Raw genomic sequence first — 274,687 nt, forward strand, 5'->3', positions numbered from 1 at the left:
TGATGGGAAAGTAGCCGGCTGAGTCTCACACTTTCTCCGGATTTTTAAACTTTCGGGCCGGGGGAGCAGAAATAGAGCCATTGTGCCGGGCCGGAGAAAGGGTGCGTGCTTGCAGCGGCTGCGTGCTTGCGGACTTCCCGCCAGCGCCGAGCGGCCAGCTTCTCCGGCCAAGTGGGGAGCCAGCGAGCGGGCGGGCAGGCGGGCGGGCAGGTGGCCCCGGGCCGCCGCGCCCGCGCCTTGGCTCTGCCCCCGGGAGCCGAGCAAGCCGCTGCTCCCTCGTGGTGTGAGGGCGGTGATGTTTTTCCTCCCACCCACTTTTGAGTTCCCCCTCCCCCCTCGCGCGCACTCTGGCTCTCGCCACAACCTGCGAGCCCCAGACCTCGGACGAGAGCGCCCTGGGGAGCTCGGAGCGCTTGCACTCGTGGCAGACGGAGGAGGCCAGTGCCCAGGTTAGTGAGCAGTGCCCGGCGCGTTCTTCCCTCACGTCCTTTTCCAGCCTTTGCACAGGTGGGGTGCCTTCTGTTGGCGGGATCCGCCCCTGGAAGTTTCTCCAGGGTGCCCCAAATTCCACTGCCACCCCAATCCGTTCTGTGGTCCAGCAGCTAGCCACCTGGATGGAGGTGGGGGCCCCAAGGCATCTGACCAAAGCAAGTTAGGGGTCTCTGAATTCGAACTCACAGCTCGTCACTTCCCACTCCCACTCGGCCTCCATTTCTCTATGCTCTGGCTCTTTGAGAGGTCACGTAGGTACTCCTGAGCTATCCAAGGGGCTCTGCAGTTCCCTTAATTACTTGCCTGTGTTCCTGAGCCTGTTTTCTCATTTTTCTGATTAATATATGCTAACGTTAATGTAACAGGGTAGATGGGTAAATCTGCCCCATTTTTTGGCCCTGACTACTGGGGTCGGAATTTCATAAATGAGGCTCTGGAAGCAACGTGGTACATTGCCAGAGCGTAGGGCCCGGAAAGCCTGCTTTCCAGTCCCTCCCAGCCCTGCCACTAAAGTTACTTGAGTTCTTTGGGTCCCCCGAGTGCCCATTTTGAAGGTGGAGTTGTGTGGAATAAAATGAAATGATAGATAGGAAGGTGTTTTGCAAGCCAAATGCAAGGCATTGTTGGTCAGTCATAAACAGCAATAAAGGCGTTGCATTGCCTCTAACAAGAGATACCCTGGGCTAAAACCGCCATTCTCAGCGGCAATGCACCACCAGTTAACTGAGCTTTTCTTGCTGGGTGGTTGAGTGGGGAAAGGATTTCAGCTGATAGACAAGGGCCTGAGACTCCGGTGTCTTTCTTATTGTTTGTCAGAAAGAAAATTGCTACCCTAGGGGCTGTCCCACAGATGATAGTCAATGTGAGATTACAAGGTCAGTCAAGCCTCGGGAGGATTAAAGAGACACTGTGGGGCGTGAAGAACTGGCTGACATGTGTTCATCCCTTAGCCTTCCTGTGGGGATGTCTCTTCGCCTCTGTTCTACCCAGGAGACCTGTTCTGAAAGTGGGCTCCTGACACTTGATGGCCCAGATTGCCTTGCAGTCACAGCTGGACAAGGAGTAGTTGTTCCCTTTGCTTAATGCAAATGAACAGTGTGAATGAATGCTTGTTTCATGGAAGCACCTTAATAAATACATTGCTTTTGTTACTTGATATATTTCTCTTTCTCTTGTAAAACACAGGAACTCTCCCATCCCACCTCTGCTACCAGTGTTAGTTGCAGGGTTTTGGGTTTTTTTTGTTGTTGTTGTTGCTTTCTTGTTGGGTCCTGGATCCCCTGAAACATGTCAATGGCTACATATCTAAGTAACCTGTAAAAGAGCCAGTGCAAGTTCAATGGCACAACAGCCTGTGTGAAGCAGACAGAGAGTTAATGCAGAAATAACTCCAGTTAACTGGGTCAAAGTATAATTTGAAAAATTAAGGACAGTTTGGCTCTTTGCAAGAATAAGAGTCGGCTAGTTTGCTGAGCAATGCTTGCTTGTGTTTACTGCTGCAGTCCCAACAGATGTTTTGAAACACCCCCTCCCCCCCAAAAAAAGCTGAAGAGATAAAGAGAAATTGAACAGTGAAGAGATCTGGGGAGGAAACTCTTCTTAGTTCATATTTCTGATGTTCTCCATCACAGCCTGGGAGGCCACACAAATGACAGGAACTCCAGAAGAGATTAATTGCTCTCTAGTTACCAACTTTTTTATTTGCTCATAACATTAGTTGGGACCTAAGAAAGGCAAAAAAAATCTACGAGCCATTTTCTTGCCAACTTGAGTTATGAAGCAATGCTACTGTTCACTGAATCGCCCAACCATTGTACAAGAAAAACAGCCCCACTGATTCTTGCATGGGGAGACCCTAAAACCATGGTTTCTGAAACACCCACTGAAATCCATATATGAATATGATAAATTGGATTTTAGTGGTTAAAAATCTTTCTCTTTTGGAGGCTTTGGAGGATAAGCTTATTAAGTAGACTCAGGAAGAACCTCACTGAAGTGGGTAGCTGTGTTAAACTGTTAATGAAAATGATTTGTTTCAAAGAAACGGGGTACCCCTCAAGGGACAGCGACATTTTGAGTGATTAAAAGTGTGCCACAAACTCACAGAGGGGACCAAGATGTCAGAACTCAGGTCTTTGGATGGGTAGGAACATGTCCTAAGAGAATTTGGTTCTTTAAGGAGCAGGGAGGAGGTAAAGAAAGAAGGCAGACGGTGCTGCAAATCTTGCCTGATAGCACAAATTACTCTATCATCAGTTCTTCCTTGGTTATGCATTCATAATTTGAAACAGTGGATTTTGAAGGACCCAGGCAACCTCATAGCATTTAAATAGGAGCTGTGAAATCTACTTCAGAACCCAAAGGTATTCCAATTCTCCAAAATGATCATTTTGCATTCCTTCAAATTCTTTATGTGCAATATTTAGGTTGGACTCTCTGGAAAGATCAAACAGTTTATTCCCCATTCAGATTGAATCTGGTGTTTTTACAACATTTCAATATTTTCACATCATCCATTGGAAGAATTTTGCAAACTCTAAAGTCTGTGGAAATGACCTGTGACTAAATATGAGCTACAGCAAACTTTCTGTGTTCCAAGGTTCAAAAGGTTTAAGATTTCTGCCCCTTATACTGGGAATGCCAATCTCATGTTTTGAAGAAATGTAGTTGCTTTAATGGTCTTTTGCATGGTGGTGCAAGATGAACAAATTATCTATTTAATTTGCCTAATTTCCCCTAAAAATGGCCCATTTAAAGTTTCCATTTTACAATGGACTTCATGGGGGAGGAATATGTCTGAACCACTTTAAGCAGTAAAACTTTTCAGGTGTTTAATTGCATCCATTTGCTAATTACATCTATCTTTTCCAACATTAGTTGCCAAACCAAAGATCCTTGTAGATCTCATAGAGGACACAGGAGAAACATCAATTTGTACTTCATCCCTAAAGGATTAATGGTAACAGTAGTCTTGAAGCTAAGATTAGTTAACTTTCGTTTCAGAAATTGCTTGGTCTCATGCCTGTTACTTTTACCTTGTTTGCCAAAATAACCGTTTTTGTAAACTAGTTTCCCTTTTCTCCCAAAGAAAATCTCTTGAGAAATCAACTTAGAAAGGAAGATTTCAAAATTTATTTTCATTTTTCTATGATTTGTCTGTAAGGATTTAGCCTCAGCTTTGAATAGGAATGCGCCCTCATTCACTTGAATTTTTGCCCACAACCTTTGCAAGACAGGAGAGGCAAGTACTTTATCTTGTGCAGACAAAGAATACTTACACTTATGTAAATTCTCTGGCGTTTCTTTTTCTAGCGGGTTAGAAGCCAGAGTATCAGTGATTGCTATCAGTTCCAGAAGATCTGTTTTAAATCTCTTTTTTTCTGCTTTCTTCCCAACAGCTTGAAGGTTCTGTGTCACCTTTTGCAGTGGCCCAAATGAAAAAAAAGTGGAAAATGGGAGGCATGAAATACATCTTCTCCTTGTTGTTCTTTCTTCACCTAGAAGGAGGCAAAACAGAGCAAGTAAAACGTAAGTGTCTTGCGTTTGGAAAATAATATACTTTTTACAATTTCTTGAAAATGTGGCTATAATCTGTAGCAATTGTGTTTTAGCCCACGTGGCCGTACCGTTATTCTAAGAGAAGAAAGTGAATATTACTGGTTTGTCATGAATTGATAAAAGAATGAGAGCTTTGAATCAGGCCAACTAAATTGGGGCTATTTTTCTGATTATCATATAGTTTTTATCTCTTAGAACATATGACACATTAGCTTATTTTCGCTTTCCTGTTCTAAACTATACAAATTTCAGTACATTTTATGTAACTCTAGAAATATTTGACAGATGAGCTGGAATTTTCCCAAATTTCAGACTCTTCAGCAAAGTCTTTCAGTTTATGAAAAATAATGACATGGAAAAGAAAAAAAAAAAGGAAAAGTAAAGCAGGCTCTGCCTATTCCCTTATGCCGAAAAACAAGGAAGGAAGAAACCTTCCAATGAACTGGACTCAAATGAAAAATCCTTTGAGGAAGTTGAGATTCCAGGGACCGTTAGCAAATTGGATGCTCTTTATTGAAAAGAACATCCCGGAAAACCCAGGGAATATTTCTAGAAAGTCAGTGATCCGTGTAATGGGCTAACACATTGGAGAAAGCAGAGAGTGGCAGGAAGTGGGAGGGGGGATAATTAACCCTCCTTACTGCCACATTTAGGAGATTTATGAGTAACTGTAGACATCTGCATTCTTATTAGGAGCTTTCTGCTGCCTTTGCACAGTGTGGGTCTTACCTTCTTTGGCCACTTTCAGCCACCTCCGAGGCAGATGCTTGCTCTAAATTTGAAGGAGAAACTAAGTTCTCGTTCCCCTTTTTGGCAGCATCAAAAGAAGCACAAAGTGGAATTGGTCCAAGAAGGGCATTCTCTGCTCCACTGAACTTATTCATGAGAAGGCGCTGTGAAAATATTCTTGGTAGGAGCTGAAGCAGCATCTGAAGCCCATCACTCAAACCTTTATCTCTTTTATCACATAAGTTAAATAGATCAGGCAGAAGGCTTGCTGACAAGGAGAACAGTGCCAAGCCTATTCCATCCTTAAGTGTGTTTCTGCCCACTACGATTTTCATAGTCAATGTAGTCTTCCTGGGAGAAATAGTGTTTAATAGTGTGTTTGATTAGGCTTTTGAGCATGAGCGATCTGTGGTGATAGCTAGTATGATTGGGACACAAAAGGAAGTTTAGTGGGGCATGATCTCAGCAAGGAAGCTTGGATCAGCCTCTACTCTTGTATTCCTCAAATTGCATCCTTCTTCCACTTGAATATAGTTCATCTTGGAATCCTCCTCTTCCAGAAGCCCTCCTTGATTTAAGTCGATATGACAGAAGCATCCATGCATTCTCAGCTCAGCTAACAATTATCTGGGCTTAGGGATGAGAAATTACTAAGTACAATGAACATTATTTGGGTGATGGTTATACTAAAAGTCCAGACTTTATGGAATATATCAATGTAACCAAACTGCACTTGTACCCATTAAATTTATATTAAAAATCTTCCTCTCTTAGAGAGAAACTTCCCTTATAACCTGTTAATGATTACCTCACAAAGAAAGCTTGTAACTCTTAGAAGACCATCTCTTATGGAAAGCGTTTCATATTTATTAAAAATTGATTAATATCGTCCATGAAACTTAGACAAAGAAAGATGTGACTTAAAAAAGCAATTACAAACCCAAATCTACTACTTTCGGATATTTCCTTGTGCTGATGAATTTGTCCCAAGCTCTTTTGATATTCAATGGTGCCAAAGTGATTATGTAGCAGATGGCCTAGGGCACCAGTTCTAGTCCAGTGTTTCAGGCTTATTGTCCGATGATGAGGCTAAGGTCATGGTCCTTCCCTTAATGAGCCACTGAGCATCATTATGTGTGTCCACGCCCAAGCTAACTGTCCTGAAGATGTGCAAAATCATCTCTGCTAAAGGGAAAACCTCAGAGCATATATCCTACGTATGTTGCCTTGATACGTACATACACACACACACACACACACACACACACACACACACACAGAAACATGCACAATATGCATGCACAGAGGTTTATGTTGCAGCTCTAACACTGAGAAGTTAGAAGCAGTGGAAATGTCAGTTCATGGTTAAATGGTTACAAAAATGACCCAAGTAATGTAATATAATGCTACCATTAAAAACACTGTTTATTGAAAATTTGGTGGCCCTGGGAAATGCATGTTAACTTATTTTTAAGTTTCTTAAATTAGAAAATTAATATATATGCTTAGTATACAAAATAACATGAAAGCATTTGAGCTTCATATGGAACATGTGTCCCTACACTCTCATTCTACTCTCCTGGGATAACCATTATTAGTGGTTTGCGATGTGTTCTTCCAAACTACTTTCTTTGTTTTATAAAATTATACATACATGTCTGTACGATTTTTTGTTTTACAAAAATAGGATATTATATACATTTTTCTGTGCCTTGTTTTTACTCAATAATGTGACTAGGACATCCTTCCATGTCAATACATTGCAACGTAACAGTGCCATATTCTTTGTAATGCCTGCATAGTTTGCAGTTGTATAAGTTTGCCATGGTTTATTTAACCAGTCTATATTTGTAGATATTGAGGTTGCTTCCAGTTTTTGCTATTACAAGTAAGGCTTTTATGAACATCTTTAGGCACTTATTCAAGTATTTGTGAGAAATAAAGTATATGTTCAGTTTTAATCCTGATGAGTACTGCCAAATTGCCTTTCAAATAAGTTGCATTAATTTATGCTCCCACCATCTCTGTATGAAAGTCCTTTCAAATTTATTTACCAAGATTATAATTAACCTTTGTATTTTGGGGCCAGTTTAATAGGAGAAATAATCTCTCAGTTTTGCTTGGTATTTTTCTGTTACTGCAGCATCTTTTCAATGATGTATTAGTTCGATTTTATTTCTTTCTTTTTTTTTTTTTTTTTTTGAGACGGAGTTTCACTCGTTACCCAGGCTGGAGTGCAATGGCACAGTCTCGGCTCACCGCAATCTCTGCCTCCTGAGTTCAGGCAATTCTCCTGCCTCAACCTCCTAAGTAGCTGGGATTACAGACATGCACCACCATGCCCAGCTAATGTTTTGTGTTTTTTTAGTAGAAATGGGTTTTCGCCATGTTGACCAGGATGGTCTCGATCTCTTGACCTCGTGATCCACCCACCTTGGCCTCCCAAAGTGCTGGGATTAAGTCCAATTTTATTTCTTCAGTGAATTGTCTATTTTTTAGGTCGGTTGCTTGTCATAATTATTTGTAAAAGCTTATTAACCTTTTCTATTTTAAATATTATTTTCTATATGCCACTTGTTTTAATTTTTAAGTTTTATTTTTCCCATATAGAAGTTTTAAAATTTTATGTGGTCAGATATGTCATTCATTTTCTGTATGGTTTCTGGCTTTCTTATTCTTAGGAAGGTCTTTCTTGCCCTATATTTTTATATTTTTTTTCTACTGCTGCCATAATTTTAGGTTTTCCCCATAGTTCTCTGTTCCATCTGAAATTTATATTCCTGTATGGTATGCAATAGAGAACTAATTTTTTAAAATCTCCGGATGGTAGGTTTATGAATGTTATTTTTGTTCACTTTTATACTTCTGTCTATTCCAAAATTTCCACAATTGGCAAGTTTAAGTTTCACTACAGGAGAAAAGCTCTTTTAAAGTAAAAATACATCTTATTTCCCATATCTTTACTGTGCAGTTCTAAAGACAAATTGGTACAGAATTAGATGAAGGAAATAGAGGGGTTTTCTAAAATTAAAAAAGAAAGCAACTGGAAAAACTTCAGAAAATGGGTAAGAGTAGGTATGGGTCATAAACTCATCACATCTCTCCTTGTCTGACACCATTTTACCAAAAGAAGGCAAAGTTTTTTTGTCTTTCAGGGACTGGTTAGAACATAAGCTTTTAGGTCAAAGAAGGTTCTTGGTAGCCCATTTGCTCTCCTATTTGGGGAATCAGGTTGGAATGATGGGGGGTGCCATTATGATCAAAGAGGCTCACTCAATTGATTCAGAAATCTGGAAGTGTGGAAAAATGCTTTGTTTTTGGAAAGCTCTTCCCCAGGAATGATGAAGGTGGGTGCTGCCACTTGCTGGTAGCTAATTAGCCATATTTATAATTTCACTTATAAGAGGGAAGACAGGCTCAGGAAACCCAAAAATACTGATAGTGCATTGCAATGGATGAATGAGTCATTTGTTGCTTACATAAAAGTTTGTTACTGTCCAGCATCAGCAAGGTTTGAGGTCTGTAGCTGGGAAAAGGTCCTTCTGTATAACTCCATTATGCTCTGTTGTTAAAGTTGTAGTCAATGAGGCCAGGAAACTCTTTTGAAGTTCAAAGGAGCGTGACATTCACAGCATAATATTCATGCAAATATGGGACAAATGGGCTGAAGAGTTTGCCCCTTTGGCAGATCTAACTTAGGTAATGAACTATTGATCAAAGTGAGGTTGAACAATTGAGTTGTTAAAAATATTCAATTATGTATTTCTAATAGACCAGCCTGTGCCAAGTCTGGCAAAGGTTCTGGAGAGAGAAATTGTTCATATATTTCATGGAGTCTACTCCTGCCTTACAAGATGAGTTAACTGGATCTTCAAAGAGCTAGACTGTCACTTATTTTTCTCCTCAGGAGAAAAGCCTCCAACATTCAGATTTGGCCAAAAGTGGGCCTCTGGACACCAAAAGATTGAAGGGAAGGAAGAAGATATTTAGAAAGTTTGAAACATGTGAAGCTCACTCATAACTTCTCTGTCTATTGTGAGAGCCAGCCAGGAAAGCATGAGTTTTCCTCCTCCAGATTCTCACTTGGACATTTGAGGTGATTATTGAACAACAGAAAGAAGCAAGCAAAAGAGTGGACCTGTTCACATCTTAGATGTTTAATTAAGTGGAAGTAGAAGGAAGGAGGCATACTTAAAATTAGATAGCTTAATGCTTCTCAAAGTATATTCTTAATTGTTTTTTATTTTGGTGAGGGGGCAGAGGTTTTGTCATGGAGGCTCTGTAGTTAGCCTAGATCCAATCTCCAACTCCTTGACTTATTTATGTACCTTGGGAATGTTACCTAACCTCTACAGCTTTAGTTTTTTTTACAGCGGGGGAAATAATAGCATATTGAGCATGAGAGTGGTTGTTTGAAGAAGAAACGAGATTGTGTACACCAAGTGCTTTGCATAGTGGCTGGCATATAGTAATTTTTTCATAAGTGATCATTATTAGAGCAACTCTCTTACAAGCCAAATATATTATCCTCTTAATTTTAAGGTGAGAAACTTTAAATTCAATGAGGTCAAGTGACTTTGTACATGGACAAGCAGCAAGAGCCAGCTAGAGCTAGAACCAAAACCCAGGTCTCCAAATTCAATGTTCCGTCCACTATACCCATTTTTTTCTGGGAATTCTTTGAGGAAGTCAGTTCATTGTCTTAAATAGAAGCCCAATCCTTTATACATGGCAGCCACTTAACACGTAAGAGATGATCCAAGTAAATGAATAAAAAAAAATTCGAACCTGAATTCCTAAGAGGGGTAGTATACTAGTTGGGAGTTAAAAGATGAGACTAGGAATAAAAATTTTTCAGGAACCTACATTACCTAAGCCAAAGGAAAGTTGTGAGGAAGGTTAAAAGTATGTGCCTCTATGTCTATGCTTCTTGTATTTCCCTGACTTCTCAGTAGGATTGGAATGTCTTCAGAATTTAATGGAAAGAGGACTGTGCTTAAAGTCAAGAGACCTGGTTTCTGGTCAGTCTTCTGATGTTTGCTGTGTGGTATTGGTTGAGTCATTCGTGTTCTTTGAAGTAAAGAGTCACTACTTACTAACTGAAAAGAAATCTTGTTTGCTGGACTGCAAACTAAAGGAAAATAGTATAGGGGCTGGGGAGGTGTAACAAAGGAAACGAAGGCCCTGGCTTTATGTGCTTGGAGCAAACCATATGGATGTTTAATATTGTCACAAGGTAATTGCAAAGAATATTTTATCCACTTAAGATGTATAGCCTGTCTGCTTCTACACAGATTAGATACACATGAGAGATGAAAGAATAGGGGCAAGACAATGTTTTTAAAGATGAAATAAAAGAGGCCATCTGAAGAAAATAGAATGAATAGATGTTTTTAACATTTGGTTTAGTATATTATAGCATTTATACTGTAAATTTGGCTTATGCTTCACAAAAGTATGAAAAGAGAAACTTTGGGTTTGTTGCCAAGAGAAAATTTACAGTTTCATCTACAGAGATTATTCCCATCTCTAATGCACTCAAGCAGTATTGATCATGGGATGTTTGAATGAGGCACATTCTGAATAACCTTCGTTTCAGAAAAAAAGAATTGTCTGTTTGGCATTTCTTTACTGACCCTCTGTAAAGGAAGAGGGCAAATATTAAATTATAATTCATTAAAGACTTTCTATAAGTGGTAAAATGCATTTCAGGTACTTTACCTTTGAATAATCTAAGTTAATTGAAGGATTGAACATGGAAATGTTAAGTAGATGTTTAATATGTCTGCTAGACTGGATTGTCAACTATCAGATGCCCTAAGCAAGCTTTCTATTAATGTGATTTGTTTCTGATTTTAAAATAGATGCTTATTGTTAAACATTCAAAAGATGCATAAAAGTATAAGGAAAACAAAAATGAACAGTAACCACAACACATATGGATAACCATAGTTAATTGGTATATATACTTTTAGTCCTTTTTTCTAAGCTCAGTTATACAAACATATTAGTTTACAAAACTGAAGCACTTTTTAACCAGTATGGATCAGGGTTTGTTTATTTATTTATATAAATTTAGGGGTTACAAGTGAGGTTTTGCTACATGGATATTTTACATGGTGGCAAAGTCTGAGCTTTAGTGTAGCCATCACCCCAATAGTGTACATTGTATCTGATAGGTAATTTCTCATTCCCTACCCTTCTCCTACCCTCCCACCTTTCCATGTCTCCAGTGTCTATTTTTCCATACTGTGTGTCCACATATACACATTATATAGCGTCCACATATACACATTATGTAGCTTCCACTTATAAGTAAGAACATGCAGTATTTGGCTTTTTGTGTTTGAGTTGTTTCACTTGAGATTAATTCAGAATTGGAGTCTCTAAAATACACCAGTAGTGAAGATATATCCCATGTTGTCTGTAAGTGAAAGCTGAGTGGTTTAGATACCAGTTGCAGGATATGCATTTTTTTTTTTTTTTTTTTTTTTGAGACGGAGTTTCGCTCTTGTTAACCCAGGCTGGAGTGCAATGGCACGATCTCGGCTCACCGCAACCTCCGCCTCCTGGGTTCAGGCAATTCTCCTGCCTCAGCCTCCTGAGTAGCTGGGATTACAGGCACACGCCACCATGCCCAGCTAATTTTTTTTTGTATTTTTAGTAGAGACGGGGTTTCACCATGTTGACCAGGCTGGTCTCGATCTCTTGACCTCGTGATCCACCCGCCTCGGTCTCCCAAAGTGCTGGGATTACAGGCTTGAGCCACCGCGCCCGGCCTAGGATATGCATATTTGATTCTGTTGTGAAGAGCTCAACTTTTATTCTTTACCAAAGGGAACAAAAGTATTCCTGATCAAACAGAAAGTCTCCCTTCACAGAGATTTGCGCAGCTAAAGTGCTGATAGGAAGAACAATTTGGTTTTTTGAACAGGCGTTTTTATTTTTGCCCAAAGTCCTATGCCGCATGACACGGAAGAGATTATTTTAGCCCGAAAAAGTATTCAGATCAGGTTTCACCAGCTGAGCAGTCTTTCTGTAAAAGGATCTCCTCATGGCCTCATAGTAAAGACTAATGAGAATACCATCAACTTCCAGTTATCCATGCTAATGGAAGATAGAAGGGCGTAATAAATTGAAATTTCATGGAAAATCTCCAGTTCTCATCCCAGTCAATGGTTTAACCTTGCTTGACTGGCAAACCTCTTTGAACTATGGGCTCTTTGCTTTTCGTTGGGTTTGACCACCTGCTAATAGAAAAGCGAAATAACCACAAAGCAAGTAGTGAGAAGGCCATGCTGAGGATAGAACGCCCAATATGTAATTCTGGGCAGGTGATCTAGCAAGTAGGAAAAAGATAATTAATTTCTGAATGAAGGAAAAAGCTGCATACAAAGAATGGAGAATTTTGCTTCTTCATGACTTTCCTTTTTCTCTGGCTTCCACAGCCTGGAAATGAAGTCTTAAAGTCCTGAGAAGACTTGACACAGAGTCTTCAACTCTAGAAATCCAATTGCCAGAGAAATAAGAAATTTTTCCCCTTAACTACTATATCTTGTCCTTCCTACATTCTGCTTCAAGTTAGATAAATGACAGAAGAGAGGTACTTATGCCTTTATTTTTTCTTCACTCTTCTAGTAGCCTTTTTAAGAAAGAAATAATTAAAAAGGAATTTGTTTACTTGATGTGTTCACTCGTATAATGAATACCAAAGATTCATCTTTTTCTTTCCACTGACCACGTGTTATAATAGAATAAATATTATTGTAATACTGACATGATGATGTGTCTACAGTAGTAGCTCTTATCAAAAATATTTCTTGGGAATGTTTTCTTGATTTTGAACTGGTGATGAAATTACTGATCTTTGCCTAATCCTGGAAGCTGGTCAGTAATGATTGGCAAAACATTGATGGCATAGTGACATGTATCAGTTGTTGTTTACTTTTTGTCATCATTGTTCCTGTTAACAGGGGCCCCTAAAGTAGCAGAGATAGCCACCTGTAATTAGGGCAAGCTGATACATTTGGAAAATAGCTGTGATGTTGTGGTTCAAGGTCCATCTCACATGTTAGTTGGAATTCCTTTGGGACCAAATTCTACTCTCAGATACCATTAGTTAGTAGTAAGTCATACATTCTCCAGTTTCTATCCCTCTGTTGTTGGCAAGTGATCACCTTAATTTTCTTGTACGTACCTCCTGGAAGTTGGCAAGGCATCCTTATTTCAATAAAACGAGCTTATTGGTGCTTTTTGTCCAAGATGATATACTGGGGTTTTAGGTGCTGTTTATCATACTACATAGCTCATTAAATTCTCTCCTGGGCAATGTCAACAACTTTTTAAAATTTCAAACTTATAAGCATGTACTGAAATTGACTTTATCATAGTTTTTCAAATTTGGTGATTGTCACTTTGGGAGGCTGAGGCGAGTGGATCACCTGAGGTCTGGAGTTAAAGACCAGCCTGACCAACATGGAGAAACCCTATTTCTACTAAAATTACAAATTAGCTGAGCGTGGTGGTGCCTGCCTATAATCCCAGCCACTCAGGAGGCTGAGGCAGGAGAATCGCTTGAACCCGGGAGGCAAAGGTTGTGGTGAGCTGAGATCACACAATTGCACTCCAGCTTGGGCAACAAGAGTAAAACTCCATCTCAAAAAAAAAAAAAAATTACAGTGTTTACTTTTTTGATGTTCTATAAAAATGTCAGTGTCAGTAATTGCAGAAGATTGTTTAATTGCACTAATGGCATTACTGTTCAGCTCTTTGTCTGCCTTCAGTTCCTAAGTTTGCTTTCCAGGAGTTGTAGATTTCTGTCTGGGTCATAATTGGCCAAATCCCATGTTGCCTAGATAGTAAGACCAATATACTTGATGAAAGATCATTATGTTTTCATTTTAGATCAGGTTTCTATCAGCAGTTAGTGTTTGAGTAAGAGAGATGCATCCTCAAGAAGCATAGTTTGGAAGACACTGAAATGTGAGGTAAATGCCATGTGAATGAATGAGAAAAGTGCTGTTCGATTTAAAGAGAATGAAAAAGAACTTTTAGCTGGGATAATCTTGTCTTCCCATCAAGATGTCAAAGCCCTTAAGAGCATGAACACTATTTTATACATTATGTGTTGTCACTGATATAAATACAGACATGCAAAAGTCTCTGCCAGCTGAGCTATTTTATATAGTCTATGTTGAGTATTACTTGACTTCACTGCAGATGACATTGTTTGTTTGTTTTTGAGACAGAGTCTCGCTCTGTTGCCCAGGCTGGAGTGCAGTGACGTGATCTTGGCTCACAACAACCTCTGCCTCCTGGATTCAAGCAATTCTCCTGCCTCAGCCTCCTGAGTAGCTGGGACTACAGGCACACACCACCATGCCTGGCTAATTTTTGTATTTTTAGCAGAGATGGTGTTACACTATGTTGGCCAGCCTGTTCTTGAACTCCTGACCTCATGATCCACCTGCCTCGGCCTCCCAAAGTGCTGGCATGACCCACCACGCCCGGCCACAACATTGTTTTGTTTTGTTTTGTTTTGTTTTAAAAGAAGATCGAAGCTGTGTTAAGAAGGTAGAGTGGAAAGGTAATTTGAGAAAAGTTTAGGAATGAATATATGAAAGCTCTTTATTTTCCAAGTTCTAGAAGCAGTGACCTGCACCTTACCAACTATGTAGCAGGAGAGGCAGAATCCTGTAAACGATTATAGTCATTGCTTCTAAACCTACAAGATATAGGTTTGAATTCTGTTTCCATACCTTGATTAGTCATGTCAACTTGGGCAAGTTACCAAATCTCTCTGTGCCATAGATTCCTCAGTGGTAAAATGGGGCCAATAACGGGACCTACCTTGTAGAATTGTTTTAAGAATTTAGTGAATTCAGATATGTAACACCCTTAGAGCAGATCCCACCTCACAGGAAATGTTCAACAGATATAACTTGTTTTTGTTATTATTGTTATCACCATTCTCACCTGGCTCTATATTTGTCTTGCACCTGCTTCCCTGGCTGCTTTTTACGCTTATCATCTACTGCCTAGACTTTAAGCCAAATTCAGGGCAGAAAATTCAGATGGCTCAGCTTTTATACTTTGTCTAATAATATTCCTTAGAGGCTGAATTTGAGAGAAAATACAATCTATTGGCTGAAATCAGTTATTTGGGTTTTCTGTGGTTTTCAAGAATAATGGTGAACTCACACATAATGAAGTGATCCATTTAATAGTGTCAGTAAAATAATCTACCTTAAAGATTTTTCAGAGATGAGATAGGAACTTGCCTAAAAGTTATATTTGAAGAATACCTTCCTTGTCACATCAATATATGCTGTCCTTTTGGAAACAGACTTTCCTGCTAGTCAGAATCTTAAACAGTTTGGAAGAGAGTTTTAGAAATAAGCAAATGCACTTGAAACCCATAATTGGATAGCTTGTTTTATTTTAGTGCTTGAGTAGTCTTTTCAGTGGTATTTTTTATTATCCCATTTCTTCTTTATCAAATAAGAAAGGGGTAGGTCATTCAACCATGCAGAACATATGTAGCTGATAGCAAAAGCTTATTCAGTTTCATATTTTAAATAGGTAAAGCAAAATATACAGGTTATATCTTACTCTGCAATGTGGATTTAAATCTACAAAGTAACTTTTAGCTTACTTCCATTCAAGTATTAGTGGCCCCAGGTCCATGTAAGTATGAATATTTATGCTCACCTCGTAATGCCATTTGAAGGAGCCACCTTGTAGGATTTGCTTCCACTTGTATACTCAGATTCCTTCTGAAATGTTGAAATAAATTGTATATGTAAAATGCAAATCACTTACGTGTTTGTGAGACTATACATTTCTTGTACAGAAATAGTAACTCTCATCTCACCAAATCTCATCTCACCAACATGGTAGAGAAAGATGCCTTATTTAGATGTTAGTCTTCAGAAATTTGTAATCATCCTTCATCAGTTAAAATGCTGGGATTATTAAAATATTTAAAATATTTCTAATCATGTCCTTGAATGTTGTGGAGCAGAAGTTTATTTTGTGTCTATACCAAACAAACAAACAAAAAATATTGCTAAGACTTGGCTGAAAAACACTCAAATTCTGCCTAAAAAGTATTTTCTGTTTTCTTACAATTAAGAAATATTTTGAGCACCTACTCTTAGCCCACAAATACAGATTGATATAACACAGTCAACAATGATGAAAGTATCATAAAAGGGGAAATAAAAATGATTACTAAAATGAATGTATATTCGACCTTGCTGATAAAAAAAGAGAGAGAAAGAAATATTGGTTCAATTTTCCCTTACTTATCAAGTTGCCAAAACTTTAAACAATACATTGCTGGGCATTCTGACTTATTGCTAATGGTAAAGTAAATTATTGGAGCTTTTCTGGAAGGTAGTCTGGTAATGTAAATCAAAAATTTGAAAGTACTCAAAACATTTGACCCAAGAAATCTACTTCTAAGATTTTGCATTAAGAAAATAACTAGTGGTTCATGCCTGTAATCCCAGCACTTTGGGAGGCCAAGGCAGGCAGATCACAAAGTCAGGAGATCAAGACCATCCTGGCCAACATGGTGACTCCTCATCTCTACCAAAAATTGAAAAAAGTTAGCTGGGTGTGGTGGCACACCTCTGTGGTCCCAGCTACTCAGGAGGCTGAGGCAGGAGCATTGCTTGAACCTGGGAGGTAGAGATTGCGGTGAGCCAAGATCACGCCACTGCACTACAGCCTGGGCGACAGTGTGAGACTCCATCTCAAAAAAACAAAACAAAACAAAACAAAACAAAACAGAAAACAACTAATGTTGCCAATAGAACTTTATATACAAGGATCTTCGTCATAATTTTTTAATGGAAAGAAATGAAACAACCTAATATCCCAAGATAGGGGATTGGTTAACAAATTGTGGTTCAACTCTGTGTTGGTGTAGAACTATGTCATTAGTCATGAGGAATGGGAAAAATACTTAATTTCACAGGAAAGTTCTGATATTTTCATTTAAAATGTAGTTTATAAAATGTATATACTATATGCTGTTAATTTTGTAATAAAACCTTTAGGCATATAACACATGGAAAAAAGACTAGAAAGAGCTTCCAGTTTTCAGTCTGATACATAATGATCTTGGAGGTTGTCATTCCTGTTGTTAAAAGAAAAAAAACTGAATGAACTGAAAATCAACTATAGATGCAGTAAAATGGAAAATGGAAATAAAAGGTATACAGATTGGGAAGGAAGAAACAATATTACCTTTGTTCACAGATGACATGTTTTTCCACGTAGAAAATCCCAAGGGATCAACAACAATGACAAAAACACACTACTATAACTAATAAGGAATTAGAGCAAGGTTGAAGTATATAAGGCTAATATAAAAGTCAATTGCTCTTCTATCAATCAGCAATTAACAAGTGGAATTTAAAATAAAAAACACAATATTATTCACATAAGCACTCCTTAAAATGAAACAGGTGTAAATTCAATAAAATACATACAATATCTATATGATGAAAGCTATAAAACTTTGATGAAAGAAATCAAAAACTAAGTAGAATGGACAGATATTCCATGTTTGTTGTTAGGAAGACTCGATATTGTCAAGATGTCCATTTTTCCCAACTTGATGAATAGATTCAGTACAATGTCATTAAAAATCCCAGCAAGTTATTCTGTGGATATCAACAAACTGACTCTAAAGTATACATTAAGGCAAAATCTGTAACAGCCAACACAATATTAAAGGAGAACAAATTTGCTACCCAAATTTAAGACTTACTATTAAACTACAGTAATCAAAGTTATGAGATATTGGCAAAGTAATAGAAAAATAGATCAAGGAAATGTAATGGAAATCCCAGAAATAGACACAAATAAACATCATCAACTTATCTTTAACAAAGTAGTCCAATGGAGAAAAAATAGTCTTTTCAATAAATGGTGCTGGAACGACTGGGCATCCACATCCAAAAATAAATAAATCTGGAAACAGATTTCACACCCTTCACCAACATGTACTCAAAATAGAACACAGACATAAATATCAAATGCAAAACTAAAGAACTCTTAGAAGATAATAAAAGAGAAAAATTTAGGTAACCTTGGATTTGACAATTACTTTTTTTTTAACTTTTATTTTAGGTACAGGCAAATGTGTGTCACGGGGAGTTGGTGTACAGCTAATTTTGTCCCCCAAATACTAAGCATAGTACTCAATTGGAATTTTATCTGATCCTCTCTCTCCTCCCACCCTCATGCCTGAAGTAGGCCCTAGTGTCTGTTATTACCCTCTTTTTGCCGATTGGTTCTCATTATTTAGCTCTCACTTATAAGTGAGAACATATAGTATTTGATTTTGTGTTCCTGCATTAGTTTGCTAAGGATAAGGGCCTTAAGCTCCATCCATGTTCCTGCAAAGGACAAGATCTCATTCTTTTTTATAGCTGTATAGTATTTCATGGTATATATGTGCCACATTTTATTTATTCAATATACTATTGATGAACATTCAGGTTGATTCCATATCTCTGCTATTGTGAATAGTACTGCAGTGAGCATATGCGTGCATATATCTTTATGGTAGAAATGATTTGTATTCATTTGTCTATATACTCAATAATGGGATTGTTTGGTCAAATGGTAGTTCTGTTTTCAGGTTTTTGAGGAATCACCATACTGCTTTCCACAATGGTTGAACTAATTTGCATTTTCTCCAGTAGTGTATAAACTTTCCCTTTTCTCCATAACCTCGCCAGCATCTGTTGTTCTTTGACTTTTTAGTAATAGCCATTCTGGTGGATGTGAGATAGTATCTAATGGTGGGTTTAATTTGCATTTCTGTAATGATCAGTGATATTGAGAATATTTTCTTGTGCTTGTTATCTACATGTGTGTCTTTTGAAAAGTGTTCATGTCCTTTGTATACTTTTTAATGGGGTTATTTGTTTTTCTCTTGCAAGTTTGTTTAAGTCCCTTACAGATTCTTGATATTAGGCCTTTGTCAGATGAATAGTTTGCAAATATTTTCTCCCATTCTGTAGACTGTGTAATCTGTGGATTCTTTCTTTTGCTGTGCAGAAGCTCTTTGGGTGGATTAGATTCCACTTGTCAATTTTTACTTTGGTTGCAGTTGTTTCTGGCATCTTTGTCATGAAATCTTTGCCAGTTCCTTTTTCTAGAATGATATTTCCTAGGCTATCTTCCATGGTTTTTATACTTTTAGGTTTTATATTTAAGTCTTTAACCCAGCTTGAGTTGACTTCTTGTATACGGTTTAAGGAAGGAGTCTAGTTTCAAACTTCTGCATATGGCTAGCCAGTTATCCTAACACTATGTATTGATTAGGGAGTCCTTTCTCCATTGCTTGTTTTTGTTGACTTTGTTGAAGATGAAATCGTTATAGGTGTGTGGCATTATTTCTGGGCTCCTTATTCTGTTCCAGGCAATTAATTTTTAGATACAACACCAAAGGTTCTATCCAAGAAAGAAATAATTGATAAATTTGACTTCATGAAAATTAAAACTTTCTGCTCTGCAAATGACACTGTCAAGAAAATAAAAAGACAAGCCACAGGCTGGGAAAAATATTTGCAAGAGACATATCTGATAAAGGACTGTTATCCAAAATATACAAAGAACTCTTAAAACTCAACAATAAGAACACAAACAGCTCTATTTAAAAATGGACCAAGGACCTTAGCAGACATCTCACTCAAAAGTGTATACAGATGGCAAATAAACATATGCAAAGATGCTCCACATCATATGTCATCAGGGAAATGCAAATTAAAATAAGAGTGGCATACCACTACACACCTATTATTACAGAATTGCCAAAATCCAGAACACTGACAACACCAAATGCTGGTAAGGATGTGGAGCAACAGGAATTTTCAATCATTGCTGATGAGAATGCAATATGGTACAGCTACTTTGGATGACTGTTTGGAAGTTTCTTACAAAACTAAACATAGTTTTACCATATGATTCAGCAATTTCACTCCTTGATATTTACATCCCCAATTTAAAAATGTATGAAACCTGCACACAGATGTTTATAACAGCTTTATTTGTAATTACCGAAACTTGGAAGTAGCCAAGATGTCCTTCAGTAGGTGAATGGATGAATAAACATCAGTAAATGCAGGCAGTAGAGTATTATTCAGTGCCAAAAAGAAATGAACTATCAAGCCATGAAAAAACATCGAAGAAATTTAAATGCATAATACTAAGTGAAAGAAGCCAATCTGAAAAGGCTGTACATACTGTATGATTCAACTATATGACATTCTGGAGTAGGTAAAACTATGGAGACAATGAAAAGATCAGTGGTTGATAGGGGTTAGGGAAGAGAGAGGGATGAATAGGCAGAACACAAAATATCTTTAGGGCAGTAAAATTTTTGATACCATAATAGTGTAATATTATACTATGATACTATAAAAGTATTATAGTATCAAATTTTTTTAACTATAATAGTTGATACATGTCATTATATATTTGTCCAAACCCATAGAATGTACAATACCAGGAGTAAACCTTAATATAAATTGTGGACTTTGAGTGATAATGATGCGTCAGTGTAGGTTCATCAGTGGAAACAATTGTACCTCTCTGGCAGAGGATATTCATAATTGGGGACACTATGCATGTGTGGCAGTGGTAATTGGGGGTATACGGAAAATCTCTGTACTGTCCTCTCAGTTTTACTGAGAATGTAAGATTGCTCTAAAAAATTAAGTATTAACATATAAAAATATATAAATACATTTAAAGTATTTATACAATACTTTCACTCCCCACTTAGTTTCTGGCAGAGACTATCAGGGGATTAAAAATCCCCAAAAGCCAACTATATGTTGTCTACAAGAAGTCACTTTGTTTTTTAAAATATTTTAATAAGTTTTATTACATATATTTAAGGTATACAACATGATGTTATGAGGTACATATATATTAAAATTGTTACTATAATGAAACAAACTAGTATATTTATTCATCTTACATAGTTACCAATCTTCCCCAATAAAAGCAGTTATAATCATATTAATTGAACAATTTGTCCCTTCAAGTCAAATTTCTCAGGTGTGATGAGTCAGATTCCTCAATTGTGACCAACCATCGCAGGTGAAATTCAATTATTTTTTAGTGGTTTTATTTTTTAGAAAATTTTCATTTCACCTCTCCCAATGGATAGACATTTATTTCAAGATACACTGCATCCTGTTATTGTCAACACTTCAAACCTAGCAGCTACTGACATCTTGAAACAGTGTAATTTGTTATCCATGACTCCTGAAAGTTCCTCATGTCACCAACACTTATATGATACCAATGCAAAGATGGCTATTTATGGAAATGTGTTCACCTGATTGCCAAGTGTCTTGGGTCTCCTTTTGAAAAGAATGTTTTTTCACAAAGGTCAACATTTCCTTGAAAATGCTTCATCTTCTATCGGTATGGTCTACGGAAGTCACAGAGACTGGAATTTCAGTCCATGCTATGATTGATAACTACAATTTCTGTTGCAAAGTATGCAAGCATTACTTTGTACTGTATCTGATACAACTTGGTGGTCCAGGCCTTTACTTGCAAATCATTAAGTCTTATTTTGGAAATAATGCTTTCAATTCCCTTTTATTGAGTATTTAAAAACAATATCCTGTTAACTAATATGATGGTTCATTTCACTGCATATATGAGAATAGTTTCCTGTTAACCAATATATTTTGACTTTTGGTTTTAGTAGAAATATCCAGGGAGAAATACTTCAGTTGAATACATCCAAGAGACACATTGTTCAATCGACCTGCTATAAGCTAATCATTTAGCAAAAATTCAAAATACAATACAGTATTATTAGCTATGGTTCTTATGCTACACATTAGATCTTTAGACCTGTTCATCCTATGTATCTGCTACACTGTATTTTTTACCTATATTTCCCATTTCCACCCCCTACACCAACCATAGTCACCACTGTTTTATTCTCTATCTCTGTGAATATGACCTTAAAAAGGAAAAAAAAAAAAAGATACCACATGTAAGTGGGATCATGGGATATTTTTCTTTGTGTGTCTAGCTTATTTCACTTAGTGTAATGTATACCAAAGAATACTTTCAGTTTTACAAAAGGAAGAGATCCTGTCATTACCATAGATGGATTGACTTAGAGGACATTATGCTAAATGAAAGAAACCTACTTTAAATATACAGACACACATGGGTTAAAAGTAAAGGGATGGAGAAACATATACTGTGCTAGTTCTAATCAAGAGAAAGATGGAGTTGTTATATTAGTTTCAGACAAGGAAGACTTTAGGACAAGGAAAATTATCCAGGGAAAATGGGGGCCATTACATATTGATAAAAAGGTGAATTCTCCAAGAAAACATAACAGTCCTTAATGTGCATGCACTTAACAAAGCATCAAAATATGTGAGACAAAAAGTGATAGAAATGCAAGGAGAAATACAAACTATTATAGCTGGAGACTTCTGTACCCCTTTTTAGTAATTAATAGATCCATCAGGCAGAAAATCAGTAAGGAAATAGTTCCATTTAACCATCAGTCAACTAGATGTAACTGATACCTGAAGAATATGTCATCCAACAACATAAGAATATACATTCTTCTCAAGATCACATGGAACATTCACCAAAATATACCATATTCTGGGTCATAAAACATACCTTAAGAAACACAAAATAATAAAAATCAAACAATGTATACTTCCACACCATACTGGAATTAAATTAGAAATCAGTAACAGAAAGCTATACAATTCCAAACTATTTAGAGATTAAAAACCACACTTCTAAATAATACATGGGTCAATGCAGAAGTATCAAGAGGAATTTTTTAATATTTTGAGCTAAAAGAAAATGGAAATACCACTTATCAAAATGTGCAGTCTGCAGCAAATGCAGTGCTTAGATGGAAATATATAGCAAGGAATTAACATAGTAAATGTGGAAAGATTTAAACTGAATAATATAGACTGCCACCTTAGGAAACTAGAAAAAGAAGAGTAAATCGAATCCAAACTAATCAACAGAAAATACATTTTAATGGCTACAGAAATACAGTTAGATAGAATGAATAAGATTTGGTATTTGGTAGCACAATAGGGTGCTTTTACAGATTGTGACATTGGTCAGATCTAAACTCTTTGCCTAAACCAGAATCACAAATATATTCTCTTGTGTGTTCTTTTAAAAGTTTTTTTTTTTAATTGCATTTTAGGTTTTGGGGTACATGTGATGAACATGCAAGATTGTTGCATAGGTACACACATGGCAGTGTGCTTTGCTGCCTTCCGTCCCCTCACCTGTATCTGTCATTTCTCCCCATGCTATCTCTTCCCACCTCCCCACCCCCCGCCCCTCCCCCATTTCCCCCCAACGGACCCCAGTGTGTAGTGCTCCCCTCCCTGTGTCCATGTGTTCTCATTGTTCAACACCCGCCTATGAGCGAGAATATACGGTGTTTGATTTTCTGCTCTTGTGTCAGTTTGCTGAGAATGATGGTTTCCAGGTTCATCCATGTCCCTACAAAGGACGTGGACTCATCGTTTTTGATGGCTGCATAATATTCCATGGTGTATATGTACCACATTTTCCCTATCCAGTCTATCATCGTTGGGCATTTGGGTTGGTTCCAGGTCTTTGCTATTGTAAACAGTGCTGCAATGAACACTCATGTGCACGTGTCCTTGTAGTAGAATGATTTATAATCCTTTGGATATATACCCAGTAGTGGGATTGCTGGGTCAAATGGGATTTCTATTTTTAGGTCCTTGAGGAATCGCCACACTGTCTTCCACAATGGTTGAATTAATTTACATTCCCACCAACAGTGTAAAAGTGTTCCTATTTCTCCACATCCTCTCCAGCATCTGTTGTTTCCTGATTTTTTAATGATCGCCATTCTAACTGGTGTGAGATGGTATCTCAATGTGGTTTTGATTTGCATTTCTCTGATGACCAGTGATGATGAGCATTTTTTCATATGTTTGTTGGCCTCCCGTATGTCTTCTTTTGTAAAGTATCTGTTCATATCCCTTGCCCATTTTTGAATGGGCTTGTTTTTTTTCTTGTAGATCTGCTTTAGTTCTTTGTAAATTCTGGATATCAGCCCCTTGTCAGATGGGTAGACTGCAAAAATTTTTTCCCATTCTGTTGGTTGCCGATTCACTCTACTGACTGTTTCTTTTGCCGTGCAGAAGCTGTGGAGTTTGATTAGGTCCCATTTGTCTATTTTGGCTTTTGTTGCCATTGCTTTTGGCGTTTTGGTCATGAAGTCCTTGCCTACACCTATGTCCTGAATGGTTTTGCCTAGATTTTCTTGTAAGGTTTTTATGGTATTAGGTCTGATGTTTAAGTCTTTAATCCATCTGGAGTTAATTTTGGTGTAAGGTGTCAGGAAGGGGTCCTGTTTCTGCTTTCTGCACATGGCTAGCCAGTTTTCCCAACACCATTTATTAAACAGGGAATCCTTTCCCCATTGCTTGTTTTTGTCAGGTTTGTCGAAGATCAGATGGTTGTGGGTATGTTGTATTTCCTCTGAGGCCTCTGTTCTGTTCCATTGGTCTATATCTCTGTCTTGGTACCAGTACCATGCTGTTTTGATTACTGTAGCCTTGTAGTATAGTTTGAAGTCCGGTAGTGTGATGCCTCCTGCTTTGTTCTTTTTGCTTAGAATTGACTTGGCTATGCGGGCTCTCTTTTGGTTCCGTATGAAGTTTAAGGTGTTTTTTTCCAGTTCTGTGAAGAAGGTCATTGGTAGCTTGATGGGAATAGCGTTGAATCTGTAAATTACTTTGGGCAGTATGGCCATTTTCACAATGTTGATTCTTCCTAACCGTGAACATGGAATTTTTCTCCATCTGTTTGTATCCTCTCTTATTTCGTTGAGCAATGGCTTGTAGTTCCCCTTGAAGAGGTCCTTTACGTTCCTTGTTAGTTGTATTCCTAGGTACTTTATTCTCTTTGTAGCAATTGTGAATGGCAGTTCGTTCTTGATTTGGCTCTCTTGAAGTCTATTACTGGTGTATAGGAATGCTTGTGATTTTTGCACGTTGATTTTGTATCCTGAGACTTTGCTGAAGTTGTTTATCAGTTTCAGGAGATTTTGGGCTGAGATGATGGGGTCTTCCAGATATACAATCATGTCATCTGCAAATAGAGACAATTTGATTTCCTCCTTTCCAATTTGGATACCCTTTATTTCTTTTTCTTGCCTGATTGCTCTGGCTAGAACTTCCAGTACTATATTGAATAGGAGTGGTGAGAGAGGGCATCCTTGTCTAGTGCCAGATTTCAAAGGGAATGCTTCCAGTTTTTGCCCATTCAGTATGATATTGGCTGTTGGTTTGTCGTAAATAGCTTTTATTGTTTTGAGATACGTTCCGTCAATACCTAGTTTATTGAGGGTTTTTAGCATAAAGGGTTGTTGAATTTTGTCAAAAGCCTTCTCTGCATCAATCGAGATAATCATGTGGTTTTTGTCTTTGGTTCTGTTTATGTGGTGAATTACGTTTATGGACTTGCGTATGTTGAACCAGCCTTGCATCCCCGGGATGAATCCTACTTGATCATGGTGGATGAGCTTTTTGATATGCTGTTGCAATCGGTTTGCCAGTATTTTATTGAAGATTTTTGCATCTATGTTCATCATGGATATTGGCCTGAAATTTTCTTTTCTTGTTGAGTCTCTGCCGGGTTTTGGTATCAGGATGATGTTTGTCTCGTAAAATGATTTGGGAAGGATTCCCTCTTTTTGGATTGTCTGGAATAGTTTCAGAAGGAATGGTATCAGCTCCTCCTTGTATGTCTGGTAGAATTCAGCTGTGAACCCATCTGGACCTGGGCTTTTTTTGGGTGGTAGGCTCTTTATTGCTGCCTCGACTTCAGTCCATGTTATTGGTCTATTCAGGGTTTCGGCTTCTTCCAGGTTTAGGCTTGGGAGGATGCAGGTGTCCAGGAATTTATCCATTTCTTCCAGGTTTACTAGTTTATGTGCATAGAGTTGTTTGCAATAATCTCTGATGATGGTTTGGATTTCTGTGGAATCTGTGGTGATATCCCCTTTATCGTTTTTTATTGCATCAATTTGGTTATTCTCTCTTTTCTTTTTTATTAATCTGGCTAGTGGTCTGTCTATTTTGTTGATCTTTTCAAAAAACCAGCTCCTGGATTTATTGATTTTTTGAAGAGTTTTTTGTGTCTCTAATTCCTTCAGTTCTGCTCTGATCTTAGTTATTTCCTGTCTTCTGCTAGGTTTTGAGTTTTTTTGATCTTGCTCCTCTAGCTCTTTCAATTTTGATGATAGGGTGTCAATTTTAGATCTCTCCTTTCTTCTCATGTGGGCACTCATTGTTATATATTTTCCTCTAGAGACTGCTTTAAATGTGTCCCAGAGATTCTGGTATGTTGTGTCTTCGTTCTCATTGGTTTCGAAGAACATCTTTATTTCTGCCTTCATTTCATTGTTTATCCAGTCAACATTCAAGAGCAAGTTGTTCAGTTTCCATGAAGCTGTGCGGTTCTGAGTTAGTTTCTGCATTCTGAGTTCTAACTCGATTGCACTGTGGTCTGAGAGACTGTTTGTTATGATTTCTGTTCTTTTGCATTTGCTGAGGAGTGATTTATTGCCAATTATGTGGTCAATTTTAGAGTAGGTGTGATGTGGTGCTGAGAAGAATGTATATTCTGTGGATTTGGGGTGGAGAGTTCTGTAAATGTCTATTAGGTTTGCTTGTTCCAGGTCTGTATTCAGGTCCTGGATATCCTTGTTGATTTTCTGTCTGGATGATCTGTCTAATATTGACAATGGGGTGTTAAAGTCTCCCACTATTATTGTGTGGGAGTCTAAGTCTCTTTGTAAGTCATTAAGAACTTGCCTTATGTATCTGGGTGCTCCTGTGTTGGGTGCGTATATATTTAGGATCGTTAGCTCTTCTTGTTGCAGTGATCCTTTTACCATTATGTAATGTCCTTCTTTGTCTCTTTTGATCTTTGTTGCTTTAAAGTCTATTTTATCAGAGATGAGAATTGCAACTCCTGCCTTTTTTTGCTCTCCATTTGCTTGGTAGATCTTCCTCCATCCCTTTATTTTGAGCCTTTGTGTATCCTTGCATGTAAGATGGGTTTCCTGGATAAAGCACACTGATGGGCTTTGGCTTTTTATCCAATTTGCCAGTCTGTGTCTTTTGATTGGGGCATTTAGTCCATTGACATTTAGGGATAGTATTGTTATGTGTGAATTTGATACTGTCATTTTGATGCTACCTGGCTGTTTTGTTGGTTAGTTGATGCAGATTCTTGATTGTGTTGATGCTCTTTTACCATTTGGTGTGTTTTTGGAGTGGCTGGTACTGTTTGTTCCTTTATATGTGTAGAGCCTCTTTCAGGAATTCTTGTAGGGCAGGTTTGGTGGTGCTGAAATCTCTGAGTGCTTGCTTGTTCACAAAGGATTTTATTTTTCCTTCACTTATGAAGCTTAATTTGGCTGGATAGGAGATTCTGGGTTGAAAGTTCTTTTCTTTAAGGATGTTGAATATTGGCCCCCAATTTCTTCTGGCTTGTAGGGTTTCTGCTGAGAGATCTGCTCTGAGTCTAATGGGCTTCCCTTTGTGGGTAACCCGACCTTTCTCTCTGGCTGCCCTTAGCATTTTCTCTTTCATTTCAACCCTGGTGAATCTGACGATTATGTGCCTTGGGGTTGCTCTTCTTGAGGAATATCTTTGTGGCGTTCTCTGTATTTCCTGGATTTGAATATTGGTCTGCCTTGCTAGGTTAGGGAAGTTTTCCTGGATAATATCCTGAAGAGTATTTTCTAGCTTGGATTCATTCTCTTCATCACATTCAGGTACACCTATCAGACGTAGATTAGGTCTTTTCACATAGTCCCACATTTCTTGAAGATTTTGTTCATTCCTTTTTGCGCTTTTTTCTCTGTTCTTGCCTTCTCTTTTTATTTCATTGAGTTGATCTTCGACCTCTGATATCCTTTCTTCTGCTTGGTCAATTCGGCTGTTGAAGCTTGTGCATGCTTCACGAAGTTCTCGTGTTGCATTTTTCAGCTCCATCAATTCACTTATACTCCTCTCTATGCTGTTCATTCTCGTCAGCAGTTCGTCCAATCTTTTTTCAAGGTTCCTATTTTCTTTGCGTTGGGTTAGAACATGTTCTTTTAGCTCATTGTAGTTTCTTACTACCCACCTTCTGAAGTCTGATTCTGTCATTTCATCACCCTCCTTCTCCATCTGGTCTGGTTCCCTTGCTGGTGAGGAGCTGTGATCCTTTTTAGGAGGAGAGGTGTTCTGGTTTCGGGAGTTTTCATCCTTTTTGCGCTGGTTTCTTCCCATTTTTGTGGGTTTATCCACCTGTTGTCTGTCTCTGTCCCAGGGAGTTGGAGCTTTATGAGTTTCCGTTGCACTACTGCCTTTTTTGATTTTTCTTTCAGGTCTGACCCGCCCAGCTAGCAGCACGCCTAGCCACTGCCTGCCCGCAGGGGCTTTGCTGAGCTGCTGTGGGCTCCGCCCAGCTGCCCTGAGCTCTTCCCTGCAGTCCTTTTTATATGGGCGTAATTAGAACTGTCTCCGCAATGGTGGCCCCGCCTCTGTTATGGCGGACTCTCTCTGTTGTGGCAGGTTGCCTCGGCAACGGCGCGGCAATGGCAGCCTGCCTCCTTAGCGGTGGAGAGTCTCAGTAATGGCGGAAGCCCCTCCCCCACGGAGCGGGACCTTCCCGGTTCAGCTGTGCTTGGTTTGAAGGGCTCAACCCAGAGGGTTTCCAATTACTGTTTTTGTTTTCGTTGTTGTTGGGGGTGGAGGGGTGGGACCAACCGAGCCTGCTCACCTGGCTCCCTGACTCAGAGTCTTTTAAGTTGAACGACCCCGCGTTCTGGTCGCTTGTTGAAAAGGCGCCGGGATCTCCCGTGCTGCGACTCACTGAGTCGGCTGGAACCACGGCGCCGGCTCCTGGCGGATTTTTTGCCTAGGAATCTCCTGGCCTGACTCGCTATTTCAAATGAATGGGCTATTCTGCCGTCTCAGGGCTCTGCTCGCCAGCTAAGAGGGCTCCCAGACCAGTGGCTTTTGTACGGAGAACCGCAGCAACAGGGAGTGGTCACAGCAGCCGCGCGGGCGGAATCAGCCCCGCGGGGGCCAAAACAGCCGCACCGGCTGGGACTGCGACGCTGGCGACCCCTCTGCCTGGGTATCTCCTGGTCTGTGGGCAATAAGAGTTCGTCTGGAAATGCAGCGTCCACTCACCCTCTGCACTTTCACTGGGAGCTGAAGTCCTGAGCTGTTCTTAGGTGGCCATCTTCCCAGCATTCCCTTAAATGTTTTAAAGAATCAGGTTTCACATTAAAGTCTAGAATCCATCTTGAGTTTATTTTTACATATAGTATGTGATATGGATTAAGGTTCATTTTAGTTTATGTTTTCTATACGACTATCCAAATATTTCGGCAGCATTTATTGAAAATACTATTTCTTTTCCATTGAATTCCCTTTGCACCTTTGTTGAAAATCAGTTGACCACATATGTGCGGGTAGTTTTTGGATCTATTTTATTCTGTTGATCTATTTGTCTAACATTTTGCCAACACCATATTGTCTTGAAAATGGTAGTTTGTGTTGTTGTTGTTGTTGTTGTTATTTTTGCTTTTGAGACAGAGTCTTGCTCTGTCACACATGCTGGAGTGCAGGGGCACCATCTTGGCTCACTGCAACCTTGGCCTTTCAGGTTCAAGCAATTCTCTTGCTTCAGCCTCCTGAGTAGCTAGGATTACAGGCATGTGCCACCACTCCTGGCTAATTTTTGTATTTTTAGTAGAAACAAGATTTCACCAGGTTGGCCAGGCTAATCTCGAACTCCCTGCCTCAAATGATTTGCCTGCTTCAGCATTCCAAAGTGCTGAGACTACAGGCATGAGCCACCACACCTGACCCAAAATTGCAATTTTATATTAAGTGTCCTACATGTTTCTTTTGCAAAATTGTTTTGGCTATTCTACTTCCTTTGTCTTTCCATATAAATTTTTTATTAGATTGCTAATTTTTATAAAAGATCATGCTGGTAACCGGATTTAGATTGCATGGAATCTATAAATCACATTAGAGAAAACTTATGTCTTAACAATTTTGTGTCTTTCAATCCGTAAATAAAATATAGCTTTCCATTTTTGAGTCCTTCACTGATTTCTTTCATCAGTGTTTTAGCTTTCTGAGTGAAGACCTTACACATATTTTGTTAGATGTATACTTCAGTATTTTCATGTTTTGAAGGGAGTTATTGAATATAGTACACGTTCATTTAATTTCTAATTGTTCATTATAGAATATATAAATGTGATTTATAAATTCTTTATAGTAACTTTAATAGATTCTTGTAGATTTTCTATGTAGAAAATTATGTCCATTTGTGAATAGAAAGTTTTATTTTTTTTTTTTTTACTATCCAGTATATAGGCCTTTTATTTGTTCTTTTTACCCAATGTCATTGGCCAAGATCTCCAAGAGTAATGAAGCAGACATCCTTGCATAATTCCTGATCTTAGGGTAAAGCAGTCTCTTGCCCTTAAGTGTAGTGTTAGCTATAGGTTTTTTGTAGATGCCCTTTATCAGGTTGAGAAAGTACTCTTTCTATTTTGCTGAGACTGTCTCCCATAAATGTATGGAGCATTTTGTCAAATGATTTTTCTTCATCTGTTGCAATGATTATATGATTTTCCTTCTTTAGTTTGTTGATATGGTGAATTACATTGATTGGATTGTGAATGTTAAACTAGCCTTGAATTTCCACGATAAGCCCCACTTACTCATAAAGCATTACCTTTTCTATATATTGTTAGATTTAGTTTGTTAAAATTTCATTGATAATGTTTGCATCTATGTTCTTAAGGGATATTGGTCTATAGTTTCTGTTCTTGTAATATCTTTATCTGGTTTTGGTATCAGTGTAAAGATTACGTTAAATATTCAGTTGGAAAATATTCCCTCCTCTTCAGTTTTCTAGGAGGGTTTGGGAGAATGTTTGATAGGATTCACCAGTGCAGCCATCTAGTTCTGGAATTTTCTTTGTAAGAAAGTTTTCAACTACAATTTAAAATTCTTTAAAATATATAGGACTATTCAGGTTAGCTATCTCTTTTTTTTTGTTTGTTTGCTTTTGTTTTTGAGACAGAGTCTTGCTCTGCACTGAGGCTGGAGTGCAATGGCACGATTACGGCTCACTGCAACCTCCAACTCCCGGGTTCAAGTGATTCTCCTGCCTTAGCCTCCCGAGTATGGGACTGCAGGTGCCCACTACCATGCCTGGCTAATTTTTGTATTCTTAATAGAGACAGGGTTTTACCATGTTGACCAGGCTGGTCTTAAACTCCTGACCTGAGGTGATCCACCTGCTTTGGCCTTCCAAAGTGCTAGGATTACAGGTGTGAGCCACCCCACCCAGCCTCAGGTTAGCTATCTCTTTTTGATTGAGCTTTGGTGATGTGTGTCTTTCAAAGAATTATTCCATTTTCTGTTGTTTCAAGAATTAATGCATTCCATGGTGTTAAACTAACTGGCATACAGTTATCCATAGTGTTCCCTTCTTACACTTACCCTTTTAATGTCTGTAGGCACTGCAATGAAGTCTTCTTTTTTGTCTCTAATATTAATAATTTTTGTCTTTTCTCTTTTTATCTTTGTTAGTCTTGCTAGGGGTTGATCAATTTTATTGATCTTCCTAAAGACTCAGTTTTGATCTCATTATTTTTTCTCTATTGATTTTCTGTCTTCAGTTTCATTGATTTCTGAATTTTATTATTCTCTCATATTTTCTTTTTGTTTATCTTGCCCTACTTTTTCTAGTTTCTTAAGATATTGATTTCAGACTTTTCTCCTTTTCTAATATAGATATTTAGTGGTATGAATTTCCTTCTGAGTGCTTTTTAGCTGAATCCCTAAATGATGTGCTGTGTTTTCATTTTCATTTAGTACAAAATACTTTCTAATGTCCCCTTCTTCAACCCACAGCCTGTTTATATTTTATCAGCTTCTTAAAAGTTGTTATCTTCCTGTGCTGGGATTATGTGTAATGTTTCTTTCTTCTTTTTTATTGTTGCCCTTCTTGTGTGTTTGTGTATGTTTTCCAGTTTTCTACATTGAGCATATATTACCTTTCAAATTAGAAAAAAGACAGTGAATATAAAATAACACTCTACATTTTGTGGCACTTTATAATTCACAAAGCATTTCATTTAATCCTCTAACATCTGCTTGAGAAACATAATATTTCACAGATGTTGAAAAGGTTATCAGGGTTTGAGTGACTCACTCAATGAGGTTATCAGGGTTTGACTGACTTACACATCACACAGGTAGAGTAGGTTAGGACTCAAACCTAGATTTTCTGTCTCCCAGTTTATTGTTCTGACAAAATTGAAAATAAAGATTTGAAAAATAAATTGAAATTCACCTTGTGGGTATTTGGAAAAATTGATAGAGGTTCTTTGAAGCAATAATTGATTTGAGGCATTTATCTAAGTGTGGTTTTAATTTCAATCTCTGATTACCAAGAGGTTAAACGTCTTTTAATATTTATTCTCTGATATGGTTTGGTTATGTCCCCACCCAAATCTTATCTTGAATTGTGACTCCCACAATTACTACGTATCATGGGAAAAAGCCGGCGGGAGGTGATTGAATTTTGGAGGCAGGACTTTCCTGTCCTGTTCCCATGATAGTTAATGAGTCTCATGAGATCTGACGGTTTTAAAAAAGGGAGTTTCCCTGTATAAGCTCTCTTCTCTTATCTGCTGCCATGTGAGATATGCCTTTCCCCTTCCACCATGATTGTGAGACCTCCCCAGCTACATGGAACTGTAAGTCCAATAAACCTCTTTCCTTGCAAATTGCACAGTATCGGATATGACTTTATCATCAGATTGAAAGTGGACTAATACATTCTCTGCTCCCATTTCTTCTTTTCTGCATGGCCTATTTCTGTCCTTAGATTATTTTTCTACTGGATTGATTGGTCCTTATTGATTTGAATCATTAAAATGTTCCAATATTAATATTTTATTTACTATTTTTTCAGAATATCTTCTCTTAATTTCTTGCTTATCTGTTTTTATTATTTCAATTTAGGTCATCAGGAAAATGTGCACTGGGCTGAGGAAAATTCGTGTGTTATGAGAAGAGTATTGCTTTATTTTGAGCTTATATGATGAAAAGAGGGAGATAGAAGAGGATGAGATTAGAAGATAAACCACTTGATTTGGAAATTCAATTTACCAATCATGCTTATACTTGCATATTGCCTATAATTGCTTATTGCCCACAGTGTACTAGGCTATGAGATAAATAGAGAATAAAAAATAAATGTTGTCTACTTTTGCCTATTGCTTATTGCCCACAGTGTATTAGGCTATGTGATGAATAAAGAATAAAAAAGTAAATGTTGCCTACTTTTGGGGACTGTGATGGAGAAATAAAACATAAAATAAGGCAGTTAACATGGTATGTGCTCAAGTGAGCTGTGGTATAAGATAAGCTGTGGCTATGAAACTTTCTGTTCCAGCAAAATAGAGTGAGTTTCAGTTAGTTTTTTTTTTTTTTTAATTGCATTTTAGGCTTTGGGGTACATGTGAAGAACATGCAAGATTGTTGCATAGGTACACACATGGCAGTGTGATTTGCTGCCTTCCTTCCCCTCAGCTATATCTGTCATTTCTCCCCATGCTATCTCTCCCCACCTCCCCATCCCCCGTCCCTCCCCCATTTCCCCCCAACGGACCCCAGTGTGTAGTGCTCCCCTCCCCGTGTTCATGTGTTCTCATTGTTCAACACCCACCTGTGAGTGAGAACATGCGGTGTTTGATTTTCTGTTCTTGTGTCAGTTTGCTGAGAATGATGGTTTCCAGGTTCATCCACGTCCCTACAAAGGACACGAACTCATCGTTTTTGATGGCTGTGTAATATTCCATGATGTATATGTACCACATTTTCCCTGTCCAGTCTGTCATCAATGGGCATTTGGGTTGGATCCAGGTCTTTGCTATTGTAAACAGTGCTGCAATGAACATTTGTTGGGAGTTGTACTAGGGTTCTCTAGAGGGACAGAACTAATAAAATATATGTATACATGAATGGGAGTTTATTAAGGAGAATTGGCTCATATGATCACAAGGTAAAGTCCCAAAATAGGCTGTCTGCAAGATGAGGAGCAAGGAAGCCATCAATGGCTAAGTCCAAGCCCCAAAACCTCAAAAGTAGGGAAGCCAACAGTGCACCCTTCAGACTGTGACTGAAGGCCCGAGAGCCCCTGGCAAACCACTGCTGTAAGTACAAGTATCCAAAAGCTGAAGAACTTGGAGTCTGATGTTCGTAGGCAAGAAGCATCCAGCATGGAAAAAGATGAAGGCCAGAAGACTCAGCAAGTCAGCTTCTTCCACCTTCTACCTGCTTTTTCCAGCCTTGCTGGCAGCAAATTGGATGGTGCCCATCCAAATTGTGGGCAGGTCTTCCTCTCCCAGTCTACTGACTCAAATGTTAATCTTTTCTGGCCAGACTCAAAAACACCCAGATACACACAGATAGGTTACACCCAGAAGGATACTTTGCATACTTCAATCCAATCAAGTTGACAATATTAACCATCACAGTTGTCTATGCAAGAATTCTGTAAGTTGAATGGGAACAGGGGCTTTGTAAAAAAATTTTAGCTCATTTCATCTGCAGCACTTAGCATATCACCTGACAGTTAATGCTCAAATTGTTTAATGATTCAGTGATATTACCATGTGTAGGCAAAGTCAGTCATAGAGATCTAACACAATGCATAGTCCATCAGCTTCTTACTAGTTATATGACTCTTGATTTTCCTTATCTATAAAATGAGACTAATAGTAGTATCTACCTTATGGGTCATTGTGAGGATTCAGTGAGCAAAGTATGTATAACACCAATACTTTAATAGGAATTCTAGAAATACTTGCTATGCCTCTTCCCTTGATGCATAATAAAATGGATGGTACTTGTGATTGCTTTTGAATTTTGTGATTTGGTTCATGTTGCCTAACAGGCATATTCTCCATCTCCTTCCACACAGATTCAGAGACATATTGTGTGTTTCAAGACAAGAAGTACAGAGTGGGTGAGAGATGGCATCCTTACCTGGAACCTTACGGGTTGGTTTACTGTGTGAACTGCATCTGCTCAGAGGTACAGTCTCTCAGGACATGTGATTTCCAAGTTTGCTCCATAGCATGCAGAGGGGCTTTCAGTGCCCAGATGGCCAGGGACCATGGGTGATAAAATCCCGAAAGAAAGTAAAGAAGCAGACCAGTCGCGCTTGCTCACACCTATAGTCCCAGCACTTTGGGAGGCTGAGGCATGAAGATCATTCCAGCCCAGGTGTTCTAGGACCAGCGTGGGTAACATGGCAAAACTCCATCTCTACAAAAAAATACAAAAATTAGCTGAGTGTGGTGGCACATGCCTGTTGTTCCAGCTACTTGGGAGGCTGAATTGGGAGGATCATTTGAGCTCAGAACTTCTAGGCTCAAGTGAGCCGAGACTGCACCACTGTACTCCAGCCTGGGCAACAGAATAAGACCCGATCTCATAAAATAAAAGAAGAAAGTAAGAAGTTTGCAAGGAAAAATGTACAGTTTCTGTCTTTTGTCGTCTGTTGCTTTTTGCCTTGATTTTCATAGGTTCTCTGAGTATTTGCTATGGACAGATATTTATAATCTCTTAGCCTAATTTTATCGGGCATGGTAGGAGAAGGCAGAGGAGCCCAATAGTAGAGTGGGGGAAACAACTCAATAGAATGTTTAGATTGTAAGACTAAGTAGTTTTTTGTGTATTTGTCTTTAGAGAAGGAATTTTACTCTGTCACCTGGGCTGGAGTGCAATGGCCTGATCTCGGCTCACTGCAACCTCCACCTCCCAGGTTCAAGTGATTCTCCTGCCTCAGCCTCCTGAGTAGCTGGGATTACAGGTGCCTGCCACTACACCTGGCTAATTTTTTGTATTTTTAGTAGAAATGGGGTTTCATTATGTTGACCAGGCTGGTCTCAAACTCCTGACCTCATGATCTGCCTCCCTTGGGCTCCCAGAGTGGTAGGATTATAGGCATGAGCCACCATGCCCAGCCGACAAAGGAGTTTTTGGAAACTATTTTTAAGTCTGACTTTTAGGGAGAAGATTAAGACAAATTATAAACTGGTTCATTGGGAGAGTGGATTCTATGTTGTCTCAGCCAATAACTGTAATGTAATTAAGACTGAGTTTGTAAAACTTTGGCCTGTACCTGGTAAGGCTTAGAGTTCCCTTGGCTCAGTCTTGCCACCTGCCCAGTCATTCAGAGAGGATTTTAGATGGCTTAAATACCATCTTTACAATAGATAAAGCAGGTTGTTCCATCTTCTTTCCATGGCGTTGACCCAGGAGCACAGCTGAGGTCAATCTTTCTGAACAAACCTCTACCATCATATGTTAGGCTAGAGTTTCTTGTTCTCTGCGCTGTTGACATTTGGTCAGGGGCTGTCCTGTGCATTTTAGGATGTTAAGCAGCATCCCTGAACTCTACTCATTAGATGACAAGAGCACCAACCCCAGTCATAATAACCAAAAATGTCTCCACACATGGCCAAGTTGTCTGGGGAGCAAAAGTCACCCCTGGTGGAGAAGCAGTGCACTACGCCACTTGGAAAGGGAGGCCTTGTACTAGGCATTGAGAATGCTGAACTTACACAAAGAATTTTCACGACCAGCTTCTTAACTTGACACCTTGTGTAGGGACTGCACCTCTTCCCTGATGCCCAGCTAAAGCAGGAACAGTCACTTCAAGCCTGGTTCATTTATCATTTGAACACAATTTTGGGCTTTCAGATTTTTGAGCATGTGGAAACTTAATTATCAGGTAATATCTGGCAATATTAAGAGGCTATGCAGCTCTAGAGTAAAGACAGACCAAGTTTCCAATCCTGCCTCTGCCACTTATGAGCCATTGGACAAGTTACCTGACCTCTATGAGATTCCTTCATCTTCTTCTTTTTTTAAATGAGATGATGATATTACTTGTTTCATCAGGTTCTGGTAAAGATTAAATTTATAAATTTATTTAAATCATTTAAAACAGTGCTTAGTCATGGTGAACATTCAATAAATATTAGCAGCTGTTATTGTCATTATCATGATCCTTATCATTGTGGTTATCATCATTAATATTATTAATCTATTAACTCTAGAACAGAATTCACTACATAGCATTAAGGAGGATTCAGTTTAGACCTCAGCTGGGAGGTGTGGTTTCTGATGTGCTTCAGTGATCTCAATTGAGGATTAAACCACCTGCCTCTCAGGAGTGTGATATATCAGGAGCTTCGGTTGTGTTGCCAAATGCAAGACTCCAAAAAATTATTATAGAAAGTACACAAGAAAAGGAAAAGGTTGTAATAAGGCAATTCCAATTTGGATGAAAGACGCCTGCCTCTTTAAATGGTTAGGGCATGTATTAAATAGATCATTTGGGGATTTATTAACTGCCTGGGATGGCCTGATTTTGTTGGGTTCTTGATGCCACACATTTCAATACATTGGAGACAGCTAATCATTGGGAGCTGAGGGTTTGATGTCTGCAAGGCAGTCAAAATGTTATTATGATCCCAGTTCCAACAGCTCAAGCACAAGGCATCTTCTATTTCTCTGTCCTCTTCACTACTTTCTTCCCCACAACAGCCTGACAAGTACAAGTAGCCCTTGCTGCAAATGACTTACGGATGAAAAATGTAAATGAAAAATTTTTTTTCCAGAATATGCCTTGTTCTAGCAATGGTCGTGAGCTGTCAGAGCTAGGGATCTTATAATTGGAAATCAGGCAGGGACCCAGTCACCCCACCCAGACATACTACCTAATCAGCTAAATTCCAAACTCTAGCTTGTTCTCAGAAGAATTTTGGCTAAAAAAGGGAATGAGAAGGATAACTCGGTCCACTGGGCCAAGGCAGAGTTGTATCTGCTAGGGATGCCTCCTTGCCCATGGCTGGGTAGCAGCTCAGGGGACACATTGCTCATTATGTCTTTCATGTTACTAGACAGGTGATTATGAAATCAGAGTAGGTTCTTGGAAAAGATATGCAGCTAGAGCTAGGGAATGGTAGAAATGCCACAGAGCCAGGCCAGAAGCCTCCCACAATTAACGGGAAGCTCTGAAAATTGGAGTAGTGGTGATCTCAGCCTTAGAAAAAATATGCCAATAAACTATCAACCAACCCAGCAGAGGTGCTGGTGATGAGAAAAGGAAAGAAAATGTTGAATGTATTCAGCTTCTTGGGAATGCGTTATTCACTGTCTGGGTGAGTCCCTGCGTGACTGTTTCCCAAACTGGCTTGATCCCAGAGACCTTTGAAAGACATTTATTTCTTCTCATTGCCTTCTCTTTTTCAGAATGGGAATGTGCTTTGCAGCCGAGTCAGGTGTCCAAATGTTCATTGCCTTTCTCCCGTGCATATTCCTCATCTGTGCTGCCCTCGCTGCCCAGGTAAACCAATTTGTTTCTTTCTTTCCTGGCTGTAGTTCTCCATCCTCCCCATTCACCCAACTCAACTCATCTCCGTAATTCCCCAGAAGGGAAACTTCCAGACATATAACAATAGGAACTTTTAGGCAGCCCAAACTGGCCTCTAAATACTTTTTATAGCCCAAATGAGGTATATTCTAAGATCTGATAAGTTATTGGATACCCAGTAACAGATTTTTATTAGGCTTTTAGTCATTTGAAGGTGGGTGTCAACTGGAGATGGAAACTGTGGCCCAGAGATTTTCTGCCATAAGCAGCCTCTTCCTGCCACGGGCAGCAGGCACCAGGAGAGTTACAGCATGGCGGCATGTGTCTTAGGCAATTAGTGCTGGAATTGCACCCAAGCATAGATTCTAAATTATGAGGGGGCCGTTCATAAATCAAAGGAGCTAAACCAGGGAGGTTTATGACAGTATAAACCTGCCTGCCTGCTGAATAGCCACCTCCTCCAGACTGCACAGTTATTATGTACACATTGTTAAGAGTAATTCTAAGGGGAAGCCAGGCAGAGACTTTTTCACAGGGCTGTTAGGACGTCTACTTTCACGATTTGCGGCTAGGGTATTTGTCTGAGGCAGGGGCTCCCTCAATGACACTTTGTTCACATCTGACTGGGGCCTAGTTCCCACCCCAAAAGTGTGTAAGTGTGCAGTGATTCAGAGAATACCTGTGGGCCCAATGGTAGTCCTAGAAAAAGTTGCTTGACACTCTTGGGATCTGTGAAGCAGAAGCCTTATCATCCTGTAAGTTGATTCTATTTCCCTTTAGGGTAGAAATTCTTGAACTAAGGTTCCTGTGTGGGCATTTGGGGGTAAGAGAGCCCTTTAAAAGTGCTTGCAGTTTTTGGTATAACTATATATATGTGTAAATTCCTTTAGAGAAGATCCACAGCTTTATTATCAGTCCCAAAAGGGTGTACATGAAGAACAACTACCCTAGCTAAGGTATAGATGGTGCTTTTTAAGTGATGAGAAACTTCCAGAACTTATAAGAGAGAAACCAAATGTATCAGGGCAAAAATATTAGGAATAAGACTGGGAATGGGGATCGATGAAAACCCAGTCAACTGAAATTTTACAAGAGCGGTTTTATTTATTTTTTAATGGAGAAGAAACACCCAAACCCCTTTTGTCACCATCTTTATAATACATATTTTCCTGCATCAGTAAATACACCCTAATGAACACAGGTGGTTCATTTCCATATGGCAGAAGATCATGCCATATCACAGGTTTCCAAATTCTGAGTGTTGGTACTGATAGTATATGTCTTAAGATATCAGAGATTGACTTGGCATATGACCAACCTAAAAGTTGTTGTTTTTTTTTAAAATAAGTCCATAAGTATGGCTTACTGTTTCTGTATGTGTTTATTTGCTTCTTCCTAAACTGGATTGCAAAAATGCAGTACTGGGTGTGGGACACTCTGGTAAATGGAAACAATGTTTCTGATAAGGCTGCCACTCTGGAGAGCTTCTTTTTTTTTTTTTCACCTGCCAGGTAGCCCATCAAATTGCCTCATAAAAGCTTTATTTATGCCCCAGAAGTCTCCAAAAGTAGTCTAATATCATAGGAACTTATCTAAACTTCTGTATAAAGATTGTTCTTCCCTGGGAAGAAGGTTGAGGCATGACCCAGACCCAGAGCATGGGACAAAAGAACATAGAATAGAATATGGCTGCACCTGCCCCAGCTGCCTAACAGGAAGCAAATATTGATAAAAAGGGAAAGAATAAGCTAGAAGTTATTTTGAGAGAAAAAGAAAGTGTTAAAAGAACTGAGCTCAAAAATTCCAGGGATGAGTGCAGCTCACTTCTCCGTGAGTTCATTTTTCTTCTCGGTACCTATAACCTATAATGGCTCTTTCTGTGGGTAGTAGTTCTAAAGTTCCTTAATCCTTACATATTTTTTTAAAGCGTTTATTTTGCCCTCATTCTTGAATGATAATTTGGCTGGGTATGAAATTATAGGTGCATGTTAATCTCCCTTTAGCACTTTGAAGATACTACTACATGGTTTGTTGGCTTTTTTGTTTATTGGTTTGTGGTTAATAATTCTGCTATTTGTACTTCTTTTGTGGGTTCTTCTGTTTTTTTTTTCCTTCTAGCTTTTAAAACTTTCTTCTTTTCATATATGCACACAATGAAATATGTAAATTTGATTATTTTTCTTCAGCCTGCTCAGCACATGATTTTTTCAGCCCAAGGAGTCAAATTTCTCTTCAATTTTTAGTCATTATATTTTTTTGAAAATTGCTTCTTCACCTTCTTACTTTTTCTCATTCTCAAAATTGTCTTTGGTGTATATTATTGCATCTCATTTAATTTATCCTTTATGTCTCCTAATATCTCCTTTATTTTTCCCTCCTGATATTCTCCCTAAAATGATATATTATTTCAACTCTTTTCTCCAATCATGAATTCTTTCCATACGTACTATTTAGGCCATCTTTTGGGTTTTGTTTCTTTGGTTTTTTTTGCTTTTTACTTTTTATTTTCAATTATCTGATTTCCCCTCAGGTTTCCAAGTTAGTTAAAAAGACATCTACATGGTGCTAATTAATAATCTGTTATTGTTTGGGGAAACTTATTCTCTTTTTTTTTGCTTCTTTGAAGTATTTAAATGTTTATTTGAAGTCCATTTCAGATTGTTTAAATATCTAAATATTTTTAGATGTGAATTGTCACCTTTGTTGGGCTTCTTGACAGATTTTCTTAGTTGTGAATTTTCCTTGCCTTTCTAGTTTTTGTTTAAAAGCTCATCATCCAAAGGTGTTTGTTATTGTTGTTTTTGTTGTTTTCTTGCATGAACCCTTCCTTCCTTGTGGGATGGTTGTTTCAGGCTTTATTGTTCACTTTGCTCTAAACCAGGTCATATATTAATGACTCAGTTTGGGCTGCCTCATGCCCGAATAGTCTATTTCTACCTCTGTTTTCTTGTGCACTACTAGTCTCTGATAATGATCGTGGACTGGAACCTCATGTACAACTACCTACCTTGGACAATCAGTGTTTTGTAGGGAACAATTTTGAGTGGGGAGAGCTATGTCAGCCCCTGTTTACATTCAAGCAGTGTGACCCTAGTCCCCAACTTCATATAAGAAGTCACTTGCAAGCTGTTGTTTCTCCTCAGTCATTTGGATCCAAACTATCCATATTCAGTCCCAGCTGCTAATGAACCATATGGCTTTGGCTCCCGTTTATTGCTGTACTTTCCTCCTATGCTTTATTTAACAAAGAGTTTTCTGTGTGTTTCTGAATATGATTTTGCAGTTGTAACATTTTATTTATTTGTTTTTCTAGTTTCACATTTCATCTCTCAGTTTTGAAAAGAAAAGGGAGATTTCTCATGTGTCCTCTTTGCCATATTGAACCAGAATGCAACCAGCTATTCTTTCTTTCTACTGAAGATGAAACAAGAGTAAATAGGTTTAAATCATAGCAGAGAGAAATGGAGCTTGACAAAAGGAAGAACTTTGGAACACAGCAGTTGTTAAATCCTATAATAAATGACTACGGAGAATTTTAGTCTCTTTATTTAATATTTCTAGAAATAAAAAGCACCCACCCATCTGAGATAGAGTTGGCACAGTCCTGCTTTGAGACAGGGCAATGGATGTGATGACTCCTCTGTGTTCCTTCCACCCCAGTGATTATTAGGCATGAGGAAACTCATGCCTTCAGGGCCACAGAAATGTTTGGTCAAAGAAAAGGGCTCTGGTTTTCTGTCTTAACCCAGCGGAAAGCACTGTGATGAAAATGCTCTCATTTAAAGAGATAATATTTAAAGCCAAGATGATGTATAAGCTCTGTATAAAAAGGAGAAGACAAACAAGCAAACCATATACCCAGATACTGGCTTTACATATTGTCTAATAGCAGTATTGTCTTAGAGGAGCTTTCACCTAGGTAGTAACAGACTCAGTGGAAGGGTCCTACCTATCATGCTTAGAGCTCAGTTTCCATTGAAGGAGACAGATGAGCCATCTCACTTCATTTGTTTATGTATTTCACATGGCTCTTGCTTTCTAAACTCTTTACCCCTAAAATTTCCAAGGATCCCACCTGTATTTGAAGTTATCTCCTACAGCTCCTGCTAAACCATGGAAATCACAGTATGCAGGCAGCTCTTCCAGAAATACCAGAGAGAAAACTATACTGATTCCCACAAAGAGCAAATAATTTTTTTTCATCAGTACTTGTCCAAGTCTTGGCAGAGGTAAAGTCTTAGTCACATACCACAGTGCTCTACTGGGCCCAAAGAGGCTGCATGGAAGCTGGAACATTCTTAATGGAAAAGTCAAGACTGCATAGGAGTCACGAATGTCATTAAATTCATCCTGATCTCTAAGCAGGACTCTGTGGAGTCCCTGATAATTAAGAGATTTTAGAGATTTGTAGGAATTAAATTCCCTGTCTTCCCTTTTGAGGGAATGAAGTGGTAATGATAGGAGGGAAAGTAAAACAACATAACTTCTATATATATATATATATATATATATATATATATATATATGCACAGGGAGAGAGAATTTTATCCCAAAAAGAAGACTTTTCTAGTGATCAGGAGTCTAAATCATGATATTATCTAAGAGGGCTTTTTTAAATGGTCATTCCACTGAGAATTTGCTATTCAGAATTAATAAATTTGGGTTTTCCTGGAGGTATTCCAGCATTCCTGGGTTATTAAAGAGCTGTTATAAAATTGCCAAAATAACTGATTTGATCTGGTTAGCAGAGACCTAATCCACAGTGTTTGCTTTTGGCTAGGTGTGAAAAAGTTCAGCTGTATGAATGGTTTTAATAGGAATAGTGACAGTGTGGTTTTGTCAAGAGAGACACCCCAGTCTGAGAAATTCAAGGTAGGTTAGGGAAAAGACCTTAACCATGATGCACTATAGTATGTGTTCCCATAAGGACAATGTGGGAAGCCCTGTGTCATTTCTCTTTCAACAATAGCTGGCTTGTGAGTGAGCTGGCAAATGCAGGCATTTCTGCCACTATATAATATGCACATATCTGAAAATCCTCATATTCTGCAAAATTGTACACTGAAAAATAACAGGGCTTAAGGAAAAAGTAGTATTGGAGAAAACCACTCAAAAGGTATGCAGCTTTGTAATCAGAACACTAACAAAGCAACTATACTAATGAAATACTAACACAGTTTAAAAAGACATCTTATATTTCTAATAAAATATATTACAGTAAATATAGACTTCACCTTTTAAAATGGTAGCCATTAGCATGAAGGACACGTATTTAAGGGAGGATTGAAGCTGCTGAGTTATACAGACAAGAGTGAAATACACACAGTTCAGGGAGAATAATGTAATAAGCATTTATAAGACAAAGCGTGTGTCCCAACTGAGGCAAGAGGAAGAATGTAGGGTAAATGGCTTCCTGATTTCAATTGAGTTAGTGTACTTGGCTTTTAGCTGCTGTCACTTGGTCGTGCAAAATATTAATTCGCTGGGGAAATCATGTATGAACGAATGCAATTTCTATTTTATACCAACTTCATTCCCTCATTTAGCATTCACATATGAACTACTTGTGTTACACAAATCCACACTATAGCACAAGCAGATTGTTTAAGATGAGATAGATACATGGCATTTGACTTTAGACAAGTTTGGAGTAAGGGTTGAAAATCACTTGCCCACTCTGAATCTGCTCTTTTTTGTCTTTAATCAGTGACCTATCTGCACTTGTGTTCTCCTTTCCTCCCATCCCATATATTTATGTTAAAAAGGAGTCTAGGGTCTAAGTCAGGCGTCCCCAAACTTTTTACACAGGGGGCCAGTTCCTGTCCCTCAGACCATTGGAGGGCCACCACATACCGTGCTCCTCTCACTGACCCCCAATGAAAGAGTTGCCCCTTCCTGAAGTGCGGCAGGAGGGCTAGATAAATGGCCTCAGGGGGCTGCATGTGGCCCACGGGCCGTAGTTTGGGGACGCCTGGTCTAGGTCTATGACTGTGTCTGTCTATGTCTGTGACTTCCACTGTTACAGTAATCGAGTAGACAGGCCTTTTGTGTTTCTTCCAGTTTTTTTTTTTTTTTTCCTAGGGCTAAGGTTCAAAAGGGAGATTTATTTATTTATTTTGTAGTAAAACATGAATAACATAAAATATATCATTTTAGTGTATAATTCAGTGGCATTAAGAACACTTACAATATTGTGCAAGTGGTAAGAACATTTACCACGAATCTAGTTTTCGAATTTTTTCACCACCCCAAAAGGAAACATATGATACAGTCACTCCCCATTCTCCTTTCCCCGCAGTCCCTGGTAACCATGAATCTACTTCTCTATGGGTTTGCCTATTCTGGACATTTTGCATAAGTGGAATCATACAATTTGTGGCCTTTTGCATCTGGTTTCATTCAGTTAGCATAGTGTTTTCAAGATTCATCCATATTGTAGCATGTATCAGTACATGATTCCTTTTTATGACTGAAGAATTTTCCATTATTATGCATAGATCACTTTCATTATCCATTCATCTATTGGTGGTCATTTGGGTTGTTTCCAGCTTTTGCCTACTGTGAATAGCGCTGCTATGAACATTTGTGTACAAGTTTTTGTGTGGCATATGTTTTCAATCATTTTGTATACACCTAGGAGTAGAATTTCTGGGTCTTATGGTAATTTTATTTTTAAATTATTGAGCAATCTCTCTTAAATGTTAAGGTTGCCCCGTCTTCTTTTAGTTCATTTCTTTGAGTACCTACTGCTAGCCATCCTCATGGTTGCTGCTGATTTGCTGCTGTTACCACCATCCATGTCTGATCTCCATTGCTCTCTCCTCTCTTCTTTTATTGTCTTCTGAATTCTATATTCATTTGTCTCTTGGAATTTATCAAAAAGGATCAATTCCTTTTAAACAGTAATAGTCAATTAGCATATTGTATTCTTTTTAGTAAGCTGACTATAATAGCTGTAATATGGATGATCAATCAGGGGCTATTTCTTTGCCTGCAAAATATATATATGGGTCCAGAGTTATCCAAAATCCTAAGAATTCTGAAATGGTGTCTGGATAGCAGATGTTTTACTTTATTATTGTTATTATTCTCACTATTTTAGATTACTGACGGGTTGCCAAAGGAGATGTTCACTACTGATCACTAGACCCTCCATGTCCATACTGACTGCTCTTAGACCCTTTAAGCATCTTCCATGCCTTATTTCTACTATTTTTCTCATACCTTTGGTCCTTGGACACTTGATCAAGTATGAAGGGTTAAAACCTTCTTCAAGAAAGTGGCACTCAACTTACCTTTGCCAGGTGAGATGATCTTTGTCTCTGGCAAACTCTGGGAATTTAATTTCTTTCTTTAAAAAATGTGATTTCCTTTTAGCATGCCAGAACCCTTATGTCATGTAGGAACAAGGCTTTCAGGTGCATTATGGTCTTTCATCATGATAGAGCAGAACTCTTAACTTCTGTTTCTTTCACTGAATGTTAACTAAACCTGGTGTCACACAAAAGTAAAGAAGGTGATATCACATTGAGGGTTTCCAAGAGGCCCCATTTGTCCCAAATAAATCTTCTGATTGCTTTCTATGTGCAAGAAACTGCCACAGGTATAATCATTTTCCAGGCTTAAGATAGTGTTTCACAAAATTTGCTCCAAGGAACATAATTTTATGGGATGGTAATTGAATTTACTAGAGAAAACATTTGTGTTGTAAAATAAATTTGAGTTTCTGAATGGCAAAAAGTTACACACGTGAGTTTCAATGTAAGACTTCCTGGAGTCACATATACACTCACACAGACACATACACACATGCACAATTTAAGAGGAATAAGTTTTTTATTTTTTAATTAACACATAATAATTATACAAATTTATGGTGTATAAAACATAGTGACATCTTGATACCTACAATGTGTAGTGATCAAATCAGAGTATTAGCATATCCATCACCTCAAACATTCATCATTTCTTTGTGCTGTGAACTTCCAAAATCCTCTCTTCTAGCTGTTATTTTGTATCGTTTAACCAACCTCTCTCTATCCTCCACTTCCTCCTACACTTCCTGGCCTCTAGTAACCACTATTCAGCTTTCTGCTTCTATGTGATCAACTTTTTTAGCTTCCACATATGAGTGAGAACATGCAGTATTTATCTTTCTGTGCCTGACTTATTTTGCTTAATTTAGTACTTTCAAGGCTCATTTGTGTTGCTATGAATGACAGGATTTCTTTTCTTTTTTATGGCTGAATAATACACCATTGTGTATATATACCACATTTTTTTATCCATACTTCTGTTGATGGAAACTTAGGTTGATTACATATCTTGCTATTGTGTGTAGTGCTGTAATAAACATAGGGATATACATATCCCTTGGATATACTGATTTCCCTTTTTTTGGATTTATACCCAGTAGTAGGATTGCTGAATCATATAGTAGTTTTATTTGTAGTTTTTAAAGAAACCTCCATACTGTTTTCCATAGTAGCTGTACTAATCTACATTCCCACCAACAGCATGAGTTCCCTTTTATGCACATCCTCACTAGAATCTATTACATTTTGTCTTTTTGATCATAGCCATTCTAACTGGGCTGAGACTATCTCACTGTGGTTTTGATTTGTGTTTTCCTGATGATTAGTGATGTTGAGCATTTTTATATACTTGTTGTCTATTTGTATGACAGAGCCTTGATACATTAATATGCATTATGGATCTACCAGAGATGTATATGGGATGTAACATTGTCTACACTTATTCAGCCATAGGACCCATTATTTGGAGGCACTTTGCAGAATTAGAGTTCTTTATTACACGCTTCAAGAAGTGTTGTATTTTGCCATTCAATTTCTAGGAGTTATTTATATAATATCAATAAGCTACTGGTATATACAGTATCTTAGTTTGGAGAAGTGTGTTAGGGTAGTGGGCAATTTTAGCACAAGGCCCTAAACTAGTACTACTCAAATTTTAATGTGCTTAAGGATCACCTTGGGAGATTTGATAAAATGCAGACTCCCAGATGCTACACCAAAAATCCTGATTCATTTAGACTGCATTGGGTATCGCATTTTACACAAACATCTCAGTTAATTCTGATGCAGTCCGATTGAGGACTGCACTACAGTAATAGGGCCCAGGGGAGATTTTGAGAAAGGAGGTCAAAAGAACTGCCTACAGAAAGCTGTTCTTGGTAAGATCTTGCAGCAGTGGGATCTCCAGAGGGCTGTGGGCAACATGACAACATAGTTTTGCTGATAATGGAGCACATAGACACTTTGGAAACACATTTTCTTTGTGTCACATTTCCCCAGGACCAAGCCTGGAGTAACATGTGCACAATATGCCATCTGGCCTGCTCCTCTGCTTTCCCAGAGCTCCTTCCCAAAGGCTTTCTCTTCTGCCATCTTCCACATTTGGAGCCCCTGGCTGTCATGTCCAGAAAGCAAGACCCTCCGTGGGGAGCTTCCCCTTCTACCCCACCCATTGTTCATGACTTGTTGTTGGCGAGAAATGAATGGCATTTCTCGGAATTAGCCCAGGAATTTCTGCTGATAAACAAATGAAACTCTCAAAGGGAAAAGCAATCAACATAGTTTGAAATAAAATCAGTGTTTTTAGCTTAGTCTGTTTTTAACTTAGTTTGAAATAAGAGTCACATCTAGGGTATTTTAAGGAAAGGATTAGCCAAATGTCCTGTAATGGGCTCTCATCTGAGTTGCAGGACGGACCATTGAACTAGGGCCTGCTTTCTTCTTGAATAAGCAGAAGAGGCAGTTATTATCTTGATTTCCTGTGACCTGTGATTCTGAGACCTGTCCAGCCATTGGATCAGCCTTGTATTAGCACACTTCCCTGCCAAGTTGCCTCACACCTGAAATTGTCATTACTACTTGATCTTTTTAATTTAGGCCTTGTCCTGATAAATTCACCAATCTTTGAAGGTAGTAACTTAACTCTTATTAATCATTTTTTTCATCTGAACACAGGATTTAGAAAGCAGAATTTGATTATAGAGAGAGGATGCAGGTGTTGCAGTGGAAGATCCTGAGGCCACTAAGCTCAGCTGGGTACCTGGAAGAGTTACAGAGGGAGAGGGACCTGTTGGAAGAGCCTAGGGAATCAGGCTTTACCCACCCCAAAGTCCTGCAAAACACCAGCAGTATTTAGGATAACTTCTCTATTCGTGGCAGAGGACACAGTGGTTTCTAGGATGAGTTTCCAGCTCTCAAGTTTTTCACTTCAGAGTTGTTAACTTAAAACCAGTATGTTCTCAAAGTAACCAAATGTCCTTTCTATCTGTTGCCTAGAGCCAAAGAGTTTCACTTCAGGGTTTTGGATGCAAAATGACTATAACCCAAAAGGTTTGCCAGATTATTTGCAGCCACTAAGATAAGTAGTTGTCTTTATTAGAATGATTTTTGTCTGATTTTTATATTTCAAATTTTACACCATCAGCTATTCCCTAAAAGTGATTTTAGGAGCTGGAGGACGTAGAGTGTCAGTTATTGAAAGCTTCCAAAATCTGCCTCCTCACAGGACTCCAGTTTGGGCCATCAAAGTGGTCTCTTTTATAAATGTCTTGATGTGTTGTCTTTTGTCCTTGCCACATGTACTCCAAGACCCAGAGGCTGGGAAGTGGTTTAGCAAATATATGTTTGGCTACTTAAAAAGTGTTTTCTAGGGTTGTACTCCCAGAATTGGAGATAAGCCAAGAAATATATGTATTGTATCTCTCAATAAAGGGCTAATTTAAAGCTGTCTGCAGGAGGGTGAGGAAGAGGGCTGCTTGGATTTTAGTTTAACTGAGAAGACAAAGAAATACATCAAACTTGGGAGTTGAGGTTATTTTGTGGAACATGAAGATAACGTAAGTGTCCCCACAAGCTCTGTTTTCTTTTCTTGAATAAATTCATCCCGTTTTGATTTCTCCACATTTACAAGATTGTGCCCTAAGGGGTGTAAGGGCAAATCAGAGTCCACACTCACCATCATACCTTTTATATAGTATATTCATTTATTATTTCAATAGGAGAGAAATGGAGATTGAGAAGGAGAAGGCCAGGAAATGTGGCATGCTTTCTTTCTTTGTTTCTCTTCTTTCCTTCCCTCATTCCTTCCTTTTTATTTTCATTCTCTGTCTTTTTTTTTTTTAAATTTGTGATTATTTTCTTATGCTAAAATATCTATAACATAAAATTAACCATTTAACCATTTTTACATTTATAGTTCAGTAACCTAAGTATATTCACATTGTTGCACAACCATGACTACTAACCATCTCCAGAACATTTTCACCTCTCCAAACTGAAACTCTGTACCCATTAAACACTAACTCCCCACTTTCTACTTCCTATCTCTATGAATCTGACTACTCTCAATACCTCATATAAATGGAATTATACAGTATTTGTCCTTCTGTAATGGGCTTTTTTGCTTAGCATAATGTCTTTAAGGTTCATCCAGGATGCAGTGTGTCTCTTTCTTTTTTAAATGGGAAAGAGAGAGAAGAAATTTGAGAAGCTAGCGGTAGAGACAAAGAAGTGAAGGCAGGAGGCAACCAAGGAGTTTTAGAGGAATCTACCAAATGTTGCTTTTCAGAGCACATTTTTCATAGGATGAGGAAGACCCCAGAGACCATACTGTCTTTGAAAATGACAGGCATGACAAGCAGTAACTAGCATTACTGCCTGTGTGAAAAATCTAGGTTTTGAAAGACGTGTTCCTTATTAACATTTCCTAGGGAACTTCAGAGGATGTCATTTATTAGGAGCTGATTACTGGCAAGTTTTGTCATCTGCTTTTGGAGAAATCTATAGGAATAGAACACTACCCCCTGTTTCTCTTTATCTGGAGAAGTACTTTTCCAAAAGGGCTCTTCTGAGATTGCTTTCTAAGCAAAATTGTGTCTGGAGCCATTCAACGTGGCTTTATTAGAAAGATTATTAAAGGATTACAGTATGAAACCTATGAGGTGATGTTGAAGGAAAACTGTAATTACTGAACCTGGTGAAAGAAAGACAGGGGCCTTCACCAAGTTTCGGAAACATAAATGGGTCTTAGGGGAGGCTGATGAGTTTTCTCCTTCCACCTCCAAAGGGGGAGAATGAGTAAAAGTGAGCTTCAGCATAAAAAAGTTAGGCACAAAGAAGTACTTCCAGGGATAGATAAGGGGAGCTGAAGTCATTTTAAAGTCAATATATTATATTAATAGCTCAAGCCCAATGCTGAGTAAATAAAAGTCACACATAAATGCACAAATGCATACAATATGAATCCATTAATATCGAGTTCAAAATAGGCAAAAGTAAACCATATTGTTTATGGGTGTGCATAAATGCGATAAAACTGTAATGGAAAGTGAGGAAATGATTATCACAATAGTCAGCTTGGTGGTGAGTTGACCTCCAGTGGTGAGGGAGACGCTTCTGGGGTGCTGGCTATGCACTCCTTTTTGATCCACATGGTAGTCACATGGGTGTTTGCTTTGAAAGCGTAAGTACAACTGTACAATTATGTTTTAGATATGTAAGTTATATTTCCCAGCATAATATATTTTAAGTGGCATTACATTTTAATTTGTTCTTGATGGTTATGATTGGAGGCAAAAGTACCAGAAGACCTTGCAAGACTACAACCAAGCATGGGATGCTGTGTGCATATGGCTATTTGGGGGGCTATTGTATTTCTCTACTTGTTTGCATTATTTTGGTCTTCTTGATGTTTGGTTTGGCCTTTTTTTTTTGTCGCAAAGAAGAGCAGTACCAAAACCTAGAGAAAAGTTTTCCCCTTGTCCTCTAAGTGGGCTCTTGGAATTAGTAAGTGGGCATTTGAGGCATTGATTTCCAAGCTGTAGAGTGTACAGTATATCAGCATCTAGATGAAGCCATTTGGCTCCAGGCTTTTATCACTGACCAGAGGGCATGTTTGGCTTCCATAAAGTCAGACTGGTCAGGACCACCTTTGGACCTGTGGGGTATGCCTGCCCTCCCTCAAGGTGAGGTTTTATTGTGCTATCATGGATGGAGGAAAGCAGGGGGACCAATAAAGAGATGGAACCTACCTCTGCTTTCCTTCCAGTTCACTGTGGGATGTTCACAGAGCTGACTAACCTCTTTGTACCTATTTTCTTAGCTTGTAAAATGAGATGTTAATTCTCGCCTTCTCCTAAAGTTTGCATTGACAGTGAACGAGAAAGTTAATATGGGAAATTGCTTTGAAAAGTATAAGGAGGTATATATAAGCAAGGCAGTGCTCAGCAGTGAAAAGAAGGTATTTAATCCTGGGTCCCCAGATTTCATCTGGGTATATGTGCAATATTGGCAAAGCTTGAAACCATAGTATTTTGGTACTTGTTCCCATAGATCCCAATGATAGCAGCCTCATAACCAGGCATTGACCATGTGTCTCCAGCCTCAGGGAAAACAGGAGGGGAGTCTAAATGAAACATGTGACAGGTTTAATGACTATCAGGCAAAAAGCATTAAATTCATGGCGTCACCTCTGCCTTGCCTTTCTGTTTCCTTCTGATTAGGTTTTCAGAGGTACCTTGTGTGAGTATGCTGCTCAATAATGCTGATGTTCTCAAAGCTGAGTGAGTTCTTAGCAGAAACATAAGGCAGTGCTGAGAATACACTCAGGGACAAGGTAAAAATCTCTGGACCGCCTTGAAAAATTGAAAGGGGATTTTCTGTGGGAGGGCGAGAACTGATACCTCCTCCCCTCTAAATCATAAAAAGAGAGAGCAAGATTCACTATTATGTATTGATTAGGCTGCCTCATTCCTGTTTGATTCCTACCTTCTGCTAATTCATGCTCTGGCTGGAGGCTGTCATCTGGCACCTCTTGCAGGAACACAGTGTGCCTCTACTTCAGGATGCCTCTCAGACCACCGAGATCAGGGAAATGAGCCATCGCTGTAGTGTTACTTCCAAACCAGGGAGGATTAGCACACACACATACACACACACACACACACACACACACACACACACACACACATACCCATACCCCTTCTGCCCCCACCAACTTCTCCAGGGCTTTAGAAATGTCTGGGAACTGTTTTGTTCATCACAGTAATTGGAGGATGTCATTGGCATTTAGTGGGCAGCAATGAGAGATGCAAAATGTTCCACAATGAGTAGGAACACAATGCATGGAAGAAGTGTCCCACACAAAATTCCGGTGGTGGCCCTGTTGAGAAATACTGGACAGCAGCCTTAGCCAGAGAAGCCTGGGGAAGGGAGTCTCTTCCTAACCAGAAGTTGGTGGTATGAGTCTACTCATTCACTGACTCACTGACTCACTGACTCACTCACTCACTCACTCACTCACTCCTATTCATTTCACAAACATTTACAGAGTATAAGCTTTGAGACAGATCCCATGTATGGTGCTGAGGTTTCCGAGTTCCTGCCTTGAGGAGTTCACAATCTAGTGGAGGAGACACGCATAACAAGATTATTAAAATGGAATGTGATGAGTACTCTGGTAGAAGTGTGGACAAGGGCTGTGCAGGCAGAGGGGAGAAAGACAGACACTCTACAAGAGCCAGGAGTCACGCACAACCCCAGAGGGGAGTGGACATTTGAGCTGGGTTCTGACAGATGAATGGCACTTTGCCAGATGGAGAAGGGGGAGGGCGAGAGGGCACATGCAGTGGCATGTGTGGGACCTGTGACTGCAGTTGAGTATGATCTGTGTAGGAGGGAGGAGGCTGGGAAGGTCAGATTGATGGAGGCCCAGTCTCAAAGGACCTTGTACATCCTGTGGTTAGACATTATTTTGCAGAGCCAGCCCACTGCAAAAGTAGGGAAGAGGTAAAGTTTGTCTTGAGGGTTCTTGGATGTCATTTTGCACTTCTTTTCCTCTCCTGCAGTCCCTCACATCCTCACCCCTATCCCATCCACTCAGCTCTTACATAGGCAGTTGATGAGATTCCTTCCAGCAGAAAGGTCAGTGCTTAGCTTAACTACATGAATTCACTAAGGTTAGAATTCCAGATGTCAGTGAGAGAGCCTTTGGATAGAGAACCTGGAAGAACTGAGCACTTTGGAGATAAGGCAGAGGAGCTTTGTTCAGTTTACACACACTTGATGTAAGTGTAAGTGTATGTAAGCATGTGGGTGAGCGTGTATGTTAGAGTGGGTGACATCGTGTGGTATGTATTTGTGTGTGTGTGTGTGTGTGTGTGTGTGTGTGTGAATGAGTGAGAGAGAGAGAAAGAGAGATAGAGAGGGAAAGAAATAGGACAATGATAATTTCTATCTCAAAGGACTGTTGTGAGGATTAACTGAATCCTCAGTTACGTATGTAAAGGAGTTAGCATAGTGCCCTGCCTGCAGTATACCCTCAATAAATGCAAGGTATTGTTAGTGTTATTTTAGAATGCAGGCCCAGAATTCATTTGGGAGAAGGGAGAAGCATGCTTACCAAGATGGAGATGAAGATTTTACACTAAGATTTAGTGGCTGTGTCTGCCTACTTTCAAATATGTGCCTAGGACACATTCTGTCACTGGGATAATATAACTTTTCAGCATGCTGGCTTATCAGGATGTACATGTTCCCAAGTGAAGCCGTAGCATCATACTGTACACATTTGGGTACTTTTTCCATCTCTATTCATCGAACACATGGCAGGTAGAAAGCTGTTGTTTTACAAATAATGTGGACCTGCCTTGAGGCCCAGGTCAGCTGGTCTGTCCTCATGTATAGAAACATAAAAGAACCGCAGCACTAGGACCAGAGCCAGGCAGATGCATTAGAAAGGAATTAACTTGGGAGAATCTGAATTAGGGAACAAAAGTCCTCGCCGGAGAAGGAAGGAAGAAGCAAAAAGGGAGAAATAAATAAATAAAAGGACAGGATACATAAGATCATCCAGCTGCCCCCAAACTGAACTTACAATGTTTTCTGTGTTCTCTTTGGAAGAGGAGTTGGCTTGTCCAGCATTCAATGGAAACTTGTTGATTGACACTGAATTGGGCACAAGTTCAATGTGAGTGCGCCTTCAGCTATTTATTTGATTTTTCTTAAATGCACCCTTTGCAATAAGACTGTTTAGTTTCTACTGGTGCCCTGGGGCAGTGAGTTTAGATTGTTAAAATAGCAACCATTAACACTCTCTGTGTTATGACACTGTCCTTCCTACCCCGCTTTGGAGGAATTGGCATGAGGTTGTTTGACAAAAGTTTAATTCTTCTCTCCCCACCAAAAGAAACTGAGATTCCTCCTCTGAGTCAGAGGCATGTTTGTCCAGCCCTAACCCTGAAAACCTCCAAGTCTGCCTACCCGCCTCACCACTGTCCCCACAAACACACACATGTGACTCTCATGTACATCTGGAACACACGCACTCTCACATACACTCTCACAGGCTCACACCCACACCCATCCCACAAGCTAGAGGAACCCTAGGGAGCCCTTGTGCTTGTCTTGCTGTTCTTTTGTTTTGCTTTCCTTTATTTGCTTTGTTTTGATTTGAAATCAGTCTTTGGGATTACACTGGATAATTTTTTCATGTTATTAATAGAGCCGTGGAGGGAGCATGTAAGGACTTTCTACTCAGTCCTGGCCATGCTTGTTTCTCCGGGCTAGCAAATACAATGCTGACTCTCATTGATCAATCAAACTGATCTTTGTCAGACTTCGCATACAATACCTCATCAGCAAATAGCTCAAGGAGCTCTAAAAGGTGCATGAATTCTGGGATTATCTAGATTATTCATGGGTCTGCTTAAAAGGAAATTTTTCAGGAGAGGGCTGGATGGCTAAGTTACCTTAGAAAATAAGAGAAAATACCCAGTCCAAACTAACCTCAGAATCGCCTGCTAAAAGAAAGAACAATTCAACTTGTAGGTCTAAGTAAAGTATCCTTTAATCTCTCTTCTCCTTTCTCTGTTTTCCACCCTAGGCCTTTGCCCTCAACCCAGAGCCAACCAACAGTAACACAGCAATAACTGAAATGAAGCAAAATCTGTTAACAGTCACCAAAGGCTGAGTTTCAGTCAAACCGATAGCTCCTCCAGGCAGCCCTTCAAGAGCCAGGCAGAGACAAGTGAGCAAATAGCCTGTGTCCTCTCTGCAATAGAATGGCCAGATTGTTTGCTGGTACCACCAAATGAAGGAGTGATCTGGTACTAAGATAGAAGGCTTCCAGAGACCCGCCCAGCCCTAAAAATCTTAAGCCCAAGTATAGTCATCAGATGCCAAGGACACTGGAGAAAGTCTTTGGAGCATGTAGAACACCAAGCCAATTGGAGTGCCTGCTAGGCCAGCCCAGGATTCCTAGCATTCCAGCCACGCCATGTACACCCCAACCCCCGGAGGGCAGCCAGTGGCCACAGCAGAGGCCTCATCCAGCAGGTTGAGACCCTCATCAGACCCTCTAAGAGCCTACTTACTTACTTAGGGCCTGCCTACTTGCCCTGTGCTCAGTTCAGGGAGGTGGACAAACTGTACCTCCCACTTTAGCCTAAGAATCTGACTTGCCATGGACTCTCCACGCAGTGAATCATTTTGAGCAAGCACTTAAGCAACTTTCCACTGAGTCATTGTGAGGACTGTCAGGTTTGCTAATCCTGATATATACTGTGTATATCCTTTTTTCAGATCCTATACCCATCCTGATACTGGAGGAGAAGGGTTATAAACAACAGAACTTTAACGATGTGCTCATTGGAAGTCTTTTGTATTAGGGTTCCCTTCGCCTCCCTGTCTCTATAAAGGCCTGAAGCACTAAGAGAGATCCTGCCGGTACCAACTTTTGATCTGTGTATGCTTTTGGTTATATAGCTACCAAGAGTATGTATTCTTTACTTGGAGTGGCAGTGCACATTGGATTTATTTTCCAGATCCTCCATGGATCTGTTGTCCTTTGGCTTCTTCTAGACTAGGGGCTAGCAATTTTTTTTTTTTTCTGTAAAATGCCAAGTAGTATATATGCTAGCATTTGCAGGCCTTGCAGTCTCTGTGGTAGCAACTTTTGCATTGTAATTTGAAGGCAGTCATAAGCAATATGTTCATTAATGGGCATGGCTATGTTCCAATAAAACTTCATTTACAAAAACATGTTGCAGGTCGTATCTAGCCTAGAACCCGTTTTCTACACAAAAGAGGCTAAGTCACATTAGTAGGTAAGACTTGGTTTCAGCTGCTAGAGTACTTGTGCGTATCACATTGGGGACAAAAATTCTTATCCTCCAGTCTTTTGAGGAAGCGATGTAGAAGTTGCAGGAATATTTTTATCTTTCCTACTTTGAATATCAAAGCCCATTCCTCATCAAATATTAGATATTCTGTAGTAATCAGAATTGGCTAAATTATGATGCGGTAACAATCTACAAAGTTGAGGACTTAAAACAACAAAGATTTCTTTCTTACTTATACTACCTCTTTGTCTTAGGTTGTTGCATGTCATTATCACCAAGGGACCCTGGCTGACAGTGCCTCACCATAGGGGATTTAGTTCCAGTACTACGGGAAGGAAATCTAACAAACTCTGGCCTAGCTATTTAAGACTTTTGGCCAGGAGTGACACAGATTACTTCTGCTCATCTGGCATTGGCCAGAGAAAGTCACGTGGCCATGACTTGACTTCTACAGGACAGGGAAATGCAATACTACCGTGTGCCTGGAAGGAGGAGAATTTGAATATTGATGGAAAGCCCTAATGACAACCACACACTCTAAGAACTTCTTTTCATATTCTTCTTCATGTACTTCCTTGCCTACCTTTAGGTTATCTGGCCTAGTTGTATCTTTCGTTCAACTCTACCTGGCCTTCCTCAGCCATGCTGGTCATTGATATTGATACGTGGCGAGGGACAACTTAGGGGCTAAAGCATTGGGACCGTAATTATTCCTTAAAATGCTGTGTAGAGCAGCCATGAACATAAAGTCAGGCCTCAGAGCCAGGTCTTACATGCCATTGGATCCAAGTGTTGATTGCTATTGGGCAGCAAGCCTGAGAACAGCTGGACCTCCCATACCTCTGATTTTGATTTCACTTTAGTTTACTTTTAATTTGAATCAGAGAGAAAGTTCTAAGCATGTAGACTTTAGGCAGTTCCTTCCCTTAATGCTATGGAGAGCAGTTATCAAGATGGAAGAGGAATACGGAATGTTAAAGGTAGAAAGTATAGGTGATATTAATGCAGCATTACGGGCTAAAGTGAAATAAATGGCCCATGATTTTAGAAGAGGGAATATATTTGCAAAGACCAAAGAATTCGTCAGGATAAGCCAATTGCTCTAACAATCCCCAGTCCACAGTGACTGAAGATAATGAAGGTGGGAGTGGAGGGGCCTACGGAGAAGGAGGGCTTTTGCTCCATGCAGTCATTCAGGAACCCAGGCCCCTTTCACTCTAGTGGTCTTTCTTTCCTCTAGAGTCTTACATTCATCACTGGATTCTCTGGTATGTGGTCTGAAGTTTAAGAAAAGGAAAGCAAAGACAGTTATGCAGGAAGTTTTATAGGTCACTATTCTAAGACATATTCATCATTTCTTCCCACATTCAGTTGACTGGAACTCATTCACATGGCTCCACCTAATTGCATGTGAGACTGCGGAATGTAGCATAGCTGGGTTTCCGGGGTGAAAGATGGAGATTGGTTTAATGAGCACACAACATTTTGTATTCTGCTGCATACTTGTCTTGAGCAAGGGTGATTCTTTGTAGGAAGGGTTCAATTTGACTGAGTCTTAACTGAAGTCTTCACCAACGTACCTTCAATATTAAAATGTTTGCCCCTCATGGAGCATTGTAGGCCTTGGTTGAATGGGAGACTAGTGCTGATCACAGAGGTCTTAGATAACTATAATTTGCACAATCCTTATATTTTACTTTATAATTCACATGGCCTCTGGACCCATATGTAAAAGCACTTGCATTCTCATTGATATGGAGACTTGGGATATGTATCCTGGGGCAGGAACATGAAGTAGATGGCATTCAGTGGTATCATGAGCAGTGACCCTAGGAATTCATTCTGAATCCTGAACTGGGCATAAATCATTCTTAAAAAGTAAAAGGAAACCATTAAAATTGGAACTATGTAATTAATCTTTGTTCCGTTTTTGGCCTGGCTACCAGGGCATTGATCCCTTTAACACTCACATAGAAGAATTATGCTAATCCTACTCATTGGTATTTCTTATAGCTACATCTTGGTTCAGGTTGTTTCTATTTTCAATTACTTGATGGTATTATGTTGTTTGTTGAGAACAGGAGGAAAAAAATAAGGTAAGCCTTCTTCTTGTTTTATTTAATGCTCAGTTTGAAGACTGGCATTTGTGAAAAAGCTGTTTCTGTGTCTATGATAACTTCCTGAGCAGTTGGTTTTATAGGGTGTAGTTTTGGAGATGAACTTCAGGTCAAAGAAAGGCTCAACTCTGTAAGTTTGATATAAGCCAAAGGAGTGCATCACCCCTTCAAGGGCAGCTAGATGTTTGCTGTCTAACCTAAAGCTGTTCACCAGAATGGAGAAAGCACGTTTATGTTCCTTTTCTCCCTAGCTGTATTTTGAACATTTAGGGATTAGATGACTTGTGTCTATTATTTTTTCTAGTCCAGAGCTTCCCAAACACTTTGGGGCCAGATAATTCTTTGTCATGTCATCTATCCTGTGCATTGTGGGATGTTTAGCAGCTTCCCTGACTTCTACCCACTAGATGCCAGAGTACTCTTCTCATTTCGTGACAACCAAAAATGTCTCCAGGAAAACTGGCCCCAGTTGAGAACTACTACTGTGGTTGTAAAGTTTTTTCTTTTTTTAATTGGGGGTAGATACCCTCACTTTCCCAGAATCCTGTTCTGTATTTGACATTTCTTGCAGAGATGGGAGTTGGAAACAAAGGTTATGGGTAGCAAGGAGCTCAGTTCTAAGATTGCCTGCATTTATACCTCACTGGGGTGTGGATTGGGGCCATATGGAACAAATATGACATGTGTTTGTCCACTACGGGTAGTAAAAAGGCTTCTCAAGACTTGCTAGCCTTTGAGAAACTGACTTGTTTCTGCAGCATTATTGAAGGTTCTGAATAAGATAAACTCTTAGAACCTAAATCACTGGAAATCTTACTGAAGTGCAGATGACGATTCAGTAGGTCTGTAGTGGGGGGTGTGAGATTCCTTATTTCTAACTAGCTCTCAGGTTGCATTAATGCTGCTGGTCCCCACACCACACTTGGAGTAGAGGGTTGGTGGTCTCTGAGAAGAGGAGCTGCCTATCTAGACACCATTTTTAGTTTCTGCAAAGGAAATTGTTCTTTCCAAGATTATTCCATTGGCCCTGTAACTAGTGAAATAATCTGCTGTTCTTTTTTTTTCCTTTATATATAAATGTGTGTGTGTGTGTGTGTGTGTGTGTGTGTGTGTGTGTGTGATTGCATTTTAGGTTCTGGGGTACATATAAAGATCATGCAGGATTGTTGCCTAGGTACATACATGGCAATGTGGTTTGCTGCCTCCATCCCCATCACCTATATCTGGCATTTCTCCCTATGTTATCCCTCCCCAACTCCCTACCCCCTACTGTCCCTCCCCTAATCTACAGTTGTTAAACATTCTTTCCTTCTTCTGTTCTCAAGAAGGTACAACCCATGGTGATAGTCTCCCTCTCCTCTCCTTCAGTATCTGGAGCCATTTAAGGCTAATATGAGGTAAGGTAGTCAGGTACTTCCTTTCAATCAGCTACCTTATATATTTTAGAACTCCTATGTGCTCATGTGTGAGAGAGAGTAGTTTCTTTTCCAGAGGAAATAGTGGGTAGAACTTAGGAAAAGCCATTATAGTGTCAGAAATAGATAGCTATTTTTTCCTAGCTGGAGTTTCAGATAATGCAACCTCTGGAACAATATAGTATAGCTCCACTTCTGGGATCACTTCTGGTTTGACCACTTCCTAACCTTTGTTTCCTCATCTATAACTGTAGATAATAGCAATACTCGCCTTAGAAGGTGGTTATAGGGAGAAAAGAAGTAAGAAACATGAACCTGAAGCCCTGAGCACAGAGCCAGCTCAGCATAAGCATGAGCCAGTAAATATTAGTTCCTAATCTTATTGTTGTGATTACTGACATTAATCTGAGGAACTGTGATGCTCAGACTCTTTTTGCCTTTAAATTGTTTGCATGTGTTGCACTCCCATAAAAGACATCTGTCATGTGCAGTGATTCTCAATCAGGTATGAGGTAGTATGTGGAGTTTGAAACCAGTCCCACCAGATACCATGATCTGCTTGTTCCCCTTTTTGGAATTAATGGTCTAAAGCAATGACTGAATCTCATAGCGTTTTTGTGGTCTTGGTAAGTCCAAAGATGATAATATACCTTATTTACTTGTTTGATCTCTGACCCGTATCATCACTTTTTACTCTAATCACTTTAATATGAGCATCTAGCTGCCAGAAGAACCCCAGTTTCAAACTGGAAATTTTTATTAATATTTGACATATTTTTATCTTCACACCTCTCTTTCATAAGGACTTGTCACCATCCCATGGCAATCAGTGGTGGAGTTCTTTAGAATCTAGACTTCCTAACACCTTCCCTTTCCTTTCTGTGTATTGTGTAGTCTTACCTAAATGTATCTCGCTGCAGCAGGGATTTTGGTCTGGGTTCTTAAAGAATTTCCTAGGAGGAGCAACATGATACTTTGTCTGTTCCGTGACATGGCAGATGAGCTGTCTCCCTTGGTCTCCAGGAAGAGGTAGACTGCATTTTCCTAACAGCATTCCCACTGCTCCAGCAGCCTGGAGTCTTGTCTGCTACCACCTTCCTTACAACCTCTGCCAGTGGCCTCCAGGAACTACTTTCTGAAGCCTGCTGCTAACAGTTTTCCAAACAAAATAATGTGTGCATTGAGGGATAACTTTTCTCAATTAATCCTTAAGTACCGAATGTCTCTTTTCATCCTTTTGTGCCTAATGTGATAGCAATGGGTGCTTTCAAATAACCTCCTGACAGGTCCTGCCTCCAAGCTCATTATCTCTTTTCCAATCATCTCAGAATAGTCTTTCAAAAATGTAAATCTCATCAAATCATTTCACTGCTTAAAAAACTTCCCTGGTTTCTCATCATATACAAGAAAAATAGCACCTCCTGGATTTGACTTTGTGTCCCCAGGTGCCTGCTGTCATTGGGCTGTTGATGCAAGTGGTTTTGGTTATTAGCACTATATAGTATTTCACAGAGGAGCTTTTTCTCTTGATTTATAGCGCTTGCTAATGAAAAAAAGAAAAGATACTGGAGATGCTATCAGCTGTCTAGGAGAAACATGTTAGGTCTTAGCTGAGGGTTGAGTGTGACTAAAGTTGTGAATGGGGTTCTGGATTCAGCAGAAAATAGTGTCCACGAGATGGCAAATATCCAGATCCTCAAAATATCTAGGTTGTGATGTGGTGCAGGGAAGCACTTTCCAAGGGGTGTTTCTGGGATGTTTATAGTTGTTACCTAGATGAAAAAAAAAAAAAAAGTCTGGTGGATAAGTAAAGTCAGAGAAAATGCAGGGTTATCATTAAACAGGTTTCTTTACTGTGGGACTTGTGAGATCCTTTTAACACATTGAAAGGGACACTGTGAATGTTGAATGTGGATCTTTTCCCAACTTTATTTGAAGCACAGAATTTTGTTTTCACAGAGCATCTTGTGGACTAGTAGGGCTCTGCAGAGCAGACTTGGGAAATGCTGGTGTAGGCAATACAAAGGAATGCTTGACTGAACACCCCACTGTCTCATCCAGATGCCTCACATTGTTTCTATAAATGCTGCTTGAGGGTAGTGACTAATTTGTCCATTTCAAAGGGTCACTGACCTTCAAAAAAAGAAAAAAAAGCCTTGCTCCCAAAGGATTAGAACTAACCAAGTAATAGTAGAACTCATTCTTAATTTATTTAGGGAGACAAGGAAGACAGTAAGGGACATGTTACCACATAACCTGTCATTAACAATGAGGCATCATGAAGAATCATTGACTTAACATTTTTATTGCAACTACAAGTTCATTTATTACACCTCTTGGTAATTAGAGATTTTTTAAACCCGTAGTATAGTAACAAAGGAATAATACAAATCTATCAGATCCACCATGGAAGGGATACTTTTTGTTGGGCTATATAATCCAAGTTCAGATGAAGATTTGAGGTTGAGGAATTAGCCTCTGAAATCAGAGAGATTTGTGCTTTATCTTCCTCAATTATTAGACTGGATTTTAGTGGGTTTCTCTAGTCCTCATGGCTGTAGGTAAAATGAAGAGACCTGAATTTGAATCCTTGCTTTGGCATTACATGGCAATGTCCCCTTGGCATCTCTGACCCTCAGTTCCGTCTGTCAAAAGAGAAGGCCATTTCCAGTTTCCTCTTGGAGATAGAACCCTAGGAGGCTTACATAATAAGATTGGAATGGTCCATGAGCTGAATAATGGAGCTGTTCAGCAAAGTGGAAGAAGAAACTTTGACAGGAAAGAACATAGAGGTTGCCTCTGAAGATTGGATTATGAGAAACTTCCACAACTAAGTACTGTCAGCATACAGAAAGCTGAAAACAAGTGTGCATAACCTTAGAGCCATAGAATCTGGACAGAGTTGCTTGCAGAGATCTCATACTGCTGAAGTGAAATCTACAGCCCCCCTGCTTTTTATTGTAATAGAGAGGGTGCTTCTTTTGGGTCATGAAACACAGAATCTGATTGAACTCATGGACCCTTCTCCCAGGAGATATCAATTCTGTAACTCATTTCTGAATCACTTTTAGGAGTCATACTTACTTATCTCCAGCTATCTGGGCCTTAAATGAAGAACCACCTTCCTTTTAGATATTCATGTTTATATGTTAATGGAATGAATACTAGACTCTCAACATTAGCATGTTTCACTATTTGAATATTTGTTCCTTCTTGCCATGCTCTGTTCTTTTTTTTTTTTTTTTTTTTTTTTTTTGAGGATAGAGTTTTGTTCTTGTTACCCAGGCAGGACTAGAACAGTGTGATTTCAGCTCACAGCAATCTCTGACTCCTGGGTGCCAGCAATTATCTGGCCTCAGCCTCCTGAGTAGCTGGGATTACAGGGGCCGGCTACCACACCAGGCTGATTTTTTTTTTTTTTTTTTTTCAGTAGAGATGGGGTTTCACCATCTTGGCCAGGCTGGTCTGGAACTCCTGACCACAGGTGATCCACCTGCCTCGGCCTCCCAAAGTGCTGGGATTATAGTCGTGAGCCAGAGTGCCCAGCCACCATGCTCTGTTCTAATGCTACAGCCAGCAGGAGACAGAGACATAGAAGGCATAGGCCCTGTCTCCTTTGCACTTATTGATCTCTTAAAAAGCAGCACACCTGCTATCGGGTGCTAGACTGTAGGATACAGACAGGCAAACCATGAGAGTTGCTGCAGAAAAGCAGAGTGTGTTTGATGGGCCCTGGGGGCTGGATATGAGTAAGCAAAGATTAGTCTGTGGGGACAGTTGGGACTAGCATAAGTCAGGGTAGAATTGGCCACTCAGAGGTAGAGCATTCTTTAGCTAAGTGGCACATCTTCAGGAGATACATATTTGACATGAACTTCATGATCCTGGCTGGGCCATGCTGTGATGTGGCTCCATATGTGGAACTCTAGCCTTTGGATGTTTACTGACAAGTAGGTGACTGACTCTGCAAGATTAGAGCTGCTACCTGTAAGGCAGCAAATCACAAGCTGAGGGGACTTTTCTAATTTCTACGGGATGTAGTAACTCTGGACACTGGACCACCAAAGCAGACAAAATTATACATCTCTTTTTGCCTTCAGATGGAATGCACTTGGTAAGCAGGAAATAATCATAATCAGTTGACTTTGTTGTATGTAGCTTCTTTACTTCCTGAGCCTTTTTAGAAAACATAATTGTTTTTATTCTTTATAATATATCCCTGTGAAAGAGAAGCAGGTGAAATGATTACCTCTGACACACACATACACATATCCACAAAGAAAGTTCTTTAGAAACTGAAGCCCAGAGATGCAAAGTGATAGCAGTTCCATCACACAGCAAGCAAAATAGTATAACTTAGCTAAGAATACTGGACTCATCCCACCAAAAAAAAAATAAATCTATGCCATCTGCAAGCACTCTTTCCTTCACAGAGACATAGCCGCTTCTTGCACACTCTCCTGAAGCCATCCATCCTAGCCATCGGCCTAAAAAGACGGCATATTCAGGCAGGGTCAGCTACTGACTGACAGCAGCTGAAACACTGATGGAAGTGGGATGAAAAACAGCCTGCAGATGGGATCTGGATGAGGAGGGGGCGAGCTGGGATTAGACTAGGGTGTGAGCTTTCAGCGCCCTCGTCCACTCTTTTCTTGCCAGCTGGAGCAGCAGATGACTGTTTCCTCTCAGTCAGCACCTTCTTGGTTGGGACAGAGTGTTGTGTCTGTCTGTTTAGCTGCAGAGTGATCTGCTGAATCTGCTACAAGAATTTCCTGGCCTGGGACCTCACTGGGGGTTGGAATATGGAAGCTACTAGTCTTGCTGAAGGTGTGGGCCCACAGTGTCTTCTGGAAGCTTTCAAGCCGGAAAATCTTCCCCCACATATGCCCCTTCTTTAGCTGAGCTGTCTAGCTGACCCACACCATCTCTCAAAGTGGATACACCATGGCCAGGGCCACTGGGCAAAATTATGACTTGAGATTGGCCCCCTCTACCCATTTGTGATTCTGCCTTTCTTTTTAATTTACCTTTTTCCTCTTCACCTGCCTGTCACCTACAAAGCACCTTCATTTTTTCCAGGCCTGCACCACTCTGATACCCAGCCTTTGTGTCTATATTATATAATGTTTGGAGATTAGTTTTTTTGGCAACAGCTTTATTGACATATACATACCTTATGTTGAGATATACATACATCCCGAGGCTTACATACTATAAAATTCACCCTTTCACGTTGTAAGGTTAAGTTGTTTTTAGTATATTATCAAGATGCTGCATCCATCATCACTATCTAACTCCAAAATATTTTCGTCATCGCTAAAAGAATCCCTGTACCTACTAGCAGTCACTCCCATTCTCTCCTTCCCTCAGCTCCTGGCATCCACTATTCTTCTTTCTCTATGGATTTGCCTATTTTAGACATTTAATTTAAAATGAATTATATAGTATGTGGTGTTTTGTGACTGGCTTTTATTTTTTACTGAGCAGAATTTTTCAAGGTTCATCCGTTATGACAATAATATTACATTTTATGGATATACCACATTTTGTTCATCCATTCATCCACTGATGGACATTTGGGTTGTTTCCATCTTTTAACTGTTATGAATAATGCTGCTATAAACTTTCATGTATACATTTCTGTTTCAGTCCCTTCTTTAAACTTTTTTGTGTATATGCCTAGGAGTGGAATTGGTGGTTCACATTGGTAACTCTATGTCAACTTTTTTAAGAGACTGCTAAATTATCTTCCAAAGCAGCTGTACTATTTTATTTTATTTTTTTACATTCTCACCAGCAGTGTATAAGAGTTACAATTTCTCTACCTACTTACTAACCCTTGTTATTGTTGTCTTTTTTATTCAAGCCATCCTAGTAGATGTGAAGTGGTATCTCATTGTGTTCCCTCCCACCCCCACCCACCCACAGCACCTTTCTCTTTACTGGGGAATAGTTCCAGTCTTCTACACTCATTACTTTGAAGATATTAAACCTCTGGAAAAGAGAGAGCCCTTCTATAACTACTGCTTGAATCTGGGGGCATTCTGGCAGAGTGGAGAGGAAGAGAGTTTAGGGACATGATGAACTTGACACCTTTGGAAGCTCTACCATCGCAGGAGCAATCTGCTCTACTGATTGCTTTTCCCACAAAAGAATCATCAAGTGCAGAAGTAATCAGATGAAGTTTCCTTGAAAAGGCAAGACAAGAGCTGGGCAATGTAGGGTGTGAGGCCAGAGGATGGGTGAAGGGGGAAATGGAGAGGCTTCCTAAACTAAAAACGATTAAATTCTTTTTGAAAATCACCTTCAATAAGGTGACGTGAAACAAAGATATTTTTAACTTAAAACAAAGCTGAAAGTCAAACCAATCAAAAATTACTTTTGTTTAGCAATTCTGGAAAACATGTCACAGGAGAAGACACTGGAAATGATGGTTAAAATACTGTGGGAGCCATGGTAGTTCAAGCGTCTCAGGAGGTTAAGGCGAGAAGATCAGTAGATCCCAGGAGTTTGAGGCTGCAATCAGCCTTGATCGTGCGTGCCACTGCACTCCAGCCTGGGCAACAGAGGGATACCTCCAACTCTAAAAATAATAATAACAAAATAAAATACAATGGGAATGTTGGCTGAGGAGCTCACTCTTTCTCTCTCTCCCATGCCCTTTAGGACTACTCATAGTCACAAATATATGTGTGACCCTTCTGAGCATAAATCCACCTGTCTGCGGTCCTCAATAAGTCCAAAGAAGAGTCTATCTATTTGGTAAATGCCTCTGGCCAGAGAGCAACTGCTTGGCTAAATCATACCTAATAGTCTTCCCACTGAGATGGGAAAATGGGGCAGATGGTGTCCGCCCAGAAGGTGGGGCATAAAAGAATTCTTAGTGGATATGATGGCTGAGAAGTGAATCTCTAGTTACCACTTGGGATCTGACAGTTTTTGAGAAGCCCTACAGGGCAGTGAAAGACTGTGAAAGACTGCACAGGGGTAAAAAAAACAAACCTTCTCACTACATTTCAGGTGTTGAAAATTTCTAAAATTTACAGTATATAATACTGACTGAAAAGTAACTGTCACTGCTACTTTGGAGTTCAGCATAAGCCTTATACAGACTGGGTCTGCCAGTGTGGTAAGAGGATGGCTACTGTAAGGGTTAAGTAGCCCCACATCTCTTTCCTTACCAGCCTGCTTTCTGCCCTCCAGAAACCCTACTATCATTTATAGCTAGTAGTAAAAGAAAAACAATTGCATTTATTGAGCATTAATATGTACCTGGTACTATGCTGAACAGATCATATGTCTTACCTTGTTTGATCATCACAACTTATGAGGTAGGTACCATAATCATCCCCATTTTATAGATGGGGGAACTGAGACTCAGAGGTGCTAAGGGTTTGCTCAGCTAATACGCAATAACTAATTAGAAATGGAGCATTTGAATCCACTCCAATCTGAATGGGGCACTCTGAAGTAAGGTTTCTCCTCCTCCTAGGAGAGGTCTTGAAAACTGCATTTTCAGCAAGCTCCCTCATGCGACTCTTAAGTTCTAGAAAGTTTCACACTCTTTGCCCTATGCTCTACAGCCTCATTATGAATAAAACATCAAAGGCATATGTTACAATGTAATTATCTAGAAAAGGATCCTGTTTCAAAACATTAGCTTCCATTGTCACTTCAGTATGAATTACTTAACAGGATTAGTATTAAGCCCTGCCGGCACAACCTGAATGTGATAGGCCATAGAAGAGTTAAGTTTTTATACGGAAGGAGAGTTTAGGGAAAATCTGGAAATTGCTGGACTGTGCCCAAGGAAAGCAGATCTAGTTAAGTCGTCACATCAAGAGGCCCAGGGCAAAAAGAAGTGATGGGCGTTGGAATGCTGGGAAAAAAAAAAAAAGGAAAATCTAAAGGTTGGCATCACTGATTCAGCTGATGGTCCCTTTTGAAGCAGTACCTCTGATCTCAGGAAGCATCCCAAGGAAAACATCATCTGAATCCACATAGCCTCAGAATATGAGCAATGTTACTTTTTGGAGGTCGGGGAGGCTGCAGACACCCACTGTTCGTTGATTTTGTTTTTGTTTTTGTATTTTTTGAGACAGAGATTCACTCTTGTTGCCCAGGCAGGAGTGCATTGGCATGACCTCGGCTCACTGCAACCTCCGCCTCCTGAGTTCAAGCAATTCTCCTGCCTCTGCCTCCAGAGTAGCTGAGATTACAGGTGCCCGCCGCCACTCCTGGCTAATTTTTTGTATTTTTAGTAGAGACGAGGTTTTACCACGTTGACCGGACTGGACTCGAACTCCTGACCTCAGGAGTGGTCCACCCGCCTCGGCCTCTCAAAGTGCAGGGATTACAGGCATGAGCCACCACACCTGGCTCGCTGTTTTTGATACGTTCATTCTGCAAGATGTGTTGCATCCTGGATGTATGCTCAGACTTAGCCTGACTGAGATGCAGCTCCCAGCTGCTCCTCCGTCCATTACAGCAGTGCTCTGGTAGAAAGCCAAGGGTGGTTTCCCACTAGCACCCTCATTTGTCTGTCTTCCTTCTATTTGGGCCGAGGCCTAGAAGCCAGCCCAGATTTACACAATTATTTTAACACTGTTTAAGAAAGCAATGTAACAACTTCCACTTTGCCCAGATAGAGGAACTCAATAACGTCAGTGGAGAGAACACACTTATTGGAATAAGACTGTGAACACAGTCATAGCTAGGGTCTCTCCCACTAACAGGAATACAGCTGGGCTTCTGATGACTAGCTTTGTAGGACTGATTTTCGATGGTTGGAAGGGACCCAAAATGTTGACCTAGTCTAGTCTATGGCCTTCAAGTAGAATTTTTTTCAAATATATTCTTCAAATTTAATGAGGAATACATTTGTATAATTCAAGAATATGAATGTATATGTATATGTACATGTGTATATATTATAAATCTAGGTGTACATATAAAAGAATGCAATAGAATATCTTAGGCAACCCTGTCCCACGCTCACCCAATTCTTATCTTCTCCCTGCAATATGTAGTTCCCCCCATAACTTTTAGTACTTATATATCTTTCCAGATTTTCATGAAAATGTAAGCAAATTTGAATAAATACTTTTTAAAAATATTTTCACTTACATAAAAGGTAGTATATTGTGTACATGATTTTATACCTGGTTTTCTTCATTTGGTAATATATCTTTATGTAATAGTGCATACAGAACTTATTCTTTTATAGAACTACATAATATTTTGTTATAATAATGAGCCATCATTTAACCAGATTTCTACTGATGGACATAGAAGTTGTTTCCATATTCAGCCATTACAAACAATGCTGTAATGAATAACTTTTATATGTTTCACACATACACAAACATATCTGTAGAATGAATTCTTAAAAATGGGATTGTTGGGTCAAATATATGTGTATGTTTAAATTAACAGATATTACCAAAATGTCCTTCATCACGTTTTAATCAATTCTTCACAGACTTACCAAGAGTGTGTATTATTCAAACATTTGGATTTTTCTAAATCTGAAAATAAAAATAGTACTTCATTGCAGTTTTAATTTATATTTCCCTTATGAATGAGGTGATATTTTTTATGTCTAAGGGTCATTTATAGTTCCATTTTTGTCAATTGTCTATTTATATCCTTTTCCATTTTCACCATTGGGTTATGAATCTGTATCTTGTCAATTTCTAGAAACTCTTTATATATTAGAGACAAATAGGATTTTAATCCCCAAACAGCCAATCTGTGAAGAGATTCTATTCCAGTGTTTTACAGTGTCTTATGGCAGCAAACCCTTTCTTCAAATGAAATCATAAAAAATTAATAAAACACATTCACTAATAAAGTAAGAGGTATTCTGTTGAAGTAGACATGGGGAAGGGATTTCCTTTTTCACCTCCCTCAAGTACCTTTGAAGAATCCTAAAGCAGCACAGAAACTGGTTTGAAAATATTTTCCCTACATGCCTAGTTGGCCTGTAGTTTCAGTTTCTAATAACCCTTTCAGCAAGGAATATATTTTAGTATCTAACCTGAAACCTTATTGATGCAGTTGATACTCCTCCCCACTTAACATTGGCAATTTGTGATTATTTGACCTCTCTTCTGTTATGAACCTTTGTTATTTAAATACATTATCATTTAACATCTTTTTGTGCCTTTCCCTCCAATGAAAGCAGGATTTTACCTGAAGTCAGGGGAATGTCTTATTTATCTTTGTAGCTCTAATGTAACATAGTACCAGGTATTGTCAGTGTATACTCAAGGATCTGTTAGTGCCAGGTGTAGTCAAAGGCCTCCACAGGTACTTCTTGAATGAATAAGAAGACAAGAGAGAAATAGTGTTTTGACTCATGTCTCCATGGCACCTACCATACACATCAGTACAAAGCAAATGCCTTTCAATTAGTTATCATCATCTATGGAAATCGGGAAAATTCCTTCATATTCTTCAACTTTACTGCTTTCCTCTCTATGCCTTCTTTCCAGACCAACATCATCTACCATTTATTATGAATGTCATGTACCAGATACCTTTGGGCTTTTTAAAGTTAAGTATCTCTAAACCTCACAGCCATGTTAAAGTAGAAGGCATACTCAAGCCTTCCTGAGATCACAGAGCAAAGACATGCCAAAGCGGGTGTCTTCGTCTGTTTGAGCTGCTCTAACAAAACACCATAAACTGAGTACCTTATAAGTAACAGAAATTTATTTCTCACAGTTCTGGACACTGGAAATCCAAGATCAAGGTACCATCAGATTTGTTTTCTGATGAGGGCTTGCTTTCTGGTTCAGAGATGATACCTTCTCCCTGTGAGCTCATATGTTAGAAGGGGCAAATAAGCTCCCACAGGCCTCTTCTAATAAAGACACTAATCTCATTCATGAGGGTGTCACCCCATAACCTAATCACCCCCAAACGCTCCACCTCCTAAGCCATAACCTTGGGAGTTATGATTTCAACATATGAATTTCAGAGGCACACAAATATTCAGATCATAGCAGCTGGAACCCCAGAGACCAATGTTTGCAGACCCCAGAGACCGCGCTCTGTTCTTTTCTCTGGTATTGCTATGAAATACGCACATAGAAACAGCATCCTATTCTAGGTGTTTCTTTTCATAGTCATTCTCTCTTCCCACATATTTCTGAGACCTGGGGTAGAGCTTTAGACTTTATACAAGCTTTATACCTTTAGACAATATAGTATTATTTGTTGGATGTGTGTGTCTCTGTGTCATGAGCAATTGAAGGGAATATAACCTCTTCTTTCTAGCCTTTATCTTCATTTCCATATCCCTTCTTCACCACCTTTCTTCCCAGTAGCCTGCAAATGTTCTAAGGCTGTATCAGTATAATGACAGAGAAACAAAGAAATGCTAGAATCAGGCTCAGCCATGTAAAGAAAAGTAGGAACCAAAGTAATGGCAGCAATGGAAAAAGAAAAGATGGCTTGGCATCTGGGGAGGTTTGTATTTATAACACTGGGAGCGGATTTGTCTCCTGACATACAAGCTGCTTTTCTGACTATCCAAGAACTGTCCCACTATGGAAAAGATTGTTTTATAGGGTGGGCAGAGTAGGGAAGAGAGCAGTCAGCATGAGGACTTGGTTCCAGAGTGTGAGAAGAAGGGTAACACCAAAAGAGGAGAGATGCTGTACAAACAGAAGTGAAGTGGAACCACAGACTTTTTGGTAAAATTTGCCAGTTGCTCTGAAGGAAAAAAAAAAAAAAAAAAAAGCCTGTGGCAGTTATTCACACTGAGGTGTTAGTTTGTGACTAGGTGGTAAGTGTAGCCTCTCATAGAAGTCTTGGGATTGCAAAATCTGATTGCAAAAGGCAACCATTTAACCTAGAGGAATAGACTTCTCATAGTGGCATTTTAAGCATCAGTGAGAGAAAAGGTGGTAAGAGACATTTAGGATAAGGAGGTATTTTCTGAGCATCCCAGAAATCATAGTTCTGCTTACATATGAGATCATCCCTCACTTGGGGAGAAGAAATCTCCTCTTTCTCAACACATCCGTGGTCACATGGTTTAGTATTTGCTCACCCTAGGATGGTTTCTTCTCCAGTCCTTCTTGTAGTGCTATGTGGGAATTTGACCGGAAATGGAAGAGATGGCGGAGGCTAAAAGTCATGCAGCCTGGTCATTCCTATTGTAGCATTCCCTGAGGGGCCCTGGAGCCAGCTTTGCTTTGAACAAATTTTCTGCTACTTTTTAATCAGAAACACTGAATGCGTTCCAAGGATAGTTGGTTACTAGCCCAGCCACCTTGGGAAATCTGGGAGAGAAGAGGGTAAAGTATGAGGTGGCTTTTCTTCCTTCTGCAGCTGGGAAGCATGTTGTGTTGGCCCTCTAAAGATGCAAGGGGAGATTTTAGTCCATATTGCATTTCTAGAAATAGTGAGGCTTAAAGATGTAAAGCGCCTTGTACAGCATTATGGGGAGTCGGTACCCCTGAGTTGGGATTATGACTCAGTGATCCTTCTCTGAAGCTTTAACACCCATTCTGTGAAGAGCACACATTTGGACACAGGAAAACTGTATTTCTGAGTTGGCTCTGCTGTTAAACAGCTATGTGACATGGGTCAAATATTTTGGAGTACTAGTAGCCTCATTTTCAGTAATTCGCCCTCCCCAACCACATACACACCATTAAGGGTGTTGGAAGAATGAAATAAGAATGAGAAGATGTTAAGAATTTTATTGCACAAAGCTAGCCTTCAGCATGACCATAATTGGTTTCTTTTTCTCTGATTCTGCTGTGTCTTCCTCTCTTTCTCTTTCTTACTATCTCCTATTGAGTAGAACAATAAACTCCAATGCCAGGTTACTCAGAAGACTATTGCAAGGAAGATTCTCAAGATCATTCTTCCACTGGAAAATCTCACCCTGCAGTTGCCTTGCCATTGATCCCTTGGTGGAAGGCCCAGTTCAAAAATCAAGCCACATTTTTTTGAGGCAAAATAATTCCAAACGTTTTTGTTTGTTTGTTTGTTTGGTATTCCAAAGATCTGCCAGCTCCTGTAAGAGCCATGGCAAATATTATTTTGTGGGTCACTGTAGTTTTCCTTCACCACAAAATGCTGAGATTTGAAATAATTAGAGCCCAAGGGGCAAATGGCCCTGCTTCTGTCCTTTCTCTGACGGATTTTACTCATGTCTGCCAGCTGTAGCTGTCTGGTTGTATATGCTTGTGGGCAGGGGCAGGGCCTCTGAGGCCAGACAGAGAGTCAATTAGTATAAGTTAAACTCTTTCTAGGAGCTAAGGCTGTTTTTATAAGGTAAAAGTAAGGAATTTTCTTTATATCCTGTAAAGGGTCATTAATAAGTAGTTAACACTCTAAGAGTGAATTACTCAGAAACTGATGTTAGATCAACTTATATAGCAAAGTATAGAATTGAGTTAGTTACCCAAATCGCTGAAGCCAAAGAAAGCGCATTGTCTGTTTTCTGGGTATTTTAGGCCACAGCATTGCGGACAGCATAGCCTTCATGTTCTAGTGATTTGGGTTTTGGTTTAAAATTAAATGGTCCCTTTTTTATTATAGATTTGAAATGATTGGCCCTCTTTTTGATAGTGGCTATGAGGGAAGGTTCTAGAATCAGTAAGACATCAATTTATATCTTAGTGCTGCCACTTGCAAGTTGTGTCACCTTGGGCAAGTCAATTAATCTCTTAAGCCTTAGATTCCTCATCTGCAAAATGGGTACAATCATAATGTTTACATCAGAACATTATTAGTAAGAGCCAATGAGATTATGTATATAAAAGCACTCACTCTTCTGCGTGGCATATAGCTAGGGCTTGATACATGGTATCTATAATTCTAACATTATTATTATGGATGTTATTATTGTTAGCCTTTATCATTTTCACTACATCCTGGGAATAATTTCATTCTGTTTTCTTAAACAGTTGTATTGAGGCATAACTGACAACCATAAAATAGATTCATATTCATTATAGTATTGACTGATGGAAAGAAAGGATGGGCCAACTCTCCAAGCCCCTCCCTAATGAAACACACAACTCTTCTGATTTCTGTCCTTCTACTGTCTCATGGCAGGCACTTTCCGAGCTCTGATTCTATCCATTGTTGGTTTCAAGTACTTTTTTCACCACTCACTAGCTTTGTGACTTCAAATAATTCACACAACCTCAGCAACTTCATTTCCCTCAAATGAAAACGAAGGCAAGAATTTACCCTACTTGATTCACAGGGTTGTTGTGAGGCTCCATTGTAATAATATATGTGAAATTTCTTTGTAAATGGTCTGCTTGATTACTATAATTCACAAATATGAGTTTCAATAATATTCAAGTGTCATATTGTGTGCTTCAGACATTAGATGCCTTGAGAGGTCCAGACTGTGGCTGGAATTATTTAGAGAATGCTTCGTAGAGGAAAGGGGGCATAAGTTGAACTTTAAAAATCAGATAGGACTTCAGTGGGTGGAAAAGAGTGGAGGAATGGGCAGTCTTGGTGGAAGTATTAAAAATAAGCAAAAACCACAGAGGCTGGAACAAGCAGATAAGCACACAAGTGATTTAAAATGTGGGAGATGGCCAGGCACTGTGGCTCACACCTATAATCCCAGCACTTTGGGAGGCTGAGACAGGTAAATCAATTGAGGTCAGTAGTTCAAGATACTTGGGAGGCTGATGCACGAGAATTACTTGAACCCAGGAAGCAGAGATCGCAATGAGCAGAGCTTGTACCATGCACTTCAGCCTGGGCAACAGAGTGAGACCCAGTCAATCAATCAATCAATCAGTGTGGGAGGGGATAAAGTTACCAGGACAGTTACAATAGATGGCTCCTCTTCTGAAGCAACCTGGGGAAAAGATTAAATAGAGGTAGCATGAACTCCTTCCTTTCAGGAAAGATATATCTTGTTCATCTAGGAATATTAGCTCCATCTAGGCAGGGACCTTGTCCATATTCTCTCTGACCTCTCTCTAACACATATTACAATTCCCGGCACATAGTAGGTGCTCAATAAGTGCTCAACAAATAAAAGAATGACTGCATGGCTGGATGAATGGTAATGTCAGCTGCTGTCCTCATCTGGCTGTTTTAACATTATTTAAAATTATTGGCCACTGGAGCAGGGACTGTCTTTTAATTCCCTCTATGTAGTATAGCCCCATCTGCTATTAGGATTTTGAAATTCTTTTCAATGATGCCAATACTTGGCATGGTTTTTCTCTATCCTGTTCCAGAAGACTCCTTACCCCCAGGGAACAATAAGGTGACCAGCAAGTCTTGCGAGTACAACGGGACAACTTACCAACATGGAGAGCTGTTTGTGGCTGAAGGGCTGTTTCAGAATCGGCAACCCAATCAATGCACTCAGTGCAGTTGTTCGGTAAGACCCTACATCTTAATGTTCCTGCTAGGCCTTACCCAAATACAAGAGCTTCCTCTGTACTTGTACTTTCGTTTGTGCCTGCACTGAACAGTATTTGAATAAAAAATGAATTGCATTAAATCATAAGCCTCCATGCCCATCCAAACTCCCTGATCTTCACCAACCCTGAACAACTCTGTTGAAGGGCGCAGGCCCAATCATGTGCCAGTCTTAAAACTATAGAACTGCCTAAGTGGGCAAAGGTGAGCTGTTTGTGTTGATCGGCACTCCTTTTCATAATAATTACACCACCAAAGCCTTCATCTGAAGGACTCACAATTATTTGAAGCTTTGGGAATGCTATGGGTGGAAAAGTCACTTTGACCATCTAGGGCCACTCACTCCAATTAACAACAAAATGAGTTGTCTGTTAGTTTCCATCTCTGAAGTATTTTACTAACCAGTTAATTCCTAGTGCCCTGCAATGAGAAAACTCTCTATAAATGCTTGGTTATGAGGAGTACGAGGACATTACTTGTCAGAAGAACTGCGTTTACTTTACAAACAACATATACCAGTTATATCTTACCTAATGTGCAGTCCAGAGAATATAATAGATAGAACTAGAAAATGGAGTAAAATGGGTATTTAAACTGTACCAGGAAGGAATGAAGTTAGATGTAAAAACAGTTTTTCTGCCTGTAAGTGGCATTAAGCACTGGATTGCCAAGAGAAGCTATAGAATATCTTCCCTTTAAGACTTTTTGTAAGAATATAGTATCTCAGTATTTTAGGAGAATTTCGTTGTGGCCTCGCTTTCCTAATGTCCTTCCAGGAACCCTTCTAGCCCCAGAAGAATATGTTTCTAAGAACTAAGAACAAGGTTTAAGGAATAACATTCGGAACACAGAAATTTAGGAAATCAGGATTATTGCAAAGACAGATGTAACCAGCAAATAAATTTTATCCTCTCCCTTGGCTTATGCTAGACTGTGCTGTGGACATCAGATCATCTTGTATAGTTTCGTATTACCCCAGAGATCTTGTGTTTTTTTTTGGTTTCAAAGGGAAATTCTAGTGAATATTACCAATGGAAGCTATGACATAAATCTTCATCCCTTTAAACCCCCAATGCAGCTGGGGGACCAAGGGATACCATGAACAGAGAAGAAAGAAACAAGACTATATTTGATGGTCGAGAGGCTGATGGCATCCCTCCCAGACTACTTTGTACCACCTTAGACCATGATGCCTGACTAGGATTGCTAACTCTTCTGTGGCTTAGTCTCTGGCATGGAGAAATTGCAGTAGAAAAAAAATAATGCATAATAAAATGTAGGAAGTACTGAGAATTGATGGTGGGAGAGCTGGGGGGGAAGGACATGCCATGTTTTGAGCCCCTACCCTATCTCAGGCATTAAGTGAAGCCTTTACACTTACACCAGATGCTTCTGATCTTAATTCTGTTTCTCCTTGGCAGGAGGGAAACGTATATTGTGGTCTCAAAACTTGCCCCAAATTAACCTGTGCATTCCCAGTCTCTGTTCCAGATTCCTGCTGCCGGATGTGCAGAGGTAGGTGTCTTATATCCCAAGACCCCTGGGTGCTATTATCCTGAGTAGTAGAATTTAGAAAGGAGGAAAACACCTGTCCAGTGTCCTAAGGAAAAGTAATTTTTATGGTAGCCTTGGTTTTTAAAGGTGCTTTAATAAACTAAAGGAAAAATAATTAAAGCATTGATTTTAAAGGCCACAGTCCTAAGAAAGAAAGAAAAAAAAAAAAAAAACACTAGATGGAGAGTGCAGTGCTTCAGGAGAGTATGGGAGAGAGTCATTAAATGTGAAAGTGAATATATTTATTTCTCCATCCTTAATCCCTTCTAGGTTGGCCCTTAAATTATTGTATCATAAAACACGGACTATTTTCATTCATAACCTTAAAAGGAAGAATTGACCTTGCAAAACACTGATGTGGCCATTTTGAAGACTGTGCAAAGCAAATTTATGTGTATTTTTAAACCCCATAATAAGATAGTGACAAACTCAATAAAAGCCAAACAGAAAACATTTTCTCAAATTATATTCAAAATTGAATTATCTTCTCATACCAGTCTTTTCTTCTTTAGCTTTCTTTTTTTTTTCTTTTCTTATTATTTTTTTTAATAATGGCACCAGTTTTTTCTCTAGGTTCCTAGGATCAAATGTAATCCTCTTTAATTTCTCATTTGTTACCTTTTCTCAAGTTACCAGATCGGTCAGCAGTTATCTGTATCTCTCTTTTTTCCCACTTTCCCACTGGCAATATCCTAATTTTATCCTCTTTCCTTCTATCCAATCAACATATTTTTGACCATCTACTGTATGCTCAGCATTGTGCTACAATTGGGGTATTTATATTGCTAAATGCAGTAGACATATAGGGCACTGCTAGATCATATGGAATCTTTATGTGAGTTACAAAAAGGATTCCCTTATGTAAGATACTGTATTGCCATTTTTCAGAAAATCCCAGTGAATGCACCCTTGTAGCTGTGGCATCTTTTTGTAGTACACAACCTACACAACCATATATATAGCATACATAGCAGCCAAATTATGTTCTTTGCTCTTACGGAACTCACCAGAAAAGAAAAATAATAAGCAAATGTGGAAATACAGACAATGTGAGTACTATGCAGAAAATAAACAAAGGACTGAGATAAAAAATAAGAAGTTTATTTAGCTTGAGTTGTCAGGAAGGCCTCTTTGAGGAGGTGAAATTTAAGCTGAGACCTGAAAGATAAAAAGGAGTCATCCGTGCAAAGAGCCCAAACAAAAGCATTCTAAGTAGAGAGAAAAGAAAGTTCAGAGGCCCTAGGCAGGAAAGAGCTTAGAGCATTCAAAGAGCCTAAGGACCAGTGTGGCTGAAATACAGTGATTGTGGTTGAAACTGGCACAGGATTAGGCTGGAGAAGTGACTAGAAGTTAGACCATGCAGGACTCTGAAGGCCATGGGAAGGATTTTGGATTTTCATTTTTAATGCATTGGGAAGCTATTGGAAGGTTGTAAGAAAAAGTGGGAAGTGATCCAATTGACATATTAAAAGATCTTATTGGCTACTATGTCCAGACTAGATTGGAAGGAGGCAATAATGTAACTGGAGAGACTAGCAAGATGGTTCGGGTAGTACTCTTTCCAGTATGACAAAATGGGTGCTTGGACTGGGTCACAGTAGTGGTTCGGAGTGGAGCCTTTGGAGCCAAGTTGCCTTGGTTCTAATCCCAGCCTTGTCACTTTGTACTTGGATTACCTTACTTAACCTTTATAGCAGTCTTTAAATTGAGGATAATGTTAGCTCCTACCTTGAAGATGATTGTGAGATTTCAGTGAGATAATGCAAGAGAAGGACCTGGCATACTAAGGACTCAATAATTAAAAATGGACAAATCTGAAATACATTTAGAGCCTTGGTTCTCAACCATGGGTGCATATTTGAATTACCTTGGTAAATTTATATCAGATTAGGAGGAGGAGAAGGAGGTGATGATTCCAATATGCAGCTAAGGTTGTGAACCACTGAATTAGAGGAAAAAAGTTATAGGATTAGCTGGTGGGGGATGTGTGGATGACTCCTATATATTGCTGCCATCTTAATCTTCCAAAAAGAGATCCATCATCCTGTTGCACCTCTGTTCAAAAATTTTTATGCTAACATGTATTTGGACTTACTATATGCCAGTCCCATTTCTAAGCATTTTGCATATATGCACTCACTTAATCTCATCCTAACCCTACGTGATGAGTATTATTGTTCTCCGTTTTATGGATGTGGAAACTGAGGCAGAGAGAGTTTAAGAATCTTACCCAAGGTCAGGTAGCTAGTGAATTGAGGAGCTAAGGTTTGAATCCTGACAGCCTGGCTCCATATTTCAGACTTTTAACCACAGTGTTCTGCCACTGAAAGGGATGACTTCCTGTTGCCACTCAAATACATGTCAACCCCTGACTCTGACAGTGAAGGGCCTTTCATGATCTAGCCTCAAGTTACCTTTATAGGTCAATATTCTTCCTTTATAGGTCAATATTCGTGCACCTCATGGCCCACTGCATTGTTCCTGTACTGTCTTACCTTTGTACCTTTGCTCTCTCCTCTTCCTCTCAACGTTTCTCACACTTTAGTGTGCTTCAGAATTGCCCAGAGAACTTGAAGTTCAGATTCGTGGATCACACCTGCAGAGATTCTGATTTAGTAGCCTTGGAGTGGGACCCAGGAATCTGCATTTAAGCAGACCCCATCATTCATTCTGGTGCAGAATGGTGGTCTGGGGACTGTCACTTTGAAAAACCATTCCTAAGACCATGTAGATAACTTGGGACAACCTGGAACGGTGTATTTTTTTTTTTTTTAAATACCTGAGTTGACTGCACTTAAATTGAGCCTATTAAAATTCTGAAACCTGATTGCACCAATAGAAAAGCAACCAATTTAAGTTTATGATTGGTTAAAGCATCGAAGTGCAACCATATGGCAAGCAATTTGGGGTGGATGAGTGGCAGCCATTTCATGATAAGGAACTGGGAGAAAAGGGAGGCAAAAGGGTTCCCCAAGTAACAACTGCACTTGTGCAGATGGGATGGAGAAAATGTTACCTCTTTTGGGAAGTTCTTTTTCTCCATTCCTGCCTGTGGAAATCCTGCTAGTCCTTCAAGACCTAGCACAAATTCGGCTTCCTCAGATTCTATTGCAGGCTGTCCTGGGGTCACATTTTGATAAGTAGTAGTGGGAAGGCCTTTCTTTTCTGCCTTCCTACCTCCATCCCTGATTTCTCCACACCCATAAATCCTGCTTCTCCTCCAAAAGCCAGTGTAAATGCCACCTCTTCCATGAAACGTTTTTAAACCCTGCAAACTAGAAGTAAACCTCTCTCTACTCTAGGACGCCTCAGCACTTAACCTGTGCTCCTCCAAGAGCATTTATCACCTTGTCACCTTCTGGTTTTTTAAAATTATTTGTGCTTATGTATTATCATCCCTACCAAAAGGCATAAACTCTCTAAGACAGAAACTCTTTTGCATTTATCTCTATTTCCCCCACTGTGCCAGGCAGAGTAGGTGCTCTTTAAATGAATGCACATTAGATTGGAGTGATGACTACAAAGTTAGTCATGATTTGAATTAGGTGCTACCAAAAAAAGAATATGGTTGTTGGCCGGGCGCGGTGGCTCAAGCCTGTAATCCCAGCACTTTGGGAGGCCGAGGCAGGTGGATCACGAGGTCAAGAGATCAAGACCATCCTGGTCAACATGGTGAAACCCCGTCTCTACTAAAAATACAAAAAAAATTAGCTGGGCATGGTGGCGCGTGCCTGTAATCCCAGCTACTCAGGAGGCTGAGGCAGGAGAATTGCCTGAGCCCAGGAGGCGGAGGTTGCGGTGAGCCGAGATGGCGCCATTGCACTCCAGCCTGGGTAACAAGAGTGAAACTCTGTCTCAAAAAAAAAAAAAAAAAAAAAAAAGAATATGGTTGTTGTGCGTTTTTTCACGCTAAATTACTGATTAACTGTGGTAGATGGTGTTGAGTATACATTGATTCCTGGTCAATAGGAAATTACTTGGTCTCATTCCTGATCTCCAAGTTGTTTTTTTTCGCCATCTCACTTTAGGACACTACAGTTAATATTGCTTTTTGGAAGGACTGACCTTGTTTGGACTACCAGTGTATGCTCATCCCTTTTTTAAAAAAACTTTTTTTAGTTTTTATTTTCATTTTTTTGACATGGAATCTCACTGTATCGGCCCAGACTGGAGTGCAGTGACATGATCTAAGTGCACCGCAACCTCCACCTCCCATGTTAAAGCAATTCTCCAGCCTCAGCCTCCTGAGTAGCTGAGATTACAGGTGTGCACCACCACGCCCAATTAATTTTTGTATTTTTAGTAGAGATGAGGTTTCACCATGTTGGTCAGGCTGGTCTTGAACTCCTGACCTTGTGATCCACCCACCTTGGCCTCCCAAAGTGCTGGGATTACAGGCATGAGTCACCACGCCTGGCCACTCACACCTTTAATATGCTATTTGTACCAACCGTCATAAGTCAATATGGATTTATTTACAGCCTAATTTGATTTATGCTTCGATAAGCCCCTGGATCCTTCCATACATGTTTCTCACAATGTGTGTGTATATGTCTGTACCACAGTGTAGCTATTACATTTCAGTCAAGAAAGATGGATATTTTGTTCCTCACCTCCTTTCTCATCTTCATCTTTGGCCCAACTTAATTTCAGTCTGGCTCAAAAGAAAGAAGGTCCATACTGAGCAGAGGTGTACATGTTGTTGCTAATATAACCAGCTGATCACTATAATCCGGCTGTTAGACTGAGATTATTTCCTTTGGGGAAAAGGATACCTGAACTCTAAACTGAAAAGCAATTAATAATAGAAATGAAAGGCAACAGTGAAAAGACATGTGACTGCAACCTAGAGGCAATACAGTGTAGTGCAAAGGACAGAGGCTCTGAAGCCAGAAGGTCATAGATCTGACATTGCAGGGCTACCACCTACTAGTGTTGTTATTAGACAGACTACTTAACCACTTAAAACCTTGGTTTTCTCGGCTGTAAAAATGGAGATTATGCTTACTACTTATGAAATGGTTGTGCAGATTAACTGAGATGGCATAGAGTGCTAACAGAGGGCCTAATACAGAGTTATTGGTTTATAAGTGATAATTATTATATTTTATATAGTAAATACTATATTTATTACCCCTGAGTTAAGTAGAATTGCACCTTCTCCTCTATCTCTGATAATTTTGTCTTTTTAAATGTCATCTCCATAGACAGAGCTTTATTTCTAGTCCTTCTTGTGGTAACAAATCCTGGAACCAGCTATTTTCTCTACAGTTCTCTTGTTACAATTTAAATTTCTTTTTTCTGTCCTCAGAAGCAACAGATAAAAGCTAGTTATTACTGGTCATGTGTTGTCCCTTTATATACTTGATAATTCATTAAGTTTTTTCTTTGCAATCTCTCATTCAGCCTAACTGCTCCATTTTCTTTCATCTTCCTTTATAAAAACCAAATCCTACACTTTTATAAAAATTGTTTTTCTTTCATTGTCTCCAGTTTTTTTTACATCTTTCAGCTGTATATAATGTGGTTGAAACTCCTTTGAAGTTCTAATTTCTGAAGCACCTAGTTATTTTTTCCCGTGGAAATGATGTTTTCACAATGGTGTATCTTATATAAGCATATTACTCATACAGCAGGGAACCCAGACACTTCTCCCCTATGCTGGCCACCCTAACTGCAGGCCAAATACTAAAGAAGAAATAACCTTTTGACTGCTGTACTTGCAAACCTTCACATAAAGGGCTCCATTGAAATAGCCTCTCTGCACTGTCCCCAAACACTAATGTGTATCTTTCTTCCTGGGTTACACAGCAATCCTAGACACGGATTGAATCACAGCCCTAGCCTCCTCCTTTGACTAGACATGTCTTTGAGACTAGGACAGTCAAGGAGGGTGCTGGCACAATGTATGTCATTGCTGGCACTTCAGCAAACCTCATTAGGACTGGAAGCAATGTGCAAACAGCCACTTGAACCTTAAGTGAAACGTTATCAGAAGAAAAATCTTGTCAGAGATTATACTACTGCTACATTCTAGGAAGGCAGGCCTCAAACCCAAACCCACACCCAGCTGCTTTCCACCTTTGATCATTTCTACTCGCGGTCTCCTGCTCATCTTGCTATACAAGAGAATGCTAGGTACTTGGACTCTAGACAAGGGAAAGGTATTTGAGGTAGCTATTAACTGTATTGAAAGCCAAGTATGCATTTAGTAAATGGTGTCTATATGTAGCACTTACAATGTGCCAGTGTTCTAGGCACTTATGTGTGGAATAGCTCATTTTATCCTCACAAAACTTGTATCAACTATTTATATCCCCATTCTACAGATGAGAAAGCTAAGACAGAAAATTTAAGTGATTTATTTGTCCAAAGACAAATGGTAGTAAGTGGCAGAGCTAGAATTTTAACCTGGTCAATCTGACTCCAAGTGTCAAGCTCTTAACCTCTACATTACCTGTTGGGACCCATCCATAGGAGTAGGACAAGGATCTCTCCTAGTACAGGTGAGTAAAGGGGACGAGGGGACACACATGACACATTGTTATACACAGATACTCCTAAGAGAGTATCTTACCACACTGCCCATATTTTCCCATCAAGGCCTTAACTTACCCTTCTCTCACTCTAGGCTTCAAGAGTCTTGAGTGTAAATATCTACCTTCTTTCATTCAGCAAACATTGTCAAGCAATCACTAAGAGCCTGGCACTGCATCAGTGCTAGAGATACAATGGTGAACAAAAATGGACATGGAACCTGCCCTCATGGAGTTTTAGGGGGGAAGACGGACACCATATCGTGATATTAGTAAATACAAGATTGCAACTGTGCCACATGCCACAAAGGAAAGGTGTTATAAAAGCCAATAATTGAGAGCAGTAGACCTATTCAAGGAAGTAAAGGAAGACTCCTAAGACTGTCTCTCCAGCCTTAACTGACACCACGTCCCTCCTTGTTCTCTGCACTCCTGGGTGAGGGAAGATTGGCTCAAATATTAGGGAGATACCTGGTGGCAGTCATAAATACCTGGATCCCAAACTTCTGATCCCATGAATCCAGCCCTTCCCCAAGGCTGTAGGACTCTATAATGTTCCTTCCACATTGTGCAACTAAAACCCTAATCTAGGAATTTTCTTTTACTTTTCTTTCTTTTGACTGCTACCTGTTTTTCAGAGACAGGGTCTCACTCTGTCACCCAGGCTGGAGTGCACTGGCACAATTATAGCTCACTGCAGCCTCAAATTCTAAGTTATCCTTCTGCCTCAGCCTCCTGAGTAGCTGGGACTACAGGTGTGCACCACCATATCCAGCTATTTTGTTTGTTTGTTTGTTTTTGAGACATGGTCTTGCTGTGTTGCCCAGGCTGCTCTCAAATTCCTGGGTCCAAATGATTCTCCTGCTTCGGCCTCCCAAAGTGCTGGGATTACAGACATGAGCCACTGTGCCCAGCCTAAGAATTTTCTTCTTGAGAAACTACTTGATCATGCCAACATTTCTTGTCATATTATCCTATCTAAAATTTTTAGCTTGCTTTTTCTTTTTTATTATTTTACTTTAGGTTCTGGGGTACATGTGCAGATCATGCAGGATTGTTGTATAGGTACATCCATGGCAATGTGGTTTGCTGCCTCCATCCCCCCATTACCTACATCTGGCATTTCTCCCAAAGTTATCCCTCCCCAACTCCCTACCCCGCACTGTCCCTCCCCAGCCCCGCCCCAACAGACCCCAGTGTGTGAGGCTCCCCTCCCTGTGTCCATGTGTTCTCATTGTTCAACACCCACCTATGAGTGAGAACATGCGGTGTTTGATTTTCTGTTGTTGTATCAGTTTGCTGAGAATGATGGTTTCCAGATTCATCCATGTCCCTACAAAGGACACGAACTCGTTTTTTATTGCTGCATAGTATTTCATGGTATATATAAGCCACATTTTCCTTGTCCAGTCTATCATCGATGGGCATTTGGGTTGGTTCCAGGTCTTTGCTATTGTAAACAGTGCCTCAACGAACATACGTGTGCATTAAACAGCCTCTGTGAAACAATCTGATTCTTCCTTAAGCTACTTCCCAACCTGATTTCTCTGACCCCAGCACACACATCTGCTTTAGGCTGGATGACTGATCTCTTTGTCCTGTAACATGCTGTGTTTCTTCCCACCTTCCCTCCTGTCCTGTGCTTTACTTAAACTGCTACTTTCCACAGGCTTGGAATAGCACCGCCCCTCCGCCCCACCCCTTCTACCTATTTGCATCCTACTCATCTTTCAAGAGCTCAGTTGAAGTTGCACCTCTTTTAATAGTTTTGCCTAATGACTCTAGTTCTCACTGATCTTCTTTGACCACCTTCAGAGCTTACTCTGCTTCATAGAGATGAGCACTCAAAAATATCTTCTTACACTGTTATTGTTTTGTATCTTTTTTCCATTTCCCATAACATGATATTAATCATATATCATGCTGATTGATTTATTTAAAACAAAGAGAGCCACTGTCACAAAAAGCTCTTGACGGCATTCCAAGTGCAGACACAGTAGGCAGGCAGGAGAAAAGGCAGAACTCACAATTTGCTCAACCCAAGCCCATGTATTCAACGTATCTCAAATGAGCCCAGGGAGAAAAGGAAGTCGCTTTTTACAACATTGTGATATTTCTGCTAACTCATTCATGGTAAATGAAACTGGAAACAACTGTTTAAAAGCAGTTTGTCAGTGTTCAAGATAAGTGCCATTTTACCTAAGACACTTGATTTCTCTTTCTGAAAGAGCAGCAAAATTGCACCTCAGATGCCATCTCGGCTAGAATCCAATGTCTTCGGGGAAGTGGTGTGTGAGATACTTTATTTATTTTAAACATCGTAAAAATTGACCACGTTTTTCAAAGTTTTCAAAATCAAAGAAATCTGAAGAAAATAATAGCAACTCCAAATACAGATTTTCACAAATTAGTCTCAAGTTGTTTTTGCTTTGGCCCACGTTTTCTGCAGAAACACCACCGTCTCCTGGTCATGATGATAGGATGGGAACATTGTTAATGAGAAACACTACTTTAAAAAGTGAAAATGCATCTTGTTCAACTGAAACCTTATGCCTGTTGATTAGCAACTTCCCATATCCCCCTCCAAGGTGAACAAGTTCTAGAGATCTGCAGTACAGCATTGTGCGTACAGTTAACAATATAGTATCGTACACTTAAGTTTCTTAAGATGGTAAATCTTTTGTTAAGTGTCCTTACCGCAATAAAGTAAAAATTTTTTAAATTAACTCAGTAATTTTTGAGTTTATATGTTCTCACCTAAAGTTCAAAATACAGTCCACCCTCTATTATAATCTATATAATCCACTGATACCACATCCATGGATTCAACCAACTGCAGATAGAAACTAATTTTTTAAGAAACATTAAAATTAACAGTACAACAATTTAAAAAATACAAATTTTAGAAATCCATATAGTAAAATCACTATTTATTTAGCATTTACATTGTATTAAGTATTATAAGTAATCTAGAGATTATTTAAAGTATATGGGAGTATGTGTGTAGGTTATATGCAAATACCATGCCATTTTTCATCAGGGACTTGAGCATCCATGGATTTTGGTATCTGTGGGGGGTCCTGGAACCAAATCTCCATGGATGCTGAGGGACGACTGTGTATTGAGATACTCTGATCTTTTCATACCTATAGAAGAGTCTCACCGTCATTAGTAATATCTTTTCAAAAGTGAATAATTTATGTTCATGCGTATGGGACCATTTTAGAGATTTGCTATCTTCACCTACCTCTCCTCATCTTCTAAATCCCAACTGGAACTCTTCTTCTTCCATGGAAATGTTTCAGGTTGTTTTTGCTTCCTTTCCATCCTTTGTGCTCAAAATTCATCCCCACGTGCTTGCTGACCGTCCCAGGACCCGGTCCTTCTGAGATCATCATGTTTCTTCTTGGCATGTTTCCTATGTCCAAAATATTTCTTCTTCAATAGAAAGTCATTCAGATAGTAAATGAGACAGAGTTGACTTTCGTATTGAGCTTAACAAATTAATAGCAGTGATTCCTAATTGGCCATCTGGGGTTGGAGGACTTTTTTGTATGTATATGAATCTGTTTCCACAATAAAAATAAAGAATTCCCAGAGCATATCAGAGCAATTGTTTCTTCATGGGTGGTTAAAGTCACTCTTTCTTCTTCAGCCTTAGTCTTCTCTAACTACTTCAAGGAACTTCATAGCTGTCTAGAAACACTATTGGATGTGTCCGTTATTCACATTAGAATAGTCTTTATGAGCTTACACTCCAACAGTTTAAAGAAATCACTCTGATTTGTTGACTGACACTGCAAACAGAGGTAAAAGATACATGAGAAAGAGGAACAGTGTAGACAGCTGACTGCTTTTCATTTTCAGGTTGACTGGGCAGTCAACATGGGTAGGTCATTAAGTTTCCCTGCTCTGTCCTGTTTTTTATTTTCAGTTCATGGATGTGGTAGCATGGAACTCTACTTCATTTAGGTACTTGGATTTTTTTTTTTTTTTTTTAAGACAGAGTCTCACTCTGTTGCCCAGGCTGGAGTGCAGCGGCATGATCTTGGCTCACTGCAAACTCTGCCTCCTGGGTTCAAGTGGTCCTCCCGCCTCAGCCTTCTGAGTAGCTGGGACTACAGGCACTCACCATGCCTGGCTAATTTTTGTATTTTTAGTAGAGATAGGGTTTCCCCATGTTGACTAGGCTGGTCTCAAACCTCTTACCTCAGGTGATCCACCCACCTCGGCTTTCCAAAGTGCTGGGATTACAGGCGTGAGCCACCATGCCCGGTGGGGACTTGGATTTTTAATACTTTACTTTATAACTTTATAAATTGTACTCCTACCAATGAAGCAGGTATCTGTCCTGTCAAGCCTCATTTCTAGCCAAAAGAGAAAAGAGATTTTAATTAAGTTGCAAACTCTCTTTTAAAAAAATTGGAAAGCCAGTTTCGAAGGTATGAGCTGAAGGAATCTCTCTAGCCCTGTTTAAAAATATCTCTAGGACCCTGTCTTCCAATGACTGAGAGATGAAATGATAACTTTTCAATGTGCAGGCATACAATTATCTTTGCTATGCTTTGTTCGCTTGTTTTTTTGTTTGTTTGATCCAAACCCATTTCTTTGTTAAATACATAGCACACATTTGGGAGTCCCTTAAGCCAGGCTTTTCCCCATGTGGAAGCTACCCTTGAGGAGAAGGAGGAAAAAGAAGTGGAGGGAAAGAATGGGAAGAAAGGGGATTCGGAGTAACAGTTAACATTTAGCCAACACAGTGTGTCAGCCACAATTCTAAGTGCTTTGCATATACTAATTTATTTAATCTTCACAGTTCTATGAGGTAGGCGTTATTGTGCCCATTTTAGCAATAAGGAAACTGAGGCACAGAGAGGTTAATTCATTTGCCCAAAGTCACTCAGGTGGGAAGGAGCAGAGCCAGGATTTGAATCCAAGCTGTTTGGCTCCAAGCTGTTTGGCTCTAAGCTGTTCTCTTAGCCATTATATTATATTGCCTCTCAACTTGGGGAAGCAAAGTGAGTTAGGTGACTCTTATTCCTGAGGCTACTGGGAGGAACAGACTGTGTGGGGACCATCTTTCCAAGGGTCAGATATGGTAACAATCCAGCAGATGCATTGGGACTGCTCTGAGGAGCAAAGATTATTTCTCACCATAAACCTGGATCTGTTTAGCCACATTTCCATTGAAAGAGCAGTGTTGATGGTAGGCACCATCCAGCTCATAGTTTTTCTTTCCCCTCTCTTCTGATTTCGTCCTGACAACACATACATCTCCACAATGCACTTTTTTAAAAAATTAAGTATGTCTGATTTTTATGAATAAATACTTTTGTACTCTTCTTCCAGTTTGGCTTGCTAATGTTGGCAGGAAGTCCCCCCATTGTCTGTGTTTTGGTATTTCTCAAGCAGACATTTTGTTAAAAATGCTAAGATCTTATATTGACAGCCCAAACAATGAAGGACTTCATTTGACAATAAAGTATTTTTTAATATATTTTATTGCGTTTTAGGTTTGGGGCACATGTGAAGAACATGCAAGATTGTTGCATAGGTACATACATGGCAATGTGGTTTCCCCCATCACCAAAGTGTTTTTTTTTTTTTTTTTAAGAAAATAACTGTCTGATCCTTTTTATGGCTGCATAGTATTCCATGGTGTATATATGCCACATTTTCTTTATCCAGTCTATCATTGGTAGGCATTTGGGTTGGTTCCAAATCTTTTCTATTATGAACAGTGCTGCAATAAGCATATGTGTGTATGTGTCTTTATATAGAATGATTTATAATCATTTGGGTATATACCCAGTAATGGGATTGCTGGGTCAAATGGTATTTCTGGTTCTAGATCCTTGAGGAATTGCCACACTGTCTTCCATAATGGTTGAACTAATTTACCCTCCTACCACCAGTATAAAAGCATTCCTATTTCTCCACATCCTCTCCAGCATCTGTTGTTTCCAGACTTTTTAATGATTCTCATTCTAACTGGCATAAGATGTTATCTCATTGTGGTTTTGATTTGCATTTTTCTAATGACCAGTGATGATGAGCTTTTTTTTCATATGTTTGTTGACTGCATAAATGTCTTCTTTTGAGAAGTATCTGTTGATATCCTTTGCCCATTTTTTGATGTGGAATTTTTTTCTTGTAAATTTAAGTTCTTTGTAGATTCTGGATATCAGCCCTTTGTCAGATGGATAGACTGTAAAAATTTTCTCCCATTCTGTAGGTTGCCTGTTCACTCTGATGATAGTTTCTTTTGCTGCGCACAAGCTCTTTAGTTTAATTAGATCCCATTTTTCTACTTTTGGCTTTTGTTGCCATTGCTTTTGGTGTTCTGGTCATGAAGTCTTTGCCCATGACTGTTTCCTAAATGGTATTGTCTAGGTTTTCTTCTAGGGTTTTTATGGTTTTAGGTCTTACATTTAAGTCTTTAGTCCATCTTGAGTTAATTTTTGTGTAAGTTGTAAGGAAGGGGTGCAGTTTCAGTTTTCTGTATATGACTAGCCAATGTACCCAACATCATTTATTAAATAGGGAATCCTTTCCACATTGCTCGTTTTTGTCAGTTTGTCAAAGATCAGATGGTTGTAGATGTGTGGCATTACTTCTGAGGCCTCTGTTCTGTTCCATTGGTCTATATATCTTTTTTGATACCAGTACCATGCTGTTTTATTTACTGTAGCCTTGTAGCATAGTTTGAAGTCAAGTAGCATGATGCCTCCAGCTTTGTTCTTTTTGCTTAGGATTTTCTCAGCTATATGGGCTCTTTTTTGTTCCATATAAAATTTAAAGTAGTTTCTAATTCTGTGCTATACATGACTGGTAGATTTCTTGTAGTGGTGTATATCATCATTGGAAGCTCAAATGCCTATCAGTGGAGAATGCTTTTACTAGTTTCCTTTTAAAGCTTCTCTCAAATTTCAGCACACTTGCTCCCTCCCAGCAAAATTCGTAGAATTAGTTATTTGGCAGAGGCTCCCTAAAGTCACCTGCTTCTACTCACTCATTCATCTCCAGCTTTGGCATAGAGCACTGGCATTAAAGTGCTCCCCCAGGAAACCCAGCACATGGTAAGGAGAGACTCCACAATGGGTTTATTCTTCCCTGCTCTCTTTCACTTTGCCCTGATTCTGCTGATTTCAGTTTCTCCCTCAGAAAATAGAGATCACTTCCCCTCTCTCAGGGATTTGTCTCATGTCTCTGTGCCTTATAATTAGAGTGACTATATAATTTACCCTCTCAACCAAGGCACATTTTGAAAGGAAGAGCTGCAACCTTAATAATTATGCCTGCCAGAAAAATAGACAATAAAACTGGGTTGTCTGAGATAAATCAGCCCTATGACTACCTTATTTATGATGTGTTGTGTGGTTCAAAAGTGGCCACATGCTGGCATAGTTTTGTTCTCTGAGGCTTATCTTCATGGGTATCTCAGAATCTTATTGTACAATTAATCTTTTTGAGAGGACATGGTTTACTTCCCTGACCTGCTCAAGCCACCAGAGATTAATTGAAGCCGTGGGGGTTATAAATAGTCTGAATTTCCGCCTAGCTTTTGGCCAGTTTTCAAATATTTGTTCTCCATTTCTCCAACTACCAGAAAGCCAACCTATTCCAGCTACATAGGGTACCACTCAGAGTATAATTAAGGTTTGAATAAACAATACATGGGGCTTTTAAGGTTAAATGAATATTGTTTGACATAAAATACACTAGAGTTGTTTTTCATTTTGGTTCATAAAATTGGTTAAAATTACATCTGTTGCTTCTTGAAATTAACTAGAATCCATCGTAGCTCCATTAGAATCAGGTTTTTTTTCTCTTTTACAAAAAGCCTTGGCTGAATAATAGAGCCTCCATCTCACTCAAAATAATTTGTCCAGTGTTCAGACAAAAAGAGCAAAGAAAAAGGTTTTTTAGAATATCTGGTACCTACTTTTTTTTCAAGATATAATATCTAAGATTGCAAAAAGACATATCTATTTTCAGCTATCCAAACAGACCGTACCCAGGTCTAGAGAACCTATTAGAGCCATGTAAAGGTCAACATCTAAGAAGATAATTCCAGTTTAATTATGGGTTAAATAGAGTAACTGAAATGTTAAAACCTTTAGCAGCTGATTAATAGAACATTAAAGTTTAAAGAATGCAATTTTGATGACTTTGAAAGCTCAGAGGCAACAGAAATGCTAACAGTTCCTAGTATTTATATATTTAATATATATGATTTATAGTGTATATGGTATATATTATATATAAATATAGCATGTATACATATATGTGTATTTATATACAGGCTAAATATCTCTTATCCAAAATACATGGGACTGGAAGTATTCCAGATATCAGATGTTGTTGGATTTTGGAACATTTGTGTTGTCCTTACCAGTTGAGCATCTCCAATCCAAAAATCAAAAATCCAAAAATGCTCCAATGAGAGTTTCCTTTGAGTACTGTCAGCATTCAAAAAATTTTAGAGCATTTTAGACTAGGAATACTAAACCTGTAATATATATATATGCTCCGTTAGTTTTTAATGAGGTGAAATGGTTGAAATTTAGGTATGCATTACTGTCTGCAAATGCTCATCAAATACACATCATGACACACTCATCTGACTTGTGTTACAGGGTATTAGTATGCTGCTCCTATGCCTAATACTGACTTACGTCCTTGATTATTGTCTTACCTCTCTGCTTATTTGTAACAGGTGCTATGTCCTTCTATAAATCTTTGCGATTCTGACTGGACTATAAGTATTTAAAGATACTCTTTAATTAAAAGTCTTTAAAAAAAAAAACTCTAGGGTATAAATTCAATAAACTGAACGTCTCAGAAGCCCAGCTAAGTAAACATTTCATGTCAATACCAATCATTAAATCTACATTTTAAAAGGATATTTGATGAAGAGAGCTAGTCTACCATTTTTCTTTTGCAACTTTTTTTCTCCCTTTTGGCTGCTTAAATTCGGCTTGAAACCACATTGTATAGCTTTTACATTTTGTTTTACCATTTGCTGGTAAATCTTTACTGCTTTCTAGTCTTCTCTCTAGTCCCTTGTTTTATTTGGCTCAGACTCACTACTGCCCACTAAAACAAAGGGGGCAAATAAATCTAAGTTTATCCCTGCTCATTCACTGTCCCCCAGCTCTCTAGATTTGCAACCCAAGAATTATCTGATACTGACTTCCCCTTTGCCTGCCTTCCCCATCATCAAATCTTCCTTCAGGTTCTTATCAATTTCTTTTTATCTGTAGGAGTCTCATGCAATCCTTCTTGTGTGTTATTGCACAGATGCTCATGGCCTATTACGTATTACTATAGCAGCTTCTTGTATGGCTTCATGGATTCAAGTTATTCCTCAACTAGTCTACACTCCATTGCCAGAATGGGCTTCCACAAATATTATTTTTACCATAGGAACCCCTGCAAAAAATTGGCAACAGAATCAAATGTGAATTCTTCAGGCTTTTTTAAAAGTTGTATTTTTTTTTTATTTTTTACTGTTTACTTTTTAAAAATTTATTTTCTTAAAAATTTGTGACTGCATAATAGGCATATATATTGATGGGGTACATGATATATTTTGATACAGGCATGCAATGTGAAATAAATACATCATGGAGAATAGGGTCTTCATCCCCTCAGGCAATTATCTTTTGAGTTACAATCCAATTACACTGTTTAAGTTATTTTAAAATGTACAAGTAAGTTATTATTGACTATCGTCACCCTATTGTGCTATCAAATAGTGAGTCCATGAAGCAATTATTTGCTACCCCTATTTACCTCAACAACCAACTCCACTCTCATTCTCCTTCCCTCCTTCCTTCGGGCTTCCTCTCCTCCCTTTCTCTCTACATGTTTAATTACCAGTGTAATTTCTCTTGCTACGTATCTGAAGTTTCTACTCAAGCCACTCCTTGCTTGCTGTCTCCAGTATGTGACTTGCTGTTTACAAAGCTCTGGTCCTTTGCTAATGTCATTCCCTTTGGTAGAGGTACTCTCTGCCCATATCACTGTCTGTTTATGCTGTGCAGCATCTACTTCTAAAAATGTGACTTAATAATTCTTTTAGGGAGCTTTTTACGGTTACATCTGACTGCTTACTCCTCCCATTCAATGTCTCCTAAGCATGTGCATTTCATTTGTATTTAGAGTTTGTTGCTTTGTGTGTGTGTTTAGGCTGCTGTTTCCTATATTGATTTCCCGTCACCTCCAACCTGGGTGTAAACATCCTGAGGGCAAAAGCCAAGCCTGATTTCCTCTTCCTTCTGCTGTATTATCAGGCTCTTCACTCAAGAAGTGTTCAATGATGTTAACTGACTCTTGGGCATAATTTTCTAGTTATAGACCTAGTTTAAATCATCTTTACTTTTACAGTGGTCAGTCAGGGTTTCCACAGAGGTCTGCTTGCATTCTACCATCTTTACTCAGACATGGAATAAAACAGGCAGAGAAGAGCATGTATATATTATGGGCCAACCACTTAATTCTGTAGTTTTTACTGCAGTTCAGTTCAATACATATATTGAGCACCTGATGTGTACCCAGCAATATACCAAGTGCTCCAGCCTGGTTATTCACAAACTCCTGCATGCATCAGAATCCCCTGGAGGGCTTATCAAAACCCTGGTTTGCCAGCCCCCACCCTGAGTTTCTGACTTAGTAGGTACAGGTTGGGATCTGAAATTCTGCATTTCTAACAAGTTCCTAGGTGATGCTGATGTTGCTGGTCCCAGAAGCACATTTTGAGAAGCAGTGGTCTAGGAGATACAGAGGTGTTCTAAGACATAGTCTCTTCTTCCAAGAAATTTACAGACTTTGTAGGGAGACAAGGAAGGCCCAGAAAACATTTAACAGTAATAAATATTCTACAGTGTTTTAGTATTGATTCAACAAATATTGAATAAGAACTATGTGCCCAGCACTGCTGTAGGTGCTGGAGTTACATCAGTAAACACAATAGACAAAATTCCCTGCTATCATGGGGGGATTCTCATAGGGGAAAGCAGACAATAAACAAAATAAATAAAATATATGAAATATAAGATAGTAATAAGTGCTAAGGAGAAAAAGCAAAGAGGAGGCATAAATATCAGTTGGGGGTTGAAATTTTAGATAGGGTGGTCAGAGAAGGCCTCCCAATTCCATCATTTGACAAGTATTTATTGAGTGACTACTATGTATCAGGCACTGTTATAGATGATGGTGCTATAGTAACACAGGTAATCAACCCTTTTCCGATGGAATGGACGTGCCTATTTGGGAGTCAGGAAACCTGGGGTTTTGGTGTTCATTCTCACAAACTCATTATTAGACTGTGAATGGCTACATCCCCTCTCAGCCATGGTTTCTCCATTCGTTAAATGGAGCAGTTGGAAAAAAGTTACGCTTAAAGTCTTCCAGACTTCTAAAACGTCAGGATGCTAAGTCCTTTAGGCAATCAGAAATATGTAAGACTGTTTGAAGAAGACTTTGTAGAGGATAGAAAACCTAAATGGTTTTATAGGGGAGCTATGGAGCATGGGAGATGGAAGGTAATTTCAGAAGAAGAATAACATGAGATAAAGCACAGAAGCAAGAATGGGAGTCACGTGGTGAAGAGCAAAAGGATCAAAGGATTCCCATTGTAGAGTAGCCAAGATCGTTGGGTAGGAGGTAGGTGTTCAATAAAGATGAGATAGGGCCGGGCGCGGTGGCTCAAGCCTGTAATCCCAGCACTTTGGGAGGTCGAGGTGGCTGGATCACGAGGTCAAGAGATCAAGACCATCCCGGTCAACATGGTGAAACCCCGTATCTACTAAAAATACAAAAAATTAGCTGGGCATGGTGGTGCGTGCCTATAATCCCAGCTACTCAGGAGGCTGAGGCAGGAGAATTGCGTGAACTCAGGAGGCGGAGGTTGCGGTGAGCTGAGATTGTGCCATTGCACTCCAGCCTGGGTGACAAGAGCGAAACTCCGTCTCAAAAAAAAAAAAAAAAGATGAGATAGGAAGTGATTGTAGAGACTCTTGGTTGGGAACCCATTGAGGGTTTTAGTCAGGGAATGACACAATTATACAATCAAAGTGGTGTTTTACTGTTTTACAAAAATTAACCTAGCAACTAGTTAAATCTTCAAAATTGATTTTTTTTTTCATCAGATGTTTGAATTATGAAGATTTAAACCCATACTTTGTTATAAGTCACTGCCTGATTCTAATATTGCTATCAAACTAATTTTTAGGTCATTTTCAATTCCTAAATGCCTATGATACTGTGTAATTTTCCCTAACACTACTACCACGTGCTTGAAACTGTAACGTGTTACTTTTTGTGTGTGTATGACAGGGTCTTGCTCTGTTCCCCAGGCTGGAGTGCAGTAGTGTCATCTTGGCTCACTGCAACCTCCACCTGCCAACCTCAACCTCCCAAGTAGCTGGGACTACAGGTGCATGCCACCATGCCTGGCTAATTTTTGTATTTTTTTTGTAGAGACAGGGTCTCCCTGTGTTGCCCAGGCTGGTATCAAACTCCTGGACTCAAGGGATCTGCCTGCTTCAGCCTCCCCAAAGTGCTGAGATTAAAGGCATGAGCCACTGTACATGGCCTGTTACTCTTATGAAGGCTTGAGAAAGTAATCAGAATAGAAAATTCTTCATACTTATACTTTTATGTGTTCCTGATTATCTTATAAATATATATATAGAATATTAGGTTTATTTTCACCCATATATATATAATTTAAGTACTTATTTTGAGTGATGCAAACATCTCTAAGACAAGGCTTTTCCCATTCGCTTGCCTTGTCATAGGTAACACAAGGGCAATATCCTTGGAAATTATCCTCGTTTTTTAATCAGCTGAGGTTTATCCACATCTCTTGTGTGTTTGTTGCTATAGAGGCTGAAAGTAGAATATTCTTATTATAAGCAGTTACTTTGGAAGATAATGACAAGGAGTTCTCTGTCCAAAGAGTGGGTCATGTAGACCTGGAGAAAAGTACATCATAAGAAATTATGACAGATCAAATCCTCAAAACGCATTGTTTAATAGTAACTTATACAGAAGTTGAATATGACCTGTAAAATACTTAACTGTCATGAAATAAAATGAACAGAAGGGACAATGATGGCTAAATTAGGTAGAAAGTGATTGTTTTCCAAATTCTGCATAATGTTGCTAGGTCATCTATTTAGAAAGTAGCAACTTTCTTCAGAGTTGTTTTGAAAAATGAGGCATACCCAGAGAAATCCTTCACAGCCGTACTTTTTTTTTTTTTTTTTTGAAAACTTTGGGATCATAGTACCAAAACTGTTGCTGGGTCACAAGGGTGCTAGCTTTCCCTTCTATAAATGTATGATTTTCTCTTTATTTCTTTTTAATAAACAGGGGATGGAGAACTGTCATGGGAACATTCTGATGCTGATATCTTCCGGCAGCCTGCCAACAGAGAAGCAGTAAGTGTGAATAGCTCAAATAATTCAACACTCCACAGCATCAGGCCAAGCTTTTCTCTCCCCGTGGCTACTCTTCTAGCAAATCCAAAAAAGGCGCGATTTCTTACACCATTTTTCTTCCCTTTTCTCAGAGTTTTGAATATCATCAATAATTGGAATCCATTTAAATACACTGTAAAATTGGTAACTGGAGGCAGGAAATGTACACAAAGAAACCATAGCCCCAACCCTTTGTCAAGGTCAGAAGTTGGTACTCTTTCAGGATGACTTGCCATGTCTTTATGTGTTCTCTAAGGCAAGCAGGTCACTCCTCCTATCCTTCTTTGAAGTGAAGACCTTCTGTGGGGTTGTAAGACACACCATCTTTTTGGTGGGATTTGGTAGACACCTTAGACATGTCCCCATAAACTCTCTCCCAAGCCTTAGGTGCTCAGACACACAGTTGGAAGAGAGGAAAGATAGCAGTCTGGATTCTCCTTCCCTCACCCTGGTAATGTCTCACTTCTCTTCTCTGCACTAATCTCAGAATAAGCCTCACAAGTAGGCATCTGTCTATGTAGGTTAGGCATCTTCCGTTCTTTTGTACTTCGAAGTAATTTATGAAATAGAATTCCTCTCTAAAAAACATGTCTAAGAAGAATTACACTTCAAATTTCTTAAAATCTGAAAAGGAGATGTTCCAATTCAAAGAATCTATCATATTAAAGGACTTAGAAAAGTGTACAAAATGCACATAAATAGGTGTTCATCATATCCTCGTACAAAAAAGGTAGGCAAGGACAGTCATTGCATTGTTTTTTTCATAAAAGCAAAACAAATGGAGACAACCTAAATGTCTGCCGGGGACTTAGTATATACATCCAATTAATGGGACACTATGAAGTCATTAAAAAGAATACAGTACATCTAAATGTAGTAAAGTGAATCAAGCTCCAAGATGTGTTAAGCAGCAAAACAAGATGCAAAATGAAATTTTACACTATCACTTCTATATGTAAAAATTGTATGTACATGTATATAAATGCCTATGAAACAATCTGGAAGGTCACATACCAACATGTTAGGAGTGCTAATCTTAAAGGAGTAGAAGTGGGCAGAAGGAACTGTAGACTTTGACTTTTTACTTTCTCTTTTCTGTGTTACTTGATGTTTTCCCATAAGCATCAATTAGTTTTGTGATAAAATATAAATGATTTTCTAAAACCTTAGAAAATCTCAGCAAGGATTGGATATAAGGCAGGAGTCCAAGGAATTACAGGGTAAGCCTGAGGATATTGAGCATGTGAGGAAGGTGTTGATAGGGGATGGGATAAAATGACTGATAGAAACATCACAGTGCTGCCGAGGCTGGGCTTCCCAGTCATCACATGGGCCATTTCTGACTTGCATGCCCCCAGCTTGCCAGCACCCAACCCAAAGCCTCAGCAGTTAGACGAAACCATTTCTATTTGCCTTACTCTATATCATTATTATTTTCTGGACCCTGCTGTTTTGGAATGGATATAGAAGAATTGGGGCACAGAGGTTGGAGAATAGTACTCTGGATATATCAAAAAATCAGCAGCCTGCAAGAGAGGGTGGGTTTCCCTGTTTGCTGGTTAATATAAACACTGAGGAAAGATTTTCTCCATCCAGCTCTATCTGCTTTATAGCAAGTGAGAGTCCTTCCAGTTCCTAACAGGAGGTGATATCAGTCTCAGTTTTCTGTGTTGTGTGTTCCTCTTTTTCTCAGCCCCAGTTTTTCATTGTGGTAGGAAGTTGAGAGTGGCTGAATTAGTGGCTGTCAACCAGATGTCATTCAAAACAAAATTTAGGGTTCGGTCACCTTAAGCTATGTGGCTTATTCCCTGAGAGGCCCCACACTAAGCACTGTGGCCACCTCAGTCGTCTTGCTGGTAATGCCATGAATTAGCATTTCTTCTTGACTTCGTTTTACACTTCCCTCAACGCCAACCCTTATCTTTCAGCTTCATTGTGTTTCCTAAGCTGCTAGTGACGGGACTGGACTTAATCCAGTACTTTCTGTAGCAAAAAAGATCAGGTAGAGAATGTGGGGCCTTGAAATATTTGTCGATTTTCAAAGGAGTTCAGGACCTATCTTTAAAAACAAATATTTGGGCCTGGTAGACCAAAATGGCCATATGGTTTCACTTATTATAAATAAATATTTTCCTTTGTTCTAAAAGGGATATATATTGTGGGGTATGATTTGAATAATAAACAGCATCTGTAGTAATGGAAAACTGTATACCTGGCACATAGTAGGCACCCAATAAATAAGTGTTGAATAAATGGGTGTGGGAGGTGGAGTGAAATATGTGTGATGGTGAAGTGGGGAGGGTCTCCTCGTTAATTTTAATGCACTGGAATTTGTCTCAAATTAGAGAGAAATTCTTCAAATTTGTTGTTTGCTCTTGACCAGCCTAAAATGAGAAAATAGCAGAATCATTCTGAATATCCTTTGCAGGCCCAACTTCCTTGGAGGAAGAAGAAAAGGTAGCCCTAATACCACAATTCCTATCCAGTAGATTGTTCTTTTCATAAACTGTTCCTATTTACTGGGAACCATCAAAACCTCAGTTCAACAGAAACACAGCTGATTAGTTTCTTTGGCCAAGTGGTCTGAAAACCATCAGCTTATCGAGTTTTATGAAGTGCACAGGAAGGGGAACCTGTGGTTCAAATATGATTCCTTTGTAAAAGCCTGAAACAGTTTTTGTTTGATTTTGAAGTCGTAATTTCTCATGAATTGGTCCTCGTGCCATTGGTGGGGAGTGTGTCTGCGTGTGCACGTGTGTATGGTGTGGTGTGGTATGTGGAGAAGAAGAAGTAGGTACAGACTAGAAAGCCAAAACATGAAAGCATGCATAATTTTGTTTTGGACAACAGCCAAGCCCTGATTTTTGCCCCCAGTAGATTACATTGAAATTTACCATTAAAAAAGGAAGTGAAAGGGTTTGGGACAGCAACAACGTGAAACAGATAAAAATACATGTCTCATTCACATTGTCAGAACAATGGTTTGGGAAAGAAATTGGCCCAAGTGTCTTCCAGCCAGGGATAGTCCTAGGTTGGTAATGACTGAGATACAATGTTTTAACGGCTGTATGGATGAGAATATATTCTGAAGCAACTTTTCAAATTAAACTTTTTTATTTTGAGATAACTATAGATTCAGTTGCAGTTGTAGAAGATAATACAGAGAGATCCCATATTCCCTTGGCCCAGTTTCCCCAGATGATAACATCTTGAAAACCTATAGTACAATATCACAAACATGAGGGCCGTTTCTGGACCCTGATGTTTTCTTATCTACACCAATAAAACTCTTACATCTTAGACTTTAGAACAAGAAATTCCTGGGGAGTCTCTACAATGGTGGGGATTTTTCAACACCAGAAAATAACTGTTATAGAGCCACCTCTAAAACCTAAAATATTTTTCAGTCTTTCAAATAAGTAAATTTAAAAAATGCCAAAATACTGAGGAAAATAAAAGATCATAGCTATATGGTCATTTCTAAGTGGTTTTGACCTGCTCTCCCAAGAAACTTATTTGCACCTTATTTTTAAGATAAGCTCCAATATCACTTACAACTTCAGGGTGTTAATAACCTTTTCTCTTTCACTCTGAATTACAAGGTCAGAATGGCCCCACATAAGTCTATTTCATTTGTTTAGGGGAGGAACTTTAAAAGAACCATTGCCCTTAAATCAAAATCACACATCGCCACCACCCACTCCCTCTCCCAAACAGAATATCCTCTGTGTCAGTGATCCCCAACCTTGGCTTCAAACCAAGACTCTCTAAAATTCCTAATGCCCAGGCTTTCACTGAAACCAATTACATGAGGATACCTCGGAGTGGGACCCAGGTATGAGTATTTTTTACAGCTCACCAGGTGATTTTCGTGTATAGCCAACATGAAGTATGTGGTATATGTGGTTGTGAGCACTGTAGCTGAATGAACTTCTGTATCTGAAAGGACTTCTCTTTGGAGCAGCTTGGAGTCAAATGTTTATAGATCACTGTTTGATTGGACATTCTCTCTTCTGCTTTCTCCTCCTTCTCCTTCTCTTCCTCCCTCTGTTCATATTCCCCCTACTCCTACACTACTACCATCTCCAAAAACTCAACCTTCATTGTCACCTTGAGTGAACTGCCTCTCCTCTCTGGCCTCAGTTTCTGTCTGTAAAACAAAAGTTGAGCAAAATTAGGTTCTAGGGGACTGTCTGGTCTACAATAGGGCCTGCAATGGAAATTCTTGAGGATTTTGTTTTTTCATCATGATTATTTTCCTACCATTGTCATATGTCCAGGGTCTGAGACGTTGGTGCTGAACGATAGCTTTTCATTTTGTATTCACCATCGTGAGTCAGAGAACTTCTTGTACTTGCAGCCTATCTTGGGTCAACGACCTTCCCTTTCTAACTCTATCTCAGTCAAACTGCTACTTTTTAGGGTCAGTGTGATACCAACCAACCAAACTGTCCTCTCTGTGTTCCTTTGGCAAAACTTTGCCAAACTTCAAAAAGGACAGAGCAACCATTAATGGCCTTTGTGGAATGTGAACAATTATGGCAGAAAAAGATGTGCGAGTCATTGTGGGAATGAGGAATATTTGCACTGAGAATCCTATCCATGTGCATGAAAACAAATTGCTGCAAATTCTTGTGTGCATTTTGATAGCAATGCACCATCATGGGCTTTTCTTAGATAAAGAGAATAATGTTGTCTTTCAAAAGGCTAAAAAAGGTCGTCTTACTTCAGCTCCCATTCAGCCTCCCTTTCCCCTACCAGTGGCCCCCTCCTGCCAAGAGAACAATAATACTTCCCAAAGCGAAATTTGCAACATGTGTGTCTATGGCCCATAACTTTAATCAATGTATTATAGGATGATATGGTCAGGGGACCCCATAACTATCTTCCCAAGATTCCTCATTATTTCTATCACTGAATAGAAGGATCTTCCTTTTCAATTGCCTGTGAAAGATTTTTTTTTAAAACAGGTTCCCCCATCTTCACCCCTAATAATTACATATAAAATACAATTAATCTTATTTGGCTTTAAGCCTTAAGGTTCCATTCTTTATTCATTTCATCTTCTTCTACCCCCAGCCTACTTTAGCTCCTGGGAGAGGGATGGGTAGCATAGTAGTGAGCTCATCATGTGTATTGAACCCTTGCTGAAAGATTACTTGTATGACAAGACTCTAAGCTTTTCTTAGGTACTAGAGTTTTGTTCATTCAACAAATATTGGATGAGCACCTTCTAGATGCCAGGCACTAAATTTTAGGCACTGGAGATATAGCAGTGAACAAAAAGTCCTTGATTTTGTAGAGCTTACATGCCAGTACTGTCATATACTACCAATTCTTCTATCTATAAAATATCTAGGGTATTTGTACTGTGCTGTGTGATCTTATGCCATTACCTGTGTTTAGAGTCTGAGTACATCTTCTCAAGACTATACCCAAATCTCATGTTTTCCTATCCAGTTCACCCTATACATGATCAGGATTCAATGCTTTGAAACAGTTATGATTACATTATTTCTCTAATTTAAAAAAAATCCCTATTCTATGCCCTCACCTTTATTGCTTACCAAATAAAGTCTTCACCCCTTAGCCTGTCATTTAAAGTCCTCCATGATCTGGCTTCAACCCACTTTGGAATGTTATCCTGCAACTGTTCCCTTTTATGGACTCAATGTTCTCTGCTTCACCTCCTCAACTTGAAAGCCTCTGCCTGGATTATTCCCCTTACACTCTGCCTGTAAAAAAAGTCTACCCGTCCTTTATGGCCCAGGTCACAAACTCTCCCCAACTAGAAGTCTCTCTCTCCTCCTGATTTACATAGGACTTCTTACCTCTTTATCAGCCTCCATTCACATTCTGCCTTCTGTACAGACTACTGTCTTAACTCTTAAAATCAAATGTGAGAGTCTTGGCAGCAGCAGGACACTTTAGCCTTGTTGGCTCTTTTCTCCCTGAGAAGTTTGTCTGTGAATCTAGTCCTATATTTTAAAAGAGAGAAAAACCTCAGCATGTTGCCAACACTGCTTTTATATTACCCCATCCCTATTTCTATTGGTGTAGGTGAGCATGCAGCTGAAATCAGAGCTCACCACTATAAATCAAAATCATTGAATGACTTCTAATGTATATAACTTAATCTCTATGATCTCATTGGTGGCTTTTGGACTAAATTTGTTCTTGTCTTTTTACAGAGACATTCTTACCACCGCTCTCACTATGATCCTCCACCAAGCCGACAGGCTGGAGGTCTGCCGCGCTTTCCTGGGGCCAGAAGTCACCGGGGAGCTCTTATGGATTCTCAGCAAGCATCAGGGACCATTGTGCAAATTGTCATCAATAACAAACATAAGCATGGACAAGGTAAGGGGCATTCTTCTCTTGTATACTTCCACAACAGAGCTTCAGCAGCCCTGGACTTTGCAGGGCTGGAGCTGGGAAAGGACCCTCTCTCCCAGGAATAGCCCATATTGACATGTGACTCACTTAACATCAAGTTTATAAAGTGGATATGGTCAGGTGACTCCAGGAGACTCTTTAGACTTCCTTAAATGCAGCCAAAAGAACATAGTTCAGCCCCTTTTGTGTTTGTGAAACAGATTCCCATAGTTTCTCAATTGTCCCTGGGGATTGTAGGTCATTTGGGAAAACTCCTTGGGTCTTTAACTGAATGAGTGATTGTTCCTGTTTTAGTAGGGGACCCCACATTCAAAGGTACTCAGTACCAAACATCACTGAAGCTCTTATCCATATCTTAGAAATAGCAATTGTCATACCTCAATGTACCCCAGATTCTCCTGGGGCTCTCATTAAAGATGCATATTCCTGCCCCCACACTCAGATTCTGGTTCAATATTCTGTAGCATATGAGACTGCCGTTAGAAATGAGTAATCCAGGTGCAGTGGCTCATGCCTCCCAGCACTTTGGGAGGTTGAGGTAGGAGGATTACTCAAGGCCAGGGGTTCAAGACCAGCCTCGACAACATAACAAGACTACAAAAAAATTAATAAAAAAAAATTAGCCAAGTATGGTAGTGTGTGCCTGTAGTTCTAGCTACTTGGGAGGCTAAGACAGGAGGATCACTTGAGCCCAGGAGTTCAAGGTTACAGCGAGCTATGATTGTGCCACTACACTCCATCCTGGGTGACAAAGTGAGACCCTCTCTCTAAATTAAAAATTAAAGGAAAAAGAGTAACCCAGTGAGAAATCCCAAAACCACCTGGCTGAGCACCAGGAAGACTGATCAGGTTAAGACTGACATGCAGTCCACTTAGTCGATCAACTGGCTACAGCAGGCACCCACAGACTTCCATAGCTTCCAGTTTCTTCTGGCACAGCAGTTTCTGGCCTCCATCTTCCGTCCCCCACCCCCCACCCTGCAACCTACCAGTAGCAGGAGTCAGGGGAGGAGAAACTCTATCAAACAATTGACTGCTTCTTACTTTTTTAGGCATCCTGTCAACCAACTTGTTGGAGCAAGGGCTCAGCTGGTTCCTTTTTATGAAACCACAAACATATTTTGTTTCCTTTAAAGAAAAAAAAACAAATCAAAAGCAGTTCTCTGAATGGGTTAAAAGTAATAAATTATTAAACCAATGATTGAATAACATGGGTAAAAGAATGATCTGTTACAAGTAACTCCTACCATAAATTTCAACAAAGCTACTCAAGCCATAGCTAGTTGATCACATCTGTTACTAGTTAGATGTAAATTTCCAATTACAGATAAAAAATTGAATTGCTTTTGAAATTTGCAGGTTTGAAAGAACATTCAAAATAAAACTGTTAATGGAAAGTGGTGATATATTAGAAGAATTTGAAATACTTACTATCGATCTGTGTTTGATTTGAAATTTATTATTTTTAAGTTCCAAGGATTTCTGATAGAAGTGTATGAAATAAGGAGGAAGAGTTAGGTTAAGATTGTTTGATTTTTCAATTCTAAATTTCCTCCAGTAGATTCCATTTGCTCTGAAAGTATTTCAAAGCCTTTTAAAAGTGTAGGGAAATGGATTTTGAAAATCCTAAATCCCATTATTTCCACAAGGTCTCTAATTTCAGGGCAGAGAGGCTCATCCCTTGATTTTCTACATGTACTACAAAAACCCTAGCTGGTTTACATTTATTCATTTGACCCCACTGATTTGGATGCAACAGTTCTACTCTGAATTATCCAATATAGTTTACCAAAGAATCACTTGTCCCCACTGCCAACTCCCAAGCTGAATGATTCTAAATCATCTTGAGAATTTTTTGGGTAAGGAGAGGGCTATGCTTCCCTGTTGAGAATTAACCTCACCCTATTCCATTGCAGAGTTTAGGCTCTCATCCAGTCTAGACTATTCCCTTAGTCCAAATGTTCAGGGGAGAGGGAACCTAGCTATATAACACTGGGAGTCCTGCCTCCCCTGCTCAGCATGGGTCATCCTTAGCTCTCTTGCTGATAATGTGGTCATCTGATATACCTACTTGGCTTCTTGTTAGTATCAAATAAGAGAAGTGATAGGAATCCACCATTTTGAACTTGAATCTAGCCTAAATTTTCTTGCAGCAGACTATGTATCCACTTGATCACATTATCTAGAAGGGAACATCACTGTTTGTGGAGGAAAAAAAAAAAAAGAAGTAAGGACAGGAGAGAGAACAGCACATCTGGCCTGTCTTGTGTGATCCTGTCCACAGCACTGAGCCTCACAGTTTAGGTTCTTGGAAATCTTTACATGGGTTGACTGGTTAGAGTGCCTACTATTCTAGCAGCACTTGCAAAGAACAGGAAAAGGCAGCCAACATCATCCTTACTTCCTAATGTGACCCAGTGGACCTGATGAGAAAGAAATAGCCCAGTGATTCATCCTTCTGAGGCCATTGTCTTGCAGCCAAATCAGCCAATTCCTAGAAATGCCTCAAGTGGGACTATTTCTGCCCCACAGCCCAGCCTGAAGTGATAAAACCCGCCCTGGAGATGTTGATTGGGATGCCAACAAGTCTTCCTGGGTATGATGAGGTGATGGGAATAACAATAAACACAGCCAGCCCTATCATGACTTGAAATCTCCACAGTGTCTCAGCACTCTGAAAAAGGGAGATAACTCATCCTCAGACTTCCCCATTTTGCAGCCCTGTGCAGTTCTTATCTTGGAGCCTAGCTCCATGCCTTATAGTAGAAGCCAGGTATATTTGGGGCTGATTTGCATAGAAAGATGCTCCTGTGGCCCCTTTCTTTCATAGGCCCCTCAGCCTACATCCCAGATACTTGCTCCTTTTTGGGGGCGTGGCGGAAGGGTACAGGGTCTTGCTCTGTCACCCAGGCTGGAGTGCAATGGTACCATCGCGGCTCACTGCAGCCTCGATTTCCTGGTCCCAAGTGATCCTCCCACCTCAGCCTCCCAAGTAGCTGGGACTACAGGTGTGCACTACCACACCTGGCTACTATTTTATTATTATTTTTGTAGAGACTGGGGTCTCCCTTTGTTTGCCAGGCTGGTCTTGAACTCTGGGGCTCAAGGGATCTTCCTGTCTTGGCCTCCCAAAGTGTTGGGATTACAGGCATGAGCCACTACACTCAGCCAGATGTTTGCTCTTTTAAGGCCCTTCAGAAGACATGGAACCAATGACTTAGCTTCCCACTTAACAAATGTCAAACTGCCAAAGGATATCTGTGAAGCAAGCAGTGATCAGCTGTACCCAAATCTCTATAGCCACTATGAGGTGGGAGACTGAGGAAATCGCCAAAAGCTTAGAGGCATAAAAGGCTATTCCTTCGCAAGTTACCCAGGAAGCCTTGGTCTTTTGCCTCTCAGTCTTGACTATCAGCTTCCTTCCCACACCAAAGAGTGCCCGACACCATTAAGCTCCATACCTATACATGTTAGCAGATCAGACAGACTCATAGCATTTGACATTCTGAATGGATTTTCTTCAGGGTCTGGAAGAAACTGTCCCTTTGGGAAGAGCAGTAGTTTTTGCATCTAGCCTCCCTGAAAAGCAAGTCTCCCAAGGAAATTTTCATGCCTGGGAGTATATCCACTTGGGCCATACAAATTTCGACAGAACTGAAAATATTAACATTACATTCTACTAGAGATAGAACTCTGCTTTCATGCATTCATTTATTCTCGTACTTTATATATATATATATATGTGTGTGTGTGTGTATATGTATATATGTGTATGTGTATGTGTGTGTGTGTGTATATATATATATATAGGCTGGATGTAGTGACTCATGCCTGTAATCTCAGCACTTTAGGAGGCTGAGGCAGGTGGATCTCTTGAGTCCCAGAGTTTGAGACTAGCCTGAGCAACATAGGAAGATCCCATCTCTACAAAAATAATTTTTTTAAAAAGTAGCAGCGCATGGTAGTACACAGTAGTCCCCGTGACTCAGGTGCCCGAGGTGGGAGAATTGCCTGAGCCCAGGAAGTCAAGGCTACAGTGAGCCATGATCACACCACTGCACTGCAGCCTGAGCGACAGAGCAAGATCCTGTCTCAAAAAAAAAAAAAAAAAAAAAAAAATATATATATATATATATATATATATATATATATAGAGAGAGAGAGAGAGAGAGAGAGAGAGAGAGAGACTGACTACTATGCGTGAGGCCATTTATAAAGCATCTGGAAGCTGCTGATGAAGAATCTGGAGAAGCTGCTGATAATAGAATATGGCCCAAGCTGTTTTTTGGTCATAGATACTACTCAGTCAACATAGCCCCATGGCTATGACAAGAACAAAAGATGTGTGATGTGTTAAGTAGTTCAGGGCTTGGGTTCTAAATATAGGGTTGCATTTTAGCTCCTTAGCTTTTAATTGCTAATTCTGTGTTCTCTTTTAGTATGTGTTTCCAATGGAAAGACCTATTCTCATGGCGAGTCCTGGCACCCAAACCTCCGGGCATTTGGCATTGTGGAGTGTGTGCTATGTACTTGTAATGTCACCAAGCAAGAGTGTAAGAAAATCCACTGCCCCAATCGATACCCCTGCAAGTATCCTCAAAAAATAGATGGAAAGTGCTGCAAGGTGTGTCCAGGTAAAAAGGCAAAAGGTGCGTTCGTTGGAGGCCCTGCCTTTGGTTGACTGACATCCCCACATGGCCTTTCTAAACTCTTTGGGCATCAGAAACATAACCTTTCATATAATTACAATAGTAATATTTCTAATAATAATTAATTTCATTTTCTCCTTTCTTGAAATACTGAAAAGACACTTGCTTGGAAGAAATTTACTACCGAAAAATATGCTGGGGATTTCCTTGTATCTACCACACATTTCCTGTATTGCTGAGTGCTGAACTTATCTGTGCTTTTCTAAATAGTAGAGAATGTAGGCTGTCATGATGATTAGGAAGAACAGTAGCAGCTTTCATTTATATCACTATTAAACCCACCAAAGTACAATCATATCCATTGCCCTTTTGAGACAGGATGAGAGGCAGGTGAATTATAGTGGAAGGAAACCACGTTCTGATCCAAGGTGTTGAGTGACCTTGGAAATGTGCACTCTGGGCCTCATAAGCCTTATCTGTACAATTGAAAGTTTAGAACTATTATCTGTAAGCTCCCTTCTAACACTAAAATCCTATAATTATATTATTATTTGTCTTTTAAAGATAAGAAAACTGAAGTATATAGTCACATGACTTGCCCAGATTTATTCAACTAATCGATCATAAAACCAAGGCCTATAACTCAAGTCACTTCCAGACCATTGTTTTTTCTATGCCAGTAGAAAATATTGACTGATGAAAAAGACAATTTAATTATTTAAATGGTAGCTTTTAAAACATGAGCTAAACAAAAATATAATCCATAATATTGGGGTAGACAGATAGGATGGGTAATCAATCATTCTACCTCTTGCTTGCCATTGGTTTCCTGTGTGACCTAGAACAAGTCACTTCACCTCTTTGAGGTTCAGTTTCCTTCTTTGCAAAATGAGAAGGTTAGAGTATAGTATTTTTTTGGGCCCTTACAGCTCCAACATTCTAAGAGTCAATGATTTAGTAAATCCTAAGGACATGAATTTGTCATTTCTTATGCTTTTTGCAAAGCATTTTGATAAACACAGATGAAAATTCAAACATTTTTTAAAAGTAGGTAGAGAGCTAAATTATATACTTCTCCAACTTAGTTCTTCATGACTAGTAGAAAACATGCCCTGCATCAACGTATATGTATTGAGCATTTTCCTGCAGGCCAGTGGTACCCAAATTTGTCTGAACATTGGAAGCCCTTGGAGAACTTCTACATGTATCTGTGTCCCATGCCCAAAGACTATAATTTAAATGATTTGAGGTGTGGCCTGAGCTGTGGCTTTTTTTTTTTTTTTTTCTGAGATGGAGTCTCACTCCATTGCCCAGGCTGAGTGCAGTGGCGTAATCTTCGTTCACTGCAACCTCTGCCTCCCAAGTTCAAGCAATTCTTCTACCTCAGCCTCCCAAGTAACTGGGATTACAGGCACCCACTGGCTGTGGCATTTTTTAAAGATCCCCAGGTGAACATTGTGTGCAGAAAAGTTTGAGAAGTCCTGCTGTAGGCCCAGGGTGGTTTATGGTCTTGCTACTCAACATGCGGTTTGTGGACTGGCAACAGCTAGGAGCTGGTTAAAAATGTTGACTCTCAGGCCCCCACTCAAGACCTACTGCATCATAATCTGTATTTTAACAAGAACCCCAGGTGATTCTAATGCACATTACAGGTTGAAAAGCACTGATTTATGATACAAAATTTTCCTCAATGTGACAACCCCCATCTTCAGAGTACATAGGGGGCAGAGTACTGACAGAAAGGACAGGAGCTATTTGATATGGTGTAGAGAACTGGGACATTGAAATTTATGAGAAAATATATTTATTACAAGTACAGAGAGAATACTTTTTTTTGAGACAGAGTCTGGCTCTGTCACTCAGACTGGAGTGCAGTGGTGCGATCTCAGCTCACTGCAACCTTGCAACCTCTGCCTCCTGGTTCAAGCAATTCTCCTGCCTCTGCCTCCTGAGTATCTGGGACTACAGGCATGCACCACCACACCTGGCTATTTCAACTCCTGAGCTCAAGTTATCCACTCGCCTTGGCCTCCCAAAGTGCTGGGATTACAAGCCTGAACCACTGCACCTGGCCAATGGAGTCAGCACATTCTAAGGGTGATATGGACATCGGGGCTACCTAGCCATGATGACCTATTGTGACTTCCAAGTCTGTGGTCTCACTGGATCCTCAACCCCTTTAGTGTCACATAGTGGTAGTTTCATGAACACAATTTTCTCTTCTGTAAGGAGTCTCACACCTATAGTTTAAAAAGTAATGCAACAAGATAATTTCAGACAAAAACTAATATTTACATAAATTACCCATGATAACATAAACCCTCTTATTGTATATTACAATCTGAATCTCAGGCTTTCAACCCAAATCTTATTTCATTGTGTGCTTAAAATTTTATTGATGCAGGTGATTCAATTAAAAAGTGAAATAATCAAAAAGTTGTGAGAACAGGACAAACAACAGTCATTGCTTTTAAAACAATTATCCTCTCAGGTTGGTAATGTTTATTAAAACATTTGGTGGCTGGATGCAGTGACTCCCACCTGTAATCCCAGCATTTTGGGAGGCCATGGCAGGAAGATCCTTGAGCCCAGTAGTTTGAGATAGCCTGGGCCACATGGAGAGACCTCCATCTCTACAAAAATTTAAAAAAAAAAAAAAAAAAAAAAAAGCCAGGCATGGTGGCACATGCCTGTAGTCCTAGCTACTTGGGAAACTGAGGGCTTAGGTGTGAGGATCACTTGCCTAGGAGATCATGGCTGCAGCCAGCCACGATCACACCATTACTCCCCAGCCTGGGCAACAGAGAGTGACCCTATCTCAAAAGAAAAAAAAAAAAAAAATGGGTAAATGATTCCACTTCTAGAAATCCTAAGAAAGTAATCAGAGACATACACAAAGATATACAAATAAGAATTTTTGCTGCAATCCTGTTTACAATACTGAAAAATTGGAAACAATCTGAAAGTTCACCAATATGGGAATGATTAAACAAATTATGGTATATCTATACTGTGGAATATTAATATGGCAATTAAAACTCATTATATACCAAGATTGAATGGCAGAGAAAGATGTTTGCAATGTATTTAAGTAAAAATAGCAAGCTAAAAAACAATATGAACATTATGATCCCACTTTTTGTGTTAAAAACGAAAGCATTGACCAGGTATGGTGGCCAACACTTGTAATCTCAGCACTTTGGGAGGCCGAGGCAGACAGATTGCTTGAGTGCAGGAGTTCAAGACCAGCCTGGACAACATGGCAAAACCACTTCACTACCAAAAATACAAAAATTAGCCAGGGGCTGTGGCATGTGCCCACAGTCCCAGCTACTCCTATTTGGGAGGCTGAAGTGGAAGGATGGGTTGAGCCCAGGAGGTGGAGGTTGCAGTGAGCCAAGATTGTGCCATTGCACTCCAATGTGGGCAACTTCCAGAAGCAAGGGAAGGGAAAGGGAGGGGAGGGGAGGGAGGGAAAGGGAAAGGGTTTATATATGCTAAGACAAAAGAAAAGACTGGAGGAGCATACAGCAAAATGTTAACAATGACCATGATTGGATGACTGAATTACAGGTCACTCTTATTTTCTTATTTATTTGTATTTTCCAAATTTTCAGTAGTAAATACGTATTACTTTTGTATTTAGAAAACATATTTTATCACGTAAAAACTGCCCTCCAGCATCCCAGTTGGCAATATATTCTTTGCCCACTTTCCCACCCTGCTCAAATATATGGAGATAGGTGATTGATTGAGCAACATGGAAGAAGAGAATTTCTGTCCCATTCCGTGTATCTGCCTCTCCATGAGCCAGACATGGGTGTCTGCATGTTGAATCGCTCCTTAGTCACGTTGCCTGAGAGTCAATATCAACATAGCTATGGGCACCTACTCCAGGTACTCTGCAACTGCAGAGTGTCAGGAGACATGCACTTTCTCATGCATTCAATCTGGAAATATGTTTTAAGCACCTACTGTGTGCAAGACATGGTTACACACACTAAGGACAGAGATGTGAACAAGACAAAAGCTACTTGCCATCATGGTCCTTGCATTCTAGCAGAAAAGAAAGACAGTGAACCCAGATCAATAAGGTAATTTTAGATTGTGATGAGTGCTGTGAAGAAAAACCAAAGAGGATCAAGAGATAGTGAATGGGGCAGGAAGCACTTTTAAAGTAGTGATCAGGGAAGTCTTCTCCAAAGAGGTGATATTTAAATAGAGTCCTGAATAACGTGAAGGGGTGAGAAGTGGGATAATCATGACAACACTGGCCTCTTAAAAAAATGGCACATGACACAGAAGAAAAGGAACCAAGAGAGTGAAGAGAGAAGTAGATGGATGAAAGAACAGTAAATTCGGTTATGTTGAAAAGGGAAAAGAGATAAATAAAATTCACTGATAATCCAGCCAAACGTTTCATTGTAACAAATGTTTACAGGCTCCTACGATAACAAACTAGGACCAAAATTAAGGATGGGAGTTTCATCTCTCTCTTCTCTTTGCTCCTACAATACAAACTAGGACCAAAATTAAGGATATGAATTTCAACTATCTTTTCACTTTGACCTCGCCTTGCATATTGGTGGCCACCCACAGGGTTGGGTAAGATGTCCACTTCCTGAAGGTTCCCCAACTCATTTCTCACACCGTCATGCCAAACCCCTATTAACCTCAGTAGGGAAGGTTTAAGAGGCTGAAGACAAGACCTAGAGCCAGCAAAGAAGACATGGAGTTTTATTAGGGGCTTACATACAGGGGAGAGAGTCCAGTGGAGGTGGACTGGACAAGAGGACCACCTTACATATAGAAGCAGTCCAGTGGCAGCAGGTTGGGCAGGAAAATTGCAGCTGTTTGCAGACAGCATGCAGTTTATACAGCATTTTCACTGAACACTCTCCCCTTAACGACCTCTCCCTGGCAACCTTCATCTAACCAAAAACTTAAGGTCTCAATCCCCTGTGCAGCCCCAGGGATAGACCTGGGATTCAGATGGTCCTCATAGACAAGGAAAGAATCTCCCAATTGGCCACGCCCAGATTCCCGAAGTCTGAACACACATTCAGATGTGTCTGCCATACAGGGTCATTCTAAGGGTATGCTTAAGTTATTGCTGTCATGAGCATTTACCATACACACAACCACAATACCATTCCAATACCTGGTATTTCCATAATTAAATACTTCTTTTAGGTTATGGCATTAAAAGTTCCTATTAAGACTTAAAAGTTTCTTCAGCTGGGATAATACATCTCCTTCATTACCACTTCTGCAAGGAATTCTGGAAGGCTCCAGATGGGAACATTCTCATGGGATATGGAAATGGCCAGAAATGTCTTAAAGCACATTGTCTTCATCAAAAGAAAATGAGAGTAGGTGAACATGTAGTGATCAGAAAGCACCTTGAAGTGCAGAGTATAAAAAATGGTGGATGTTGCCGGGCACGGTGGCTCAAGCCTGTAATCCCAGCACTTTGGGAGGCCAAGGCAGGTGGATCACAAGGTCAAGAGATCGAGACCATCCTGGTCAACATGGTGAAACCCCATCTCTGCTAAAAATACAAAAAATTAGCTGGGCATGGTGGTGCATGCCTGTAATCCCAGCTACTCAGGAGGCTGAGGCAGGAGAATTGCCTGAACCCAGGAGGCGGAGGTTGCGGTGAGCCGAGATCGCGCCATTGCACTCCAGCCTGGGTAGCAAGAGCGAAACTCCGTCTCAAAAAAAAAAAATGGTGGATGTTGCTGAGTAGGTAGTTCTAAAGACAAACTTTGCTTGTCTTAGCATTTTCAAGTACCAGCCAGGGTTAAGTCAATAATGAGTTTTGTTGTTTGTAGATCCCTTCGGTCAAGTAAATTAAGCTCTTGGAGGGAAGAAGGTAGTGGTGCAAGGTGACTCTTCAGGCTAGTAGGAGAACTTTTAGCATATTACAGGTACTGCCAGTGCCATCATGGATTTCATGTCAGTTACAGCTGTAGCCAATATTAGCTAGTGAGCAAAGTTTGAGAAATCAGCTGTCATTCTAAAGATGTTAATTGAATACATAGAAATCTCTGTACATTTAGTGACCTCCTCCCTCTCTCCAAGCCATTTAAAAAGTGCTAGCACACAGCCGTTATTACTCAACATGTCACCAAAAAGACTGTCCCACCAAGTAAATAAATAGCTAAAAAGAAGGACAGAAGGAGGAAAACAAAAAGCCTGATTCTATGATAATCCACAAATTGAGTAATCCAATCTGGAATCATCAAGATAAGGCTATGGTTTTGTCTTTACAATACCAAATGGTGGGAGGGGTGGGAAAGCTAATCAGGTTAGCAAGAGACGTACAATAGCAATTTGATTACAACTTCTAGTCCCAATGTGTCTGATTGGCTAACAGCGAGTCTCCCTAATTAGAGTCACAGATCCAAAGCACTCAACACTCAGTGGTTTCATCCTCAACAATTCAGATATTCTTACAGATGGCTTCTGTTGTTCTGATTTGAGTGTATGCTTTAAGCACGAAGCTCAAGAGAGTAGTGATTACAAGGCCAGCAAGGAAACTTAACTTACTGATAACCAACAATAAGAAACTTTTTAAAACAGGGGGCTGAGGAAAGAGGAGGGTGGAGTGAAATGGAGAATATTAGGGGGTTGGTACCTTTATGCCTGCGAGCTGAAATTCAACAGTTTAGTTTACACATTAAATGATCCATAGTTCAGGGATTTGACCAATTTTTTGTGTCTCCTGACCATTCATTTGGCATAGCATACATATGACTAATCTGACATCTAGATTTTGGCACTGGTGCTGATCCGGTATTATTGTTCCCCTTACAAACAAATCAAAGAGCATTCAGAAATGTCAAGCCAATTTGGATAGATCCTCTGGGCAAGTATATGCACGTAAATGAGTGTCATGAATATTTTCTAACTTTACCAAAGTGATGTCAGGGATGTGAACCAAGGCCCTTTGTCAGCCCATTCCTTGGGCCTCTCTTGGCAACACTGAGCTGGACAGAGCATGATCCTGACTCTGTACAGAAAATCCTATGTTCCCTTAAGTGCCTAAGAGACTTGTACCTGGCTACATTTTTCCTCATGAAAGTCCACTTCTCAATGACAGTAGTAGGGAGCCAGTATTCTGAAGAACTATGGATTCTGTCAACACATGGACTTCAATCAAAAGTTACATGCTCCTTTATGATTTGTGACTTAATCTGTGGCTTGTTGCAGGGGCAGCCTAAACTGAGCTAATGAAGTATGGATGGAATTTCTGCCTCTCAAAGAATGTTCTTGTTAACTGTCCACTTTTGATAAGTGTAAGATGTTATGAACAATGAGATACATAAATGCAGAAGTTCACTTCTAAATTTAGAAAACCATAACAAAATTCTACTTGCTTCCTAATTCCAGAAGAGCTTCCAGGCCAAAGCTTTGACAACAAAGGCTACTTCTGTGGGGAAGAAACGATGCCTGTGTATGAGTCTGTATTTATGGAGGATGGGGAGACAACCAGAAAAATAGCACTGGAGACTGAGAGACCGCCTCAGGTAGAGGTCCACGTTTGGACCATTCGAAAGGGTGAGCAAGACTACATTCATTCTCATCTTTGTAAAGAGGCACAGAAAAGGAAGAGAGAACTCACCTTAATTTTGCTTCAACCTGTTCTCTTGTTTGGATTAGAAGGCTTTTTGATTGCTTAGAAACTGACATGTCTAACACCATCGTCACTATGGTCTTTCAAATTTAACGATGGCTTGTGCAAAAGATCAAGTATTGATCCTTGAGTTTCCAAAGTTGTCTTTTTAACACTACCAAAAGCTGGAGAAGTGGTTCTCAACGCTGGCTGCACATCAGAATCATCAGCGAGAGTTTTGGTTTCCTTTAAACACCGAACATCTGGGTCCTAACCCCAGAGATTCTGGTTTGTTGTTCTGGGGTGGGGCATGGGCAGCAGTGTTTGTTCATGCTTCTCATGTGATTATAATGTGTAGCCAGGATTACAAACTACCAAACTGTAGTCTATCATTCTTTCTAGTATAAAGCTCAACAACCATGAAAACCCATTCATTCAGGGCAAAGCTAAGTCCCTAATATGGCGATGTGTATTCTGGGGTAAAACAAATGCAGGCTGGGTGTGGTGGCTCATGCCTGTAATCCCAGCACTTTGGGAGGCCGAGGTGGGCAGATCACCTGAGGTCGGGAGTTTGAGGCCAGCCTGACCCACATGGAGAAACCCCGTCTCTACTAAAAATACAAAAAATCAGCCAGGTGTGGTGGTGCATGCCTATAATCCCAGCTGCTTGGGAGGCTGAGGCAGGAGAATCACTTGAACACAGGAGGCAGAGGTTGCCTCCTGAGCTGAGATGGCACCATTGCACTCCAGCCTGGGCAACAAGAGTGAAACTCCGTCTCAAAAAAACCAAACAAATTTGAAACATCATGCCTGCCCTCAAGAAGATTATAGTCTGTCTGGAGAAACCCCAGTCACAATGTGCAATTCTTTTTCCAATTATTCACAGTGACTATCACGGCAAGCCACATTGTGTTCATTGTGATCGTATAGCTCTTTGACTATTTTGTAGGCTCAAGACTAGTACTGATTTAGTGTGGTCAAGGTTCCTCACAATTTAAGAGAAGTAATATTTCGGCTGGAAAATAATACACATCTTTTTGCTAGTGGCTCTCACATAAGGCTCAAGAGTACTCAAACTTCTGTATGCCACAGCATTACACAGGAAGCTGGTTTTAAATGCAGCTACCTGGCCCCATTCCAGAGATAAGAATTCAGTAGACCTTGGGTAGGGTCCAAACATTTGCATGTTTAACCAATAGCCAGGTGATTCTAATGCAGGTGGCACTTGGACAATGCTTTGAAAAAGACTGCTCAGTATCTGTGAGGCTTTTATCTTCAGACAATAGCCCTTGTCAAAAGAATGCATTTCTCCCTACCCCTTAAAAAAGATGATTGAACACGTATATGTTTCTCACTCATGCTAATTTTTGCTTTATGCCTAGGCATTTTGATTTGCCATCTTTAACTCCCTAGCTCATGCATAACAGGCCACCTAGGACTAGGCACTGGTTTGTTGCATTTCCCCAGCAGTAGACCCACTATTCATCATCCCACATCTTTTGCCTCTCAAAGGTATGCAGATGAATTTCAGCTTGCTAATGTAGCATCTAAATATCCTCTTGTTCACAGAGCTGAGTTATCAAGGTCTGTGCTTAGTGGACACAGAAAAAGAGTCTCCATCTACTTTGCCCATTTAAGTGGGCTGGTAGCACGTTGCTCCTTAACTACAAGGCAGTTGTCAGCTGTCTACCTGTTATTGTGATAAAAGCTATTCAGGCAAGGTTGAGATAGTTGAGGACACTCTAGTTTAACTCCCCATTTATGAATAAGGAAGGCTAAAGGGTCTGTGAATATTTTTTTTTCCAAAGGAAAATATGCTTTTCCATGAGTTCAAGAACGGGGGTGGCTTCTCCGTTTACAAAACCAACCTGCCTGCAATCCTACTGCTGGCTGTCAGTGCTTAGCCAGGAGGACAGCTCAGCAGTTTGGCAGGGACACAGTCTACCCAGGTTGGAGGCAAAGGCAGAATTCTTAATACTACCTTTGGCTGCAGAAGCTGCAATAAGCACCTGTGCTTGATTCCATGTGGCTTTCCCTAGGAGAGGGTCCCCTGGTCAGCAGCACTATCTTCCTAATTTCCATCCACTAAAGAAGCCGAGGTGAAGCCAGTAAGCCAAGGCAACAAATGGAGTCAATTATAACCCTTGAGCCATCCAAATTCCTGGTTAAGCACATTACACAGCCCAGCTTGATACTCCTAAGCCCTAGTAATGAAATAATATGCTGAGCCTGAGCAGAAAACAAGGAGTTGATGGTTCCAGATAAAGTGCCTGATCACTTTCCCCACTTTTTGCTTGACCCTAGGCATCCTCCAGCACTTCCATATTGAGAAGATCTCCAAGAGGATGTTTGAGGAGCTTCATCACTTCAGGCTGGTGACCAGAACAACCCTAAGTAAGTAGTACATCTCTTGAATGCTCCTGGAAAACACATCCAGTTTTCAATTTAGCATCGCCACAGCTAAAGTCCCTCTGCAATCTCAGTGAACAGTAGCACTGCTTAGTGTCAACACTAAAGGATGTTCTGTCTCTCTTCTGGGTGACTTAGAAGTGACTGGGGTGTCTGAATGTAATCTAGAAAGCTTGGACATGGTGAATACAAACCCAAATGTAGTCTGAGCATAGGATACCTCATGTCAAGGCTTCCTGAATGTCTTTAATGAAACTGCTAAGCACAGAGTCTCAAGAGGGTTGGAGAAAGCTTATAAGATTCCAGGTCTGGTATATTTGTGGAGACTTCATATCTGGAAGGATGTGTCTTCTGGTGGTGGGTATGAGAGGCAGAGAGAAATTGAAGGCATATCAATTCCTGTGTTGTATGAAAGCTCGTTTACTCCTTGGGAATAGCCCCTGGGTGGTCATGTTTTCTTCAAAGCATTCAGGCACTCAGAAATACTTGCAGCTCTCCCACTTTCCACACTGGATGGAGCCTAGGGACTAAGATACCGCTAGGCAGTGGGGTGGTGTGGAGGGGCAGGGGGAAGCACATCTAATGAGATAAAAGGCACGGTTTCTATCCACAGGAAATTCTAATGGATGAGACAGAACATGAAAATGCCTTCAGTATGAATTAGTATAGTTCTGAGGAGTGAAATACCAAAGTGCTCAGGGGAATCTGCAAAGAACAATGAGATGAGAGCCAGGTGGGCTTAGTTGGGGAAGGCTTCGGGGAGGAGGTGTGTTTTGAAAGAGAAGGGTGTGACTGGGCAATGGGTCAGGAAATCAGTCCAGGAAAACGGTGCAGCCTGAGAGAAGACTCAGACAGGAGCAAACAATAAATGTGGGTGGGAGTGAGGAATGATCAGAAAGGCCACAGAAGGTGCACTAAAAGAAGATTTGGTGGTAGAAAGTCGTCATAGGTCCTGAAAGAAGCCAGTAAAACGTTCAGATGTAAGGCAAGTAGCATCAGTAGCTGCTGCAAACTTACAAGTAGCACAGAGGTATCAAAATGGTGCTTTGGAAAAATGTCTTTCAGCTATCAGATGGATCTATTACATTAAGCACATACTTTAATGAAGCCAGATTATGAAGAGCCCAATTTATCATGTTAGGACACTGGACTTGATCTCTAGGCCAGAGAACGCCCGAGAAGGTTTTCAAGCAAGTAAATGGTGGATTCAGATCTCTCTTCCTTCCTTTCTTTCCTTCCTTCCTTCTTTCTTTCTTCTCTCTCTCTCTCACTCTCTCTCTCTCTTTCTTTCTTTCTTTTAGAAAGAGGTCCTTGCTGTGTAGAGTGAATGGTGGACCCTGAGTAAGAGAAGTCGGATAGTCTGAATTAGGAAGTAATTATATTATATTAAATCGGTGAGACAGGGGAGGAGATGTCACTGTGCTAAACATTTCTGAGGTTAAATCAGCAAGATTGGCATTAAAGAGAGAAATGAGTTGGAAATGGCTCCAATATTAATAACTTGACTGGGTGAATAGTAATACCATTCACCAACAGGGAAACTGTAAAGAACAAGCAGGTATTGGTGAAAAAGAGCTTCGCTCAGAACATGTTTAGATTAATATCCTTAAGAGCCATCTGAGCAAAGTTATCTAATAGGCAGCTGGAAGGAGAGTCAGGGAAGTCAGTTGCTTGTCTTTAGCAGGACTAATAGAAAATAGCAGGTCATTATGAGAATTCAAATAGACAAGTTAGGAGTCCTTTCATGTGAGTAAGAAAGGAGGCGGAGTCTAGGATCCTAGGATCAATGATGAGACTTTTGAAGTTACATATTTTAGTTCATACTGTGAACAAGGCACTGTGCTAGGTTCTAGGGGAGTTAAAAGATGATTTAGATGTACTCTGTGCCCATAGCAGGATTTGGGGTATATAATGGAGTAGAAGGTATGTTCCTCAAACTGTGTGTAGTTGAAGGAAGTTGGTATGATCCTATGGGGTCACCTAGGAGCAAAGAAGCAGCCCAACTCCTTTATATAATGTGCCTAGTAGAACCTGGCACATTATAGGGTTTCAGTAACAGCTGGTTCCTTGCCCAACTTCTCTTCTCGTTTTTTTTGTTTTTTTCTTCTATCTTCCCATTGAGTCATAGATAATGGGGAAAAGGGAAATTCAAGGGAGAAAGGAGCAGAGAAATCAAACCCATAGGGAAGGTAGGTCATGTGCTTATGTGGCTAAGGGAAAGAAAAGAGGTTCAAGACAGGTTTGGACTTAAGAGGAGTTGGCTTGACTTGGACTGGGAGTTCTCCAGCTTGTAGTACCATGAGCACAGGAATAAAAAGCAGACAAAAGCAAGTATCTAGGGTGGGCAGAGACAACAGGGAATGGAAGGGCTACAGCCAAGTTTCCTCTGAGTGGAAAGGGATTCCGTGGGGAATATGAGAACGGAGGAGGAGCCATGGGGAGGGACTCAGGGTGCTAAGCGGGTATAAGGACAGCATATGGACATGGGAAAAAGCAACATCAAGAAATTTTTAACAAAAGGTGGCAGGAATAGAAAAAAGAGTAAAGAGTGATAAATAATCAAATAGTAATCAAGTAACCCAAACCAATATTTGGGGGCCCTGTGTGTAAGCAAAGCCCCAGTAATGTAGTAGGTTTTCCAAATTGCCCTTTTGATCTGGTGCCAAGTAAGCTGCCTAAATAGCTAACACGCAGATAGTGAAGCATTTTGCAAATGCTAAATATACTGTAAAAATTCCAAGAATAACACTTAGGTCTTTCTCTTGAGGAGGGGCAGTTCCGTATTATTCTTGGGATTCTTACAAATGCTGTGTGTTGAAATGAAAACATCATTTCCATATCTGCCACTAGAAAAGTGTCTTGGGACCATTTATTGAAACAAACTGACATTTGTATTCCACATCCCCTGGTGGGTCCATGAGTAAGTGGGTAAGCATGTGGGGTGTATTGATTCTATTCCTAAGTTGTTCTGCTCTCCTTTTACTCCCGGATACTTTGTGTTTGTTTGCCTTTTAGGCCAGTGGAAGATCTTCACTGAAGGAGAAGCTCAGATCAGCCAGATGTGTTCAAATCGTATGTGCAGAACAGAGCTTGAAGATTTGGTCAGGGTTTTGTACCTGGAGAGATCTGAAAAGGGCCACTGTTAGGCAAGATAGACAGTATTGGATAGGGTAAAGCAAGAAAACTAAAGCTGCAGCTGGACTGCAGGCTTATTGGCTTGAGTCAACAGTGCTCTAAACTCCCAACTCAAATGCAGTCAATTATTCACGCCACGCACAGCATAATTTGCTCCTTTATGTGAAATGGTGTGTCAGCCCTTGAGCATCTCCTCCAAAGAGACTGGAAAAGTCTTAAATTATGTGTGGGATGAGGAGAGATAGACCACCACAACACCACTCTAGTTTCTTGGAGAATCACATTTCTTTACAAGTTAGGAACAAACAAGACCCCAGGGTTTTTATCTAGAAAGTTATTCAAGTGAAAGAAAGAGAAGGGAATTGCTTAGTAGGAGTTCTGCAGTATAGAACAATTATTTGTATGAAATTATACCTTTGGATTTTAGAATATCATGTGTTCTTTTAAAAAAGTTAGCTCCCCATCTTCTCTCCTCATACCCTCCCTCCCTTCTTCTCTCTCTCTCTCACACACAGACACACACACACACACACACACACACACACACACACATTCACACTCACATTAAACTAAAGCCTTTATCTGAGGCAAAGATAGCCAAGACTCTACCTTACTTTTCCCTTGACTGGATCCCAAGTAGCTTGGTGCCCAGGAGAGAAAATAATTGTGAACCAAACGCTCTGCCATTAGGTCTTTGTGGCGGTTTAAGTCACCAACTACAGGGGCAGGGTGAAGAATAATAACACTATTTTATGGCCTCATTCATTCACTTAGAAGTGGTAAAGAATTTTCCCCTAATGATACCACTTTTCTTTTCTCTTTGTACCTATGGGCCTTCCAGAAACAAGTTAAATTGAGTAAAATGATCAGAAACTGAATCCATATAAGACAAAATTATTGTTGAAGAAAGAAGTTGATAGAAGTCCAAAATACCCTCTGTTTACTTTCACATCAATAAAATTCACCAAGTAATAGATCAGTACTCACTAATATTTTTGAGACTTTAATTGTCTGGCCAGAAAAAAAAAACTATATTAAATTATTAAATTCTAGAAGCTCTTTAAAAGGGAAGTTTTTCTTCTCCAATTACAGGAGTTGCTTTTTACTTTGCAAAGTGGTTCAGTCCTCATGAGCATCTGTATATTGGCTCTTCAGTTAAGAAAGTTATTGTTCATTTAGGGAGCTCGATATTCTGATAAAGATCTGTATCCTGAACCTTCCTACTATCATTGCCTTATTCATCAAGCAAGTATTTTAGTTGAGAATGCTGGAGAAGGCTGCTCCTAAAATGTCTACTTGCAGCCCAATACCAGAGCATAAATTATCCCTTCTTGGATCTGGCTTTAGAAATCATCTTTGTGGAAAGACTTAATTCTTCACAGCAAGGATCTGAGGCCTGCCTTCTAGATTTGTTTCCTCTGAGGAGCAGGAATTAACTGCAGAATTGTTTTAAGAACCTAGAAACCCCGTATGTCTCATTCCATGACTATAGGTGAGAGAATTTTTTCCTTAGAGGATTTGATACCAATAGGTAAAAATATAAAATGTTCAGTCTTTATGACAACCTGGCATAAAGGAGTCAATCCTTATAAAAGAGACACAAGGGCCTTATGGCCAGGACTTCTTGGGACAAGACTCTTAACACCTCATCACACACTTTCTCTTTGGAAGAAGGAAGTAGGACATCCCAGTTGAAAGGTCACAAAGCATTAGAGAGAGAGAGAGAGAGAGAGAGAGAGAGCGCGTGTGTGTGTGTGTGTGTGTGTGTGTGTGTGTGTGGTAAAGGGGTGGTAAAGGGGGGAGGGTATTATGTAGCTGCTCCCTTTGTCCCAGAGGTGGCAGTATTTCCATAATGTGGAGACTAGTAACTGGATTCTGAAGCAAAGAGGTGTTTCCCCTTCTGGATGATTCACAACAGAGCCTTCTCACCTAGGTGTTCTCTGCACGCTTAGCCTTAAGAGAACACCCAGAGAGCTTCCCTAGAAAGACTCCTGCCTCCAGGTGCTGGGACACACCTTTGCAAAGTGCTGTGGGAAACAGGAGCTGGGAAGCTGTGTTAAGTTAAAGAGGAAACCCTCCAATGTTAGGCGTTGTGTAGGGAGTAGGACACAGGGAAAAGAGGCCCAGCTGCCTGTAGTTAGTAGAGAAGAATGGATGTGGTTCTTATTGTGTATTTATTTGTATCATAAACACTTGGAACAACAAAGACCATAAGCATCATTTAGCAGTTGTAGCCATTTTCTAGTTATCTCGTGTAAACAAGTAAGAGTAACATAACAGTATTACCCTTTCACTGTTCTCACAGGACATGTACCAAATTATGGTACTTATTTATGTAGTCACTGTATTTCTGGATTTTTAAATTAATAAAAAAGTTAATTTTGAAAAATCATCTGTAGTCTTGTTGCATAAGTGATTGACTCTCCAGGTCAATACTGATCTTGGACTGGGGGTCATGGGTGGGCATAGAGATTTCACAATCACCTTGACATTCTTATACTATAGCATAGTGGTGAAGAGTATGAATTCTGCACTCAGACTATTTAGATTTTTAAGCCCACCTGTGTACTTACCAGCTGCATTTGTCAGTCCCCCAACTATAAAATGGGATATTAGTGATATTATTGCCCTTTGCCTGCAATCTTGCAGTGAGTTTTAATTTAGTCATTACATATAAAGGGATTAGAATAGTCTCTGGAACATAGTGAGTATTCATTTATGACCATGGATATTCACAGATGTCGTGGCACTGAAATTTGCTGTTGATTTCTTACCTCCCTTTAGGCCAAGATAGTTAAGAGATTGGGTACAGAAGGCCATTACCTTAGGTTTCAATGCAGCCTCAATTGTGGTCTGCTGCTCACATTATTTTTTTTACAAACATTTGTATAAGGATCAGAATAAGAGTTTTGTCACCTATGTTGATACAAACTAAATTCCCTCAAACCGCCAATACTAGCTAAATTTGTCCTATCACAGAAGCTGAAATATGAGAGTGCTTCATGAGAGTAGTCAAACATTTCAGGTCCTGCTGAGATGTCAAATAATATAGAGACAGAAAAGTATACATCGGTGTTAGCAACCCAGAAGAAAAGTGTTGGTATAGTGTTTGGGACAGAGACCAGATTGGGGTGGATTATAAGAAATGTGCGGGGAGATGAAGAAATGGAGACAGCAGCTAAAGACAACTCTTTGGAAAAGTTCTACTGCGGAGTATGGACAGATATGGTGAAGGAAGGAGCTGGAGAAGGATACAATGTCAAAGAAAAGCCATTTTGTCTTAAACGTGAGAGCTATTTGGCCATATCTGAATACTGGGTGGTGGGGGGTGGAGAGGGCAGCATCCTATAGAAAGGATTGAAGATAATGAGGAAAAGGAGATTAGCCTGTCATGTGAAATGCATAAGAAGCCATGCCCCACCAAGGGAGGGACAGTGGGGGAGTGGTGAAGTTAGGGAGGGAAATACCAGATATAGATGATGGGGAGTGGGGAGTGGAGGCAGCAAACCACCTTGCCATGTATGTACCTATGCAACAATCCTGCATGATCTGCACATGTACCCCAGAACCTAAAGTACAATAAAAAAATAAATATTTGCTGAAAAGAAAAAAGAAGCCATGCCTCCATGCTGTACCCCTGAAACTCACAACAATTCCTGACCCACAACCTGGATGGAATTTTGGCCTCTGGTTGCCAACACTCATGCCAAGCTGTGTGTAGTCACCGTTTATATCCAGCACACTTTCTTCTGGAATGTTGGGCTACAGATCCCAATACTGCTCCACTGCAAATAACTCAAACCAGACAGCTTGGCCCCCTTTCTATGGTTAGCCACATCCGAATTTCACCCAGTCCTGTCAATTTGGTCTCCTATATGTAGACAATGTTTACAAGTTTTTCTTCCCTATAGTCTCCACTCACCTGCCCCTACTTTGATTCCCAGGAAGCACAGAGAAGTCTTGCCTGCTACCACATTTACCCACCCCTTCATTCCTTTCTTGCTTTGACCCTTGAAGAAGATCAGAATATGACACCCCAAAATATGACACTTTGGCAGAGGGATTATTTTGACTTGAAGGCAACTGAGATACAACGGATGTAGAACGAGTTATCTCCCTTCCCCTTATCTGCCTAAAAGCAGGGGATACATTTCCCTCTGAGAAAGGTGCTCCCCGATATGGTTTGGATTTGCATTCCCACCCAAATCTCATGTCAAATTGCAATCCCCAGTGTTGGAGGAGGAGCCTGGTAGGAGGTGACTGGATCATGGGAACAGATTTCCCCCTTGCTGTTCTTGTGATAGTGAGTGACTTCTCATGAGATCCAGTTGTTTAAAAGTTTAGCAACTCCCCCTCCTCTGTCTCTTCCTCCTGCTCCAGTCATTTGAGAGGTACCTGCTTCTCTTTGTCTTCTACCATGATTGTAAGTTTCCTGAGATCTCCCCAGAAGCCATCATGCTTTCTGTACAGCCTGTGGAACCATAAGCCAATTAAACCTCTTTTTAAAATAAATTACCTAGTTTTGTGTATATCTTTATAGCAGTGCAAGAGCAGACTAATATACCCCCATTCATACTGGGGAGAGAAGAGCGATTCTAATAATCGAAGATTGGAAGTCAACAACAAGATGAGTTTGCAGAAACAGACTGCTATGGTTTGGATATGGTTTGTTAGGCCTCACCAAGTCTCATGTTGAAATTTGATCCCCAGCGTTAGAGGTGAGACCTAAAGGGAGGTGTTTGGGTGATGGGGACAGATCACTCATAAATGGCTTGGTGCTGTTCTTGTGGTGATGAGTGAGTTATCCCTCTTAGTTCCTTTGAGAACTGGTAGTTAAAAAATCTGGCCTCTCCTCCTCTGTCTTTTGATTCCTGTCTCATTATGTAATCTGCACATACCAGCTTCCCTTCTTCCACCTTGAGTGGAAACTACTGGAAGCCCTCATCAGAAACAGTTGCTGGTGCCATGGCTTTTGTACAGCTGGCATAACCATGAGCTGAATCAACCTCTTTTTTTTTTTTTTGAGACGGAGTTTCGCTCTTGTTACCCAGGCTGGAGTGCAATGGCACAATCTCGGCTCACTGCAACCTCCGCCTCCTGGGTTCAGGCAATTCTCCTGCCTCAGCCTCCTGAGTAGCTGGGATTATAGGCACGCGCCACCATGCCCAGCTAATTTTTTGTATTTTTAGTAGAGACGGGGTTTCACCATGTTGACCAGGATGGTCTCGATCTCTTGACCTCGTGATCCACCCTCCTCGGCCTCCCAAAGTGCTGGGATTACAGGCTTGAGCCACCGCGCCCGGCCAACCTCTCTTTTAATAAATTACCCAGCCTTAAGTATTATTTTATAGCAACACAGACCAAGACACAGACCTTACTAAAATAACCCTTACTGTCCATTAGTTTCCCCAAATATTTTAAGTCACTTTCCCACAATTTATCCTCCCTTGAATCCCAAACACTTCCTTTGTTAAAAGGGTGTAAAGGCCCCAAGTGTAACCACTTGAGTTTCACTTCCTTTTTATGAATTTCTGTGCATGTTAATATTAATAAAAATTGTGTGCCTTCCCTTCTGTTAATCTGTCTTTTGCTAGTTTAATCCACAGGCTCCTAGTTACTGAACCTAAGAGAATAGAGGAAAGGTTTTTCCTCCCTAACACTCACTTCCATGATGGGCACTGCTAGAAAAAGAATGCCCATTGACTGTATCACCACACACATCACCACTGGTGCCAACTGTGCTATTCCTGGTGGGGGCTCTTTCTGCTGGTCTAGAGGAGCTACCACAGTGGTTGTGCTCTGGAATCCTCAGCATTACCAGGTGGCACCAGATCTTGCACACAGTGGAGAGAGTACCCTCTTTCCTCCCAACCTGTGATGTTACACTTTAACACCTTATGTGAAACCAATTAACAAATAGTTCTTGAGTGTGTATTATGTGTACCAAAGCAGGGTCTTCCTGTATCTCAGTCTCATAGTTTTTTTTATGGAAACAAGTCATTCAAGTTCCACTTTTATCCGTTTTATCAGTGCTCTCTTGCCAGTCTGTGCTGAGTACAAGCCTCCAAGACAGACACACTACTGTTTTCCAAATTCCTCTCCTTTTAGGGGCACATGTACTGCTTCCATTCCCCTATGAAACCCTCACACAATCTGACTTCAAAGGGCCCACCCCACCAGCCTAGCAAACATGCCCAGACACCATTGAAACCTCCACATGGGAGAGGTAGCTTCTTCAATGCAGAGTTCCACCTATCTGGGGGAACACTGTCCCCCAAATATTTCATATGCATGCACAACTTTGGGCCTTTGTATATGCTCTTTCCACCACCACAGCATTCTTCTTTCTTCTGTGATTGGCAAACTTCTAGCCATCCTTCAAACATCACTGCATCTGTGGAACCTTGCCTGCTCATCTCCTGGTTTGCCACCATTTTCCCTCTCTTTTTATGTACTGTATCTTCCAAGTATGGCAGGCAACTCCAGGATCCTGGAACTTATCACATTCTCAGGACTTCTGAGCCTTCATACACAGCTCCCTTTGCCTGGAGTGTTTATTGCTTGATGTCTCTACTTACCAAGCACCTACTCATTGTGAGAAACTCACATTGCGTATCTCTGAAAATTTCTCCTTCAAGGAGGTTAGTTCTTCCCTCTTCTGTGCTGTCAGGAAATAATCACCAAAGTATTCTTCCTGTGCCAACCACTGTAGTAATGAATTCACATTCCTATTTTTTCATTTAATCCTCACCATAGCCCTATGTGGGAGGTATCATTATTGATCTTATTTTCGACTTGAGAACAGTGAAGGCATTCACCTTTCATATGCCATTATATGTAAAAACATGAAATGTTTGCTCAGTCATGGTCCCTCTGATTAGATTGGAAGGCTTTTAGAAGTAAGGGACCCAATGTCCAGCACGTCCAGACATTCAGTAAATATTTGCCAAGTGAAGAGTCCATCTGGTGAGATTCTTTCTCCAGTTGGGAGAGCAAGCAGTTTGGGGAATACATAAATATGCAGAGGCTAGGCAGATTTTCAGGACATTTTCTCTGTACCCTACTCTAAAGAAAACTAACAAAACCTGGGTTAACAAGTACAAATGACAAAAAGTTCTTGTTTGCTTTGCAAACTGATTTACCGTAAGATGTCTTTCAAAAGAAATGATAAATATTGGATTTACACATCGATTTTTCTAAATGCTTAAAGCAAGATGTTCTTGCATTTGTGGCACAGGTTTCACAATAATACTAAGCTGTGAAGGATTTTTGCTAAGACTTCAATATTGTGGATAAGTAATATCTATATTTCTACATATGTTATCTATAATATAGTATAATATTTAAAATAGATATATATTACAGGTTGCACATAGTAGCTTATGCCTGTAAGAGCAACATAGTGGGACATTCATCACTACAAAAAATTTTAAAAATAGCTGAGCATGGCGCACATGCCTATAGTCCCAGCTACTCAGGAGGCTGAAGCAGAAGGATCACTGAAGCCCAGGAGTTCAAGGCTGCAATAATCTATGATCATGCTGATCATCCCACTGCACTCCAGGCTGGGTAACAGAGCAAGACCCTGTTTCATATATATATATATATATATATATATATATATATATACACATGTACATATAAAACGATACTTATACATTTTTAGATCTTTCTCTGTGTGTATATGGATAGTTAAGCTCTAACATGGTGTGTATGGAGCCTTCACAAAACAGCCCATACAAGAGACCCCAATGCCTGACTTCAAGTTAATGTAGACAGAAGGAATTCTAAATTACCTCCCACTATAAGCAGTTCCCAATCTAAGAATAATATATTGACCAAAGTTTAGAATTCAGCATGTATTTTCTTATTGAAACATCATTCTACTTGATGCTCAAATCCCCAGGCCAGTCCACACAAGCCTCTTGAACCTTGCATGTAGCCAAGTTATATATAGTACTAAGTAGTACCCACTTAAGTTCCGTCCTGGGAGAAGGAGCAGGTGGTGAGGAGAGGCGTGAGCAGGGAGTTTCCTCTCACTTTTCTGGGTGGGATGGATGGGAGGGAGACGAGGCACAGGCCCTAGCCAAAAGCTCAAAGAAGACTAAGTTTGTCCTTGACAGCTTTTTCTCTCCATTTTACCTTGCATTCTCTGGGTTCTCAGTGCCTTCATTCCTCCCTTCAGATCCAGGGATCCCACCTGCCTAGTTCCACAAAGCACCTCGGGCTCTGCCATTAACCACCTCACAGCAACAATCAAAATCTAAATCCCTCCAGAGCAGCTGTCTGGCATTAGGAAGGAGGCAACTTAAGTGAAGTAAGTGATAATTGCTTAATCCTAAGCTACTTTTTCACTTTTAAAGACTTTATTATTCTTTTTTACCCTAAAATGCATTTCCCAATTACAAAAATAGAGGCAGAGGGCTAAAGTGAGTGAAAACCTTCTGGCAGTGGAAGCAATAGAAGGGAGTTTTGGGGGTGAGAAGGATGAGATTTTGGGAGATGATAGAAGTCGGCAGCACCAAGTAAGTAGGCCATATCTGTCCTTCCTAGGCATCCGTAATCCGCGCCTTCTCTCCTTAAAGAGTGCTAATGTTATTCTTCCTCTTCCTGCTTTCTCTTTCTTTCACCTCTGAACCTCCCACTTCTCTAAAATGCCCAGGTTTTGGTCTGTTTATTATGGGATGTAGCAGCTTGCATGGCAGCCAGAGGCCCTGGTGAGCAGGAAGGGGCTGCTGGTCTACACGCATTCCTGAAAACTGTCTGCACCATTGTCCTCTGGCATTCATGTGGGCGTTGCCATAGGAGGGAGCAGCTCAGAAAAAGAATTCTGAAGCTCTGGAATGCATCCGCATTGGGAGCCCTCTTCACTAAGAGGTAAGTGGGAGAGGGGAATGAAAGGCTGCAGAAGGGTGTTGGCCCTTTTCAGTCCTGCAATAAAGCTGTTCACCTCTGTTCAACTTATCGCCAGAATTAATAACAGAATAACTTTGGGGTAAAAACTATTGAGGAGTTCCCTCCAATCAGGGAACCAGGGGAAGACAGAGTTAATATATGCAAACAATTCATATTTCTTGTTCTTGTTTCCTACATCTCTTAACCTTCGTTTCCTTATCTGTAAAATAAGGGTAAGAAAAATCTCTATGCCATAGAGTTCTTTTCAGGCTTAAATGAGTTAATAAAGTGTTCATGAGAGTGACTGGCATATAAATGCACAGTAAATGTCTTTTTAAAAAACTGGATCAGGTGTGGTCGCTTATGCTTGTAATCCTAGCAATTTGGGAGGCAGGAGGATCACTTAGAGACCAGCCTGGGTAACATAGAAAGACGCCAACTTTACAAAAAGTTAAAAATAACTTAGCTGTGTGTGGTGACACACGCTGGTAGTCCCAGCTACTTAGAAGGCTGAGGCAGGAGGATCACTTGAGCTGAGGAGTTCAGGGCTGCAGTGATCATGCCCACTGCACTCCAGCCTGAGGGACAGAGCAAGACCCTGTCTCTTAAAAAAAAATACTACATAAAAATAAATTTTAAAAACCAGGTGAACCCTTTGTTCTTGAACTCTAGTAGTTAAAAGAAAAAGGAAAGCAGTCTCAGGTTGGGTTAACTTCCATCAGAAAGTAGAAACTGCTGGGAGCAGTGGTGCATGCCTGTAGTCTCAGCTACTCAGGAGGTTGAGGTGGGAGGATCACTTAAGCCCAGGAGTTCTGGGCTATAGTGCTCTATGCTGATCAGGTGTCCACACTAAGTTTGGCATCAATATGGTGACCTCCTGGGAGTGGAGGACCACCAGGTTGCCTAAGGAGGGGTGAACCGGCCCAGGTCAGAAAGTGGAACCTAAGTATGTCTTTGAAAGAAGTGCCAACCTAGGATTTTCAAACAGGAGAAGCCTTTTGGGGGTCCTGGAATAAAACAGGAGAGGGGGCTGTCCCTACAGGGCTTCAGCCAAAACTTAGTAAGAAGAAGAACCTGACTTTAATGCCACGGAGAGGAAGAAAAATCTACATACTAGAAACTGGGAGTTGTGACTGTTGCATTTAGTTTTAATCACATGACTAAAAGTTGGGAAAACTGGTTAATCATACTTTTTTTTCCAAAAAATGATCTTGGGCTTGTTTTTGATTATAATTTCAATAAAATCCCACAGGACAACACGTGACATGGTTATTTCCAATGTTGATTTACTCATAGGCTATAATAACAGTTTCTGTTATTCATTCATTCATCAGCTATTTATGGACCACATACAGTGGGCCAGGTACAACACTTGTTTCTGGATTTCCAATAGCGAACAAGATAGCCGCAGTATCTGCCCACACAGAGCTTATAGTCTACTAGGGAATACGGACACTAGACAATCTATTACAAGTGTGATGGATAGTATGAAAGGGCAAGTCCAACGTGCTGTGACTGTAGGTCATGGTGACTTGTCCTCATGGAGAGGCAAGGAAGACTTTCAGAGGAAATGACACTGAAGGTGAGACTTAAGAGGAGTTGGGGTTCCATGCCATATTTTGTTTGAAAACAGAGTTTCACTGCTTTAAAAGAGTTAGAACAACCATTGGACTATAGTATTGATTCTTCAGGTGACTCCTGTTATAATATAGGTGCCTCTGGTAGAGACAGCTGGTAACCACTATAAATACTTGCCTATAAATAAATTCTACCAAGGAAAATAAAAAGCAGAGCCCTAGGGTTATACCAGACAAGACAGGAACATTTTAATAGAGGGAAGGGATATAAATCTGAAGTATTATCTGAAAAGTCAGGCTTAAATATGGCTCTCCAAGGTGAGATGAGGGAATCACTTAGGTGCTGGAGTAGGGGCAGTGGTGTGCCAAAGTGAGAAATATTTTATCAATGACTGTTTAGAATTGCCAGTGTATGGTTATAACAAAAGTCTAACCAACTTTTAGTCGGTTTTAATATTGTTTTTAAATTATTTATGAACAATGCACCTGCTTATTGACTGAAACCTGTTGGAGCACTCTCCACTCCCCCCACCACCCTGGATGCCACTAGATGGCAGTCACACAGAAGTTGGAAAAAGGCAAACACTAGTAGTACTCAGCCCAGTTCTCAGGAGCCCTTTGCCCTGCAATTCTAAGAAAATCAGCTCTCTGGAGTACTTCTTGGGATATGGCCTTTTCTCAAGGAGCTGAAGTCATTATTGTACACTTGCCGTGTTTGTGCAGGGGAAAGTAGCCACTTATGGCCCTGAACTCATGTCAGACAGAGAGGAGAATTGAGGCAACTATCTGGTTGTCAAGAAACCAAAAACCCCTTCTGCAGGGACTAGCTGATTGTTTTCTCAAATGTCCCTTTTGCATTGGCTAGTGGAGACCCAGTCTGAGTACGATTACTCTCCTGGATCTGAAACAAAGGCATAATCACATGGGGTGGGATTGGAAAGGACCAGATATTAACCCGAAGCCACAGGGAAGGGGGTGTCTGGAGCAAGACAACAGGCTTGAGATGGCTCTGATGCAATGCAATGGGTAAGGAGGAGGGTGTTTGGGTGAAAGGAAAAGGTCAGTGTGTATTTGAAGCCAAAACTGTGGCCTATGGGACGCCTCGAAGGTTCGGAAACTGAGGACAAGCTCCAAGAATATTGAGACATTCTGGCAAGTTTGGAGAGGGAACCCCTCCAGAAACACACAGACAATTCGAGCTGATTGAATGGCTTTGGATAGAAAATGGGACTCTGTGTTGGATGAGAGGGGAAGGTTTGTAAGCAAGTATAGGGGAAGGAGGTTCTGGAACAGAGCAAAAGGAAGGCAAGACCTCACAAGTAAAGGAAGTCTAAACTAGGCTTTTCATGACTGCAGTGTGCTAAAGTTTTGGGGGTAGACCTTACTATCTCCTTGCCCTCCTAACAAACTAAGATGTAGACATATTTGGCCTTGGTCACATATTTTGCTGTCCCTTCCTACCTTTTGTGCTCCCATCCTGGTGCTCATCACCCTCTTTTTTCCCTTAGAGTGTTTTCCAACATTGGTAGAAGTTGGAGAACGTTTGGGGTTTGGTTGTCTGGAGTGGTACTAACCAAGCAATAATTCATCTATCAAAGTTTGAGTACTATTATAAGCATAAAAACTGTCAAATTCCTCAAGCACACATGGCACCCAAAATACTGATTCTAACCCACTAGACCTGCTTGGAGCCGTTGCAGATCCCCACTCTGCTTTTAGGTTGAAAGTGTTCAATGCCCTACCCTGAAGCAAGCCAATTAATCCAGACTACTGTATTAATGGCTGCTAATAAGTTGATGCCCTACTAAATGAAAAAATTCTACCCTTTGAAGAAAGGTCTTTGTTTAATTTAGTGGTTCCTAAACATTTTGAGTCCATGTAACTTATTTTATCAATCAAAACTATCTGATTATCCCTTGACAGTAGTTATAGTTCTAGTCTCTGCTAATTGAGAAAATACATAATCAAAAAAGTTATTATATAATAAAAAGTTACATGTGCAGAAGATTTTGTCCTTTATTAATCACAACAGTACCCATGTATTAGAAATAGTAGCAAATGTGTGTAAGATATATTTAATCAAAATAAAAGTCTTGATCGCAAGCTGATTTGCGGGTTTCTCACATAACTCCTGGCTTCCCAGACTGCTATGGCATCAGATTAAGAACCACTGTCTGAACCAGAACAAAAATGATTGAGAAACTTTACATGTCTTTCAAATTTTCATACTGAAGATACTTTAATGTCAAGAGGGTAGGGTAGGGCCTCTCCCAAGTACCTCACAGATGTATTTTCTGTAGGAGGTCTGGGCAGGGCTAGTTAATAGCTAACAAAAGAAAATAAAGAAATGTTGCTGTTTCAGGGAGCCACCCTAAATGCTCATGTAAATAACTTCCACAGAGACCAATGCTGGAGGAAGCCGGTGGAACATTCAGGGTTTAACTTTTGGAAGTAGAGTTTGCCAAACAATAGGCCATTCATCTGAGTTTGGCTACCATCACAAATACAAAAGAATCAATTTCCCCAAACAGGCCTAATGGAGAAAAGCCACACAACTCTGTGAATATATGAAAACCCACTTAATTGAACACTTTAAAAGGGTGAATTGTGTGACCTGTGAATTATGCTCAATAAAATTGTTATTTTGAAAACAAAATGAGTATCAGGAGTACTTAGTTCAACACAGTTGCCAATACTAAGTTCCCCATATCTGAGCACCTTCTACCTCCAATATCCAGGGCCTGTGAATTTAGGCTATCCTCAGCTCCACAGAAAGTTGGTTCTAACTGATAGTGTCAATCTGACTTTGTATATTCTGAGAGGAGATGATGATAAAAGACATCAGGTAGTAGAGTAGGGGTAAAACACCAACACTGAAATCGGGTCAGCCTGGTTCCCTGTTCTTGCTCTATGACTTTGGGTATGTCTTTGCATCTCTCTGAGCCTCATATTTTAAATCAATGTGTTTTATTGCATTGCTTGCTCCTGTCTCCTGAAATTGTTTTATATAGAAGTGTTTTCTTTCATCTCTGCATGTTTGAAGATTTTCTAGACACCTTTGTTGAGTTTTAGTTTATTCTATGAAGATCATTGTATGATTTATATTCTTTTAAATGTCTTCTTTTTTGCTACTTTATGTGTATCTCTATATTTTTTATTTTAAATTCAAGGGTGCATAGGCAGGTCCCACAATATACCCTCTCCTGGAATATGTTCCATATACATTTGAAAATAATGCATATTTTCCTGTTGTTGGGTGAAGTGTTTTAAAAATGATAATTAAGTCAAATGGTTGATAGCGTTGTTTTGGTCTTCTGTATTTTTGATGACATTCAGTATACTTGTTCTATCAGTTACTGAGAGAGGAATATTGAAGTTTCCAAAAATAATTGTCTATTTATCCTGATTTCTATCATTTTTTACTCAAGTTTTTAAACTTCTGTTGTTAGTTGCACACTTTTTTTTTTCTTCTTTTTTTGAGACGGAGTTTCGCTCTTGTTACCCAGGCTGGAGTGCATTGGCGCGATTTCAGCTCACCGCAGCCTCCGCCTCCCGGGTTCAGGCAATTCTCCTGCCTCAGCCTCCTGAGTAGCTGGGATTACAGGCACGCGCCGCCATGCCCAGCTAATTTTTTATATTTTTAGTAGAGACGGGGTTTCACCATGTTGACCAGGATGGTCTCGATCTCTCGATCTCGTGATCCACCCACCTCAGCCTCCCAAAGTGCTGGGATTACAGGCTTGAGCCACCGCGCCCGGCCCTAGATGCACACATATTTTAAACTGCTGTATCTTCAGGGAGAATTGACCTCTTTATAATTACAGAATGTCTCTCAATATCTCTAATAATATTCCTTGAACTGAAGTCTACTTTATCTGATATCAGTATTTCAGATTTCTTTTTTTTTTTTTTTAAGTTCTGCAATTCATGTGCAGGATGTACAGGATGTGCAGGTTTGTTGCACAAGTAAATGTGTGCCATGGTGGTTTGCTGCACAGATCATCCCATCACCAAGGTTTTAAGCCCAGTATCCATTAGCTGCTTTTCCTGATGCTCTTCCTCCTCCTGTTCCCACAACAGGCCCCAGTATGTGTTGTTCCCCTCCTTGTGTCCATCTGTTCTCATTGTTCAGCTCCCACTTATAAATAAGAACATGCAGTGTTTGGTTTTCTGTTGCTGCATTAGTTTGCTGAGGATAATGGCTTCCAGCTCCATCCATGTTCCTGCAGAAAACCATGACCTTGTTCCTTTCTATGGCTGCATAGTATTCCATGATGTATATGTACCACATTTTCTCTATCCAGTCTATCATTAATGGGCATTTGGGTTGAATCCATCTCTTTGCTATTGTGAATAGTGTTGCAGTGAACATATGTGTTCATGTATCTTTATAATAGAATGATTTATATTCCTTTGGGTATATACCTAGTAATGAGATTGCTGGGTCAAATGGTATTTCTTTTCTTTTTTTGAGATGGAGTTTTGCTCTTGTTGCCCATGCTGGAGTGCAATGGAATGATCTGGGCTCACCGCAACCTCTGACTCCTGTGTTCAAGTGATTCTCCTGCCTCGGCCTCCCAAGTAGCTGGAATTTTAGGCATGCACCACCATGCCTGGCTAATTTTGTATTTTTAATAGAGACAGCGTTTCTCCATGTTGGTCAGTCTGGTCTCGAACTCCCAACCTCAGGTGATCCGCCCACCTGGGCCTCCCAAAGTGCTGAGGTTACAGGGGTAAGCCACTGTGCCCAGCCAGTATTTCTTGTTCTAAATCTTTGAGGAATAGCCAACTGTCTGCCACAGTAGTTGAACTAATTTATACTTCCACCAACAAATGTAAAAGTGTTCCTATTTCTCTGCAATTTCACCAGCATCTGTTGTTTCTTGACTTTTTAATAATCACCATTCTGACTGGCATGAGATGGTATCTCATTATGGTTTTGATTTGCATTTCTCTAATGATCAATGATGTTGAGCTTTGTTCCATATTTTTTTGGTTGCATAAATTTCTTTTGAGAAATGTCTGTTCATGTCTACCTTTTAATGTTTTTTTGTTTGTTTTTTCTTGTAAATTTGCTTCAGTTCCTTGTAGATTCTAGATATTAGATCTTTGCCAGATGGATAGATTGCAAACATTTTCTCCTACTATGTAGGTTGTCTGTTCGCTCCAATGATAGTTTCTTTTGCTATGCTTTTAAGTTTAATTAGATCCCATTTTTCCATTCTTTTGTTGGAATTGCTTTTGGCAATTTTGTCATGAAATATTTGCCCATACCTATGCCCTCAATGATATTACCTAGATTTTCTTCTAGGGTTTTTATAGTTTTGGGTTTGACATTTAAGTGTTTATTCCATCTTCAGTTAATTTTTGTAGATGGTGTAAGAAAGGGGCCTAGTTTCAGTTTTCTACATATGGCTAACCAATTCTCCCAGCACCATTTATTAAATAGGGAATTTCTTCCCCATTGGTTGCTTTTTTCAGATTTATCAAAGATCAGATGGTTGTAGATGTGCAGTCTTATTTCTGAGTGTTCTGTTCTATTCTATTGGTCTATATCTCCGTTTTTGTACCATTACCATTCTGTTTGGGTTATGGTAGTCCTGTAGTATAGTTTGAAGTCATGTAGTGTGATGCTTCCAGGTCTGTTCTTTTTGCTTAGGATTGTCTTGGCTATACAAGCTCTTTTTTAGTTCCATATGAACTTTAAAAGTTTTTTTTTTTTCCTAGGTATTTTATTCTCTTTGTGGCAATTGTGAATGAGAATTCATTCATAATTTGGCTCTCTGCTTGTCTATTGTTGGTATATAGGAATGCTTGTAATTTCTGCACATTGATTTTTACCCTGAGACTTTGCTGCATTGCTTATATAGAAGTGTTTTCTTTCATCTCTGCATATTTGAAGATTTTCTAGATACCTTTGTTATTGAGTTTTAGTTTATTCTATGAAGATCATTGTATGATTTATATTCCTTTAAATGTCTTCTTTTTTGTTACTTTATCTGTATCTCTATATTTTTTATTTTAGATTCAAGGGTGCATAGGCAGGTCCCACAATATACCCTCTCTTGGAATATGTTCCATATACATTTGAAAAAAATGCATATTCTCCTGTTGTTGGGTGAAGTGTTTTACAAATAACAATTAGATCAAACTGAATACCCTTTATTTCTTTTTCTTGCCTGAAAACGCTGGCTAAAACTTCCAGTACTACGTTGAATAGGAGTGGTGAGAGAGGGTACCCTTGTCTAGTGCCAGTTTTCAAAGGGAATGCTTCACAGAAACTTTAGGATTGTTTTTTCTATTTCTGTGGAAAACGCCATTGGTATTTTGATAGGAATTATTTTGAATCTTTAGGTCACTTTCAGTAATAATTTAATATTTTCATAATAATTCCAGTTGTGTAAAGAAGGTAGATGGTAGCTTGATGAGGATAGCATTGAATGTATGAATTACTTTAGGCAGTATGGCCATTATTACGATATTGATTCTTCCTAACCATGAGCATGGAATGTTTTTCCATCTGTTTCTTATTTCCTTGAGCAGTGGTTTGTAGTTCTCCTTGAAGAGATCCTTCACATCCTTTGTTGTATTCCTAGGTATTTTATTCTCTTTGTAGCAATTGTGAATAGGAGTTCGCTCATGATTTGGCTCTCTATTTGTCTGTTATTGGTGTATAGGAATGCTTGTAGTTTTTGCACATTGATTTTGTATCCTGAGACTTTGCTGAAGTTGCTTGTCATCTTAAGGAGATTTTGGATTGAGACGATGGGGTCTTCTAAATATACAATCATGTCATTTGCAAATAGAGACAATTTGACTTCCTTTTTTCCTAACTGAATACCCTTTATTTCTTTTTCTTACCTGATAGCTTTGGCTAAAACTTCCAATATTATGTTGAATAGGAGTGGTGAGAGAGGGCACCCTTGTCTAGTGCCAGTTTTCAAAGGGAATGCTTCCAGTTTTTGCCCATTCAGTATGATATTGGCTGTGGGTTTGACATAAATAGCTGTTATTTTGAGATATGTTCCATCAATATCTAGTTTATTGAGAGTTTTTAGCATAAAGGGCTTTTGAATTTTGTCAAAAGCCTTTTCTGCATCTAATGAGATAATAATGTGGTTTTTTGGTTTTGGTTCTGTTTATGTGATGGATTACATTTATAGATTTGTGTATGTTGAACCAGCCTTGTATTCCCAGGATGAAGCCCACTTGATCATGATGAATAAGCATTTTGATGTGCTGTTGCATTCGATTTGCCAGTATTTTATTGAAGATTTTTGCATTGATGTTCATCATGGATATTGGCCTGTAATTTTCTTTTTTAGTTGTGTCTCTACCAGGTTTTGGTATCAGAATGATGTTGGTCTCATAAAATGAGTTAGGGAGGATTCCCTCTTTTGGTATTGTTTGCAATAGTTTCAGAAGGCTTGGCACCAGCTCCTCTTTGTATGCCTGGTAGAATTTGGCTGTGAACCTATCTGTGAACCTCAATCAAAAACACATTGAGATACCATCTAAAGCCAGTTAGAATGGCGATAATTAAAAAATCTGGAGACAACAGATGCTGGAGAGGATATGGAGAAATAGGAACAATTTTACACTATTGGTGAGAGTGTAAATTCATTCAAACATTGTGGAAGACAGTGTGACAAGTCCTCAAGGATCTTGAAATAGAAATATTTGACCCAGCAATCCCATTACTGGGTATATACCCAAAGGATTATAAGTTATTCTATTATAAAGACACATGCATACATATGTTCATTGCGGCACTGTTTACAAAGGCAAAGACCTGAAGCCAACCCAAAGGCCCATCAATGATAGACTGGATAAAGAAGATGAGGCAGATATACACCATGGAATACTATGCAGCCATAAATAAGGATGAGGGACGTGGATGAATCTGGAAACCATCATTCTCAGCAAACTGACACAAGAACAGAAAACCAAACACCACATGTTATCACTCATAGGTGGGTGTTAACAATGTTATATATACACACATACAGACAAACCTGTTTTGTTACACTTCACGTTATTGCAGTTTACAGATAATGTGTTTTTTACAAATTTAAGGTCTGTGGAAACCCTGTATTAAAAAGTATATTAGTGCCCATTTTTCTAATAGCATGTGCTCACTTTCTATCTGTATGTCACATTTTTGTAATTCTCACAATATTTCAAACCTTTTCATTCTTTTATCTATTATGATGATCAGTGATAACTGATATTTGATGTTACTATTGTAATTGTTTTGGGGCACCGAAAACCATGCCCATATAAGATGGAAAACTTAATCGAAAAATGCTGTGTGTGTTCTGACTGCTATACTTACCAGCTATCCGCCCATCTCTCTCCCTCTCTCCTTTGTTTAATGAGGGCATGGCCTCTGTCTTCTCCATCATACCTAGTAACCATGGGGATGACCCACACTAAGTGTCCCAGGCAAGTCTGATGATGTTTGTAGCAAGCAAGAGTTGCCATTCTGGAGGGTTATTCTCCTCTTGCCTGGCTACCCCAAATCTGGGAATATCTTCACAAACCAACTGTGCAAAGAATGCTTAGGGGTATTAAAGCATTTGGTCTAGAAGGCAAGGCCACTGAAAAGATGCAGTAGTTTGGGTAATTAATATAAGTCTCTCTGTTAGCTCTTTGGTTGTTGAATTTGCTCCACATATTCAGCCTTGAGAATCAAAGAAACTATGCTGAGAAGACACTTGGGCTGAGGCTCCTCATGCTTCCTTGTGGTGTTCAATTCCTAAGCCCACGATCCTCTGGAGGAGCATTCTTTACAAACCAAAGTCTCTATTTCATCACATGTGGCTAACTGATCAGAATCATCAGCCACCTGCAACAATTTTATATCCAGGTTCTTTCTCTTGTCAAATACAGATCAAGAAACAAATGTATGAAAGTGGATATATTTTTTCCTCTTTCAAAATAGGACCAGCTGACATTATTTGCAGTATGGAACTGCTGAAAACCTTGAACAATTCATTTCAGGGCACTTTCTGGGGAATATTTCCATCCGGTGTAGTGATGTGTACCAATCCAACCCACCCATTTTGTTTAGTGCACTGCTATATTTTAAAAGGTTTCTCTTTCATTTTGAGAAACCAGATAAAATTATAACAACGTGGGAGTGGGAGAAAACTTATATAACAATGTAGTAGTCATGACCAAAAAAAAAAAAAAAAAGGAACGTATTGAACAATGTAACTGAATAGTTCAGGGAAAACTGAAAACTTAGCCTCAGATGAACCTAATTCTGCTCATTGAGTCTCTTGCTTTCTTTCTCTATTTCTCAGCTCCACATCCTCAATGAGGACTCCATTCTCAGGTAGAGTCTCCCTTCTTAGTTTAAAAGAGGGACATGACTCATGACTGCTTCTTGCCGGTATACACACTACCCCATTCATGTCAAAGTAAAGCATTTCCCCCCAATTTTCCCAAGCCAAAATTTTAAGATTCAGTCTGATTTGAACATTTTGAGTTATATGTCCACCCCCAACCAAACACTATGTCCAGGAGATGAAACAAGTGCCTGGCTTATACTAGTTTATGTGTTCCATAAGTCCATTGGTCAACTGCCTCAAAACTACATGTATCCCCAAATGGGAATCAGGATTTTTGGGAAGGGAGAAAGTAGAAATGAGCGATGGAAAGGCAAACAACAAATGTCCACTGGGTGTGACACAAATTGTTGCTTATATTAGGTAATTACTTTAAACTTGTCTAAACTCCTTCACACCCATTAGCACACTAGAGTCTTGCAACAACCCTAACAGGTAATCAATATTGGAAACATTGTTCCTACTTCATAGATGAGGAAACTGAAGCCCAAATGAGTCAAGTGAATTCAATAAACCTGCACTGTTCCTGAGAATTATGGTTTCCAGGTTCATCCATGTCCCTACAAAGGACGTGAACTCATCGTTTTTGATGGAGCACTACACACTGGGGTCCGTTGGGGGGAAATGGGGGAGGGGCGGAGGGGTGGGGAGGTGGGAAGAGATAGCATGGGGAGAAATGACAGATACAGGTGAGGGGACGGAAGGCAGCAAACCACACTGCCAAGTGTGTACCTATGCAACAATCTTGCATGTTCATCACATGTACCCCAAAACCTAAAATGCAATTAAAAAAAAAATAAAAAATAAAAAAAATAAAAATAAAAAAACCTGCACTGTTCCATAGTGTTAGAGACCCTTGACCCTTGGGTTGTAGAAATCTGATCCTCTAACACCAAATCCACATGTTTATATGAATTGTGTGTATTATATCTTATTTTTAACCCCATAACCCACTCCCATTCCCCTCCTTCCTATTCTTGCAACCTTCCTAAAATATTAATATTTATCATGTAGTATTTTGTTAGAATGTGTTCTTTCAAACTGTGTATTGTTGTTTTGTGTGCATATCTTCTTAATCTATACAAGTAGTACTATCTTACATTGCTCTTTCTGTTCCTTAGTTTTCTCTTTTTTTAACCCCTTGAAAATTTTTTATTTTACTTTAAGTTCCGGGATACATGTGTAGAATGTGTAGGTTTATTACACAGGTATACACATGCCATGGTGTTGTGCTGTGCCTATCAATCCTTCATTTAGGTTTTTAGCCCTACATGCATTAGCTATTTGTCCTTCTACTCTCCCTGCACTCCCCTCATCAACAGGCCCTGGTGTGTGTTATTCCCCTCAACCTGTGTCCATATGTTCTCATTGTTCAACACCCACTAATGTGTGAGAACATGCAATGTTTAGTTTTCTGTTCCTGTGTTAGTTTGCTGAGGATGATAGCTTCCAGCTTCATCCATGTCCCTGCAAAGGAAATGATCTCATTCCTTTTTATGGCTGCATAGTATTCCATGATATGTATGTACCACATATTCTTTATCTAGTCTATCACTGATGAGCATTTGGATTGGTTCCATGTCTTAGCTATTGTAAATAGTGCTTCCAAAAACATATGTGTTAATGTATATAGTAGAATGATTTACATTCCTTTGGGTAGATACCCAGTGGTGGGATTGCTGGATCAAATGGTATTTCTAGTTCTAGACCTTTGAGGAATCACCACACTGTCTTCAACAATGGTTGAACTGGTTTATATTCCCACCAACAGTGCAAAAGCATTTCTATTTTTCCACAGCCTTGCCAGCATCTGTTGTTCCTTGAATTTTTAATAATTGCCATTTTGCCTGGCATCAGATCGTATCTCATTGTGATTTTGATTTGCATTTCTCTAATGATCAGTGATGTTGAGCTTTTTTTAATAGGTTTTTGGCCATATAAATGTCTTCTTTTGAGAAGTGTCTGTTCATATCCTTTGCCTACTTTTTGATGCAATTGTTTGTTTTTTTTTCTTTTGTACATTTGTTTAAGTTCCTTGTAATTCTGGATATTAGACCGTGGTCAGATGAGTAGATGGAAAATGTTTTCTTCCATTCTGTAGATTATCTGTTCACTCTGATGATAGTTTCTTTTGCTGTGCGGAAGCGCTTTAATTATCCCATTTGTCAATTTTAGCTTTTGTTGAAGTTGCTTTTGACAATTTTATCATGAAGTCTTTGCCCATGCTTATGTCCTGGATGGTATCGCCTAGGTTTTCTTCCAGGATGTTCATAGTTTTGGGTTTTACATTTACGTCTTTAATCCATCTTGAGTTAATTTTTGCATAAGGCATAAGGAAGGAGTCTAGTTTCAGTTTTCTGCATATGGCTAGCCAGTTTTCCAGCACTGTTTACTGAATTGGAGATCCTTTCCCCCATTGCTTGTTTTTGTCAGGTTTGTTGAAGATCAGATAGTTGTAGATGTGTGGTGTTATTACTGAGGCCCCTGTTCTGTTCCATGGGTCCATATATCTGTTTTGGTACCAGTATCATGCTGTTTTAGTTACCGTAGCCTTGTGTATAGTTTGAAGTCAGGTAGTGTAATGCCTCCAGCTTTGTTCTTTTAGCTTAGGCTTTTCTTGGCTATACAGGCCCTTTTTTGGTTCCATATGAAATTTAAAGTATTTTCTTCTAATTCTGTGAAAAATGTCAATGGTAGTTTGATGGGAATAGCATTGAATCTATAAATTACTTTGGGGAGTATGACCATTTTCACAATATTGATTCTTCCTATCCATGGGTATGGAAAGTTTTTCCATTTCTTTGTATTCTCTCTTATTTCCTTGAGCTGTGGTTTGTAGTGATTCTTGAAGAGGTCCTTCAGATCTCTTGTTAGCTCTATTCTTGGATATTTTATTTCTTCATAGTAATTGTGGATGGGAGTTCATTCATGGTTTGGCTCTCTGCTTGTCTATAATTGGTGTACAGACTGCTTGAAATTTCTGCATGTTGATTTTGTATCCTGAGACTTTACTGAAATTGTTTATCAGCTTAAGAAATTTGAAGACTGAGACAATGGGGTTTTGTAAATATATAATCATGTTGCCTGCAATCAGAGACAATTTAACTTTCTCTCTTCCTATTTGAATACCTTTATATCTTTATCTTGCCTGGCTGCACTGGTCAGAATTTCCGATATCATGTCAAATAGGTTTGATAAGAGAGGGCATACTTGTCACGCACTGGTTTTCAAAGGAAATGCTTCCAGGTATTGCTCATTCAATATGATATTGGCTATGGTGTGTCATAAATATCTCATTATTTTGAGATATGTTTCATGAATACATAGTTTATGGAGAGATTTTAACATGAAGGGATGTTGAATTTTATTGAAGGCTTTTTCTGCATCTATTGAGATAAGCATGTGTGTTGTTTTTTTTTTTCATTTGCTCTATTTATGTGATGGATTACATTTATTGATTTGCATATGTTGAACCAGCCTTGTATCCTGGGAATGAAGCTGACTTGATTGTGGTGGATAAGCTTTTTGGGGTGATGCTGCATTTGCTTTGTCAGTATTTTTTTTTAGTTTGGTATTTAAAAATTCTAAAATATTTAATAATTAATATTGATGGGAAGACTGATATACAATGCAATTATCTATTTTACAAGGAGATTCTGTATATCAGGGAGGCATCTTGAAGTACAATACACCAGGCTTTCATTTCTTCTTTACATTATGATTGTGAGTTTCCATATAAGTTGGTACATGAAAAGGAAACACAAAATCCATTTTTATATACATAAAAACAAAGCAAACACCCAAATAGACTTGACCCCCAAAATGTCTTGTTTCATTTGAAGAGAACGTGAATGAGAAGAAAGATGAACCACATTACTTAGTGACACACAGAAGACGAACAAGTAGCTCAGGAAATCAAATTCTGTTTCAAGCTTGGCACATTAGAGTAAGAAAGGTAGTGAAAGAAGGGTTTGAAAATGTCATAAAAAATACTGGCAGAAGACAGTTTCCAAACCAATAAGATAGAATGGTTAGAAGAAGTCAAGTTAGCAGTTACTGTGTGGCTACCTTATATCCAAACCTCTAACAGACTGAGTGGAATTATCACTTATTTTCCCCCAGTTATCCCAAGTATTAGTAAACTTCAAGGAGGCTGGGTACAATGGTTCATACTTGTAATCTCAGAACCTTGGGAGGCCAAGAAGGGCAGATCCCTTGAGCGCAGGAGTTCAAGACCGGCCTGAGCAACACGGGAGAATCTCGTCTCTAAAAAGAAAACACAAAAGTTAACTGGGCATGGTGGCATGTGCCTGCAGTCCCAGCTAGCTTTGCCAGTATTTTATTGAGAATTTTTGCATCAATTTTCATCAGTGATATTACCCTGAGGTTGTCTTTTTTTGTTTTGTCACCTTCCGGTTTTGGTATCAGGATGATGGTGGCTTCATAAAATGAGTTAGGGAAGAGTCCCTCATTTTCAATTGTCTGGAATATTTTCAGAAGGAATGGCACCAGCTCTTCTTTGTACTTCTGGTAGAATTCAGCTGTAAATCTGTCTGATGCTTGGCATTTTTTTGGTTGTAAGCTATTAATTAATTAATGTCTCAATTTCATAACTTGTTATTAGTGTATTCAGGAACTGCACTTCTTTTTGATTTAGTCTTAGGAGGGTGTATGGGTCCAGAAATTTATCAATTTATTTTAGATTTTGTAGTTTATTTGCATAGAGGTGTTCATAGTATTCACTGTTGGTAGTTTGTATTTCTGTGGGGTCAGTGGTGATATACTCTTTATCATTTTTTATTGTGTCTATTTGATTCTTCTCTCTTTTCTTCTTTATTATTCTAGCTAGTGGTCTATCTATTTTGTTAATGTTTTCAGAAACATAGCTCCTAGATTCACTGATTTTTTGAAGGATTTTTTGTGTCTCTATATCCTTCAGTTCTGTGCTGATCTTAGTTATTTCTTCTCTTCTACTAGCTTTTAGATTTGTTCTTGCTTTTCTGGCTCTTTTAGTTGTGATAATAGGTTGTCAACTTGAGATCTTTCTAGCTTTCTGATGTGCACATTTAGTGTTGTACGTTTCTCTCTTAACACTGCTTTAGCTGTGTCCCAGAAATTCTGGTACATTGTTTCTTTGTTCTTATTGATTTCAAAGAACTTCTTGATTTCTGCCTTAATTTCATTATTTACCCAGGAGTCATTCAGGAGCAGATTGTTCAGTTTCCATGTAGTCGTGCGGTTTTGAGTGAGTTTCTTAATCCTGAGTTCTAATTTAATTGCACTGTGGTCTGAGAAATGGTTTGTTATGATTTCAGTTCTTTTGCATTTGGTGAGGAGTGTTTTACTTCCATTTATGTGGTCAATTTTACAATAAGGGCTATGTGGCACAGAGAAGAATTATGTTGATTTGGGGCGGAGAGTTCTGTAGATGTCTGTTAGTTCACTTGATCCAGAGCTGAGTTGAAGTTCAGAATATCCTTGTTAATTTTCCATCCCATTGATGTGTCTAATATTGACAATAGGGTGTTACCCGTCTCACACTGTTAACTGTGTGGGAGTCTAAGTCTCTTTGTAGGTCTCTAATAACTTGTTTTATGAATCTGGGTGCTCCTATACTGGGAGCATATATATTTAGGATAGTTAGCTCTTCTTGTTGAATTGATCTTCTTAGCATTATGTAGTGCCCTTCTTTGTCTTTTGTCTCTTTATTGGTTTAAACTCTGTTTTATCAGAGACTAGGATTACAACCTCTGCTTTTTCTTTTCTTTTTTTTTTTTTTGCTTTCCATTTACTTGGTAAATTTTTGTCCATCCTTTATTTTGAGCCTATGTGTGTATTTGCAGATGAGAAGGGTCTCCTGAATACAGTACACCGATGGGTCTTGATTCTTTATCCAATTTGCCAGCCTGTGTCTTTTAATTGGGACATTTAGCCCATTTGCATTTAAGACTATTATTGTTATGTGTGAATTCGTTCCCATCATCATGATGCTAGCTAGTTATTTTGCACACTAGTTGATTCAGCTTCTTCATAGTGTCATTGGTCTTTATATTTTGGTGTGTTTTGGCAGTGGCTGGTACCAGATTTTCCTTTCCATATTTAGTAATTCCTTCAGGAGCTCTTGCCAGCTAGGCCTGATGGTGACAAAATCCCTCAGCATTTGCTTGTCTGTAAAGGATTTTATTTCTCCTTCATTTATGAAGCTTAGTTTGGCTGGATATGAAATTCTGGGTTGAAAATTCTTTTATTTAAGAATGTTAAATATTGGCCCCCACTCTCTTCTGGCTTGTAGGGTTTTTGCTGAGAGGTCCACTGTTAGTCTGACGGGCTTCCCTTTATAAGTAACGTGGTCTTTCTCTTTGGCTGCTCTTAACATTTTTTCCTTCATTTTGACTTGGAGAATCTGATGATTATGTGTATTCGGGTTGATTTTCTTGTGGAATATCTTAGTGGTGGTCTCTGTATTTCCTGAATTTGAATATTGTCCTATCTTGCTAGGTTGGGGAAATTCTCCTGGATAATGTCCTGAAGTGTGTTTTCCAACTTGGTTCCATTCTCCCTGTCTCTTTGAGGTATTCCAATCAATCATGGGTTTGTTGTTTTTACATAGTTCTGTATTTCTCAGAGTTTCAGTTCATTCCTTTTCATTCTTTTTTCTCTAATCTTGTCTGCATGCCTTATTTCAGCAAGATCATCTTGAAACTCTGATATTCTTTCTTCTACTTGGTTGATTCAGCTATTGATTTTTGTGTATATTTCACAAAGTTCTCATACTGTGTTTTTCAGCTCCATCAAGCCGTTTATGTTTCTCTATAAACTGGTTATTCTAGTTAGCTGCTTTTTAAACCTTTTATCAAGGTTCTTAGCTTCTTTGCATTGAATCAAAACACGCTCCTTGAGCTCAGTGGAGTTTGTTATTACCCACCTTCTGAAGCCTACTTTTGTCAATTCATTCATCTCATCTTCCATCCAGTTCTGCACCTTTGCTGAAGAGGCATTGCAATCATTTTGAGAAGAGGCACTCTGGCCTTTTGGGTTTTCAGCATTTTTTTCATTTATTCTTTCTCATCCTCATGAGTTTGTCTAGTTTAAATCTTTGAGGCTGTTTACCCTTAGATGGGGTTTTTGTGGGGACTTTTTTTGTTGATAACGTTGCTTTCTGTTTGTTTGTTTTTCTTTAAATGGTCAGGTCCCTCTTCTTTTTTTTTTTTTTTTTGAGACGGAGTTTCGCTCTTGTTACCCAGGCTGGAGTGCAATGGCGCGATCTCGGCTCACCGCAACCTCCGCCTCCTGGGTTCAAGCAATTCTTCTGCCTCAGCCTCCTGAGTAGCTGGGATTACAGGCACGTGCCACCATGCCCAGCTAATTTTTTGTATTTTTAGTAGAGGCGGGGTTTCACCATGTTGACCAGGATGGTCTCGACCTCTTGACCTTGTGATCCACCCACCTCGGCCTCCCAAAGTGCTGGGATTACAGGCTTGAGCCACCGCACCCAGCCCAGGTCCCTCTTATATAGGGCTGCTGTGGTTTGCTGGGGGTTCACTTCAGGTCCTCTTCATCTGGTTCACTCCCACACCTGGAGATGTCGTTTCAGGAGGCTGGAGAACAGCAAAGATGGATGCCTGCTCCTTCCTCTGGGATCTCTGACCCTGAGGGGCACTGACCTGATGCCAGTAAGAGCACCCCTGTATATGGGGTCTGACAACCCCCGTTGGAGGGTCTTGCCTAGTTGGATGGCACAAGATGCAGGCCCCATTTAACAAAGCATGTGGACTGTCCCATGGTGGAGGGGGTATGCCACGTTGGGGGGAAACCCACTAGTGTGGGCTGCCCAGATTCCTCAGAACTAGCAGGAAGAAATACTAAGTCTGCTGGTTGATGGAGACAATGACCACCTCTCCACCTAAAGATTCAGACCCAGGGAAATCAGAGTTCTATCCCCAAGCCCCAGGCTGGAGTTGTTGGAGTTCCTGCAGGGAGGCCCCACCCAGTGAGGAGGGATGAGTCAGGGTCAGGCCTAAGGAAGCACTCTGGCCACAGTCTGCCACAGCCAGTGTGTTGAGCTGCAGGGAATACCTCTTGGGACCAAACAGTCTAGCCTCCCTGGCTTCAGCAGGGGAAAAGTACACCCTATAACTATAGATATGGCTGCCACCCTTCCCCTGTCCTGGGAGCTTAGTGCATTAGTCAGCTAGTAGTCCCACTGTTGGCTGCCACCTCTCCCCCAAGGAGCTCAGATGGTTTAGAAAGCAGGCAGCCACAGCTGTGGTGATGCTGCCCCTCCCCACGGGTACTTGGCAGGCTTAGGCAGATTGTAGGCTAGTGGCTGCTACAGCTGAGAATCTGTGCAGCTCTATGGTTGGGATCCTAGGCCCTGGTGGCATGAGCTCACGAGTGGGATCTTCTGATCTGTGGGTTCCATAGTTCTGTGGAAAAAAACATGGTTTCCCAAGCTGGGTTACACGCTCTCTCATGACCTCCCTTGGCCGGGGACTGGGAGCTCCCCTGCCCCGTGTGGCTCTCAGGTGGGCTGCCACACCACACTGGTCTTTCTTCCTCTCCGTGGGTCACATGAGACACGTAGTCAGTCCTGATGACAGAATTTGGATGCCTAGGTTGTCAGTGAAGGATTCACACATTGTTTTGGTTCTTTTTGATGGGAGCCTCCAATCGTTGCAGCTTCTAGTCGACCATCTCGGCCCCAGCCCTTCACCTCCCCCAACCCCGTTTCTTAGTTTTTTTCATTCAACATGTTTCTACATCAATTCATGTTGCAGTGCATACATTTAATCTTTACTTATAGGTGTTGCATAATACTTCATGTCATGCCTCTACCACATTTTACCTATTCACTGGCTCAGTCAAGGGCTCCCACTGGGATTCTGCTACCTTCCACCACCACAAATAGCACTTTCATGAACATACATGTCTCCCTATGGTCTTATGTGAGGATTTTCATGGATAGTATACTCAAGAACAGCATTGTCGGATCATAGGATACATATATATTAATATTTAAAATTACCACATTAGTTATATGACCCTCAATCCAGTGCAGCATTTCTTGGCCACTGTTTCTTCAATTGCAACTCCCATGTAACATTTCAGATTCCTCCTTTCTTTTATATAGGCATACTATTTTTATCTTTTATACTATATTTTTACTGTGCCTTTTCTACATTTAGATACACAAATACAACTGTGCTACAATTACAGTATTCAGTATGATAATATGCTGTATGGGTTTTTAGCCCAAGAGTAATAGTTTATACCATAGAGCTTAGGTGTGTAGTAGGATATATTATCCAGGGTTGTGTAAATGCACTCTATGATGTTCACAGAAAAACCAAATCACATTTCTCTGAACATATCCCTGTCATTAAGTGATCCATGACTGTATGACTGTGTATTGTACATGTATATAAGTTTTAAAAGTATTTTTATAAAAACAGCTTTGCTACCAACAACACAAATGGACAAAAATTCTAAACGAAACATGATCAGGCATGATTTTAGAAAGATTTCTCTAGATATTCCATGAAAATCCATTATAAAGAGAAAAGAGGACTTAAGGAGCTACTGTGGGAGTTCTGATGAGAGAAAATGGTGGATTGGATCAGGTAGGTGGCAATCAGGATAGAGAGAAGAGAATCAATTAAGAAAAAGAAGATTGACAAAATAGAATTCACAGACTTGATGAGAGAATTAGCTGTGGGGAGTGAAGGAGAGGAGGGCATCAGTGATAACTCCAAAGTTTCTGCCTTGGACAGAATATTTATGTCATTCACTAAGATGAGGAGCACAGAAGCAAGTTGGGAGGAGTTGATGTAACATGCTCAACTTTGAACATATTGATGGCCACAATGCCTATGAAATAACCGAATAGGGAGGGATGTCAGGATAGAGGCCAGGATTCAAGAAGTCCCAGTTTTACTGCTTAGTAACTATGATAAATTGGACAAATAATTGTGAGAACTGGAGCCTCAGTTTCCTCATCTGCAAAATGTAGTAACAAAATATTCATCTTTATCGGTGTTATTAAAGTTATCAAGTGTAAAAGTTCATGTGAGAAAGTGCTTTGTCAATTCTAAAATCCGTATAAATGATAATAATAAATATTTTCCTGGAGTGTGAAATCAATGTTGGGAGAAAGGGAGATTTTCCAGGGACATTCAGGAATTCTTTGGCCTGCAGAGAGACTACATAGCTCTGTCTGATTCATGGTAGCATCACCAGGCATATTTCAATCTCTGGGAAACTTATTCCTACAAAGAAATTCTTTCCAGTGGCTTGGTGTCATGGCGATTTAGCTGACTTGGGCCAGGATTGGAAGAATTGGAGGGAGGCTGCTTAATCCTGGCAGTGAGAAATTGGGATGAGGCCAATGCAAATGTGGCAGGCTGGGAAACAATTTTGCAGACAGAAAGCATTTTTTAAAGATTTTTATTGTGGAAAAATATACGTAATATAAAATTTACCATTGTAACTATTTTAAAATATAAAGTTCAGCAGCATTAAGTACATTCATTCATATTACTATGCAACCATCACTGCCATCCATCACCAGAACATTTTCATCATCCCAAATTGAATCTCTGTGCCCATTAAACAACAACTCCCCTCTTTTCCCTACTACTGATTCCTGACAGCCACCATTCTACTTTCTGTCTCTATGAGTTTGACTACTCTCAGTACCTCATAAATGGACTCATATATGTGTGCCCCTTTATTTGGCTTATTTCACTTAGCATATTTTCAAGGTTCATCATGTTGCAGCATGTATCAGAATCTCATTCCACAGAATTGCCATTTGACCCTGCAATCCCATCATTGGATATGTACCCAAAGGAACATAAATCATTCTACCAAAAAGACACATGCACACATATGTTCATTGCAGCAGTATTCACAATAGCAAAGACATGGAATCAACCTAAGTACCCGTCAATGTTGGATTGGATTAAAAAAATGTGGTACATATACACCATGGAGTACTATGCAGCCATAGAAAAGAATGAGAATGGATTTATGTCCTTTTCAGGAACATAGATGGAACTGGAGGCCATAATCCTAAGCAAACTAACACAGGAACAGAAAAGCAAATACCACATGTTCTTACTTATAAGTGGGTGCTAGACACTGAGTACACATGGACACAAAGAAGAGAATAATAGACATTAGGGCCTAATTGAGGGTGGAGGGTGGAGGGTAGAGGGTGGGGGGAGGCTGAGGATCTAAAACTACCTGTCAGTTACTGTGCTCCCTACCTGTACACCAGACCCCTGTGACACACAGTTTACCTAGATAACAAACTTGCACATGTACCCTGGAACCTAAAATAAAAGTTTAAAAATAAATAAATAAATGCTTTTATTATACACCGTTAATCAACATGACAGTAGTTAGTGATTTACAGAAGGTGAGTTAAATCATCACTTTATTAGCTCATGGGAGACCCATTTACTTCTCTACGCAACTCTCTTGCTGACTTTTTATTAATGAATTATTTGAATTCGTTTTAATTGTAGGAGTGCTATTTTAATATTCTCCCTTGCTCCTGAACACAATAAAGAAAAGTATTGCCACAAAAAAGGAATCTGATTCCTTTTTAAGGCTGAGCAATATTTCCTTGTATGTATGTATCATAGTTTATTATCCATTTGTCTATTGATGGACATTTGAGTTATTTGTACCTTTTGGCTATTATGAATATTGCTTGTGTGGATAATGTTGAACAGATATCTATTCAAGTCTCTGCTTTCAATTCTTTTGGGCATGTACCTAGAAATGGAGTTGCTTGATCATATAATAATTCTACGTTTCATTTTTTTTTGAGGAACCACAGTACTGTTTTCCACAGTGGCTGCACCATTTTACATTTCTACCAATGTGAGCAAGGGTTCCACTTTCTCTATATCCTTCCCAACACTTGTTATCTTCTGAGTTTTTGTTTATTTGTTTGTTTGTTTGAATAATTATAATAGCTAAATTAATGGGTGTGAAGTGATGTCTCATTGTGGTTTTGATTTACATTTCCCTAATGATTAGTGAAGTTGAGCATTTTTTTTTCATGTGTTTTTTTCACAATCTGTATATCTTTTTTGGAGAAATGCCAGTTAAAATTATTTACCCATTTTTGAACTGGGTTGCTTGTTTCTTGGTTGTTGAATTGTAGGAGTTCCTTATATATTCTGTATACTAACCCCTTATCAGATATATGATTTACGAATATTTTCTTTCAACCCATGAAATGATTTTTCACTGTGTTAATAGTGTCCTTTGAATCACAAAATTTTTAGTTTTGATGAAGCTTAATTTATTTCATTTTTTTCTTTTGTTGCCTGTGCTTTCTATGTTTTATACAAGAAATCACTGTAAAATCCCATGCCATGAAACTTTTCCTCCATATTTTCTTCTGAGTGGAGTAACTTTAGCTCTTATGTTTAGATCTTTGATCCATTTTAAGTCAGTGTTTGTATACGGTATAAAATAATGCTCCGTCTTTATTATTTTGCATGTGAATATCCAGTTTTCCCAGCACCATTTGTTAAAGAGACTATCCTTTCCCCATTGAGTGGTCTTGGCACCCTTGTTGAAATCATTTGACCATAGATGCATGAGTTTATTTTTGGCCTCTCAATTCTATTTCAATGGTCTATGTGTCTGTCTTTATGCCAGTATCATGCTGTTTTGGTTACTATAGCTCTGTAGTAAACTTTGAAATCAGAAAGTGTGAGTATTCCAATTTCATTCCTCTTTTTCAAGGTTGTTTTGGCTATTCTAGGTCTATAGAGATTCTATATACATTTTAGGAAGGATTTTTCCATTTCTGTAAAATCATTGTTGAGTTTCACTGAAACCATAGATTGCTTTGGGAGAAATAATTTTTGAGTCATTTTCAAAGGTGATGATGCTTCAGTTAAACCAATGCTTGTGTTTCGTTTGTTGCTTATAAAAAGCACACTTGGGAGTGGAGAATTTAGGAAAGGCAAAGATGATAATAATAAGTATTATCTGGAACAATGTTCTGGATGGAGAACATCTGGAACAATGTTCTAGGTGGAGAGTCAGAGATCTTGGACTATGCCATATGGCTATTGACACAGTCTATACCCTTTTGCAAGTCAGTAGCATATACTATGTCTTGATTTCTATCCACCTTGAGACTCAAGGGGCCTTTGAGGTAGCTTAAATTGGCCTATTGTAAAGCTGTAAAGCTACAGTGCTATACAAAGAGACTTCACAGGGAGGCTTTATTAGCAGCTCATAGCTGTTAAATCAATCACTCTAATTGAACCCAAATGAAATAAAATGACAATCTGCTTATTGACATGATGGATATATCTACCTTATTTAATGAAGTCATCTACAAGTCTTGAAAAATATCCAGAAGGAATAGTTTGGAAAGATGTGAAGAACTTTGGAAAATGTGTGCCCCCACTCCAAGCCTAGCTCACCCATTCTAAACTTCCTGTGCCTGGACAAGCTTATCCCCTTGACCATATTACTATTAACAATATGAACATTTATAAAACCAACTTAAAGCCAAGAGTAGCCAAAATGCAGATGATACCCCCTTCAAGTTTTGGCCTTCCCTACTCTGGGATAAGAGGCAGTACTTATAACCTCATCACTAGAGTATTTCTTGTTATTATGTCCTATAATACTTTACCTGTTTAGCTTCTGTATTAGTTATCTATTGTTGGTTATCTACTGCTGCATAACAAGTTACCCCAAAACTTAGTGGCTGCAAACAACAGGGATTAACTACCTTAAAATTTCTAGAGACCAGGAATCCAAGAACAGCTTAACTGAGTGGATTGGTTTCAAAGCCTCTGATGAGGCTGCAATCAAGGCCACAGCTGGGATTGCAGCGATCTAAAGGCTCAACCAGGAAGGATCTGCTACCAAGCTCACACACACATGGCTATTAGCAGGCCTCAGAAGATCTTCTAAGCTCACACACGTGTATCTCTCCATAGTACTGCCTCATAAATGGCAGTGGATTACCCCAGTGCGAGTGATCCAAAAGAGAGTGAGAGGGAGCCCCCAAAATGGAAGCTACACAATCTTTTTATAGTCTAACCTCATAAGTAATATGCCATCACTTCTGCCATATTCTATTTGTTAGAAGTGAATCATTAAATGTGGCCTAAAAAGTAAAGAATTATATGGGGGTTCAAATCCCAAGGGGTAGAGATCACTGGAGGCTATCTCAGAGGCTGAGTACCACAACCCCTCACCCTGTTGCACATTTCTGCAGCCTTATTTTAGGGCCCATTAATCTCATGGCTCTAAAATCTCCCAGCATACAGGCTATTTCCAATTTATCATACTTGCCATGCTCCCTTCCTCCCAACCCCATGACAAGACCTCTGTTGAGGTCATTTTTCTCTGCCTGGAATACTCTTCCTATTCTCTTCATTTATTTAATATCTGCTTATCTTTTAAGACTCAGCTCAAGAATTAGTTTCTTTAACACCTCTTTTTCATTTATCACAGTGGTATATTCATAATTTGGGTATGATTGAGGAACAACTGTCATCCTTAAAATAACATGAGAGTAGGAACCATGTCTGTTAGTTCAAAAATAACTGTTGAACTCTCAGTACCTATCAATATTCCTGACATATAGTAGGTGCTTAATAAATATTGGTTGAGTGAATTAATGAATGAGCAAATAAATAAAATACCATCGTCTGGGCAATATGAAAATAAGGGCTCCAAATACCAGCCAAAGTAATAATATACACAAGGAAATGCCCAAGGCACTCTGACTTTGTGATATGATTGTCATCCACAGGTTTCAGAGTTCAGGCCTTTAGCTGAGATGTTCACATGCCTGAAGGTGACCTCATGTTAACTTTGAGAAGAGTACAGAGTGGAGCTGTCAGACACATCTCTAATGGGGTTGAAATTCTTATTCTTAGAGGAAAGCAACATTTTAATTCTCAACATAAGGAGGGATAGGGCAGGGTGCACAATCACCATTGCCAAAAAGCTTTTTTAGTAGCACAAATAGCAGAATTGTTTCTTGCCAGCTAGTCTTGCCCCCACCTGGAAGCAGGAGAATGTCATTGCATCTTGACGTACTTTCTTGTTCCTAGGGTTCTAAGACATTCATCTCCTTAACCAATCTCTTCAGTAAGTGATAGAGATGAGCTTGGCACTAGAGAACCTCAATGAGTGGAAGAGATCCACTTCTCAGCAATTTCTGCTGAGAAGAGCTTTTGCATTTGAAATCAAACATTCCTGAAAAGCAAGACCAGCTCTGAAGTGGAAAAGAGTGAGCAGACCTTTTGTGCCCATATAACTCACTCATTCTCCCAAAGGCCTTTTAAGGGAAGGAAATGGTGAAAGGCCCCACTTAGCACAGCATAATTATTCAGGCTGATAAGCAGAACAAAGAGACCACTGTCTCAGTGGGGTTGCAACCAAAGAGGGGGGTCTTGGAGCTGGATTTGCTCCAGCATCCCAGGGCTGTTGAAAGATTGGATCATTAAAAGTTTATGGCCTCATGGAGCTTTTTTAAGCCTGTTCCATCCCTCAATGCTGGCCTCAAAGCTGCCACAAATTCTTTTATCCCCATGAACTGTGGCTTGGAGTGAACAAAAGTGAGACTGCCCCTTTGGAGGGAGAGGAGCCTGGGGCTAAAAAATGGGGTTGCGGGGGAAAGGATTTGTTGTACCTAATGAGCTGCCTATCAGCACTGTTATCACTGCCATTGCCACCATGCTACTCAAATATTCTCAGGCAGCTCAGTAGATGAGGCATGCTCACATGGAATCAAAAAAGAAAGTAACTGCCCTACCCACTCTGAATAAATGTGTACCAAGTAAGAAAACTGAGTCCTAACCTCCTTGCTTGGAGGAAAAGAGAGTGCAGAGGGAAGAAGATAGGGCCTCTCCAGGGATGAACTGATTATTCTGGAAGCAATGCAAAATGTTAAAATTGAGCTGACGTATCTAATGCCAGAAGACCATGCCTTAGATCCACAGACCTACAGTCCCAGGCTTTTCTTATCAGGTGCTCCCTTTAGACATGTACAGAATAAGTAGCTATTTTGGAGGAAACATCAGGGGTTTTCTTTATCCCAGTACTTTATCCCCACTACCAAGCGTGGTATTTAGTATCCTTCCTAGCCCTATGTCATTTTCCTTCATAGTATCCATCAGCATTTGACACAGTATTTAGTTACTAAATTATCTTATTTATGGTCTGTCATCCCCTGCTAACATATCAGCTCCGTGAGCATAGTGACGTTTGTCTACTTGTCCACTGTTATATTCAACTGCCTAGGATACATTCTGTCATACAGTAGGCATTCAAAAATATTTGTTGAATGAGTTTTGGGAACCAATTTTTAGTGGGAGCTCCATGGGTTTTGAAAATCTTTTGGGATACTCACTAACACAAACATCACTATGCTCACGGAGTGAGCATAGTGAGAAAAAATATATTTTCCTCTTCCACATTCAAAAGTTTGAATAAAATATAACAATGTTAGGCTGTTTCAATATGATACTAAATCAAGGTATTAATTAGAGTAATTCCTATTACATAATCACATGATAAACACAGTAAAATAGATCTCTTAGGATTGTGGTAAATCATTTCTTTAAGTGTAGTATTTATTACCACCAGCAAATGCAGAATGAAAGCTGGTAAACAGAATAAGTTTATTTTTAAAATTTATGTATGTATTTTAATGTGTACTAGAAAAATATAACTGCAGTATTATAACAAGCCCATTATTTCAGAAATATCACTGCTTAGAATGAAGCTACATTTTTAATTGACAAAAATTGTATGTATTTATGGTTTACAACATACTTCCATATATATTTATCTATCTATATATAATTATCTATATGTAATGTCATGGCTAAGTCAACCTAATTATTATATGCTCACATACTTATCATTTTTGTGGTAAGAACACTTAAAATCTACTCTTTTAACAATTTTTAAGTATACAGTACATTGTTAGTAACCATAGTCACCATGTCATACAATGGATCTCTTGAGAGGCTACATTTTTTAAAAAGTGAGTCAATTTGATAAAAAAAAAAATTGAGTGAATAATAGCACAGGTGTTTTACAGGTGTAGCAACAATAGCAAAGATGGTATGTCAATGAGTGATGCTTAGAAAACACTCATGTAGGTAAATGGTTTTGTCTTCCAACGATTCTGAAAAAAATGGCCCAGGAGTTCTAAAATCTATTTAGATATCATTTAAAAAATATTTGTAAACAAGTTAAAAATTTTAGCTAAAGAAAATTAAACTAAAAACAATATATACACTCAAAAATGTTATAGATGCCAAATTTTAACACATTGAAGACCAACAGTACAACTGAGGAGCTCAATTAACTTGAGCTTCTCAATAGATTTATTTTTGTGCAGAACTCAAAATAAACTTCATTCGTCATTCAGTTTAATTAAAGCATATACCCTGATTCTATAGTATACTGTTAGATAAGGGAATAGATTGCTATTTGCAAATACTTATCTGTGTGGGTCAGAATATTCTCGCTAGTATGCAAGCAAAACAAATCCCAGAAATAAATGAATACAACTGCTTCATAACTTCCTACTTAATTGAATAAATGAGTAAGCAATTGATTCCTTTTGCACTGTGCACAAGCCATTGGGCCTCATTTCTCTCATGTCTTCATGCAGTTCACTCCTCATAATTCAGCCTGGGGCACCATCACTGTCAGACCTTTATTAAGGTTTGAGGTGGGGTGACAGTGGAAGAAAGATGGTGGCTTAGCCAAATAATTTCAAATTCTTTCTTTCCACATCTGCCTTTAACAGCAAACAAAGTAATATAGTCCTGGAGAAGGCAAATCTTGGGGAAAATGTTTTCCCACTACGTGCCTCATCTGTTTCCAAACAGTCTCCACAGGCCCCATGTATTTTTAAATGTAATTTGCACTCCCCATCTAAACAAGGCAGTCTAAAAAGGACACTATTCTGTATTAAAGATTTTGGTCTTGATTTCCAGCCATCAATGGAATTAACCACATTTTGGCCTTGGAGAAGTTGCATTCCTGATTCTCTCTGCCATCTCACTTATGAAGGCAGAGGAGGGAAGCAGGGTGCCAGAGAGAAGGCATCAGCTTGGCATCTGTGGCAAAACCACTCGGGAAATTCCATGCTCTGCAAAATCCACATCTCCTTCCTGTAGGTCTTGTGGCTGGGGCCCACACTAGGGATAGAGGCCACACAGCTGCTTTCCCTTTAGCCCCTTTTCCTACCCCATCAAGGGCAGAAAGATGCTGATGCCCAGACATCCAAGGGGACAGGAACTTTGTCCACTTGAAAGTCCTTTCCTGAAGACTTTAAGAAATACTTTTCTTTGTTGGGACTAAATCCTGAATACACAAGCTCTTCTTTGCCATTCCAATAAGGTGGTTTTTGAGAGATTGAGCTTAGAACCACTTCAATTGCCAGGGTCTTCCAGTGAGGCAGTTGTTTTTAAATATTTCTTAGCTATGAAACACTTTCTAAAAATGAAACAATAAATAAAATAGACAAAAAAAAATGTAGCTACTCTGGATAAAGTAGGGGAGATGACCTAGACCTCTGACAGTTTTGTCTCCTTATATTAGCCTCTGAACACTCTCCATGTGTGGCTCACTGGCCTCTGTATCCCCACTCTGTATTCAAAGCCTGGTACATAGGGGGAAATTATAGTCATGTATTGAATGAATACAGGGTGTCAGCGATTTGTAGCAGCTTCTGTTGTTACATGACTTATCCTTCTGTGATGTGTGTGTGCCTGTGTATGTGCATTGACAGGAAGAGGCACTAAAAGCTGAAGACTAGAGTGCATTGGATCTAAGTGACCAAGTCTTTGATGATGAGCTTGCAACAGTTAGATTCTGAACAAGAGCTGAATGGCTCAGCAGGCTGCTAAGTCCTGCAGATTTGCAGGCAAAGCTGGTTCATTTGCTTCATTCACTTGTTAAACCATTTCTGAGTAGCTGCCATGTGTTAGGCTAGGTCCTAAGAGACAATGATGACTAAAACGCAATCCCAATCCCTTCTCTCAAGAGGCTCATGGTCTAGTGCGGGAGACAGATATGAAAACAAAGCGATGCCAACAAGTAGTGTAATGGCCATAATCTATTTTTAAACAATTAAACTGGCACATATTTTATTCCCTGGAAGTCTTGATGTCCTAGGTTTCACAGAATCTGTAGTTTTCTGCTCTTCAGGGGAGGGTGGATACCAAAAAGTCATTTTTAGCTTTGACTGAAAGATTAAATTTTGCATTTTTAATCTGTAGATGAGGGATTGAAAAAAAAAGATCCAAAGTTAAAGTACACAAAGCATGTGATGAATCTTAATTTTCACTAATTTTTCACCAAAAATTGGCATTTATGTTCATTATGAATATAGGCAACAACACAGTAATGTTAGCCATACCCGTGACTTTGTCACCAATAGAAATGACAGATATTTTATATCAAACTAATATTGCTATAGTTATCTCAAAATGTTGTTTAGTCTCATCATTGCTTCGAAATTTATACTGGTTACTAGTCCTGCTACTAGACCTTATCATTTAATGCATTAATGAAGCACTGGTATTATTTTATCATGAAATTGTTTTCATATTTTGATAACTGTATTTCAATATAATTGACTTTCTTTACAATCCTATGTACTTTGTTATCTGTTTAAAAACAATATTTTGAGAAGGGGTCCAGAGATACCCTCAGACGGCTGAAGGAGGCTACCATGTCACAAAATGACTATGAATCCTTGTTAGACACGTTTTAAGAGTGAGGTTTTATCAAGGGAGAGAAGAATTTTCAAATGCCAAAAGCTTCCCTTATATATTCTAAGCAAAGCACAGGGTTTTACTTGAAGCCATGAGAGAAAAGCACTTAGTCAAAGATGCAAAGAAAGTTCCCACCTACCTAGGGAGTAAAGACCACTTTTAGGATCTGGTATGTGGAACTATGGAAGAAAGAAGAAAATGAGAGGCGCAAGTTAGACAGATACCAGAGGGAACTGATAAAAACCACACAAGCACTGAGGCATGTTTCTCACAGACTAGGAAGATGTGATGTCTCCTTAGAGAAAACCTGCATTCATCCTGGTGTTGAAGCAATCTGACACATCCAGTTGATAAAACAGCAATAGGGGAGGGAGGTATCTTAGAGCATGAATCTGATGTAGCACTTCTGTTTCTTCATAGCCTGCCTCTGGCATGCAGAAAATCCAGAGTTTGAAGGGGTAGAAAGGACCAGTGGGCCACTAGACACCTAGGTTTGGAATAATGAAACTACAAAATCAGGGAGGTTTGCAACCAGAAACAAACAGCTAAAACCAGGAATTTCAAAACAGGTGCAACAACAAAGCCCCTAAAAGACTGAAGGGACCTACTGCACATCACCCTTCACAGAACTATAAGGATTGTTCCAAACCAGACCCTCCATAGCAGGGAATAGTGAGCATCCAGAGAAGTGAGCATGGATCCAAGACTCCATTCTCCCTAACCCCACTTCCCGCAGATACCATATTTTATAGGAGGGGACATGAAGTTAAAACATGCAAGACCTAACATTTATCCAAAAAGGCAGCTCTTTCCATTGGCACAATGAAGTGTGTGTCTTCACTCCCTCCCCTCTACTCACATGGGTGGAAAGTTCCTAAGGTAGCTTAGTTCAATTCTAGAGGATATTTTTGCACATCTGAACTGCTGGGTATACATTTCAATCCCACTGCACATGTTTTGGTGCCATGATGTAAAAGTCAGTTCAGATTCAAGAGGAAGGCAAAGGGAGAAGTGTTCAGTCCATGAGAATGTGTGTGGTGAGACAGATGTTTCAGAAAAGGCAGCACTGAGGAGAGGATGATTAAGGTGTGCCTTGAAAGATGAATATGTTCTCTGGTGGCCGTCAGGTACTTTACTTGCAAAATCAACTTTCTTAATCAAGAAAGTAACTGTTTACATGATATGATTTGAAAGATATCAGGAAGGGAGGACTTCTGATGCCCCCAAATAGCACCTAGAACACCATCATTCAAGATCTGTTCTTTTGATTTTGAATGGTTTCTAGACCAGTGCTTCTCAAACTACAAAGTGCATGTGAATAACTTGCAGATCTTCGTAAGTTGTGCGTTCTGATTCAGTAGGTCTGGGGTGGGACTTGAGAGTCTGCATTTCTAACAAGCGCCCAGGGGATGCTGGTGCTGCTGGTTCGTGGACTATACTTTGAGTAGCAAGGTACTAGATCACTTTAATATGTGTAGCTAATAATAGCTGAAATTTATTATGTTTTTATTATATGGTAGACATTGTACAAAGTACTTCAAACACTGTCAACTCATTTGATCCTCACCACAACCCTATGAGAAAACAGAATGTACAGTTACCAATTTCAAAGATTTTTCAGTGATTTGCAGGTCACTGCTGTGGTGAACCTGGGACTGAATACAGGCTACCCACCTGTTTTAGACTCTAACACTTAGCTAGTATACTCTATTACCTCCCAGAAGATATATAACAACTTACTGTAACAGTGTTTGTTTTACTTTGGTGCTTTTTCTAAAAAAGCTAGACCTTTTCATGGCAGCCAGCATGTATAGCAGATATAAATATTATTGATTTGGTTAGCAGGGCTAAGAAAGCCAAAGCCCAGTTGCTCAGCCACCCACTCATCGTCTCCCATTGTGGCCTTCAAAGCACACCTGGGACTCTAGTTTACAACCTAGTGCTTTGAAATCTTATGAGTTACCCTTCCTGGGGAGATTAGTAGTCAACTCAGAGTCTGGATGGAGCCTCCGTAGGGGGCACTGAAAGCAGATAGGGCACCAAAAGGAGAGAGGGGCTGTTAAAAAACACAGTCACATCCCTGTTTGCTCAGAATTTGTTCTATCTTGGTAAGGTCTTCTCTGAAGCTTGTTTGAGTTTACTTGGTTTCTCTCTGTTTCTCCCCACCATTGGCTTGTGCCCCTGAGCCCAAGAACAGAAATGGCCTCCTGGTTTACTCCTCCTAGCATCTCAGCTAATTGCCAACCCAAAACCCTTGTAACTAGGGCTTATGCCCTCCTGCGCAAACTTTCAGAGCATCTAGTTCCATGGTTTTAAAACTTTTCTCTGTGAACTGTGGAGCTCCTGTAGACCCTTCAGTCACAGTACTGCCTGGGTGAGAGCAGGAAGGATGAGTAGAAGAGGTCTGCAAGTGACTTCTCCGTCACAGAAGCAGAGAATCTGTGAGCCTAAAGAGTTGGGTTCAAAAACTGCTGATTTTTGTTTCTGATACAGACCATCCTGATATAGGCATTCTGAGTCCTCCTCTGCAACTGTGACCTGATTAATGCTGTGGCTCTTGGTTTCTGATGTGGGCTACAGAATGCTTCCTACTGCGTACCCGACCCAGGTCATCTCTCTTTCTGAAGTCAGGGGAGACTTTCTGCTGTGAGTCTCAGCAGATTCTGAAAATAAACACTAGATAACTGTTTTCAATGCATTTCGACCCAAGGATTGTCTTTGATTATGCGCTTATCTCATTTACCTATCTGTTTTAAATGTCGTCTCCTTGGAGACTTTCTTGATCATCCTATCTAAAGAAGCACTCCATTCCCCGCTTTGCTTTCTCATAGCACTTATCATTATCTGACTTTGAATTATATTTATTGTCTCTCTCCCGACTAAAATGTAGGCTCCAGCTCACTACTGTTTGCTGCAAAATGTACGTTATTGCCTAAGACATAATGGATGTTCAATAAACATATGTTCAATGCATGCATGGATGGATGGATGGATGGATGGATGGATGGATGGATGAATGGATGGATGGATAGATGGATGATTGAATGAATCCAATTCACACTTAACCATAGATTTATTCATTAGATCTGTGGAACTTCGCTTTTCACAGGAGGCATATAACATGAGTTGCACATTCCCTAGAACATGGCAGTGGCTTAATAACTAACTGAATGAAAGAGAGAAATGACTATGAGGAGATGTGCTTGGCTTAAACTAATGATTTTTGCACTTGTGAGGACACTGTGAACACCTACCCTAGAAGGGTATAATATCACAATCAGAATCATTTAGAAAGCACTAAGGCACTTTCTAATATTAAAAATGTGTTGTTCAAATTTAAAAATTATTTATAACTTTACAATATTATAAAGGGAAAATTTGAAAAAGAATGATTGTTTTCAGATAAAAAACTACAAAAATGACATGAGCTTTTTGTTCACCAAAAGGTCAGCATACCCTATAATGATTGCAAGCAACACTGGCCTGGCAGTCTCTAGGGACACCTCTCACTTGAAAATTATGTGATTCTAAGCCTAGGCACATCCCATGGCATGTGATCCTGCTGTACAACATCTCTTTCCTAAGGAGTGCCTCTCACAAAAGAAAATGCTGCTCAAATTGTTTTCCCTGTAGGAAAAAAATGAAACACCAAACCACACTGACCTGTGGTTAAAGCAGTCTTGAATGAGTATTAACAAGAAGAGGATGAAACAAAGGCAAGTTTTCCCTCTCCTTCCATCCCCCATGCTGATCACATTCATTTTTCAAGACAATGACAGCTATCCAGTGGTGTTTAATTTATGCAAATCCACAGTAGCTCATAGGTGGAACCAACATAGCAAAGGTCCACGGAATGCAGACCTCCATGTTCTAATTGAGATTCTTTCCTCAGATGGCTGTGGAGAATGTAAAATACCTCACATATAATCTGGGCTGCATCCACTAGCGTCCAAACTCACTGCCAAATGGGGGGAATCAGATACTGGCAGGCTTTGACTTTTGAAAATGGCTGTTTAAAATTACACAAATAATAGCTGGTCATTGAGGAAAAAAGTAGAGTATAAATAAACCAAGAAGTCATAAAAATGATCAAAAACTCAAGGATACCTACTGTTAATATCAATATTCTAGATCTTTTTCCAAGCATACATATGCATGTATTTTTCAAATTGTGAAATTATAATGTACTTTTTTTCACTTAGCAATACATTATAAAGATTCTTTCAGGACATGCAGGTCTACATTATAGTTGCAGTGAACAGACAGTGAATATGTAATTATTAGGATAATTATTCTAAAAGCAGTACTGCAGGGTCAAGGAGTATGTTCATTTTAAGATTTATATTTCCTTTTCCTGAGAACATTTGGTATTATACAAAAATAGCAGTAATAATTATTACTATTATGGGCAGCAATTATGGAGATCTTACAAAATGCCAAACATTATTCTAAGCATTTTATATGTATCATCTTCACTTAATCCTGTAAACTAAAAATAAAATATTAAGCCCCACCCCAACAACAGAACAGATGCCTTCTTGGTCAAGGGGACTCCAGAGAAACCTGAAAATTTGAGATTTGGATCATGATGGGAAGGGAGGTCAAACGCACCTCATTATACCCCCTCCCTTTTGCAGTCTAGGCACAACTGACAAGTATTGATGTTAAAATAGAGATCATAAGACAACAAGACAGGCTCTTTGCGGCAATAAGATACTTAATTTTAAACAAGACCTAAGGTCATGTATGAGAAGAGTTAAGTCAGACTCGCAGGCCATCAATCTTGCTAGATAGCATTTTTATTTTAACTTAAAACATTTCTACCTGCTGACTCCAAGTTTTAGACAGAGCCTTACTCGTTTAACCAACTGCAAATTGAAGAATCTCTAAATCCACCTATAATCTGTAAGCCTCCACTTAAAGACATCCCTGTCATTCTAAGCCTGTGCACATCCCATGGCCTGTGTTCCTGCTGTACAACATCTTTTTCCTAAGGAGTGCCTCTCATTAAAGAAAATGCTGCTTTAATTGTTTTCCCCACAGAGCCAAACCAATATATACCTTCCATGTATTCATTTATGTCTGCCTATAACTCCTACCTATCTAAAATGCATGAAACCAAACTATAATCTGACCAGTTAGGAACTGCTTACTCAAGGCTTCTTGGGTCTGTGTTTTCCTCGGGCCATGAGCACTCATATTGGTTCAGAATTTACTTCTAAAATACTTTACAGAAGTTGGTTTTTCCCTTAACAATCTTCACCACAATTCTATGTGATAGGTACTATAATGCCCATTTTACAGATGGGGAAACCAGGTAGAGAGATGTTAAGTGTGGCGATTCCTCGATGACCTAAAAATAGAAATCCCATTTGACCCAGCAATCCCATTACTGGGTATATATCCAAAGGATTATAAATCATTCTACTATAAGGACACATGCACACGAATGTTCATTGCAGCACTGTTTACAATAGCAAAGACCTGGAACCAACCCAAATGCCCATCGACGATAGACTGGATAGGGAAAATGTGGTACATATACACCATGGAATATTACGCAGCCATCAAAAATGATGAGTTTGCGTCCTTTGTAGGGACATGGATGAACCTGGAAACCATCATTCTCAGCAAACTGACTGACACAAGAGCAGAAAATCAAACACCGCATGTTCTCACTCATAGGCGGGTGTTGAACAATGAGAACACATGGACACAGGGAGGGGAGCACTACACGCTGGGGTCCGTCATGGGGAAATGGGGGAGGGACGGGGGGTGGGGAGGTGGGAAGAGATAGCATGGGGAGAAATGACAGATACAGGTGAGGGGAAGGAAGGCAGCAAACCACACTGCCATGTGTGTACCTATGCAACAATCTTGCATGTTCTTCACACGTACCCCCAAACCTAAAATGCAAAAAAAAAAAAAAAAAAGTTACACAGGTAGCAATTACCAGAGTCTAGAATATAACTCAGAAAGACGGTAGTCTATAATCTCAACCACCATACTGCCATTGCCAATTTGATAACACAAACAACTTTAAGCTTTTAAGGTCTAGCGCATAGCCTGAATTATAGTTATTTCTTAATGTTTTCCTAATTTATCCTGTTGCTGATATTCACCTTTTATTCTTCAAAGCAAGCACTTTATCTAAGGAGTTTGCCACTGGCTTCTTAGCCCAAAAAGACAAAATACCAAATGTAAGCTTCTAATTTTTTGAAACAAACGTGCTATTGAAAACCATTGTAAAGGAAAGCCAGTTCCAACTTTTGCCAACAATCTAGTGGAAAGGCATTCTAATTTGGACAACATGTCACTTATTAACCAAAAAAGTCCTCCATGGCAATGAGTCTTACCTGAACCTCCAAGCTAATTTTGTATTCAATTTTAATTGCAAATGTTTGCAAGCAGGTGTGATTGGGGGTTCACTGGTGTTGAGGTTACCCTATTATCTGCAGCTTTTACCCCTTAGGGTGGTGATTACTTACGGGTATTATTTTTCCTTCCACTTTTACCTCTGAAACAGCTTGAATTTCAGCTCTTTACGAAAGAGTAGAGAAACTAAGCGTGCTTGACCTGGGTTTGCATTTTGGTTTCACAAATACAAGCCATGTGACCTTGAGTTACTTAGCTGCTGTATGGCTTATCCACTTCATTTTATAAGATAGGGGTGTTAAAATGGCACCAAATTCACTGGTGTTTTGTGAAATGGGTTTGTATGAAGATTGAATGAGTTTATGTAAAGTGCTTAAGGAAATGCCTGACATATAATAAGTGTTGGCTGTCAATATTGTTGTTACTGTTATTATCATTAAAGCACTGCAAGGTCTACTTTAAAGAGACTTATAAAATGTTGGTGAGGATGTGGAGAAACTGGAATCTTCATACACTGCTGATGGGAATGCAAAATGGCAGAGCCACTGTAGGAAACCTGCTTGCTGGTTTTTCAATAAGTTGAGCATAGAATTGCCATATGACACAGCAATGCCACTCCTAGGTACATACTCAAAAGAATTATAAACAGATGTTCAAAGGCTTGTACACAAATGTTCACAGTAGCATTATTCACAAAGGTAAAAACAACCCAAATATCTACCTACTGAAGAATACGTAAAATGTAGCATATCCATACAATGAAATTTTAGTTGGCCATAAAAAGGAACAAAAGTACTGAAACATGCTATAATACAACATAGACTAACCTGGAAAACATGCTACGTAAAAGAAGCCAGTCACAAAAGATCATATATTGAATTATTCCATTTACGTGAAATGCCCAGAATAGGTAAATCCATGGAAACAGAAAGTAGATTAGTGGTTTCCTGGGTCTGGGGCAGGGAGACAAGAAGAGCAGAATGGGGATGACTACTAAGGCTTATGCAGTTTCTTTTCGGAGGTGATGAAAGTGTTCTAAATTAGACTGTGGTGTTGGTTGCACAACTCTGTGACTCTGTTTCAAAAACCCTATTGGATTACATAATTAAAATGTGTTAATTTTACAGTATGTATCTTATAGCTCAGTAATGTCTTTGTAAAAGCTTATATACATAAAAGGGATTACATTCCCCTCACACCACTTGACTGGCAGTTTTGGTCAAATGTGATGGAGTCTTTTTGTGGTCTTAAGAAGATGAAGATCAGATCAAAGATCAGTCCCTCTCCTGAGTGGTGCTAACCAGATTGCACGATGGCTCTCTAGAATCTTTGTAATCAGGCTGTCTGTTTTGAGTCTTACTGCAGTCATGGGAATGCTCATTGTCCTGTGTTCTGCCGTATTCAGAATAATTTCATGCTGTAAATGAACCATCTTGGAGAGCAAAAACCTTGTCTATTCTATTTTCCATTGTATCCACAGTGCCTGTATGGCATATATTAGGTGCTCAATAAATATATGATGAATGAATAAATTGATGGATAAATAGACAGCAGCATAAGTTGTGGCAAGACCTTGTAACCAGAAAGACTTGAAAATTCAAGTCTTGCCTCCACTTACTAGATATGTAACATCCAGCAAATCGCTTAAATTCTCTCAAACTCAATTCCTTGTAAAATAGGGAAAATAATGCAGTAAGTTTAACTGAGATAATATATGCTATGTGATTTAATAAATGTTAGTTTCCTTCCCTTTTCTTCCACCAATTAGAGAAGGCCTCAGGCAACGCAGAGTTCAGCACTGATCAATAGCTTTATGTTAAGTCCTGAGGCAGCAATAAACTTGAGCATTGACACTTTCCCAAGCACGAACTTAATGTCATGTGACATCTGTCCTCAACTGTGGAAGTTGGCAGTGAAATTTGGGCCCATAAAATGCTGGAATTGGGAGAGCTTGTTAGTAAGAGATCATCTAGTCCAAGCACTATACTTGATAGTGAATCCTTAAATGCCACAACATTAGTGGGCCATTTGGAGACTCTGGCTTAATAAAAATGAGTAGGCAAAGAAGCAGCTGGCAAGGTGGATGGCAGACATCTGAGGATCCATTAGTGAGAAATTCCAGGAGTGATTTATTGTCCTCACCCCTGAAGAAGTCCCCTATGATATTTGACAGCTTAATCACCATGCGTGTATTTATACAGGGTGAGGCAAAGGTCGCTGTACAAGAGAGAACCACGAGAGAAACAGGTGTTGATCTTCAGCCTTCTAAATATATTAGTCAAAGCCGAATGTCTGCAGCAGGTAAAAAAGCAGTCAGCATATCTATACAAGATCCCGCTTACACTTCAATTTGAAATTTGAAATTTGCAAAAGGACCAAATTGTAGTTTTATCATTAAATTTTGGACCTCATTTTCGTAAGAAAGAACTACCTAAATTTGGTTCCCTGGTGTCCAGTGAAAGGCGGTATACAACTAAAAGAGATAAATAATATCTTTATTATTAAGGTCCCAAATGGAGAACCAAACTGATAGCTAATGAAAGAGAAATGCCTGATATTTAAAATATAAATATAGAGTCACACTCGAAAGTAAGAAAAGAAATCTACAAGTGCCAGAAACAAAGAAAATACCCCACACGGTATTTTATTTTTTTGAAGATTCGTGACTCAAAGAGATAAGTAGGCCAGATATAGTTATTAGGGGATTCGGAAAGTCATAAAAATAATTAATTTACTAACTTGTTTTCCATAGTTAATAACTTCAAGTGTGACAGAGCTATCTATTTTTGTTGTGTAGAAAAAGTGTGTCACAGAGTCTGTCCCTTTATTTATAAAATGCACAGAAGCATCAAGGATGATACCGGAAACCTAAGAGGCAAAACAACACTGGGAGGCAGTAGAGCCTAGTGCAGGTGTCCGCAAACGTTTTACGCAGGGGGCCAGTTCCAACAGACCGCTGGAGGGCCGCCACATACTGGGCTCCTCTCACTGACCACCAATGAAAGAGGTGCCCCTTCCTGAAGTGCGATGCTGGGGCGGATAAATGGCCTCAGGGGGCCGCATGAGGCCTGAGGGCTGTAGTTTGGGGACGCCTGGCCTAGTGGTTAAGAGCAAAGGCTTGTTATTCAGTCAAGATAAAAGTCTAGGCTGATATAGGAAATAATCAAACATCCCATTGGCATACACACACACACACACACACACACACACACACACGCACACACAAACTCATATGTTCCAGATACAAAGAAATGCCTAATATTTAAAATATAGATATAGAGTCACACTTGAAAGTAAGAAATCTCCAAGTGCCAGAAACAAAGAAAATACCCCAAAGGGTTGTTTTTTTTTTTTTTTTTTTTTTTTTTGAAGATTTGTGATTCAAAGAGATAAGTGGACCAAATACAGTTATTAGGGTCTGGAATTATAACGCTTAAAAGAGGATGGAAATCAGAGTGGCAAGATCTGTATATGACAGAGTTGCAACTGTTATGCCTGTGGAAGGACTGAGGGGAATGGAAAGAGTGTGTCCATTGAAAACAAATCAAATCACTGGCCTAAAGATAGCAATTATGTGGTCCCTGCTCCAAGTCACAGGTGGAAACAAAGTCAGTTTAAAAAAGCAATGCTTCCAGATGATATGACATGAAATGAGAAGAAAATAATCAAAGACAAACCATGGCAACCAGAAAACACAGAATAACGTGTGTTGCAAATATATGTAAATGAATTTAAAACAACTTTTTTTGTAGAGACATTGAGATTAGATATGAAAATTTCCACCATATATTCTCTACAAGAAAAATATCTAAAACATGATAACAAAGAAAACTTAAAAGAAAAAGGGGGATAGTAAAAGATATAACAGGCAAAATAGTATTTAAGTTGAAAAGCATTAAGACAAAGAAACACATCATTTAATGATTAAAAAATAGCCACCCACTAGGAAAAAACTGATTTGTATGCATCTGAAAGTATAGCTCCAAAATCTATAAAATGAAAATAAAATTAAAATGAGAATAACCAAATCTATAACTATGGTGAGAGATTTTAACATACCTCTTTCAGAAACTAATACACAAAGTAGACAAAAGTTACTATATATATATATATATATATATATATATATAAGATGGATAAAACAATAAAATTTAGCTAATAAATCGATACATAAAAACACTGACCCATCTGATAAGGCCATATACTGTATAATTCCAACTATATAACATTCTGGAAAAGGCAAAACTATGGAGACAGTAAAAAGATCCGTGGTTGCCAGAGGTTTGGAGAAGGGAGGGATGAATAAGTGGTACACAGGGTATTTTTAGGGCAGTGGAACTATTCTGTGTAATACTATAGTTGTGGATACACATCATCATACTTGTCAATTGAGTAAAATGATGAAACACGTCTCAATCATTTTAATAGGCTTATTTGCCAAAGTTAAGGACACACGCCCGGGAGACAGGTCTATGCCTTTCTCTAAAGATGGTTTTGAATGCCCCAAATTTAAAGGGGAAAGGGTGGGATATTGAGAAGCACAAAACTTTTATGTAAGAGTCGGGTAGGGAACAATAGTTATTTATACCTTTGTCTGGCTCAGGGGATCTGCATTTTTACATAATATAACATAGACAAAATGGGGCAGGGGCACAATCAGATAGGCATTTGTGTCTGGTAGGCAGAGGGTGACTGCAGCTGTAAAGATAAGCTATCAATTGGCATTACCATAATGCAATTGTAACAGTACCACCTTAGGGTAAAGATGTTACAGCTCACTAGGAATTTCTTTGTGGGCAAAATATAGGGGAGATGTGGAGCTTTTCATTTTGCAGCCATTTTATGTAGGAACCAAAAAGGGGAGGCAGGTTTGCATGACCCAGTTCCCAGCTTAACTTTTCCCTTTGGAGTAGTATGTTTGGGGTCCCAAGATTTAATTTTCTTTCACACTCCCCCTCCACCTTTTTCCTTTAAAATCTTTTATTGAAAGTATTTCAGAAGGAATACAAGTTTCTGGCCTCGGGTGGTTTTTTCCTCCTTTTTTAGAGCTGGTTTCTCACTGCTAGGATGGTTTATTCCTAGAAGTTCAAGTCTCACATTGCTGGGAAGGCTTATTGCTAGTAAGTAGTGTCCCACGTTGCTAGGAAGGCTCTTTCTTAGGAAGTTATGTCTCATGAAGATTTAAAAAAATAGGGCAATAAAAGAAGGGGAAAAAATAATATATATATAATATATGTATAATATTAATAAATATGTATTTCATAATATGTTCCTTTCCTTTTCCTTCTTTCAGCTCCATATATATTATATATTATATTATTTTAATATTATTATATTGTATTATATACAATATATATTATATGTATATTATATATACAATATATATTATATTATACATTGTATATATTAGTCCTAGGCCAGATTTATAGCAACAAGAGGGAAGCAAACCTGGAAGCTGGGTTAGGCTGTATTACCGCCTCCTCCATTAGAGCAATTCTCTGGGTATCATTGCCCTAGCCCTTTCAGTTGCATGATGACTTCTTTGCAAGCATATACCATAATAACATTGTAAGCGGAAATAGGACGGAACACAAATTATTATTATTTCTACTATTAGAAATGGCTTCTGCCACCATGTTCTCCAGGATCCAAACCAACCACTAGCCAATCAGTTAATGAGGGTTTGGGATCTGACAGATTGGTTATCTGGGTTTTCATATCAGTAATAAGTTACGTTTTATTCTTCGATTCATCTGGAATGTAAACACAACATTCAGTTTTTATGATGGCATAGGTTCCCCACTTGTGCTGCCGTGAGTATATTTAAAGCCATATGGTTTTGCAGCACAACTTTTCTTATAAGTATGACCTCACTGTTTAGCAAAGAGATACGTAAACGTGGCTATCATTTAAAGCCTGTTGTGTGTAATTCATTAAAGCTTCTATATGCCATATAATATCTTCGATACCTATCTGTGGGTCAGAGATTGAAGGTAAGTGATTATACCATTGGAATGCCAAGCATGTGCAATGAGATTGGAAATGAAAGAGGTTTGCAGGTTTTGGCAGGGTCTAAATTACTCATCCTTGTGCCCAAGCGTAACCTAGGGAAAACTGTCTTAACCACCCTGGAGGTAACCACAGCCATAGGTTAGTGTCACATAGCCAATATGTCCCATTTAGAGATAGCCAGTAAATACCTGGTTGCTGCACCCAATCCATGGCATGCCAGTTGGTGTCTTGTAATATGATAATATGGTCACAGCATTCTCTAGGTATCCACCCCATATCTCTTGCACTGTTGAGCCATAGGTCCTTGGTGTGTTTTCTTTGCTCCCAGCACAAAGAAGCATTTTGTCTGAGTTGGCCAAACGAAGTGGGTAGCCAGATAAATCCATCCCAAATTTGGATTATTCCATTTTGGAAATGGGTCATTATTTGGGGCCTAGCTGCCACCTACTGTTTTAGTTGGGGGTATGCTAAAGTGAGAGCTAATGAGCTTGGCCTATCCATTAAAAAATCTTTTCCCGTGTCCCTTGTTCTTAACAGTGTTTTCACTGGGCCTATTATATATATTGTCTTTTGTTATGAAAGCACTAAGAATGCCAGACCATTTCTGTGATGTGATAAATTTTTGGTATTCTATCCAGTCCTGATCTGGGAAGGGTGGTACCGACATGGCAGGCTGGAGTGACTGGAAAGAGGCATGAGCCTGCATATCCAGCAGGTGTCCTTTTGTAATCTGTCTGCATAATCCTGAGCCCATTGTAGAATCAGGTTTGTTTCATGGGCATCAGTGGGTAGCAGTGGCAGGAAGGTGTAGGGATATAGGATCAATAACAGCAAGGTTGTGAAATTCATACTAAAAGGATGTTAAATCAGACAAGGCAAGTGCCCTGTCCTTTATAAGACAGCAGTTGTCAGTATATCTAGGACAATGATTGTAATGGTTATTGTACAATAAACATAGGTGTTTCTTTGTATACAGCCTGGTCCTGTATCTTGGGTTGAAGCAGTCCACACAGCTGTCATCTGCCTCTAATCTTGGGTTGAAGGTCGATGTTTAGTGAACTAACAGTCCACTCAGGAGGTTGTGCCTTTTTAAGATGAGGGAGGTGAATTCATGAATCTATAGCCTCTAATTTTGTGGCACATGGATTAGTCACTAGTACCTGGTATAGGCCCTTCCATTGGGCTTGAAGGGAATTGTTTATTAGATGTCTTTTCCAATAGACAAAATCTTTTGGTTGCAGATTGCGACTGGGCACCTTATGTTCAGGGAGCACACTGTGAAAGGAAATCTTAACCAAATCTTTTAAAGATGATAAGTAAATCCTGCACAATATTGAAATATATCCCCCTTGAGAAAAGTTGGTTATATTTGTTCCAATATATGTGAGCCTTCTCATTATAATATTATAAGGGGACAGTTGATATTTTCCAAAAAGGGTGAATCAGAGTGTATGCAGCAGTAAGAGGAACGCTTTGAGCCAGAGGAGGTGAAATGCTTCCATGAACTTAGCCAATTGTGTTTTAATTATTTCACTGGTCCTCTCCACCAGGCCTGAGAACTGGGGATGGTAGGCCCAATGTAAATGTTTAAATATGAATCAAATTTTACAAATATTTTGAATAACCTGGCCAGTAAAGTGAGTTCCCTTTCACTGTGAAGTTCACAGGGGACTCCCTACAGTGGAATAATTTTTTTCTAGTAGGATTTTTCCAACTGCCATGGCTGTTGCTTGCCTGCAGAGAAAAGCTTCAACCCAATGGGAAAACATGCAGACCATTACTAAAACATACTTGTAACATTGAGATAATGGCAGCTGTATAAAATCAAGCTGCCATACCTCAAAGCATCCAGATGAAGGGGGAAAATGACCCTGGGCCCCATGGAAAGTCTTCCCTGGGTTATATTTAGGACAAACAACATATCGAGAGTAAACATTTTGTGCCGTTATCAATGATGGTTTTCAGAAATATTCATTTACACCAGGATGTCATTTCATCTGGATTCCAAAGGGTTAGATTATGAACCTATTCCATAAGGGGCACCTGACATTCCATTGGAATAATGGTTTTATTATTAGGGCCACATGATATTTCAGTTTTGGGAGACAAGTATCACCATACCTGTTTCCAAGTAGATTTCTCTTTTGTAGGAGCTATGCTCTGGGTCTCTTTCAATATGTTTTTAAGTGTTTGGGTTTTATGGCTGTTTCCCAGATTGGGGCTGGTGACTTGAATGCTGCTCTTTTAGCTGTGGCATCAGCCAATTTGTTACCCTGACTTTCTGTGGTGCGTAATTTAGTGACCTGGGATTTTTATAATTGCCAAATGTTTTTGTTTTAGAATAGCTTCTCTGATACTTGTCTATTTTTTATGGGTTTCCCTGAGAAGGTTAAATATCCTCTCTCTTTCCATAGTATCCCAAAGTCATAAGCAACCCCAAAAGCATAGCAGCTGTCAGTGTAAATGTTTGCAGCTTTGTCTTTTCCTAATTGACAAGCTCAGGTCAGGGCAATCAAATTCAGCCACTTGAGCTGATCTGGCTTAAGGAAGAGGACCAACTTCAATTACCTGTAGTAAGGAAACCACAGAATATCCTGCTTTAAAATTTTCATCTTCTTCTCTCAAATAAGACCCATCTCTATACCATTCTATCTCAGCATTATTCAGTGGCATCTCTTTTAGGTCTGTCCTGGGGGTAAGAAGTCAGTCAGTCATCAGAACACAATCATGAGGGATTTCATCAGAAGGGCGCAGCAAGAGAGTGGCCAGGCTAAGATTATTACAGTGGGAAATAGTAATATAGGAAGATGATAAAAGCAAAATTTCATAAAAGGCTAACTGGTTGACAGATGTTGAGTGTGATGAGAGTTTAGAAGGGTCTCAAGAGAATGTGGTACAAAACTGGTAAGATGGAGCCCATAATTATTTCTTCAAGAGACTTGTATAGAAGGGCTGTGGCTGCTGTTGCTCTCATACAAGGAGGCAGCCCTTGAGCCACAGGATCCAGCTGTTGCATATAATAGCCTGTAAGTCTCTGATAATCACCATGATTCTGGGTCAATACCCCAAATGCAGTACCTCCAATTTTGCCTAGGAATAGGGAGAAGGGCAATTTGTAGTTTGGGTGCCCTAAGACTGGGGCATTAGTTGGAATTTTCTTTATTCGGTGTACAGCTGATTGTCTCTCTGGAGTCTACATGATGGGATCAGACTGTTCATTTTTTAGGTATGCATACAGAGGTTGCACCATATGGAAGAAATTTGGTATCCGGTTTCTACAATAGCCTGCCAGGCCCCCAAATCCTCTAAGTTGTTTCTTGGTGATGGGCATTGAGAAAGCTAAAATTCCTCTCACTCTATCAGGGTTAATACTCAGTCCTTTGACCGAGATAATATGCCCCAAATACTTAACTTGTAGTAAGCATAGCTGAAGTTTGTATTTGGACGTGTTGTTTCCCTTGGTAGCTAACTGTTTGAGTAAATACAGACTATCTTCCTGAGAGGAAGAGAGTGTATGTGAATAAAGGAGAAGGTCATCTACATACTGGATGGGTGTTGAGCCCTGGGGAAAAAATTAAATCCTCTAAATCAGCTTTTGATATTTGGGAAAAGTCAGTAGAAATTTCTGTATACGCTTGGGGCATTACAGTCCACGAACATTGCCATTCTTTCCAAATAAAGGCAAACAAATATTGGCTGCCTGGATCTACATATAGGAACACTAAAGAAGGCACTGCAGAGATCCACAACGGAGAAATGCTGGCTGGTAGTGGGTATAGCTGATAGAAGGGTATGGGGTTTGGGACTACTGGGTGCCTGTATTATGATATGGTTCGATGCCTTCAAGTCCTGCACAAATCTCCATCCTCTCCCACTTGGTTTCTTTTTTTTTCTTTTTTTCTTTTTTTCTTTTTTTTTTTTAGGAGAGTTCTCATTTACTCCCTGCTCTCAGACATATATACCTCTCCCTCCATCAATACCCACTTCTAGAGTGGCACATTTGTTACAATTTGTAAACTTACACAGTGGTCCCCAACTTAAGATGGTTCAACTTAAAATTTTTCTTTATGATACCATGAATGATCCACTTTCAGTGGAAACTATACTTCAAGTACCTATACAACCATTCTCTTTTTTCACTTTCCGTACAGCATTCAATTAATTACATGAGCTAGCCAATATTTTATAGGATTGTTGCAGGGAATAATGATCCCCTTTTTCAGGTAATCTTGTATGATAGGGGCAATTCCATCTATGGCTTCCTGTCATAGAGGATATGGTTTAAGGTTGGGTAGGGTTTCTTTGGGTTTATCTCTACCTTTATTGCAATTGCTGATAATATTTTCCCTGTATCTGTATTTGACTGAGACCATAAGTGGGAGGGGACATCCCTGAGCAAGTGCTCTGCTTCTGGGGTTAACAGGAAGATTGGGGAAGCTAAAAGGAGTTTTGCCATTTCCTGCTCTTTATTCCAGTGTTCTCTCTTCTCTCCTAATGTTTCTTTCTCTGTCTTGATTTCAGTTTCTTGGTCACAAAATGACATCTTAACTTTACTAGTACTGAATTGTGGTACATTGTCAGGATGTATTTAATTTGGTATTTGGTATTTTTGGTCTCCTGGCTCCAGTTCTAAAAAAAAAAAAAAAAAAAAAAAATCACCTTTTGATGAAAAAGAGAAGAGATATGGGCATTATAGATGTTGAGGAGATCACAGCCCAAAAGATTGTCAGGGGCCCCAGGGCATATTAGAAACACATGGGACTGACAGAGTATGTAACACTTAGAGCCCTCAGTAGTGGAGCTGAAGCTTACGAAATGGTAGGGTTTAGGTTTGAACTTAAAACATGAAATAGTTTTATTAGATATACCCACCATGTTCATTCTTTAATTACTCCAAGGAATGGGGTTTCTAAATAAGGTGGGATTCGTAAGATATATAGTTGCTTCTGTGTCAATTCAGGTAGTTGTAACCTCATGGTTCATTATTACAGTCATCTCTCCCAATTTGTTTTTCAGGGTAGAATATTCAGAGAGGTGAAACCCCTGTACTTTCTCAGAGCACCCCTAGTTTTTGCACCCTCCTCCCTTTTGTTTCAGCCTAAAGCAGTCCCTTTTGAGGTCGCCTGGTCTTTTACAGTAGTAATATCTGGGAAGGAAGAGTCCTCAGACTGAGGGAGCTTATAATCTTTCTAGGGCTGAGAAGTTTGAGAAGTTAATTGCTTTACCTGTAAATGCATAGCTCAACCCATCTTTTGTTTTACCTTTTTTATTATAGTGCAGAATAATTGGTTAGCTAAGTTAACTAGTTCATTAATTCTGGCCATGGTCCAATTTGTCATGTGGCATTTTACAAGGGTGGGCTAAACCATCATCTAGTCTGTTTAAGAAATTTGCATTTAATAAGGAATCATTTTTATTGTTTTCAAAGCAGTCAGCTGACATCCCATAACATTGTCTCAAAGTTTTATCAAAACTCGTGAAATAATCTAAAGCTGATTCATTTGGGTTCTGGCAGCATTGTTGGATTTTATTCCAATCCACCACCCTTTGGAACACTGAAGGAATTATATTTAACAGAACAGTAATTTGTTTCTGTGTGTCTTTGTGCCTGTCTTCAGGATTTTGGAGGGCTGGTTGTTGTGCTTTTATTGGGCCTTCAGCGCTCAAATCTGCTTGCTATAGGGTCCAATCACTGTGCTTTTTCCAATCATTCCTTAGCTTTAGCTTCTGAGGCCAACATATGCACTAACTGATAAAGGTCTGAACTACCTGGGTCATAGGTTCTGATAATAAGCTCAAATTCTCAGGCAAACCCAGTTGGATCTTTATGGAGGTCAGGAAATTCTTTATGTCTCATAACTCAGTCTTGACCAGGATTCATAGATGGTTGCTGGGGTTCCCCTACCTATTTACTGGTTGTTCCTGAGACGGGCGGTGGGGGGTGCGGGGGGTGGGGTGTGATCGTGAGATATGTCCCTGCAGGGTCCCTCTTCCATGCATCTTCCAGATAAAGGGCTACCACTGGGGCTACCAGAAAATCAACAGGAGGTAGGGTCTTTGAAGTTAGGCTCCCTACTGCCTTCCGTTCAGCAAGTGGTAGGCAAGGAGGAGAAGATGGTAGATGGGAACATCCAGGAGAAGGAGGAAACAAATCTGGTCCAGGAAGTTCAGAGAGGTCAGGGTAGAGTAGGGGTGTAGGTGGAGGTAGGAGAGGTGCCAAGGGGGAAGTAAGGGATTCCAAGGATTTCTTTAAGAAAGATGAAGATTAGAGCGTTCTTGATTAGCATTTCTAAGTTGTTTGTTGGCCTCCTGTAAGAGGATGAGGTGAATGTTCCCCCTTTTGCTACTCTCCAGGTACTATTGAAAGCGGCTCTCTTATTCTGGTTGTTTAGTTTTTGTGCATGTGTTTTCCATCCTGGTTCACAGTTACACTAATTTGGGCATCTCAGAAGATCCTCATTTAGGCCATTGTAACTTAGAATTTGCTTCGGTTATAGTGGTCCACTTGGTTAAATATTTGCATGATGATTCACCATAAGTATTTTGCACCTAGCCAGAGTTTATAAAGGTTGAACTTTATGTTCCACAGCTGCTGGGGTTTTAGCTAACTTAGGGGCCTCATTCCCCGTAATATAGAGTTACCCTTCAGACTTCACCAAGTCAAGACATGTGTCAGACCCAAAGTGCAGACCCTAAACTAGTTCTGTTCTCCAGTGTCGTGGCCACCTGGCACAGTGTGTCAGGGGCTCAAGGTACAGGAGTGGTCAGCTCCTCATATGTACCTGCCAGCTGAGATTAGACACTAAGTATGTTCTTCTGAGAGGGAAACCTGCATAGACCCATTGCATGTCTTAGGGAACATTCCTCCCAGACACCTTCACATGATTCTCAGTCACCTGAGAATGCCCCAAAAGGCTGAGGAGAGCAATGTGTTCTTAGTTCTTCAGAGTGGAAGATTCTACACTCATGAGCTAGAAGGTTTGGAGTTGGTCAAATCCAGTAAGGGAAAGGCTAAAACACACACACAAAACCCCAACAAGACAGACACAAATGACAAAACAATTAACCAAAACTAACAATGATCACACAAATTGTATGATTTCCGAGCACTCCAAGCGTAAGCTGAAATTAACACCAGCTGTTTGTTAATGCTATAGTCATTTAAAAATAATTTTCAAGACAGAATCCCAAACCAATTTCTTACCTAATAATGATGGGCTCCAAGCTGAAGACCACTCTCCACCAATGCAGAAGCAGACAGGCTCACTTTCCTTGATGAAAGCGAATGCAATCTCCAAAAGAAAAGGAGTTTTTTTGTTTTGTTTTGTTTTTTGTTTTTTTAAAACAGCAAATAAACCTTAGACCCCAACTGAAAAAGGTTGGACTAGCAGGCGTCCCTAGAGGAAAAAAAGTCCTGGGCTTACAGCAAATCGTTCCATCAGTTTGGGCTATAAAGTACCCAAGCTGGTACCAAGCACTGATAGGAGAGCTGCTGCAGGCCAGGCAAACTTCACTTAAGATCCCTCCATGGTTATCACATGTCAGTCGAGAAAAATGACAAGATAAGATAAGTCTCAATCATTTTAAGAGGTTTACTTGCCAAAGTTAAGGATGTGCGCCTGGAAGACATATCTATGCGTTTCTCCAAAGATGATTTTGAGGGCTCTAGATTTATAGGGAAAAGAGTGAGATATTGAGAAGTATACAATTTTCTTTTATATATATGTAAAATATACTATGTATATATATACATATATTGCACTTTAGGTTCTGGGGTACATGTGCAGAACGTGCAGGATTGTTGCATAGGTACCTGCATGGCAATGTGGTTTGCTGCCTCTATCCCCATCACCTATATCTGGCATTTCTCCCCATGTTATCCCTCGCCAACTCCTCAGCCCCTGCTGTCCCTCCCCTAGTCCCCACGAACAGACCCCAGTGTGTGATGCTCCCCTCCCTGTGTCCATGTGTTCTCATTGTTCAACACCCGCCTATGAGTGAGAACATGTGGTGTTTGATTTTCTGTTCCTGTGTCAGTTTGCTGAGAATGATGATTTCCAGATTCATCCATGTCCCTGCAAAGGACACAAATTCATCGTTTTTATGGCTGCATAGTATTCCATGGTGTATATGTGCCACATTTTCCTTGAAGTATACAATTTTCATGTAAGAGTTGGGTAGGGAAAAATAGTTATTCATGCCTTTGTCTGGCTCAGGGAATCTTCATTTTTACATATTAAGATTACATAGACAAAATGGGGCAGAGGAACAATCAGATATGCATTTGTGTTTGGGCAAGGAATGTAAAGATAAGCTATCAATTTACATTACCATGGTGAAATGTTAACAGAAATACCTTAGGGTAAAGATCTTGTAGCTCACTAGGAATTTCCTTGTCGGAAAAATACTGGGAGGCATGTAGCTTTTCATCTTGTAGCCATTTTATGTGGGAACCAAAAGGGGGAAGTAGGTTGCATGATCCAGTTCCCAGCTTAAATTTTTCCTTTGGCTTAATGAGATTGGGAGTCCCAATATTTAATTTCCTTTCACATATATTTGTCAAAACTCACAGAACCTGCAACACCAAGGGTGAACCCTAATGTAAACTAAGTAAATTAGGTAATGATACGTCAATGTTTATTTAATTGCAACAAATGCACTACTGTGGTGTGGAATGTTGATGGTGGGGAAGTTATGTATGTGCGGGTGGAAGGAGTGTATGGGAACCCTCTGTTAACTTTCCTCTCAATCTTGATGTGAACCGAAAGCTACTCTAAAACATAAAATCTGTATCTTTTTTTTTAAAAGCACATGTATCTACCAACTGAAGAACAAATACTTCTTTCAAGCACACATGGGAAATTTGTAAAAATTGAATGCATTCTGGGTCAAAAAACTCAAAAAAATAAAAAAATGAATATTTATTACATTCTTAATTATTGCATTCTTCAATCATAATGTAATAAATAAGAATCAATAACCAAAAGAAGCCCCTCAAAAAGCCAGAAACTTTGAAACTATAAATATGCACTTCTAAATATGCATGTTACAGAATAAATCTCAGTGAAAATTATCAAATATTTAGCAACGATTGATAAAATAAGTCCTATATATCAGAAGTTACAGCAAATAGCTAATCAGTGGTAGGCCACAGCTGGTTTGTACTGCCTCCTAGGAGCTGGTTTCTAAATATTCAGGAATTTGCCATCCCATTGTTAAATGGCTTGAAATCATCCATGATGGGAACATTTATACTATAGAAATCAGCAATAACTGCAGATCAGGTTTTCTTTAAGCATTTTCTCTCCTTTTTTTTTTATTTCTTTCTCTCTCTTTTTTTTTTTTTTTTTTTTTTTTTTTTTTTTATGAGCCTGTTTACCAGTATACCACTTGGAAGGAAATATAAAGTTATAAATATATTTATTAAAAACAAGAAACACTGAAAATTAGTAAGCTAACATTCAATTCAATAAGGTAGAATAAAAGAATAAAGCAGTGGTGCTAGTAATTATTGAAAAATCAGATCTCTGAATATAGTGCCGTCATGAATGTTGGCAGACGTTTTCATTTATGCTAATAAGTAAGATGAGGTAAAACAACAAAGGCTTATGTTTGCATTTCACTCATCAATGATATGACTGATTATTTTGTGACTCAGACAATAGTTTCAAATACCGGAAGAATATGTTCTAAATTTTTGTATTATTCAAAATAGAATAGCTACAGATACTGGCCAGGCACAGTGGCTCACGTCTGTATTCCCAGCACTTTGGAAGGCCAAGACAGGCGGATCACCTGAGGTCAGGAGTTCGAGACCAGCCTGGCCAACATGGCAAAACCCCATCTGTACTAAAAATACAAAAGTTACTCAAGCATGATGGCAGGCACCTATAATCCCAGCTACTTGGGAGACTGAGGCACAAGAATCTCTTGCACCTGGGAGACGGAGGTTGCAGTGAGCTGAGATCACATCACTGCACTCCAATCTAGGTGACAGAGCAAGGCTCTGTCTCAAATATATATATATATATATATATATATATATATATATATATATATACACACACACACACACACACACACATATATACATGTACAATACAGTTTTATGTTCAAGCTGCATTATTAATATTTTCTTTAATAACTTCATCACATTCTTAAGTCTACAGAACTAACAAAACATAAATCAAGCCCTATAACATTGACAGATTCCTGTAGTTTAATACTCTGATCATGGTAAATTTTAAGCTGCCATGACATTACTGGGAAAAGATGCATAATAGCATACCATTATATAGCATTTCCTCCATTCAGATACAATAGATGTAAATAACCTCAAGAGCATAAATAATAGTAAAATGTAGTAAACTAAGAAGTGACAAGTTTGGGATGCTAATTTTGTTTTTAATATAATTTAATTGTAATTTTATAAAATTTAATTTTAATAATAGTTCTCTTAACAGCCAGATGGCAAACTTTCTAAAAACATAACTGATACTCACTAGCTGATATGAATTGGCTCCAGCACACCACTGGTTAACCCAAAGAATATAGAAAGAAAGAAATGATAGAAGTCAAAGCAGAAATTAGTAAAATTTTTAAATGGACAAATTATAGGGGTAATGAACAAAACTAAAAGCTGCTTCTTTGAAAAGATTAATACAATAGTTGAATATTTGTCAAGACCAATGAAGAAAAATAAAAGATACAAATTTAAAAAATTAAGAATGCAAAATGGGACAAATGCATATATATAAAGTAGAAAGTTTTAAATTGCTAGAGAATACTATGATGATTTATGCTAATATTCAGAGGGATGGATAATTTTCTAGAAAAGTTTTATTTAACAAAATTTTCTCAAGAAAACAAAAATATGAATATACCAATTACTGTTAAATAAAATAGACTTGTAATTGAAAATATCACTCCAAAAACAGATCTGCCCAGGCAAGTTTTGTCAGTGAATTTTACCAAACCCTCAAGGAACTGATAATGCCATCTTTTACAAACTATTCTATGAAACAGAAAAAAATGAAGAGACACCCATCTTATTTTATTCACTGTATAACCTTGATACTAAAACTGAACAAAAACAGAGTAAGAAAATTATAAATTGGTCTCCTTTATGAACAGAAATGTAAAACAAAATTCTAAATAAAATTTAAATAAAACTAATAAATCCATCAGTGTGTAGACACAACCACCATCTTAACCAAATATATCCAGGAATGAAAGGATAATTCAACATCAGGAAATCTATCAAGTCACTGGATTACCAAATTCACTGAGAATTGGCCATTGTGCTTGCCATGTGAACAGATATCTTAACCAGAGCAGATTAATGTGGCTTCAGGTATATAGTTTGCTGTATACTTTTTGGTATAAATCAAAAGGTATTTTTGGCCCATTGATTTAGAAAATGTATTATTTTCTATCGCCTTCAGAAAAGAGTATCAGAAACAGATTGCATTCACATGGAACAGAAAAAAATCAACATTTACAATTTTGTCCCAGGTACATTTTAACTCTTCTGCTTTCTGTCATGATACAACCTGAAGAGATCTGGACCATCTGTATGTTTCAGGACATGACATAGATTCATTGCGTTTTTTACATCGTGCTCATTGGGCAGAATGGGCAAAGAGGTGGCTTAATACACTGGAGGACTTGGCAAGACACACATGTGCTGCACATGGTGAAAGATAAATCCTACAAAGATTCAGAGATCTGCCAATTTGCTAAAATTTTTAAGGGTCCAGTGGTCAGGGGTATACCAAAATACTCATTCCATAGCAAAAGAATCCTTGCACAATCTTGCATTCCTTACCACAAAGAAGTAACCATAACACCTAATATGTCTCTCTGAGTTCTAGAAGTGACACATTCTACAGTGACCCATATGCTGGATGACAGAGAATGCTGTCAGCTTTGAGTGGAACTGAGACAAAAAGAGGGCTCTGCAACAGATAAAGGTTATGATTCAAGCAGCTCTTGTGTTTGAAGCATATGATTTGAAAAACCCTATGACATGGAGGTGCCAGTGGTGAGAACAAATTCAACATAAAATTAATGGCAAATTGTGGTAGAAAAATCATAATGCTGGTCTCTGAGGTTCTAGAGCAAGACCATTTGCAGTAGAAAATTATACACCTTTTAAGAAACACCTCTTCTAGGGTTTTTTATGGTGTTAGGCCTGATGTTTAAGTCTTTAATCCAAAGGATTATAAATCATTCTACTATAAGGACACATGCACACGAACGTTCATTGCAGCACTGTTTACAATAGCAAAGACCTGGAACCAACCCAAATGCCCATCGATGATAGACTGGATAGGAAAAATGTGGTACGTATACACCATGGAATATTACACAGCCATCAAAAACAATGAGTTCGTGTCCTTTGTAGGGACATGGATGAACCTGGAAACCATCATTCCCAGCAAACTGACACAAGAGCAGAAAATCAAACACTGCATGTTCTCACTCATAGGCGGGTGTTGAACAATAAGAACACATGGACACAGGGAGGGGAGCACTACACACTGGGGTCCGTTGGGGGGAAATGGGGGAGGGATGGTAGGTGGGGAGGTAGGAAGAGATAGCATGGGGAGAAATGACAGATACAGGTGAGGGGAAGGAAGGCAGCAAACCACACTGCCATGTGTGTACCTATGCAACAATCTTGCATGTTCTTCACATGTACCCCAAAACCTAAAATGCAATAAAAAATAAAATAAAATAGAATAAATATCCAAAATTAAAAAAAAATTTTTTTGATTATGAGCATTCTTGTGGGAGTAAGGTGGTATCACATTATAGTTTTGATTTGTATTTCCCTGATAATTAGTGATGTTTAACATTTCATACTTGTTGGCCAAATGTATTTCTTCTTTTTTTTTTTTCAATTGTACTTTAGGTTCTGGGGTACATGTGCAGATCATGCAGGATTGTTGCATAGGTACACACATGGCAATGTGTTTTGCTGCCTCCATCACCCTGTCACCTACATCTGGCATTTCTCCCCATGTTATCCCTCCCTGACATCCCTACACCCTGCGCTGTGCCTCCCTTGGCACCCCCCAAAAGACCCCAGTGTGTGATGCTCCCCTCCCTGTGTCCATGAGTTCTCATTGTTCAGCACCATCCTATGAGTGAGAACATGCAGTGTTTGACTTTCTGTTCTTGTGTCAGTTTGCTGAGAATGATGGTTTCCAGAATCATCCATGTCCCTGCAAAGGACGTGAACTCATCATTTTTTATGGCTGCATTGTATTCCATGGTGTATATGTGCCACATTTTCCTTGTCCAGTCTGTCATTGATGGGCATTTGGGTTGGTTCCAGGTCTTTGCTATTGTAAACAGTTTTGCTATGAACATACATGTGCATGTGTCTTTATAATAGAATGATTTATAACCCTTTGGGTATATACCCAGTAATGAGATTGCTGGGTCAAATGGAATTTCTATTTCTAGGTCCTTGAGGAAGTGCCACACTGTGTTCCACAATGGTTGAACTAGTTTACACTCACACCAATAGTACAAAAGTGTTTCTATTTCTCCGCATCCTCTCCAGCATCTGTTGTCTCCAGATTTTTTAATGATCACCATTCTAACTGGCGTGAGATGATATCTCAATGTGGTTTTGATTTGCGTTTCTCTAATACTCAGTGATGATAAGAATTTTTTCATATGTTTGTTGGCCTCATAAATGTCTTCTTTTGAAAAGTGTCTGTTCACATCCCTCTCCCCCACTTTTGGATAGATTTGTTTGTTTTTTTCTTGTAAATCTGTTTTAGTTCTTTGTAGAATCTGGATATTAGACCTTTGTTGGATGGGTAGATTGCAAAATTTTTTTCCCATTCTGTTGGTTGCTGATTTACACTAATGCTTGTTTCTTTTGCTGTGTGGAAGCTCTGGAGTTTAATTGGGTCCTGTTTTAGTCTTGAAGTCCTTGCCCATGCCTATGTCCTGAATGGTTTTGCCTAGGTTTTCTCCTAGAGTTTTTATGGTGTTAGATCTTATGTTTAAGTCTTTAATCCATCTGGAGTTAATTTTAGTATAAGGTGTCAGGAAGGGGTCCAGTTTCTGCTTTCTGCACAGTGCTAGCCAGTTTTCCCAACACCATTTATTAAACAGGGAATCCTTTCCCCATTGCTTGTTTTTGTTAGGTTTGTCAAAGATCAGATGGTTGTAGATGTGTGGCATTGCCTCCAGAGCCTCTGTTCTGTTCCATTGGTCTATATTTCTGTTTTGATACCAGTACCATGCTGTTCTGATTACTGTAGCCTTGTAGTATAGTTTGAAATCAAGTAGCATGATGCCTCCAGCTTTATTCTTTTTGCTTTGGATTGTCTTGGCTGTGCAGGCTCTCTTTTGGTTCCATATGAAGTTTAAGATGTTTTTTTCCAGTTCTGTAAAGAAGGTCATTGGTAGCTTGATGGGGATAGCATTGAATCTATAAATTACTTTGGACACTTTTGATAATTGTCTATTCATGTTCTTAGCCCACTTTTTGATGATATTGTTTTTTTTTTTTCCTTGCTAATTTGTTTGAATTCATTGTAGATTCTGGGTATTAGTCCTTTGTCGGATGTATAGATTGTGACGATTTTCTCCTACTCTGTGGGTTGTCTGTTTACTCAGCTGAATCTTCCTTTGCCATGCAAAAGCTCTTTAGCTTAATTAAGACCCCCTTATTTATTCCTTTCTCTTGTTTTTTGCCAGGATTGCTCTGGCTAGGACTTTCAGTACTATGTTTAATAGAAGTGGTGAGAGTGGGCATAATTGTCTTGTTCCAGTTCTCAGAGGGAATGCTTTCAATTTTTCCCATTCAGTATAATGTTGGCTGTGGGTTTCTCATGGATTGCTTTTATTACATTGAGGTATATCCCTTGTACACTGATTTTGCTGAGTGTTTTAATCATAAAGGTATGCTGAATATTACCAAATGCTTTTTCAGCATCTACTGAGATGATCATGTGTTTTTTGTTTTTAATTGTGTTTATGTGGTGTATCATACTTACTGACTTGCCTATGTTAAACCTGCCCTGCATCCCTGGTATGAAACCCACTTGATCATGGTGGATTATCATTTTGATATGCTGTTGGTTTCAGTTAGCTAGGATTTTGTTAAGAAATTTTGCATCTATTTTCATCAAAAATATTTGTCTGTAGTTTCCTTTTTTTGTTACGTCCTTTCCTGGTTTTGCTATTAGTTTGATACTGGCTTCATAAAATGATTTAAAAGGATTCCAGGATAAGGGAGGATCCAAGATGGCTGAATAGGAACAGCTCTGGAGTGCAGTTCCCAGCAAGAGCAATGCAAAGGGTGAGTGCTCACCACATTTCCAAACAAATTTTCACCGCTCACAGACCAGGAGATTCCCAGGCCAAAAAGTGCCATGAGTTTTCAGCAAGGCGGTTTCAGCCAATGCTGGCTTGGCACACGGAAACTCACACAAATCTGGATGGGCATTTCAACTGCCACCTGGAACACCTGGGAGACAGAGCCACTCTTTCAACTGAAAGAAGGGGGGCAGAGAAAAGGAGCCAGGTTATCTGGCTCAGCAGGTACCACCCCTGCAAAACAAGCAATCTCAAATGCTCTGGATTGAGTTTCTCAGCAAGCACAACTGGACCCAGGATGGTCCAGCTCAGTGGGGGCAAGGGCGAAAACCACTATCGAGGCAGTCTGCTACTACCGAGGAGTTCACACAGCAGCTGGGCAGAGCCTGCAGCAGCTCAGCAAACACCTCTGCCAGCAGACTGTGACTAGACTACTCCGTGTGGGGCAGGACGTTTATGAAAAAAGGCAGCAGCATGAAAGGAACTTCCTAGGACAGAGCAACTGGGAAAAAAGGCGGTTATGAGTTCCGCTACAGCAGACTTAAAAGTACCTGCCCAGCAGCTCTCAATGAAACAACAGAGCTCCAAGCACAACACTTGAGCTCCTATAAGGGACAGACTGTCTCTGCAAGCAGTTCTCCAACCACTGTATACCCAAAGAGACACCTCATAAAGGAGAGCTCAGGCCAACATCTGGCAGGTACCCTTCTGGGATGAAGATAACAGAAGAAGAAACTGGCAGCAACCCTTACTGTTCTGCAGCCCCCAAGGATGATCCCCAGGCAAGCAGGGTCTGAGTGGACCTCTAGCAGTCCTGCAGCAGAGGGACCTGACTGTTAGAAGTAAAACTAAGAAACAGAAAGAAATAACTTCATCATCAACAAAAAGGACGTCCACTCAGAGACCCCATCCGAAAGTCACCAACTACAAAGACCACAGGTAGATAAAGCCACTAATATGGGAAGAAATCAGTGCAAAAAGGATGAAAACACCCAAAATTAGAACACCTCTCTTATTCCAAAGGAACACAACTCCTCAATAGCTAGGGATCAAAGATGGATGGAGAATGAATCTGATGAATTGACAGAAACAGGCTTCAGAAGGTGGGTAATAACAAACTTCTCAGAACTAAAAGAACTTGCGCTAACCCAATGCAAAGAAACTAAGAACCTTGAAAAAAAGTTAGATGAGATGCTAGCTAGAATAAACAGCTTAGAGGAGAATATAAACGACTTGATGGAGCTGAAAAACACAGCACAAGAACTTCGCAAAGCATATACAAGTTTCAATAGCCGAATTGACCATGCAGAAGAAAGGATATCAGAAATGGAAGATGAGCTCAATGAAATAAAATGAGAAGGCAAGAATAGAGAAAAAAATAATGAAAAGAAATGATCAAAGCCTCTAAGAAACATGGGATCATGTGAAAAGACCTAATCTACACTTGATAGGTACCTGAATGTGACAGAGAGAATGAATCCAATCTGGAAAACACTCTTGAGGATATTATCCAGGAGAACTTCCCCAACCTAGCAGGGCAGGCCAATATTCAAGTCCAGGAAATACAGAGAACACCAGAAAGATATTCCCCAAGAAGAGCAACCCCAAGGCACATAATCTTCAGATTCAGCAGGGTTGAAATGAAGGAAAAAATTCTAAGGGCAACCAGAAAGAAAGGTCAGGTTAACCACAAAGGAAGCCCGTCAGACTCACAGCAGATATCTCAGCAAAAACCCTACAAGCCAGAAGAGAGTGAGGGCCAATATTCAACATCCTTAAAGAAAAGAACTTTCAACCTAGAATTTCATATCCAGCCAAACTAAGCCTCATAAGTGAAGGAGAAATAAAATCCTTTATGAACAAGTGATTGCTGAGAGATTTTGTCACCACCAGGCCTCCCTTACAAGAGCTCCTGAAAGAAGCACTAAACATGGAAAGGAACAACCAGTACCAGCCACTCCAAAAACATACCAAATGGTAAAGAGCATCAACACAATGAAGAAACTGCATGTTTGGGCAAACATGCAGTTTCATGGGCAAAACATCCAGCTGGCATCAAAATAGCAGAATCAAATTCACACATAACAATATTAACCTTAAATGTAAATGGGCTAAATGCCCCAATCAAAAGACACAGACTGGCCAATTGGATAAAAAGTCAAAACCCATTGGTGTGCTATATTCAGGAAACCCATCTCATGTGCAGGGACACACATGGGCTCAAAATAAACGGATGGAGGAAAATTTATCAAGCAAATGGAGAGCAAAAAAAAGCAGGAGTTGCAATCCTAGTCTCTGATAAAATGGACTTTAAACCATCAAAAATCAAAAGAGACAGGCCGGGTGCGGTGGCTCACGCCTGTAATCCCAGCACTTTGGGAGGCTGAGGCGGGTGGATCACGAGGTCAAGAGATCGAGACCATCCTGGTCAACAGGGTGAAACCCCGTCTCTACTAAAAATACAAAAAATTAGCTGGGCATGGTGGTGCATGCCTGTAATCCCAGCTAGTCAGGAGGTGGAGGCAGCAGAATTGCCTGAACCCGGGAGGCGGAGGTTGCGGTGAGCCGAGATCGTGCCATTGCACTCTAGCCTGGGTAACAAGAGCGAAACTCCGTCTCAAAAAAAAAAAAAAAAAAAAAAAATCAAAAGAGACAAAGAAGGATATTACATAATGGTAAAAGGATCAATGCAACAAGAAGAGCTAATGATCCTAAATATATACACACCCACACCCAATACAGGAGCACCCAAGTACGTAAAGCAAGTTCGTAACAACCTGCAAAGAGACTTAGACTCTCATACAATAATAGTGGGAGACTTTAACACTCCACTGTCAATATTAGACAGATCAATTAGACAGAAAATTAACAAGGATATCCAGGACTTGAACTCCGACCTGGACCAAACAAACCTAATAGCCATCTACAGAACTCTCCTCCCCATATCCACAGAATATACATTCTTCTCAGCACCACATTGCACCTACTCTAAAATTGACCACATAATTGGAAGTAAATCACTCCTCAGGAAATGCAAAAGAATGGAAATAATAACAGTCTCTCAGACCACAGAGCAATCAAATTAGAACTCAGAATTAAGAAACTAACTCAGCACCACACAGCTTCATGGAAACTGAACAACTGGCTCCTGAATGTCGACTGGATAAACAATGAAATGAAGGCAGAAATAAAGATGTTCTTTGAAACCAATGAGAACGAAGACACAATGTCCGAGAATCTCTGGGACACATTTAAAGCAGTGTCTAGAGGGAAATTTATAGCAAAAAATGCCCACATGAGAAGTAAGGAAAGTTATAAAATTGACGTCCTGTCATCAAAATTGAAAGAACTATTGGAGCAAGATTTAAAAAACTCAAAACCTAGCAGAAGACAAGAAAAAACTAAGATCAGAGCAGAACTGAAGGAGATAGAAACCCAAAAACCCTTCAAAAAATCAATAAATCCAGGAGTGAGTTTTTTGAAAAGATCAACAAAATAAACAGACCACTAGCCTGATTAATAAAAATAAAAGGGAGAAGAATCAAATAGATGCAATAAAAAACGATAAAGGGGGTATCATCACTGATTCCACAGAAATACAAACTACATTGACTGAATTTTTAACGTAATTTTTATAATTGTTATAAGTAGTTACTACTGAACACTTATAGCCTCATCTCATTTAAACCTAGCAACAGTTATGTGAGATGGGTACTATTATTATCCAGCCTGATTGTACAAAGAAAAAATAAACTCAGAGAGGTTAGGCAACTTACATAACATCACAGGGTCAAGAAAGGGCAAATTTGAAAAGTGAACCCTGGACTGGTTTACATCATTTACTTTGTCTTCCTACACTACTGGCCTCCCTGCAAGCACTTATCAGAAATTCTTTAGCATGGGAGCTTCCACCATTGTGTAAATAAACAGAGGAGCTTGACTATACTAATTTAGCCTCTTCACAAAAATAAGGATCCTCTCCTTTCGTGTTCTTGATCTTGAACAACAATCTGTTTCCTGGAAATCATTAAAACTGTTGTTGAGTCCAAGCCACAGCTCTTGAAAATGGTTTCTTCAGAACCATTGGTGGGTGGGGGTAACAGAGGCAGTGATGATTAAACTCAATTATTCCAATTTCAGTATTAGCTTGAGTGGCTGGCAGAGCCTCCCATCCTAGAGATAATACTGTCTATCAAGCTGCCCTTAAAAAGATTCATGTGTGCGCAAAATCTATCTGTCATTCACCTTTAGCAACATACCGAAATTATGGACCCTCTGATGGCTCAGAAGGGGCTTTCATAGCAAGTAGAAAAAGCTACTTCATGCAATTATTTTCCCCAAGTGATTAAATTAAGCTTATTTCTCTGTTGTTTGATTTTTAAAATTTTTTTCAAATAAACAACCCCAGGATTTTTTTTCCTCTAGTTTGCTGAATACTATACTTACAGACAAAAGACATGTTTGACATAAACACTTTGGTAGCAGAATTTGCAGTGTTTATTAGATTTCCCTTTGTTTTCTTGATTAATCCAAATAAACATTTCCCTCCTCTTTTAAAAGGAAAAAAGTATTTGGGGCCAACTCTTTGAGATCATTTATCTCTAGCTCTTGCTCTTGCCTTTGCCCTCACTCTTTTTTTTTTATTTTAATTTTTATTTTTTATTGCATTTTAGGTTTGGGGGTACATGTGAAGAACATGCAAGATTGTTGCATAGATACACTCGTGTTAGTGTGATTTGCTGCCTTCCTCCCCATCACCTACATCTGGCATTTCTCTCCATGCTCTCTCTCCCCAACTCCCCCTCTCCTGCTGTCCCTCCCCTATTTCCTCCCAACGGACCCCAGTGTGTGATGCTCCCCTCCCTGTGTCCATGTGTTCTCATTGTTCAACACCCGCCTATGAGTGAGAACATGTGGTGGTTGATTTTCTGCTCTTGTGTCAGTTTGCTGAGAATGATGGTTTCCAAGTTCATCCATGTCCCTACAAAGGACACGAACTCATCATTTTTGATGGCTGCATAGTATTCCATGGTGTATATGTGCCACATTTTCCCTGTCCATTCTATCATCAATGCTCTCACTCTTGCTCTTGTTCTCTCACTTTCTCTTTCAGTGTTTCTTTGTAAGCCATGACCCCAACCTTTGTATCTCACATGTATCTCTTTCTTCACAAACTCTCCTTCCTAACTCAGTTTTTTTCTTTTTCCTTCAGTTAAAAATTTCAAAGAAAGACGTGTGTCCCAGCTTCTTTAGTTCTTATTCCTCCAAAACTGGCTTCAATTACTATGTCTCATATTACTTTGCTCAGTAGACTCAAGTTTTGCACTTACCTCTCTTCCCCTTAAAAGCTTCCCCCACCATTCCATGGGCAGTCTGGGACCATTTCACCCTCAAGGTATCAGAGAAGGGGCTCACTTCTTGACTTCCCTCCAGTGAGTCTAAAGCCTGAGGGATTTCTTTTATTTGGTTTCCTGGGCTCATTTATACTTTCTCCTCATTTGCTATCTCTGAGAACCTTAGCCAATTGAACAAGCTCTCATATGTTCATCTAAAGCAGAAGTAAAAAGAAAAAAAAAGGGCAAATTAAACCACTGCATCCAGTTATCTGTGATCCAGTTATCACTGCATCCAAATTCTGTGCAGGTGAAAGAAACCCTTTCTGGAAAAGTAATTGGGCCAGCCAAGAGCTGCCATTTAGTACTGACAAAGTGGACAGCTGCCTCTGAGGTCTAACAACCAACTTCTGTACTTACTCACTGAATCAGAGCTTTAGATCTCTTTCTGTCACATTCACAGAGGGCCTCACAAGGCGGGTATAAGGAAGAGTAGAGGCACATTGGCTGTCATGTTCCAAGAGAGGGAAATAACCTGAGCAGGTACAAGCATAGGAAGCAGGAGAGAGAGCTGAGGGGTACAGTGTCCCAGGCCCTTAGAGGCAGTGGATGAAAAATCACACTGCAGCAAGAGGAAGGCCTCAGGAGAGTGGGCTGAGGTTTCTCTAAGCTAACAGTAGCAATATTGCAAACTTGCCCTTGGCTTACGCTAGCCAAGGTCTGACCCAAAATCTTGTGTTTTTCTTGGCTAAATTCTATTCCCTGTTAGGGCCAGGTGATTCTTTGGGCCTCTTCAGAAGTATTTGTTTGTCTGCCCATCCCACTGGCTGCAATTTTCTTTTTTGAGGAAGGGTCTCACTCTGTCACCCAGGCTGGAGTGCGGTAGTACAATCATAGCTCACTGTAACTTCCACACTCAAGACATCCGCCTGCCTCAGACTCCCAAGAAGCTGAGACTACAGATGCATACCATCATGCCTGGCTAATTTTTTAAATGCTTTTTAGAGACAAGGTCTCACTATGTTGCCCAGGCTGGTCTTGAACTCCTGGGCTTATGCAATCCTCCCACCTTGGCTTCCCAAAGTACTTGGATTATAGATGAGAGCCACCATGCCTAGCCTGCAAATTCCATTTCTCTCAGAGAATAATTTCATAAGGAATAGTAATATGTGGCTAAGTGAACCTTTAGATGGTAAGATATTCTAGATTCTTACAGCTGCAGGACAAGAACACATTTCTTGGCCATCATTAATGAATGTCCTGTTTGTGGCTCTATCAATGTATCTCCAAATTAAAAAATATATGTTGATTGGCTAAACCACAGCAGTTAGTTTGGCCTGGGCTGGACTGGACCAGGATAGAGCAGAGACAAGCGTTGTAAGATATTTGTAATACTGACGTTGGCTGGGACATAAGCATCTCCCTTGCCTCATCACCTCCGTCCCTCCAATTACAGAAATAATGGGGCAGAAGGTAGCTAAACACAATGTAAAAGATAAAATTGTGTGCATTCTTGTGGAGAAGGGGAGAGAGAAAGGAGATGGAATAAGGTAAGCCTTTACACAGAAAGAAGCTCGGAACTCTCTAGCTAGATAGGAATTGACAGTTGGGTTTCAAGAAGTCTGAGGAGCAGATAATTCTGGTGATTGGATAAAGTTCGGTCAAAGATCAAGGGATCAGGAGTGTTCTGGTGGTTAGAAAAGCCAGCCAAACCATGGACTACTTACTAGGGAATAGTTACCCTTAGGAGGTGTTATACCAAATTTTTTTATCTAATAGGAACACCTCCTGTATACACCAATTCCAGTAATGACCAACCAACATTTATTGAGCCCATGGTATGTGCTCATGCTTGATCAGGGTACTAGGATTATAGACCATGAGCTCACAGCCCAGTGGTGGAATTTACATCACAATCCAAATTACTCATCATCCCCTGATTGCTGGGCTCAGCCTTGGGGATTCAGCAGTGAACAAAGCAGTGTTGGCTCTAGAGACAGGCTTGTTTACCAAAATCCTTTTACTCTTTTTCCCAAGCACATGACTAGGATACACTCCCCAGTGCCCCACCCCCCCCCCTTTCTTTTTAAATTCATTGTGGTTATGTGATTGTGTTCCAGCAAACAGAAAGGAACAAAGGTGATGTGTGCCACCTATAGACCTTGCCCATAAAAACACCTAAGGTGCCTGATCTTCCCTACTTTCTCCCGTTAGTGACCTAATGGAAGGGGACTTTGGAAGCCACATGAGAAAGATGCTAGCTCCCCATCCCCCCGGTCCTGAATGACTTCACAGAGCAGAGCACATAACACTACCATCTACCCCAGCTATCACCAACTATATGTGAGTGAAAAATAGATTTTATTTTGTTAAACCATTGAGACTAAGATTTGGGGATTTTTCTCTTACTGAAGCTAGCATTATCTTTTTAAGTTTTTAAAGTTTTCTAATTTACAAATACTAATTGTGAATATTTATGGAGTACATAGTGGTGTTTTAATACATATAATAGATCATAATCAGATCAGGGTCATCAGTATATCCATTATCTCAAATATTTATCATTTATTTGCTAGGAACATTCAATATCCTTCTAGCTACTTGAAATCATATAATATAATATTGCTAACATTATCTTAACTCCAAAACCAGTGGTTCTGGCCCTCATAGAGCTTGCCATATAGTGGGTATAAAATAAAGGAGTTTCTAGAGTCCTATGAGAACATAAAGGAGGAAGCAATCAACTTGGCATAGGGCAATAGCAGAAGACCTCTCATAGACTACAACAGTTGAGATAAGTCTTAAAGGAGAAAGATATTCTCCATAAGTGATAGTGATTCAGACTGAGGGAAGCATATGCAAAGGCTTCAAGATGAGAGAGCTCAATGAGACTATGACTGAAGAGCAGAAGGCAATGGGGTTGAGGGAGGCCCATCAGGGTTCAAGCACTGATGAGAAATGAAAAACTGCCAGGCCACTGTGGGGATATATGCCTAAGTGACCCCATGCATCAGTGTATTTAGAAGCATCTGGCAGCTGGGTGGAGGCCAGCATGAGACAGTCTCTTTCATAACGTCAATCCAAGCCAATCCCCAGACAAGAAGACCAGGGGCCAAGAAATAAAGGCTGTGGCCTTGGTTCTTGCTGTTGGTATGTCTGGATTCCCTGACCCCTACCCTCTACCCTTTCCCTCAACACTCTCACCCCTATTTTTACTGGGAAAGGAGTTCATTGAGTGGTCTTGCCCTGAACTCTCCCATTTATGGAGAATGTTCTTCTAGGCAACAGTCCACAGGCTGTGCTCTGCAGCTGTGGCCTGTGAACACCTTCCAGGAGGCAGAGTCCTAGGAGGCAAAAAGTTGAAGGAAAAGACCAGCCACCTGCATGTCTTGTTGTGTCTGATTAATTTCAAACAAATATTCCAATGCTTCAGATGTTCCTGGACAGCTCTCCAACATCCTGCAATTAGCTAAATGGATATGCTCCATGCAGAAAGATGGAATGAAGGTGATTCCAATCTCAGGGATAAAAATAAATAAATAAAACCATAGACTGAACTGGAAGGGACCTTTGAGATCACCCCGGTTGAAATGCCTTGTGTAACACATGAGAAAACTGAGGTTCAGGAAAGGGTCATGGCTTGTCTTATGTCAGAGTGAGTCAGTAGCACAGACTGGGCCTCCAGGTCTCAATTCCCAGCCCAATGCTCTTTCCACTATACTAATCAAGCATCTCGACCGGCTGGATGAAGCATACTGAAAGCTACTGATGAAGGAAATAGTGGGTGGTTCCAAGGCAGGAAAGTTTAACATCCAGCCAAAATGTTACAGACAAGAGTCAGTCACATGCTTTCTGTTTATAGACTTTCCACTGGGCTGCGTGTGTCTGAGAACAACAGGCAGAGGAAAAATTAATTCAAGACTGTGCCTGGTCTGCTTTGTAGAGGGAGGGGACAGTCATCTCTGTGGTATAACTTGAGGGGTGCTGGTGAGCCTCTCCTGGCCCATCAACCTACTATTTCAGGTATGTATTACCTCTCCCATAGGCTGCCTTTAAAAGAGCCTTGGAAAGAAAACACCGAATGCTGTTTCCAGCGACTAAAATCTTGTGATTTAGGTCTCTATTTGATTTTCAGGAATTCTATAAATCCATACTAAGGAAAGTAGCAAATGATGTAAGCCAGGAATCTGACCAATAGACCATGGAGTGCTTGGATTTCCTTAGAACTCTCCTGTCCATCTAGAGAACGTGCCTGCTTTGGAGACTAATTGCAGTGAGAAAAAGTGCCTAGAGAACTGGATGGAGCCTAGAAATCCAAACAGCCTTATGCTGCAAGTCCCAGGGGGGTTTCTGTTTTGTGCATATTTCAGTTGTATTCACTGTCATCCTGAGGATTCACTGATCACACCCTTAAATTCACCGCACAAGGATTCATTTCTTCACCTCTTCTTGCACCTGGATTCACCATGATTACTCCAACTTTTGATCCCTGATGTTAGTATAGTGGGTGATAGCTTATAAAACTCTCTCTTTCTGTATATTATAAGGGAGGTAGCACAGGTGATCTTATGCTCATAATTTTAGCAAGGTTATGTGACTTGAACAAAGTCAAAAAGAAATAGAAGTAATTGTCAAGTCAATCTGGAACCCAAGTGTTCTTTCTGTTTCCACATCACATCTGCTTCCTTTACACCAGGACTTCCCAGGGTGTTCTTCACAGAGCACGAGTTTATTGAGAATTATATTGGCAGAAAGAGGGGTTCCATGATCTAATAAGCATTTGCTTCTTTTTTCTAACCTCTTTGTATTGAGACACTGGGCACATCAGCATATTAGAGGCTCCAAGAAGTAACCTGTATAATCTAGAGTGTTCAAAATGTACTTATGAATAAAAAGAGCTCACATTAATCAGACACTTACTGTGCCAGGCCCGGTGCTAAGTATTTCACAGGCATTAGCTTATTCCATCCTCCACACAATCTTATGATCTTCATACTGTGTTTATCCCCATTTTACCAATGATGAAACTGAGGCTCTAAGAGATAAGGTGATTTTTCCGAGTTTGCACCATAAGAACAAGACCAGAAGGATTCTCAAAACCAGCAGACTGTTACGTTTAACCACAGACAATTTCTACCTATATACTCTCTTTACATTCCTCAGAATTAGCCTCTTGCAAAGGCAGTTTTGAGAAATACAGTCTTCCTTTCACCAACCTCTTACCAACAACCTTGATTTGTTCCCACTGCCTCATCTTTCAATACCCGGAATCACCCAGAATCAATGTTACTTTCAACCACTGAGCAGTGGACCTACAGGCTGGAACATAAGACAGATACTTGGCTGCTGGGTGAAACAGAAGGTATGGAGAGCATGAGCACTGTGCCAGGAGAGTGGCCAAAGACTGAGGCCCTGAAAGATGAGACGGCAGGGCATCATCGATCAAACATGCCTGTTTCACAGTTTTGTTTGTTCTATATGCTCAGCGGCCAGAACAGAATTTCCAGTTGAATCTATTAAGCCCATCTTCTCTCTACTCATCAGGGTAACTGGGGTAATATATATCCACTGTGATAGCTGCTGCTGATTGCAACACCGGGTAAATGGACCAAGATTGATTGGTTCAATAGAAAGTAGTGACCAAAACCACTATATAATGATCGCACCACTGGGTGTGGACACGCACACACACACACACACACACACACACACACACACACACAGTCAAACAACTAGTCAATTTAGCTGAGAGAAACTAAATCAAAGGAAATGTCTGACTAAACTGCTCTGTCAATTGAATCCATTCACTCAGTCATCAGAAAAGCTCCAAAAGACACAGCTCAGTTGTCCTTGGGCATATGGAGAGTGATAATAAGGCACAGAACTCAGAGGGGAAAAGGTGAATTGCAACACAAAATATTTTAGTTAAATGTAAGAAAAAGCTTTCTGATACACTTATGAGTAAGAACATGCTATAATTCTGTCTCTTCCTGCCTTGTTTCACTTAAGGTAATAACCTGAAGTTCCATCCATGTTGCTGCAAAAGGCATAATTTTATTCCTTTTATGGCTGAATAGTATTCCATTGCATAGATATCCCACACTTCCTTTTTTTTCTATGTTTAAGTATTTACTGAGCATTTATTAGCTGCTAAAGATGTAAATATAAATGTGAGAAAATCATAAAAATTCCTCCCTTTTTTATTATACTTTAAGTTCTGGGGTGCATGTGCAGATGTGCAGGTTTGTCGCATAGGTATACACGTGCCATGGTGGTTTGCTGCACCCATCAACCCATCATCTCCATTAGATATTTCTTCTAATGCTATCCCTCTCCTAGCCCCCCACCCCACAACAGGCCCTGGTGTGTGATGTTCCCCTCCCTGTGTCCATGTGTTCTCATTGTTCAACTCCCACTTAATGATGAGAACATGCAGTGTTTGGTTATCTGTTCTTGTGTTAGTTCGCTGAGAATGATGGTTTCAACTTTCGTCTATGTCCCTGCAAAGGACATGAACCCATCTTTTTTTATGGTTGCATAGTATTCCATGGTGTCTATGGGCTACCTTTTCTTTATCCAGTCTATCATTGATGGGCATTTGGGTTGATTCCAAGTCTTTGCTATTGTGAACAGTGCTGAAATAAGCATACTTGTGTATGTGTCTTTATAATAGAATGATTTATAGTTCTTTGGGTATATACACAGCAATGGGATTGCTGGGTCAAAAAATATTTCTATTTCTAGATACTTGAGGATTCGCCACACTGTCTTCCACAATGGTTGAACTAATTTACACTCCCACCAACAGTGTAAAAGCATTCTTATTTCTCCAAATCCTCTCTAGCATCTGTTGTCTCCTGCCTTTTTCATGATTGCCATTCTAACTGGCATGAGATGGCATCTCAATGCGGTTTTGAATTGCATTTCTCTAATAACGAGTGATGATGAGGTTTTTTCAAATGTTTGTTGGCTGCATAAATGTCTCCTGTTAAAAAGGGTCTGTTCACATCCTTTGCTCACTTTTTGATGGGGTTGTTGGTTTTCCTAAAAATTTGTTTAAGTTCTTTTTAGATTTGGGATATTAGCCCTTTGTCAAATGGGTAGACTGCAAAAATTTTCTCCCATTCTATAAGTTGCCTGTTCACTCTTATGATAGTTTCTTTTGCTGTACAGAAGCTCTTTAGTTTAATTAGATCCCATTTGTCTGTTTTGGCTTTTGGTGCCATTGCTTTTGGTGTTTTAGTCAGGAATTCTTTGCCCATGCCTATGTCCTGAATGGTATTGCCTAGGTTTTCTTATAGAATTTTTATGGTTTTAGGTCCCACATTTAAATTTTTAGTACATCTTGAATTAATTTTTGTATAAGGTGTAAGGAAGGGATCCAGTTTCAGCTTTCTGCATATGGCTAGCCAGTTTTCTCAGCACTATTTATTAAATAGGAAATCCTTTCTCCATTGCTTGCGTTTGTCAGGTTTTTCAACCACACACCTACATTAGATGCTGTAGGTGTGTGGCATTATTTTTGAAGCCTCTGTTCTGTTTCATTGGTATATATATATCTGTTTTGGTACCAGTACCATGCTGTTTTGATTATTGTAGCCTTGTAGTATAGTTTGAAGTCAGGTAGCATGATGCCTCCAGTTTTGTTCTTTTTGCTTAGAAATGTCTTGGCTATGCAGGCTCTTTTTGGTTCCATATGAAATTTAAGGTGTTTTTTTTCAAATTCTGTGAAGAAAGTCAATGGTAGCTTGATGGGAGTAGCACTGAATCTATAAATGACTTTGGGCAATATGGCCATTTTCACAATATTGATTTTTCCTAACCATGAGCATGGAATGATTTTCCATTTGTTTGTTTCCTCTCTTATTTCCTTGAGCAGTGGTTTGTATTTATCCTTGAAGAGGTCCTTCACATCCCTTGTAAGCTGTATTCCCAGGTATTTAATTCTCTTTGTAGCAACTGTGAATGGGATTCCACTCATGATTTCACTCTCTGTTTGTCTGTTATTGGTGTATAGGAATGCCTGTGATTTTTGCACATTGATTTTGTATCCTGAGACTTTGCTGAAGTTGCTTATCATCTTAAGGAGATTTGGGGCTGAGATGATAGTCTCTTCTAAATATACAATCATGTTGTCTGCAAATAGAGACAATTTGACTTCCTCTTTACATATTTGAATACACTTTACCTATTTGATATGAAATTCTGGGTTGAAAATTCTTTTCTTTAAGGATGTTAAATATTGGCCCCCACTCTCTTCTGGCTTGTAGGGTTTCTGCTGAGAGATTCACTGTTAGTCTGATGGGCTTCCCTTAGTGGGTAACCTGACCTTTTGCTCTAGCTGCCCTTAGCATTTTTCCTTCATTTCAACCTTGGTGAATCTGATGATTATGTGTCTTGGGGTTGCTCTTCTCAAGGAGTGTATTTGTGATGTTCTCTGTATTTACTGAATTTGAATGGTGACCTGCCTTGCTAGGTCGGGGAAGTTCTCCTTGATAATATTCTGAACAGTGTTTTCCAACTTGGTTTCATTCTTCCCTTCACTTTGACCAAATCAAACATAGATTTGGTCTTTTCATGTAATCCCATATTTTTTGGAGCTTTGTTTATTTATTTTCACTCTTTTTTCTCTAATCTTGTCTTCTCACTTTATTTCATTGAGTTGATCTTCAGTCTCTGATATCCACTCTTCTGCTTGATCAATTCAGCAATTGAAACTTGTGTGTGCTTCATGGAGTTGTCTTTTTAGCTGTGTTTTTTTTTTTTTTAGCTCCATCAGGTTTTTTATTTTCTTCTCTAAATGGGTTATTTTAGTTAGCATTTTCTAACCTTTTTTTCAAAGTTCTTAGCTTCCTTGCATTGAGTTAGAACATGCTCCTTTAGCTTGGAGAAGTTTGTTATTACCCACCTTCTGAAGCCTGCTTCTGTCAATTCATCAAACTCATTCTCTGTCCAGTTCTGTTCCCTTGCTGGCAAGGAATTGTGATCCCTTGGAGGAGAGACATTCTGGTTTTTGGAATTTTCCGCATTTTTGTGCTATTTTCTTCCCATCTTCATGGATTTATCTACCTTTGGTCTTTGAGTTCAGTGACCTTTAGATGGGGTCTCTGAGTGGACGTCCTTTTTGTTGATGTTGAAACTATTTCTTTCTGTTTATTAGTTTTCCTTCTAACAGTCAGGCCCCTCTGCTACAGGTCTGCTGGAGTTTGCTGGAGATCCACTCTATACCCTGCTTGCCTGGGAATCACCAGCAGAGGCTGCAGAACAGCAAAGATTGCTGCCTGTTCCTTCCTCTGGTAGCTTTGTCCCAGAGGGGTACCTCCCAGATGCCAGCCAGAGCTCTCCCATATGAATTGGCTGTCGGCCCCTACTGGGAGGTGTCTCTGTGTCACGATACACAGGGGTCAGGGAGCCACTTGAGGAGGCAGTCTGTCTCTTGTCAGAGTTCTAATGCTGTGTTGGGAAATCTGCTGCTCTCTTCAGAGCTGTGAAGCCGGATATTTCAGTCTGCTGAAGCTGTATCCACTGCCACCCCTTTGCTCAGGTGCTCTGTCCCAAGAAGGTGGGGGATTTATTTATAAGCCCCTGATGGGCTGCTGTCTTTTTTCAGAGATGCCCTGTCCAGGGAGGAGGGAGTCTAGTGACACAGTCATCCTGCAGAGGGCTTGCTGAACTGCTGTGGACTCCACCCAGTTCGAACTTCCCCACAATTTTGTTTACATAGATGAGGTTAAAACCACCTACTTAAGCCTCAGCAATGGCAGATGCCCCTCCCTGCATCGAGCTCAAACATCCCTGGTTGAGCTCAGACTGCTGTTCTGCTGTGAGAATTTCAGTCCAGTGGAAATTCTTAGCTTGCTGGTCTCCATAAGGATGGGACCCACCCAGCCAGACCTCTTGGCTGCCTGACTTCAGCCCCCTTTCCAGGGGAGTGAACAGTTCTGTCTCACTGACGTTCCAGGTGCCATTGGGGTATGAAAAAAAAATGCTGTGGCTAGCTCAGTTTCTGCCCAAACAACCACCCAGTTTTGTGCTGGAAACCCAGGGCCCTGGTGGTTGTGTAGGTACCAGAGTGAATCTCCTGGTCTGTGGGTTGTGAAGACTATGGGAAAAGCACAGTATCTGGGCTGGAGTGCAGGGAACAGTCCCTAATGGCTTTTCTTGGCTAGGAGAGGGATTTTCCCAGCCCCTCATACTTCCCAGGTGATGTGATGCCCTACCCTGCTTTGGCTCACCCTCCTTGGGCTGCACCTACTGTCCCACCGGTCCCAATGAGATGAACCATGTACCACAATTTGAAATGTGAAAATCACCTGCCTTCTGTTTCTCTCTCTCTGGGAGCTGTGCCCCAGAGTTGTTCCTATTCAGCCATCTTGCCTGGGCTCTACCACATTTTCTTTAATTAACAATTGGTAGACACTTACATTGATTCCATATCTTAGCTGTTGTGATTAGCATTGCAATAAATATATGAGTACAGGTGTCTTTTTAATATATTTATTTCTTTTCCTTTGGGTAGATGCCCAGTAGTGGGACATGAATTCATTGGTAGTTCTATTTTTAGTTATTTGAGAAATTTCCATGCTATTTTTCATAAAGATTGTACTAATTTACATTTCCACCAACAGTGTATGAAAATTTCCTTTACTCTGCATTCTCACCAAAATCTATGTGTTTTATAGGCCATACAAAGACTCTATTTGCCTATGGGTTATTCATAATACAGTTGATCCTTGAACAACACAGGATTAAGTGTGCTGACCTCCACTCACAAGCAGTGAAAGATTTGTGTATAGCTTTTGACTCCCCAAAAGCTTAAGTTCTAATAGCCTACTGTTGACTGGAAGCCTTACCAATAATATAAACAGTCGATTAACATACATTTTGTATGTTATGCCTATTATATACTGTATTCTTATAGAAAAGTGAGCTGGAAAGAAAAGAATGCTATTAATAAAATCATAAGGAAGATAAAATATATTTAGTATTCATTAAGTGAAAGTGGCTCATCATAAAGCTCTTCATCTTTATCATGTTCAAGTTGAGTAGGCTAAGGAAGAGGAGGAGTTGGTCTTAGTTTCTCAGGGGTGGCAGAGGCAGAAGAAAACTTATGTATAAGTAGACTTACTCAGTTCATACTCATGTTATCCAATGGTCAACTGTATTCTGATTTTTAACAATTTCTTCATTTTCTTTCCATAATAACTGAAGTGAGTTATATAAACCCAGTTGAAATGATAGAAATTAGGCAGTACTTTAGAGTGCCTATTTAATTTATTGGTTGAAAGAATTGGTACAGTTTAATTAAACTATAATATAATCTACCCCATGTCTGGGGAAACATTGGAACTACTTGACATTTCTTTCATATTCACATCTCCTCCTGGAAAAAGTAGAATAATGATTTTATAATAAAGGCTTTATGTAAACACAATGTATCCTGAAAAATATTAATGATTTTTTTTATAATTGGTCAAATGGGTAAAAATCTCTTTTGTTATTAATTAGACATATTAACGCTATTCACTCCACTGCTAAAAAAGGTAACAACACTACAAAGACTTTTCATATCCAAGTTTTAAATCAACTTAATATTGAAGACTATGAATTTTCCATATGAACTGACAGATGAATAGTTTGAAAATGGACACTATAGTGATGCATACATAAAAAGAAAACTATAGAACATTTTAAAATATCAACTCTGAGTTTTACAGGTCATTAGCTCTCTAATTCCACTGGGTTCTTTTATACTGTTGTAGTCAGCTTGCCAGTCAACTAACAGCTAGATGATCAATGATAGCCTCCCTCACTTATCCAGCATTTGCTAGGCTATTGGCAGAAGCAATAGGGGTGCCTGGACCACAGTGCTCTCTTTATTCAGCAGGTTAGCACAGTCTTCTTCACTGGTGTCCTTCTCGGGATTCCTATAAGCAATGAAAGAGATCAAGTCCCAAAGTGCAAGCAATTTTCAAATATCTGTTTACATTACATGTGCTATATTCCCAATGGCCAAGGAAGATCACACAGCCAAACCCAGATCTAGTGTGGATGGGGACTATTTAAGGATATGGAGCAGGGAAATATGAACAAATTTGTAGTTGTTGCTATACCAATATACTGCAAGGCCCAAAGGTAAATTACGGAAATAGAAGAGAATGGCTATGGTGACTGCATCAACTGAATAAAGAACTACATTTTAATGAGGACAAGAGCACCTGTCTCATGTGTGAATTGTTCCCTAAATTACTACCTGGCCAGAATCCTGGAAAGGACATCTCCAGCACTCTCACAGGGCATACATCACAGGAAGCCTTAGGGATTCTACCTATTGTAATTCCTCCTCTCCACTAGGTTGAGAATCTTTGTTTTAGAAGAAAAGCAACCTTAACTCTTACCCCTAAATATATAGATACCATTTCACCCTTGGATGTAAGGACTACTTCTGTTTGAAACTCAACCACTCTCCAAATCTGCATCCAGTTGCATAAACAAAGGGAAGTTACCTTTTTCCTAATTGGTTCTGGGTAGAATTTGACATATAAACCAATAAAAGAAATATCTGAATATTTTCTCCTCCTTCTAACCTCATCTCCTATTTAGCTGACTCTTATTTAACTCCTAATATCCTATTTAACTCCCATGTTTATCTGGAATTTGGAACCAGATATAGTGAACCACATTGCCCCAAATGTGTCTCCAAGTAACTCCATGGCTATTTTAATGGTGATAAAGATGTTTTATTCCTCCTTGGGAACTCTGAACAGCAGAGTTCTGAAGAGCATGTTCCTTGCCTGCTAGGTGTTTTCAAACACTGATAACACTGATATATGCAAACGGGGAGACAAAGGAACAATTGGATAGCTACAGAATCAGTCACCTTACCTTACATGGTGCTCAAGTTTATCCCAAAACAAATCACTTGGAGCAATTTCAAAGACATCAAGTGTTTACTCTGAAAAGTGTAGCAGTCTCATTCACTCATTCTTCTCTGAAAATCATTCCAGATGAGGAGGATCTGAGCAGTTCATTTTCACGTGGTGGAACCAGAAAGTGCATTATTCCTGGCAAGATGAACTAACTGCATTTTATCCATTGACAGTTATTCCCCAGGCAGATTATCAGAATACAGTTGTTGAAGTAATCATGGAAAAATGTATTACCACACACATAAGACAGCTCATCTTCAGATGAAAGACTTTACAACTGAGGAAGGGCTTACTTGAGAATAAGCACTCAGAGCCCTGTTTGAAGAAAGCTCCCATATTATTATCTTAACAAAGGATCTGAAGTGGTAATGGGGCACCAGGGAAAAAATTACCCCAAACATTACACCACATACAGCTTGCCAAAGAGATGGATCAATTCCACCAAGAGCCAGCGCATTCTCTAAAACAGTGGGTATTTTCCTGCCATTATATAGTAGCAACTTTTCCCTTTCACCAAATTTTGACTATAAATGAGAAAGAAATAGGCCCTTTTGAAACTGTAAGCAATTAATTCCTGCATGTAAAGTTTCTAAAACTGTTTCCGTGACCTTCCCTATGATCCCTAACAACATTGTTCAATATAGAAAGAAAGAAGGAAGGAAGGAAGGAAAGAAGGAAAGAAGAAAGAAAGAAAGAGAGAGAGAGAGAGAGAAAGGAAAGTCATTTAAGGACCAGTGTTTTCCATCTGCTCTTTGGATACTCACTCTGATTTCATAGGCTTCGGTAGAGCTACCACTAAATTTTTGAAACTAATTTAATTTTGATGACTTTCCACAGGTGTGAAGGAAGGTATCACACTAGGACATTGGACTTAATCAGGATAATGGTATTTGGCCTATTCTTTGGGAAGAAGAAAAGTCATTGGATTGCATCATGACTACATGAGACAGGTAAAGTAGGGTATGAATGCTAGCCAGAAGAGTTTGGGCTGAGCTTATCCCTCTGCAGACAAACTCCTTGATTTATGTAAACTGATTGTCTTGTTGCCCTTCTAACTTTTATGCTTCTAATTCCTATATTTCCTATGCTGTTTCTCTACTTGGAAAAATTTCCCTGTTTCCTTTGCCTATAAAAATGCTAATACATTTCAAAACCTAGATCAAGTTCTCTGGTCTTCTGAAAAGCCTTCCTTGCCTGCCTCAGCCTAAGGCCATCTCTCTCCATAATCAATATTACCCACACTAGCACTTAGCTGTATACATCTTGTACTGCTCTGTGGTGGTTTCTTAAGTCAGCTTTGTCCCCCTAATTTGATTCTAAAGTTCTCAATGGCAGGAACCATGTACGTTATGTTGCTCATTAAATACTTTCCCTTCTACACACACACAAGAGTGTCTTCACATAGGTGACAATAAATGTTAATTATCTAATGTGTCAGTAAAAGATCATTGAAGTCTCTTCTATAGGTAGGTAGGTAGGATTTTAATGAGAGCAAAAACCTCAGAATTACGTTGAAACAAATTTAAGGAAACATAAAATATATCATATTGCTTTCCAAACTGATAAATCATATACCAGTGAAAATACTTAAATTGATTGATCCTACATGGGAAATTTGTACAGATGTGTCTACTTTGAGGAAAGGTGATAACTTCTGTTTTCTTTGTTCACATGTACGTGTAGTCATTTTTCTTGGATGGTCAATCAGTTAAGTGACTGTGATTTATGGACCATAATTTTCTTCTTTTCAAAACCAATGGTTATAATGTCAGACAAATATAAAATCTCTGTAGTGAGAGTGCCTGCCATAAGAGCCAAGCTAACCCAGTGATATAACTGGTGTCACCACAGTCAGGATGGCAGCATGCGGAATAAAAGAACTCTGAACTAGAGAACCAGGAAAGCCAAGTTCAAGTTTAGTCCCTGAGATAGCTAGGTGACTAATCAATTAATCACTTCCCCTCTCTGAGTCTGTTTCCCTGTCTATAAACAGAGGAGCAATAGCTCAAAGAAGCTAAGATGATAAAGAGTCACTGCACCTTAAAGCTGGCTGAGATGATGTCTGAACAGACAGCAGGAAATTTTTTTCCACCAGCTCTGGGCTGCACCACAGCTACAACACACTAGGTGTAGCTGATAGGCATCAGAAACAGAGCACTACTGTAGGGTTCATCCATCTGGCAAGGCCAGGTGCACTGTGTTTAATGAATTCAAGCTATGTTGAAAACAGAAGCTAGTTTTAACTTATTACTATCTTAGTTCACCCTTATGTCAACTGAGTCTTTAAGGGAAGAGATGTCCTCTGAAGCAGGGAATTTTTTTGAATGCCATATAGATAAGCTGCCACCTCATGTCAAAGTTTTCAGGTTTGGTGTGGCTTAAAAAACTTTTCTTTTAAAAAGAAACTCAAAGGTTTAATTGCCCAAGCTGTTTCATCACTGTGTGTTGGGGAAATAGAGGGATAAAGATTAATTATGTTGGTCAGATAAGTATTATAACACACCAACCCAGCCCCCGCCCCCCCCGCAAAAAAAAAAAAAAAAAAAAAAGACACTGCTAACAAACCTACAGATAATGTTAAATGGAAGAATGGGCTAAACCAGTATTTAAAATTTTTATACAGTTATTCCTTCATTTAACAGATACTTTCTTGAGTACATACTCTGCATCGGGAATTGTGTTAAGTACTGCTTCAGTAAAAGACAAAAGACAGTTCTTGTTCTCCATCCAGGGTTCTGTCTCCTGTTCCCACTGCCTTTTCTGGATACCATGGTTAAGATGCTGGGGATATTAAATCTGTGGGTTGACCTCTTTGGGCTTCCAAGTTAAAACTCTACTACTCATGTAAGAGTTGATCCAGTCTAGTGAGTAAAGCCTCATGGAGAAGTCATCACCCCATTTCTCATTTATCAGAGTCAAAGTGCACAAATATCAAAAAGAGAAAAGTTAAAAGAAAGTGAGAAAAGCAAGTAAAAATCAGACTAAGAATGTTAACAGAAGAAATTTTTTAAATAGCCATGAAAATCATGTTAGTCAGCCACAGAAAGGTCAGATGAGTCAAAATTTCCATGAGCTTTCATGGACTATACGATACTTCTTTCCTCAGCCAAGGATGGTGCTCTGGGACATCCAAGCCTCTCATCCACTATCGGGAGGCCCAGAGGTAGCCATTAGGGACATAGAAGTCCCAAATATTGAATCATTGTTGGCTTCTAGGAATGAGAGAGGAAATATTCTTCAGAGACTCAATAGCCATTTGTTTATTGGTCCAATAGTTGGCATTGGGGATAGAAAATGAAATAATGCGTATCCCCATGGCTGAACGGAATAGACCAACTGGTTATCCAGAGGTGGATGACACTTGAAAATCCAGGTAGAAAAGTCAATATCCAGGCAATATGTTGGCAAATAGCAGGGTCCCAACCACTGGGCAATGGATATGTGACAAGATCTCTATGCCAAGAGGACATAGACAAAGTGGAACTATGCACTAGTTAGTTAAGACAAAATGAAAAATCATGAAACATGGCTGCAGGGAAGATAACAGAGCTGGAACACAGTTAGGGCTCACCTAAAACAAGATTAACCTAATACCCTTTTCAAGAATATTAGGCTAGGTGACTGTTAGTCCTTTCTGATCATAGTCAGGATTGGTCCTAGAGAATGGGTATAGCTGAAGCCTGCCAGAGGGAGTCAAGCAGCTTCAGCTCTGGGAAGGGAAGACAATAGAGGCTTGAAAGCAGACAGCATGTGATACTCAGAGTCCTGCCCTCTGATAGGAAACTAATAAGAATGAAGCGAAGGTATTATTGGCTAACTGTGTCAGCATTTTCCAGAGTACTTTTACATTTTAGTTTAAGAAAAGAAATAACTATGTATATCTATGTGAATGTATTTCTGGGTGGATTTGAGGGGAAGGTGCAGAAAGTAAGAAGAAGCATAAGTGCTGCCAAGTCTAGGAGTCCCAGAAATACAAATTGACTACTTTGCGCAATGCGAATGTTTTACCTAGATTGCAATTTGAGACTATATTCTGGGAATATGGATTTCTGTAGAATTGAATCTGCCTGTTCATCCTAACCTCTGAGAGAAAACAAAGACATGGAGCAGTGGGTAAGGCTCACCTGCAGAATCGAAAGCAGCCACCTGAAGCCCAACTGGATTTGGATTTCCTATTTTAGGAGTCAGAAACTGTTTATCAGAAACTATGACATAAGAAATTGTAAATTTTACAATTTGGCTCCATGTTTCCTATTGGTGCTGACTCATATCTGTTCTCCTGCAGTGATTAGCCTTCATATCCCCCTGCTAATTCTCCTGTAGTGATAAGCCTTCAAACCTCTAGAGCAAGGATCAGCAAACTTTCTGTTAAGTGGCAGACAGTAAATATTTCAGACATTGTTGACCATCAAAGTTTTTATTACAACTGCTCACTTCTTCCATTATAATGCAAAAGCAATCATAGACAGAAAATAAACCAATGAGTCTGGCTGTATTCTAATAAAATTGTATTTGCAAAAATGAGTAGTGGCCTCAGATTTAGACAGTGAAGTGTAGTTCACTGACCTCTGCTCTGGACCCCCAAATGGACTGTAGACTTATCATTAGAAACGGCAGCAGAGGTGTGATGCCAAGGAGATCGCAAGCCACTCTGCCATCAAGTTTGGGCAAAAAGAGTCCAAGTAAGTGAACTATGGAGGAAAGGGAAGCAGTCAGAAACTTTGGGCCCTGCTGCTGCAAAGAAAGAAAGGAGCTCAGAAAGTAGGTCTGGCTCTTAAAACAGAGATTGAGGTTGATCAGCTGGAAATCCTTGTGTGGGACTCTCTGGTCAGTGCCTCACATGGTCCTTCTGAAATTATAGCAGATAACTACTTCCTCTACTTGTCCATAGGGCCAATTCTAGAAAGAAAAAAATTAGGTGAAAGAAATGTAAAGAGGGAAAATGAACTCAAGGAAGCTTGGAAACAAAGAATTCTGACTTCTCTTTATTGAAAGAACTTGGACAAGAAGAAGTCTGAGAGTACCTGGAACCCTGGCACAGGGCACTGAGTCCTACAGGGAGATTTGAAAATGTAGGTGGCCAGGCGTGGTGGCTCACGCCTGTAATCCAAGCACTTTGGAGGCCAAGGCGGGCGGATCACCTGAGGTCGGGAGTTTAAGACCAGCCTGACCAACACGGTGAAACCCCGTCTTTAAAAAAAAGAAAAGAAAAGAAAATGTAGGTTATCATTATAATAGCCTAAGGAGTACCTAAGAGTCATTAAAAGAAATCTTTTTGAGGTGTGGCTTAAACTGTTCAGTTTTTCTTACACTTCTTTGAATGTAGAAATCTTACACTTTGTTCTTCATGGTTCTTAGGGACTGATAAATATGCAGACCAACTCCAAACCACACTTAAAATACAAAATAGATGTATATAGGTGAAGCAACATGTACATATGCTTAGAGATTTTTCTATTGGGACATATTTTCAACTGTGCCCTACAAAAAACAACTGGATCCTAGACGTGCAGCCCAAGTTTGAAGAATCAAACACTAGTCCCCATGGGAACAAAAACCTCTGCTTCTCACTGTCTTCTGATATCCTAACAAACACTCAAAGGTGAGGGCTCTTAGGAGACAAAGGATTTGCTATCCCAAGGAGAAAGAGTTACAATGGGAGAACAGTCCCAACCTTAGTCTCCTCCAAGTCAAAATGATCTGATCCTGTTACTAAACTCTCTCCAGAAAGAGAAAGGCACACCCAAGAGGACTGTTCCAACTTAGTCACAATCATGGGGCAAGCCAGCTAAGTAACTTAGGGATAGAGGGGAAGGGAAGTTTACAAAAACAAACGCTCAAGCATGTGCATGTAGTCTACAGCCAAAATGAATCTGAAGAAGAAACAACTCCTCATTTTCCACGTAGTTTTCATTAGGTTTTCTCTCTTTTGTTGTGTGAGCAGAAGACAGTGTCTCTGGTAAATAAGGAAGGTTTGAAACAGAATCTAGACGGAGCTCATGAATCAGACATGATGGAAAATTGGTGACTCCAGTTCATTAACCCAAGTCTATGACCCCTCAATGACAGAGAACTAGAAATTAAACTCTCTTGGTTTATGGAGCCATCTGAATAAGCTGGGACAACTTAGAAACACTAAAACTTTTCAAGTATATTCAGTTTAATCATGTGCCTGTAGATTAGTTCTTAATCTAAAGAGACTCCATCTATTGAAAACTTGTTTGCACAATCAAAGGCATGCTCGTATATGTTATGAACAGTGCTTCAAATATGGCTCTCCTTATACCAAGACCATGTTCACAAAAAATAGTTAACTATTTTGACTGAATAGAACAGAAACAATTTAAGATTTATTCTATTTGCTAGCCGGGAATTAACTAGTAGAATGCTTGGAAATTACTATATACTATATGATTTATTATACATTATAATATCTCATTATTCTATGAGAGAAAATGAGCCTAATTTGTGGCAAGGCAGATCTGGTCTTGACAACAAAAAGTCCTTCAGCACTACCTGATATGATTTGACTCTGTGTCCCTACCCAAATCCCCATATGTGGAGGTAGGGACCTGTAATCCCCACGTGTCAAGCGAGGGAGGTGATTAGATCATGGAGGCGGTTCCTCCCCACCCCCACCATGCTGCTCTTGTGATAGTGATAGTGAGTGAGTTCTCATGAGATCCGTTGGTTTTACAAGTGTTTGGCAAGTTCCTCCTTCACTTGCTTCTCTCTCCTGCCACCTTATGAAGAGGTGCCTGCTTCCCCTTCACTTTCCACCATGATTTTAAGTTTCCTGAGGCCTCCCAGCCATGTGGAACTGTGGGTCAATTAAACCTGTTTTGTTTATAAATTACCAAGTCTCAGGTAGTGTCTTTATAGCAGTGTGAGAACGGCCTAATACACTGACATCCCTAGTCATTAAAATAGGTTAGCAATTAACTTGAAAATAGATGGGCATACTTGGGTTCTACCCCAGATCTACTAGTTGTTTTCTTATGTAAATCTAGGCTTGTCACTTAGCCCTCTGATCTGCAGTTCCTCACCTACAAAGGGGAAGAGTAATGCCTATTTTTTATCGTTGTGGTGAAGATTAAAGTGAAATGAGACCATTGCATTGACTGTAACTGAATGTATGCTTCAATTTAGCCAATGTTTATTAAAAGGCTAACATGTGCCAGACACTGTGAGTTACAAAGATGTAGACAAGAGCTCTTGGGTTAGTGAATGAAATATCAACATACACTATGTGATAAACAGAGTGCCATGAAAACCCAGAAAGAAAGAGCAACTAACGTGGGAAAGTTTGAGGTGGGCTTTGATAATTTTGCCACTAAAGAGGAAGAAGGGTGTGGTAGGCTACTCTAAGAGGGTGGAGGTTGTCTGGGGAATGTATTCCAAATAAGCAACACACTATGAAGCAGGGCAAAGCCTAAATAAAATCTTCAATGACACGAAGCCCTTGAAAAGCATACAGTGCCCATAATGCTCCCACTCTATAAGTAATTCAAAATCAAAATTAAGTATAAGGAAGTATAAGTAGGTTCTGAATCTATCCAAGGAAATAATCAACAATTATATACTGCTTACACCGTTCCAGACATTGCTGTAGGCGTTTTACATTTGTTTACTCATCTAATCTTTATAACAATTCTTTGAGACAGATATCATTACTATCCCCCATTTTACACATGAAAAAATGGGTTACATAGAGGTCAATTAACTTTACCAAGGTCACGTTGTTGATAAGCACCAGAGACAGGATTTGAACCCAATTTATGTTAATTGCTATGTTATTCAGCCTCTTCGAGATCTCTCCCCTCTCCCCCTTTCTCTCCTCTTCTCTCTTACCCTCTCTCCTCTCTCCCTCCTTCCTTCCTTTCTTCCTGTTTACCTGCCCTGCCTGCCTGCCTGCCTTCTTTCCTTCCCTCCTTCCTTCCCTCCTTCCTTCCTTCCCTCCTTCCTTCCTTCCCTCCTTCCTTCCTTCCTTCCTTCCCTCCTTCCTTCCTTCCTTCCTTCCTTCCTTCCCTTTTTCCTGTCTCCTGGGAAATCAAATATCAACAATTTGTCCCTGAAACAGCTGCTTTTCTTACACAACTGTAGACATCATGAAAATGTATTCATGCTTCTCAAACTGTGTTATGTGTGATTATATGATGACATATTTAAAGTCAGAGTCTAAACAAGGCTCATCTTCATGGAACATGAATTTTTAGTAAAGCATATAATGGAGTCAAAATTTACTGGGTATTTAATATAAATCAGGCCTGTAGGCTTCAAAACAACCCTATGAAGTAGGTGATACTATTATACCCACTTTAATGATGAAAAACTGAGACTTACAGAGACTAAGTAACTTGTCCAAGGTAATATAGCTAATAAGCAATAGAGGTAGCCTAACTTGAATCCTAACTTGAAGCCTGACAACTGATGCCAAATACTGTTAACTACTATGCTCCATATCTTTAAAGCATAGGTAGATAGTAGAAAACAAAATGCACATACATAACAGTTTGAAGAAATGTGTACAACTTGTAGCCAACTTGTTTAGGTTAAAACCTCAGATCCCAATGAATACAGCAAAAATACTATCTTCAATCACTATAGCTACTGAGATGAGAAAAAATGAGCAACCCTACACAAAAGTGTACATAACCAGAATTGGGTGAAACTGATAGATTCAATGGGCCCCATTCATCTCAACCACCGAAGACTGTCTTGTGAGCATCAAATTCTGGTTCCCTGCATCAAATTCAGGGTCCCAAAAAGAAACAGATGGCACATTTGAATTAGAAGAATTTCAGGGGCGTTGGAAGAATAAACTATATAAAAGTGAAATATAGGGGACACACAATGGATAGTGCAGTAATTCAGAGCTATTAGCAGCAAAGCTATTATCAGCCCTAGGTCTGAAGAGACAACAGGAAGAATAGTTACTGGAAGTTAGAAGAAAGTGGTGCAGAGAAGGCTGCCTTGAGAGAAATGGTAACCCTTGGTTGAGAGACACAGCCAACCCCAGGGAACCTCATGGCAAGAGAACCAAAAAAATCAATACCCTGAAATCATTCTCATCCTTCCCTCTGACCTCCTGTATAAGCGCCCATTAGCCAAACTCACCCAGATGCCAGAAGGCAACGAAGTTGGTTGATGTATTCTATACAGTTCAGATTATGGAGGCCATAGAGCAGGAAAGAAAGGGGAAGAGACTGGATTTGGAAGTGGCAGATAGAAGATATCCACCTCAGTTCCCTTGTGAGGCTGTAAGACCTACCAAAAAGTAGTTACCACTTTCTCAGTCTGTTGATACCATGGAGACTCAATATAAGTGACCTCCAGGTGATCATTCCAGCTCACAGATACTAAAATTCACAGTGCATTAAGATATCACTAGTTGCTCTGGTAAGCTCAAAACTCTCAGTGTCAAAACACAGTAAAAGTATTTCACAGTTTAATGTGAATGTTTCTGGATTTAAAGGGCTTCTGCATCAACATCAAGAACCCAAATCCTTCCATCTCATGCCTCTGCCCTCCTGGGGGAGCTTGGAATTTTCTCCATTCAGCCAATAGATGAAGAAGTAAACTAAAGTCAGTGCATCTTAACTACTTTGGTGTAAAATAGCACAAAGCAATTCCTCTAAAATTCAGTTGGAATTAGTCATATGGCCCCATCTGAATGTGAAGGGGGCTGGGATATGCAGTTCCTTGCTAGATAGCTGCTATTCAACAACAAGCCTCAATGTGAAATGGCAGAAGGAATTTTTGGGGGTCAGTTAGGCATCTTTGTCACAGGAGGCTTTGCAGATTGATGTAAACATAAATTGTTTATACAGACTAACAACATCCTACAACAATTTAATCAAGCAGTTATTGCAGGATGCTATAATGGTAGGCATTGTGTGGGAGAGAAAGAAAGTATCCAAACATAGTAACTGTCCTGAAAACATTTACAGTGTTTGCAGAGACACCCAGGTAAAATAGCTAAAATTGAATCAATTATTCAGTTGTATTCCAGTTCCTGATACTTAGTGCCATGGAAATATAAACATACAAATGGTTGATTTAACGCATTCTTTTTTTTTTCATCTAGATGTTTCCAGGCTTTCTACACAAACTCAAATAATTCTCTTTCTAAGATTGATCCATCAATTTTGTTAACATACCAGTAACTTATTTGTTTACTCATAAAATATCATCAAGCACTTTGTCTGTAGCTGTAGCAACAGCCTTGGGTTCCATAATCACTACAGATTAGCCCCCTTAGTATTCTAAGGCCATTCATTTAATCTCAGGAAATAGTTACTAAGGAGCCTAATTTTATTATCTCATAAAAAGAAAAGAATTCCAATCAGTTATATGTCATTTTACCCCAAGGCTTCAACCTCTAATTCAATTTCTATTGATTTAGGCTTTTTCTTTTTTCGTTCTATATATCCTTTAAGGACACCTTAGTTACTTTATTCTTTGAGATTGAATTTTATGAAAAAGAGCAGTGACACACAGATCAGGTTTGGTTTGTAAAAGTCAAAAGCTGCCTGGCAGAACAATTAGCAAGGAGACTGTGAGAAAGGCTGGAATCCACAGATATAGACAAACATCTGAATTCCTGACATGCCAATCTCATGTTTTTTTGAAGGAAAAGTTATACTTCTAATGATGTGAATATGTGATGTTTGTCTTTCTTCTTTAGATTAAAAAAAGGCTGTAATAAGGTTTAAAATAAATAAAGCAGCAGCTACTTCAGGCTGCCACTGAGGACATGGCACAAAAATCTATGGAGGCTCCATTCAGAGCTTGGATAAGTGAAGACTGCAGTTACTTTAAAAATTTAAAATTACCCTGCCAAACTTTCAGCCTCCCCATGTACCGCCCAAGAATTGCTCACAAAAAGCAAGACCAGCTCCTTCAAATTGCGGGCCCTTTTCCTGGCCTTTCTTTAAGAGATATTAATTAGCAGTGAGAGGGTTGTAGATCTATGATAGAAGGACGAGGAGCTCAAAGCCTACTAAACGCCATAGATTATGAAGAGGTTATCATTGCTACCATATAGTGCAGATCAGATGAAATGAAAACAAGCTATCTGACAGAATTCAATGAATATGGGACTCTGCTAACTGGGTACACTTCCTCTAGCACAGCCTCTTCACCATTTCAGTGTAAATGAAAAAGGGCTTTAAGATATTGTACAGTGGAGAAGAACCAGTCCAGCAGCCAGTCTTGTGCTTAGACAGAATAAGTGACCATTATCAAGTGTTGTTGCAGTGTTCCAGACAGGTCTTCCTGCCCAAAATAGCTGTTCTTCTTCACTTTTGTGCCTAAATTCCTTTCAAGAAAGCCAAAGCTCTTTCTTTCACAAACTGAAATAAAATGAAAATAGTAATCTCATCAGGGTGCCTAAGGCTCTGATGTTTGCCCAAACATTTGGCCAAACATTGTTTCAGGTGTTTCTGGATGAGGTTGATATTTGAATAGGCAAATTGAGTAAAGAAAATTGCCCTGCCTAATGTGGATGGGTTCATCCAACCAATTGTGGACCTGATTACAAGAAAAAGGCTGAGCAAGAGGGAACTCCTCTGCCTGACTGCTTGAGTTGAGACATCACTTTTTTCCTGCCTTCAGACTAAAAACTGAAATATGGGTTCTTCCTGGATCCCAAGCGTGTCAGCCTTTGGACTGGAATGACTCTATCTCCAGCTTGCCAACTGCAGATGTCAGGATTTGTCAGCCTCCATAATTGTGTCAATTAATTCAGTGTGTGTGTGTGTGTGTGTGTGTGTGTGTGTGTGTAATTTACCCATCCTACCCATCCTATTGGTCTATCTCTCTGGATAATCCTGACTAATTTAACAAAGGCAACTTACCATTTTAAAAAATGTATGGTTAGTGCTTTTTGTGTATCTAAATAAATCTTTATCAACTGCAGGATCATGAAGACTTTCTTGTATATTTTATTCCATAATTTCTACATTTAGCTTTTACATTTAGGTCCATGATCCACTGTAAGTTAATTTTGTGTATGAAATGAGGTATGGATTGAAGTTCTCTCTCTCTCTATCTCTTTAAAGTAGTTGTGCCTCCAATCTTTTTTAAAAAAATAATAAACTTTATTTTTTAGAGCAATTTTACATTCACATTGAAATGCTTAAAGGCTGAGGTGAGTGGATCATTTGAGATCAGGAGTTCAAGATCAGCCTGGCCAAAATGGCAAAACCCCGTCTCTACTAAAAATACAGAAATTTGCTGGGCATGCCTGTAATCCCAGCTACTCGAGAGGCTGAGGCAAAAGAATGGCTTGAATCCAGGAGATGGAGGCTGCAGTGAGCCAAGATCATGCCACTGCACTACAGCCTGGTTGACAGAGTGAGATTCTACCTCAAAAAAAAAGAGGAAGAATAAGAAAGGAAGAAAGAGAAAAAGAAAGAGAGAAAGAAAGAAAGAAAAGAAAGAAAAGAAAGAGAGAGAGAAAGAAGAAAAGAAAGAGAGAGAGAGAGAAAAGAAAGAAGAGGAAGGAAGGAAGGAAAAAAGGAAAGAAGGAAGGAGTGGAAAGTACACAGATATCTCTCTCCCTCCTCTCCCTCACAAATAACCTCCCACTATCACTATCATGTGCTCCAATCAATGAACCTACACTGAGACCATCATTATCAACACAAATCCATAGTTTACATTGTTTCACCCTTTGTGTTATAGTGTATGAGTTTTGACAAATGTGTATTGACTATTGACATATATCTATCATTATGGCATCATACAGAATAGCTTCATTGCCCTAAAAATTCCTTGTGCCCCACTTTTCGTCCCTTCATCCCCTCAAGCCACTGGCAACCACCAATCTTCTTACTGTCCTTATAGTTTTGCCTTTTCCAGAATGTTATATAGTTATAGAGTATGTATGTAGCCTTTTCAGATTGGCTTCTTTGACTTAGTAATACACATTTAAGACTTCTCCATGTCTTTTCATGTCAGGGTAGCTCATTTATTTTAAGCACTAAATAATATTCCATTGTCTGGAAGTATCACAGTTTATTTAATCCATTCACCTACTGAAGTCTTGGTAATTATGAATAAAATTGCTATAAATATTTTTGTGCAGGTTGTTGTATGCACATAAATTTCAACTCATTTGGGTAAATGCCAAGGAACCCAATTGCCAGATAGTATGATAAGATTATATTTAACTTTGTATGAAACTGCCAAACTGCCTTGCAAAGTAACGGTACCATTGTGCATGCCCATCAGCAGTGAATGAGAATTCCTGTTACCCCACATGTTCGCCAGCATTTGGTGGTATCAGTGTTTTGGATTTTGACCATTCTAATATGCACATAGTGGTATCTCGCCATGGTTTTGATTTGCGGTTTCCTAGTAAAATTTGATGTTGAGCACCTTTTCATAAATTTAATTTGCCATCTATATGTCATCTTTGGTGAGGTGTCTGTTTAGACCTTTTGTGCACTTTTTAATTGAGTTCTTCATTTTCTTATTGTTTAGTTGTATGGGTTCTTTGTACATTTAAAGTAACAGTCCTTTATTAAATAAAACTTTGCAAATATCTTTTTTCAGTCTGTGTCTTGTCTTCTCACTCTCTTGCTAGTGTCTTTCACAGAGCAGAACTTTTTAATTTTAATGAAGTCTAACTTATCAACTTTTTTCATAGATATTTTATCAAAGGCACAATCAATGAGAGTCATCACCAGACCCAAGATCTAGATTTTCTTCCATGTTATCTTCTAGGAGTTTTGCAGTTTTGTGTTTCACATTTAAATCTATGATCTATTTTGAGTTAATTTTTCTGAAGGGTGTAAAGTCTATATCTGTATCTGGATTTTTTTATGTACATGTTTGATATCCAGTTGTTTCAGAACCATTTAGTCTCCTCAGACTATCCTGTCTCCCATCAGATTGCCTTCACTCCTTTATCAAAGATTTGTTTACTATTTGTGTAAGTCTCCATGTGCACTTTCTGCTCTGTTCCATTGATCAATTTTTCTGTTCTTTCGCCAATACACTCTCTTTATTGCTGTAGCTTTACAGTAAGTCTTGAAGTTGGGTAATGCCAGTACCCCAACTTTGTGCTCCTTCAATATTGTGCTGGCTGATTTAGATATTTTTGCCTTTCTATAGAAACGTGACAATCACTTTATCAATACTCACAAGACAATGTACTGGGATTTTATTGGGACAGCGTTGAATCTATAGTCAAATTTGGGAAATCTATAGTCAATATTGAGTCCTCACTTTTGCGAACATGAAATACCTTTCCAGTTATTTAGATCTTCTTTGATTACTTTCATCATAGTTTTCTAAGTTTTTCATAGACCTTGTCCATATTTTGTTAGCTTTATACCTAAGTATTTCATTTTTCTTATGTTAATTAAGTGGTATAGTGTTTCTAATTTTAAAACCCAATTTTTCATTGCTAGTATATAGGAAAGCAGTTGACTTTTCTGTATTAACCTTGTATCCTGCAACCTTGCTGGAATCATTTGTTACTTCTGGAAAGTTTATTTGTTTGTTTGTTTTTGTCACTTCTTTGAGATTTTGTACATAGACAATCATGTCATCTGTGAATACTGACAGTTTTCTTCGCAATCTGTATATAATTTCTTTTCTTATTGCATTAGTTAGGACTTTCAGTACAATGTTGAATAGCAGTTGTGAAATGGGACATTTTCTCATGAAATGGGACAGTTTCTCATGAATAAGTATGATGTCAGCTGTAGGTTTTTTATAGATAATTTTTGTCAAGTTGAGGAAGTTCCCTTCTCTTGCTAGTTTTCCTAGAGTTTTTATCAAGAATTGAAGGTAGATTATCAAATACTTTGTCTGTATCTATTGATATGATTATGGGATTTTTCTTCTTCAGCTTGGTGATGTGATGAATTACCTTAATTTCTTTTTGAATGTTGAACTAACCTTGCATAACTGTAATCAATCCCTGTTGATCTTGGTATATAATTCTTTTTATATGTTTTTGTATTCTATTTGCTAATATTTTGTTGAGGATGTTTGCAACTATAACCATGAAAATTACTAGTCTATAGTTTTCATTTCTTGTAATGTTTTTGCCTGCTTTTGGTTCTAGGGTAATGCTAGCCTTATAGAATGTGTTAGCAATATTCCTTCTCCTTCTCTCTCCTTGCCTACCCCAAGACAATGAAGACTTTCTTTTATATTTCCTGCTAGAATTTATATATTTAGCTTTTATATTTTATATGTGGGTCCCTAATTCACTTTAAGTTAGTTTTTTTGTATGAAATTAGGTACAAGACCAGGCGCAGTGGCTCATGCCTGTAATTCCAGCATTTTGGGGAGCCGAGGCGGGTGGATCACTTGAGGTCAGGAGTTCAAGACCAGCCTGGCCAACATGGCAAAACCCTGTGTCTACTAAAAATACAAAAATTTGCCAGCTACTCGGAGGCTGAGGCAGGAGAATCACTTGAACCTCTGAGGCAGAGGTTGCAGTGAGCCGAGATTGCACCACTGCCCTCCACCCTGGAGGTGATAGAGCAAGACTCTATACAGAAAAGGAAAGGAGAGGAGAGAGAAGAGGAGAGGAGAGGGAAGGGGAGGAAGGAAGAGAGGAGAGGAAGGGAGGGGAGGGGAGGAAAGAAGGGAGGGAGAGGAGGGGAGGGGAGGGAAGGAAGAAGGGGAGGGGAGGGGAGGAAGGAGGGAAGGGGAGGGGAGGAAACAGGAAAGGGGAGGGGAGGAAGGAAGGAGGGAGGGAGGGAGGGAAGGAAGAAAGGAAGGAAGAAAGGCAGGTGAGAGAAAGAAAACAAAAGAAATGAGGTATGAGATGAGGTTATTTTTCTTTTTCTTTCATTATTGGATATTCATTTGTCTTAACACCATTTATTCTGTGGCTCCATTTCTGGACTCCAGTCTGTTTCATTAATCTGTGTGCCTATGTTTATAATTATAGCATGCTTTCTGGACTACTATAACATATATAGTCTTGAAACAGATAGTATCAGTCACTCAACTTTGTTCGTATTCATAATTATTTTGAATATTCTAGGGTTTTTACATTTCCAGTTGAATTTTAAAATCACTTTGCCATTTTCTTCAAAACACTGCTGAATTTTTTCTTGAGATTGCATTGAATCTATGGTTCTATTAGGGAGAATGACCATCTTAACAATAGTGAGTCTTCTGATGCATTCAAATAATATGTCCCTCCATTTACTGAAGTCCTCTTTGATTTGTTTCAGCTATGTTTTCTACTTTTCATTGTCCAGATCTTGCATACATTTTGTTAAATTTATCCCTAAATATTTCATAATTTTTATACTCCCATAGATGGTATTATTTTAATTACAAATTCCAAATTTTGTTCATAGCATACAATGATTTTCATATATTGACTTTGTATCCTGCATCCATGTAAAATTCATCTATTAATTTTAGTAGTCCTTTTGTAGATTCCTTAGGATTCCCTATGTACATAATCATTTTGCCTAGGAATACAGACAGTTTCATATCTTTATCCTTAATATTTATTGCTTTTATTTCTTTTTTGGCCTTATTGCACTGCATATAACCTATAATAAATTCCTTAACTTATTCATAAATTTAGTGGGAAAGCATTCACCATATCACCGTTTTGCAGGACATTGTCTTTTCTGTGTAGAAGCCTTTATCAAATTGAGGAATTTACTTCCTTTTCATAATACACGCGCGCGCATGTGTGTGTGTGTGTGTGTGTGTGTGTGTGTGTAAACAATGATTTTTATCAAATAATTGTTCTCCATTGAGATTATTGTAGGTTTTTTATCCTTTGGTTTTTAATGTGCTAAATTACATTGATTTTTGAATGTTAAAGCAATTTTTCATTTCTGAGGTAAACCCTACTTGGTGATGATGTAGTATCCATTTTATATACTACTGCATTGGATTTGCTAATATTCTTTTAAGGATTTTTGTGCCTATGTTTATGAGGGATATTGGTCTCTAATTTTCTTCATATATTAATCTAATTTTCATGTCAGGGTTATGATGCTCTCTGTTTTTTGAAAGTGTATGAGAGAGATATGATTTTTTCTTAAATATTTAATAAAATTTACTAGCTGGGCTTTGGGTCCTCTTTGAAGAAAGGTTTTTCATTATGAATTCAATGTCTTTAACAGACATCTATATAGATTGTTGTATTTATCCTTAGGTTAGTTTCAGCAAGTTGTTTATTTCAAGGAATTTACCCATTTCATCTATGTTGTCAAATTTATTGGCCTAAACTTGTTTATAATATTCCCTTATTACCATTTTAAAGTTTGTAGATTCTTCAGTGACAATGATAGCTCAAATTTGTATTTTCTCTTTTGCTAATTGGGCTTGCTAAGGGTTTGTCAATTTTATTAATCATTTCAAAGAGCAAACAGTTTGCTTTACTAGTTTTTTATTATTTATCTAATTTCTACATCATTGGTTTCTGCTCTAATCTTTATTATTATTATTATTATTATTATTATTATTATTATTTTATTACACTTTAAGTTCTAGGGTACATGTGCAAAACGTGCAGGATTGTTGCATAGGTACATACATGGTAACATGGTTTGCTGCCTCCATTCCCCATCACCTATATCTGGCATTTCTCCCCCTGTCATCCCTCCCCAACCTCCTTACCTCCTGCTGTCCCTCCCCTAGACCCCCCAACAGACCCCAGTGTGTGATGCTCCCCTCCCTCTGTCCATGTGTTCTCATTGTTCAACACCCACCTATGAGTGAGGACATGCTGTGTTTGATTTTCTGTTCTTGTGACAGTTTACTAAGAATGATAGTTTCCAGATTCATCCATGTCCCTACAAAAGACGCGAACTCATCATTTTTTATGGTTGCATAGTATTCCATGGTGTATATGTGCCACATTTTCCTTGTCCAGTCTATCACCGATGGTCGTTTGGATTGGTTCTAGGTCTTCGCTATTGTAAACAGTACCACAATGACCATATGTATGCATGTGTCTTTATAATAGAATGACTTAAAATCCTTTGGATATATATCCAGTAATGGGATTGCTGGGTCAAATGGAATTTCTATTTCTAGGTCCTTGAGGAATCACCACACTGTCTTCCACAATGGTTGAACTAATTTACACTCCCGCCAACAGTGTAAAAGTGTGGGCCTATTTTTCCGCATCCTCTCCAGCATCTCTTGTCTCTAGATTTTTTAATGATCACCATTCGAACTGGTGTGACATGGTATCTCAACGTGACTTCGATTTGCATTTCTCTAATGACTAGTGATGATGAGCATTTTTTTATATGTTTGTTGGCCTCAGAAACGGCTTCTTTTGAAAAATGTCTGTTCATATCCTTTGCCCACTTTCGAATGGGTTTGTTTGCTTCCTTCTTGTAAATCTGTTTTAGTTCTTTGTAGATTCTGGATAGTAGCCCTCTGTTGGATGGGTAGATTGCAAAACTTTTTCCCCATTTTGTTGGTTGCTGGTTCACTCTAATGATTGTTTTTGTTTTGTTTTGTTTTGTTTTGTTTTGTTTTGTTTTGTTTGCTTGTTTGTTTGCTGTACAGAAGCTGTGGAGTTTAATTAGATCCCATTTGTCTATTTCAGCTTCTGTTGCCAATGCTTTTGGTGTTTTAGTCATGAATTCCTTGCCTATGCCTATGTCCTGAATGGTTTTGCCTAGGTTTTCTTCCAGGGTTTTTATCATGTTAGGTCTTATGTTTGTCTTTAATCCATGTGGAGTTAATTTTAGTGTAATGTGTCAGGAAGGGCTCCAGTTTCTGTTTTCTGCACATGGCTAGCCAGTTTTCCCAGCACCATTTATTAAACAGGGAATCCTTTCCCCATTGCTTGGTTTTGTCAGGTTTATCAAGGATCACATGGTTGTGGATGTGTCGCATTCCCTCTGTGGCCTCTGTTCTGTTCCATTGGTCTATATCTCTGTTTTGGTAACAGTACCATGCTGTTTTGATTACTGTAGCCTTGTAGTATAGTTTGAAGTCAGGTAGCGTGATGCCTCCAGCTTTGTTCTTTTTGCTAAGGATTGTCTTGGCTATGCAGGCTCTCTTTTGGTTCCATATAAAGTTTAAGGTGATTTTTTCCAGTTCTGTGAAGAGGGTCATAAGTAGCTTGATGGGGATAGCATTGAATCTAAAAATTACTTTGGGCAGTATGGCCATTTTCATGATATTGATTCTTCCTAACCATGAGCATGGAATGTTTTCCCATCTATGTCCTCTCTTGTTTCCTTGAGCAGTGGTTTCTATTTCTCCTTAAAGAGGTTCTTTACATCCTTTGTTAGTTATATTCCTAGATATTTTATTCTCTTTGTAGCAATTGTGAATGGCAGTTCTTTCTTGATTTGACTCTTTTTAAGTCTGTTATTGGTGTATAGGAATGCTTGTGATTTTTTCACATTGATTTTGTATCCTGAGATTTTGCTGAACTTGCTTATCGGTTTAAGGAGATTTTGTGCTGAGATGATGGGGTCTTCTAAATATACAATCATTTCATCTGCAAATAGAGACAATTTGACTTCCTCCTTTCCTAATTGAATAACCTTTATTTCTTTTTCTTGCCTGATAGCTCTGGCTAGAACATCCAATACTATATTGAATAGGAGTGCTGAGAGAGGGCATCCTTGTCTAGTGCCAGATTTCAAAGGGAATGCTTTCAGTTTTTGCCCATTCAGTAAGATATTGGCTGTGGGTTTGTCATAAATAGCTTTTATCATTTTGAGATACAGTCCATCAGTACGTAGTTTACTGAGAGTTTTTAACATAAAGAGCTGTTGAATTTTGTTGAAGGCCTTCTCTGCATCTTTTGAGATGATCATATGGTTTTTGTTTTTGGTTCTGTTTATGTGGTGAACTACGTTTATAGACTTGTGTATGTTGAACCAGCCTTGCATCCCCGGATGAAGCCTACTTGATCGTGATGGATAAGCTTTTTGATGTGCTGTTGCAATCGGTTTGCCAGTATTTTATTGAAGATTTTTGCATCTATGTTCATCATAGATATTGGCCTGAAGTTTTCTTTTTTTGTTGAGTCTCTGCCAGGTTTTGGTTTCAGGATGATGTTGGTCTCTTAAAATGATTTAGGCAGAATTCCCTCTTTTTGGAGTGTTTGGAATAGCTTCAGAAGGAGTGGTACCAACTCCTCTTTGTATGTCTGCTAGAATTTAGCTGTGAACCCATCTGGACCTGGGCCTTTTTTGGTTGGTAGGCTATTAATTGCTGCCTCAACATCAGCCCTTGTTATTGGTCTATTCAGGGTTTCACCTTCTTCCTGGTTTAGGCTTGGGAGGGTACAAGTGTCCAGGATCCATTTTTTCCAGGTTTACTGGTTTGTGTGCATATAGATGTTTGTAGTAAACTCTGATGGTAGTTTGTATTTCTGTGGAATCAGTGGTGATATCTCTTTATTGTATTTTATTGAATCTATTTGATTCTTCTCTCTTTTCTTTTTTATTAATCTGGCTAGCAGTCTATTTTGTCGATCTTTTCAAAAAAACCAGCTTCTGGATTTATTGATTTTTATATTTCTATCTCCTTCAGTTCTGCTCTGATCTTAGTTATTTCTTGCCTTCTGCTAGCTTTTAAGTATTTTTGATCTTGCTCCTCTAGCTCTTTCAATTTTGATGATAGGGTGTTGATTTTAGATCTTTCCTTGCTTCTCATGTGGGCATTTATTGCTATAAATTTTCCTCTAGACACTACTCTAAATGTGTCCCAGAGATTCTGGTACATTGTGTCTTTGTTCTCGTTGGTTTCAAAGAACATCTTTATTTCTGCCTTCATTTCATTGTTTATCCAGTCAACATTCAAGAGCCAGTTGTTCAGTTTCCATGAAGTTGTGCAGTGCTGATTTCCTCAATTCTGAGTTCTAATTTGATTGTCCTGTGGCCTGAGAGACTGTTTATTATGATTTCTGTTATTTTGCATTTGCTGAGGAGTGATTTACTTCCAATTATGTGGTCAATTTAGAGTAGGTGTGATGTGGTGATGAGAAGAATGTATATTCTGTGGATTTGGGGTGGAGAGTTCTGTAGATAGCTATTAGGTTTGTTTGGTCCAGATCTGAGTTCAAGTCCTGGATATCCTTGTTAATTTTCTGTCTCATTGATCTGTCTAATATTGACAGTGGAGTGTTAAAGTCTCCCACTATTATTGTGTGGGTGTCTTAGTCTCTTTGTAGGTCATTAAGAACATTATGTATCTGAGTCCTCCTGTGTTGGATGCATATATATTTAGGATCATTAGCTCTTCTTGTTGCACTGATCCTTTTACCATTATGTAATGCCCTTCTTTGTCTCTTTTGATCCTTGTTGATTTAAAGTCTATTTTATCAGAGACTAGGATTGCAACTTCTGCTTTTTTTTTTTTTTTTTTTTTTTTGCTCTCCATTTGCTTGATAAATCTTCCTCCATCCCTTTACTTTGAGCCTATGTGTGTCCTTGCATGTGAGATGGGTTTTCTGGATACAGCACACTGATGGGTTTTGACTTTTTATCCGATTTGCCATTCTGTGTCTGTTGAATGGGGCATTTAGCCCATTTATATTTAGGGTTAATATTGTTATGTGTGAAGTTGATCCTGCCATTTTGATGCTAGCTGGTTGTGTCACCCCTTAGTTGATGCAATTTCTTCAGTGTGTTGATGCTTTTTACCATTTGGTATGTTTTTGGAGTGGCTGGTGCTGGTTGTTCCTTTCTATGTTTAGTGCTTCTTTCAGGAGCTCTTGTAAGGCAGGCCTGGTGGTGACAAAATCTCTCAGCAATTGCTTGTTCATAAAGGATTTTATTTCTCCTTCATTTATGAAGCTTAGTTTGGCTGGATATGAAATTCTAGGTTGGAAGTTATTTTCTCTAAAGATACCGAATATTGGCCCCCACTCTCTTCTGGCTTGTAGGGTTTCTGCCAAGAGATCCTCTGTGAGTCTGATGGACTTCTCTTTGTGGGTAACTTGACCTTTCTCTCTGGCTGACCTTAGCATTTTTTCCTTCATTTCAACCCTGGTGAATCTGATGATTATGTGCCTTGGGGTTGTTGTTCTTGTATTTTTGTAGTGTTCTCTGTATTTCCTGGACTTGGCCTGCCTTGCTAGGTTGGGGAAGTTCTCCTGGATAATATCCTGAAGAGTGTTTTCCAGATTGGATTCATTCTCTCTGTCATATTCAGGTACACCTATCAAATGTAGATTAGGTCTTTTCATATAATTCCATATTTCTTGGAGGTTTTGTTAATTTCTTTTTACTCTTTTTTCTCTAATCTTGCCTTCTCATTGTATTTCGTTGAGCTGATCTTCAGTCTCTGATATCCTTTCTTCTACTTGGTCAATTTGGCTATTGAAACTTGCGTATGCTTTGTGAAGTTCTCATGTTGTGTTTTTCAGCTCCATTAAGTGATTTATATTCTCCTCTATACTGTTTATTCTCATTATTTCATCAGACCTTTTTTCAAGCTTCTTGATTTCTTTGCATTGGGTTAGAACATGTTCTTTTAGCTCTGAGAAGTTTGTTATTATCCACCTTCTGAAGCCTGTTAATTTCAATTCATCAAACTCATTCTCCATCCAGGCTTGTTCCTTTGCTGGGGTTGAGTTGTGATCCCATGGAGGAAGAAAGGCATTCTGGTTTTGGGTGTTTTCATCTTTTTTGTGCTGGTTTATTCCCATGTTTGTGGATTTATCTACCTGTGGTCTTTGTAGTTGATGACTTTTGGATGGGGTCTCTGAGTGGATGTCCTTTTTATTGATGATGAAGTTATTTCTTTCTCTTTTTTAGTTTTCTGTCTAATAGTCAGGCCTCTCTGCTGCAGGACTGCTGGAGGCCCACTCCAGACCCTGCTTGCCTGGGGATCAACTGCAGCAGCTGCAGAACAGTAAGGGTTGCTGCCAGTATCTTCTTCTGTTATCTTTTCCCAGAAGGATACCTGCCAGATGTCAGCCTGAGTTCTCCTTTATGAGGTGACTTTTTGGATATATGGGGGTCTGGGAGCTGCTTGAAGAGACAGTCTGTCCCTTATAGGAGCTCATGTGCTGTGCTGGGATCTTCATTGTTCCATTCAAGGCTGCCAGGCAGGTACGTTTAAGTCTGCTGTAGTGGAACTCATAACTGACTTTCTTCCCAGGTGCTCTGTCCTGGGAAGGTGGAGCTTTATTTATAAGTTCCTGACATGCTGCTGCCTTTTTTCAGAGCTGCCCTGCCCAGAAAGGAGGTAGCCTAGTCACAGTGTGCCAGCAGAGGCATTGCTGAGCTGTCCTAGGCTCTGCCCAGCTCCTGTGTGAACTTCCTTGTGGTTTTGTTTAGAGAGGTATAATTAGAACTGCCTCGGTAATGGTGGTCTGCCTCAGTAATGGCGGACTGCCTCTGTAATGGTGAACTGCCTCAGTAATGGCAGACTTCTTCAGTAATGGAGGACTTCCTCGGTAATGGCAGACTGTCTTAGTAATGGTGGACTGCCTCGGTAGTGGAAGACTGCCTCAGTAATGGTAGACATCCTTCCCCCAACAGAGCTGGACCGTCCTGGGTCCAGCTGTGCTTGCTGTGAAACCTCAATCCCGAATGTTTCAGATTGCTGGTCTTTGTGGGGGTGGGAACCGCTGAACCAGATCACCTGGCTCCCTGTTTCAGCCCCGTTTTTTCAGTTGAATGGACAGCTCTGTCTCCTAGGCGTTCCAGTTGCCAGTTGAAATGGCACCCAGATTTGTGTTAGTTTTGTATGGAGACCCACTGCACTGGCTGAAACAGCCATGCTGGAAACTCAGCCTGGGTATCTCCTGGTCTGTAGGCAGTAATAACTCGTTTGAAAATGTGGTGTTCACTCACCCTCTGCATTGTTCTCGCTGGTAACTGCACTCCAGAGCTGTTCCTATTTGGCCATCTTGGATCTGCCCTCCTTTATTATTTTTTAATTTTACTTCAAATTAAATTGGCTCTTCTTGGGTTCTGCTCTGGCAATCAGTTCATTGCCAGCTATTCTTGACCCTGTCAAGATTGATTTTAGGCTTTATTAGGGTGAAACTAGATTGGTGGTATTGTAAAATGTAGTTCTTACTCCTATGTTTTTTCTTGAGCCCCAGCTAAATGTCTAGGCTATCAGTGAAGTCCCTCCACTCTGAGTGGTCCAATTATTTAACACTCCCCATGACTGTGCTACCTCTAGTATCTTCATTCAACTTTCAAACTTGCTGTAACTCAGCCTATTGGAGTCTCACTCTATATACGTAAAAATAAAACTATTGCCAAAGACATCCATGGAAACACCTCTCAATAATTTATGGGAACTCTTTCTGTGCAGCTCATTCCTCTTTAGTATGCTACTCTGCAATTTTTGTCTACCTCAGTAGCCCCAAATTTAATCTCTACCTCATCAGCTCAAGAGTATTGTCATATTCTATTTGGGATCCACTTCCCTGTGCTGTGTTCAGGAAATTTTCCCCAAGTAAGTAACCAGAGTGATCATGAGATTCACCCCATATGTTTCAGTTTTCTTGGAGATCACTGTCTTACACTCCCTATTAGCTGATACCTGGAAATGGTTGCCTTATATATTTGTCCACTTTTCTAGTTGTGTACAGTAGATGTACAAGTCTGGTACCAGTTTCTCTATAATGCCTAAAAGCAAAAACATATATTTGTACACCCATTTGTACACCCATGTTCATAGAAGCATTATTCACAGTTAACAATCCAAGTGTCCATTGATGGATAAATGAATAAAAAATGTGATATCGAGAAAAGAAGAACACTTTGTTGTTTTTAAACTTAGCTATGTATTTTTAATATTTATTGCTCTAATTCTATATGCTTAGAATAAAAGTGGCAGACCATCAGTTTTAATTCTTTACCTGAGCTGTGTATACACAGGACCTTGTCTGGCCCCTACTTCTGCCCTTCACAACTGCAACATCTTGCCTGCAAGACTAATCATAGCTAATTTAAGTAATTTCTAACAAGCATTAAGCATCTATTGTATGCCAAGCATTGAGCTTGATGCAATATTATTAGTTCAGCTAATCATCACAACTACTCCTTGAGGTAGGTTCTAATACTATGCAAATTTTATACACATGAGGAATTTAAACATCAAAGAGATTGTGATCCTTATACAGGTCTTAAGTGGTAGAACCAGATTTAAGTGTGTGCTTACAACAACTATGCTATATGATCTTTCTTAGTGAATGCTCAAGATTGAATTTTTAGGGTGACCAACTATGCCCAGAACTCTCCTGATTTTTGCATTGTTAAGTTCTACATCTTAGGAAACCACTGAGTCCTGAGTAAACCTGGATAATTGGTCACCTTTGTTTATCTGACAGTAATTTACTAGTCACAACCTATAGGGTTACTGACTTCCAAGAAATGACCAGTGACAATAAATCTGGATTTAACTTACTATGGTGATACCTGAGACCAATATAACTACCTTTCAGTGAAACCACCTACTGTGGTTCATCTAAAAGGTGGAATAATGACAAGAACATGGCAGGATTGTTTATTGTGCTTCACTGATACATTTGAGGAAAAAAAAATGCCACCTTAAGTGAAGACACAGGCCCAAGCTTTTTCATCACCCTGTCATTCTTGACTTTCACTGCAGTTAAGGCTGGTTACCACATTTCTCTGAGATTCTACCTAATTGGAACCTACTAACTAGATTAGACTATGTCGAGTGGCCTATCCCATTTAAAAGTCATAAAAAGGAACTGGCAATTTTCTGGCATATTTGGTCAGTGTAGGCGATCAACCACATAGATTGGTACATCCAAGTGGACTTTAAGAGGCTAGAGTTATTTGCTTTACTTGTCTTCACATTAGGCACAATCTCAGCTAGCTAACTGAAAATCTTCTAATGTTGAGTAAGCCCAACCTAAATGGGCTTTCTCATAACTGTCAGACCCTCAGCCCCTAAAATTCCAAGGAGAGTGTTTGGGTTTAAGGAATAGGAGCAAAACTAACACTTGAAAAGTTGAAAAATGTACTCAACCAAATTGGCAAAATCTATTTACCTGAAAGAAGATTTTGTGTGAATTAGATAAATCATATTTCCCTACAGCTATGTAATAAATTGTCCCTAGTAGGCTGAGTGAAAGTCTCTGCTATTTTATGTATCTGAACTTACTACTAAAAAGGCACTAGGGGAAATAAAGCCCAACATTTTTTTTTTATTCTCTTAACAAAGATCTCATTTATAAGAGCCCAGCAGTTCTTAAGTTTCCTCAAGATTAAAGGTCTTATACAAGGATGTTATATGAGCATGGTCTTTAAAATAACACTAGCTGTTTCTAAAAAGTCTTAAAGCTACCTGCAATTTTGCTGTCGTTCCTTCTGACTCTAAAAGCTAGAATTACAAGCATGATTGTAAAGCTTTTCTTGATACCCAACTGGTAAGCATTTTGTTTGGCTCTCTTGGTCTTTTTTAATTCACTTTGGTTTCTCTGAGTTTCTCCGTGGTCTCAAAAATGCAATGGAGTTAAACTTACTGGGATCTCTTTCTTTGGTTGCATTTAACTGCCTGGAAAATCAGATATTTTTTCAAAACTAAGATCTAAAACTGTTTTTCTATTCTACTGTCATGAAACCAGAATGTGGTGATATTTGCAAAAGCTGTGGAAATAACTGAACTTATTTCAAGTTTACAGAGTATCCAAATAACCAAAAGTTGACTTTTAAAAATTAATTTTTAAAATCGAGTCTGCCTATTAGAGGGAATTTTTATTAAATTAGTGTTTAACACTAAATTGTTAGCTGTTGCCCAAGTCATTGCACAGGAAAAACATTGCTCATTTCCTGCCCATGGTGCAGACCCTCCAAATATACTCTTGCCCTCTTTTCAACTTGATCCATGGAGACAACACAACTCTTTCTTTGGCAATCCTTGCACAGTGTCTTCTCTGGGTCCTAAACAAATATTTTTGTTATCTAAACTATATAGCCAAAACATTGGAAAGAGAAGAATGGAGAAAAGCTGAACTCAAGATGTTATTGTTAAGACTGTAAGTTAGTGGGTCATGAGTATGAATAGAGGAGCAGGAATTGGGTGAACATTGCTATGGGAGGTAGGGCTTAGAACTAGTGTGAAAGATGAGCTGGGTTTCAGGAGTCAGGTGTGCAAACACACACCACAGGTTAGTGTATAGAAGTTGCACAATGTCTAGGCACCATTCAAAAACTATTTATTGAGCATCATCTAAGTACCAAGGACTATTCTAGGTGCTTGGGATACAGTAGTGAATATGACCAACAAAAATCCCTGATATATTAGAACTTGCATCTAATGCCTTTCAGATGTCACTTCCTGCCAAATTTATCATCTAAATGCTTTGGCTTTGTCCTTTCATCTTCATTCCCACTCCCACATCCCCAGTTTTGTCCTAAATTTCCTACTGTCCAATTAGCAATCACCTTCTAACTAGTTTCCTTATCTCCAAGTTAACATCCCTGAAACCCACCCACCTAACTACCAACAAATTAATTCTTCCAAAGCACTTCTTTAAGCATATTACTCTCCTGCTTCAAAACATTCAGTGGTTTCTCATTATTTTGAAATGATCATAAAACTGTTTAATTTGGCATTTGGGACCATTCACAAAATGGCCCCAAACTACCTTTCCAGCCTTATATCACACCACTGACCTACCCCTACATTTCAGCTCTCTGCGCCTTCTCAACGTCACTTCCTTCCCTACCTTATTCCATTTGACTTGAATTCTGTACTCCCCACAAACAACCCCACATGTCCAAATCATACTTGTCCTATACAGTCCATCCCACAACTTAAAATAGATAATCACAGACAATCTGTATATGTGATCTCCTTCTCAGCCATATGAACCGCTCATTCATAGAGTGATTTTCTCAGCTTGCTTTTGCCCAGATTTCTCTCAAGAAGCAAATCCTAGTCCAGGAGCTGGGGACCTTACAGCATGTGGACAGACCTACTCCATGATGACCTAACTGATTGAATTGAGTAATGTAGTTAAGTGGCACCTGCTCTGGGTATCCTGCACTGTCCTGGTGAACAGACTTGTCCTGGATTCTGGCTCCCTCTTCCTTGTCTGCCACATGTGGCACTATCTTCTAAATATTTGTGTCCCCTTGAAATTTATTTGTTGAACTCCTAATACCCAAGGGGATGTTATTAGCAGGTGGTAGGATCTTTGGGACCCCATCAGAGTGGAACCCTCATGAATGGGATGAGTGCTCTTGTAAAAGAGACTTGAGAGGCAACCCCTCACCTCTTCCACCATGTGAGGACACAGCAAGAAGTTGTCATCTGTGAGAAAGTGGGCCCTCCACAGACACCACCAGCATCTTGATCCTGGATTCCCCAGACTCAAAACTGGAAGAAATAATTTCTGTTGTTTATAAGTTACTCAGTCTAAGATATTTTGTTGTAGCAGCTAAGACATGTAGTACTGAGAAACTTCATATTTTGTGACCAAGACCTCAAATGACAATGATGGTTTCACTTTATCTACCAACTCTACCACTTTTCCTTCATTGGCTACTTACTAAAATCATTAAGCGTGAGGAATTGCACTCAGGCAATTCTATATATTTAAAAAATAATAGTATAGTAGTTTACAGGCAGAGCTTACCTTCAGTGCCAAAATCTAAAAATTTCAGATCGTCTGCCTTCCCATCCCCATTGTGCCCATTGCTCAGGCTGTCCAGAATCCAGGAAGCTATCCAGAATCCACTGCATCCTAAAGTTACTGGTGTCAGTATTCATATGGGCAGCCCCATAAATGCGATTCATGATTGTTGCTCATGAAATAACACTCACCCCAATTACTCACACCAATATTTTCAGTCAAAGCCCTTGGTTTGATGACTCCCTAAAGCAACAACAGCTTTGATGAGAAAATGTAAAATACTCCTAATATAATAAATTATGAGAAGACTCACAACATGATGATGATGATGATGATGATGATAATAATAGGTAACATCCACTAAGTATTCACTATATGCCAGGCACTGTGTCAAGTACTTTGCCTGCATTATCTCGATTCTTACAATGCTAGGAGGTAGACACTATACTATTTTTGTCCCCATTTTGCAGATGAAAGAACTGAAGCACACAGAGATATTAGTTACTTGTAAAAGGTCACACAGCTACAAAGCAGCAGGAACCTTGATATCTGCTGATTTTGTTCCTATAGTCATTACTCCCTGGAAAATCAACTTCAAACCCCCTTCTCTGGCTTTCAGGGACCTTGGCTAATGGCAATCCTTTTATTCTAATTTCTGATTATTGCTGAGTAAGAACTCTTCCCTTTAGCTAAGCTAATTATCCCCTCTCTGGAGAATAGTATTTCTTCAATTTGGGAGGTCTTTTCTTAATTTTCCCCTATTCTCTGGCCTTTGTTCTTTTCAAAGCACACTTCCAAACACACCTTTCTAGGAAGGCTTACATTAATCAGCTCCATCTCCACTATTTAGCCTAGAAAATCTATAAAGAAATGTAGGAGCATTAAAACCTCACTAACCAGTTCACAATGCTATTCAAAGAGCTGTCCTGCCATGCCCTTGGCCTCTAGGCTAAGAATGACTCTGACTTCATTCGCTCAACAAATATTTACTAGGAACCTATACTATATGTGAGATACAATTTTAGGCTTTGAGGATACAACAGTGAGCCATTCTTGCCTTGGTAGGCTTACATCCTGGTTGGGGAGACAATGAACAAAATAAATTGGTCAGTGTTACAGTATGTTAGATAGCAATGAGTGCTAAAGAGAATAAAAAGGGAAATAGAGTAGGGGGTTTCGTAAGGGTGAGGGTTACAATTTTTAATAGAGTGGGTAAGGTAAACCTCACCGAGAAGATGGTGTTTGACACAATTCAGGTAAAGACCAGAAATGAACCACCAGGAAAATTAGTTCGAATGTGGTTCCATGTTGAAAGAGGATTTTAAAATAGTTATTTGGTATGTTCAACTATATGTGGCAGTGGCAAACAATTGTAGAAAAACAAATCAATAAGACAACCGGGGGAATTACAATAACAAACTACTACAACTGAGAATGTTGTTTCAATAGCTATTTACTAACCTGAACAGATTCTCTTTAGGGAGAAGAGCAAGCCTTCAGCAAAGCTGGAAGTGAGAGCCATTTCAGCATATGACTTAATGCCAGAGGTATTCTGAATCAATAAGGATGCATTGCCTGTTTAACTTGAATATAACTTTTGTGTTTTGCTAACAACTATTTGTGGGTGGAAAATGCATCAGAAATGTGTTTGAGCTAGGGAAGAAGAGATATAACTTAATTTCAAACATATAAACAAATATGTTTTGAAGTTCAATGAAAGCAGATTTGTTTTGGACTCAACACCTAATATTGTACATTACAGCCTAAAGTCTAGTTTTTAAGCCAAACAATAAATCCATTAAGATATAAGTACAAAACATTAATATTGACACACTCCTCACACTGAGCAAATGCATGATCCCATATTAATGCTATTTGGTCCTGCGTGTCCATAAATCTTTTACATATTTGCCACATTGCATAAATGTTTTTCAGGAGGATTTTTTTAGGTTGGTGGAGGAAAGAAAGAGACCGAGGCATTGGTTCCTGGTCTTGGCCAATTCAGCTACTCTTCACCAACGTTAAGTATAAATATATACTGAAAGGTCTGACTACATCCTGATTACTGCGTTCTACTACCAAATGAGAAAAAAGCCAACAAAATTCATTGTCCTTTGGCATTCCTTTCATGAAGCATAAACATTTCATTGTCCTTCTACCATTTGAAAATTCCCTTCTTCTGAGATACTCGTGTAATTTGTCTTCCATAGATTCTTCCAGCAGAATCTCGATTTTCCTTGGCTTGTCTCAGACCCAGTCATCCACAAAGGATAGTTGGAGGACAATAATACTTTTGAAGAAAAGCGTGTACTCCATGTGTCGTCTTGTGGTTTTTCATTCTGTGTTAGATTTCTTAATTATGCTACGGATTTTCACTACATATATTATTTTCCCCCCATCTGCCCAGTCTTGGTATCTATATTATTCTTCTTCAAGAAGTTCTTCTCCCAGGTATCTAGTCCCTCATCATGGTTCTTTTAGCCATCAGCTTTTCTTCTCTTCATATTCACCCATATACATGACTCCCAACTCTGGCTCTAGCAGAAATCTCTCCCTGGGACTACAGTCCTATTTCTCCTGCTCTATATCACCCATGTCAGTGGCCCTTGGTCACCTCAAAATCAAGCTTATTTCAATATAAACCCATGATTTTCTCCCAAAATTATTCCCTTTTTTGTCTCCCCAATCATCCAAGCTTGAAATCTTAGCGTGAGTCGTTTTTGACTCTTCCTTCATCTTCTTGTGCCATAGTCAAGCAGCATTCAAGACTTCTAGTCTTAGTGCCTACTATCCACCATATGATTTAGAGAATGGCCCCTTCAACCTCCACGTCCCACGTAAGCAAATTCATCAGTATGACCAAATTTAGCTCCATGTGTTAATTTTGTTGATACCTCTGATAAATGCACTTATTACTCATACTTTCTATTCATCACACCAACATTGTAGTTTAGGGTTTCATCACTTAAGACAATATAGTCACTTTGGGGAGATTCTTGTGTCCTCTCTAAATGTGATACTTAGGCTGCTCGCTCTCTCAGAGATAAGGAGAATAACTATTCAAGTAACATAGTGATGTTTAGTCTTAAGTGTCATAACAAAATACTAAAAAACTGCAAAGCAATGCCACATCTACAGTATTATATACATAAAAGAATGATGCATATAAGTTAACAATGACAAATCATAAAAAGTTAATAGACTTATAACTAGAATGAAATAAATCAAAGACTACCAAAACCAAGGGCAAAAGAAAAAAGTACTGCTATATATAATTGGTGGTCTTAAAGTTCAGGCTTGATACAGCAGATACGAAGTCAAGAACCACCTTATCAGAGTCTGATGCCAGGCTTGTCTCTGCTGACTGAGGTTCCAGGACAACTCCCTCAAACCCAGGTTCCAACTAAAATAAATATATAAATAAAAATAAATAAATGAAAACTGTTTTCAAAAAAGGATTATAAGAGAGTATTGCGAATAATTGTATGAAAAATTCTGCTAAAATACCCCAACTAGATAACAAAGATATAACGGACAAATTCTTAGAAACACACAACTAACAAAGACTGAATCATGAAGAAATAGATAATCAGAATAGACCTATAACTGGTAAGCAGATGGAATCAGTAATCAAAAACTTCCAAACAAAGAAAAGTCCAAGACCAGATGGCTTCACAGATGAATTCTACCAACATTAAAGAATAATTAACACCAATTTTCTCAAACTCTTCCATAAACTTCAAGACAAGAAGGTGCTTTCTAACTCATTTGGTGAGGCCAGCATTACTCTGATGATACCAAAGCCAGAGAAAGACTGCAAGAAAAGGAAACTACACACCAAAATACTTCATGGATATTGTTGCAGAAATCCTCAATAAAATACTAGCAAACAGAATTCAACAGCATACAAAAACGATTTTAGACCATGATGGGATTTATGCCTGCAGTACAAGGATGGTTCAGAATATGAAAATCAATGCAATACATGACATTAATAGAATAAACGGCAAGAAGGTATATGATCATCTCAATTGATGCAGTAGAAGTATCGATAGCTTCTGCTATACACCAACAGTGACCAAGTTGAGAATCAAATATTGACATACTCCTCACACTAAGCAAATGCATGATCCCAAATTAATGCTGAGTCCTGCGTGTCCATCAATCTGTTACATATTTGCCACATTGCTTAAATCTGACAACAGCGATCAAGTTGAAAATAAAACAAGAAGTCAATCCCTTTCCCAATAGTTGCAAAAAAAAAAAAAAGAACATACTTAGGAATATACCTAACCAAGGAGGTAAAAGACCTCCTCTACAAGGAAAACTACAAAACGCTGCTGAAAGAAATCATGGATGACACAAATAGAAACACATCCCATGCTCATGGATGAGTAGAATCAATATTGCAGAAATGACCATACTGCAAAAAGCAACCTACAAATTCAATGCAATTCTCATCAAATTACTATCATCATTCTTCACAGAACTAGAAAAAAAAATCCTAAAATTTGTATGGAACCAAAAAAGAGCCTGCATAGCCAAAGCAAGACTAAGCAAAGAAACAAATCTAGAGGCATCACATTACCCAACTTCAAACTATATTATAAGGCCATAGTCACCAAAATAGCATGGTACTGGTATAAAAATAGGTGCATAGCCAAATGGAACAGAATAGAGAACCCAGAAATAAAACCCAATACATACAGCCAACTCATTTTCGACAAAGCAAACAAAACATAAAGTGGAGAAAGGACACCCTATTCAATAAATGGTGCTGGGATAAGTGGCAAGCCACATGTAGGAGAATGAAACTGGTTCCCCATCTCTCGCTTTATAGAAAAGTCAACCCAAGATGGATCAAAGACTCAAATATAAGACCTGAAACCATCCAGATTCTAGAAGATAACATTGGCAAAACCCTACTAGACATTGGCTTAGACAAAAATTTCATGACCAAGAACCCAAAAGCAAATGCAACAAAAACAAAGATAAATAGATGGAACTCAAATAACTAAAATCTTTCTGCACAGCAAAAGAAATAATCAGCAGAGTTAACAGACAGCCCACAGAATAGGAGAAAATCTTCACAATCTGTATATCCAAAAAATAACTAATATCCAAAATCTACAAAGAACTCAAATCAGCAAAGACAAAACAAAACAAAATCAATCCCATCAAAAAGTAGTCTAAGGACATGAATAGCCAATTCTCAAAAGAAGATACACAAATGATCAACATGCATATGGGAAAATACTCAACATCACTATTTATCAGGGAAATGCAAATCAAAACCACAATGCCACACCACCTCACTCCTGCAAGAATGGTCATAATCAAAAAATTTTAAAAATAGATGTTCCTGTGAATGTGGTAAAAAGGAAACACTTTTAAACTGTTGGTGGGAATGTAAACTAGTACAAGCACTATGGAAAACAATGTGGAGATTCCTTAAATAACTGAAAGTAGATACACCATTTGATCCAGCAGTCTCACTAGAATGAATCTAGTAGTAGTGGATTTAGTAGTGGTACCCAGAGGAAAATAAGTCATTAGACGAAAAATATACTTGCACACGCATGTAATCCCAACACTTTGGGAGGCTGCAGCAGGTGAATTACCTGAAGTCAGGAGCTCGAGACCAGCCCAGCCAACACGGTGAAACTCCAATTCTACTAAAAATACAAAAATTATCCATGTGTGGTGATGCATGCCTGTAATCCCAGCTACTCAGGAGGCTGAGGCAAAAGAATCTCTTAAACCTGGGGTGCTGGGAGGCAGAGGTTGCAGTGAGCCAAGATTTCGCCACTGCACGTCACCCTGGGCCACAGAGCAAGACTCTGTAGTAGTGAATCTAGTAGTGGTACCCAGAGGAAAATAAGTCATTATACGAAAAATATATTTGCATACGCCTGTAATCCCAACACTTTGGGAGGCCGTGGCAAGTGGATTATCTGAGATCAGGAGCTCGAGACTAGCCCGGCCAACATGATGAAACTCCAATTGTACTAAAAATACAAAAATTAGCGATGTATGGCGGTGCACGCCTGTAATCCCAGCTACTTGGGAGGCTGAGGCAAAAGAATCTCTTGAACCTGGGGCGCTGGAAGGAGGCAGAGGTTGCGGTGAGCCAAGACTGTGCCACTGCATTTCACCCTGAGCCACAGAGCAAGACTCTGTCTCAAAAAAAAGTTAATGCTTCCCAGAATAACCTATAATTCAATGACATCCCTATCAATATCTCAAGTATGTTTTTTCTTTAGAGATAGAAAAACCCATTCTAAAATTTATGTGTTATCTCAAGAAACCCTGAATAGCCAAGACAATCTTGAAAAAAAAAGAACAAAGTTGGAAATCTCATATTTCCTGAATTAAAAACTTACTAGAAAGTTATGATAATAAAAATAATGTGATATTAGAACAGGGACAGACATATAGACCAGTGGAATAAAATAGAGTCCCCCAAAATAAGTCCTAGAATATATGATCAAAAGTTTTTCTAGAGGAGTGCCAGAACTATTCAATGGAGGAAAGGACAGTTTCTTCAACAAATGGTGTTAGAAATTTGGGATATCTACATATGAAAGAACAAAGTTAGACCCTTACCTTACACCATACACAAAAGTTAACTCAAAATGGACCAAAAACCTAAATGTAAAAGCTAAAAGTATAAACTCTTACAAGAAAACACAGGGGGAAAGCTTCATGGCACTGGACTGGTAATGATTTATTGGCCATGACACCAAAAACACAGGCAACAAAACAAAAAATTAATACATCAGACTTTATCAACATTAAAAATGTTTGTGCCTCAAATGTCATTGTCAACAGAATGAAAACATAACCCACAAAATGGAAGAAAATATTTGCAAACCATATGTCTGATAGGAAGTTAATATCCAGACTATGTAAAGAAACCTGAAATTCAACAACAAAAGACAATCCAATTTTAAATTAGGCAAAAGATTTGAATAGATATTTCTCCAAAGAAGTTATATGAATGGCCAGTGAGCCATGAAAATATATTCAACACCAGTAATTATTAGAAAAATGCAAATTGAAATGACATTAAGGTACCATTTCATATTCATGAGGATGGCCATTATGAAACAAACAAACAAACAAAAAACAGAAAATAACAAGTCTTCGTAACAATGTGAAAAAATTAGAATCCTTGTGCATTGCTGGTGGGACTGTAAAATGGTATATCCACTATGGAAACCAGCATGGTGTTTCCTCAAGAAGTTAAACGTAGAATTACCATATGATCCAGCAATTTCAATTCTTTTCAATTTCAAAATAATTGAAAGCATGGACTAATAAGATATTTGTACACTAATATTTATGCAAGCATTGTATGATTTCAATTATATGAGGGATCTAGAGCATTCACATTCATAGAGACAGAAAATTGGCGGTGGTTGTCAGAAGGCAGGGAAAGGGAGAGGTGGGTAGTTAGTATTTAATGGGTACAGAATTTCAGTTTGGGAAGATGAGACATTTCTGGAGATGGATGGTGATGATTGTTGCACAACAATATAAATGTAGTTAATACCATCGAAGTATACGCTTAAAGTGATGAGAATGTCAAATCTTATGTTATGTACATTTTTACCACAATAAAAACATTCAGTAAAGAGAGACCAGCTGAGCTGAAATAGACCAGTAAAAGGATGATAGGAATCAAAATTTGTGAAACAGTTAAGAGATATAGTTAGAGACTAGGGGAACAGTTTGGATTTTTATTTAGGTAAATCAGAATCAACTAGCACTTCTCAGGGAAATAATAGAATGATATATAATCAGAACAAATGCTTTTTAATCAACTTTTATTTAAGTTCCAGGGTACATGTGTGGGATGCACAGATTTGTTACATGGACAAATGTGTGCCATGGTGGTTTGCTGCACAGATCAACTAATCACCTATGTATTAAGCCCAGTACCCATTAGCTGTTCTTGATACTCTCCCTCCCCGACCCCATGATAGACCTCAGTGTGTGTTGTCTCCCCGGCTGTGCATGTGACCATGTGTTCTCATTGTTCATCTCCCACTTATAAGTGAGAATATGTGGTGTTTGGTTTTCTGTTCCTGTGTTAGTTTGCTGAGGATCACCACTTCCAGCTCCATCCATGCCCCTGCATAGGACATAATCTTGTTCCTTTTATGACTGCATAGTATTGCATGGTGTATATGTACCACATTTTCTTTATCCAGTCTATCATTGATGAGCATTTGGGTTGATTCCATGTCTTTGCTCTTATGAATAGTGTTGCAATGAACATATACATGCATATATCTTTATAATAGAAGGATTTATATTCCTTTGGGTATGTACCCAGTAATGGGATGACTGGGTCAAATGGTTTTTCTGCTTCTAGATCTTTGAGGAATCACCACACTATCTTCCACAATGGTTGAACTAGTTTACATTCCCACCAACAGTGCAAAAACATTACCTTTTCTCCACAACCCTGGCAGCATCTGTTGTTTTTGACTTTAATATTCTCCATTCTGAATAGTGTGAGATGATATCTTACTGTGGTTTTGATTTGCATTTCTCTAATGATCAGTAATGTTGAGCTTTGTTCTTATATGTTTGTTGACTACATGAATGTCTCCTTTTGAAAAGTGTTCATGTCCTTTGCCCACTTTTTAATGGGGTTATTTTTTTTTTCTTATAGTTTAAGTTCTGGGATACATGTGCAGAATGTGCAGGTTTGTTACATAGGTATACACATGCCATTGTTGTTCCCCTCCTGTGTCCATGTGTTCTCATTGTTTAGCTCCCACTTATGAGTGACAATATGCAGTGTTTGGTTTTCTGTTCCTGTGTTAGTTTGATGAGAATGATGGTTTCCAGCTTCATCCATGTCCCTGCAAAGGACATGAACTCATCCTTTTTTATGGCTGCATAGTATTCCATGGTATACGTGTGCCACATTTTCATTATCCAGTCTATCATTGATGGGCATTTGGATTGATTCCAAGTCTTTGCTATTGTGAACAGTGCCACAACAAACATATGTATGCATGTGTCTTTATATTAGAATAATTTATAATCCTTTGGGTATATACCCAGTAATGGGATTGCTGGGGCAAATGGTATTTCTGGTTCTAGATCCTTAAGGAATCGCCACACTGTCTTCCACAAAGGTTGAACTAATTTATGCTGCCACCAACAATGTAACAGCATTCCCATTTCTCCACATCCTCTCCAGCATCTGTTGTTTCCTGACTTTTTAATGATTGCCATTCTAACTGGCATGAGATGGTATCTCATTGTTGTTTTGATTTGCATTTCTCTAATGACCAGTGATGATGAGCTTTTTTTCATATGTCTGTGGGCTGCATAAATTTTTTGAGAATTGTCTGTTTATGTCTTTCATCCACTTTTGATGCTGTTGTTTGTTTTTTTCTTGTAAATTTATTTAAGTTATTTGTAGATTCTGGATATTAGCCCTTACTCAGATGGACAGATTGCAAAAATTTTCTCCCATTCTGTAGATTGCCTGTTCACCCGGATGATAGTTTCTTTTGCTGTGCAGAAGCTCTTTAGTTTTAGATCCCATCTGTCAATTTTTACTTTTGTTGTAATTGCTTTTGGTGTTTTCATCATGAAGTCTTTGCCTGTGCCTATGTCCTGAATGGTATTGCCTAGATTTTCTTGTAAGGTTTTTATAGTTTTGGGTTTTCCATTTAAGTCTTTAATTCATTTTCAGTTAATTTTTGTATTAGGTGTAAGAAAGGAGTCCAGTTTCAATTTTCTGCATATGGCTAGCCAGTTCTCCCAGCACCATTTATTAAATAGGAAATCCTTTCCCCATTGCTTGTTTTTATCAGATTTGTTGAAGATCAGATGATTGTAGATGTGCGGTGTTATTTCTGAGTTCTCTATTGTGTTCCATTGGTCTATGTGTCTGTTTTTGTACCAGTACCATACTCTTTTGGTTACTGTAGCCTTGCACAAGTCTGCTGAGTACCATGACTCATTCCTGGCCACAAGTAGTTGCTGGGGAATGAGCGAGTGAAATAGGCATGGAGTGTCCCACTCCACACCCACTGCAGAGCTCCAAAATCCTAGCTGAAGGAGACCCCATGATCCCTACAGACATTAGAGCTGGCAGAGAGAGCTACCTGGAGAGTTGGCGGGTACAGGACTATAGCCTGCATGGAGCCCAGAGAGTTTGGTACAGGTACAGCTGCAGGGGAGCGCAGACAGGTACAACGATCCACCAAGGCTTGCCATGCCCTCTAGGTTGCTTTGGCCTTTGGTAACTGTTGGACCTGAACAGGACAGGGTTATCTTGCCTGTAGGATGAGGCCAGTCTAATCTGAGCACCCATCTGCATGCCAGCCTGTCCTAAGGTCACTGTCTGACCACAGGTGCTTGCAGCTCACCCTCAGAAGCCCAACTGGGACACTTCCCAGTGGCCACCACCATACCTTTTTCACTGGCAGACCCCACCTAACCATCAGAGAGAGCTTTCACAGATGGGCCTCAGCTAGAGCACACCCTCCCACAGCCTTCCCCTACCATTTTGACAGTGCACACTTGTCCACAGCAGCCACCGCCATTTGCTTTGAGAGCACACATATGTTTTCAGACCCTGTCATCCTGCTGCCAACAGCACGTATGCAGACACAGACCCCACCACACTGCCACCACCAGCACATGCACACATGCAAACCCTACCATACTGCCACCCCACTGCTGCTGCCAGCACATGCATGACCGGATCACTGCTTGCATGCATGCATGTACATGAATCTCACTGCCCCATCACCACCAGTCCATACACACTAGTGTGAATTGCACTTCCACTGCCCTGATGAAGCACTTTTTCCAGAACCCCCAATTGGAGTATTGTTGCCAGCAGTGAGGAACACCTCAGCCCCTCCAGCACAGCAGGTGATTAACCTTGAGGGACCAAAAAACAAAGCTATAGGCCTTGTCCCAATCCTCAAAGGTTAGAGAGCACAGCCCAGGAGTGCTCGGCTGAGCTTTGGCCCCCCTGAAATCATCCAGAAACAAAGCCTGTCAACTAAACCCAACTTACACCACAGTCAAAGCCTCAAGGGCATCAAAGAATATGGCATCAAAAAATCACATCTAAAGTACAGCAGCCTCAAAGATTAAAGGAACATTGCCCCACAAAGATGAGAAGTGACCAGCCCAGAACTCTGGCAACTCTCCACCCCCAGCCTCAGGTGGCTCAGAACAGAGAGAGAGATTTTGTTCATTTGGGAGAAAGTAAGGGAAGAGAGCAAGAGTCTCTGCCTGGTAATCCAGAGAATTCTCCCAGATATTGTCTAAGACCATCAAGGTAATACCTCTACAAGACTGCAAGAACCACAGCCTTACTGGGCTTAGGGTTCCCCCTAAACGAGACACAGCTTAGATCACAACACCTGAGTCATTTTGAATATCTGGAAAGCTTCCCCAAGGAGGATGGGTACAAACAAGCCCAGACTACAAAGACTATAATAAATACCTAACTCTTCGATGCCCAGACACAGACAAACATCTACAAGTATTAAGACGATCCAGGAAGACATGGCTTCACTAAAGGAACTAAACAAATCACCAAGGACCAATCCTGGAAAAACAGGGATATGTGGCAACCTAGATGCCCATCAGTGGTGAACTGGATAAAGAAAATGTGGGACATATAACTGTGGAATACTATGCAGCTGTTAACAAGAATGAAATCATGCCCTTTGCAGCAACACAGATGTAGCTGGAGGCCACTATCCTAAGTGAATTAATGCAGGAAAAGAAAACCAAATACTATATATTCTTACTTATAAGCAGGAGCCAAACACTAAATACACATTGACACAAAGAAGGGAACAATAGATACCAGGGCCTACTTGAGGGTGGGAGGTGGGAGAAGGGTAAGGATCAATAAACTACTCATTAGATAGTATACTCACTACCGGAATGACAAAATAAGTTGTACACCAAACCCCAGCAACAGGGAATTTACTCACGTAACCTGCACATGTACCCATGAAGCTAAAACAAAAGTTGGAAGGAAAATAGATTTGTCTATTTCACCTACGTTATATAATTTATTGGCATATAATTGTTCATGGTATTCCTTTATAATCCTTTTTTTATTTCTGTAAGTTTGTTAATAATGTCATTTCTTTTATTTCTGATTCTAATAATTTGAGTCATCTTTTTTGCTTGTTCAATCCACCTAAGGATTTGACAATTGTGTTAATCCTTTCAAAGAACTACCTTTTGTTTTTGTTGATTCTCCCTATTGTCTTTCTATTACTATATCATTTATTTTTACTCTAATATTTATTATTTCATTTTTTATGTTTACCTTAGGTTTAGTTTGCTCTTCTTTTCTCAGTGTCTTAAGGTATAAGATTAGGTTACTAATTTAGGATCTTTTTTTCTCAAACATTTTCTTTTTTTATTATTTTATTTTTTTAAATTTATTTATTATACTTTAAGTTCTGGGGTGCATGTGCAGAACGTGCAGGTTTGTTACATAGGTATACACATGCCATGGTGGTTTGCTGTATCCAGCACCTCATCATCTACATTATTTCTTCTAATGCTATTCCCTTCCCAATAGGATCTTTTTTTTAAAATAGAGCTATAAATTTGTCTCTAAGAACAATTTTGCTGCATCCCACAAGTTTTGGTATAATGTGTCTTCATTTTCATTAATCTCGAATCATTTTCTAATTTATTAAGAATATGTTGCTTAATTTCCACACATTTCTAACTGCTCAAAGGCTTCTTACCCCATCCATAGCATCCCCTTCCCAATTGGTTGCCTTCATTCTCTCCATAGCAGTAACTAATGGGCACAAGGGTCCTCATGCCCCACTTTTTATCCTTCTTTGTCTGCTAAAGATTGACATTGTTAAAAAGGGTCTTTCTTCTATCCATTGACTGTATTTATCTTAAGAAAAAACCTAAAATACATTTTGTGTTTGCCAAGTGCCTCTGAAGTCTCAGATGTTACCACAAAGTGTTGGCCAGAATCGTTTTGAACTCCTGAGCTCAAACTATCTGCCACCTCAGCCTTCCAAAATGCTGAGAATACCAATGTGAGCCACTGCACCTGGCCCAACAATTACAATTTTTTGGAAATAAGGTTTTATGGGGGAGCTCCAAACCCATTTTCCGTCCTTGTGGCTGCCTGGCTTCTGGTTTTCACAACAGCCATAGTTGGGAAGCTGTTGATTCAAGGCTACCTCTGTGCTGGGGTGAGAGAGATGGAAATCGACCAAGTTTAAATGCCACAAAGCTCACTATTCTTGTCAATATTTATTGATTTTTCCTGAATGAATAGTTATCAAAACTTTGGTTAATTTCCAGAGTTTTTAAAAAGTTAATTTTGGCATTTTTTTCTAGTTTATTTTTGCTTTTATGGAAGGGTGGATTTTGGAAGTCCTTACTCTACCAAACCAGAAGTACTCTCTTATAGCTGTGCTTTAATCAAAATGTTTGTTATTTTATGAACAAGGTCCAAGTACCCTCAAACACTATACCCATAGGTATAGTGTTATACCTATATACCACTCACACCCACCTTTATCACATTAATAGCTACACACACACAAATAGGGGAGAGAGAAGAGTTTTCATTCCATTTAATCAACAGCCAAGTGGATTGAGGTAAAGGAAGGAGGTACTTCAAAAGTAAGCTTTTCTCTTGCCTTCATTTTGTGAATACCTCAAACATCCCATGCAGGTAGATAATTATCTAAACCATGGAAACCATTACCGACCCATGTGCCTCAGATCTTAAAGAAATCATTGTTGGCTCAAAAAAGATAGTCAGGACACTAAAGAGGAACTGCTAGAGAAAGACTTTTAATATATTTAGCCTCCTCTCTGTTTCTTTTATGTTTATTTTTATGGTTTCTATGTTTGACATGACTTTATAGAACATAACTTCAAGCAATGTAAATATGTAACTACTCTTCTCACTAGTATAATTCTTTCCAATGCCTACTTAATTTAGAGTGTTGTTTTTTTCTTCCTGGCTTGAGTTGAATTCTTATTTTAATTCACTTCGGGAAACACTTTGAGGTAGCATCTGAGGCTTCAGAGGCACTTAGCAAAACAAAATATATTTTAGGCTTTTTCCTAAAATACATACAGTCAACTGATAGAAGCAAGACCCTCTTCAACAGCGTCATCTGTAGTAGAGAAAGAAGGATAAAAGTGCGGGCACGAGTCCACTTGTGCTCTGCTTATTTTACCATTAGTTACTCCTATGGAGAGGAATCAAGGCAACCAATTGGAAAGGAGAATGGTATGAATGGAGCAAGAAGACTTCTTCGAGCTGTTACAAAATATTTCCCCTTACACTGGTTTTGAACCCTTATCTATGCTAAGAAATCTTTACATTCTTCTAAACCTATCAATTATATATTCACAAAATCAAAAGTACCTCAAGGTTGAAGAGGTCTTAGATTTCATATAGTCCAATCCAGGTACTAGCACTTCAAATTCATCTACAGTACATCTGCCTAGTGATCCTTCAACTTCTTTTTGCTTACTTCCAGTGATGAGAGAGCTCATTACTTCTTGAGACAACCATTTCCCCCTTTAAATAGTGCTGGACATTAATCAATTTTTTTTTCTTATTGAGTTGAGACTAGTTACCATGGAATCCCTCCTGCAACATACACATGTGTGCAGTGTTATAAATTAACGTTTAGAGAAATAAAGACGGCATCTAATTCCTCTTCCCATATAGCACAACAATGTCCATCCAACTCTTCTCTTCTCCAAGCAAAACATTCCTCATTCTTTTACCACATCTCTCAGACCCAGCTTGTTTCACTGTATATTAAGTCCCAATGTGTTGGTATGATTAAAAACTGCCTTTCTGGCCGAGGAAGGATGAGGGTGGATGGGTGTTGGCTTGTAGCATTTGCCAATTTCTGTAGTGTAAATATTTCCATCGTGGCTGATTTTAAGCTACCAAAATGATGTCGCTGAATGCAGAGTTAGGAAGAGATGCACGTAATTAGTGGTAATCCACTGCTACAAGGACATCACTGGTCTTGGCCCCTTTATCCCTACTCAGGTCTTTGGAGTCAACCCTGCAGCAAGTATTTGATCTGCCTAAGAACAGATGTTAACCCAGGGTACATGGGATACATGTGCCGCCTCCTTGAATGAAAGCAGGCTTTCTACATTCTCCACTCTCTGCTCTCCATGAAAGTATGGTAATTCATCAGCCCCTTGCCAAATCAGAAAATATTCAATTGGGGATCTACACTGTCTTTCTCAATAGATTGCCAATTAAATGTCATGTTCTCTAGTGGCCAGAAAGAGTTATTGTGACTCTCTGTACCCATATTGTCTATATATCATGGCCAATCTGCCAGGGTAAATAAATTCTTCCTGAATCAAGAGGAGGGATTAGGTTCAGAGTACAGTCAGCCCTCTGTATCTACAGGTTCAACCGACTGCAGATAAAAAATATTTGAAAATATTAATAAAATGATACAACAATAAAAATAATGCAAAATTTTAGAATACAGTGTAATAACTCTTTACATAGTGTTTACATTTTATTAGGTATTATAAGTAATCTAGAAATGATTTGAAGTATACAGAAGGATGCGCAGGCTCTATGCAGTATATTATATAAGGGACTTGAGCATCCACAGATTTTGGTATCTATAGGGATCCTAGAATCAGTCTCTCGTGGATATAGATGGGATGTGTGTATAATTAATTCCTTCTAAAGGCACAGTTAATCTCATATACAGCCTATTATTCAGTCCTCATTCTTCAGAAAACAACTCTCAGATTTACTTTATTTATATCCAAAACTCTAAAGTCCAACTGTCTGGTGCTAGTGAGTCATGGCTCACACTGCTTTCTGGTGAGGATAAATTTACTTGATTGGGAATTCAATTGACTTTACTCCCTCACATGGAAGTCTTGATAGGTCACCTTTAAAATTCAGTTGGCCATATTTGTCCATTTTCCAATGACTTTTAGGCACCATATTAGAGATTAAAACAAATGCTATTTTATATAGAAATACACACAAGACATTTACTAGAGGCTGAATCTGCCAAAACAGAAGCTGAAGGCAAGCCTTTCGCCATGCTTTATCTTTCACTCCGATTGTTTGGGAGGCTGTGTTAGGCTCTTCTCTCTTGACCTCATGGTCCAGAGATTCTTGAGCTTTCGTCTCTTTTTAGTTTTCCTTGTCCTACTAGAAGACAAACTGCTAGAAATAGGCAAGAAGAGATTATTCTCAGCCTAATAAGATTTTCACAGTTCAAATATAGTGATATAAAAATTTTATTTAGTACAGTGGTCCTCAATGCTGTTCTACATTGGAATTATTTATGGAGATTTAATAAAAAACTGATGCCTGAGGCTACCCCCAGAGTTTCTGATTGGTCTAAGAAGTAACCTGACAGCTGTTGCACCATTAAAGTCAGGAACCATTGATTTAGAAAATTGATTTGTGTGCTTGTTTGACTACTGCTTCTGTAACCAATTAATGCTGACTTAGTGATTTCAAACAGCACAAATTTATATTACCTTATAGTTCTGGAGGTCAGAAGTCTGATATGGGTCTCACTGGGATAAAATCAAAGGGTAAGCAGAACTGTATTCCTTCTGGAGGTTCTAGTGGGGAATCTACTTTCTTATCTTTTCTAGCTTCTAGAGGCCACCTGTATTCTTTGTGTCATGGTTCTCCTCCTCTGTCTTCATGGCCAGCAACATCGAGCCAAGTTCTATGCTACATCATTCTGGTTCTGCCTCTTCTGCCTCTCTTCTTCCTATAAAGACACTTGTGATTACATTGGGCCCAAACATGTAATACAGGCTAACCTCTCGATCTCCAGACCAGCTAATTTGTAATCTTAATTCTCATTTGACATTTAACATAACATATTCATAGTTTCCAAGGAATGTGATATGGGTATCTTTGTGGAGTCGTTAATGTGTCTATCATACTTGGATCTCTCCTGGATCATCCGTAATAATTCTGCAAGGAAGGCAAAGGGATTAAGTGGAGAAATGTATAACAAAGAGAAAATAGCCAAATCAATTTTGTTTATCTTCAGAGCACCTGAAGAGAGACACAGTCACACATTTGTGTTTAGATGCTCATTTAGCGATATATGTAGTAAATAAACACTTATGATTGAGGCAAATACACATTAGTCACTCTGTAAATGCCCAGTGAATGAATGACTGATTATATATTTCTGAATGTGAATTTCCTGAAGTTTTTCACACATCTCTGTCTTGAATGATCTGTGCCCTAGATTTTTTTTTCTTAACAAAAGAGCATCACTGTCTTGTCAACATCAAACCTTCACTACAACACAGTCTGGGAAAAGGGAGACATTAAAGGCTGAGGGACCTATGATAAGGATAGAATCCTGAGTAGCCAAGTGAGAGCAACAGCAGCAGCAGGAATAGTGGTTAATGACCTCAGGGCCTCATCACTGCTTTTGGTGGCACATGATCTCCTCCTGGTGTCAGAAATGAAGACAGTATTTGACATTCTGTACCACCTTGAAACCTTACTAGTTCAACAAGCCAAATGGTATGCAACAAAATCCCTGAAAATTAATAACATGAAGCAGTTACTTTGGTAGATTAAGCTGTCTGCATTTGGCCCTGTCATACTCAAGAACTGCAGCTCTGAATCCTTGCAATCCCATTTCTGCCTGTGCCCGTTTTCACCCAACATTTGTCTCTCCAGTTCAAAAGAATGTGACTTTTCCACATGGTTCATATGTTCATGCACTTTGGATCCTGAGAATGTGGTCATTTTAATTAAGGTCTGGAAACCCTGATGCTAATTCAAATGCCGGTGAATGACCTCTGCTCCTGTAAGGGTACCTAATTGTATTCTCATTTCAGAATTTGGGGCTAGAGTAATGTCTGCAAAAGCCTTCTAGAGTGCTAAAGGGAAAAATAGCAGACACCAAATGGTTTCTAACTGTATTCTTTGTGCATACCTGTGAGGCATCCTCCAGAACACTCAGAAAAACCTTTGCACGGCTTAGAGACCAGAGTCAACAAAATGTGGGTTATTCTTCATAGCTCAGAAATCATTTTGCCATTCTGAAGTTCAACTCCATTGCCTCCATAACAGAGTTTTGTTGTATATGCTGGCCACTATCTCCTCTGCTAGGCACTGCTTCTGGTTCCGTGGGCTGCCACCTGGAGTCCTCAAGTCATCAAAGCTTTATGAAGTTCCATGGTGAAGTGAAAGGAATGAGTCTCTCATTTTATTCACACTCTGTCAAATGAGTGCTGAGTTCCAAACACATCTAAGTGACATAAAACAGTGTTCTCCAGATTGATCCTCCTCTCCCCATCTAAGGCTGTGTAATTGGAGCCTCCCAGCCTGGTTCCCTGCCCAGTTAGAATAAATTATTTCCCAGATGCTTCTCAGTCCCTCATGCAAGTAGAGTTCCATGCAAGGATACATCTCAATCCCAAACACAGGCACAATTTAAACTCAGAATGGGACTTCTTGCTATATAAGGTTGATCTTTTTGGTCCTTCCCAAGTGTTGGCTAAGAGGTGAACAGTCTTCTCTCCAGAGAAAAAGCCTGAGTCAAAGTCATGAGGAGAGTTGAGATCTTGGTCTTGTTAATACTTGGATTCCTTCCCTAAATAACATCTACACCTTTTTCTGCAACCATCACCAGGAGTTCCTCATCGGGTCAAGTGTTTTTAGCAAAGATCATGTATCTCAATTATTTTAAGGAATCCAGTGAATTTTCTAATCAGAGATTCTGGAGGGGGGAAGTATTTGAATTGAGGTGGGTAAAAGAAGGAGAATTTTGTCAGAGAGCATACAAATACAAATACCTCTTTTGGCCACGGCTGAAGTTGTGGAGTCCCAAAGCATTTCTGAGGAAAGAAGATGGTGGTGGTAATCAAATAACTGAAATTAGAATTTAAAACAGCTAGCTAACAATTTTGCAATTAAGCAATTGTTTGCATTGAATTATTGGCTTTAAAAGTATCCAGCTACTTGAAGACTTTGAACTGCCATTTGTCTCTTTTCTCCCACCAAACGTGTTGGTGTATATTTGAAAACAAAGTGTAAATTCATTTCCTAAAAATTCAGAAAAATTAGTGAACTCAGAGCAAGCAGTAGAGTATAATCTAGAAATGTAAGGAAAGAATCAGTTAAAAAAAAAAAAGATGGAAATCAAAACTGCAAAAAAAATAACTGAACATCATTACAGTCATGTCAGAATTCCTGACTAAGAACCACATATACAAAAATGAAGTCTGAAGCAAGGGCATTGCTAGGACATGGATTTTCCAGTACTTTTACCTTGCAATGTCTGATTGGAGGCCATGAGATAGATAGCTGAGTTTCAATTTGTTTTAAAGAAGGAACTATTTTTTTTTTGTAAAAATCAGAAGAGAACTGGCTTTTAATAAGAAAGCATGCTAATTAAGAGAGCAAGTTGTGGATTTAGACAGACCTGTTTTTAAATCTACTCTCCCCCACTTAACAGCTGCAACATTTCTGAGCTTTCATGTTAAGAGAAGTAGAGTAGTCCACCAAAATGTGTACTCCCTCTTCCTTAGAGTACGATTGTTACAGGGAAGTGGCTGCCCAGAAAAAAACTACATTTTCCTGTTCCCCTTGCATCAAGATGAGGCCATGTGACTAGTTTGCACTAATGAAATAGAATCTGAGGCCCTACAGTATAGTCAAGACACAGTATGGAAGTAGCCAGTGTTTTCTGAAACACTTTATGGAGAAAAGGTACCCACGAATCAAGAACACCAGCACTGGATTATTATACGAGTGAGAAGTAAACTTCTATTGCATTAATCAACTAGACTTTTCAGGTTCATTTGTGGCAGTAGTTACAGATTCCTAGTACAGACTCTGACTCCCCACTCTAAAGTGAGACTATGGATGTGTGTACATGCATATAAGCAGTTGTGTGTCTCACCGGATTTATTGTCTAAGAGGTCATCAGAGAGAGCTGTGTCAGTAGAATGAGGACTGACATAGAGGACTGATACGGTTTGGCTTTGTGTCCCCACCCAAATCTCATCTCAAATTATAATCCCTAGGAGTTGAAGGAGGAACCTGGTAGGAGATGATATAATCATGGGAGTGTTTTCCCCCATGCTGTTCGGATGATAGTGGGTGAGTTTTCATGAGATCCGATGGTTTTACAAGTGTTTGGCAAGTTCCTCCTTCGCTCACTTGACTCTCTCCTGCCACCCTGTGAAGAACATGCCTGCTTCCCCTTCTACCATGATTGTTAAGTTTCCTGAGGCTCCCTAGCCATGCAGAACTGTGAGTCAATTAAACCTCCTTCCTTCATAAATTATCCAATCTCTGGCAGTCCTTTATAGATGTGTGAAAACAGACTAATACAAGGACACAGAGGACTTTGGTTTGGGGAGTGGCTGCTAATGGGTACAGGGCTTCTTTTCGGGTGATGATAAAAACATTCTAAAGTTGATTGTGGTGATGGTTGCACACAACTCTGTGAATATACTAAAAACCATCGAATTGTTCATTGCAAATAGGTGGATTATATAATATGTCAATTATATCTCAATAAAGCTGTTATACAAACATAAAAAGGAAAAAGGAAGATTTGATTGGGAAAGAAATGGAATGTTTCAGGAAATGCCTAGGTCAGCAGGCAGATTAAGAGCAATTTCTGAATCCAAATCTAAGCTCTAAGACTTTACCAGCCGTGACCTTGGACAAATCACTTTACTTCTCTGTACTTTTGTCTTATCATTATTGTTATAATCATTACAATGTACACATATAGAAATAGAGATGCCAGTAAGACAACGTGTCCATCAGGAAAATCAGGCTCAGAGCCAAATGGTCTAAGCATATCAGGCTTCACCTCTGTCAGCTTTGTCATCAGATCTATTTGTGATCTCTGGGTCTCAGTTTTTACATCTCCAAATTGGGAATAGGGCATACTCTATCTACAGGGTTATTGGCAATATTCAAGAAAAATAATTTTTGAAAGAGTTTTTTTTAAATGTGAAATGATACTGTAGAGGTTGGATTACCCAATAGTCAAACTGCTTTTTGTGTACATACAAAAACAACCACCACTTTAGTGCCTTCGCATGCAAATGAGCAAGGAGCATGATATGTCAGATGAGCCAGTAGTACCAATTACCCACTTAGTCTATCAATGAATGTCACAATAATTCTGGAAACTCTCTTGGGGAGGGAATAAAACCAGTACCATTGGTTGGGCATGGTGGCTCACACCTGTAATCCCAGCACTTTGGGAGGTCAAGGTGAGCAGATCACGAGGTCAGGAGTTCGACACCAGCCTGACCAAACTAATGAAACCCTGTCTCTACAAAAAATACAAAAATTAGCTGGGCATCATGGCAGACACCTGTAATCCCAGCTATTCAGGAGGCTGAGGCAGGAGAATTGCTTGAACCCAAGAGGCCGAGGTTGTAATGAGCCAAGATTGCACTACTGCCTTCCAGCCTGGGCGACAGAGTGAGACTCTGTCTCAAAATAAATTTTTTAAAAAGTACCATTGCTTTACATTCATATACATTCATACATTTTGTTTTTAACCACACTTAGTGTTACTCAGCTTGAGGATACATCATTCACTAGACTTGACCCTTAAAGATTTCTGAACATTTCCAAAATCAAATCTACCTTCTAAGCAAGATTTGCTGAGGGTATTGGATGAATGTGTCTTGGCAACAAAGGCAATTCTAAAGGAGGCATTGCACAGCTGTTTTCTGCATTTTAATCCAATCTGTATTGGATTTAAATAGTACAAAATAGTACTTTGCATGTTAAAGGATTCCCACAATAGTTTTTCCTTGGGTATCACCAATGACCCTGGTAAGTAGGGTTTATACTGTTCTCAATTTAGAGATGTGCGCACTGAGTACCGGAAAATCTATATGACTTAGCTCTGGTGATATGTTCTGCTCTAGAGTGGCAGAACCTGGACATAATTCAAACTATTTTGCTTGGAAATGGGTGTATGCTTTCCCAAATGCCTATCTTGAGGGAAGAAAGAGTCATTTGGTTATCGTATGTTTATTTTAAAGTCACTTGCCAGTGATTGCAAATGACTGAGAGGACGGTGAATGAACTAACAGAGTAGTGGATACATTAAGGGTGGAGAAAAGTGGATGGAGGTAAAATCAATGAAACTTGCTGTATCATTGGCTGTGGGAGTTTGAGGGTTAAAAGGAATGACATTTAGAATGATTCTGAAGTAGAGGATACTTCCTGCTTTATCCACCCAGCAGCCTCCTCCATTCTTCTGGGAAGGGAATTGTCTCTCTGCCCACTCCCATTTTCTGTTCCAGCAGGAGCTATGATGTTCCCACATGACCCTCTCCCTTGGGTCGTAAAGAAATGCTCCAGGGGTGAACATTTGGCTCAACTTTACTATTAAGGCCCTTTTTTCTCACTTTTTGACCTGTGGTCCCGGATAACTCAATCAGTCACTCTCCGAGTACCTATAAGTTGTAACATTGTAGAACTATGCTGTCCAATAGAAATATAATGTGAGCCAAGTATGTAATTTTAAATATTCTAATTGCCACATTCAAAAAGAAATATGTGAAATCAATTTTAATAATGTATTTTACTTAGCACCAATACATCCAATATGTTATCACCTTAATATGCAATCAATGTTTTCTTAATTAATGAAATTTTTTTGCATTTTTTTCGCACCTTCAGATACAGTGAGTGTATCTCAATTTGAACTAGTCATGAACTAGTCTCGAAATCCTGACCTCAAGCAGTCCACTCGCCTAAGTTCTGGAACCACAGGCATGAGCCACTATACCTAGCCTGTGTAATTCTTTGTAACAAATCAATTTCCTAAGTATTCCATTATTGGATTATAATAAATATAAACCAAGAAAGAAAGAGCCTGAAAATAATAAATGCCTTGATAAGAAATTTTGTCACTGAAACTGTGAAGCAGACCTCTAGAAGAAGTTTCCAATGAACCTGAGCATTTCCCTGGTGATGCTGGTGGAAATTTCAAAGAGGAAAAGATATTTGTTCAGCTATATCCAAAGGAGGCCAAAATCAAAAAGGTCTGATTAGAAATAAAAGTGTAAAATTTTTCCTTTTCCACCTTAAATTTGTTAACGGAAAATTAAATTTGCAGGGGGCTAGAAGCACTGTTCTTCCTCTGGTTTCTCTACAGTTTTTCAGAAATTACCTGCCCTTTGTAAGAATGCCACTTATGGAAGAGGAAGAAACTATATTTTTAAATTATTCTGACCCAGTCACACCTGAGCCAGCATTATTAGAATAATTATTGAAACAATGCTGCCCTCTAGCAATGTCTAAGAGTGGGCTTCCCCCAGCAAGCCTCTCCCCAAGCCACTTAGACACCTTCCTACACCTGGTGCATGACCGAAGGGGAAGGAAATTATCACCTCGACTGGCTCCAAAATGAGAATCAAACAATGGTAAAGATGAAATAACTGAGGCCCAGAATGCTCAAGTAACTTCCCCAAAGCCACACAGGTTGTCACTGGCACAGCTGGAATTTGGAACCCAGATTTTTAAGTTGTTTCATTCTTCTCCCGACTCCCCGCTTTCCCTCTCTTCCTTTTTCCTATTCCTCCCTTCCCTCTCAGAGTGGAAGTGGTTAACTTTTGAGGATTGAGTTATGGAGAAACTCTGAGTGGTGTCAGAATAAAAGAGGATCCTATTCTAATGAATGACCACAGTAAGGTTATTTTAGGTTTTGGTGGAAGGAGGAAGAATCCCCGAGAGAGGGGCCACATTTCCCTGAAAATTCTCTTTTCAGTTCAGGTTCCTGGGCCTCCAGCAAACCTTAAAATATTAGCATAAGCCTACATTCACCTTTGCTCTCAGGCAATCGTTGTTGCACAAGGCAGCAATTGAAAGTTGTTATGGGTCTAAGCAAGGCCAGGAGTATCTGCCTCCCTAAATTCACTCCCCCATCCTAAAGTGGTTTGGGGCAATTGCATATTTAGGGGTAGGCTAGAGAGCAAGGAGTACCATGGCTTCTTCCAGTATATTCTCCAAAGTGAAGCCTTCCAAAAATATTCATGGCAACATGTTGCAGGATGGTTATCTTTGTAATAAAAATATATCAGAGGGAAACTCAACATCATTATCCATCACAGAAATGCAATTCAAAGCCATAGCAAGATACCACTTCACACCCACTGGGATAGCTATAATCAAAAAGTCAGCTGATAAGTGTTGACAAGGATGTGGAGAACTTGGAACTGTCACATACTGTTTGTGGGAATGTAAAATAGTACAACTACTTTGGAAAACAGTCTGACAGTTCCTCAAAAGGTGAAATATAAAGCTATCATATGCTCCAGCAATTCTACTCCAGGTATCTACCCAACAGAAATAAAAACATATGTTCACACAAAAACTTATAAACCAATGTTCCTAGCAGCAACATTCATAATAGCCAAAAGGTGGAAACAGCCAAATGTCCATGAACTGAGTAGCATATACACAAAATGTGGTATAAACATACAAGGAAATTTTTAGCTACAAAAAGCAATAAAGTAATGATACATGCTACAGTACAGATGAACCTTGAAAACACTATGCTAAGTGAAAGAAGCCAGCTACAAAAGATCACATGAAATGAGATTCCATTTATATGAAACATCCAGAATAGGTATATCCATAGAGACAGAATATAGATTAGTGGCTTCCAGGGGCTGAGGAGACGGATGAATGAGGAGTCACTGTTAAAAAGTATTGGGTTGCTTTTTGGGCTGATGAAAATGTTCTGAAATTAGATTATGTTGATGGTTGTCCAGTTACGTGCATACACTGAAAAACATGTAACTATACACTTTTATTTATTTTTTTTTAAGAGACGGGGTCTCACTCTGTTACTCAGGCCGCGTACAGTAGCACAATGATAGCTCACTGCAGTCTCAAACTCCTGGGCTCAAACAATCTTCCTGCCTCAGCCTCCCAATTAGTTAGGATCACAGGCGTGTGCCACCACACTGGCTAATTTAATTTTTTTTTTTCTGAGTGACAGCATCTCACTATGTTGCCCAGGCTGGTCTCAAACTTCTCACCTCAAGTGATCCTCCCTACTAGCCCTCCCAAAGTGCTGGGATTACAGGTGTGAACCACTCCACCCAGCCTGAACTCCACACTTCAAATGGGTGACGTATATGGAATGTGAATTATGTTTCAATAAAGTTGTTACCAAAATATAATTTTTTCAAAAGCTATTAGAGGAAATTGTGGCAAAGCAAGGGTCAGTCTGTTCAATATCCACTTACACATCAGTGCTTAGACCAGTGAAATTTTCAGCAAAGTTTGCCAAAGGACAGGGGCTTCATTTTCTGAAATGTTGCCAGCTTTCCCAGGTCCAGCCTAGTTCAAAGTACAGCACCTTTTATAAGAATGGTGAATTGTCCAGCAAACCATCATGGCACATGTATACCTATGTAACGAACCTGCACGTTCTGTACATGTACCCCAGAACTTAAAGTATAATTTTAAAATTTTTAAATTGTGGACATAGAGAGCATAAGGATAGTTACTATAAGATGGAAAGGGTAGTAAAAAGGTGGTGGGAAGGTGAGAATGGTTTTAAAAAATGGTGAATTGTCTCTGTCAGAAAAAGTTTTTGTTTCATCATTATTCTTAAATAATAGTTGATCAGGGCAAAGTATATAGAATTTAGAGGTCGAGAGTTTTGCTCCCCAAATGCTGTATGCAGTTAGCCTAGATCTCTTCTCACTCCATCACACCAGCCTTAGAGGGCTCAACAGCTTACTGGTCTGCTGTTAAGATTCCTATTTGTTTTTTGACCCTGGGGATGTCCCTTCTTTATGTCCTTGAGTTTTTTCTCAAACTTTACACAATACTTCTCTGAGTCTCCTATGGCAAAAACCACAGTAGTTGATCTCTACCAAGCTGCTGAAACCAGAAGGGAGAAATAAGTGCCAGCTACTGGTGGAACCATAAAAATGCCTTTCACTAAGACAGTATGGTGATTCCTCAAGGACCTAGAAATAGAAATTCCATTTGATTCAGCAATCCCATTACTGGGTATGTATCCAAAGGACTATAAGTCATTCTACTATAAGGACACATCACACGAGTGTTCATTGCAGCACAGTTTACAATAGCAAAGACCGGGAACCAACCCAAATGCCCATCGATGATAGACTGGACAGGGAAAATGTGGCACATATACACCATGGAATATTATGCAGCCATCAAAAAGGATGAGTTCATGTCCTTTGTAGGGACATGGATGAACCTGGAAACCATCATTCTCAGCAAACTGACACAAGAACAGAAAAACACCGCATGTTCTCACTCATAGGCAGATGTTGAACAATGAGGACACATGGACACAGGGAGGGAAGCACTACACACTGGGGTCTGTTGGGGGGAAATGGGGGAGGGATGGGGGGTGGGGAGGTGGGGAGAGATAGCATGGGGAGAAATGTCAGATATAGGTGAAGGGGAGGAAGGCAGCAAATCACACTGCCATGTGTGTACCTAGGCAACAATCTTGCATGTTCTTCACATGTACCCCAAAACCTAAAATGCAATTAAAAAATAAAAATTTTTTAAATACCTTCCACTTTCTGAATCCTATACCCTTCCACACAGAATTTAGGCCCAAGATGTGTATCTGCTCAAAGGGAAGATGTTTAGGAAAGAATCTTAGCCTCCTTCTTAGGCCAGAGCTCAGAACAGAGACTACTGCCCTCTGAGGCTAGAGCGAGACCCTGGACAGAATCTCTTGAGCTCAGTAGAATTCCACAACTCTTGATTCTTTTCAATTGAATATTGAAGCAATTCCCCAAATACCTCCAGGAAGATTTACATCTGGATCTAAGGCAGGGAAAGAGAAAAGCAGGACCATTTTTGCTCAGGCCTCCAAGTTTATGAACTTCAAATACTGGTTGCCGTTCGGTGGCAAATTTGTTCAAGAGAAGAGGGTGAATGCTCACAGGAACCATCTGGCTCTGAATAATGTAGCTGTACATAGAGTGGAGCAGTGGCATGTGTGGCTCTAGGGTCAGACTGCAAGTGCTCAAATCCCAGCTCTACTGCTTCTTAGCTCTGTAGCCTTGGGCCAGTTACTTAACCTTTCTGTGGCTCAGATTCCTGGTCTGCAAAATAGGATTAAAGAGACCACCCACTTCTCAGAGTTGTTGTAAAGATTACATGAGATAATCTAGATAATGCAATTAGTCCAGCGCTTGGGCCTGTGTTAAGCGCTCAATAGTTAAGTGCTCTATAGGTGCTAACAAACTGTGGCTTTTGCCAGTTTTGTCTGATTTACTTTTAAACCTGCCCCCCCGCCACAGTTTAAATAGGACCCCTAAAGAGATTGGATTCTGAATATGTCCCAACTAGTCATATTCTAACCCACTCACTTCCTTAATTGCACTTCTTAATTGCCCTCAGCTCAAAACAATCACAATGCTAAAGTGGCATATTTGGGGGTGGCATATTCTGGTCCCCTTCAACAGACAATAACAAGATCTTACATTTGTATGTCTTGCATTTGATTTTTCCAAGCACTATCATAAATCTTTACTCCACAATGCTATGAAGTTTGGAGGACAATGATGATTACTCCTATTTTAGAGAAGAGGAAACTGAAGTTTCAAGAAACACAGTGTCATGGCTGTTTAAAACTATCCAGCTTGTTAGAGGGAGGGACAGAAGTACTCAAAGTCAAGTCTTGGCTGGGCATGGTAGCTCATGTCTGTAATCCCAGCATTTTTTCTTGGGAGGCCAAGGCAGGCCAATCACTTGAGGTCAGGAGTTCAAGATCAGCCTGGTCAACATGGCAAAACCCTCTCTCTACTAAAAATAACAAAAATTAGCCAGGCATGGTGGTGGGTGCCTGTAGTCCCAGCTACTCAGGAGGCTGAGGCATGAGAATTACTTGAGCCCAGGAGGCTGAGGTTGCAGTAAGCTGAGATTGTGCCACTGCACTCCAGCCTGGGCAACAGAGCAAGACTTCATCTCAAAAAAAAAAAAAAGAAAGAAAGAAAGAAAAAGAAAAGAAAAGTCAAGTCTCCCCCTTCAGTATCATTTCTACCTATTACAATATCTATTCTCCTATAACTCTTCCCTTTGGTCATAAGAGATCTAGCAGCTTGCTTCCTCTGTCCCACAATTGTTCAAATTGCTTTCAAACTACATGAGGAGGAAGAAAACACATGATTCATAGGGATCTAATCTCTTATAGCATGAGTTATTTTATCTGTAACATTCTGGTTGGAGAATGAGGTTGAGAGTGCCTCAATGTCTCAAGCAATGATCCATTGGAAGAAATGGAGGGGAAGGTTCCGTCATTTGATCTGATCAAAGTAGTCCAGTGTAGTCCAGTAGTCCAGTGGACTGAGCAAAAGAAGAACAAAAAGAAGAAGAATGGCTATGGAGAAAAATAAGGAAAAGAATCGCCATCCCTCTCCATTTATCATGGCCACAAGAAAATTAGGTTCATTTTTAGGACATTGTCCTTTCTGTATACATTTTTCAGCCGTAAGTTGTGAAGTCTATAATGTCCATTTATTTTGAGCAGAGAGAAAACTCGACAGTGCTTTTCCTAGCTAAGAGCAATCCTGGCTGAAAAAGGGCGTCCAAACTCCATTTGGTCTTAGACTGGGCTAGGTGTGAGCCACCAGGCCCAAAGAGGAGGGAGAAAGGTGGGTCCCCAGGGGCCGGTCATCTCTCTTTTTGGAATTCATAGTTCCTGACTTATCGCAACTTCTTTCTCCTGAGGCAAAAGCACTAGTGACTGAGGCAGCTGCAGGCAACCCACACAGCCAGATTCTTATGTACAGTATCATGGGTCTGCCAATTTGTCTGTCAGTCTTTCCTGAGAATCATTTTCCTCTTTCTGAAATCAGACCCAAAGCTTAGGGTAATGGAGCAGTGGACTTGACTCCTAAGAGAAGGTTAGGTCGCTATCCCTGAATTACCATCTCTGCTGCCACCATCCTAGATTGAGTCACCGGGCCAGTCAGTCACCTGGACTATTGCAGTAGAGGGCTCAGCTGCTCTCTGATCCTTTCCTCCATCCTGTCTCAAAATTGTTGTCAGTTTAACTATCTAAATTAAGTTTCTAATTATGTCTCTCCTGTTGTTAAAAGATCTTTGAGTAACTCAATTATATGTACTACTATTGAATGCATAAATTGGTTCTATTTGTATCAAATTACCCATTGTCCTGATTTCTTTTCTTCACAGTCTTCGCAATTTCAATCTAAGTTCAGTGTGTTCTTGTTCTCCTCGCTCCATTGGAATGGAATGTTCACATCAGCAGGATTCTTATCTGTCTGTCCCCAAAACAGTAGCTGACATAGGTTAGATGACTAATATTGGTTGAGTAAAGGACTCAGAAAATGAAATTCTAGTAGCCACAATGAACTCCTTTTTCATAAATGAAGTTTATTTAGTTTTATGATTATAAATGTAATACATGCTTACTGTAGAGAATGTGGCAAGTACAGAGAGGTAGAAAGAAGAAAACAAAAACTACCCATAATCCCACCACCTGAAAGCAAACACTGCGCACATTAGAGACCAAGACCCTCATCAAGAGTGCTGGCCATGAAGCATGACAGCCAAGGGGAGCGAGGGCAATTAACAACTGAAGGGGTCACCCAGAGGTCAGAGCTAGAGAACCCGCACTGAGGAACAAGACAAAGGCCATAAACAACAGCTCAAGAGGTCAGAAGCTTACAACACAATAACAAGTTGTGTTATGGTGAGAATGTAGTGAGATGGTGCTTGCCAAGAGTTTAGCCCAGTGCCTGTCACACGATACACTATTAATAACTAGTAGCCATTATACTGTCACTATTATTATTATTATTATTATGGGTCAAAATGAATGGTTCAGGATGGATACTATAAACAGGGCAAGGACCCTGGAGACCCATGTTAGGTGCTATGAGTTGGGGCATATGGGACAACTCTACTGGATTACAAGGGTGGTATAGGAGTGGGCATCACTCTCCTTATAGGCTACCTTGTCAGGTGGAATAGAACCAGGTCTTTCTCAAGTTTGCCTGCCGACACATGGCAAGATACTCTAAGGTGCTATTTGTTTGTTTGTTTTGAGATGAAGTCTCACTCTATCTCCAGGCTGTAGAGCAGGCATCCCCAAACTACGGCCCGCGAGCCGCATGCGGCCCCCTGAGGCCATTTATCCAGCCCCCCGCCGCACTTCAGGAAGGGGCATCTCTTTCATTGGTGGTCAGTGAGAGGAGCACAGTATGTGGTGGTCCTCCAACGGTCTGAGGGACAGTGAACTGGCCCCCCGTGTAAAAAGTTTGGGGACGCTTGCTGTAGTGCATTGGTGCAATCTTGGCTCACTGTAACCTCCAACTCCCAGGTTCAAGCGATCCTCTGGCCTCACACTCCTGAGTAACTGGAACTACAGGTACATGCCACCACGCCCAGCTAATTTTCTGTATTTTTATTAGGGACGGTGTTTCACCATGTTGGCCAGAATGGTCTCAATCTCTTGACGTCGTGATCCACCCACCTCGGCCTCCCACAGTACTAGGATCACAGGCATGAGACACTGCGCCTGGCCACTCTAAGGTGTTTTGAGGTAAGATATGATTTATCCTGCCTAGACATCCCCCTGTACCAAGAACTAGTACTGGCCTCAGTGGTGATGGGAGTTCAGAACCTCACACACCATACACTCTTGTAGTCCACACTCTGATTGTCAAGGCAGGTCATAGGCATGTGGGTGAAAGAGAAGGTCAAATCAGCCAAGTGAGAGGTATCCTGCCTAGACATCCCCTGTACCAAGAACTAGTACTGGCCTCAGTGGTGATAGGAATTCAGAACCTCACACACCATACACTCTTGTAGTCCACGCTTAGATTGTCAAGGCAGGTCATAGGCATGTGGGTGAAAGGGAAGGTCAAACCAGCCAAGTGAGAGGTATCCTGCCTAGACTTCCCCCTGTACCAAGAACTAGTACTGGCCTCGGTGGTGATGGGAGTTCAGAACCTCACACACCATGCTCTTGTAGTCCACACTCTGATTGTCAAGGCAGGTCATAGGCATGTGGGTGAAAGGGAGGTCAAACCAGCCAAGTAAGAGGTAAGGTGGGATGTGCCTGGAGGGGGAGGCAGAAGGGTAAAGGCAACAAGGTTTATGATGTAGTTGAATGGAATGGGTCCAGGAACCAGTCCTCCTCCAGTTAGCAGCCGAGTCAGATATCACAGGAGAAGATTCCATGGAGTTTTACTTGTTGGTATGGGCCTTCTGATGATGGCCTGTGCTCTGTCCAAGGTGGTCATGAAGACCTTCTTGGGGGTCTTCATGCTCTTTCAGGTAGTAACAACGTTTGGGTACATGCTGGTGCTGGGAATAAGAAAAAGACAACAGAGGTAAGAGCCATACTTACTATGACAAGGAGTGTTCTGCCTGGATAAGTTCTGTAATTTAGCAGATCAAGGCACTTTGCTAATTTATCTCACTTGCATACAGTATGACCAAGGACTAGGGTCATCTAATTCCCTAGTGACCTGACTCCACAATACATGTTACTGTAGATGAGCCCCAGCTCCCAAAAGACCCATCTCTTAGAATTGGACTTGGAACTGAGGCCAGCCAGTTCCCTTATAATCAGAAGAACTGGTACTTCAACTATCCCACATCCTCAGTAAGCTGGGTTTGACATTGCTCCTCAAAGTGGTTAACATACCCAAAATAACTGCAGAGCCATGCTCACTTGATGAAACTCCAGCTTGGGGTTCATGATCTAGGAGCCCCATGCCTCCCCTTTGTCTTTTCCTGATTCTACTCAAGGAAGCAGGATATATTCCCTATCAGGACCTCCTTATTTCTCTGCTCAAAAACCTTCAGTGGATTTCCCCCTCATTACCTCCTCAGTCTGCTGCTGAGAGCTCAATTCATTCTCTGTGGCCTCCTCATTATTCCGCTTACAGGCTGTTGGCAGGACCTGGCTTGAGTTGCCCGGGTAATCCTTCTCTTCTGCCAGCTGGCACTCGGTGTAGAGAGACCTGTCTATCAGCTCCTTTAGGCTGCCAGCCACCTTCAGGAAGATCCGACCCATTTTGGTGGTAACAGCTTCTGACAGTCCTTCCAGAAACCTGGTCCGTAGAATGGCATCAGACCAAGATAAATGTCGGGCCAGCAGCAGGAAGTCAGTGGCATACTGCCTGACTGACTTTTGGCCCTGTTTGGGATGGCAAAGAACAGCACTGAGAACGTCTATCTCAGATAGGGAGTCATATAAGCCCTGGGATCTTCTCAGGAAAGATTTATTTTCATCTGAGAGGGGGTGTCCTACCTCCATCTGCAAGATGAACCACCTCTCTGGTGCTCCCAGATGAAGTGACACCAGAAATGCCATTCTCTCAGAATCATCCAAAAACCCTTTCATTTGCTTCTCCTCATCAATCTCCATCTCTTCCTCCACAGGGCATGAGCCCCGGGCTGCTTCCTGCTCTTCTAAGAGGTAACAGAGTGCTGGAGTCAACATTCCGAAGGATGGCACTTCCTCTCGTGGTGAGTTTGTAGTTTCAGGAATTGTGGCAGTCATGTGTGGTCTGGGCTTTGATCCAGAGGCTGTGATGTTAATGTGAGAAGTGGATGCCTCTCCAGAGTCTTTGGCTTTGATTTCCAGAGTGGGCATCACTCCAAAGGCTGTCTGTGGGGTGGACATTATTCCAGGGCCTGGGGCCCTCATTAGTGGTGTGGACATCCCTCTAGAATCTGTGGCTGTCATTTGTGGCATGGACACCCCCATGCCACATCCAGAGGCTGTGGCTCTCGGTAATGGCACGGACATCATTCCAGAAACTGAGGCTCTCATAAATGATGTGGACATTGCTCCAGAAGCAGAGGCTCTGATTGGCGCTGTGGCCATTCCTCCAGACACTGTGTATGTTGTTTGTGGCATGGACATAGATCTAGAGTTTGCAACACTGGATTGCAAAGTGGACATTGCTCCAGAAGCCATGGTTTCCATTAGTGGCATAGACATCTCTTTGGGAGCCATGGATGACATCAAAGGCATGGGCATTGTTTCAGAGGCTGGGGCTCTCATTAATGGCTTGGACATCCCTCCAGAGACCATGGCTGTTGTTTGTGCAGTGGACATATGTCCAGAGGCTGAAGTTCTCATTAACTCTGTGGACACAGCTTCACAGGCTGAGGGTCTCCTTAATGGTGTGAACATAGTTCCAGAGGCTGGAGCTCTTACTAGTGGTGGGGACAGCCCTACAGAGGCTGGGGCTCTCACTGGTAGTGTGCACATGTCTCCAGAAGCTGTGGGCATCATTTGTGGTGCAGATGTCACTCCAGAGTCTGGGGCTCTCATCAGTGGCATGGACATCCCTCCAGAGGCTGTGGATCTCATTAGCGGCATGGACATTGCTCCAGAGATGGGAGCATTCACTTGTGGCATGGACATCATTCCAGAGGCTGTGGCTGTCATTTGTGGAGCAGACATGGCTCCATAGGCTGGGGCTCTCAGAGGTGTGGCTATCTCTCCAGAAGCTGGAGCTCTCATTAGTGGTAGGGACATCTCTCCGGAGGATGAAGCCCTTGTGAGCAGTGAGGGCCTCTCTCCAGAGCCTGAGGTTCTCATTAGTGGTGTGGACATTGTTTCAGAGGTCCAAGCTCTCCTTGTTGGTGTGGACATCATATCAGAGGTTGGGGCACTCATCTGCATACCTGCAGTAGTCACGGATCTCATGGACGACATGGACATTCCTCCAGGATCTTGGGTGCTCGCTGGCTGGCTGGGCATCTTTCCAGAAGCTGTGGCTCTCATTAGTGATGCAGGTATTTCTCCTGGGTCTTGAGCTCCCATTAGTGGCATGGACATCCCTCCAGAAACTGTGTCTGTCATTTGTGATGTGGACATTGCTCCAGAAGCTGCATCTCTCATTAGCAGTGAAGACATCCCTCCAGAGGCTGTGTATGTCATTTGCGGCATGGACAGAGCTCCAGAAGCTGTGTCTCTCATTAGCAGTGTGGACACTGCTCCAGAAGTTGTGGTTGTCATTTGTTCCATTAACATTGTTCCAGAGGCTTGGGGTGTCATTAGTGGCTGGGACAATGCTCCAGAGTCCAGAGCTCTCATTTGTGGACAGGGCATCATACCTGGGGCTGCATCTCTCATTAACAGTGTGGATGTTGATCCAGAGGTTTGGGCTGTCATTAGTGGGGTGGACATTGCTCCAGAAGTCATGGCTTTCATTTGTGGTGCAGATGTCAGTCCTGAGGCCGTGGTTCTCATTTGTGGCGTAGACATTGTTTCAGAGGCTGTGGCCATAATTGACTGGGTGGGCATTGCTCCAGATGCTGGAGCTCTCCTCAGTGGCGTGGACATCTTTCTAGAGGCTGAGGCTCTCGCACGCTGTTTGGCCGTGGCTTTCACAGAGCGTTTTGGCCTTGCTCTAGAAGTTTTGGACATCGTTAACTGTGTGGATCTTACTCTAGAGGCTTTGGCTGACATCTGCTCTGTGGACATCACTCCAGAGCTTGTGACTGTCATCAGTGGGGTGGTCATGGCTCCAGAAACTGGAACTGTCTTTTGCAATGCAGACATATTTCCAGAGGCTGGGGCTCCCATTAGCGGTGTGGACATTGCTCCGGAATCTGAAGCTCTTACTGGTGGTGCAGACATCATCCCAGAGGCTGTACCTCTCAGTGGCAGAGTAGACATGATTTCAGAGTCTAGATTTTGTGTTGACCATGGAAACATCACTCCAGAGCCTTGGACTGACATAATCTGGGTGGGCATCACTCCAGAAGGTAGGGCCATCATGACTGCTGGGGACATTGCTTCAGCATCTGGAGCTGGTTTTGGTAATATGGACATTTCTCCAGCATCTGGGACTGACGGTAGCGGTGTGGACATTACTTCAGAGTCTGGAGCTAACATTAAAAGTGAAGACAGTACTCCAGCATGTGGGTCTGACATGAGTGGGGTAGATATTCCCCCAGAGTTTTGGATGCTTGTTTCCTGGGTTGATGTTCCTTCAGAAGCCAGGGCTGACATTATCAGTGAGGATATCGCTTCAGAGTCTGTGCCTGACATTAGCAGCGAAGATATCTCTCCAGTGGCTAAGGCAGTCATTAGTACTTTGGACATTGCTTCAGTATCTTCATCTGTAATTTGCAATGGGGACATTTCCTCAGAGCTGGGAGCTGGCATTGGCTGTGTAGACATCACTCCAGGATTCATATCTGGCATTAGGATTGGGGATATCTCTCCAGAATCTGGGGCTAGCATTAATGGTGTGGACATTGCCTCAGAGGATGAAGTGCTCATTATAGGTGTAGACACCGCTCCAGAGGATGGAGTTGGCACTGCCAATGGTGATACCTCTGCAGAATCTGGTGCTACCGTTAGTGATGTGGATATTGTTCCAAAGTCAGGAATTGTCATCATCTCTGGGGACATTAACCCATACTCTGAAGTAGACAGCAGTGGGGACAATGTTTCAGAATCTAGGGCTGGCATTAGCAATGGGGACAGTGCCCCGGGGTCTGAGACTGGCATTAGCAATGGGGAAAGTTCCCCAGAGTCTGAGGTTGGCATTAAGGGTGGGGACGAGGCTCCAGAGTTTGTTACTCCCATTAGAGGTGCAGACATGGTGTCAAAGGCTGGAGATGTCATCAACTGTATGGATGTCCCTCCAGGATCTGAGGCTGAAGTCGAGACTACAGGCAACTGTATATGAGAATGCAGAATCTGGACGTCTGCTCTAGTCTCTGTCATTGGTCTAGAGAAGGCCATCCGCTTGTTTGGGGGCTCAACATTTTCCTCCCTCGTTGTATTGTTGAATTGCAGTGAGTGTAAGGGTACTGACATGTCTGCCACAGCAACAGGACAGTGTAGAGGAAGACCCTTCCTGCTGAAGCCCAAGCGACCAGAAAATCTGTAAACAAGAAACAAGTTTAGAGGTCAAAAGCCAATATTGGGAAATAGACAATTGTTCATGGTGGAGACCTGTTTTATGTGTTGTCAGGTATATGGCATTGAAGGTGAGGCTATCAACAACTTTGGAGCTGGAGCAAATACCGCTTCTGCCTCTATCCTTTTCAAACCAACCCACCCAGTTACACAGCACAGCTTCTCAGTTTGTAAATGCTGTAAACGCCAGCAAACTCCACAGCCGGGAGCCTGAACAGTCCTGACTCAAATAAAGCAGCAGCACCACCTTCTGGCCAAGTGTAAAAAGTGCAGGTTCCTAGGCTGTATTCTATCCCAAGGCACTACTCACAAGCTAGCCAAGGTACTGACAGGCCTGAATGAGAAAGCCCTTTACCCCAAGATAATCATTAGTTCCTGGGGCTCATTAAATTCTGCCAATGATTTAATCTTCATTTTACTACTCTGATGGCCCTAAATGTTCTCCTAAGGAAAAGGGAGACATTTATCTGATCAATGACTGAGAGCAACATTCCATGAACTGAAACTTCTGCTTATTATTTTCATTATTGTTATTAATAACAGCAACCACCACCCCATTACTACTATTTATTGCTTCCCATAGTATGTGCCAGGCACTGTACTTCAGACAACTGTCCACAACTTCCTATAACGTGAGGGCCTTTGTAAGCATTACCCCATTTGGGCCTTACAATCTCCTGGGCAACTAATAATATTATTATCCCCAATTTACCACCTTTCTCAGATTCACCAAGTTCAAGGCTAAAATGGGGTCACTGTGACAGTGACAATCTGTATATCATTGACTCTGACCCCCTCCTGGGGATTGCCTAGTGTTTGGCATCCCTGAGCTTGCATTCAATTATTTCTCTGGCATCCTAGATTATGGGTCACTTAAAGCCCAGTCTCTAGCATGTACAAGTTTCAAGTTTTTCTGATGACATGCGGATGGGCAATCCCAGAGCCTCACTCCTTCAGACAGCTCCAATAAGCAGCTCCAAAAGGGGCTTCTGAACACATGGCTTGGAAGCCAATGCAAATATTACACGATGTTGACATGTTCCCACAGCCTACCCATGCCAAAACCAGAAACTTCCTACTTTGGGACAATGTTACAAAAGTCATCAATTCATGGAATTGTGATTCCATAATAATGAGAAAACTTGCAACAGAAATGCTAACAGTGAACTGTTCTTTAGCATGCACTGACTGGCAAGCACTCTGCCAGGCACTTTACATGTATCATCTCATGTGGTCCCCATAGCAACACTAAGAGATTTCGGTTGTAGTCTTCATCTTACAAATGAGAAAATTCAGACCCAAAGAAACTTAATAATTTCTCTGCAGACACATGGATTCCTGAGTCCATCCAGTTCCGGAGCCCCCTACTCTTTACCACTATGCTATAAGGATCCACCTCTCCCCCTTTCTCCCTACTGAAACCCCTGCGTCTGTCTCCAGCCTGGACAATCCCAAGATAGGGTGTCATAAAAGAAATGCTGGCCTCCTGCTAACACCCTGGTTATTGTAATAATTGGTGCAATGGGAAAGATGAGTCAAAAGAGCAGCCACAGACCTCCACCTCCCATCTTCAGAAAAATTTCTGAACATGCCACAGTTTCCTAACAGGCAAAACCCAGAAAGATCTTACCTTGCCGGTGACAGAGAAGAGGCAGAGAGTATCCTATGCGCCCCTAGCTCTTTTATTCTGGCCAATTAACTTAAAGTAAGACCCAATACCAGCAGCTGTTCTTTGCAATCTCCCTTTGCTATCCCCTGCCACGCCCCCCTGCCCGCCAGCCAGCCTGCCCACCCACCCGCCCCACTGCTCCTGACTTGCTACTGCTTGCTCCGTCTTTCTGGTCCCAGATTCCTGCCTCTATATAGGCTCTGACATTTGCCTCTGGCCGCCTTTCACTTGACAGTCCTCCAGAAGCTCCGCTTTAGCACTTGGCCTATGCAACTCCACCCTTCTTCCCCGTTGCCCCCAAGAGTCCCACCAGCCTGTGCCCCACCCTACGCTGCCTGCCTCTGGCAGTCCCAGAGAAAAGAGGAGATTAACACAATTAAAGATATGAGACGAGAAGGGTCCTGGCTCAGGAAAGAAGATATATGGCCTCTGGCTGAGCAGACACAGGAGTCCTGGGATCCAGGCACTGCAACTGATATGACACAGAAGCACAGGTAGAAGGCTTGAGGGAAGGGAACTGAGGCTGGAGATTGAGTGGAGCAGCATCAGAAATGTTCAAAGAGGTTCAGGTGCAGAAGAAGAGGATTTGGGAGGGTGGTCAGTGGGGACTGGCAAGCAAACACCTTAATAGAGCCCTGTAATGGTCATGATAACAAAGGCAATTTACCCCAGGGTCAGAGGGGAATCCAGCCACCAGTATCCCTGACACAGGACTAGGATTCAACAGCAGTGCTCCGTGGATTTCAGACCACTAGCAAGAAAAACACCAGCCTTGAGTATACCAGGAGAAGGCTTGTTCATACAAACAGGGCTACAGCCTGCTTTCTAAAACTGGGGCACAAGGTCAGAGTAGAACTAGCAGAAAGGTTTATCAGAGTCCTCTAGTTGTCCTGAATTGGTGCAGTCAGTTGAAGGGGAGAAACCCTCAGTCTAAGGGGAGAATTGGTCCCTGAGCCTTGGATAGGACAAAGCCTCCAGTTGAAGTTCAAGCAGCCCTGTTATATATCCCTCTATAGGGATATAGAGTTTTACAAGGGAGGCATTCAGGTCATTATAAACCTCATAATTAGTGACCAACAAAAACTGAGCACTTGGGCTAAACACGATACATGCATTCTATCATTCCAACCTCCCGGCAACACCTGTAAGGTAGGCATTGACATCACTCCCATTTTATCCACAGGGAAATGAGCTTGGAGAAGTCCATGTGACCACAGTCACGTTAAAAACAACAAACTCATTTCAGCCCTGGTCATTCTGATCGAAACCATGTTATCTCTCTGTAATCAGACAAGTGATTAGAAACTCTGAGCACTCTACTCACTGCCATCTCCCCCACACCCTCACACCCCCACACCCCCACACCACAAAGCAAGGACACTTTCTTACTACAGACGGCCAGAGCCTTGTGGTAATAATAACAACAACAACAACAACAACAACAACAACAACAACAACAACAACTGATCTTGCTTAAACTCTTCTCACATGCCAAGAATGGGGCTGAGGGCTTCACAAACATTATCTCATTTGATGTTTACAATTACCCTGTAAGCTAGGTCCTTTTAATTCTTAGTACGCAGGTAAGGAAACTGAGCCTCCATGAGGTGAATTGACAT

General features: G+C 39.7%; 2 protein-coding genes and 1 long non-coding RNA gene across 6 annotated transcripts; 2 read left to right on the forward strand and 1 right to left on the reverse strand.

The window, feature by feature from the left end:
• Positions 1–245: 245 nt before the first annotated feature.
• On the forward strand, positions 246–123,646 carry CHRDL1 (chordin like 1). 4 transcript variants are annotated; one of them, XM_010346351.3, is made up of 12 exons: positions 246–449; positions 3,891–4,020; positions 34,894–35,006; positions 38,238–38,331; positions 75,284–75,426; positions 76,889–76,982; positions 96,941–97,008; positions 103,239–103,407; positions 107,883–108,092; positions 115,488–115,655; positions 118,015–118,104; positions 121,135–123,646. In XM_010346351.3, the coding sequence occupies exons 2-12, from the start codon at positions 3,927–3,929 to the stop codon at positions 121,263–121,265; spliced, it is 1,374 nt and encodes a 457-aa protein (XP_010344653.1). In that variant the 5' UTR covers positions 246–449; positions 3,891–3,926; the 3' UTR covers positions 121,266–123,646. The 4 variants fall into 4 exon arrangements, with proteins under 4 accessions (XP_010344653.1, XP_039320038.1, XP_003935899.1 ...); XM_039464104.2 differs by having other exon boundaries at positions 107,883–108,077; XM_003935850.4 differs by having other exon boundaries at positions 247–449; positions 75,281–75,426.
• Positions 123,647–129,960: 6,314 nt separating this feature from the next.
• On the forward strand, positions 129,961–268,077 carry LOC141582794 (uncharacterized). Its single transcript, XR_012515680.1, has 4 exons — positions 129,961–130,131; positions 207,707–207,819; positions 265,911–266,041; positions 267,892–268,077. It is a non-coding gene; the product is annotated as an uncharacterized LOC141582794 (long non-coding RNA).
• Positions 266,000–271,360, reverse strand: RTL9 (retrotransposon Gag like 9). Its single transcript, XM_010346353.2, has 2 exons — positions 267,332–271,360; positions 266,000–266,808 (listed from the first exon to the last, which is right to left on the reverse strand). The coding sequence occupies exons 1-2, from the start codon at positions 271,295–271,297 to the stop codon at positions 266,689–266,691; spliced, it is 4,086 nt and encodes a 1,361-aa protein (XP_010344655.1). The 5' UTR covers positions 271,298–271,360; the 3' UTR covers positions 266,000–266,688.
• Between the last annotated feature and the right edge of the window lie 3,327 nt (positions 271,361–274,687).

This window comes from Saimiri boliviensis, chromosome X (assembly GCF_048565385.1).
Source record: "Saimiri boliviensis isolate mSaiBol1 chromosome X, mSaiBol1.pri, whole genome shotgun sequence".
NCBI lineage: Eukaryota > Metazoa > Chordata > Mammalia > Primates > Cebidae > Saimiri > Saimiri boliviensis.

What these genes read in the sequence shown, in the direction of transcription:
- CHRDL1 (XM_003935850.4), top strand. Translation starts at nt 3,927, where the DNA reads ATGAAAAAAAAGTGGAAAATGGGAGGCATGAAATACATCTTCTCCTTG. An exon ending in AGCCTGCCAACAGAGAAGCA is followed by an intron (nt 97,009 to 103,238) that starts GTAAGTGTGAAT and finishes GTCTTTTTACAG; the next exon opens with AGACATTCTTACCACCGCTC. An exon ending in TCCAGGTAAAAAGGCAAAAG is followed by an intron (nt 108,093 to 115,487) that starts GTGCGTTCGTTG and finishes TCCTAATTCCAG; the next exon opens with AAGAGCTTCCAGGCCAAAGC.
- RTL9 (XM_010346353.2), bottom strand. Translation starts at nt 271,297, where the DNA reads ATGTCAGTACCCTTACACTCACTGCAATTCAACAATACAACGAGGGAG. An exon ending in CTCAGCAGCAGACTGAGGAG is followed by an intron (nt 266,809 to 267,331) that starts GTAATGAGGGGG and finishes TCTTATTCCCAG; the next exon opens with CACCAGCATGTACCCAAACG.